This window comes from Lissotriton helveticus, chromosome 7 (assembly GCF_964261635.1).
Source record: "Lissotriton helveticus chromosome 7, aLisHel1.1, whole genome shotgun sequence".
NCBI lineage: Eukaryota > Metazoa > Chordata > Amphibia > Caudata > Salamandridae > Lissotriton > Lissotriton helveticus.
The window spans coordinates 1,481,517,828-1,481,806,185 of record NC_136068.1 but is presented as its reverse complement, the minus strand read 5'-3'; the positions used below and the strand labels follow the sequence as shown (position 1 = coordinate 1,481,806,185).

Sequence of the window (288,358 nt, the reverse complement as noted above, 5' to 3'; positions counted from 1 at the left end):
AGACCTTGTCGAATCGCTCCGGCATAAATGGTACTGTACTCAAATGATTCACCTCTATCCTCCAGCATCGCTCGCAACAAATTAAAATCAAATCCTGTCTATCGAAGCCAAGAAAAGTCACACTTGGGGTGCCACAAGGCTCAATCCTCTCCCGTCCCTCTTCAATCTCTTCATGGAGCCCTTCTCAATCATCTTGAAAAAAGCTGGAGTGAGTTACCACCTTTTTGCGGACGACACTCAAATCTATTTCAAAATAAAGTCCCCCAATGACATCCAACACCTCAATACCACTCTAACGGAGATCCAAACTTGGTTCAACGTCAATCACTTAAAGCTCAACCCAGGTAAAACAGAACTGATCCTATTCTCTCCAAAAATTAACCATTGTCCTATCCAAGAGTGGCTCAAGAATCTGGTTGCCCTAAATGGCCCCCTCGTTCTATCCGACTCAGTTAAGTCTCTAGGCATCACCCTGGACAAGAACCTGTCAATGGAGGCCCACATCAAAAACTCTGCAAAAAGTGCTCTTTTCTCTCTAAACACCTCAAGAAATTGAAACCTTTTCTTCCCCATGATGACCTCAAGACAGTAGTTCAATTCCTGGATCTCTTTAAAATCGACTACGGGAACGCCATCCTTACAGGGACTCCAAAAGCTCACCTAGCCCCTCTAAGGGCAGTGCTGAACATGGCCGCTCGACTTGTATCTGGAGTAAAAAGATTTGATCACATCACTCCAGCTCTCAACTCCCTCAAATGGCTTCCCATGGAAGGGAGATGTATTTACAAGCTGGCCTGCATCACACACAAAACCCTCCACTCTCCGGCTCCCAACTACCTGAACAACAAACTGGTAAGAGCAGGTCAAACCAGAACACTGAGAAGCTTCAACTCACTCCTCATTCCTCCAAAAATGAAAAAGAAAACCACCCAATACCGATCGTTTTCCGGCAACGCTCCCAGGATATGGAACGCTCTCCCGGGAGTCCTCAGATGCAACCCCTCCTTCTCTTGTTTCAAAAGAGACCTCAAACTCCATCTCCTTAACAAATACTTTCCTGAACAACGTCAACTAATCTAGACCTCAATACCCCGAGTTGACTCCCATTCAAGGATTGTTGGTGAACGGACTATGGTAATCTCCTTGTTTTTCTTTTTTTCTTCCCCTCCCCCTCCGCTGCACAGTTACTTATTGTTCATACTGTATTTTTTATCCGTGGTTTGCTTACTTACTGTCAGCCGTCTAGGTAATGTAAGGCCCTTCGGCTTTGCACAATATGTATGTGAAGCGCTCTGATACCTACGGGGCTAGCTAGCGCTATACAAAACTTTAAAAATATATATATATTTTTTTTAAGTGTGTTAAAAAAAAATGTACACCAGCACAGCTGCTATGCTGCTTAGCAGAAAATAATGCTATAACTCGACTGTTGTGTCATTTTGTACCCGCATGCCAGCAAATGAGGAGAGCATTTTTTATTCTATGTTTTTTCCAACCCGAGATGGATTAATAAATAAAACGTTGTACAAAAGGCCCTTTTTAGGTGGAGCATTAAAGACCTATTGTAATTTCTTATGTTGGGTTAAAGCCATCCCCTAGTGTCCTTCAAATACTTGCTTGCCAGTGGACAGTCATGCCTCTCTGTCCCTCCTTTCTCTCTTCCGTTCCTCCCATGCAGCAGGGACTAAGTGTAGGAAGGTGGATACCTGACTATGGTTACCCCCAGATTTTTTTTGCCTTGTATTTAGCTGGTTTTCGACTTAGTTGGCCTGGGATCCTCTAATCAGGGCCCCAGGCTATCTGCTCTCACTGTAAATGGACTCCATGTACCCTAGGTACATCTCCAATTGGATAATTGGTCACCTTATGAGTCCCTGTATAGTGTACTATAGGTACCAGGGGCATAGGTGCATCCAATTCTGGCGACTGGTGTAGCATTCTACCCTTCTAGAGGGAGAAGACATGTTGTTGCTGACTATCCCGGTTAAAGTTAACCAGAGCCCCAGCATCACAAAATGGACGCTGCTGCCACAGACACAAGTCTGACCTCCTGCTGCTGGGAGTCCTTCCAGTCACGGAGGTTTGGACAACAGGTTTCCTGCCTGGAGAGGTGCGAGCACCACCCCAGACAGGACTTTGTGTATTGGGACAGGGAGGGCTGAATAGATTGAGACACTGCCTGAGGCACACTAGGTGATTCATGCATACCCCAGTTCAAACCGGTTGCTGGGGCACTCCAGCCCCAGCTCTGGCGCGAAACTGGACAAAGGAAAGGATTGTGTAACCATCCCCCTTCCTGGTCCCACAAATGGGAGGGACCTAGAAAGTAATCCAGCCCCTTTTAGTTGTATAAAGGTAAGAGCTGAGTCCTGAGACTTTAGATTAATCCTGAAGCGAAACTTGACACAAAACTCTGGACCTTCGACGTTCTGCTGAAGCTGAGACTGAAGAATCTCCCTTGTGGCCAAGGAGTGACCACCCTGTGCAACCAGGCATTATCCAGCAAATCAACGGCTTGCTTTGTCGACGCTCCAGCCGGGACCCGAGCACAGAGCCTGATAAGACCCAGACTTCCAGACCTCTCTGAACCTCTCTTCATGTCTGTAGCATAGCTGAGATCCGTGGAGGCGACGAGACACATGGCACCAGACATCTTGAAAAGCCTGCAACTTGCTAACTGTGCATCTCCTGAGGTATCCTCGAAGCTGTGCACTGAGGATTGAGAAGCCCCGAATCGGAGCTCCACCTGCACCGAAGATCAGCCCTCCACGGTATACAACCTTTACCACGCAACTTTTACCACGACCTACCTTTACCACGCAATTTTTACAACGCAGGATCCATTACAACGAAGTACCATTACAACGCATGTATTTACAACGCAGATACTTTTACCACGCATACCAGTACAACGTAAGTATTGGTAAGTATATAATTTTATCAAAAATAGTATAAGTTTGGGTTTTTGGGTAAAGGGGTATTTTTAGGGTTTAGGGTCAGTTTGGGGTTTTTGGGTAAAGGGGTATTTTTAGGGTTCTGGGTCAGTTTTGGGTTTTTGGGTAAAGGGGTATTTTTAGGGTTCAGGGTCAGTTTTCAGTTTTTGGGTAAAGGGGTATTTTTAGGGTTCAGGGTCAGTTTTCAGTTTTTGGGTAAAGGGGTATTTTTAGGGTTAGGGTTAGTTTTGGGTTTTTGGGTAAAGGGGTATTTTTAGGGTTCAGGGTCAGTTTTCAGTTTTTGGGTAGAGGGGTATTTTTAGGGTTCAGGGTCAGTTTTCAGTTTTTGGGTAAAGGGGTATTTTTAGGGTTCAGGGTCAGTTTTTGGTTTTTGGGGTAAAGGGGTACAGGATAAATTAAATTAAATTAAATAATTAAATTAAATAAAAATAAATTAATTAAATTAATTAAATTAAATTAAATTAAATTAAATAAAAATAAATTAAATTAATTAAATCAAATTAAATTAATTAACATTAATTAAATTAAAATAAATTAAATTACATTAATTAAATTAAATTACAATAAATTAAATTAATTAAATTACATTAAATTAAATTAATTAAATTAAATTAAATTAAATTAATTTAATTAAATTACATTAAATTATATTAAATTAATTAAATTCAATTAAAATAAATTGATTATATTAAATTACATTAAATTAAATTAAATTAAATTAAATTAATTTATTTAAATTAAATTAAATTAATTAAATTAAAATAAATTGAATTACATTAATTAAATTAAATTACAATAAATTAAATTAATTAAATTAAATTACATTAAATTAATTAAATTAAATTAAATTATATTAAATTAATTTAATTACATTAAATTACATTAAATATATTAAATTAAATTACATTAAATTAATTAAAATACATTAAATTAAATTAATTAAATTAAATTAAATTAATTTTAATTAATTTACATTTCAAAAAATATTATATACTTACTAATACTTAAGTTGTAATGGTATGCGTGGTAAAGGTATCTGCGTTGTAAATACATGCGTTGTAATGGTACTTCGTTGTAATGGATCCTGCGTTGTAAAAATTGCGTGGTAAAGGTAGTCGTGGTAAAAGTATGCGTTGTAACGTCATACATCCGCCCTCCACACTCCACGAGTTCTGCGTGGGGCTCTTCTGCTTGTGTTCTGCTCGACGTGTTGTCCGGTTGCTGGCCCATTGGCTAGTAGCCTCTGTGGCGACAATCCTTTTGAATCACCTCACTGGTCTGGTTGCTCCAGACTGGCCCTTGCCTCCCTACAAAGGTGAGGCACCTCAGACCTTGCTGGTCTGCACCAGAAGCCTTCTTTGAATCCTGCGTGGGTTGCCTTTGCCAAGGCTTGTTGACTCCAATCCGGCGGTCGACCCCTCCATCTGCGAGAACCTTCATGGGACAGCTCACCTCCAGCACCTGGTCATCCTCGACACCTCCTAGTCCGCGTGGCTGAAGAGACAAGCTTCACGACAGAACCTGATTGCTCCTCGACGTCGTCTGGTTCCTTCCTGGTTCCACCCGGTCACTGGCTAGTGACCCAGAATCTGTCCCCTCTGTTTTCAGGTCCTCTTCATCCTCGATCCACCCTTGGATCCACCCGGACATCTTCGCCCTGGTCGCCTGCAGCATCTTTCTTCACAGGCTCCATAGGCTTCAACCGCGAAACCCGACACATCTTCACACCTATGCACCCCTTCCTGTGGGTGAGGTAACGCGAGTACTTCGGTGCTCCCAAGGGTATTGACTATCCAAGTGTCTAGGTTTTTTGTTGTTTCCTCCTAGCTAGACTGGAAGTGTCCTAAATCCTTCTTTTTCTAACTACTAAGTTCCCATTGACTTAACATTGACTCTCGCGTGTGTGTAAAGACAATGCACGCGCCACCTGTGGGCCTCCTACTTCTAAACTAAGGTTCAGATAGTGTAGCCCCAGCGATTCCTTAGGCCCTAGGCCTTTCCCTTTCTCGTGACGTGGTACTTATACCACTTTCTTAGTATATGGTTTGCTTCGTCCCTAGGGCCTAACTGTATTTTGTGCAACTTAACGTATTCCGACTAAGTAACTTGTGATGTGCTTTTGCCTCTGTTCTCATAAAGAGTTCAGAGGAGTGTGTTAGTAAATAAATACATATATATTTTATATATATCCTGTGTGGTGTCCTTTCATTTGATATTCAAGGGGATATATATGGTAAAACAGCTGGCTTTACACGCCCTCAAGAGTCTTTTAGCCTAAGACTGTTCTGTCCACGCTACCACTAGGATAGCTGGTCTATAAGGTTGACTTTACAACCATCACCATAAGGGTTGTTTGGACTGGTGCAAGGTGCTCACTAGAATAGTGAACATCATATACCAGGCCAACTTCTCACCCTAAGGCCCCCATTAGGATGTCGGGCGGATTGCCTCCGCCAGGGTGGCGGTGGCCACCGCCACCCTGGCGGAGGCAATCCGCCCGACATCCTTCCCTGCATTCCCCCCGCCATATTACGATGGCGGAGGGGACCGCAGCGGTCAAGGCAAAGTCCACCCGCCATCCTAATGGGGCCCTAAGGGCCCTAAGGGCCCCATTAGGATGGCGGGCAGACTTTGCCCGCCCGCCATCCTCACGGTACTAGGGACCGGCCGCCATGAGGGCGGGGGTCCCGTTGGCAGCATTAGGATGCGCCCGCCACAGTGGCGGGCGCATCCTGTATTCCCATCATTGTGGCGGGCGGTGCACTCTGCACCGCCTGCCACAATGCTGAAAATGCTTTGCAGCATTTGCATGACGAAAGCGGCAGGCACCGCGCGGTGCCTGCCGCTTTCATTATGCAAATGCAGGGGGGTACCATAGGTACCCCCCTGTGTGCACCCCCCTACTGTGCTGCACTCTGGGGGCCCGCAGGGGGCCCCCAGAGTGAAGTCCGCCTGCCTTTCCGTGGTGGCATTGCCGCCACGGAAAGGCATTGTCAGATGCCTATTCTAATATGGCTGGCGGTGTCTGATAGACACCGCCACCATGTTATCACTTATCCGCCCCGGCCGCCAGGCGACCGGGGCGGAAAACAGGCGGGCGGTGTTTCCCACCGCTGCGGTCCCCTCCGCCATCGTAATATGGCGGGGGGGATTGCCACCGCCACCCTGGCGGAGGCAATCTGCCCGACATCCTAATGGGGCCCTAAGTACTGTCTCATCCCACAACAGTTATTTGTCTTTTCTCTGGGGGACTACTTTTTTTCTTGGTTTCCTGCTCTGTTAGCCTGTGTGTAGTTTTGGCAATATTTAAATATAGTTTTCCTCCCTCCTATTTCCTCCTAAATCGACAGTTGTATTGGGGGTACGTCTTTCGCCATGCCTCCTTCTTCACTGGTTATATTTTTGGGGTTTTTTAGCAATTTTCGATGTCAACCTTCACTTGGGATTTTTTTAGTAGGATGTTAGTTGGTTTTGGACTTTGTTTTAAGGAGGATTGGGCTTGTTCCTCTTGTGAAAGTTGCAGCGTTTTTATGGGTCTGAGAACCGTGGTTCGGCGCTCAGAATGGGAGAGGGAGCCTGTGCATTTTCCCCACCACGCTATGTATGCGCATGACTGTTGGGCCAGCGCAAGATAGCCGACTAAACAGTCATGGGCACTTTGAGTGTGCGCACCATTCCTCCCCTGGCCCTGCTGTAGCCAGCCTGCCCCTTCCCAAACCTAGGAATGAAAAAAAATATGCTAATAATATTCAGTTATTATCATTGAATTTTCCGTCTGCACTGCTCTTAAAGCAGCTGGGCGACGCGCCTCCACCTTAGCGGAGGAGCCACTGCTGAACCACTGAAGCAAGTCAGCTGGAAAACGGAGGAACTCTGCACAACAAAACAACATGTGTAAGCAACTTGAAAGGAAATTGAGAACATACCACCTGGCAGACGACAAAAAGACTTACAAGACAGCCTTGCAATGCGACCATCAACATATCAAAGACAAAGAAGAAGGCCCTAGTGGAGCACAGACAACAGCTACAACAGCAGAAAAGAAATCTTTGCAATCACCAAAGACTTACACCAACTGCATCACCCCCTCGCAGGAATTATCTGACAACCTCTCAGACTTCTTCAGCGAAAAAATCCAAATTATATACAACTTCAACCCTCAACCAAACTCCTACACCATTGCCTCCAGCCTTCCATCAAATGCCCACAGCCCTAATGGTCTGGAAAATACTCACCACGGAAGAAAAGCCACCATGATGAGAACCATCCACTCTTGGGTACCTACTGACCCCTACCCCCACCACATCTATAACATGTAAGCTGTTCCCATCAGCAAAGCCCTCACCCACATCATGAAAACTTTCATCAATTCTCAGATGTCCCCAGATGCCTGGAAACATGTAATGATCAAGACATTGGTCAAGAAACCCTCAGCACACAACACGCAACTAGCAAACTACCACCCAATCTCCCTTTTACCCTACACTGCCAAAGTAATGGAAAAATCCATAAATAAACAGCTCTCCCACCACCTCAATGCATACCAGTTCCTTGACAAGTTACAATCAGGTTTCTGGCCACACCACAGCAATAAGACTGCCCTCATCGCAGCAAATGATGACATCAGAATCTTCAAATCGATTCCAGAAAACACCAGGAAAACAATCACTAAGGTGTTGATCACCAGCAGACTCAACTATGGCAACACACTCTACGTAGGAATCACTACTCTACGTAGGAATAACTAAGAAGCTACTGAATCGCTGCAGACCTGTCAAAACACTGAAGCAAGACTTATACTCAACCGGCGTCGTCTCACTCACTTTATCCCACACCTTAGGAAAATTCACTGGCTCCCAATCCAAAAATGCACCCAATTCAAACTGCTCACAAAGATACAAAGCAATAAACAAAACCTGCTCTGCATACCTAAACAGCCTCATACACTACTGCACAGATATGCTCAGGAAACTCTCACTAGCAAGCATACCCCGCCTCCGAAAAGCCACAGCCAGAGGCCGTATCTTCACTTATCTCTCCCTCAAAGCGTGAAATGATCTCCCTCACCACATCATAGCCTCCACTTCGCTTGTCGAGTTCCACAAGAAGCTAGAAACCTTGCTCTTTGACTAACCTGTCCAGGTTTCAGCCGCCTGCCTCCCTGATAAAGCTATTGGATACCCTAACGGGTGATTAGCGCACTATACAAGTAACTATAACATAACAAATCTATAAGATTTCTCCTTTTCTTGAAGAGGAGTGCACTCTGATACCAGGTAGGGGTCCTGGACCCGGTGAGGCACCTATTGGGGATCAGGGACTCACTCTAGCAGAGGCCAGTAGGCCTCAGGAAGATCCAGTTACAGTAGGTAAACTGGGCAGTTGCAAGGAGGCCTCTGGAGCTTGACCCTTGGAGTCACTCAGGTTAGCCTGGAATGAAGGAAGCAGGACCCCTCTTCCTCCTCAGAGGGCAGAGCAGGCCTCAAGCAGCAGGCCAGTCCTCTGGGGAACAAGGCAGGCTTCAAGCAGCAGAGCAATCCTCTGGAGAACAAGGAAGGCCTCAAGCAGCAGGGCAGTCCCCCGGGGAAGGAGGCAGCCCTTCTTCTGTAGTGTCCACGGGTCCAGGAGTGTACTGATGAGTGCAGAGGTCAAATATTATACCTAATGCCCGCCTTTGAAGTTGGGACGATTCCCTTTTATATCCCCACGTCTGGTTTTAGAAAGTTCTTCCCTTCACACTGTCAAGTCTCCAAGAACTCTGGGGTGACAAAACACTAGTGTAAGGCTCACTTGTGCGTGCAGGAGGTAATGCCTTTTGAAATGTAAATAGGGCAGGTTGCAACTCTGTCCCCAGACATCCTGGCAGGTTGGCCCATCCTGCCAACACCCATTCCCCTTATTTCACTGTATAGCAGCAATACACAAACCTCAACAGCAGAGCCATTCAAAGTCAGGTGACCCAGGATTCTGGTAGAAGGCACAAATGGTTAGGACAAGAGAATGACAACTTTTTAACAGTAACTTTTTCAGAATTGTGAGTTAAAATCTGACTTTCTCATTAAAAAGTATTTTCAATTTGAAAATAATCCCTTATTAGATGTAATAAACTAACCCGGTGTTAGTCAATGGAAAAGATAGGCCTTCCACTAGAGAAAAACAAATGTAGGAGTTTTTCACTATCAGGCTATGTAAAACTTAAACACACTGTGGAAAAGTAAATTTTGCCATGTTCTGTGTCCCTACGTGTTCCCCATCTTATGCTATATGTGCATGATTAATATGCATATGTATTCCCCATGATCGATTAAAGACGCAATTACAGTTGTGTCCATCTCTAGTATGCCAGTTTCCTAGTTTTCGTGAATACAACGAGCATCAGGCCTATGTAAAGTTATGTTGCCACGTTTCACAGTGTGCACGTTATTTCATTGTAAAATCCCCGTTTCTAGGCCTCAAAAGGGCCCGGACTCAGATTCAGCTCCTGTCTCCTGAATCCTCTCCGAGGAGCGATACAGCCCCCACCTGTATCCCTGACCCTTCACTTACTTCATGCCTCACAGTGCCCGGCTCGGCCTGGCTCTGCCTGCCAGTCTGCCAAGAGTATGTTATGATTCTAGTTATCAGTCCAGCTCTCCTTCCCTGCATTCCTAAAGCTACTGAATCGCATCAATAGTTTCAGTCATCGTCTAGCCTTTACGTCTCCATGTAAGAGAAATACTGTATTAATGGTCATTTAATATTCCTCAACACGCACTACATGTAGAATAATGCATGCACCAGTCTTAGTGTCTGTTAGCCTTTGCCCTGATAACTTTTGGATTCTATCAACATGTTCTCTAAACATCAGATACTAGATAGTGTTTAGGTACATGTCGCTCTGACTCTCCAGACTTTCGTCTCTCCTTCTAGCGCAGAAGTCATAGCCCCCCGTTCCTCCTAGTAACACGTCATTGCCAGCTTGCGCGCACCACTAGGTCAGAGGTCCCGGCTCCTTAGGTAGCCCCCTTCATGTTTCCGCCCCTTTTATGACATATTCTGTTACGTTTACATCACATGTCTATGTATACGCCCTGTTCACGCCTCTTGTTACACCTACTTTCTGCCTTATCTTTCGCGACTGTTACAGGCCCTGCCCACTGCTACGCCTATTGTATTGAACATCATGTATTTTGTTTAACTATATATACTTGTGCACTGTTATTAAAAGTTAGCTGTTGTCCCGATCCTGCCCCCGGCAGCGCTGCCATCCTATTCCCGTGCAGGTTGTCCTGTTCCTGTCCTTTATGCTGTATTAAACCTGCAAACTCCAGCTACCTCGAATCTTGACTCTTATTTATTGAGCTATCTGTTATTGTATGTCTAGTCAAAAATAGAGGTATTATTTATTTATTTACCACATAATGGCGCCCGAATAGGGACTTGCCCTTTCCCCACGCGCCGGTGAAGCCACGCAAGCCCCCTGATCCTCTGCAGCCGTGACGGAACCGTACCGTGCACGTGCAGATATTTCTGCTTCAAGTATCCCTCAGGCCCACGGAGGAGACGGAGGTTGCGGTCCAGCATCCAGACGAGGCGGTGGAGGAACGCGGCGAGTCCCGACCAGAGCCCAAGCCGAGAGTCCAAGGTCCGAGGTATCCGGAGGCCCACTCGTAACAGAAGTCCGAAGTTCGTCCGTCCGTCGTCGTAGCAGTCCAGTCCAGTCCGAGGCCTTCCGTTCTTGCTGCCCGGTGAGTACCGTTGCTGGGGTAGTATCTAGACAGGGTCAATTGCATTGTCTCTGGTCCGTGGGTTTGGGTACACAGATCCAACACGTGTTAACGAAGTGTCCACTTAGGTGGATGCGGGTCCTGACGTGTCTCTTTATGAGACCGGTAAGTTTCGTACTGTTTTAGCAGTGCATCTAGTTTCTGTTCTAGTCCGTTCTGTTCTCGAGAAATTCGTGTATTCTGTTTTTGGTATTCCAGGTAGTATTTTGTCCGAACTGTTATCCTAAATGTCATTCATGTATTTCAATGTCGTGGTATGAAAGTGGTGTTTCTTCAGTAATTATCGTGTTCATTGTGTATTGTATTGTGTCTAGACTCCAGCCCAGTCATGCCATTGTTTTCCAAGTTACGTCAGTTAAAAACTAGAAAAGGTCTGTTAGAAGAAGCAGTTCCTGTCCCGCCTAGGGACAGTCCAGGTCATTTTATGTATCAAAAGCATGGCATAAGTGCCATATTGTATCTAGATTTGTGGGTGGAGTACACCAAACAGTTAGAAGAGAAATATAGATGGCCCGTATCGGGTACATGGGATGCCGAGTGCATCATGCGAGTAGAAGAAGCATTATGGAAAAAGAAAGCCAGACAGTCACAGAAAGATGCCATCGAGTTATGGCGCAAAGAATCTCATAAAAGAACCGAAAAAGAAATCAGAAAGTCAGAATTAAGTAGAGAATCCTCAGAAAGAGCCCAAGAAAGGGAACTAATCGAAATAGGTGAACGAGTTAAAACCGAACAGTCAGACAGACAGAGGAATGCCCTTATTAAGGGTATGTATCCTCTTCTTGCCGAGGGCTTGCCAAAAGCAACCCCGGAGGCATCCAGTAATTTCCCGCCACCTTTAGTTCCGACCAAGCTACGTCACAAACCGACCGCAGCTGATATTTTTCTCTCGTCCTATTTGGACGACACAGTCCCAGAATATGCAAATCCTGTTCCACCAGCTCCTGTAAATAATGTAATTCATGGTCCTCCAGTCACCGGGGCACCTGTTGCAGTACCTGTTACGGTACCCCCGGTCCAGCCCGTAGTACAAATTCCCGCCACATCAGTCACTCTGCCAGCACGAAGAGTATCAGTCGACAATTCCAGCTTAGGGGCCGCGGGAGGAGGTCCTCCTGGTACCCCGCCGCCAAGTAGACGTCTAGGGCCAGTCGAGTTACATGAACGTGCGTTACAGCGTACGCCTAAATATCAGTCCATTGCAGAAATCAGGCGAGCTCTTACTGAATGCTGTTATGATCCAGTCCCAGGCGAGGATAGTATGGTTATATATTCCGTACGTATAAGGCAGGTGTCCGAGTATTTGGTCACCCTACCGAATATGAAAGAAGATCTAGACAGAATGTATCGTTTCATTCGTACAGGACAAGATCCAGAAAGTATTGGTGAAGTCATGTCTCACAGAAAATCTGAGATCCAGTTCATGTTATTAAAGTTTCTGATCAATTGTTTAATACGGGAACAAGATTCCCCCACTAAAGATCCGAACGAAATGAAAATTCTGACAAAGTGGAGTGATAATATAGCCGAGGGTAAGCACAAGACACTCAATAGTATAGAGAGTATGTACAAGAAAATACGTAAAGAAATAATAAGGTTACACGAACAACGCAAAGAAGCACAAGTAAGCGAGAAAGAAAATGACTCTCCTACTGAAGAGGTAGACGACGAGAATACCGCCAGAATAGCGTATGTAGGTAAATCTAGATTTCCAGACCGACATTTACGCCTAAAACACAAGAAAGTCTTTCATCTACCAGCACCAGAACAAGGCTCTCTAGAACAAGTATTTCAAGCTACCGATCACATTCTGAAATCACGAATCGGTTATAGTGAGTTAAGTACCATGCATGAACAAGAACTAGCCCGATCAGCAGTCCGGTGGATTACTGATTCTACCACTTTTCCAGACGAAATAGTGGCACAAATGTTCCTGAAACTGCCCCCAGCCGAACAGCGACTGGTGGGTATGTATATGATCCAGCACCTCATTACGCTGTATGAGGGTCAACATTCTGATCCAGGTCCGTTACATGATATCCTGAACGAGTTACTCCAGTATAGATGGAAAGGTTTAGGTACCGATTTAATTAGTGTCATTCTAGAACAGCGCCATAAATATAGAACGTTTCTGAACCCACATTTTGTTCATGTCTCACCTCCAGAAAGTAAACCATTTTACATAGATAGACAGCATCCGTTACGAGAAGTACACCCAGTTAGGACAACGGGTGGTGAAATGCAACGAGTATTCGTTTACACCCCAGTTACAAAGATGGAACTCTTAGAGATGAAGAAATTAATTCCCTGTCACGACAAAGATCCAGCAGGGTTCCACCGAGAATTAAAAGACATGCTCCGTATGGGAGAATACACGTATCCAGATATTATTAAAATGTTAAAAGTCCTGTTGCCTGCGGGCATATACGAAAAACTCAAGGAAAAGGATTGGGAGGTGGGAGAGAAAAAGATCGATTGGACAGCTCTAGAAGCTGAAGATAAGATACGAGTACCAGGTACCGGTCTTGGAGACAAATGTAAAGAATTACCAGAATTATTGATACAAGTTTTGCCTAGATTATTAGCCACTAAAAAGGAAGACTGGGATGCAATCTCAGCCTGTAAACAGAAACAAGACGAAGACACTAGTGATTTTTATTCTAGATTCGAGAAATGTTTTATAATAAACAGTGGTTTAAAGACGAGTAGCGAGTCATACCCTCATCTTTTTGTTACTAAATTAGTCGAGAATTCAAGTCCACAAGTTAAGAATCGAGTTTTGAAAGTCGAAAGTACATGGCAAGCTAGTACTCCGTCCCAGATGTTACAGATGCTCCAGTATCACCAGAATAGAATCAGGGAAGAGCAAGAACACGAGAGAAGACGTATGAAAGACACGAAAATGAAAGTACTAGTTGCACAAACTGTTCCACAAGACAGTCAGAAGAGGGGTCCGAATCAAGCCAGTCATCCTGCAGCTCCCGTTAAAGGGACATGCAATTACTGTAAACAGCCAGGTCATTTTATAAACGAGTGTGCAGTTCTGAAACACAATATAGCCACTGGTAAAACTAAAGAAAGACCACGTCCGCCTAGACAAGAACAAGTTTCACAGACTTCTCAGCCACAGAATGCACAACAGACAGTTACAGCACCGCAGCCTATCGCTGCAACACAGCATGTTACACAGCAGATGTACCAGTATGCACAGACAGAGTATCCAGAGTATCAAGCGTATTCATGAAACAGCCTAGAGAGGGAGATAGGCTTGCCTCTCATCGAGATTCCTGTAGATCAAGAGGGTCCCTATGTTCACAGTCAAGTATTAGGGAAAGACAGAAAGTTTTTGATTGATACAGGGGCAAGTAGGACTACTATTAGTCATGACGAGGTTCCAGGGGCTCCGCTCTCAGGCTCTAGAAATGTTTCCCTTGGATTTTCAGGAAAGCCAATAGTTAACGAGATTTCCAAACCAGTTACTCTAGAAGTTGGTCCATTGTCCCGAACTACTGATCTATTACTTACGAAGTCATGTCCAGAAAATTTGTTAGGCATTAAGACATTGAAAGAATTAGGTGCAGTTATTTGTTGTTCCCCAGAGGGAATACGTTTGTTTTTACGTGACTTCAAGGGTCACTATGTTTTACGAGATTTTGATCCGAGATTGTCTAATGTTCCGCAGCATCTATGGGCGCAAGGTCCAACTGATGTTGGTTTTATGCAAATCACACCCCATCGTGTGACTCTCAAGCAAGGTATAGTCTTACCACGAATCAGACAGTACAGATTGCCACCTGAGGCTGTAGCAGCCTTATCCAAAATTATTGACGAGCTCATTGCTCAAGGAGTAGTTGTAGAAACTGACTCCAATGTATGTAATTCTCCTATCATTCCAGTCATGAAACGTACTGATCCAAATGCACCCCCAGTATATCGATTAGTGATTGACCTTCGAGAACTCAATAAATGTATCATTCCCCAGTACCCAGTTGTTCCAGATATCTCATCTCTGTTGACAGCTATTGATCCTGAGGCAATATTCTTTACCGTAATCGACCTCAAGAATGCATTTTTCAGTGTTCCGATTCATCCAGACAGCCAGTACCTTTTCGGTTTTTGTTTAAATGGAAGGAGCTATAAATTCACACGAGCTCCTCAAGGTTTCACAGAAAGTCCTAGTATTTACAGTCAAGCACTTAAGAGACAACTGGACAACATTCACATGCCAACTGACACTGCCCTGCTCCAATATGTCGATGATCTACTGATCACAGCCCGTTCTGAACGTGCTTGCGAGCGAGCATCACTTACAGTTCTGTACTTCCTAGCCGAGATGGGGCACAAGGTGTCCCCTTCAAAGCTTCAATTCTGTGTCCAGCAAGTGATCTACTTAGGCCACTTACTGTCCAAGTGGGGTAGGCAGTTGACACCTGACCGTATCCAGTTAATAGCGAGTCTTCCACAGCCCAAGACACAGAAGGAGGTACGTGCTTTTATCGGCCTCACTTCTTATTGCAGACAATGGATTCCTCAGTATGCATTTCTAGCCAAGCCACTGATACAGTTAACGACACAGGAGGCAGCCGTATCGACTGTCCTCCCTTGGACATCTGAACATACACTTAGTTTTAATGAATTAAAGAAAGCTTTATGCCAAGCTCCTGTTCTAGCAACACCGAACTACAGTAAGCCTTTTACGCTTTTTGTCACAGAACGTGATGGTACAGCATTATCTGTTCTCACACAAGATCAAGCAGGACAATACAAGCCCTGTGCTTATTTTTCGAGCACACTAGATCCAGTAGCCCAGGCTCTGCCTGCGTGTCTCAAGTCAGTTGCAGCCACAGCACTAGCTATCAGACAAAGTGATTCCATAGTATTAGGTCATTCCTTGACAGTACAAGTTCCACACTCCGTGGAAGTTCTTTTAAACCGAACACAGACTCAGCACTTGACAATTGCACGTTTGACAGGTTATGAACTGACACTATTCCAGCCACACATAGAAATCAGACGCTGCAACATTCTAAATCCTGCTACACTGTTACCGTCAGTTACTTCAAATCCTGCCACACATGACTGTGTGGAAGTTGTTAACACTATGACAAAGCCAAGACAAGATCTGACAGATATTCCATTACCAGATCCCGACCTGACACTTTATGTGGATGGTTCATGTATGAGAACAAGTACAGGAGAACTAGTAGCCGCGTATGCAGTGACTACTGACACTGAAGTTATTGAAACACACCGTATTGACACCCTGTCTGCTCAAGCAGCAGAGCTAGTTGCTCTGACACAAGCCTGCATACATGCCAAGAACCTGAAAGTTAATATTTACACAGATTCACGCTACGCATTCGGAGTCGTACACGACTTTGGAGTGCTCTGGCAAGAGAGAGGTTTCATGACTTCTCATGGAACCAAGATTCAGCATGGTTTCCTTATTCAAGCTCTGTTAGATGCAATACATTTACCGACATCTATCGCTATCATGAAATGCAAAGCACATACGAAAGTTACAGACATTATTTCCCAAGGAAATGATCTAGCGGATCGAACAGCCAAGCTTACAGCACAGACACCAGACATACCAGTTAACAAGACACCGACATCCACTCTAGAACAGACTACTTGTATGACAGTTAAGGACCCTACTCAAGATGTCATAGATATCCAGTCACATGCTACTCCTGAAGAAATTAAGAAATGGTCCGAACAAGGAGGGGTCCAGACAGATCAGGGATGGGTGACGAAGGGAAAGGCCACATGGTTTCTCCCCGACTCTATGGTTCAAGTCATTATCAATACCGCACATAGTCCAGCACACTTAGGAGAAAAAGCCATGATAGACAGTATCCAGAACATTTGGTTTAACAAGCATTTATGAGCTGCAGCCAAGCAGAAAGTCCGTACCTGTATGATATGTTGCCAGTTCAATCCAGGTAAAAGTGTCCCGGTGGAACAAGGTGGGTTCCAGCCTCCTGACCACCCTTTTGAAGTCCTCCAGATGGATTATATTCAGATGGAGCGATGTCGAGGTTTCAAGTATGTCCTTGTAGTTGTATGCGCTTTGTCCAGGTGGACAGAAGCATATCCAGTCCCAGATTACACAGCCGCGACCACTGCCAAGCAGTTGGTTCGTGAATTTTTCCCCCGCTATGGACTCCCTAGGGTCGTGTATTCTGATAACGGCCAGCCATTCTCATCCGAACTAATGAAGCACGTTTCCCTTTTGTTAGGGTACCAGTGGAAGTTCCATTGTGTACGCCATCCAGAAGCAGCCGGTCTCGTAGAGAGACATAATCAAACCCTGAAAATCCGTATTGCCAAAGTATGCAAAGAGAAAGGTGTAGACTGGCTAGTAGCCCTGCCAGTTGCCCTATTCTATATGCGCATGGTCGCACACTCCAGATCAGGTCTGTCCCCTTATGAGGTCGTATTCGGCCGCCCCCCGAATATGTGGGGTACACCCAGACCCCGAAGTATTACAGATGTTTCCAGTAATATGCTGACAGATTACCTAGCTTCCTTGATGTCTGCCCTACACTCTTGTCGTTCACAGGTTGCCGCTGCATTTCCCGACAATACTGAAGTCAAGCCACACGAGGTCCTTCCTGGCTCCCTGGTTTTAATCCGGAATTTCGATCGTTCAAGTCCGCTGGAGCCTCGCTGGAAGGAACCGAAGTTAGTCCTTCTGACCACCCGTACTGCCGTCAAGTTGGAAGGCAGGAAGGGGTGGGTGCACCTGTCGCATGTCAAGAAATTTCACGGACTCCGACTAAAAACTGTTTCCAAGAACATTTCCAAGGATTGTCAAGATTTTAAAGACTGCCAAGATACTATTATCAAGGACTGTCCCGCTATTGACTCTGATTCAAAGGATTCCCTGTTAGAGAAAACTCCACAGCAGGAGTATAAAAGTAAGCTCCGGTCTAGTAAAATAAGTCAGCCAGTTTAATTGTCTAAGTCCCCCTGGGTGAAACGGTTAGACAGGTATCTGACATGTATGAGATAGACCCCCATAGTGAGAGAGTTAGTCAAAACTCTATCCGATGTATCGTTTTTCTAAGTTTTATATTGTTTTTGAGTTTGATGATTACCTGTACAAGTTATGCATTTCATTTATGTTTTCCAATTTCTCATGTAAATAAGTTTTCTAATGCTACAGTAGAGCATACGTTTAGTCATCTGCCTCCTCACGAACTATCCTATCGTCTTGCTATGCGCAACAATACCTTTATCCGTATGTTACATTATTCACACCAGACCAGCAATGCCACTAATTGTTGGGTGTGTGGTCGACTCCCCCCTTTCCAGACACCGAAGGGAGTTCTGCCACTGTTTCCTTATCCGTTTTCACATAATGGTTCATGTGGAGCCTGGTCCACGTTAACGTCATCCTCAACAGATATGTCTTTTCTGAACAGTACATGTTTTCCAGACAAGCAAGGTCTTCCCCACAGAACAGGGTTAGATCTAGAAAATGAAGTTTATAATTTGGGTAATTATTCTTCGAATTTCATGGTTCTGAATGTCCAGTCTGATCCTACTCCAGACTTACCTGCTATTTCAGTACTACCAGTCAAAGGCGAATTATGTGTCCGAAATAATGGTTCCGCACATGTAGGACATAGTGATTGTACTACTATTGTCAAGTATAGTGACAGTGGGAAATCTATTTTCAAAGCTTCACGTCATTCTTATTTTGTTTGTGGTCAGACCGCATATGTTCGTCTGCCCCTCGATTGGGATGGAACCTGTTACATTGCCTTCCTACTGCCACCAGTTTTCCTAGCCCCGTCTGATTATCATAGAAACACACATCTAGTACACGCCAGACATAGAAGGGAGATTGAGTCCCCAATTGTCGATCAAACTGAAACTGCTCTAGAACAGTATACAGATTTCAATAAAGGATTCTTCTTTTTTATAGGACCTATCCAGAATAGTAAGTTAATCCGTAGGTTAACAAGAACTATTGAAGCAGTAGTGAATGAAACTGCCTCTGCCCTAGGTAACTTAACCGAAGAGCAATCTGCTATGAGATTTGTCGTGCTCCAAAATCGTCTCGTTCTTGACGTCATACTGGCCGATAGAGGAGGAGCATGTAGAGTCATCGGATCTAGTTGCTGCATTTTCATTCCTAATAACGCGCCGTCTGTTTATTCAGCTATAACCAGACTTCATAAAATTGCCCATCAGTTACACCAGAATCCAGGCACCTGGACATGGTCCGGTTGGTTTTGGAGTATAATTTCTGCCTGGGGATGGAAAGTATTGTCATTTCTAGGTATTGCAGTAGCGATCATATTCAGTTGCTGCCTCTGTATACAATGTGGCCCTGCGATTTGCGGCATTTGTGCTACCTCTTGTATTCCTAGTCCCAAGTCCCGTCCTAAGTCCCGTTCCAAGGCAATTCGAGACGAGCAAATGATACTGTATGAAATGATAGATGGTATCATGAATATTGATGTTTCCTGATGGAAACGTAGTGACAAGGAGGGAATGTGGAAAAGTAAATTTTGCCATGTTCTGTGTCCCTACGTGTTCCCCATCTTATGCTATATGTGCATGATTAATATGCATATGTATTCCCCATGATCGATTAAAGACGCAATTACAGTTGTGTCCATCTCTAGTATGCCAGTTTCCTAGTTTTCGTGAATACAACGAGCATCAGGCCTATGTAAAGTTATGTTGCCACGTTTCACAGTGTGCACGTTATTTCATTGTAAAATCCCCGTTTCTAGGCCTCAAAAGGGCCCGGACTCAGATTCAGCTCCTGTCTCCTGAATCCTCTCCGAGGAGCGATACAGCCCCCACCTGTATCCCTGACCCTTCACTTACTTCATGCCTCACAGTGCCCGGCTCGGCCTGGCTCTGCCTGCCAGTCTGCCAAGAGTATGTTATGATTCTAGTTATCAGTCCAGCTCTCCTTCCCTGCATTCCTAAAGCTACTGAATCGCATCAATAGTTTCAGTCATCGTCTAGCCTTTACGTCTCCATGTAAGAGAAATACTGTATTAATGGTCATTTAATATTCCTCAACACGCACTACATGTAGAATAATGCATGCACCAGTCTTAGTGTCTGTTAGCCTTTGCCCTGATAACTTTTGGATTCTATCAACATGTTCTCTAAACATCAGATACTAGATAGTGTTAAGGTACATGTCGCTCTGACTCTCCAGACTTTCGTCTCTCCTTCTAGCGCAGAAGTCATAGCCCCCCGTTCCTCCTAGTAACACGTCATTGCCAGCTTGCGCGCACCACTAGGTCAGAGGTCCCGGCTCCTTAGGTAGCCCCCTTCATGTTTCCGCCCCTTTTATGACATATTCTGTTACGTTTACATCACATGTCTATGTATACGCCCTGTTCACGCCTCTTGTTACACCTACTTTCTGCCTTATCTTTCGCGACTGTTACAGGCCCTGCCCACTGCTACGCCTATTGTATTGAACATCATGTATTTTGTTTAACTATATATACTTGTGCACTGTTATTAAAAGTTAGCTGTTGTCCCGATCCTGCCCCCGGCAGCGCTGCCATCCTATTCCCGTGCAGGTTGTCAACTTCTACACTCCCAAGCGCCTCCTCAGATCAACCAACCACGCCCTCGCCACCGTCCCCCGCATCCGAAGAGCGACAACAGGAGGAAGATCCTTCTCCCACCTGGCCGCCAAGACCTGGAACTCACTGCCGACCAATCTGCGCCTGACCCAAGACCACCTCTCCTTCAGGAAGAAGCTCAAGACCTGGCTGTTCGAGCAGTAGCGGCACCCCCCCCCTCCCAGCGCCTTGAGACCCTACGGGTGAGTAGTGCGCTATACAAATGACCTGATTGATTGATTGATTGTTCCTGTCCTTTATGCTGTATTAAACCTGCAAACTCCAGCTACCTCGAATCTTGACTCTTATTTATTGAGCTATCTGTTATTGTATGTCTAGTCAAAAATAGAGGTATTATTTATTTATTTACCACAACACTTGTCCTACTTTTTAAACACAATGCACTCTGGCCTATGAGCCTTTAGGGCCTACCTTAGGGATGATTTATATATCTTAAAAAGGAAGGTTTAGGCCTGGAAAATGGTTTTGTTTGCCAGGCCGAAATACCAGTTTAAAACTGCACTGCAGGCTGCAGTGGCAGGCCTGAGACAGGTTTAAAAGGGGCTACCTTAGAGCCTGGCACAAAGAGTGCTTCGGGCCCACTAATAGCACCGAATTTACAGGCCCTGGGTAGATGTAGTACCATTTACTAGGGACTTACAAGTATATTAAATTTGCCAAGTAGGTATAAGACAATCTTTCCATTTTTGAAGGAGAGAGCACAAGCTCTTTAGCACTGGTTAGCAGTGGTAAAGTGTACAGAGTCCAATTGCCAACAAAAACGAATTTGGCAAAACAGGAGGGGTGAAGGCAAAATTTTGGGGAATACTACCCCAAGGATGTCAGGCCTAAATATCTTCCAGAGTGACTTTTTTCTGTCCGCTCCACACCGACTATTAATTCCTTGTATAGTCCGCTTGTGCGTTGAACTAGGTAGGGCGGCCGTTCAACAGGCACCTCAGGTGAAACTAAATTTGGTACCCCTGCTAATCTTTTTCCTTCAACCCTTCCCAATCCGCCCCCTCCCATTGGTGATCCTAGTGGGGGGCTTGTTTGTGCTCACAGGTCATGCCCTAGTTGAATACCTCAGCGCAGTGACCACATTGTGTACTGCTATTTGCACCTTGTCCCTGAACCAGAATCACCTGTTCAGATGCTAAACTGAAGGTCATGATCCATGGGTGAGGATGAGAGGGCAAAGGAAGGGAACGTGTAAGAATGTCAATAGGAGGGAGCCTAAGGAAAGTAAAGAAAAGCAGATTTTAGAGCCAGTCTGAATGTAATGGACCAATAAAAACATTATTTAAGGCAAGTCACAACGTCAGCTGTGTGAACTGCTCTAAATCTTGGCGCCCCGGGCCGGAGGCCTGCTCGGCTATCCCAAAAGCTGGCCCTGGAAATAGGTAATCTTAGCCAAGGTGAAAGATCCGTCGGTCCAAACGAGATCTCTTATTCCCATGTTCAAAACCACGACCAAACGTTCAGCCTAGCCTACTTCCCTCCCCTCCCAGGTCAAACTAACTGGATGCATTTGCTCATAGGGAAGATCTTGCTTCACAAGCCTGGGATGAGGCAAACCTGCTAACCCTCTCCCCTCTCTCCTCCTCCCCCACCCCATCAGGCCCTACTAGCTAGACGGAATATATGATTTTTCCACGAAGACAAGTTCCACGCATGGCATTACCACGCGAACTTTAGTTCGCATGTGTCTTCACCACGCAGCATTTGACAACGCATGTTTTTACTCCGCAAAATGAACGTTACGAAACATCTCACGTCTCATTTAAATTTACATAACGATGCTGATAGGCTACATGCAGTACGAAGGAAAAGATCGATGTTTTAAACAATTAAAAACAACAGATTCCCTTACATTTTATTTTTATTTTTTTCATAATGCGCTTAAATAATACCTTAATTAATAAAGTTTAGATTCTTATCTGACCCCTGTACGTCTTTCCCCATCAGCCCTTTCTTCCACCGACCACGGAAACAAGCGTCAAAACACGTCTATCAAAACTGTGAAAGGACTTCAATTATGACGTACACGTCTCCTTGTTGGTGAGGCTATTTCCTTGTTCGTTTTTTAAGTTTTCTTATTTATTTATTGTTATCCGCTTGTTTTTTTTTGGGGGGGGGAGACCCCCTCAACCCCCCCTAGCCCCCCCCCCAACTCCCCCTAGCCCCCCCAGCCCCCCCCCCCAAGCCCACGCAGATCGTACAGGCAGAACGACACGAAGGAATACCACTCGCGTGGTAAAGACGGACGTTGAAAGCATACGCGTGGAAAAGACCTTTTCGTGGTGAGTGACGCGTGGTAAACGTTATGCGGGGTAATTCCTTCGTAGTAAATGATGTTTCCCGCTAGACGCCAGAGTGCAAACACAACCCCTCCTCCCAAGGCGTGCACGCATGAGAGTGGCATTGTTGTCGGACACGAGTTTGTTTTGATGTCTCAGCGCGGAAGGGAACCCCTGGCACCCTGCAGTCGGGGCTCTGACGTCATTGCCGCGCCAGAGCTAGCCCAAGTGGAGGATGAAAGGGGCGAGGCACGTGACAGCCTTTTTCGACATGTAGAGTTCCAAGGTCGGAGCATGTGGCACGCACACATGGAGGGAGAGGAGGAGGGGGAGGAGAACAGTGGTAATGCCTTGGCTGCCTGGCATCCAGATGAGCAGAGGGAAAGAGGCTCAAGTGGGCAGGGACGGACTGACCTCGAGTTAGTAGACTTCCAAGCAGGTCGTTTCTAAAATGTTAATAGGGCTGGGGAAGAGCCTGTTCATGGCAGGCAGTGCCCTGATAGGCCGGTTGAGCCGTAGAAGAGTCAGTAACATCTCAAACTTCAGGGCTGGGGCACATTTCCTATCAGGTCCGTGCCTCTAGGCCAGTGCAGCGGAATCAGCCGGTACCAGACCATTGCTAGCTTGACTCCTGGGGGCTCCTTTACAAGAGGCCTGCGTCTCCGGGGCATCGCTTTTTTTACAAACGTCTCTCAATCATATCTATAAGGTAACGTAAAGTCGCCCTGCGTGGCTTTGCATGGCCTCATAGATAAGGAGTAAGGTGAGGCAACGCAAATCGCTGCGCTGCCTTAATCTGCATCAAGGAAGCATTCTTTGGGGGTTGTGGTTTGTGTTCCCACGAAACACCCATGGATTCTGCTGCTGCTCCAGATTTACAAAATCACGTACACCCAAGTCCATGCCAAAACCTTACACCTCTCCAGAGCAGGTATAACAAGGAGAAATGTTTTCATTTCTCCTCGTTTTTTTCCCTCTTTTCCTGTGTGCTGCATTTTGCAGCACACATAGAACGAGGAAAACATCTCTTGTGATTTTTTTTGTGCAGGAAGGTGCTTCTTACTGTACAAAAACAATCATGCCAACAGCGCAGACACTCGCACCATGGTGCAAGGGTGTCTGCGTTGGCGCAAGGCAGCCAAAACTGTGCTAGCGCAGTGGGAAAAGACAGGAATGCGCAGTATAGCTTTACTACTGCACATTCCTGCCCTTTCCTTTTGACGCAGAGCAGCAGAGCAGCAAAGTGGCTTACTGCACTACCCAGCGTCAAAAACTTGTAAATGAAGCCCCTGGTGTTCTTCCTGACACAAATGGAGGGTTGCACAGAACACCTGAAAATGAGCTGAAATGGGACCTTTCGTGGATGAATTCAAACAGCAGTGCAAGTGGGCGTGCGTTTAGTAATAGATGCTCCAAGAGATTGATGCCCTGTAATAAAATTCATAAGGCTGAGAACGAGTACCATCACATGGCCTTTGATCCTGAATTACATTACAGGAAATATCACCACCTAACCTGCATCAACCAGATTAATTTGCATCACAGGAAATACCGTTGTCCACCTTTGACGAAACTGATGAATAGAAATGTAAAATAGATAACAACATCAAGACGTCACTGAAGTCATGACACAAAGAGCCTGATTCACAGAACTAACTTAAGACAAAATCCTAAACATACTACCATTTTGGTATTCACAGAAGGCACTTACTCATTTTGGTATTCACAGAAGGCACTTACTCATCGATGAGTAAGTGCCTTCTGTGAATACCAAAATGAGTAAGTGCCTTCTGTGAATACCAAAATGGTAGTAAGTTTAGGATTTTGTCTTAAGTTAGTTCTGTGAATTGGGCCCTAATATAATTATCCCAAATGCTGCTGAAAGTGTCTCCAACTGTTCAGCATTGATTTGTTTTCCTTGATACAGAAGCAATACAGTCATGCACTCTGTTTAATTAAACAAACTGTTCTTGTTTTGCCAAACGCCTCTTGTCTCTTGTTGTTTCAAGGTTTTTCATGTTCAAGCAACATTTTGGTGAGCCACCATTGGAGCTTATTGGTACTTCAAAAGTATCTAAAAAAGCAGACACCCCTCGTCCAAAGTCAATAGGAATTGAGGTCATAAGATCCGCAATATCGGACATCCGGCCCCGGACCAATGTTTCCATCATGGCACAAAAGCCCAACAGTGCCTCCAATGAGCTAGTAGCCTCTGCCCCAAATGAGGATTCCTTTGAGGTCTAAAACTAAACTGTCCCCAGTGGCGGGAGCCATGATTCCTGTGTACTGGAGATGCTAAAAACCCTAAAAACTCCACAACGCACACACAAAGAGTCAATAAACGGTGAAGTATCCACATGATTTTGATTACAAGCTTCCAGTTAAGGGGATTCGCCAGAGTGACCAGATATCCCGGAATGGCTAAGACAGTCCCCGGGTTTGTTGTGTTCATCAACACCCAGAAGACTTTTTGACATTTTTTATATAAAACCACGGGTTCCACGTTTTTGAGGTCACAAGGAACGTACTAACTTAATCAGTCTTCGCCTGCAGTTTATGAACCATCCCACTTTCCCAGAGTTCGGTCACCATGTTATGCCCTTACAATGCACGACCTCAGTGAGCTTAGGCACCAGCTAGGGACAGCAGGCCCAAGTACGTTGAAAGGAAGCAATGTGTGGTCTGAGAAGAGAGGTCCAAAAAGGCCACACCACATCAATATGACGGTAAGGCACAGGATGCACACAAACACACCCTAATCAAGGTTGGCGACTAACAAATGCTTAAAACCTTGCATGCACGATCCAGGGAAAGCAACTGGACTGACTTCGAACACCACAGGGCAGCATAGGTAGGTGTAAAAAGAGGGACACGGAGTAGCCTCCAATCCCCTCACACACATGACAAATGAGACAGTAGATCACGTGAGACTTGGGGAAACGCCCAAAACCAAAGAGAAACAGCCCATAATTCACCCAAAAAGAGGTTTTCAGAGAAAAGGTGGGTGGAGATACTTAGCCTACAAGATAGGGTCACGTAGCACACCACATGCCAGGAAATGAGCGATATATATACATGTGAATCTCAGGGCACGGTGCAACCACCAGCGGCACAAAATATTGATGCCCCTCTCCATCACATATTTCAGCACACACGTAGACCAAAAAGACACAACTCATACACAGCACCTCCATAAACATACCTAGAAAACACATTCCTGGAAAGCCTAGTGAAGCCCACGGAATGCCTGATAAAGCGTGATCGTGTCCATCTCTACACCTCTGAAGACCACCTCTTTGAAATAAAAGCAGGAGGAGCTCAACGGTTCATAAAAGAGGCTAAGCTGCCTGGATAATCAAAAAACTCCTTTATTGTCCGAAATTATCAAAAAGATACCCAACTGAGGCCACCTTCCGGTGCCTCACAAAATAGCGACAAGTGGAGTGTGGTAAATACACCTCTAGGGAAAGGAAAAAATATACAGGAACCCAGATTACAGCACACAGGTAATGTTTTTTGAGTTAACAATTAACAAAGCTCTTATCCAAACAGGTCGACCAATGAATCTTCAAGTGCACCACCATCCACCTGCCACAGCAAATACCCCAGCCCAGACAAGAAGTTTGCATTTGAAACTTTGAACTTGTTCGAACTGATAAAGGAAACCACAACCACTGAAGGACCACAGGGGACCCATACCAAGCCCTGCAATGTCAAGTGACAAGTTATGTATTATTGAATTATGTACCCTCTGTCTATTATGGGTGCTACCTCACCCATTCACTGCCAAGTAAAATGGAATCTATTAAAAAGTGATCACAGCGCTTAAGTACGGACCTCTCCCATGTCACCTACAATTATACTCTGCAAAATACCAGAATCCCACACGCACTGCACAGTGCCCTTTTGAACAACACATGGTACCAACACATGACCGCAGTTGGCTTCCAAACATCCGCCAGGTCACGCTACGTCTGTTCGCTGATCCTGCATGCAGTAGGTGCAGACAGGCTTTACTTATCCTGATAGGAAGTCACCGAGATAGCAAAATTCATTATCCACCTCTGTGTATGCAGGATTAGGGCCAAGATCCAGCCCAACAAAGTAGAACCGCACAGGGTAGTAGTAAATGTGACCCGATACAAAACAAACCCAACTTCATTATACCTCTTCACTGAACCTAATGGCATCCAAACCGAGCTAGACAGGGTGAGCAGAAAGGGCACCATAGAGGAAGATGCTATTTGGACCTGAGACTTCCCAGAGAAGAGATTCTTGTTTGTAGTGATAGAGCAAGATTTCGCATCGCGACTTGCTCGATTCATGAACCTCAACTTGTCATAACCTCATAACAAACGTACGTTATTATTAATATCTGTATTTTAGATACACGTGAAAGGTAGCGAAGCTTGCATATGTGTTCTACTAATACGATTAATCCGTGTCCCTAGAAATGGCCGCTGCTTGTCTTTTCGCTTTTGCGCATGCGTTAGTCACACTCACGTGACTCTACGTAGATGTAGTTCTGGAGGGAAAGGGTGCGCATGCGTAATACGCAGCTTTCGTGATAACGTGGTGATGCCCGTGCAGTTGCTCTCGTGTCCATGTATATGTTACTAATGTCTAATTGCATAGTATATTTTTCTGATGATGAATCTGAAGTACAAAGTCATGACATGTAATACAAGCATTTATTTCTATGTTTTAATTTGTTTTCGCTTACTTTTCATGTATCACGGGAAATGGGGGTCCAATTGGGTCATGAGCCATTTTGAAGGTCCTTTCTACGCATGCTCCAGATGCAAGGCCAGAGGCAAACTTGGACCGTGGAACTCAGCCAGCTGGCAGCCACAGTCGAGAGGCTCCTGGGAGCGCTACCTCTGACCCAGGAGGATGGAGAAAATGTTCCTATGTTGTAACAAATGTATAAGTTTTCATTGTATTCCGTGCGACTTCTCGTGGGAACCCCAATCTTGCTAGGCGGCACCCTAGGATGCTAAGTAGGGCTTGTAATAGTCTGTTCTGATTGGTGTGTTAACCAAATCCTACCTTAGGACCAATCGAAATTGGGGATTCTGACACTTTGCAACATTTGGGGGGTGGTACCCTGTCCCAAAACAGTATATCTACCCTGGGTTCACCTAGGGAAATTGTCCGACTTGTCTGAATAGCTGACCTGTCACTGACCCAATGCACTCAATAGGTGACTTGATACAGAGGAGCTGCGGAGCTCTCTGTCCGAAATTTGACCATAGACTCTGAAGGTTTTACTGAACCTTAAGTGCTGGCGAAGCACTTTGCTGGGGAATTCGCTGACCCAATCGGGGTCCTGATCGATAGCTGCAGAGAGGGTGGAGCGCAGGCGTTGCTTCCGAACTGCGGGTGCTGGTCGTATCCTGGTGGTCCTATCCTGATCCTAATCTGAGGGTTTCCTGTCCTGTCTTGGGGGTCCATTTCTGCACCTGCTGTCCATTGAGGGGTATCCTTCCTTGAGGGTTTCCTGTCCTTAACTGACCCGTGGCCAGGGTTTGGTTTTTCACACCAGTCTAGGTAAATATCGCTCTAAATCTCTTGAAACTGCACCTTTCTATTTTTCTGTCTTTGCTTCAATAAAGACATACCTTTGCACGTGAATTAATTTTCCATGCTTTCTCCTGCAACCATTGTATTTCATAAAGTCATTTGCAATTGATTTCATAGCGTGTTCCTATGTTACCCTACCTTTTAGAAATCATTTTCTGTATTGCAGTTTGCAATTTCCTGATATGGTCTTGGTTTTTCTCTCGTAAACTGGCTAAAAGTAACTCAGATTTATAGCGTGTTCACTTTGCCCCTTATCTTAGTTTCCCTCTCCCTTAGTGGGTTCCCTGTCGCTCGAGCACTCTTCTGATAAAACTGTATGACTGCCCTTTATTTGAATTTAAGATAAACTTTCAAAACTTCCAGTTGTCCGTGGTCATTTTATGAAAAGTAAAGTTGTATGATATTTGCTGCCTTTCCTTTTACAGCTAGCTCCCTGACCCATCGTGGTCATAGGTACCCATAACGGTGGATGGTAAGTTGGGTACACTGGAAATAAATCGAAAGGGAACTCACAATTATTGGTAGTAGATTGTGTGGGCACCTGATCAATGTATATGATAAAGTAAAGTATATGGGCCCGAAGCTGGAAGTGGCGAAATTATTGGTCGGGTGACCCGCGATCTCTAGCAGTAATTTTCTGGTAGCATCGAGGATGGTTAGGGAATAGTTAAAGGTTAGGCAGGACTAGTTAGTCTAGCTAAGTTGGAAGCTGCTAGTATATTGATGCTGCTACAAGAGTAGGCACTTCGGGAGGACTGATCACCCACTTGAAATGTTTGCTTTGAAAAATTATGAAATGTTTTAAACTGTTTTTCTTATTGTTATATTGATATATGTATTAACCCATTCGTTCGTGATTGTTATACGTTGTTTGGAAATCCCCGGGGAATTGGATAGCAAGTGGTGAATAGAATCCATTTGCTTTGAGGTCGCTGGCCCAAGGAAAGTTGGTGTAGGTTAGGGAGAACTGGAAGCACTAACTAGGGACTTTTCTGAATGTATGATTGAATAAATGTTAGTGACGAGGTTCATTGGCAAAATTCCCATTGTGGCATAAACCTATTTAGGGTCACATCGGAAGAGTAGCAGGTTCATCGGAGCTTGAGTGAAAGCAAAGGGGCTCGCTGGGGAAACCTTAGTCTCGGATATATCCCGGTAAAGTGGATGCGTCTAGGGGAGTAACAGGTTCTCCAATGCTAGAGTGAAGGGTAGGCAGAAGAGATCTACTCGTAGTGAGTGAAAAGTAAATGGAAGTAGTTTACTTGCAGTAAAACAAATCTTTCCTGTCTAGACACTTGAGCACAGTGGCGAATGTGTATTCGTTGTTAAATAACCAAGCACTGAGCACTTTAGAAAGTAAGAAAGTTTCCGTTACCTTGTGAAGGAGGGAGTCAGTCGCGAAGCCGCTCTGACGTCACTCCGTGCCGCACTGGGATTGGTGGACGCAGCGGGCTGGTAGTGGAGCTGGAATTGTAAGGGAGGGGTGAGCGCCGGAGCGTGGGAACTGTCTCACGAAGGGGCCGCGCACCCATTGGTCAAAAATATTTGAACTCGTGCAATTTATTGGCTGCACGAAAATAAAAGACGCATTCGGATTGGGAGTGACTTGTAAACAAAGCCGCTTGCAGGAATCGTATGTGGCACTCGTATACTCCGGAGACTAGACCCGATCACAGATCTCTAGGGTTTGGAAGAGATCAGTGGAAGACTAATAGATACGACATTATGTATGGAAATAAGAGAAAATTGTCCCTTGTAAATAAAGTAAAGAATTATTTCAAGAAAGATAAGCAGATTAAAACTAGAGAAGGTGTTGTAATTCCACCACCAAATACTCCCGCATCTTTTATGATGTTCGATAAAGGGTACAATACCTGTGTATGGTTGGAAAATTGGGCAGAATACACGAAAGATGACGGAGTATTGGCTTTTCCGTTAGACGGAACATTTAACAGCAGGATTCTATTTAATTTGAGAACCCGAATGAATGATTTACATCCCAGACCTAGATTAACGCAGTACGAAGCACTAGAGGAATGGGAAATCGAGGCTTTCGAGAGGGACATGCCCCGAATGGATAAAGGGTTAACTAAGTTTTATCCAAAATTAAAGCAGGAAGCCCGAGCCAAAAAGATGAAACAGTGGAGACAGAATATGATTGTTGAGGGACTGTTTCCCATGATGCCAGCAGAAGATCCTCCTGGGGGGGGAAAAGGACAGAGAAATCCAAACACTGGGGGCCCCTCGGAGAATCAGATGACGAATTATTAGATGACATATGCATGAGAAGTCCGCCTCCTTATAATGAAGGACACCGACCTTCCAGTGCAGGGGATATTCCCCGGAGACCTCTACAAAGGGAAGAGGTCAGGTCCGCAAGTGTAGGAAGGGATTATCCAATTCCTCCTTATACTGAGAGTCTAGGACCCGTAGAAACCAGAAGTATTTACCCAAGGAGACCAATTGGTGGGGAGATGGGATATTCACGTGAAGAAGATTTTTGCTCTCGTCCCCCCTACGGAGGTGAGGTGAGGTCCTTAGGTTCAGGAATGCCGTTATTAAAACCACAGGATGAGGAAGAGCCGAGGATTCTAGGCACAGGAAGTTTGTTCCCAAGACCTAATTATGGTGGGGGACCAAGTGAGACACATCCCACTGCCCCGAGTTATGCTCCCACTCTAACCCCACAGGTGTTACATGACAAATCTTTGGACAGTTTATTAGAAGAGAAAGAGCGAGAAGCGCTAGCAAAGCAGAGAGCTGAGATAATACAGAAAATGTCACAGCTAAATACAAGTCCTGAAGCCTTAACGATCCCAGTAACTATCGGACCAGTGGTTCCGCTGTACGGGGACCGTCAAGGGACTCCAAACCCTCCAGTCATTACTCCCGTTATAGCACAGCCCAGACCAGAACCCATAATTGTAGATGACCAGACAAGTGAGTGCGAGTCGGAGGTCTCGCTGCTAGATCTGCCCATTAGGAATACCGGGAAAAGGAAACAGAAAAGACATAATCCTTTTAATGCAAGGGAAATTCAAATGGAATCGACCTCAGGTACTAAGAGTGTCACATTGGTGACTCCTGAAGAAATCGAAAGATGGAGTCAAGAATCTGAAAAACAAGCGTCCCCAATGAGACCTTTAGATCTCTACAAGCTGAGAATAGAAATAGAGGAATTAATGGCAGGAAACGTAGGATTAGACAGATTAAATACCTACTCCGAAGACGAAATGCTGTTTATCTGCAAGAGTCTCACCCGGAATACCCGAGTACTTCATGAAAAACTGACAGACACTGCTGCTAGCATGGGAATAGATATTTCAAAATCGAAACCTCTGCAGAAACCCTACAGAGCAGATTTCTCAGACAAGGATTTGGAAAACTTGAATGTTTCAGGGAAGAAAGCACAGGTCAAAGAACTATTGACAGTATTACAAAAATGGGGAGATGTGGAAAGATGGAAAGCCAGATGGGTCAAGAAAAAGGATGAGGCCAGGTCTAGGCAGGCAACTCCCGAATTTGTTCTAAAGGAAGCTGACAAACCAGAACAGTTATGCCCTATGCGTGAAGTACCAGGTGGAAAATATGTACACGTTCCATGGTCCAGACAGGATATTGTATCCTTTACTAATGATTTTCCGAAATTACGAGAAAAGCCCGTGGATTGGTATAGGCAGGTAGAGAGATTCGTAAAAGTGCAGAAATGCCTATGGAAAGACCTGGATGGGTTTTTCGACATAGTGGTCCCTGTAGATCTGTGGACCGAATGTAAAATAGCCATAGCTTGGCCTAGTGAGGAATACCCGAGAGATGAAAGAACAGGGGAACCATCGAAGGAAGTAATGAGAAAATATGATCAGGTAATTCAACATCTGAAAGCAAAGGTGCCAGCAAAGGAAACTGATTGGACCAAGATAGATAGAACCACGCAAGAAAGGGACGAGACAGTGCATTCCTTTTATGAAAGGCTGTTGCAGGTGTTCAAAACATACAGCGGTATAGATAACATCGAGATGAAGGATATGACACATTTTATTTACAGGTTTGTAAACGGTTTAAGACCCGAAATTTGTCAGTGGATAAAGGATAATAAAATCTGTTGGCATACCAAAAAGATAGATGAGGTCCTACGGTACGCAAAGTACTGTGAGGACGAGATGGCAGAAAAGAAAAAGGCTCTCAAGGAAAAGGTTATGTGGGCTCAAGTAAATCTCGCAGAACAGCAGGAAAAACAGTTAAACAATATGAACAAAACTACCCCGAACCAAGGCCCTGGGGGTGGGGGTGGAGGAAAGCCTAGACCGAAAATGAGTAGAGAGGAAGCTAAGAAGAAATTTCCTTGCCATCAGTGCGGGGAAATTGGACACTGGAGAGACGAGTGTCCCTATTTACAAGATGATAATGCCCAAACACCTTATTTAATTCCACAGACGCAGAATGAAAAACAAAGAAAGACCCAGCAGCAGGTAAAAACGATCCAAGTGCCCAGAGCGCCAAAACCTATTTTTAAGGGAAAATCACCGCAGGGTGATGACGTAGAAATCAGGGGAGGGAATGAAAATAGAAATGCAGCAACTTCGCAGTATTTACTGAATGACACTTTCTTCTGTGACGACCAGTACTGACGGGGCCTGAGAGGGGAGGACGAGGAGTGCGTACTTGGCGCCTCCTTGCCGGTAGACCAGTCGGGACCATACATTGAAGGAAAGGTTGATGGAAATGATGTCACCTTTCTGTTGGACACTGGTGCTACCCGTTCTACTGTGAGAACAGTGGACGTTCCAAACCTACCCCTCTCGGGAGAAGCCATCCAAGTAGTGGGTGTATCTAATCAATTGATTAGTACACCTGTTACCGAGCCCATGGAGATCTCAATTGGAAATTTCAAACAAATGCACAGATTTGTTGTCTGTGATACCAGTCCGGTAAACTTACTGGGACGTGATTTGCTGTGCAAAATGAATTGTACCATCTTTTGCACACCAAAGGGCGTCGAAATTCAAACTCCAGACGAAGACGGTATCTACAAGCTAATGTTAATTAGACCTGACTCAGAAATAAAACGACTGACTATACAGGACTTACCTGAAGAACTCCAGCAGACAGTGAAGCCAGAAGTATGGGACTTTACAGGAAAGGATGTGGGATTAATGAAAAACGTAGACCCCATACAAATAGCCATGAGAGAAAATGCAGTGTACCCCAATACCAAGCCTTACAGAATGAGTGCAGAAGTGAGAGCAGGTGTTGCCATTGAAATACAGAAATTGCTAGAAGCAAACATAATACAGGAGGTAATGAGTAGCCTGTGTAACTCACCCATTATGGGCATCAAAAAGCCTAATGGCAAGTACAGAGTAGTTCAGGACCTAAGAAAGGTAAACAAGATAGTGGTTCCTTGCTGCCCTATTGTCCCGAACCCAGCAGTGATCCTGTATCAGATTCCCTGGGATGCTGAATGGTTCACTGTGATAGACCTATGTCATGCATTCTTTTCGATTCCATTGCATCCAGACAGCAAATTTCTTTTCTCATTTGCTTTCAACAGTCACGTGTATGTCTGGAATAGGGTCCCCCAGGGGTACACAGAGAGCCCCTCTATCTTCAATCAGATCTTGAAAAAATGTCTTGAAACCTTAGTCTTACCTGGAAAGTACGTTTTGGTCCAGTACATTGACGACCTATTGGTGGCGTCCAAGAGTCATAGGGACTGCGTGGTTGACACCATTGCCCTACTGAATCACCTGAGTGAAAAGGGACATAAAGTGGCCCCTGAGAAATTACAGTTCTGTTCGAAATCAGTGAAATATCTGGGACACCAAATAGAAAAAGGCATCAGAAAAGTTACCTCAGAGAGAGTAAGAATAATTCAAAATATGCAGTTACCCCGTACTCAGAAAGATCAGAATGTTCCTCGGAGTTGTAGGTTACTGCAGGCAATGGATTGTGGGATTCGCAGTCCTTGCAAAGCCTTTGATTCAGATGACAAAGAGAGGAGCGAAAGACCCAGTGGAATGGAATGACGAGAGCTTAACAGCTTTCACAAAATTATGAAATTGCCTGTGTACAGCCCCTGCTCTAGGGATGCCTGACTACTCCAAGGAGTTTGGCCTATTTTGTGACACTCGTGACAATTGTGCATTGTCAGTCCTGACTCAGGAACATGGCACGACCAGAAGGCCTGTGGCATATTTCTCTGCCACATTGGATCCAGTGGCTGCTGGATTACCCGGATGTCTGAAAGCAGTAGCTGCAACATGCACCAGTTTAGAACAGAGTGAGTCCATTATCATGGGACATCCTGTAACTGTGTATGTTCCACATGCAGTTGTGATTCTATTGACCCGAACCAAAACTCAGTATCTCACCCCTAGTCGGCTGACTAAATATGAGAGGATTCTCATGGGTGCTGCAAACATTGTCATCACCAGATGCAATATTTTAAACCCTGCCACTCTACTCCCTGAATCAATGGTAATGGAAGGTAAGGGAGATGATGAGCATGACTGTATTGATCTGACAGAGTTCAGTACTAAACCTCGCCCAGACATTAAAGAAACTCCTTTGCCTGTGCATGATGAGGAATGGTTTGTGGATGGTTCGTGCCTGAGGCATGAACTAGGGGGCCTAAGTGCTGCCTATGCTGTGGTATCGTTAACGAAAATTGAAGAAGCGTCCTATTTATTTGGAGTAAAGTCTGCACAAGTAGCCGAATTGATCGCTCTGATTAGAGCATGCAAATTGGGAAAAGACAAAAGAATAACAGTGTATACTGACAGCCAGTACTGTTATGGGGTGGTGCATGACTTTGGCCAGTTATGGCTACAAAGAGAATTCCTGACTTCATCAGGTACTCCCATTCGAAATGGAAAAGTGGTTCAAGACCTTTTAGAGGCAATTCAATTACCAAAAGAATTGGCAGTGGTCAAGTGTATTGCTCATAAGAAGGGCCTTGACCCTGAATCAATGGGAAACGATTTTGCTGATCGGGTGGCAAAACAATGCGCCATGGAGCAGATGCGAATAAATCCAAAGCGGGGTGGGACTGGAAACAGCTGCCAACTTAGGATGTTTGAAGAAGTGCCTACCTGGGATGAAGTGAGAGAATGGCAGCATGTGGCGCCCTGGGAGGAGAAAGAAAAGTGGAAGGAAGAAGGTTGTAAACCAAGACGTGAGGATGGTGTCATTGTGGGCCCGAATGGTATGGCTGTGTTACCCAGACAACTACTTGCCCCAATGGCCAGACTGATACATGAAGGATCACACATTGGTAGGGATGCCATGGTTCTGGTATTTCAGCAGACTTGGTACAACAAGAAGTTCAGGAAGGTAGCAGAGTCCCTTTGCCAGAGGTGCCTGCCATGTCAACAGTTCAACGCTGACAAGAGAACAGAGGTTGAACTGATGAAAATTGGGAGATCAGGGGGTCCCTTTGTGAGAATACAAATAGATTTCATTACCATGCCCCGTTGTGAGGGAAAGAGATATGTCCTTGTCATTGTCTGCTTATTTTCAAAATGGGTGGAAGCTTACCCTGCCAAACAATGCGACGCCCTAACAGTAGCCAAGTTATTGCTGAGAGAGCTAGTACCGATGTTCGGGGTTCCAGTCTTTATTGACTCAGATAGAGGCACCCATTTTCAGAATGAAGTTTTGCCCAGCTTTGCCAAGCATTCGGGATCACACAAAAGCTGCACTGTGCATATCATCCAGAGGCTTCTGGAGTGGTAGAACAAATAAATGGCACCATCAAGAATAGATTGGCAAAAATATGTGATTCTACTGGCCTAAACTGGATAGCTGCCTTACCTCTTGTTCTGATGGGACTCAGAAGCATTCCAGATCGGAGAACAGGCCTGAGCCCCCATGAGATTTTGATGGGAAGAGTGATGAGACAAGCATGGGTACCAGGATACAAACTGTTAAGCATTTCTGATGATTTGGTACCTGAATACTGCAAGCAACTGGGTGACCAAGTGCGTTCTATCTCTCGCCAGATTGGGGCAGACGCCGTCGCCAACCCGACAACACCAGTTCACAAATTGGTTCCTGGTGACTGGGTTAAAATAAAGAAGCACACTCGTTCAAGTTGCCTAGCACCGAGGTGGGGGAAAAAGCGGCAAGTAATCCTGGTAACGACGACCGCTGTGAAGTGCGCCGGCGTTCCCAAGTGGATCCATGCCAGCCATACCCAGAAGGTGATACCCGACGAGGAGCCTGGAGCAGAAGGTCATCCAGCTGAGGGGTCTGCAGACGTTGGTCCTGAAGTAGCTGACGAAAGGCGATCGAGCACCAGCCCAGTGGAGGGTCCTGTAAACGTTGGCCCGGAGGTAGCTGATGACGTGCGGCCAAGCACCAGTACTGCTGAACATCCAACGGAGGCTGGTCCAGAAGTAGCTGATGACGAGCTGCCGGAAATCTGGCCAGAAGATTGGATACCCATAGTCGATCTCTCTGGAGATCCACTCAGAACAAGAGAGCGAATAAGAGAAGACAGAGAGTGGAATAGTGAGGTCGAGCAAGGCACAGGCGAAGACCCTCAGATCATTGAGATTCACATCAAGTCTGAGGACGAAGAAGAAGGTCAGACAGGGACAGATCAGGTGATTGACACACCTCCACAAACTCCTGAAATTGAAAAGGAACAGACTAGAAAAAGTGTAATAGTTCGAGCAGAAGAAAATCAAGGGATCGAAGTGCTTGAACAGGATCAGTTAGAATTAGAAGAACGTGTTCAGGACAAAGAAACAGAGACATTTGAAAGCCAAACGCAAATTCAACCTGAACAAGGCCAGCTTAGTAACCAGGCAGAAGAAGTAGATACAAGACCTGGGACTAGTCAGACAGGTAGGGAAGAAACAGAAACAGAAGCGCCACCGACCAGAGAAAATAAGAGAGCATTAGTAGAAAGCCAAATCACAGTGCCAGCTAAAAGACTAAAGAAAAAGAAGCACATTGAGCCAAGGTATGTTAAGAGACTGAAATTAAGAATAAAAACAGTCCAAGAGAAACTTGCAGATCTAAGAAGAAGTCCCCGAATTGCAGAAATACCCGAAGATAGCTCCAAGAGAAGAAGTGAGCGAATAAAAAGACAAAACGAAAAATATCAGGATCCGGAGTGGACCTACTTAATCTTGGAAAATTTTGAGGAACTTGATATCACTGACGAAAGTGACGGAGAACAGATTGCTGAGTACTCTGAAGAAGAGGAAGACGAGCTCACCTGAGGTTGCACAGAGTAAGCTATCTGTGTAAACTTACAAAGAGGGGTTGAGAAACTTCTTCTGAGTCAAAATGTCTGAGTCAAGAACGAATGGAAGGCCTAGTTGCAGTTGTTGTAAAACATGCTGCAAAGTATGTATATGTAGTATAGTTATAGTTATATTAGTTTGGATAGGACTAACAGTTTTCATTCCCTTTATGGTTAGTAAAAATACTAATATTTCCCCAACACAGATCACTGACACGGAAGAACTGACAACACGAAGTGTAGAAAGACGTGAGAAAGCACTCAAACAGACAAAACGAGACTTAGATGCATCAGATGAGGAAGGACTACATTACCACGGAGTTAGGAATCAGACACACTCAAATGTTTTCGCAAACTTGTTAGTGCATTATGTAGAGACTATGGAAATAGGGGATTGCTATGTCTGCATTAAGCTACCTACTTCTGTAGCTGAAGGCGTGACATACCATCACTTGCCCCTGACATATGGAATTTCCTGTAGTATTTTAGCAAGCTTATTTTACAAAAGAGGACCGTTACAGTACTATTACTCTAACAATGACGTGATCTTTTCGGAACTTCCCATTCGTGGAAATCTGAATCCTGTACATACCAAAAGTGACGTAATACGATATATGGGAGACTACTTTCTGACTATAGGTAATATAGACATAGCTGAAGCACATAGAGACAACCTGACCTGTTCATTGCATGAACAAGAGAAAATATTTTTAAACATGGCAGAGAAAAGAAGAGAGAGTTTCCAAAGAAAGGCCAATGACAAAAGACAGAAAACTCCTAAATGGGCTGAGAACATGGAAAGCACCTCAACTGGCGAGGCAGGGCCTGCTCTGTTGCTGGATTTTGAAAAGAAAGGGAAACTCTGTCTTCACCGCGAGAAGACTGATTATTATAATAACATTTTCATTGGTTCCAGTCAATGTGAGCACAATTACAAGGTAATTGGAGGTTGGGGATTCAAAAATGGGTCAGAGCCTGTGTTTCCTGGAATTTATTATATATGTGGAGACAAGGCTTATTTCAAATTGCCGGATCACTGGTATGGAAGCTGCTACTTTGGCATTGTCTTCCCGAAAATATACCATGTGAATGAAATTGCTGGAAGCAATGAAAACACGAATGGCTTAGTGCGTAGTAAAAGAGAAAGCGTAGGTGAAATAATGGGTAGTATTTTTAGTGCACTGATACCTGGAGTGGGAGTGGTTCTGAACACTCACAGAATTTGCAAATTGTCCACAGTAGTGGATGTGCTGTCTACTGATACAGCTCATGGATTTCTGCTGGTCAATACCGAAATGGTTGCGATCAGGGCAATGGTTTTACAGGACAGACTTGCTCTTGACACCTTATTAGCAAAAGAGGGCGGAGTCTGCCGGATGTTGAAAGCGCAACATTGTTGCACTTACATTCCGGACAAAAGCGTGCAGCTCAAAAGATATGTGAAAAACATTACTAATTTGGAAAAGGAACTCAAACCACTCGAGGTTGACAGTGCCTGGAAGAGACTAGTTGATGGTCTCTCAAATGTAGGTCACTGGTTTGCTAACTTAGGTAGAAGCTTATTGTTCAAAGTACTGATGCCAATTGGAATTATAGGTCTTATCCTATTTTTCATATTCGTCTGTTGCAAATGCCGAAGACATACTAAGAAGTATCAGGTGAATGCAAGAGGAGTGAAACGGAGTGCGGATGAACTTGAATTGGAAGAAATAAATAATCAGATTTACAAAAGGGTGAAGAATTCTCACCCTACCAAAAATGAAAAGGAAAAACTGAATCGTATGTTGGAAGAGATAGAGTTGTACAAAGTGTGAATCTGGTTCCATTTATGTGTGATGATAGTAAATATCATCAAAGAGGGGATTGATAGAGCAAGATTTCGCATCGCGACTTGCTCGATTCATGAACCTCAACTTGTCATAACCTCATAACAAACGTACGTTATTATTAATATCTGTATTTTAGATACACGTGAAAGGTAGCGAAGCTTGCATATGTGTTCTACTAATACGATTAATCCGTGTCCCTAAAAATGGCCGCTGCTTGTCTTTTCGCTTTTGCGCATGCGTTAGTCACACTCACGTGACTCTACGTAGATGTAGTTCTGGAGGGAAAGGGTGCGCATGCGTAATACGCAGCTTTCGTGATAACGTGGTGATGCCCGTGCAGTTGCTCTCGTGTCCATGTATATGTTACTAATGTCTAATTGCATAGTCTATTTTTCTGATGATGAATCTGAAGTACAAAGTCATGACATGTAATACAAGCATTTATTTCTATGTTTTACTTTGTTTTCGCTTACTTTTCATGTATCACGGGAAATGGGGGTCCAATTGGGTCATGAGCCATTTTGAAGGTCCTTTCTACGCATGCTCCAGATGCAAGGCCAGAGGCAAATTTGGACCATGGAACTCAGCCAGCTGGCAGCCACAGTCGAGAGGCTCCTGGGAGCGCTACCTCTGACCCAGGAGGATGGAGAAAATGTTCCTATGTTGTAACAAATGTATAAGTTTTCATTGTATTCCGTGCGACTTCTCGTGGGAACCCCAATCTTGCTAGGCGGCACCCTAGGATGCTAAGTAGGGCTTGTAATAGTCTGTTTTGATTGGTGTGTTAACCAAATCCTACCTTAGGACCAATCGAAATTGGGGATTCTGACACTTTGCAACATTTGGGGGGTGGTACCCTGTCCCAAAACAGTATATCTACCCTGGGTTCACCTAGGGAAATTGTCCGACTTGTCTGAATAGCTGACCTGTCACTGACCCAACGCACTCAATAGGTGACTTGATACAGAGGAGCTGCGGAGCTCTCTGTCCGAAATTTGACCATAGACTCTGAAGGTTTTACTGAACCTTAAGTGCTGGCGAAGCACTTTGCTGGGGAATTCGCTGACCCAATCGGGGTCCTGATCGATAGCTGCAGAGAGGGTGGAGCGCAGGCGTTGCTTCCGAACTGCGGGTGCTGGTCGTATCCTGGTGGTCCTATCCTGATCCTAATCTGAGGGTTTCCTGTCCTGTCTTGGGGGTCCATTTCTGCACCTGCTGTCCATTGAGGGGTATCCTTCCTTGAGGGTTTCCTGTCCTTAACTGACCCGTGGCCAGGGTTTGGTTTTTCACACCAGTCTAGGTAAATATCGCTCTAAATCTCTTGAAACTGCACCTTTCTATTTTTCTGTCTTTGCTTCAATAAAGACATACCTTTGCACGTGAATTAATTTTCCATGCTTTCTCCTGCAACCATTGTATTTCATAAAGTCATTTGCAATTGATTTCATAGCGTGTTCCTATGTTACCCTACCTTTTAGAAATCATTTTCTGTATTGCAGTTTGCAATTTCCTGATATGGTCTTGGTTTTTCTCTCGTAAACTGGCTAAAAGTAACTCAGATTTATAGCGTGTTCACTTTGCCCCTTATCTTAGTTTCCCTCTCCCTTAGTGGGTTCCCTGTCGCTCGAGCACTCTTCTGATAAAACTGTATGACTGCCCTTTATTTGAATTTAAGATAAACTTTCAAAACTTCCAGTTGTCCGTGGTCATTTTATGAAAAGTAAAGTTGTATGATATTTGCTGCCTTTCCTTTTACAGCTAGCTCCCTGACCCATCGTGGTCATAGGTACCCATAACGGTGGATGGTAAGTTGGGTACACTGGAAATAAATTGAAAGGGAACTCACAATTATTGGTAGTAGATTGTGTGGGCACCTGATCAATGTATATGATAAAGTAAAGTATATGGGCCCGAAGCCGGAAGTGGCGAAATTATTGGTCGGGTGACCCGCGATCTCTAGCAGTAGCAAAACCCCCAACTTAATGCACAAACACATCCACTCCTGTATCAATCTGTAGACCTATGTTCCAGAGGTAGAGGAACGCTTCCAATGGGCACAAATGCTAACTTGGGCTCAATCAAGCTAATTCCTGATATGCAAGGGGGCACCTCCTTGCTGATGGATTTCTACTGGCAGTGCCTTGAGTTTGCCTATTCTCAGCTCATCCCTGGATGGCGCAGACTCTGTTCCTTGGTCACAATACATACCACGACCCTGGTCATTTCTGGAAAAGAAATACCGGACACCCGCTAAGGAAGAAGACCACCTTGCTACACCAGGCTCGCAAGAAGAGAACTGTGGACTATTTTTGGCTACGCTAAGTGCAAGGGCATTCCAGAAGAATTCTGACTTTTCACTGATACACAAGTATCGTCAGGAAGATCAATACCCTTTTGTCACCCTGCAGATAAAAGCCAAAGCCCACTGGTTACAAATAACCAGGTGGGAAATGCTTAAAATGATGAACAGTACTGAGTTCGGCCTTAATTCAATCAAGGAACAACTACGAGCAATCTGCCTCATGGTAATGCAGCATCGATATGTATTTGACTTAATGACCATGATGGAGGGAGGGTGTGTGCCTAGATCATTCCAGCCTACTGCACCTTCATTCAAGGGAATGACGTAGATAATGGGATATTGACACTTGCCATCCAAGCACTGCACCACTTACAGAGAGACATGTATGAGGGAGGTGCCCCTGAGCAGGTGTGTTTTTCGAATTGGTTCTTCTGGCACCCCCATTGGATCTCCGGTTTGTTGAAATCACTGTTGCCAGTTTTCATTGAGTTCTTATTTTTGTGTGGGTCTGTACAATTGGGGATTACCAGCGGTAAAAACGCAGTCCTCACAATGATGAAAGTGTAGGTACCTAGGAAGTTAGCCATTGTCGAGAGTGATCATGATAAGCAACAAATCCCCAATACAGTAAATGTCGAAAGGTATGAGTTAGATAGCATAGTTGACCAATTAACGTGTCGGGGAATGTTAATATGGAAAAAGTCAATGCTAATATGAAAAACAATACATTTATGTCTGAGAACCAAATTGCATCTTTATTAACGAGTTCAGACACTGTAAACTCCAAATCAAACCAACTTGCATGAAAGTACTCAGGCAGGCTCTGATACCTTTGCCCGAGGTTACTAATTGATAGGTCACAGGTGGTGTGGCACATAGCCAGCTGACAAACGCACAAATAGGAAATCCTAGATCAATCCCACGGATAGGCCCAGCAACACTACTGGTCCAGGGAGATTGGCCTCAATAAATCACACATGGCCTGAGGGCTATGCACACTCACAGAACAGCATAAAGTCAGATGCCACATGAGTTAGGAACACCATAAAGTCAGATGCCACATGAGTTAGGAACACCATAAAGTCAGATGCCACATGAGTTAGGAACATATAGGCAATCAGGACACAGCAAATGCAATGATTACACACTCCCCATGCCGGACATCTGGACATGTTACCCACTGGCCACATTGTGTCCACGCAGGGTCAATGCCCACCAGTACTTTCCATTAGACAATTAATTTACGACTCCAAAGGCAGCGGTTTATATTTCTTGTCATACGGACCTCCAGAAACACTTTAATGTTCACGATGAACTGTATAGAAAGAGGCCACAGACCGATTGTAAATTGAGACAGTCTTCAGACCCTGTACCGTAACTGGTCGGCCGCTCCGTTTAGTTAAACAAACTGATTTGCCAAATGCCTCTGTCTCTTGTTTTCTCAAGGTATTTCATGTTCAAACAACATTTGTTTAATGATTGCAAGCGTCCCTTGCACAAAATAAATCAAGTCTGGTTCCCTCACACAAAACAGGTACAACATGGGCAACAACACACAAACACATGCACACAGAGATGCAATATGTGGGTATAAGCACTGTATGCTTCACACAACACAGACAAGTACACACCCCCATACATCATATGCGACATGGTCATCAGGGGTGTGCAGTGACGTTTTAAAGATTCGTGGTCTCCATGGCCAACTTGTAGTCCGGGGCAGTCTGTATGAAACACCTTTGAATTTACTACCTCATTTCCACTCATTCAAACCCTCGTGGTGCTACACAATGTAGACTTAGAGGTAATGTACAAAAAGAGCTGAATTTAGATAAAGATACAATTTAAAGAGGCAAAGGAAATGTGTGAAAAAGCACTTCTGAAGCAGTTGATTAAAGTAGAAATCTTCTTTAATAAGATGCTTGTAATACAGCGTCCTACCCACAGGAAAGCTAACAGCAACTCCTACAATGCTAGGCAACAGAGATGCATTCACATAACCTTCTGGATTGCTTAACATAACAAGATTCTATCACTGACTCTAATAAGTAAAGATTACTAAGCATTACTACACACCTTCCCCTCCACAACAAATAAAACCACAAAAATAAATTAAAAAATAAATACATTTTGAAACACTTATTTCAAAACAAAGTCATCAAACTTTACAGGTCTTTTGTGAGTACGTGTACTCCCTTGAAAAGGAGAAACATCCTTATGATGAACAACATCTCGACTCTTATTATCAGGGAGATTTGATCGTATTGGAAAAATCCTGTTTAAATTCCAAATACGACGATCCTCCAGTCGCACTGCACAGCTAGTCAAGTTTATTGGCGGTTTACTTCTTCCATGCGCTGACGCGCACAGCTTTACTACGGTATCATTAATCAACAATAAAAGAGGTTTTGATACACACAGCTTGCAGCTGAACTACAGAGATGCATTCACATAACCTTCTAGATTGCTGACTCTAATACATAAAGATTACTAAGCATTACTACAAAATGGAACAGAGGAAGAATGAGAGAAAGGGAAGGTGGAGGGGTGAGGTTGAGAACTAATGGTGAGGTAAATAGAGAGGTTAGGTAGTAAGAGTAAAATAGAAAGGCATCAGCAGTTCAAACTTCAAATACACACGCGCACATACACTTACACACAGACAGCACACACAGCTTCCTAACATACACAGATGAACACACAGAGAAACCCACAAGCAGACGCTCATCTTGACACACACACATACATACACACCCCTAACCAGGCACTCCGTCTGAGACACATACACACACCAGACATACACTCAGGCAACCCCACGCACAGCTATAAACACGCAAACGCACAGCCATACTTGTGCACACTGGAGAGACACATGCTCAAAGACCCATGCACGCAGCACTTTTACTTCACCCCACCACCTCCGCCCCCTAACACGATTTATCACCCTCCTCCCCAGTGAGTCACCAGCCCCCACTGTGTCAGAGCATGGCCTCCACTGGAGTCTGTCACTCTCCCGCACCCCCGACGGCTCTCTCGAGATCGGGCCGTTCAGCAGAGGCCACGATGTTAAACAAACTCAACATCCAGCGCCAGTTTGACTTGGCAGAAAATCAAAGACTTCCCAGGATTCCAGCCTGCCCCCCTTACATCACCTCGGTGTGATTCCATGTCTACTACCGCCCCCGTTCTCTCTCCGCCAACAACTCTTCGCTGAGCTGTCTCCAAGAGACGTCATTCAGAAGAGAAGAGAGATACACCAGGCAGGGCTTAAATGAGAGAGCGGGTCAGAGGAAGAGATGGAGAAATCGAAAAAGAGAAAGAAAGGAAAAACAAGCATTGGAAATGCAATAGGTCTCGCATTAGGAAAGTTTGAGCTATTGGTCTTATAAATTACATTTTTTTTTATTTTATGTTGTTTTTTAAAATAGCTAAATTAATAGCTTTATCATTTACAATGCCAATAGTTATAACTTTCGCAAATGTGACACCTATAGCATTTGTAATGCTACATGTTTTGTATTTACGTGACTTAGATGTATTGATATTACAAATACAATGGCTTTTAATTTTTTACATAATTAATACTTAAATAATTTATTTAATTTGTAATGTCAATAGCTTAAACTTTTGTAAATAACTTTTGTGAAGATTATGTTCAGTGTTTTTTATTGTGACGAAAATCCAAGAACAGAAGTGAAATATTAACATCTTTTTGTGATTTGTAATAAAGCTTGAAAGCTTGAAAACAGCTTGAAAGATTGAAAGAACATATTTGAACCAGTGATGCTGTGGTGGTGCGGAGTGATACTGTGGTGGCGCTGAGTGATGCTGTGGTTGCGTTGAGTGATGCAGTGGTTGCGCTGAGTGATGCTGTGCTTGCGCTGAGTGATGCTGTGGTTACGCTGAGTGATGCTGTGGTTGCGCTGAGTGATGCTGTGGTTGCGCTGAGTGAGCCAGGGAGACACGGACACTGAGACACAAACACTGAAACAGGGAGACATTGAGAAAGAGAGGGAGAAAATAACACAAAGGGAAAACAGAGAGAGAGACACACTGACAGAGCGAAGGAGACAGACACTGAGGGTGACATTGACATTGAGACAGAGAGACGCTAATACACAGAGAAGGAGACACCAACATTAAGACAGGGAGACACGGACACTGAGGCAGGGAAAAACGGCACAGAGAGGGAGACACCAACATGGAGATAGGGAGAAAACATTGAGACGGAGAAAACAACGCTGAGACAGGGAAAAATTGAGATAAGGAGACACTGGCAAAGAGAGGGAAGGTACAGACTCTGAGACGATGAGATACCGAGAGCAGACATTGGAGCAGGGAGACCTAGACAAGGACATATGGACACTGAGACAAGAAGACAGGGACACACTAAGATAGGAAGACACCAACTGTAATAGGAGAGGGAGACACTGATATGAAGATAGGGAGACACAGAGTAGGCGATATCAACATGGAGTAGGACACATTAATACTGAGACACCAACAGTGAGACAGGGAGCCATTGGCACAGGAAGACACATACACTAAGACTCAGACACACAGATTCAAGTAGACACCAACAGAGAGAGGGGGGGGGGGAGAGAGAGCACTAATGCTGTGACAGTGATATAAAGTGACCCAAGAAACAGTGAGACACACAAAAGATCAGGGAACCACAAGCATGGATGCTGGAGCGGAATGACACGGGACACAATGAGGAGCAAGCTGCAATGCTGGAAAAAAAGAAACTGAAGGTGCGCGGCTGCTAAAATGAAATTGTGCCGTGCTTGTTTAAAAAAAAAACATAAAAATTGAAAGAAGCAAGGTGCAAGGAAAATAACGACGCGCAACGGCAATAAGGAGAAAGGCATGCCAATGTGATTGTTGGGAAATGTGAAGCTGATCCCCTCCCACTCTCCCCAATTTTTACAGACCAAGCTACACCCCTGGCAAAAGGAGCAAATGAGTTTGAAATCCGAGTTATAGTTTTCCTATTAAGTTATACAGTTGTGTTAACTCATGGTTTTGCATATGACAATTTATGAAGGAAAATCATCCGCTCAACAAACATTCTAGTGTTAAACTACATTGTTTTCTTGTTGGTGTGCTCAGGGTTTGTGTTTGACCGACTTATATAGCTGCGAGAAGAACGCGTGGGCCATTCCACGCAACTTTTAATGGGTGAAAAGCTGCGTTTTCACCACACACAATCAACTAAACAAAAATATGTACCCTACTTTTCAAACAAAAATTACACTGTATAACCGCATGGAAATTTTAATTGTTCATGTTAGCAACAAAAATAACACTCTATAACCGCATGCGAATTTCAATTGCTCGTGTTAGCAAAAATGTATTACATGTGATTTAAGCAGTGTACAGATGCAAACATTCCCTGCCAAGTTGTAAAATAAATCACACGCCATGAAAAAAACAAGGCTTAAAAGAGGGCAGCGCCGAAGGCATGTAGGGTCGGGGTAACCCAGAGCCAATCCGTGACTGGCATTACAGGGATGGGAGCCCGGTCTGAAAAAAAAAACTAGAGATATTTAGAAAGAGGTATTTTGTTTCTGGTCCAAAATGTGTGGTAAACATTTTGTGGTTTAATATTTAGAGACACGGCGAGCTTTGTCTGCTTGGCATTCTCAGCAGAGATGTGGGGGATGCAGCAGCCCCCGGTGGAATGCTGCTGAGTATAGAAAAGAAAGAGCGATGAAAGGAGCGAGAGAGAGACAGGAAAGAGAAAAGAGCTAAAGGAAAGACAATAGGAAGAGAGCGAGTGGAAAGACGAAGGGGTTCAGAAGGACAGCAGAATTAAGGGGAAAAGAAAGGAGAAATGATCTTGAAGAAGAAGGACGAAGAGAAAGGTCACAGGGGAACAGGAAAATGAGAGAGAGGGAAAGAAGAGCTTAGATATTCATAAGCCAAGGGAAAGGATGGGAGAAGAAGCGACAACTCAGAAGGGAAGGAAAGGGGAGAAAAGGAATGAACTACGAGGGAAGGAAGATGATGACGAGAGGTGAAGAAAGAAGAAAGGGAAAAGTTGCCTGAAGGGGAAAAAGAATAGGAACATGAAAGGAAGTACATGAAACAAGCATTTGAATGCAATCGCGGCACCGAGCTGTAACTTGAGATGTTTACAGCTAAAGCACGAGTGCCGCGGCCCGCGATTGCATTGCAAATGAGAGGTGACACCGAGGGAGGGGGGTGGGTCCTGATGGGGCGGGGGAGCGGACCCTTTGATGCCGAGGCTCAGACAACAAATGGTGTGGCACACAGATTCAAGGAGACACCAACAGAGAGGGGGGGGGGGAGGAGAGAGCACTAATGCCGGGACAGTGTGTTTGACCAACTTATATAGCTGCAAAAAGAATGCGTGGGCCATTCCATGCAACTTTTAATGGGTGAAAAGCAGTGTTTTCACCACACACAATCAAATATGTCTAAACATGCTACAATCCCGTAAATGCACTACGAGAAAGTGCAGCAAATGCAGAGTGAGGTGAGGACCTCCTTGTTGTAACTCTCAATTAAAAAGAGCATCTGAGCTCTTCTAGGCTCTCTGCGCTCTGGAATATTTCGCATTTAGACACAAAAGTGAGGGCTCGAGGCTCGATGTTGTGAAGAAGCATTAAGAATGGCTTCGCTGTAAGGAGTACTTCTGTTTCATAATCATCTGCAGTGCATTAGGGCAAGAGTGATGAAGGCACACTTAAATATGTTTCCGCCGCCCAACGTAATCCCTCGCATGTGCAAAGTCAATAGTGTATTTCAAAAGAGGAGCAGCCCATGGAAGACGCTACAGTGCCTCGATGCGAAGAGTTGTATGAAGCACTACGAAGCGCTATGTAACTGAAGATGATCAAATAAGGCAATCTGATCAAGCTATTCGCCCTCCAAACGCGCTTCGCGCTTCGCCCTCCGAACGCGCTTCGGCGCCTCGCCAGTAATAGGAAGCTCTATATGAATCACTGTAAAGCGCTATGTAATGGAGCATGTTAAAAAAAGACAATCTGATAGCGCTATTCATTTTGATAAAGCATGAGCTAACCAAGTTCCGAAGAAACGTATTAAACACAAATAAATTGTGATGGGACACTTAAATATGTTTCCGCCGCCCAACGTAATCCCTCGCATGTGCAAAGTCAATTGTGTATTTCAAAAGAGGAGCAGCCCATGGAAGGCGCTACAGTGCCTCGATGCGAAGAGTTGTATGAAGCACTACGAAGCGCTATGTAACTGAAGATGATCAAATAAGGCAATCTGATCAAGCTATTCGCCCTCCGAACGCGCTTCGGCGCCTCGCCATTAATAGGAAGCGCTATATGAATCACTATGAAGCGCTATGTAATGGAGCATGATAAAATAAGACAATCTGATAGCGCTATTCATTTTGATAAAGCATGAGCTAACCAAGTTCCGAAGAAACGTATTAAACACAAATAAATTGTGATGGGTTAAACGAGGCTGGCAACAATCTTCTGGGTGTCATCTAGAAACCGGTCTTTCAAATTCAGCATCATCCTGGGAGTGTGTGTCGGAGTTGAGAGCGAGGAGAAAGTGAGGCGGCGGGGAGAGGAAAACAAGAATACATGCGACTGCAGAGACAGGCGGGGAGAGGAAAACAAGATAAAAACCGGACTTTCAAATTCAGCATCATCCTGGGAGTGTGTGTCGGAGTCGAGAGCGAGGAGAAAGTGAGGCGGCGGGGAGAGGAAAACAAGAATACATGCGACTGCAGAGACAGGCGGGGAGAGGAAAACAAGATAAAAACCGGACTTTCAAATTCAGCATCATCCTGGGAGTGTGTGTCGGAGTTGAGAGCGAGGAGAAAGTGAGGCGGCGGGGAGAGGAAAACAAGAATACATGCGACTGCAGAGACAGGCGGGGAGAGGAAAACAAGATAAACAAGACGGAGGGAAGAGAGGGGAGGGGGGAGGAGAAGTGCGACAGGGGAAATGCGAGACGGCGGGGAGGGGGCGGAGCGGGTAAACAAAGACGGACGTGCACGCGCTTTTAAGCTCAATGCACATGCGCATTGAGCTTAAAAGTCACGGGCACTGCAAGGAATCGCCACGATTCCTTGCAGTGTGGATAAAGAGCGGATAAGTCCCAATACTCTCGCCTTGCTCGATGCGCATGCGCATCGACAGGCGAGACCTAATGAAAGGGAAACTGAAGACAGAAGGAAAGCAACGCTAAAAAAAAAAGTGTAATAGATGAAGAAAACAAGCATTTGCAATGCAATAGGTCTCGCAGCATTCAAGTTTGAGTTATTGGCATTGTGTATGACAATGTGTTGCATGAATTTTTTTTACAAACTCTGTATTGGCTGGTGGTGTTTGTGCCCGGTGAAAGCGTGCACTGACAGATGGTGGTGTGTGTGCCCGGTGAAAGCGTGCACGAACAACTTATGGTGTCTGTGCCTGGTGAAAGTGTGCACTGACGGCTGGTGGTGTGTGCCTGGTGAAAGGGTGCACTGGCGGCTGGTGGTGTGTGTGCGCCCGGTGAAAGCGTGCACTGACGGCTGGTGGTGTTTGTGCCCGGTGAAAGCGTGCACTGATGACTTATGGTGTCTCTGCCTGTTGAAAGTGTGTACTGACGGCGGGTGGTGTGTATGCCTGATGAAAGCGTGTACTGATGGCTAGTGGTGTGTGTGTGCCTGTTGAAAGTGTGCACTGATGGCTGGTGGTGTGTGTGCATGGTGGAAAAGCGTGCACTGACATGTTTAAAAGTAAAGTGCGCCATACTGCGATTGCTACAATAGTTAATTGTGGATGTGTTAACAGTTGATGCGTGCACTGATGGCTGGTGGTGTGTGTGTGCCTGTAGAAAATGTGCACTGATGGCTGGTGGTGTGTGTGCCTGGTGGAAGTGTGCATTGCCAGCTGGTGGCGTGTGTGCCTGGCGGAAGCGTGTACTGACGACTGGTGGTGTGTGTGCCTGGTGAAAGCGTGCACTGACGGCTGATGGGGTGTGCCTGGTGAAAGTGTGCACTGACGGTTGGTGGTGTGTGTGTGTGCCTGGTGAAAGCGAACACTGACGTCTGGTGCTGTGTGCGTGTGGTGGAAGCGTGCATTGATCGCTGGTGGTGTTTAAATAGCAACATACTTGGGTCCAGCATAAAGAGCACTCTTTTTAAACAGGCATTAAGAGTGAGACAGCACACAATGATCCAATGGTAATTACTAGTTGAAGGCAAATCGCATATAGAACATTAGGAACACTGCCATTGTTTACATTGATTCAGATGGTCCTTGCTGCATTCAGCACATTATCAAAAATCAGTCTGTTTCGTGATAAGTAATACTTTACATCCTAAACAGCTGTTTTAACAGAATGTTGCCGACTTTAAAAAGAGAGATGCCTAAAACGTTGGCAGGGAGGCAGCATCCTGAATTTAGGCCGTATGAATGTCACTTCATTGTTTAACTGAAAGAAAAAAGCTCAACTATAATAAACTCATAGCCAACGCCGCAACACCATTCTGCCAGCTAAGCAAGCTGAGTAAGAAGGGATGCGCGGACTTTACCCGAAGGTGTCAGAGCGCTTCACAATAGGAAAAGAACTGATACATGAGAACATTACAAGTGAGCAAATTACAAAATCAAACGTTACATTACATGAGGCAAAAGTGACAATCGTGAGCCAACAAAATACAAGAGGTAGCAAACGGTGCAATACAGGGGGAAAGAGTGACAAGTGTGCAGGTTACAAAAGCGTCAATAAATGGAGGACACTCAAACACAAAAACAAACATTACGTAGGCAATGGTGGCACTTGAGCAAGAATTGAAAGCAAACAAAATGTAAGAGGTAGCAAAAGGTGTGATACAAGAGAAAAGTGACGTGTGCATGTTATAAACGAGTGCCAAACATAGGTAGAAGGATAATACTGCAATAAATGGCAGAGTCTCACACCACAAGAACACACTGGGAAGGCACTTCCATAGTCATGGAAAGAAGAATTTTCTATAATGGAAGGTCTTCCTTCAGGTAAAAGAGAGGGCGTGAATACGTTTTGAAGTGTCTTTGAAGGAGGAGAACTTTGAGGTCAGTTTTGAAGGCTGGCTCTCTCTCTCTTGCTCTCATACTCGCTCACACTCTCTATCTCTCATATCGCGGCAGCAGCAAGCACTTGATTGTAAGGGCCAACGAAAGTAAAGTAGTTTAAAAAGTCCACCGCACCATTCATGTAAGTGCATGAGGTGGCATCAAATTTACAGGTACCTCTCGCGGCCTGCATGACTCCGGGGGTACGTGCGCGGTGGGGGGGGGTGGGGTAGGAGGTCGGGGGTAATGAAATAAATACAGTAATAAAAACATATAAACTAAACTTACGGGATGAGGCACCTCCTCCGCCGGCGGCCGATCCTGCGTCATAACATCACGTCTCCCCCAGCCCCCCTCTCTGCCCGATGTCCCATCTGCTGGGGCCCCTCAGCGATGCTCTCCTCTTCCTTTCTCCCATCCTTCCGGCGCCAGACCACTCACCCCAGCCGGGCCCGGTCGGATTCGAGTGATTCGTTTGGCAGTACCAGCCTCGCACCCGCAAATAAACGCTGGCGTCGTTCTCCACAATGCACCGGTGTCCTCTGATTATGAGGACCACCGCCACCACTTTGCCCCGAACACCTCATATCTGCCAGCACAGAGATGCCACTCACTCACCACACCACTGCCACGTGCCCCGTACGCCCGTCTCGCCTGGTTGTACTTGGGTGTGAGTTGGGGAGGAGCCATTCTGGGGTGTGGGGTGCAGCCTTCCTGCCACCGGTGCGCACCTGAGACAGTCTGAGCAGGAGGGTTGATGTTCAAGGGCAGGGGCCGCCAGAGACTGCCCGGATTAAGCAGGGACGGCCTGGGTGCAGGGTGCGGCCTGTGCATAAGGATTGCCTCGGTACATGGGGCAGCCTGTGTGCAAAGCACGACCTGCGAACACTCTCTGCACACGGGCAGCCGGTGCCTAAAACAGCATGGGCATTTATTGCATCATTTATGTATATGTATATAGCGCTATCACTGCGTGGGGCACCGAAGCGCTAGCCTACATAGGCAGCATGCTATGCCATGTAGGGTGTGGCGAGATGGGTGTTGTTCTTGGTTTCGCACCCATCCTACATGGTGTACACGGCGCGGCCTGCCTACAAGCAGGGGCGCCCTTTGCTATGCAGCAGGGACCGCTTGTGTTCATAGGTCGGTCCGTGTTTACGGGGCAGCCCGTGTCCAGCGGACAATCTATGCACAGCTGACCTTGAATGCAAATGAGGTATGCTGCCGAGGGCGGCCGCCCTGTGCGCGTGCGACAGTCTCTGCAAGAGGGAAACAACCTCTTTTCAAGTGGTACACTGTGTACAAGGGTCAGTCTGCGTCCCTTGGGCAGTCAGTCTCCAAGGGACAGCCTACGCGGAAGGGGCACACACGCAGTCCGTTTTCATGGGCAGGTCGTGCTCAAGAGACAGCCTACGCACAAGAGGATACCACCGCGATCCCAAACTGAATCCCACTGTCCAACCCTGCCCGTTCCGCACCCACTGGTGTTTGGGAAGACCCCCTACTGGTCGGTCTCCCCCCGTCCCCCAGGTAACCCAATGTTAGTGAGATGCACTCTACCGAGTAACCAAGAGACAGCCGTCGGCGCCAAGATACTGAGAACATTAACAAGACGTGCGCAAAAACGAAACCTGCCGTGGGGCGGGACTTCCGTCTTTGGAAGCCCGCGCCCACAGAGTGCCTGGACTGAAAAGCAGTGCTGGTGACGCGGGGCTCCCATGCCCGAGGGAGAGCCCCGCGGAGGCTGCAGAGTCCGGCGATGCGATGAGTGGGGTTAGTTGGGGGGGGCGTCTCTGTATGTGCTCGTGTGTGTGGGCGGGGGTGGATTGTCTGTGTGTGTGCGCTCGTGTGTAGGCGCCTTGGCGCCGGCGGGGCAGGGCGGGGCGTGGCTGGGAAGGTGTGGTGTGTGTGTGTGTATGTGTGCACTCGTGTGTGTGTCTCTGTGTGCGTGCGTGATCCATGGTGACTGAAGAGCCTGCCGGAATCGGAGCGCGCGACCTGATCCGATTCCGGCAGGCTGCGTGCGTGCGCGTGCCAGTCTGTTGTCCCAAACCTCGTTAGTCCTTGAAAGCAAAACTGACTACAATAGGACTCCACTGCGACAATTGCTTTCGCGATTGCGTCGCAGTGCGAGCCCTAAAAAGGAAAGAAAGCAACGAGAACGCACTGAAATAAGATAACATTTGAATAGAAATTAAGAAAGATGTAGAAGAAAGAGAATCGGGGACAGACAACTTGAAGTAAAGAATGGAAGAGAAATCAAAGGGAGAAGTTAACAAGAAGAGCCAAGCCAGAGCCCAGCCTTAAAACACGAGCCGAGCTTTCATCATATTTGTCATGCATATTTGTCATGTAAATCATGTAATGTCACTCATAAATATAATAAAGTCTTTGAAATTCAAAAAGTGTATTTCTTTAACTTGCGGAAGCATTCCACTTTAGTGCTTTATACTGGATCGCTGCATGTAGGTTTCACCTGCAAGACATTTTCTTTACATACAGTGGGCTTACAGCCCCCTCTCATAGCTTACCATTGGTTAGCTACAGTGTCCCTCATTTGCTTCGCTATTGCAAGCGTGCGTCATGTCCTCTTCTTGTGTATGGCCCTCCCCTGGAGCATGGCCCATGTACTTGTGCCCTTCCACGGCTCCTGTTTTTGGAGCTACTCTTTTTGGGTTCAAACTTTCCATATAAGTGCTTGTGTTTTCAGTCCGTCTCCCATATACCCATGCATGTAGCTCTATTACCTCCCTCCCGCCCCCTTTCCATGTTGCCTCCTTTCCCTCCAACCCACCTGCCTAACAATTTAAGCAAATCAGCTCATCTATGACAGTGAATAGGTCGGTCACTATGGCACAGAATACGCATGTCCTTGTACTGTAAAGTGTGACTGTTATTCTGGGTTTCTTCCAAATAAAGAACGATGCAACATTATTTCTTATCCCCCAAATATCAATACCAGAGCAAAACATTCTTTCTACTGTGTTCTTCTACTAATTTGTCTAAAATGCAATGCTCATCAGTGCAGTGCCCATGTGGGACATTGACAAAACCAATGAGAGTGGCTTCTCTTCAAATAATGAGCCCTCCAGGGAACTTGAACTGAGGCTCTGATGTAGGTCTTTGACTGTATTACTCTAGGTTACTGCACTCTATGACACTGCACTCTAAACCGCAACAATGCACTATACGACACTGAACTCCAAGGCACTCCACTCTGCGGCACTCCACTCTACGTCTCTGCACTCTACGCCACTCTACTCTTCTCTGCACCACTGCAATCTAAGCCTGTGCACACCACTCTACTCTACCACTACTCTCTATGCCACTATACTTTGCACCACTCCACTCTATGACACTGCACTCTACACCACTATACTCTACTCTGCACCACTGCACTCAACACCACTTCAATGCACTCTAAGCCTGTCTATTCTACTCTGCACCTCTACACTATGCCACTGCACTCTACTCTGCCCCACTCTAGTCTACGCCACTGCACTCTAAGCTACTGGGCTCTAGGCCATTGCCCTCTATGCCACTCCACTGCACTCTATGCCACTCTACTCTACGCCACTGCTCTCTATACAACTGCAGTGTACGCCACTTTAATGTACTCTGCACCACTCCACGCCACTCCACTTCACTGTATTCCTATGCCACTACAACCTAAGCCACTTTACTCTACTCTGCACCACTGCACACTATGTCACTCCACTCTACGCCACTCTACTCTGCACCACTGCACTCTATGCCGCTCCACTCCACTCTGTACCATTCCACTCTACGGCACTGCACTCTATGCCACTGTACTCTACTCTGCCCAACTCTACTCTACCCACAGCACTCTATGCCACTGGACTCTAGGCCATTGCACTCTACGCCACTCCACTCTACTTTGCACCACTACACTCTAAGCCACTGCACTCTACGCCACTCCACTGCACTCTATGCAACTCTACTCTAAGCCACTGCACTCTATGCCACGCTTTTCTACTCTGCACTACTCTACTCTACACCACTGCACTCTACACAACTGCACTGTACGTCACTTTAATATACCCTGTACAACTCTATTCAATGCCACTTCAATCTAAGACACTATACTCTACTCTACACCACTGCACTCTATGCCACTGCACTCCACCTTGCACCATTCTACTCTACTATACTGTGCACCACTGCATTCTAAGCCATTGCACTCTATGCCACTACACTGCACTCTCTCCCACTCAACTCTATGCCACTGCACTCTATCCCAACTGCACTGTATGGCACTCTAAAATACTCTGCACCACATCATTCTATGTCACACCTCTGCACTCCTGCGCCACTTCAATCTAAGCCACTGTACTCTACATCACTACACTCTAGGCCACTGCACTCTATGCCACTCTACTATGCTTTTCCCCACTGCACTCTTCACCACTGCATTCTACACCACAGCACTGTACTCTGCACCACTCAACTCTACGTCATTATACTTAGCCCCACTCCACTCTACTCTATGCTTCGCCACTGTACTCTATGCCACTCTTTTCTACTCTGTACCACTCTACGCCTCTCTACTCTGCACCACTCTACTCTATGCATCTACACTCTACTCTACTCTACTCTGCACTACTAAACTCTATGCCACTGCACTCTACGCCACTCTACTCTACTCTGCACGACCCCTCTCTATACCACTGTACTCTACACCACTCTGCTCTGCACCACTCTATGCCACTGCACTACTTCAGCGCACTCCTCACCACTCTACTCTGCACCACTCTACCCCACTGCATTCTACACCACTCTACTCTGCAATATTGCACTCTACGCCACTGCACTCTAGAGCACTACATTCTAAACCACTGCCTCCTACGCCACTCTACTCTGCACCACTCCACTCTACGCCATTGCACTCCATGTCAGTGCATTCTAGACCACTCTACTCGACTCCACTCTATGCACTGTAGTCTACACCACTGCACACCACTGCACTCAACACCACTCTATTCTAGTCCACCATAGGCCACTGCACTCTTTGCCACTACACTCTGCATCACTCTGCTCTGCACCACTCGATACCTGTGCACTCTACACCAGTCTACTCTCCTCTACACCACTCTATTCTATGATACAGTACTCTACTCAGCAACACTGCACTCTACACCACTGCACTCAATGCCACTGTACTCTATGTCACTGCACTCTACTCTGCACCCCATCACCATATACCACTACACTCTGCACCACTCTACTCTGCACCATTTTACACTACTGCATTCTATGGCACTCTGCTCTACACTACTGTACTCTATGCCAGTGCACTCTACTCTGCACCACTCCACTTGACGGCACTGCATTCTACGCCATGGCACTCTACACCATTTTACTTGGCTCCACTCTACACACTGCACTCTACACCACTGCATTCTATGCCAATCTACTCTGCACCACTCCACTGCATTCTAGATCACTCTACTCTGCACCACTCTACTCTATGCCACTGCACTCTTTGCAACTGCAATCTATGCCAGTCCACTCCACTCTACACCACTCCACTCTATGCCACTCAGCTCCACCATAAGCCACTCCACTCCAATGTATTCTACTCTGCACCACCCCACTTCACACAGTGCCACTCTGTGCCACTCTACCCCACTTGCCTTCACACAGTGCCACTCTACTCTCTGCCACTCCAAGCCACGCTACACCACTACACCACTCTAAGACACTCATCTCTACTCTACAATACACTACTTCACCCCACCCTACTCTACACCAGAGGGAGAGGATGTGGTGAGAAGGAGAGGGTGTGGCGCAGCAGCCAGTGCTGCCAACTCGGTAGCTGGGGATCCGGGTTTGCGTCTCGGTGCCGACTCAACATCCCGTGATTCTGGTCAAATAACTCAATCTCCACCATGCCCATGGACATCGCCTGAATACCCTCACAGGTGATAAGCCACGCTAAATAATTCTACAATTTTTTTTTTTTTACATCAATCTACTCCATGCCACTCCACTCTATTCTACTCTGCTTGATTCTACACCACCTCACACCACTCCACTCTATGCCATTCCACACCACTCCACTCTACGCCACTCCATTTCACTCTACTGTGCTCTACGCCAGCCCACGATGGTGCCATTAGTGAACCAAGACACATGTCACTTGTCATGTATATTTATATTCAGCTTAGGCTCCTATTACAGGTGAAGTATTAGAGCTGACACTCGGTGGTAGTCCACCAAACTGTTTGCCTTCACTCCTCATGTTTTGCTGAATTCCTTTCTGTTGGCTTTATGACTCTGTGCCCTTTACCACTGCTAACTAGTGCTAACGTGCTTGTGATCTCTCCCTAAAACATCGTACAATTGGCCTACACCTAAATAGCACATTTACATCTACTTGTAAGCCCTTGGTAAATGGCAGCACATATACTCAGGGCCTGTAAATTAAATACTACTAGTGGGCCTGAAGCACTCATTGTGCTACCTACTAAAGTAGCACTTTCAAACATGTCTCAGGCCTGCCACTGCAGCCTGTAGTGCTGTATTAAACTGCCATTTCGACCTGGCCAAATACACCTTTTTTATCAGGCCTAAACCCTCCCTTTAATACATATAAGCCACTCCTAATGTAGGCCCTAACATTTCTTTTGGCAGGGTGCATGGTATTTGAAAAGTAAGACATGTGTGTTTAAGTTTTACATGTACTGGTAGTGAAAAACTCTCAATGTTGTTTTTCCACTACTGCAAGGCCTGTCTCCCCCATAGGATAACATTCAATCAATCAATCAATCAATCATGACATTTGTATAGCGCGCTACTCACCCGGAAGGGTCTCAAGGCGCTGGGGGAGAGGGGTCCGCTACTGCTCGAAAATCCAGGTCTTGAGTAGCTTCCTGAAGGTTAGGCGGTCCTGGGTTCGCCGAAGGTGGATGGGGAGGGAGTTCCATGTCTTAGCTGCCAGGTGTGAGAAGGATCTTCCTCCGGCGGTGGCTCTGCGGATGCGTGGAACGGCGGCGCGGGCGAGGCTGGTCGACCGTAGCTGGCGGGTGGGCGTGTAGAAGGTCAGGCGGTTGTTGAGGTACTTGGGGCCTTGGTCGTGGAGAGCCTTGTGTGCGTGGGTGAGGAGTCTGAACGTGATCCTCTTGCTGACGGGGAGCCAGTGCAGGTCGCTCAGGTGGCCGGAGATGTGGCTGTGACGGGGAATGTCCAGGATGAGTCGTGCGGAGGCGTTCTGGATGTGGCGTTGGGTTACCTTATTACACTTAATAAGCGATAAATTAAGATGGTAAGCAGATAGGAAAATATTGTTTGCGCCCAAATGAATTGCAATTTAAAATCCTCTTTAATGGTAAAGTTGGATGGTAAGTCACAATTCTGAAAATGGCACTTTTAGATAGTTTGCATTTTCTTGCGCTACACATTTTTTCCTTCTGTGAGTGTCCTGGGTCACATGGCTGTGAATGGATCTGCTGTTGGGGTTTGTGCATACCTCCCAGGCAGTGACACAAAGGGGACTAAATGTGGAAAAGATTGGACATCCTGCTACGGTCGCTGGAGCAGAGCTGTGCCATGTCCCACTTACATCTCAAAGGGCTTTGCCTCTTGCAGACAAAAAGGAATCTGACACCAGGCCTGCACTGTCTTTTTGTCACCTCAGACTTCTTGGATCCTTGACAGGTGAAGGGAAGACGTTTCCAGAATGAGATGTAGGGGTAGTTTAGGGAATCCTTTTCTGCCGGTGAAGCGCTTGAGCTGCATTACACAAGGTTTTCGAGTAGACAGCTGACTCTGTGGGGACATTCATAAAGATATTGATCGAATTATCAAGTTGCCAAAAAATCAATGTTTTTGATAAGATTCAAATTGCAAACTGGATTATCCATATGGACACTTTGCGATTCTTTATTGTGGGATAAGGCACTTTTGGATGCCTTATCCTTCTTGCCCTGAAGAAGTCCCTGTGTTTTCAGGACGAAACGTTTTGGCAGTGGTTGTTACCTCACAAGAAATAAGAAAATAAAAAGCAAGTCTTTAAAAACGAGACCTTTGAATCTGTGATGTCTTGTCGTGTGGAATTGTTTTAATGTTGTTACTTCTTCCAAAGTGTGGAAGGAACTTAGGAATTTACATTACCCTTTTTTTACTCATTTTGAACGTAAATATGTATGTTTGAAGTGTGCTTCTTCCATCACTATCACTCATTCGTGTCTTTGCTGGCTTTTCTGAAACAGTTCGCCCGGGGATTGAGCACCTTCTTTTGGAATCTTTAGAAACTATACAGAGTGCAAGGAATACGTACCATAACCAGTTTTGTTTCTTTTGTGCAGATAGTTTAAGAAAACTCCCCATTTCAAAGGATGGTACCAAGTATAAATATTGAAGCTCCAGAGCCCACTCATCAGATCACTTCTGAACCTGTGCAAGAATCAGAAAGATTTCTCTGCTGCCCTGCAGCAGGAAGGACTACCCTACTATCCTACTGCCTGAGTAAGGCAGACTGGACCTGTTCCCTTGAACCCAGGACCACCAGAGTGACTCCAAGGGCTAGCCGGCTGGCCTGTATGAGCTAGAAGGACACAGCAAGCTCCTGAGACCTGTCCTGCATCTCCCTAGCTGGCTAAACCCAACTGGATCTGCTTGTGCCTGGCTACTGGTCTCTGATGGAGTGAGTGTGATAGCCATGAGGTGCACCACAGGTCCTTGACCGGCATCAGAGTGTACTCCTTGTCCAACAGAGGGTTTGCTCAAAACCGACTCAGAGTGATGCAACTTGACGCAGGACCTCACATCGTAGCACCTCACAGCTCCTGATCGGCAGTCTCATCGGAACCAGCGCAGCAAGATGCAACTCGACGCAGGATCTCGAATTTCAACACCTCACTATTTCTGATCGGCGGACTCATCAGAACTGATGCAGCACAATGCAGCATGACTCAACAAGACGCAGGACCTCACATCTCAGCCCCAAGTACAACCAGGTACACCTCCCAGGGGGCTGAGCTCAGTCCCGTACCCGAGCCACACTCCATTGCAGTCAGCCTAAACCTGTGATGTTGTCCCAGTCTGGCACAACCAGATAACCCTGGTTTTCACTTTATGCATTTGGGGGCTATTTTCCATAGTAAATTCAATAACTCTGGTTCTACTGACGGGATTTAATTGTTTTGATATAATTTTATTCATTAAAATGTACTCTTATTTTCTGAATTGGTTTGGGATTTCTGTTGTATTGTATTTTCACTTTATTACTGTCTGTGTGTTACATAAACTATTGATACATAGCCTCTAAGTTAGGCCTGACTGCTTTGTGCCAAGCTACAAGAGTCTTAAGCACAGGAAAATTTAGTATATTCTTTGGTTCGCCGGACAAGGTTTGTGGTTGCTGCCTGAGTGGAGTTTCCACCCTCCTCAACCAATAACTCAATTTCTTACATGAAGTAATATTAACGTCTATTAAAAAGTTTGCAAGGGAGGTTTTTTATTGAGCACACATACTAAACTGATGAAGTTCAAGATGCTAAGATGATACAGGAAAAGGAGGCACTGTGAAATATGATAAATGCCTAGGATTACATAATTTGGTCTGGCAGGAAAGCCGGGATTGATTTTAAGTTTCCTGGCTGGGCAATTCAACCACTAGATACAAATATATATCTCACATTTTACATCAAAGGTTACTGCTTTGTCTTTGATTCTTTGGGTACCTAAAACAGTTCGCCATGTTAAATATATACACATATTACATAATAAATCCATTTGAAAAAAAAGGATTCTAGAAAAAGGTGATTGAAGTAAGAGGGGGCAGCATAAACCGTGTGAAGGCTTGTGAGAAAGTGGCATCTTTCTTGCATTGGTATGCCCCCACTTTTTTCTGACTGCTGATGTGCTTGACGGAGTGTGCCCTGGGCTCCTGCCAACCAGGTACCCAGGGCATGTGTCCCTTCCCTAAAACTGTGTTGAAACTGAAAACCAATTGGCATCTCTGGCCACCTGTCAGCCCCTAGTAAATGGTACCCTAGGTACCCAGGGCATGGTGACCAGAGCAGAACTAAACAAAGAGTCGACATGCCCACAAACCCAATGCCCTGGCATACATCAGTCACCCCTCTAGCTTGGTGCCCTATGCCAATGGTGAGGGCACAGGTGCATGAGCCCTGTGCTCCTACAGTACCCAGGGCCATTCCTGGGCACTGTAAGTGCAGTGATGCCATTAAGAGTACATGGTTAACTGAAGACTAACAAGTTTGGTATTAAACTTCTCAGCACATTAAATCCACACTGATGCCAATGTGGGATTTAATGAGAAATGCACCACAGAGGGCCTCTTAGAGATGCCCCCTGAAACCTAACCACAATCCACATCTGGACTGAGGAGCTGCAGAGGCTGCCACACAGCGGACATGTTGCTGGACCCCTGGGTGAAGAGCACCCGCTCTCCTGGGCATGCAACAATGCACATCCTGGGCGAGGTGCTAGGCCTCCTCTACCAGGATGGGCAGGGGGAAGCTTCAAAGGCATTCCGCCCCTGTGAGCTTCGCCAGACCATTTGCTGTATCCAGCAACTAGCCCCCACCAGTCCTGACCCACACTCTGGCGGGAAGACTGGCGGGAAGACTGGCGGGAAAAACTACGTCAGGAAGGGGGGTGTGCCAGCCGGTGTCAACCCCACTCCTCAGGTGGGGGAGACGAGGTGAAGCACGACCCCGGGCTCCGCCCATCTTGAAGATGGGGAGCCCTGCCCAATCACAGCTAGGCTCCTGCACCCCTCCCACAGGAGAGAAGCAGGCTAGGGGGTGTACCCACCCCGGGACAGGGACCTATTGGTCTCTGCCCTTGCCCTACCTCTAACGCCCCTAAAATCAGTATTTAGGGGCTCCCTGAACCTTCCTTCCTCAGATACCGATAAGAAAAGAATAAAGAAGATCAAGAGGAAGAAGACCCGCCGTGCAGCTGCTAACAACAGGACGACAACAACTGACTTGGCCCCAGCCCTACCGGCCTGTCGATCCTGGAACCTGCTACTGCCTAATCCCATGTGACTCCTGCGGACAGCAACCTTGGGACACCCAGAAGACATGCCTGCCTTGACCCTCTTAAAGCCTGGGACTCCCATCAGCAGAGGCTCTGCTGCAACAACACCCCTGGTGCCAGCCAGGAAGCTCCGGACCAACCCACTCAGCGCCCGCCCAGCCCAGCCCGTGCCCGGGTGATCCAGGACCACGAGGAAGTCCCCCCGGCGACTGGGACCCAAAGTCCAGTGCCCAAAGACCCTCCTCGACGACCCCGATGACGCCTGCAGCCTCAGGACAGAGGACCCCTCCGACCACAACCAGCAGGGGGTAAGATTTCCTGACCTCAAAAGACACCCCTGCACCCGGCACCCCACGGCCCCCTGTGCCCAACTCCTGGGTGCCTACCTATCCTCCAAGACCCCAACTTACCCCTCGAAGTGTTGGTCGCTCCAGAAGATCCTTCGTCCCTGAGCATGCAGCCTTTGTTCCCTTTTCAAGTTCCTCATTGAATAACATTGAGCGCCCGATGGCTCAAAAGCACCCTGCCACCCGAGTGCCCCTGGCACTGTAACATGTGCCCTATCCTACTTCCCCATTTGCCCTGAGCAAGTAACCAGGAGCCCAGCTCCCACAGCCGCGTGGCCTGCTAGCCAGCAGCCACCAACCAGAGGCCCCCTTTCCCTCATTGGATAACATTGGGCCTAACTACCTCTGCACCCGGCCGCCCCTGTGCCGCTGAGGGTGAACCAACTGTACTTACCTGACCCTGGGGGACCCCTGAGTCTATGCCCAGAACCCTAACTCTACCAGCCAAGTACTCACATAGAAACTGATAACTCACTCACCTGCCATTGGTTAACATTGACTGGTTTGACTTGAAAAATCTTGTAACTGTGAAGTTTTGGAAACTAAAAATATTCATATAAAGTCACCCGAATTCCGAAGTACTCACCTGTGATCAGGGGAGAAGCCAGTACTGTACCTTGCAGCCCAGTACTGAACCCCAAAAGTAATCCTTACCCGTTTTAAGTTGAGACCCCAGTGCTGGCCCCAGGAGACCAGTACTGGATTACAAAAGTAACCAGATCATACTTTACCTGCAACCTGAATTTTCTCCCATTGGATAACATTGCCAGATTCCTGTTGAAAAGTTTCCAAGTGTGAACTTTTAAAAGAGCTTTTTATTCCTGAAAAATCACTACAATACCTAAAACGTTTTTGCTAAACTGTTTTCAGCTTAGACCCCAGGACTGACCCTAGGAGCCAATCATGGAATTACCAAAGTAATCTTATAAGTAATCAACTGTGTTTATATAAGGAAATCCATTGAGCTCAATTCTAAATTGTGTGTAGAATTGTGTTGCCTACTGCAACCCCTGTACCTATTGTCTTTACAAAGTTTATTGCCTTTCTGCAAAGTACTCATCTGAGACCTCTCATATTGAGAACAGTATATATTTTTTGATAACTGTTGGTTCTAGAAATAAAACAACTACATCTTTTGATATAAAACCAATTGGCCTGGAGTTCAGTCTTTGAGTGTGTGAAACCTTTTGCTGACTGAGTGTGTACAACAAATGCTTTACACGGTCCTCAGGTACTGCCTTACTGCTCGACCAAGCTACCACTTTAGAGAGTAAGGTCACCCCTGGCTTTAACCTCTGTTATACCTCTGGGGTTTGTGGACTCTATACACACTGTACCTTAATCTGGTCCATTATATATAGAGCTACTTTCTCACATTGGTGGATCAGCGGTGGGATACAAAGTTGCATTTGTTGGACTACTTGGTTACCATCTGATCACACGAAAGAACTCATGAATTGCCTTAGGAATTCTGAGATTGGGTTTTCCAAAATACTAAAAATCTGATAGTACCTTGATTAAGTCCCATTAGAATTCCAGGAAAATAAAAAGTCACTATAGTTAGGGTAGAGGGTTAGAACTGTCAGTTTAGAATGTCTCAACAACACCCAGCTGTTAGTGAAGATAACATGGTCCTGGTTGAGGAGTTCGACCTCACACCTTACTTGCACTTGAATTTCAAGGAATTAAGGCCCCTATGTAAACTTAAAAATATAGTCATAGGCCTGCATCCAACCAAACTGCAAAAGGCCACCCCTCTGAACAGGGTGACGTCAGTTCAGAGGAAGAAAAGGAGGAGGATAATACCAACCCCTCCCCCATCTCTAGGGAAGTAAGGGTCTCTACACCCTTAACTCCAGGAGTCAGCTTCTGGGAGCCTGGGTACCACACAGATGGACTAGGCACCAGAGGACACATTGAGGAGAGCTCCAATGAAGAGGACAACTTTTTAGCAAAGTTGTCCAAGAGATTAGACCTAGAGTCCAGACTCCTGGCTCTAGAGAAATAAAGGAAAGAGATGGGCTTAGCCCCCATCTCTGGTGGCAGCAATACCAATAATAAGGATAAAGAGCAATCTTATGATCCTAAAATCCCCAAAGGGATTGTCCCTAAGTTTGAGGAAGGTGATGATATCACCAAGTGGTTCACAGCCTTTGAGCGGGCTTGTGATATCAGAAACCACTCTGGGGGGCACTCCTGTGGGAACTGTTCTCTGGTAACTACAGAGACAGGCTTCTGACCCTCTCTGGGCCAGATGCAGGGTCTTATGACCTCATGAAGAAAACTGATTGCGGGACTTGGACTCACTACTGAGGAGTACAGAATTAAGTTCAGGGGGGCTCACAAAACCCAGACCCAATCCTGGATAGATTTTGTAGACTACTCAGTAAAGACACTGGATGATCTGTTAACTGGACACAATGTGCATGACTTTACTGGACTTTATAATTTTTTTTTGAAGGAACACATTTTGAGTAATTGCACAAATGAAAAGTTGCATCAGCATTTAGTGGACCTAGGTCTAATTTCTCCCCAAGAATTGGGAAAGAAGGCAGACCATTGGGTCAAGACTAGGGTGACAAGGACAGCTCTTGGGATGATCAAAAGAAGGTGGTTACAAAACCTCCCCAGGGGAAAGGTGGTGACAATCCCCAAGATAAAAAGTCTGAGTCTTCCAAAGGGACCCAAAAACCTGTCCAGATGGGTGGGTCCCAAACTACTCCCTATGTGCATCAGCCTTGTAGGGGGAAGAACTTTGATCCTAACAAGGCCTATTGTAACAACTGTAAAAAGTTGGGACATTTAACTGTAGACAAAACTGCCCCTACAATAAAGCCCCTAAGGCACCCAATACAGCTACTCCAGGGACAGTAGATCTACAGATGGGATCAGAGGAGTGCCCAGAGCAAATCTGGGAATATACCCAAGCTTGTCTAGTCTACTTGGGGGAAATGGAGGTTGCCAATGTAGCTGGTTGGCCACCCAACTGTAACAAGTATCTGCAATACCCCTACATTAATGGAACTAGAGTAGAAGCCCTGAGGGATACAGGTGCCAGCATCACTATGGTAAAGGTAAAGCTGGTTTCCAAAGAGCAATGCTTGGTTGGGAAAACTTACCCAGTCACCAATGCTGACAGCATTACCACCCAACGCCCTCCGGCTATGGTGACATTAGGGTGGGGGGAGGTTACTGGCCTGAAACTGGTAGTCTCTCCACAATTGCCAGCTGACTGTCTGCTTGGAAATGACATGGAAACCTCAGCCTGGGCTTAAGTTGAGCAAGTAGCCCATGTAGCCATGCTGGGTATCCCTAGACTGGTGTGTGTGGAAACTAGAGCACAGAGCAAAAAGAAGGGTGAACAAGTAGGTTTGGAGCCTGAAAGTATGCCCCAACCAATCAAGAGAAAAAGCAAGAAGACTGGGGAACTAGCTTCTACACAGCCAGCCTCTCATGACCCCTCTCCTCATGGAGAGGACTTGGAAACCCTAGAGGGAACTGAGCCCATGGAGCTTGAGCCTTACCAGGCTCGACTCCTGGGCCCAGGGGGACCCACTAGGGAAGAGCTGTGCCAGGGTCAGCGAGACTGCCCCACTCTTGAAAGCCTGAGTCAGCAAGCTGCTGCAAAAGCAAAGGGAGATGGCAGTGGTACCCACAGAGCTTATTGGGAAGAGGGATTACTGTATGCTGAGGCAAGAAACACCAATCCTGGAGCTACCAGGAGAGTGATAGTGCCCCAGAAGTACAAGGAGTTCCTCCTAACTTTGGCTCATGACATCCCCCTAGCTGGACACCTGGGTCAAACCAAAACTTGGGAAAGGTTGGTTAGCCACTTCTACTGGCCCCAGATGAACCAAAAGGTGAAGGAGTTTGTGAGCTCCTGTGTTATCTGTCAGGCCAGTGGCAAGACAGGTGGCAAACCAAAGGCCCCCCTGAAACCACTGCCAGTGGTGGGGGTATCCTTTGAAAGGGTAGGTGTGGACAGTGTGGGTCCACTTGAGCCTCCCACAGCCTCAGGAGGGATCAAATTAATTCTAGTAGTAGTGGATCATGCTACTAGGTAGCCTGAAGCAATTCCCCTTAGGGTTACTACAGCTCCTGTAGTAGCCAAGGCCCTCCTGGGTGTCTTCACCAGGGTAGGGTTTCCTAGGGAGGTGGTTTCAGACAGAGGTACCAACTTCATGTCTGCTTACCTGAAACACATGTGGAAGGAGTGTGGGGTGCAGTATAAGTTTACTACCCCATACCACCCACAAACCAATGGTCTTGTGGAAAGGTTCAACAAGACATTGAAAGGTATGATCATGGGACTCCCTGAAAAACTCAAAAAGAGATGGGATGTCCTGTTGCCATGCCTGCTTTTCGCTCATAGGGAAGTGCCACAGATGGGAGTGTGGTTTTCACCCTTTGAACATTTGTTTGGTCATCCTGTAAGGGGACCACTTTGTCTCGTGAAAGAGATTTGGGAGAGACCTCTCCAAGAACCCAAGCAAGACATTGTGGACTATGTGCTTGGCCTAAGGTCCAGAATGGCTGAGTACATGGACAAGGCATCCAAGAATCTTGAGGCCAGCCAGGAGCTGCAGAAGCACTGGTATGACCAAAAAGCTGCCAAGGTTGAGTTTCAACCTGGACAACAGGTGTGGGTTTTGGAGACAGTGGCACCAAGGGCTCCCAAGACAAATGGAGTGGCCCTTACCCTATCCTGGAGAAAAAGAGTGAGGTCACTTACTTAGTGGACCTAGGCACCAGCAGGACACCCAAATGTTTATCAATGTGAACCGCCTGAAACTCTACAAGGACAGGGCTGACCTCGCCATGCTGATGGTGACTGGTGAGGAACAGGAAGCAGAGAGTGAACCTCTCCCTGATCTCCTCTCTTCCAGCTCAAAAGATGGGTCAGTGGATGGAGTGGTCTTTTCAGACACCCTCTCTCCTCAGCAGCAGACTAACTGCAAGCAAGTCTTGCAACAGTTTGCTAGCATCTTTTCCTTTACCCCTTGTCTGACCAGCTGGTGTACCCATGATGTGGACACTGGTGACAGTAACCCTGTCAAAAACAAAATCTATCGAAAATCATACCAAGTCAAGGAAAGCATCCAAGCTGAAGTCAGCAAGATGCTGGAGCTAGGGGTAATTGAACCCTCTGAGAGCCCCTGGGCTAGCCCAGTGGTTCTGGTCCCCAAAACTCATCAACAGGGTGGAAAGAGAGAGATGAGACTCTGTGTGGACTATAGAGGGCTCAACTCTGTCACCAAGACAGATGCTCACCCCATTCCAAGAGCAGATGAGTTGATAGACAAGCTAGGGGCAGCCAAATTCCTCAGCACCTTTGACTTAACTGCAGGGTACTGGCAGATTGGCATGGCTCCAGGAGCCAAAGAAAAGACAGCATTCTCCACCCCTGATGGGCACTGTCAGTTCACTGTAATGCCTTTTGGGTTAAAGAATGCCCCTGCCACCTTCCGGAGGTTGGTGAACCAAGTCCTGACTAGATTGGAGTCCTTTAGTGCAGCTTATCTTGATGATATTGCTGTCTTTAGCTCCACCTGGCAGGATCACCTGATCCACCTTGGGAAGGTTCTACAAGCCATGCAATCGGCTGGACTGACTATCAAGGCATCCATGTGCCAGATAGGGTAGGGCACTTTGGGCCACCTTGTTTTTTGTTTTTTTTAAACTTTTTATTAAATTCAAAACTTACAAAAACAGAAAGAAGAAAACAAAACACAAGGCAGTACAGTACAGATGTGTCACTTCGGTGTCGGGGGAGGGAGTACACATGCAATCCGATCGGCAGAGTCATACAATGAGAAAGGGGGGGGAGGAGACCAGGAGCAAGCAAAATGTCTAATTAATCGTGGAGGAAACATTAGGTTGGGGGGAGGACAGGTCAGTCTCCAAATCTGTGGGAGGGGGGGTACATATCTCACCACGGTATGCGTTCCATTGATTCCAGACCTTACCCCACTTACGGGGTGTGCCACGGGCAATATTGTTGGACCCGGCCTCGTGGCGTGGTGCGCGTCTGTCCCCCCACCCCCTGCGAGCGTAGGCCTGCACCCTGAGCCCCTGCGCAGCATCCCCGTAAGAGTAGCCTGCACCCCGAAGCCTGGTCATCTCACCCCCGATAAGCCCGAACCCCCGTAATCCACGACCGGGCCTGCGTGTCCCTATCCCGCTCCCGGCTCCGAGCGCCTAACCTTGCATGCCCCACAAGGCCCGGCAGCCATTTTCCCTTCCCGAGATCCCTGTCTCCCTGGGCCTAGCGTGACCCCGGCCCCAGCAAAACCCAGACTCCAAAGGCGCGCCAGTCCCGGCTGGGGGGTAAAGGGCTTCCCGAGTGTGATAAGCCAGGCAGTTTCGATGGCCCCTTTGGCCTCCCCTGAGAGTCTGGTAACGGTCACACCTTTGGCCCTCCCCTGTGGGCCAGTTTCGATCGCACCTTTTGGCCTCCCTGAGGGCTGGCTCCAGACCTGCTGGGTGTCTGGGAATTCCCGGACCCATTTCTCAAAGGATCAAAGACCCCACCGCCGGACCTCGCCAACGACCAGCCCCCAGGACTTGAGACCTCCGCCTGCGAGGGTCCGGACATCAAAGGGCCGCTGAACTATATCTGGGCCCGCCCGACAACTAGCGGGCAGTTGTATCTTGGACCGGAAGCCTGCTGATCTGATCGCGGCTGACCCTGAGAAAGAACTCATCTTGAATCGCTGAGCCCTGCTGACGCTGTCGCGGCTCCCTCTTCACAACAAGGAACTGAACCACCAGAGCCCTGCTGACGCTGTCGCGGCTCAAGCTGAACTATCACCATCGGAGCCCTGCTGACGCTGTCGTGGCTCGAGCTGAACTATAACCATCGGAGCCCTGCTGACGCTGTCGCGGCTCAAGCTGAACTATAACCATCGGAGCCCTGCTGACGCTGTCGTGGCTCAAGCTGAACTATAACCATCGGAGCCCTGCTGACGCGGTCCCGGCTCCTCAGGAACTTCTCCAGATCAAGCCCTGCTGACCTCGTCGCCGCCCGAGGAGTACTCTGGTCCAGCTGGACCATCGAGATCACCATCACGACCGAGCCAACCCGACGTGAGTGAAGCCGCCAGTACGCCCCTCATCTTCCGTACCCCCCGGCTCGAGGATTGAGAGCTGTGCGTAGGGTACGCCCCGTACTGGCCCCAAGGCTAAAGACTGTCCCGCTTCCCTCTCCCCGAATCCTCTAAAGACTTTTGTGATCCCTCGATCATTTGTACATAAGAGTGCTACTTTCATGTTTGCTGCTTATAAAGAACTTGTTACTGAAGCCCAACGTTGTGGTGTCGTTCGTAAGTGTGGTGTGAGCTCAGTGTGTACGATCCTAGACCCGAAGTCCTCCCCGGCGAGGACCTCACAATAAGACTCGACAAGATCTGTGGGAGAGGTGGTCGGGTGAGCACAACCTGGCCCTCTGAGATCGCCCCTTCTAACAAACATATACTGTCTTCTCTCGAAACATGCACCAATCCATGTTTTGTTGCCACACCAGAACCGTCGGTGGCCTCTGAGCACCCCATAATTGGGCTATGTCTCTCTTAGCAATCATATTACCCAGGTTCCCCATCGAAGCTGCGCCACGTCATGGTCATTCGGCTCCCAAACATTCAACAAGCATCTCCTCGCCTCAGGCCTTGACTGCACACCCGTGACCTCACTCATAACCTCATGCACCCGAGTCCAGTAGCGCGCCACTGCGGGACATTCCCAAATGATATGGAGAAATGTACCCACGAGACCACAACCACGCCTGCACAGGCCATCCACAGAGAATCCCATGCGCACCAGACGGGGACCAGTTACATACACCCTATGAAGAATTTTGAGCTGGACAAACCGAAGGCGCACCGGGATCGCCACTTCCTTCGGGGAAGAGATTGCAGCCTGCCAGTCCTCATCATCAAGTTCCAAACCATCACTGGTCCAAACCTCTCGAAGGTGGCAGAGGAGGTCAATCCTGTTGATCAACTTTTTGTATATGAGCGAAATCGTGCAGTCCGGGACGTACCCGTCCAGAATCCGATCCTCCAGCGGGGACGCCTCCGGAATATCTGTGCCCAAGGGAAAGACAGATAACACCGCATGCCGGATTTGCGCATAGCGAAAGAACTCCCTATCATTCAAGTCATACTCAGCTTTCAGCTCCTCAAACGTCTTGACCCTACCCTTGGTCCATACATCATTCACCCTGCTGATACCGATCACATCCCACTTATCAAAACCCTTCGACTTCCAGAGGGACCCGAGCTTATCAGATGCGTAAAGCGGAGTCGCGCGAGTCGGTTTATCAGCCCAGCCCATAGCCGCCGTTGCACGATACCACACCTGTACGGCTGTCATGGTGGGGCCCGTGAGAGTCTTGCAGACAGATCTCGTGTATAGAGCCCTGTCATAGTCTCCGCCGGGTAACAGCCACTTGTCCATTTCGAACGCCGGGTTCGGCGAAGGACCGTAAGTAGCATGGTTAATCGCCCCCAGCTGAGAGGCCCAATAGTAATGGCGAATATCGGGAAGCGCGATGCCACCGTCGTACCACGGGAGCGTCATCTTCGCAAGAGCAATGCGGGAACGGCCCCCCCATATCAATCGTCTCTGTAGGCTTTCAATCTCCCGAAAGTAGCTAGCAGGCACTGTATCAAGAGTGTTTTGCAGCGCATAGAGGAACCGGGGCAGCGACATCATCTTGAACAGCGCCGCTCGTCCCAAGGGGGAAAGAGGGAGCCTACCCCACGCGAGAACATCAGCACGAAGGCGCTGAAGCGGGGGCAGCAAATTGCGTTCATAACGAAGTACAGGGTCCAAGGTAATAAAGATCCCCAGATACTTAAAACCTTCCCGCACCACCGAAATAGGACAGCCACGGGGCAAGAGAGGAGCATCGCCCGAGAGAACGTAGATGCACGACTTAGACCAGTTGATGACGAGACCAGAGTTTTTACGGAAAGAGGTCAAGACGTCAAAGAGGACGATCAACGATTTCCGAGGTGACGTGAGGTACAACAGGATATCGTCCGCATATAAAGACACCCGGTCCTCAAATTCCGAGGTCCATCTAATGCCTTTCAAAGATGGCTCCCACCTCAACCAGCCTGCCAGTGGTTCCAAAGCGAGGGCAAATAAAAGAGGAGACAAAGGGCAGCCCTGGCGCGTCCCTCTGCCGAGGGCAAATGGGGCGGAGACACGGCCGTTTACGACCACTTGTGCTAAGGGGTCGGTGTAGAGCAGTTTCACCCAGTTAATGAAGGTCGGGCCGAAGCCAAATTTAGAGAGGACCACCCAAAGATAAGGCCACTCCAGCATATCAAACGCCATAGTAGCGTCTAGAGACGCCAAAATGGCCGGTTCACGCAGCGTCCCGCCCGCGCGAGGGCACCATGGAGGCGCCGGAGGTTCAGTGCCGTGTTGAGGTGTGGTATAAACCCGGATTGGTCCGGGTGAACCAGATCGCCTATGACAGATACTAAGCGGTTAGCCAGCAATTTAGCCAGGATCTTTGGTTCAGCATTGATCAGAGATATGGGCCTAAAGGAGGTGCAGCGGTCGCGTGGCTTACCATCCTTATGAATCACAACTATGGAAGCCAATCTTTGGTCAGGAGGAAGGGAACCCGTCTCCAACGATGCCAAGAACATCGACAGTAGGTATGGAGCTATCGTATCCGGACGGAGCTTGTAGAGCTCAATAGGGATCCCATTGGGGCCCGCAGCCTTCCCCGAGCGAACCGAGCGGATGGCAGTCGCTACTTCCTCCACTGTGGGTGGCGCCTCGATGAGCCCCCTTTCAAGGTCCGACAAACAAGGCAGTGAGATGTTTCGCAGAAGCAACTGGGAGTCATGCCCGGGTCTATCGGACACAGGGGAGTACACATCCCGGAAATAGTCCGCTAAACACTCCACGATGTCAGCGGGGTCAGTGAGGCTCACTTCATTCACATTCACAATCACGGGGACCACCCGACTCGCGCGCTCCCTCTTATCCAGCCAAGCAAGCAACTTCCCTGCCTTGTCACCCACATCATACAGACGCCCCTGCTGTTCCCTGCTCGTTTCTTTCGCCGCATCAGTAACCAGTGCTCTGTAATCAAGTTGTTTAAGACCCAGGAGGTGTAGTCTATCCGGGGTGACCTCGGATTCCAACTCCCCCTCGAGGACAGTGATTTCGCTCTCGATCCGAACAACCTCCTCCTGTTTAACCCTCTTAATATTGCTAATCAAGGAAAGGGCTTGGCCCCGAATCACAGTTTTGTACGCTTCCCACAATGAAACAGAGGATGATACGGAGCCCACATTCTCAGCAAAGTAATGATCAAGCGCTTTAAGCAGTTCTGCTCTCACCGTAGGATCACGGAGATACCAGGGGTTAATCGGAGCCACCCGGCCCCCGGTCCCTAGCTTCGTGTCTAAGACCAACCATAATGGGGAGTGATCCGATATACCCCTAGCAAGGTGTTTCATCTCCCTTATAGAGGAGGCCTGTGAGGAGGGCATCAACACATAATCCAGTCTCGAGAGACTGCTGTGGGCCCCAGAGTGAAAGGTGTATTGCAACTGCCCAGGGTGGAGCAGGCGCCAACAATCAGTGAGCCCCAGAGTGTCTAAGAAGTCCCCTCACCAAGATTGAGACCTTGCAATTTCCCGGGGAGGGTAGCGATCGCACATCCCCGACACTACAGAGTTGAAATCCCCGCCCACTACAAGCTGACCCTCCGGGACTCCCAGGATTACTCTTCCCAGATCGGCAAAGGTAGTAGTCTGCAGACCGGGCGGAACGTAAACGGAGAGCAGGGTGATAACCCTCCCCTCACAGCGCCCCACAATGGCAGCGTATCGCCCCCTATCATCAAGGATGATGTCGTCAACAGCAAGAGGGAGGGAGTTACGGACCAGAATGCCCACCCCCCTAGAACCAGAAGTGAAACCGGAGTGTGCCAGGAGACGATACCCACGCCTATTAATTGTATGGCACGTATTGCCAATCAAGTGCGTCTCCTGAAGCAACACCACATCAGGGGATAAACGTCGCAACATTTGCAACACCACTCCCCGTTTTACCCTGTCCCCCAACCCGTTGACGTTCCAACACAACAATTTAAGTCCCCTACCCCCATCCCAGAAACCAGCCCCAGCCCCACCCCACACCAGACGCAACACTATATAGCAGGAGCTCATCAATACTATGCCTTGAAGAAAACAAAGGAACAAAAACAGCAACCCCCCAACCCCCAAAAAGACCCTAAACACCTTACCCCCCGCCCTGCACCCCTGCTTAAGACTCAAAAGCCACCCCAACTTGCAGTGTGCCTGTCGCCCTAACATACAACTAATCTACAAAAAGAACCCCAGAGGAGGAAGACTCACCCACCCCCCGTCCACACCCCGAAAAGACAAAACATTTGCTGGCAATAGTTGCATAGCATAAAACCACAGCTGAAAGCCACCGGGCCGCCCTCCGCTCCTCCGGATTGTCCAAAGTGTTCAGAATGTTCCTGTCCCGAGGGCAGCGTGTCAAGCCAGTCACTTGCGGCCCCAGGATGGTCGAAGAAAAATGTTCGATCTTTGTACACCACACGTAGCCGGGCCGGGAAAAGCATAGCATATTTCATGTCTCTGTCTCTCAGCCTCCTTTTCACCCCTTAGAATCCCAGTCTTTGTTTCTGTACCTGCTGGGTGAAGTCCGGGTAGAAACTGACTGTAGAGTTTTCAAAAGCAATGGGACCAGACTGACGCAACGCTTGCAGGATCGCATCCCTGTCCCGAAAATGGAAAATCCGAGCAATGATGGGACGTGGGGTGGCTCCCTGCTTAGGCGGGCCTCCCGGTATCCTATGCGCTCGTTCTACAGCAAAGAACTTACTGAGGCCTTTGGGCGCGAGGTGATTCAGAACAAGATCCTCCACCAGCAGGTCCACCGAAGAGGCTCCCGATTTCTCCGGAACACCAACCAGACGGACGTTGTTCCGCCGTGCACGGCTTTCGAAGTCTTCCAAGCGCCGAGAGAAATAGTCATGGGAGGATCGCAGGTTGCCGACTTCTGCCTGTAAATCGGAGACGTCAGTAACGAGGCTGGACGTCTTTAGATCGAGGGATTTGACCTTCTCGTTGGTTTTCGCAAGTCCTGCCCTGATCAGGGTAACATCGATAGCAACCGTGTCCAGCTTATTGGCCAGGGCATCATATTGTTGACCCAATGAGGCCTTCATGCTAGCAATGGCGCCCATGACGTCTTTTAGCGACAAGTCCTCACCCGTCGAGGAATCCTCTCCGACATTATTCGGGGATTTGGTCCGTACCCCCGGAGAGCCTTTGGCGAGAGTGTATCTGTCCATAACATTCGACTGCACGGAACTCCCACGGAGAGCCGGCTTGGTCTTGCGCTTTTCGCCCTCGGGCTTGGTGGCCATCTTAGATATTGTGCCCCGGAGGGTAGCCTGAGACCTGGTGAAAATGGCTACACTCGATGCGCCCGCAACAGTTTCCAAGAAGAAAGTGGGCACTTCACACCATTCAGTGAGCCGTAGTAGTAGGCCAGGTCGGCAATTGTTGAGTTATGGTTGGGTGGAAGGCGACCAAGACGGGCCGATCCAGACAGAGTCGGAGAGGTCGCGGGCGAAAAACGAAACCGAAAGTAGACGACCGAGCCGGGGAGACTCGGGCAATCCGTTGTTATTCGATTGCTGTCCGGCTGGCAGAGAAACAGAGCCCGGGGTGGCACCAGGGAGCAGGCCAACAAAGTTCAGAGACCCGTAACTTCGGCTCCCGGAGTCCAAATCGAGATCTTGAAACAAATAAATGATCAGCAGGGCTGTGCCATTAACAACCCGTCCTCTAAGTCAGGATAGGATACAGGGTAAACGGCGGAGGTGGCGAAGGTCCGGGAGCCCTGTGCTCATGCGACCATCTTGGTTGCGCGCAAAGCTCCTCTTGGGCCACCTTGTTGGTGGAGGCCAGGTCCAACCATTACAGCCCAAGATCTAGAGCATCATGGACTGGGCAGCTCCAACCACCCAGACCCAAGTCAGGGCATTCCTTGGCTTGACTGGATACTACAGGAAGTTTGTGAAGGGATATGGGTCCATTGTGGCTCACCTCACAGAACTCAGATCCAATAAAATGCCCAAGAAAGTAAACTGGACTGTTAGCTGCCAAAAGGCTTTTGACACCCTGAAAGAAGCAATGTGCTCAGCACCATTCTAAAAACACCAGACTACTCCAAGCAGTTCATAGTGCAGACTGATTACTCAGAGCTGGGTATAGGAGCGGTCCTCTCCCAGATCAATGAGGAAGGCCAATACCAACCTGTTGCTTGTATAAGCAGGAGGCTACTCCCCAGAGAGCAGTGTTGGAGTGCCATTGAGAGGGAGGCCTTTGCTGTGGCTTGGTCCCTGAAGAAGTTGAGGCCCTACTTGTTTGGAACTCACTTCCTGGTACAAACTGACCACAGACCTCTCAGATGACTAATGCAAATATAAAGGGGAAAATCCAAAACTATTGAGATGGTCCATCTCCCTACAGGGAATGGACTTTGAAGTGGAACACCGACCAGGGACTGCCCATGCCAATGCAGATGGACTTTCCAGGTTCTTCCACTTAGACAATGAAGACTCCCTAGGGCAAGATTAGTCTCATCACCTTTCGTTTGGGGGATGGGGGGGTTGTATGAGAAAGTGCCATTGTTCTTGCATTGGTATGCCCCCACTTTTTTCTGACTGCTGATGTGCTTGATGGAGTGTGCCCTGGGCTCCTGCCAACCAGGTATCAAGGGCCTGTGTTCCTTCCCTAAAACTGTGTTGAAACAGAAACCCAATTGGCATCTCTGGCCACCTGTCAGCCTCAAGTAAATGGTACCCCAGGTGCCCAGGGCATGGTGATCAGAGGAGGCCCTAAGGGCTGCAACACTTATTGTGCCACCCTTAGGGGCCCTGTACCCTGGCACCCACGCACTGCCTTTGCAAGCTGAGTGCCTAAGTACAGAACTAAACAAAGAGTCGACATGGCACACATCCCTGTGTGCCATGCCCACAAACCCACTGCCCTGGCATACATCAGTCACCCCTCTAGCTGGGTGCCCTATGCCAGTGGTGGCAGGGCACAGGTGCATGAGCCCTGTGCCCCTAAAGTACCCAGGGCTATTCCTGGGCACTGTAAGTGCAGTGATGCCATTAAGAGTAGATGGTTACACTGAAGACTGACAAGTTTGGTATCAAACTTCTCAGCACATTAAATCCACACTGATGCCAGTGTGGGATTAAATGAGAAATGCACCACAGAGGGTATCTTAGAGATGCCCCCTGAAACCTAACCACAATCCACCTCTGAGCTGAGGGGCTGCAGAGGCTGCCACACAGCAGACATGTTGCTGGACCCCTGGGTGGAGAGCTCCCCGCTCTCCTGGGCCTGCAACAATGCACATCCTGGGTGAGGTGCTAGGCCTCCTCCCCCCGGATGGGCAAGGGGAAGCTTCAAAGGCATTCCGCCTCTGTGAGCTTCTCCAGACCATTTGCTGTACCCAGCAACTGGCCCCCATCAGTCCTGACCCCCACTCTAGCGGGAAGACTGGAGGGAAAAACTACTGCGGATAGTAACCTTTGGACACCCAGGGGACCTGCCTGCCTTGACCCTCTTAAAGCCTGGGACTCCCATCAGCAGAGGCTCTGCTGCAACAACACCCCTGGTGCCAGCCAGGAAGCTCCAAACCAACCCACTCAGCACCCGCCGAGCCCGGCCCATGCCCGAGAGATCCAGGACCACGAGGACGTCCCCCCGGCGACTGGGACCAGAAGTCCAGTGCCCAAAGACCCTCCTCGACGACCCCAATGACGCCTGCAGCCTCAGCACAGAGGACCCCTCCGACCGCGACCAGCAGGGGGTAAGATTTGCCGACCTCAAAAGACACCCCTGCACCCGGCGCCCCACGGCCCTCTGTGCCCAACTCCTGGACGCCTACCTATCCTCCAAGACCCCAACTTACCCTTTGAAGTGTTGGTCGCTCCAGAAGAACCTTCGTCCCCGAGCCTGCAGCCTTTGTTCCCTTTTCAAGTTCCTCATTGAATGACTTTGAGCAACGACGGCTTAAAAGCACCCTGCACCCCACCGCCCGAGTGTCCCGGGCAGTGTAACCTGTGCCCTATCCTACTTCCCCATTTGCCCTGAGCAAGTGACCAGGAGCCCAGCTCCCACAGCCGCGTGGCCTGCTAGCCAGCAGCCACCAACCGGAGGCCCCTTTCCCTCATTGGATAACATCGGGCCTAACTACCTCTGCACCCGGCCGCCCCTGTGCCGCTGGGGGTGAACCAACTGTACTTACCTGACTCTGGGGGACCCCTGAGTCTATGCCCAGAACCCTAACTTCACCGGCCAAGTACTCACCTGGAAACCGATAGCTCACTCACCTGCCATTGGATAACATTGACTGGTTTGACTCGAAAAATCTCCTAAATGTGAGTTTTGGAAAATAAAAATATTTATATAAAATCACACAAATTCCAAATTCCGAAGTACTCACCTGTAATCAGGGGAGAAGCCAGTATTGTACCTTGTAACCCAGTACTGAACCGCAAAAGTAATCCTTACCGGGTTTACTAGTAACTTGTATTTTCTCCATAGGAATCCATTGTCTGCTTTGCTATGAAATTTCTTCTAAGTGTCTACTTTTGAAAAATGGAAATATACTTTAAAAATCATACAAAATACTGAAATGTAATTACTTACCTGTTTTGAGTTGAGACCCCAGTGCTTGCCCCAGGAGACCAGTACTGGATTATAAAAGTAACGAGATCGTACTTTACCTGCAACCTGAATTGTCTCCCGTTGGATAACATTGCCAGATTCCTGTTGAAAATTTTCCAAGTGTGAACTTTTAAAATAGCTTTTTATACCTGAAAAATCACTACAATACCTAAAACGTTTTTGCTCAACTGTTTTCAGCTTTGACCCCAGGACTGACCCTAGGAGCCACTCCTGGAATTACCAAAGTAATCTACAAAGTAATCAACTGTGTTTATATAAGGAAATCCATTGAGCTCAATGCTAAATTGTGTGAAGAATTGCGTTGCCTACTGCAACCCCTGTATCTGTTGTCTTTACAAAGTGTATTGCCTTTCTGCAAAGTACTCATATGAGACCCCTCATATTGAGAACAGTATATTTTTGTTGATAGCTGTTGGTTCTAGAAATAAAACAACTATATTTTTTGATATAAAAACAATTGGCCAGGAGTTCAGTCTTTGAGTGTGTAAAACCTTTTGCTGACTGAGTGTGTACAACAAATGCTTTACACGGTCCTCGGGTACTGCCTTACTGCTCAACCAAGCTACCACTTTAGAGAGTAAGGTCAACCCTGGCTTTAACCTCTGTTATACCTCTGGGTTTGTGGACTCTATACACACTGTACCTTATTCTGGTACAGTATATATAGAGCCACTTTCTCACAAGGCTTCACTGTTTTGTGACTCAATATTCCAAGAGGCCCTCGAGCTGAACCAGAGCCAGGCATCTGGTCCAGGCCTTACTTAATGGAAAAAGAAAGAACAAGGAGAGAAAAAGCTAGCAGAAAAACAACAGAGAGAGAGATAAAATAGAAAGATAGAAAGAAACAAGAATTAGAGAGGAATAAAGAAACAAAGAACACAGGCATGAGGGAATGCAAAACAGAGGAAAGGAAGAAAGACAAAAGATAACAAAAGTAATGTAAACAAAATGTAAAAATAAATGTTGGCTCCACTTGGACGAAAAATAAAGAGGGTGGTAGAAGTAAGAAAAGTGTATCAATTGATAGCATGAAGATCCAGAATAAAAAAGGAAATAAAAAACAAAAACGGACAGTAAAAGAGTTAACCCAAAAAATTTTATGGGAAAGAAAAGAAGCATTGGCAATGCCAGTAGTTCTGGCTGATACATGAAAGTGCCTATTCTCTCATTTATGGTTTTAAGCATTCAATAAATAATTATACATACACCCTGTCATTCATCTTTGCACTCACGAATCCATTCACCCTCCCAGTGACTCATTCTTGCATTCAGCCGCTTACCCAACCACAATAAAACACACATACAAACTCAACAATATTTGCAAGATAAAATAAAATAATAAAGTTGAAAAAATGAAAACATGTTGCCACCATAAAAAAGCGTGTATATGCTTGCAATGACACATAACATTGAGCATATTAGCGGGGTGGCCATCTTGCAATGATATTATACATAGTGCATCATTGTTTTAAAGTTCCAGGATATCTGACAGATATACAGCCAAATCACTGGCCATCAAGAAATGGAAAAACAATGATAAACTATGGACAATATCATTCCATGACGCATGTCTGGTTTAGAGGCACTGGCCCCGTTCAATGTGGCACCCTGCAAATGAAATAAGCAGCAGGCAAACAGCCTATTAGCACTGTCTGGGGAGCTTTAGTATGCTATAAAAAGCTCCAAAAAACAAATGCAAAAAAGGAGAAGGAAATTAAAGTGGGCCTTCAGAAGAAGAATGGGGAAACTAAATAACTGGTCCACCAGCCCTGGCTCCGAAGCACCCTCATTTTCAGGCAGCTGTGCATATGTGATCAGACAAATGCCAGTGGCTGTATTCGGTAGACCCATTCCCTCATGTTGTCTGCTCTCATGGATGGAAACAGGGTATAAACAACCCTCATGCAGAATTTTTTTTTTAGAAAAGGTTTTTTGAAAGGTTTCTTTTATTACAAGATCCAGTCAGACAACAAAGTCTGTCAGGCCTTCTGAAGAGACTTGATCAATGTTTATTACAGTGCACATTGGCTAACCTGGTGGTTTGTCAAAGAGGGTCATCAACATCAATATATGTGCCTGCAAACGTAATCTATGGCATTTCATGTCGCAAAACACCTGTCTGTATGCTTTAACATGGTACAAAAATAATCTACCCATAAAGACCTACTGTTGTTAACAAATGTGTTTTATAATAAATAAATCAGGCCTATTGCCTTTGTCATAACTTTCCATAATAAGCAAATCAGACCGCTGGCATCGGAGATAACTGTTCTCAATGAAGTAATCAGGCCTAGCGTCTTTATCATTGGTTTTTCACCATAAACAAATCAGGCCTACTGTATTGAGCATAAGCGTACCTACAAGGCAACCATCAAGTATAGCGTTGTAAAATTACACATGTACAAAATTACAGTTGTCAAAACAATATATAATCCATCATAAAATGGCCTAATAAAGATTATTTTAGTGCAAATGCTCTATTCCATGGTTTGATTGAGGGGGTCTTTAACACCAAACCGCTTGCCTGCAATAGTGATCTGTAAGATCCCATGTCACAAAACACATGCCTACAGGTTTTAGCACTGTGAAATAACATCCACCCTTAGAACCCTAATCCCTTTAATACATGCTTTTTACATTACGTTAGTCAGGCCAACTGCCTTTGTCATAACTTTTCGTAATAAATAGATCACATCACTGGAATCAGATATAATGTTTCCCAATGAGCCCACAGGGCATAGAGCTTTTATACCATTGGCTTGAAAATATAACCAACACAGACCTATTGAAGTATGTACCTATTGAGTAGGACCTCCGACCCTTGGTCTAGGCCCACTCTCCTGCCGCAGCTCTGCTGTGCTGTCTCTTGCCTCCAGGCCCCGACCTCCTCCTTGGGAGGTTCGAGGCTGCTGCCTGCTCCTACGCCTGCTGCCTGCTCCAACTGGGACCAAAATGCCTGCAACCGCTATAACCTTTCTCAGCCGTTTTTTTCTTCTCAATTTTTCCCTGTTATGCCACTGTTATTGTGCCCATCTGTGTCTTGCTCTAATTCCACCACTGTTTTTATTTTCTCGTGCCTTAGTGTTCCTTTTGCCGCTGCTGCTCCTGCGGCACCCCCTAGTATTCCCCCCGGGAATTCACTCTGAGAATTCCGCCACTCCCGCCTCCCAGCCTCTCCCCCCTCCCACCTCCCCTACTTAATGGCGGCCGCTGCAATGTCGCGCCGTCTGCGCGCCGAAGGCTTGCCAAAGGCAAGCTAGTCTGCGCCTGTTCACGTCCCAACCATGGCCAGCGCCAGGACCCTGGACCTCCCACTACTTATTGCTACGACACCACCACCCTCCTCGCACTCAACCCTGGAAGACTTAGAGAATGCCCATAGGTCTCGCCGAACATGACCCACGGCCAGTTCCCCTGCCTCCACTGCCGCCAGACTCTCACCGCCACCCTGGCCTCCAACACTGCCGATGCCAGCACCGGCGACACCCTAAAAATGCTTCCTTCTCAAAGTACACTCCGTACACAACACGCCATGGAAATCTGGAATCTACTTGACTCTCTCTCGCCCGACATCGCCTCCTTCACAGAGACCTGGACCAATGCATCCTCCACCCCCGACATCAGCACCGCTATCCCAGACGGATACAAGATCCAGAGGATACACCGTGCCAACCACCCAGGGGGGCCTCGCCATCGCCCACAAGAGCACCCTTCACCTCACCACCTCCAGCAAAACCTTCCCCTCCGCTGAACACCTGCACTTCCAGATCCAGACCACACCCAAAGCGACACTTCGAGGAACCCTCTTCTACAGACCTCCCGGCCCCCAAACACCCTTCGCCACTACTATCACCAACTTCATCACACCCCACACCATCGGCTAAACAAACTGCATACTCATTGGAGACCTGAACTTCCACCTAAACAACCCCAGCGACCCCAACTCCACTATCCTTTGGGACAACCTCGCCAGCATCGGACTTAAACAACTCATCAACACACAGACCCACAAAGCAAAACACACCCTCGACCCCATATTTGAGGCAGGAAACAGCGTCCAATTCAGCCACACAATGCAGCTACCATGGACCGACTACCACTGCGTACACTTCGCCATCAACAAACCCAAGGCACCCAAACCAACCCCATGCCCACCCCCAAGGAACTAGAGCAAGGTTACCGACGAGCAACTTAACTCCACCCTCACCCGAGACAACCACACCTGGGCACCAGATGCAAACGACGCAGCCAGAGAACTCCACACCTGGACCTCCGACTGCGCAGACAAGCTCGTCCCGCTATGCAACCCCGACAGACAACGCCCCAGGAAAGCCGCCTGGTTCACCACCACTTTCCAGCCCAATCTAATGTTGCATTTAAGAACGAACAAACGAGGTGGACATTAAGAGAATAAAACTAAAATGAACACAAGAAAAAGAGGAAGACATGAACAGAGAGAAGTGAAGAGATGAATAATAAGAGACTGAAGAAAAGAAGGACGAGAAAATTGGAAGAAAGATAAAAGTGCAAAGTAAAAGAAACGAAAACAGAGAATGGAAAGAAAGGGAGAACGATAAGAAAGGAAGAGGAAAGGAGAAGACAAACTAAAGTAGGAGGGAAGCACAAAACCTCTATGGTATTGGAGAAAACATAACAAGACAGAGTAATATGGAAATAGTATCTGGAAACTGAAAGCAAGAGAAAGAATGAAGGTGAGAAAGTAGGGACATTAGGAAAATAAAGGAAGAAGGCAGGCTCGGAGTGGGGAGCCTAGACAAGGGAAAAGACGAAATAATGTATATTTTAGAAGGATTCATATTTCAGAAGGTGGGAGAACAGATGAACAAGTGCCCTTTAAAATGGCAGACTGCCTTACGTTTACATGACATACAAATCACTGCCAGCAGCGGTGCTTAATTTGTAAAAAAAAAAGGTAAGCGCAGGGGCAAGCTTTTCTTAGAATCTTGCTGTTGAGACAGCCATGGTTACTTTACACACAGATTACCTCGTTTTGATTCTTCCTCATTACCCCTTCTTCGACCACTTTGTCTTGTAAGTTCATTATTATTCCTGCTTACTCGCTTTATCAGTTTTTCATAGTTTTCTCTTTTTTATGCCTGTCACTTTTTCTTCGGGTCAAAGTCTGAAAATAAAAACTATGTCCCGGTCCCCAAGAATGAGTATCAGTGCCCAGCACCTGCAACCACCGGCACAAATTAAGCAGTGACTGACGGTAGTGCATTTCAGTAGAGAGGGCTGGTTTGACCTACTGGAGGTGGGTTTTAATCCATGCACACCAAGTGTCGTAATTTAGCAGCGATTAGATTAAGCATTAGCAGAAGACATCCTGTAATTAGAGACTATCTTGTCTTTCTATGGAATCCATTTTGTATTTGGCAGCCATTTTAGATGGCCATGTGCTCACCATGTACTCAGTCCTATCTTGCTGTTCTCTGCTCGGTATATTTAGCCTCTTCCTTCTACTTTGCACATGCTCAGTGGTGCTTGCAGCTGCTAATATTCTGTAACTGTCAGGATGTGCTTGCTAGCATTGGCAAAACTGTTAGCTCCTCCTACTTGTCGACTGTGCATTTTCTGTATGACCATCTATGTGTGTAACTCTTCTTATGTGCACTTGTACTGCCCTTTTTTAGCCACTGTGAGGGTATATAAGAGATACTGTGGCCTCCAGTCCTCAGACCATCTCATACAGAGTGCTGCGGCTTCTGTGTGACATGGCCTCACTTGTTGTAATTTAATAAATATGTTTCTCTTGATTACAGATTCTGTGCCAACTTTTTCATGCTGCTTTAAAGGATCAGGTGTTAGTGCAAACCCCTGAGATGGGATTTTTGATTTCCTTCATTTGGCGCCCAACGTGGGGCTCATCAGAGCGGTGACTATCTGCAGGAGCGATTTTTGGTCAGGAGACAGAAGTTTACTGAGGAAGACAAGGCAGGATTCTACTAAAGGAGGTACCAATTCTGGGGGTTCTTAGTCTCTGTAGCCCAGTCTACTTCTGATCTTACTGATTTTTGATCCTCCACATGATGGCACCCCTGACTGAGAACATTTCTGGCGTGAATATTTTAAAAGAAAAGACTGTTAGGTCATTCAAAACTTGGCAGATAGAACCTGGACGCTCGTGCTTGGTAAGAACCATTGTATGGTAATTACTGTGAGCTTATGGTAGCCAGTGACTCGCAAGGCAGTTTTAGGATACGCTTGCTGTGGCTTATGGATATGGATATGTATGGATGATCGATCATATTTATGATATGGATTATGTGATATATGCGTTGCAACACATGTAGGCAGGTAATGTGGAGATGTTTCTCCATTTATGGTTATGAGCGGCGCAATGATTAAGTGCCATTTTAGATTATGATAATGCATATTTTGCATTATGTTTGTTTGCATGCCTGTTTCAAACTCACATGTAAAATGTGTAGTTTTATGAGAGGTACCATAGTGAGATATGAATTGAATTAGCCGGCTTCCCCTAGAGGGAAAACTTAAAATAGGTTTTAGGTATGAAAACATATTTCTTCCTTGGTGAAATTTTTCCCCAGGGAATTTAAATATGCCCATAATACACATGAGGATCCTTTGTTCTGTGCAATTTTATGTATGAAGATATGCAGAGCGGTTTTTGGTGTTCTGCCAGCCTGAATTAGTGAATTGAGAGTATTTCTACTTCAGTTTTTAGAATACTGTTGAGAATAGGGTTTCTCCTTGTAAATATGACTTACAACTGGAATTTACATAGGTGGTTTGGATGCAGTCTGCGGGCTGTCTTTTGTTTCTGGCTTTAGTGTTGACCCATGGTTTAAAAGGTGTGTTTAAATGTCTAGCTGGTTTGTGGGTTTTTTCCATTCATGTAACTTTTGCTTGTACATTGCGTCGTCGCTATTTACGAAACATGGCTAAAGCGCGCTGTATTGTGTGTCTTTTGTGTTTTACCCCTTTTCTGTTTATGTCTGTACTGAGCTCAAATGTATTTTTGTGGTTATTTTTGATGTTTTCAGTCTGTTAAATATAATGTTAGATTAATTAATATTAGGGAAAAATTCGATAGAAATTCAGGAATGACCTATGTGATGTGCTACACATAACTATATGTTTCTCCTTAAAGTTATAGGGTAAGGAATAGCGCACATGTACACTTGTTAAATGTTTAAGGGATAAACTTAAAATTCTTATTCACTAGGAATATTAAAGGCCTACAGCAGACAAATGAAATGGTGTGTTTTTGTAGACGACACTCTCATAACATGTTTACTCCTATACATCGCATTAGATGTTAACGGACAAAACAGTTTAGCTGGAGTGAGTTTTTCTGAACTTAAAATGTGTATTCTTAAACACGCATTTCAAAGCTGGGAATGTCTGTTTTTAGTAAGGCTGCCTCCAGGAAATTTAACACTGGGTAGGGCCTGCCGTCAAGGACACAGCTGTTGTTTTCGCAGGCCATGTTTATTTAGCCAGGACTTCTTCCTTAGTTTAACATGCAACTTTGCATTTCAGAGTGTTATTTTGAAAGCTAGGTTTACAAAAATAAGGTTAATTATTTGTATCACAGACAGACATTTCAATTTCGGTTTTCCTTCTCTTTTAGCATTTTTCTCGTCAGCACATGTCTGGCTCTGTTGCTAAAATCATTGTCCTTTTCAAACAAAAGTGGCGCGAAGTTGACGTGTATTTAAAATTGAGATTATATGCTTAGGCGAATGACTGCTCTAAAAAGATAAGCAAGGGGCAGATTTATAATAGGGATGCAGCTTGGTTTTAAGATATAGGATTATTACAAAAACGAAATATGGAGAGTAATTTTTTTAATTATGACATAAAAAAAATATTTTGAAAAAAAATAAGGGCTTGCTTTTTAAAATCGTTTTTTGATATTCATAAAGCTTAATACTCATACTGTGACCTCCTAGCATTATAATTTAATTTAAGTTGTGCAGTACTGCATAATGAGGACATTTATGTATGGGACCTTCACTTGGCGCAGGCGTAAGAAGTCATTTTTTTTAAAGATTTACATGAGATATGTCCAAGTCTGATTTCTGCAATCTGTAAAGAACAATCTGAGGATGATTAATATGTAACACAAGTATAGGTTATTTATTTTTAAGTACCTCAAATTGCAAAAACGATATTGATTTAAATAGACCATTTTAAAAGGCTTTCTTGCCATTTAAACTAGTTTTATAATGCCTTAGGCTTTAGTGAATGCATACATTCAAGTATAATACAAATGTGCACGTTTGCTTTTTCATAGCTTAGTGAGTTAATGTGCCCAGCGCAGAGGCTTATGTTTAATATCAAGGTTGAAGGTTTTGACTTCAGCGGGCCTACTGAGCCATTCATTCATTTAAGGTTGATAAAATGTGTAGCATTGCATGGCACAGTGACACACATTTATTCTGAAGCTGGTATGGTGTGTTGTTATGTTCCATGAATTATTCACAGTAAATGTGTTAATGCTCTGAGAATAAATAAATTGTAGTTCTCTAAAAGAAGTAATATATTTAAAATGTCTTTTTTAAATAGGGTTGATTATTGCACAGACTTGCAGAGACTTATTGTCTTTGTCAGTTTCACAGTGAGGGTCCCAGGGAGGTTACAAGAAAGCTTGGTGCTCCAGCCAGATTTTGACCTTTAAGTCAGTGTGGTGGGGGCTTAGGAGTATGTGACAACAAATGGTGAAATGATTGCTTGGAAAAGCGTCACGCAAAGGAGCCATTCACGTCGACATTTGAAGAGTGCATTCCTGACACGGCTTTTTATAAACAGCAGGGCCTAAACTGGGGGGTTGGTCTAAGGGACACGCAGAGGCTGTGAAAGAGTTATTGCTTAAGATATTTTGTACATTTACAAAAGCTGGGTGGTTCCACTTGAGATTTTGCGTGTTATGTGAAGTATTGGCTGTATGATGAAACAAAGATGTGTCTTTATGACTTCTTTGAAATGAATTATCTGTGCATTTTTATGTTTTTTGCATTTCTTCTATGAATTTTCCCTGCTTTTCCTGTGTGTCTGACGCGACACAGTAAGTTATATTTGACAGCTGATCTTCACTGACTGCTTGATCTGCTGTCAAAAGGGTGAGGATGGATTAAAAGAAGGTGTTATTTAGGTATAAGTCTGACAAAATTAAAATGGGCCCGAATGTTTTTTTTATGTTATTGGAGTGTTTATTGTGCAGAAAGTGCATGAAATGGTGTTGCATGCTATTGTGTTTTTCTGTGCTTAGGTATACAGCAAAGTATATCTGATGGCTTGGCATGACATGTCCTATATTATGTATGTTTGTGATCCATGTTGGTGCTTTTGTAAGTTTTGCTGTGTTGTGAAGGGATGACATGACTATGTATATCCTTTGAGCAACAGTGGTTAAAACTTGTTAAGTGGTAAAACTTGCTGATACTAAATTATGATATATGATATTGTTATATTGTGAGCAAGAACAGACAGCACTTCACCAAGTGCATGCCTATGTGGTTATAATATATACAGCAAAGTGTGTCACCTTTACTCACGTTACTGCTCTTTTCCCTTAAGGAAAAGGCAGCCTCACATTTATATTTCCTTGATTGGACCTAAGGACGCAATTATAGATCTGTGACTCTTATGCAAGGTGACCTAATTTCTATATAGTATTAGTTAAATGATGTTCTGTCTTAAAAGGAAACCAGGTTTCATTTTCCCCGAGAAAGGAAGGAATGGGATCACTAGCTGAGATTACCGTAGATGGTGTAGTGGCCAGCGGTAGAGTTATAATATGTGTACTATTTTTGACTTTTTTGTATCACCCATGCTCTTGGCATTATGTCACAAACTTGATTATCACCCAAGTCATTTTTTGTCATTCCTATAGATTTTTCTTTTGCTGCTTCTCCCCTGATTGATGTCACATTGTGCCTAGTTTTTGGGGATTTTAGCTGTGTTCTAGTCCTATTTTCTTTTTCGTTTTTCTTTCACCATTTAGAGGTTTACATTTCCAGACTACAGTGATGTATCAGGTTCCTCTATAATATGTGTAATTCCCTTTTGTATGACCAAACTGGTTTTCAAAATTTCTTCAGGCCTACTCTGATGTTTTCTAGTCTGACTGTTAGGGTAGTGATAGATTATAGTAAGATCAGTTGTCCACCTCAATAGGAGATACTTTCACGTGTATTTAGTATGACAAATTCAAATGCCTATTCTAATTTGGTTTTCAGTTCTTTTCCCTGCTGCTTTAATTTTTGGTGGGATCAGATGTGTCCTAATCATAGAAATACCAGGACTCTAGTTCTTGTCTGTTGTTTCTACTTTGCTATTAGCTTTTGTATTGTATAGTCCACCTGACGCACAATTAGTCTACATGTCCCTGATAATCTGTATTATGTGATTTCTCTTTTTGAGGTGTTCTAGATAAGGAATTTAGGAACACCTACACTTAATAATTGAGGACAGTGTGTTTACCCCCTTAGACAATGTCACTATGTGTAAAAACATCCACTCAAACAGAATTTTCTATGTAGCTGTCTACCTTTAGATGGTAGAGGGTATGCTCTCACATGGAAACCCAATTGAAGAGGCTAGAGGTGCTGTTTTACCTACTACCTTTTGTCTTTGTACTCTATGACAATGACAGTATTTTGTTTTAGATCACTATAGTCCCATGGTGTATGGCCACTCCTTTGAATATTGCAGGCCACCTGCTTGCAAATCCCCTGCAATGAATTGTTTTTTGTATACTTGCCAATAGGTCCAGCCTGTGTTTTTCTTTACTCTCACATAGATAGATGGAAGTGGTTCTTGGGTGCCTTGCTAATATATGGGGCATCCCAAGACTAGGAAGTATTTTCTAACACTCTGTTGATAGACTGTTTCTGTGCCTTGTCTAAAGACAATTTGTTCTGTCCACCAATAGATATTTGCTGCTGTATAAACCACTACCAGAGGGGCCCGGACATCAGATTCAGCCTGGGGAGTCAGCGTCAGCACCAGTGCAGCTTGAAACCAAAGTGAAGGTAACCAGCACAAGCATTGCTGGCAACTAGGACCTCAGTGAAGGCGGAAGCCCTGTGATTAAGTGTGTACCCCTGCCACTGTTTTGAGCGAAAGACGGGGTCACAAATCAGAAAGGAGAAATCGTGGATCATGCCTAGCTGAGAGTCACAGACCGACCAGAATGGCAAGGAGGTTTTGCTTGAGGTGACCCCTTCTGAAACAAGGGTTGCTTCAGAGATCCTAGAATCAGGCCTCTGATTCCTGGTCCTAAAGTGAATACAAGTTTGCACCTTTGTTTGTTGGTTAAGAGATACCTGGGTACACTGGATGCAAATGTGTAGCCCCAACGAATGAGCAGTGCGCCAGCAGAGCAATATAGGAGATAGGGAAGGACTTGAGATTAGGGTTCAAGTTCTGTGTCTCTGGTGCCTGTTAGATTGAAGTGAAGAAAAGTGGTGCACTGTTTGAGACACTGGACAGGATCGCTAAGAGCATTTGCCTGTTGGGTGACTGCCCTATCCTGAAAGAAGAGACTTTTTTCCTTGAAACTGGACTGTGATTCTTGAGTTGCGAGTTGTGCAGCTCCACCGTGGAAACAACAAAGAGCCTGCCTGTGAGGCTCAAATGGACACAGGGAGAAGACTCCCCCTCTGGTTGGTTGTACAGCGGCTTCAATTTCCCCAAGGACTTCCTCTTTTTTGTCAATAATGTATCCCTTTTAGTTGTCCCATTTTTGAAGAGCAGCCCTTTGCAGCTCTTGGTCCTAATTCCTATGGCCCTGTGTGGTCCTCCTGGTCCCAGATATGCTTGATGTTCTAGCCCTCATAAAAGGAAAATGTAACAGTCAATTGGAAAATGTTTTTATTAGATATGAGCTGTTAGCTATTCTGAAATTTAAAATGAATAGTCACTGAAATGCATAGGAGCCCTGAAAATGTCTACTAGATAATTTTAGGATTTGCTTTAGCTCAGGCCAAGAAAAATGATAATTCTGTTTATAATAGTGGCCATTGCTTTCTCCTACTGTCTGTATGTTTATTATGATCCAATGCCCGTTTTTTTTGGATTCCTGCTGATACCCTTAGTGAAATGTTTAGACTGGAAAATGCTCCCATAGCAATGAATTAGGATATTGATAAATTGTGAAATTGAATGTACAAATATTTTCTATGTTCTTACTGGATCATGGGAATGTCTTCAGCTAATGCTGAAAGGGTCGTCTGTCGTAATTTAGCAGCGATTAGATTAAGCATTAGCAGAAGACATCCTGTATTTAGAGACTATCTTGTCTTTCTATGGAATCCATTTTGTATTTGGCAGCCATTTTAGATGGCCATGTGCTCACCATGTACTCAGTCCTATCTTGCTGTTCTCTGCTCGGTATATTTAGCCTCTTCCTTCTACTTTGCACATGCTCAGTGGTGCTTGCAGCTGCTAATATTCTGTAACTGTCAGGATGTGCTTGCTAGCATTGGCAAAACTGTTAGCTCCTCCTACTTGTCGACTGTGCATTTTCTGTATGACCATCTATGTGTGTAACTCTTCTTATGTGCACTTGTACTGCCCTTTTTTAGCCACTGTGAGGGTATATAAGAGATACTGTGGCCTTCAGTCCTCAGACCATCTCATACAGAGTGCTGCGGCTTCTGTGTGACATGGCCTCACTTGTTGTAATTTAATAAATATGTTTCTCTTGATTACAGATTCTGTGCCAACTTTTTCATGCTGCTTTAAAGGATCAGGTGTTAGTGCAAACCCCTGAGATGGGATTTTTGATTTCCTTCACAAGTGGTACCAGTCCGTAAGCACATTTGACTCGCATGTGGTTATGTACCTCATGGAAACGAGGTCTACGCCCTTCCTCTGTTGGGTATAACTACACAGAACATTTGTGGTTGTTTTTGGGCAGCTTTGGTGGGAGGCATTAGTGAATCGCCAAGACTTCTGGCGCGTGGAGGTAGCCCTAAGGGTACCTCTCTTACAACAGGGATTCATAACAGGCCAAAGGGTCCATTTTAGTAACCCGTCAGGGACAGAGGGTTGTATTTGCATATTTGTCACTGGTCCTCTATACAAATGCCCGTATACAGAAGTATAATTGTGCATTGGGCAGAGCAAAGCATGAAAAGCGTTCTATGCATCTATTCTGTTAATAAAGTGCATTAAAGGCCTGAACTTAACCTGTGCACCTGTTGCTTTGTTCACAGTTTAATGATGCATGGACAACATATTTTTAAAAAAAAACAAAGATTCAAATCACCTTGCTGTGCTGTGTGACAGGGAAAGGGCAGGAATGTGGCGGTGTATTTAGAAGAATACAGCGCATTCCCGCCTTTGTCCCTGCGCTGCCGCTGTTTTGTCTGCCTAGCGCCAACGCGGGCACCCTTGTACCATGTTGAAAGGGTGCCTCTGTTGCATGCAGGTTTGTTTTTGAAAAGGAAGAGGCACCTTCCTGCACTCAAACAATCCTGAGAGGCATATTCCTCTTTCTATATGTGCTACAGAATCTGGGAATGTGTAAAAAACCAAGGGAAATGTTTGGGAATACCATGCTTTGCCATTGGAATGCCTTCCTAGGGCAGAGCAGCACAGCGATTTGTGCTGCCTTGTGTTATTCCAGAATTATGAGGCCATTCAGGGCCACGCAAGCTGGCCTTGCGTGGCTTCATAAATCACATTTTGGGCTTGTGTTGCATGTGCACCATTTTACGTGGTGCAAGCGCGAAGCAACCCCTTTCATAAATATGCCCATATGTGTACGTTTGTGAACACCCGCAAACATGGACGTTTGAGGTATTCCCAAACTTTCTCTGATCCCTTTCCATCCTGGAAATGGTCTAAGACTTACTTCACAACCCCCAAGACAGCAAGGGGAATAAATCACCCTCAGTCTTGACAGTGCTATAGCAAAGTGCTATCCAGAGCTTTAAGTGGGCCGGGTCCCACCGGGTCTGTGCACCGGCAGTTTTTTTGAGAGGGCCTCGAAACAGGTCTCTATTGGGCTCTGTTTTGTTCCCTGGCACAGGAAGTCTGTTTTTTTTTCCGGACTGCAGTGACAGCAGGCACATCGATGTGCGCGTGCTCATACTGCTCTCTTCTCACTAGTGGGGAAGTTACGGCATGACGTCATGGCCGGGTGAGCCTTGTAGGAGAAGGGGAATCCTTTAAAGAGGGTCATTTTCTCTCTGGATTTCCCTTCTCTTTTTGAAACTTAAGAGCAGCACCATCGTCGTGGTGTCACAAGGGCTTTAAGGGAAAGCTTTTTCAATATTATATACAACAATCCATAGTTGCTGCTTATGCAATTAACAACCATTGGCAAAGACAATAGTCAGTCAGTCATAAAACTTTATTTCATTCTTCAAAAAGAATCATAAAAGTATACAAAATATGTTTAAAAACACAATTTTACAAATGGTTTATCGGGTCCACAAACATATAACGATAAAGTGCAATATGTTATACAGTCCTAAGTATCCAATATAAACTGATGCAGCCCTACATACAAATAAGCTTACTTTACCCAAATATTTACATCACATAGTTACATAGTGCTATATCGTTTTCTAATGATAAGTGCCAGTCTAATAAAACTAAGCATTGCACTACACGTAGCAGCAGTAGACAAAGATTTTAAATACTCATAACCCTCTTTATAAGTGCACGGTCGAATATCCAATAAAATAGGTTTAATAAACCGATTTCTTGGATCTTTATACAAAGTGCAAAAAAGAACAAGATGTAAAGTGCATTGTTGTGTTTTACTATCACACGGACAAGGTAGTAGTCTCTCACACCAACCCCCTTGTTTCGGGAAAAGCAAAAAGAAAGTGCAGAATATTCAATCGAAATCTCGTCAAGTAAAAACGCCATTGAGTGCGTACAGTAAATGATAAATAATATTGGTGCTGCAATTTACACATTTCATACGGAACTCGTTCATTGTTTTTTAACAAACCCAAAGTGCTACGATAAGCCTTTTTGATTATAATCTTTATATCCTGCTGAAAAGATTCTGGATTTTCATAGATATGACCCTGACCTTTTTTATAAAAGTTTCCTTAACATATGATAACCATGGGATCTGCAGAGCATGGTCTAATTTTATGCAGTCCCTCAGAATTTCTTTTGAGAGTTCCAAATCTTCAGATAGCCAAATTTTGCCCCATAAAAGTAATGAAGAGATATGAATAATATCACTCACATATTCTATGCCCATCTCTGTATGACAAAAGATGTTTGAAGAACAAGTTGGAATTGATAAGAGGCGCTTTAAGAACTTATTTTCCATAACTTGTATCTGGGTACATTTATGTGTCCCCCACACCCCCGCCCCATAGGTGGCGACAGGCAGTCGGCAATCGGTTTTTGACCCAAATTGCAAGAAAAGAAAAAAAGGGCCTCAATGGATCGTGTGGTCTTTTGTACACGAGCCATTATTAAAGGATCCCAGCTCAGGTTTTTATTAAATAGGTTACCCAGATAGTTAAAGTTTTCAACTTTTTCAATAATCCGATTTTCTACTGCAAACCTATGGGTTTTTGACCCTCTAGGGCCACAAACCATAACAAAAGACTTTGTAAAATTGACCCTAAGATCTAGGTCCTGAATAAAAATATTAAAAGCATTCAGGCAGGTTTGCATACTAATAGCAGTTAGGGTCATTAGTACAGTGTCATCAGCATAGGATAACAAAGGAATCTGTTTACCATTTACTTTAGGAAAATCTGTACAGTTCTCCAACAAAAACCTTCCCAAACCATTCGTATAAACTAAAAACAGGAAGGGTGCCAAAATGCAACCCTGGCGAACGCCTTCAGTTGATGGGATGGGTTTTGTCTTCTCTCCCCCGGGCCGTATCTTACAATCACAGTGGTGGCAGCATGTAATCTACGGAGCAATGTAACCAAAGGTTCCTCGAACCCCATGGCCTCCATCATCTGCCATAACTTATTTCTACATACCGTGTCAAAGGCACTGGATAAGTCCATGAAGGCCAGATGTATAGAGACACCCCTGGCCTTCATGTACTTACCCATGATTAAAGCGAGGTTAAGACACTGCTCTGTTGTCCCCTTGCCTCTCCTGAACCCGTACTGTGAATCCACTATGATACCAGAGGAATCTGCCCATGACTCCAAACAAGCTAATATGACCCTACCCATGAGCTTACAAGATCTTACAAGCATCTTTTAATGAGATCGGCCTGTAGCAGCACGGGTCACGTTTATCACCCTTTTTAAAAATTGGTACAACTACCGCCTCATTCCATGATAGGGGAATACGCCCGACCACAATCGCCCTGAAAACATTGAGTAGTAGTGGTGCCCACACATCAGTATTATGTTTAAAAAGGTCCAGCGGCACAGCATCTGGAACTGGGGCTTTTAGCAGGATACCTTTTCTTAGGGCCTCCTCAACTTCAGAGAGGGAAAGTGAGAGGCTAAGTGTTGGAGCTGTTTCAAAGCAAAAATCAATATGCCCATCACTACTAGTTGTTAAGCAAACATTTTTTGGATTAATAATTTTAGCATAATGAGTTTCCCAGGTTTCCTCCGTTAAATGGGTAACCATGTTGCCTTTTTCCTGACTGTTTAGGAAGGGACGATTTATTAACTCCCAAAATAGCCTACTATCCCTCAGATCTGAAGCTTTTTCAAGGTCATACCATGCTTTCTTTTTTAATTCTAATTTCCGTTTATCAATAGTGTCCTTATAGGCCTTCCTTACATTTTTGACCAGCTCCTTGTCCCGGGGTACTTGGTGCAATGCCTTTTTTAATAATGTTTCTGCTGCGGAACATTCGGCATCAAACCATTTATGCTCCCTTTGTTCACCCTTACCTGCCAGTCTAAGAAGGTGCATTGCCACGCTTCCACACAGAGCTTCAAAATTCTGAATTATCATTTCAGAATCGGAGGTGGGGGTTAAACAAATATCTATCTCTAGACTATTTGCTTCAAAAATCTTTTCCTCTAACCTCTTCGCGTCAATTCTATCCCATTTTAAAATTTCATCGACTGTTCGGATGCATGATTCCTCTCAATGACAGGACACAGCTTCACAACCAGGGGATTATGGTCATTTGCAGGGTTTATTTCTATCATGAATTTATCAACAAAATGAATATACCTACTGGAAACTATTACAAAATCGATCACACTCATTTGACCTCCTGTCCCTTGAAAAGTTGGTATTGGCAAGGAAAAGGAGGATGGCATATCCAAAATACAAAGATCATTTATCATAATGATATTATTCAGTGATTCACCCTGTGATGAGTGCTTAAAGTGCGCCAATGGATGCTCATTAATATCAACCGCACCGCAGGCCCTAGACCCACTAAGTTTACATAGGGAACAATTAAAATCCCCTACCCACATAATAAACAGGGAGATTTGGCTATTAGCCACTTTAGTTATCTCTTCCTGTAATTTATCAATAACAAATGTGGTATGGGGATCAAAAATATTATAGTACCAGTTATTCAAAAGCAAAGGAACTGGAAACAACTCTACAATCAGAAGCAATTGGTACCAGGGGGAGTCCACTAGTTTGAAGGTTTTCACGGTATTGTATTTTACAGGAATAGCGGTCATTAATCCACCCTTTGCCCTTCCAGCCTGCGATGATTCAGCATGCACATTAAAAGATTGATATCCATCCAAGTCTTGATAATTTCTGCTCCAAGTTTATTGGAGACAGATAATGTCAAAACCTTCTATATAATTTGTCCATGCCTCATCCTGTCTCCTACGTAAAAGACCTGCTATGTTCCATGAAATTAAGCGGAAAACACCCTCATCAGAATGTTTACTCGATGGTACCTGATGTGTATTTCCTACGCATTGTGTAGTCCCTATTTCCAGTTGGGTACCATTTTCCCCACCCTGAACATCTTCAGGGTAATCCATCAAAGCGATAGCACTTGAATTGGTATCAGTACCAGCCTCCTTTCCAGCCGCTACTGGTCCTTCTACTATATATTCCTTTGCCAACCTTTTTGGGCTGCCAGAGGATGCCATACCGATTTCCTTAGGCTTAATATTTGCACTAAAGCCATTCGGGACTCAATCCACCCCCTCCAACCCTATTAGTGAGTCAAACCGATTTTTCAAAGGGAGATACTGTGCTGCCCAAATTGGTTGGTTCCCCCCATGAGATCTCCCCCTACGTTGGCTGTTTAATGGGTGAGGTAGTCCACAACTCACATGAGGATAAAAATAGTCTAAACCCAGCGATTGAATATCTCCCATTCTAGCAAACCTTGGTTCACGGCGAATGTAGTCAACTACCCATGGATCTCTAAAGTTCACGATGACACAGTCACCCTCAAGACCCTTGGTACTATGACCCACCCAACTCACCCTTCTAACGTTTAAAATCTCTGCGTTAGAAAAGGGGGGGAGTGTTCTGTTTTTATTAAGCCAAAAAGTGACTTTGTTTTTCAGCTCCCTTTGCGATTCTAATTGTTCAGACCTACTCCCCGGAACGCCCGTTAGTATAATCGTATACGGTGCAGATTCGGGGGGAAGGTTTACGCAAAGCAGCTGTTTTGTTGGATCATCGTTGCCCAGTGATGCAAGCCCCTTTGGCTGTCTTCCTACTGGATTTACTGATGTAGAGTGCGAGCTGGCCACCCGACCCACCCCTACACCCCTATCTCCAGTCCTAGCTGCAGGATTTCCCCCTACACAAATTGGAGGGGTTGGGTTTGCAGAACTTACAGCATTGACTGGTTGGATGTCTTTAGTAGAAATTCTAGGCTCCGGGGCTGAGACTGATGGCGCTTTAACATTTTGGTTTTCTGTGCTTTTTGCCAGTACATCCAGCATACGTGTGTTCACAGTTACAAATTTTTCTAGTTGGTCAAGTTTTAAATTAATTACTTTCGTTCTTTCCAGTAGGGGTAACATCAGTGATTTACCAAGTTTTTCCATTTTGACAAGAAAATCCCCATTTATACTGCATTGGGTAGGTGAGTGAATAGCAACAGGGGGTACTCTAGTCAGGCTAGGAGACTGAACTACAATAAGTGGATCCTGGTTCAAATTTTGTAATTTTTTTCTGACCACCTTTCCGATGACCACCCCTTCTTTTCCTTTTAGTTGTTTTCAAGGTAATTATTTGGTTTTCACTCACTCCCAAGACCTGGTTCGAAACTATCGGCGAAGGTATATTTGGCAATGGGGATTTAGTAGCTCTATAACTTAAGTCACTCGAGACAATGCTGGTTAAAGTTGGGCTTAAAACGGAGCAAGCCAACAAATCATCAGGCCCCGCCAGCTGTGAACAAGGGTTAGGACTCGGGTCAACCAAAGTATGTATTACTCTACAATTTTCGGGAGTCACCGCTGACCCGATCGTACCTAGAGATGAACGTTTCCCTGTTAGGAGATCTATAGACAGGCATTTCTCCGTGTAGGCTATTTCTTTTTCCAAAATCACAGTTGCCCGTTTAATAAAATTATCAAGAGTCCCAGTAACAGCCCCAACATTAGTATTAAGAGTAACTTTTTTACCCCTCCCTGAGCGTAGTGGCATTTTGCTATATTAACAAATAGCACATACACCAACAGCTAATCCTTCAAATAAAGATAGCAAAACACTACACAATACCAGATTCCCAAACATCAATCGAAAGAGGGGGGGCCCAGCCCGGCCTCGATCGTCCTCGGACGGCCACAGACGGCCCGCCCTTTTCCCGTGCTCGTCCCGCGCGCGTCCCACGGTGCGCGGGAAGAGCCTTATTTAAAAGGGGGCAGGTAGGCGAGCTGATTAGGGGAAGAGGCACCAGCTGACAGCAACAGGGAATGCTGGTCCTCGCAGTCCCCTACACCCGCTACTCTCCGGTAATAACGCGGGTCAGTCACTAGTTCCACGCCAGCATCAGGGGCCACACAAGAAAGGCAGGGAAGTTCTGGAATCTCCACAATCCTCCAGGGAAACACAAGGAAGGGCTCGAGCAGTGAACGGGGGCCGTGAGATGTTAAATAGGCTGCGAGCGGCAGGCGGGCTGATTAGGGGAAGAGGCACTAGCTGACAGCAACCGGGAATGCTTGTCCTCGCAGTCCCCTACACCCGCTACTCTCCGGTAATAACGTGGGTCAGTCACTAGTTCCACACCAGCATCAGGGGCCACACCAGAAATGCAGCAAAGTTCTGGAATCTCCACAATCCTCCAGGGAAACACAAGGAAGGGCTCGAGCAGCGAACGGCACCCCATAGTCCTGACTTGTTGTAGGTATGGTGTTACTTGTTGTATCATATATCTGGAAGCAATGACAGAAACCGCAAAATACAAGTTGGGCGGCACACTATGATAAGCACAGATTTTTAGCTTAAGTGTTTTAAGCCACGGCCTCAGTTACATTGGCCACGCCCCTTTGATAGACCCCCCCACTTTTGTCATTCCACTTAAAGCCCTGGCGCTATCTCCACACAGAAAAAGATTTTCCACACAGAAAAAAGTGTATTTGCACAGTAGGCTCCTATTCCCCCTGCACCGCTATGAAGAAGTCTGCACAGGGGAACAGGAGACTTGGGGAAAGTCACATTACATTCCCAGAAGTGAGCAGTGGCGGCTGGTGATCTGTAAAAGTGATGAGGCGTAATCCTTGGTTCGAATTCGAATGAGTTTCTTCTTGAAGGTTTTTTTCACTTTTTTTGCACTAAGGGACTCATTTGCAAAGATTTGGCGTAGGGCCACAAGTCTTTTTGCTGCGCTGCCCTATGCCAAGTCGAATGGTGTATTCCTGTGCTTTCAACGAGCGCACAATTTAGTGCCTAGCGCCAACAGAGGCGCCCTTGTTCTGCGTTGTTGGCAGAACTGTTTTTTGTGCAGGAAGAGATGCCTTCCTGCACAAAAACAATCCATGGAGGCGTTGTCCTCTGTCTATGTGTGTGCTGCAGAATGAAAACATTTCTCCTCATAATGCCAGCTCAGGGGAGGCGTACGGTTTTGGCACTGCCCCAGGTTTACATGACTTTGTAAATCTGGGGCAGTCTCAAAATCCATGGGTGTTGTGTGGGCACATTCACTGCAACGCCCATGGAACGCCTCCTTGACGCAGAGTAAAAGCATAGAGCGCTTTGCGCTGCCTTGTCTTACGCCATATCTATGAGGCCATGCAAAGCCGCACAGGGTTGCTTTGCATCGCCTTATTGATATGACTGAGAGGCCCGCACCACCGGAGCTTCAAAATAATATATGCTCTAGTGGCATAGGCCTCTTATAAACTACCCCCTATGTTTACTGTCTCACTTTGACTCACTCAGTCTCACTCATTCACGCAGTCTCACTCACTCTACTCTGACCCACGTGTCTCACTCAGTCCCACTCATTCTGAATTACTCAGTCTTACTGTGCCTCACACATCGTATCCCTCAGTTACACTCACTGTCATTCTCTCTCACTCACATACTCGTCCTTACTGTCACTCATTCTCACTCCTTCACTGACTCTCTGTCACACAAATAGTCACACAAATAGTCACACAGACATGCTCACAGTACTGAAATGGCGCAGGTACTTTCATGCACCTGTGTCAGCAATCAAACAATGTCACTAGCTGACTGAGCTTGTTGCTGGACCCGAATCGGGTCTGAATTTTATTTCTATTGTGATACAATAAAAATGGACCATAAAACAAGGAGGGTGTAGTGTAGCTGTGGAACCCATAAAGGAGAGCCCCCTCTGGGCCAGGGTCACCCATCCATCAAACCAATGCATCCACTCAATCATCCATTCTTTCACTTATCCACCCCGTTCATCCATCCATCCATTACTTCAATCATCCATACATTCTTTTGCTTATCCATCCACACTTTTGCTCCATCTATCCAACCTTTCACTTCATCCATCCATCATTCTTCCTTTGGCGCGTCCATCTATCCACCCTTTCACTCAGCCATCCATCCTTCATCCCATCCATCCATCCATCGTTCCATCCATCCATCCATGCATCCCTCCATTTACCCTTTTATTCAGCCATGCATCCTTTTACTCATTCATCCATCTATTCATCCACCCATCAGTCCACCCTTGCGCTCATTCATCCATTCTTTCATCCAGACATCCATCTACCCTGCCTTTCTCATCCATTCATTGTCATACATCCTTTCACGCATCCATCCTTTTGCTCACACATCCATATTTTCACTCCATCCATTCAACAACCCTTTTACACTTCCACTCACCCGTCCATCCTTCCACTCATTCTTCCATCCATCCTTTGTCTCATCATCCATCCATCATTTCACTCCTCCATTAATACACCCTTTAAGCTGATAGAGCAAGCTTCGCATCGCGACTTGCTCGAGTCATGAACCTCGCCCGTGTGTAATCAATTAATAAAAAATTGTACGTCTTACTACTATATTTTTATATTCGAACAAAGTAGAGGAAGCTTGCTTATGTGTTTTCTAATACAACTAATCCATGTCCCTAAAACATGGCCGCCGCTTGGAAAATTGCTTCTGCGCATGCGTCAGTCACACTCACGTGACCTGACGTAGTTATAAATTTGGTGGGAAAGGGTGCGCATGCGTAATACACAGCTTTCGTGAATAACGTGGTGAATGCTCTTGTGTTCGTGTATATGTTACTAACGTTTAAACTGCATAGTATATTTTTATAATGATAAGTTTGAAGTACAAAACCAATGATGTGTTTTTCATACCGTCCCTTCTATGTTTTAAATTGTTTTCGCTTACTTTTCATGTATCCTCGACTCGGAGGGGTGCTGGGCTGGGGAGTCCATCTTGGAGGGTATTTCTGCGCAGAATCACTAGAGGGTGCCATGACATTGAACTCAGGCCAAAGAAGGATTGATGCCAGAGCCAGCATGGGAAAGCGCACCTTCACACAGCAAAAGCATCATGATTATGTTCTATTGTATCAAAATGTATTCTTTCCATTGTATTCTCTGCGACTTCCCATGGGAACCCCAATCTTGCTAGGCGGTACCCAGAGATGCAAATTAGGCTTCCAAATAGTCTGTTCTGATTGGTGTGTTACCCAAATCCTACCTTAGGACCAATCCAAATTGAGGGATTCTGACACTTTGCAACATTGGGGGGTGGTACACCGTCCCAAAACAGTATATCTACCCTGGGTTCACCTAGGGAAATTGTCCGACTTGTCTGAATAGCTGACCTGTCACTGACCCAACGCACTCAATAGGTGACTGAAGATACAGAGCGCTGCGGAGCACTCTGTCCGAAATTTGACCATAGACTAAGGTTTTACTAAACCTTAAAGTGCTGGCGGAGCACTTTGCTGGGAGTTCGCTGACCCAATCGGGGTCTTGATCGATAGCTGCAGAGAGGGTGGAGCGCAGGCGTTGCTTCCGAACTGCGGGTGCCGGTCCTGTCCTGAGGGTCCTGTCCTGAGGGTCCTGTCCTGATCCTAATCTGGTCTTCCTGTCCTGTCCTGGGTGTCCGTGCTGCACCTGCTGTCCATTGAGGGGTGTCCTTCCTTGAGGGTTTCCTGTCCTTAACTGACCCGTGGCCAGGGTTTGGTTTCCACACCAGTCTAGGTAATTATTGCTCTGAAAACTCTGAATCTTGCACCGTTCTGAATTTCTGTCTTTTGCTTTAATAAAGACATACCTTTGCATATGTTAATTTTCCATGCTTTTTCCGCAACCATTGAATCATAAAGTCATTTGCATTTATTTTATTAACGTGTTCCTATGTTACCCTACCTGCTAGAAATTATATTTTGCATTGCAGTTTGTCATTTCCTGATATGGTCTAGAACATCCTTACTTAAACTGTCTAAAGAACTTTTGCCTTAATGCATAGCGTGTCTCTCTTCATAGACTCTCCTATAGTTATATAAATGTCCCGAACTCCTGTCTCATTTCTTTGAGATAATTCTAGAATACTAGTCATAATCAAAGCCTACACCATTCCTAGTGATTCATCCTAGATGTTCTATTTTCTGACCCTTCAACTATAGAATGTGCCCTGATTCCTTAGTAGTATAAATGGTTGTACTGACTTATTTGCTATTCAGCTGTGTACTTTATGTCATTCTGGTTATTGATTGTTTAATTACTGTGAATTTGATACTCTCTGAATTTTACTAAATTAGATAAAGACTTTAAAACTTCCAGTTGTCCGTGGTCATTTGCTAAAGAATTATTGAATGTTATTTGTTGGGTTTGTATTTTGCTGCCTTTCCTTTTACAGCTAGCTCCCTGATCCATTGTGGTCATAGGTACCCGCATCGGTGGATGGTAAGTCGGGTACTCTAAAGAATAACGTAAGGGAATCACACAATGATTGATAGTAGACCGTGAGGTCATCCGATCAATGTATATGGTGATTTGAAATATATGGGCCGGAAGTGGCGAAATTATTGGTCGGGTGACCCGCGCGCTCTATCAGTATTTTTCTGGTAGCAGAGTTATGGTTAGGGAATAGTTAAAGGTTAGGTAGGACTAGTTAGGCTAGCCAAGTCGGTAGCTGCTGACATTATTGCTGCTATAAGAGCGGCCGTTTCGAGGAATTGATCACTCCTTTGAGATGTGTTGCTTTTAAATTTTTATGAATTGTTTTAAAATTGTTATTCTTGTTCTTATATTGCTATATGTACTAATCCAGGCGTATGTAAACCGTTTTGTTAAGTGTTGTCGGAAATCCCCGGGGAATTGAATGGCAATTGGTGAATAGAATCCACTTGCCTAGAGGTCGCAGGCTCAAGGAAGGTTAGGTGCAGGTTAGGTAGAACCGGAAGCACTAACTAGGGCTTTTTCTGAATACATGTGTGAATAAATGTTAGCAACGAGGTTCATTGGCAAAATTCCCATAGTGGCGTAGCCTAATAAGGGTCACATCGGAAGAGTAGCAGGTTCATCGAAGCTTGGGTGAAAGCAAAGGGGTCCGCTGGGAAACCTTAGACTCGGATATATCCCGGAAAGAGTGGATGGGTCTAGGGAAGTAACAGGTTCACTGATGCTAGAGTGAAGGGTAGGCGGAAGAGATCTACTCGCAGAGTGTGAAAAGTAAATGGAAGTAGTTTACTTGCAGTAAAACAAATCTATCCTGTCTAGACACTTGAGCACTGTGGCGAATGTATATTCGTCGTAAAATAACCACGCACTGAGCACTTTAGAAAGAAAGAAAGTTTCCGTTACCTTGTGAAGGGAGGGAGTCAGTCGCGAAGCGTCTCTGACGTCACTCCGTGCCGCGCTGGGATTGGTAGAAACAGCGGGCGGGTAGCGGGGCTGGAATTGTGAAGGAGGGGTGAGCGCCGGAGCGTGAGAACGGTCTCGCGAAAGGGCCGCGCACCCATTGGCCGAAAATTATTTGAACTCGTGCACCTCATTGGTCGCACGGAATTACAAGACGCATTCTGATTGGAGGTAATTCTGTAAACAAAGTTAAGCGTAGGAATCGTATGTGGCACTCGTATACTCCAGAGACTAGACCTGATCCAAGAAACCTAGGGTTTGAAAGGGATCAGTGGAAAGCTAATAGGTACGACATTATGTACGGAAATAAGAGAAAAATGTCCCTTGTAAATAAGGTAAAGAATTACTTCAAAAAGGACAAGCCGATCAAAACTAGAGAGGGCATTGTTATTCCACCACCAAATACTCCCGCCTCTTTTATGATGTTCGACAGAGGGTACAATACATGTGTGTGGTTAGAAAATTGGGTGAAATACACAAAAGATGACGGAATAATGGCCTTTGCGTTAGAAGGTACCTTTAATGGTAGGATCCTATTCAATTAAAGAACCCGAATGAATGAATTACATCCCAGACCGAGACTAACGCAGTATGAGGCGTTAGAGGAATGGGAGATCGAGGCTTTCCAAAGAGAAAAGCCCCGAATGGACAAAGGGCTGACAAAGTATTACCCAAAACTGAAACAGGAAACCCGAGACAAAAAGATGAAACAATGGAGACAGAGCATGATTGTTGAGGGACTGTTTCCCATGATGCCAGCAGAAGATCCTCCGGGGGGGGGAAAAAGGACAGAGAAATCCAAACACTGGGGGCCCCTCGGAGAATCCGATGACGAATTATTAGATGACATATGCATGAGAAGTCCGCCTCCTTATAATGAGGGACACCGACCTTTGAGTGCAGGAGATATTCCCCGGAGACCCCTACAAAGGGAAGAGGTCAGGTCCGCAAGTGTGGGAGGGGATTATCTAATTCCTCCTTATACGGAGAATCTAGGACCCGTAGAAACCAGAAGTATTTACCCAAGGAGACCAATTGGTGGGGAGATGGGACATTCACGGGAAGGAGATTTTTGCTCTCGTCCCCCCTACGGAGGTGAAGTGAGGTCCTTAGGTTCAGGAATGCCGTTATTACGGCCACAAGATGAGGAAGATCCGAGAATTCTAGGCACAGGAAGTTTGTTTCAGAAACCTAATTATGGCGGGGGACCAAGTGAGACACATCCCACTGCCCCGAGTTATGCTCCCATTCTAACACCACAGGTGTCACATGACAAATCCTTGGACAGGTTATTAGAAGAGAAAGAGCGGGAAGCGCTAGCAAAACAGAGAGCTGAGATAATACAGAAAATGTCACAGCTAAATGCAAGTCCCGAAGCCTTGCTTATGTGTTTTCTAATACAACTAATCCATGTCCCTAAAACATGGCCGCCGCTTGGAAAATTGCTTCTGCGCATGCGTCAGTCACACTCACGTGACCTGACGTAGTTATAAATTTGGTGGGAAAGGGTGCGCATGCGTAATACACAGCTTTCGTGAATAACGTGGTGAATGCTCTTGTGTTCGTGTATATGTTACTAACGTTTAAACTGCATAGTATATTTTTATAATGATAAGTTTGAAGTACAAAACCAATGATGTGTTTTTCATACCGTCACTTCTATGTTTTAATTTGTTTTCGCTTACTTTTCATGTATCCTCGACTCGGAGGGGTGCTGGGCTGGGGAGTCCATCTTGGAGGGTATTTCTGCGCAGAATCACTAGAGGGTGCCATGACATTGAACTCAGGCCAAAGAAGGATTGATGCCAGAGCCAGCATGGGAAAGCGCACCTTCACCCAGCAAAAGCATCATGATTATGTTCTATTGTATCAAAATGTATTCTTTCCATTGTATTCTCTGCGACTTCCCATGGGAACCCCAATCTTGCTAGGCGGTACCCAGAGATGCAAATTAGGCTTCCAAATAGTCTGTTCTGATTGGTGTGTTACCCAAATCCTACCTTAGGACCAATCCAAATTGAGGGATTCTGACACTTTGCAACATTGGGGGGTGGTACACCGTCCCAAAACAGTATATCTACCCTGGGTTCACCTAGGGAAATTGTCCGACTTGTCTGAATAGCTGACCTGTCACTGACCCATAGGTGACTGAAGATACAGAGCGCTGCGGAGCACTCTGTCCGAAATTTGACCATAGACTAAGGTTTTACTAAACCTTAAAGTGCTGGCGGAGCACTTTGCTGGGAGTTCGCTGACCCAATCGGGGTCTTGATCGATAGCTGCAGAGAGGGTGGAGCGCAGGCCTTGCTTCCGAACTGCGGGTGCCGGTCCTGTCCTGAGGGTCCTGTCCTGAGGGTCCTGTCCTGATCCTAATCTGGTCTTCCTGTCCTGTCCTGGGTGTCCGTGCTGCACCTGCTGTCCTTTGAGGGGTATCCTTCCTTGAGGGTTTCCTGTCCTTAACTGACCCGTGGCCAGGGTTTGGTTTCCACACCAGTCTAGGTAATTATTGCTCTGAAAACTCTGAATCTTGCACCGTTCTGAATTTCTGTCTTTTGCTTTAATAAAGACATACCTTTGCATATGTTAATTTTCCATGCTTTTTCCGCAACCATTGAATCATAAAGTCATTTGCATTTATTTTATTAACGTGTTCCTATGTTACCCTACCTGCTAGAAATTATATTTTGCATTGCAGTTTGTCATTTCCTGATATGGTCTAGAACATCCTTACTTAAACTGTCTAAAGAACTTTTGCCTTAATGCATAGCGTGTCTCTCTTCATAGACTCTCCTATAGTTATATAAATGTCCCGAACTCCTGTCTCATTTCTTTGAGATAATTCTAGAATACTAGTCATAATCAAAGCCTACACCATTCCTAGTGATTCATCCTAGATGTTCTATTTTCTGACCCTTCAACTATAGAATGTGCCCTGATTCCTTAGTAGTATAAATGGTTGTACTGACTTATTTGCTATTCAGCTGTGTACTTTATGTCATTCTGGTTATTGATTGTTTAATTACTGTGAATTTGATACTCTCTGAATTTTACTAAATTAGATAAAGACTTTAAAACTTCCAGTTGTCCGTGGTCATTTGCTAAAGAATTATTGAATGTTATTTGTTGGGTTTGTATTTTGCTGCCTTTCCTTTTACAGCTAGCTCCCTGATCCATTGTGGTCATAGGTACCCGCATCGGTGGATGGTAAGTCGGGTACTCTAAAGAATAACGTAAGGGACTCACACAATTATTGATAGTAGACCGTGAGGTCATCCGATCAATGTATATGGTGATTTGAAATATATGGGCCCGAAGCCGGAAGTGGCGAAATTATTGGTCGGGTGACCCGCGCGCTCTATCAAAGCTATCCATCCATTCATCCTTCCTTCCATCCATCCTCCCTTTCACTCATACACCCTCTCCCTTTCACTATTCCATTCTTGCGCCCATCCTTTCACTCATTCATCCATGCATCTATCCATCCACCATTTCATCCATCCATCCATCCTCCCTTCCTTCCTTACACTCACTCACTCACCCTCCCAAGTTCATTATGAGCCTTTTGTAATGATGTCGATACAGCAGTGCCCAGTGACCAAACTGGTCAGGCACTAGGACCGGCCCGAGTGAGGGACGAGGGCGGGCGGAAAGGGAGGAACCGGGGATCAAGGAGTTAGTTAGCCGTTAACCCTGTATGAAGAAGGAGCTAAATAAAGGAGCTGGTACCCTCAACTGTGTCTGCGTGCAGTTTGTGTAAGGAGCGACACTACAACTGGCGATGAAGGTATCCTGTCCCCACGCGTGCGTGAAGAAGGCTAACTCGGCACCCAGCGTCGCCTGGAACTCGCCCCACGTCCGGAGGTTCGAGCGCGTTGCCAAAAAAACGCCCACCGAGTGCCCACCTCGGCGGCGGAAAGACCGGAGCTCGCCTCGTGCATGGAGGCTTGAGCGCGTTACCCGCAGCGCAGCGTCCACCGAGTGCCCACCTCGGCGGCAGAAACAGCAGAACCCGCCTCGTGCAAAGAGGCCGAAGCACACTGCCCAAAGTCCACACCGGGAGCCCACCCCGGTGGTAGAAGTGAAAGAAAACTGCCCTACCCGTTCGTGACTCAAGCGGTGGATCCTGGCTAAATGCGGTGAGTGAAAGCGCCAATTAACTGGGTCCCCGGTGAAGAAAACAAGAAAAACAGCTGAAATCTCGCCAGAAACGAGATTCTCGCGCGGCCATCTTAGAGTCAGGCAGCATTGGCCAATCCCCTGCGAGGGATCATCGGCAGCCATTTCGAAGTCAGGCAAAGAGCCTGAAACAGCAAACAAGCATTGGCGAGCGACAAACAAGCATTGGCAAAGGTAACAGGACTAACAAACAAGCACTGGTGAGTGCAACGGAAGCAACAAACAAGCCCAGGCGAGTGCAATAAAGACAGCAAGCAAGCACTGGCATGTGCAGCAAGGTAACAAACAAGCACTGGTGAGTGCAACGGAAGCAACAAACAAGCACTGGCGAGTGCAATAAAGACAGCAAACGAGCACTGGCGAGTGCAATAAAGACAGCAAACAAGCACTGGCGAGGGCAACGGAAGTAACAATCAAACACTGGCGAGTCCAACAGGAGTAACAAACAAGCACTGGCGAGTGCAACAGAACAGAACAGAGACCTCGTTTATGGAGCAACGACTCAAGAACACAACAAAGCACTAGATCAGATCTATCAGGCGCTGATGGAAGCCAACCTCACACTCAACCAAAATAAGTGTGAATTTCACAAACCAACGCTAAAATTTTTCGGACACATATTCTCTGGAAGTGGCATGAAACCAGGCCCAGAAAAGGTAGCAGCGCTAAACGACACACCAAGCCCGGAGGACGTAGGCGATGTACGATCATTCCTAGGCATGGCCAGCTACTGCTCCAGATATATACCTGACTACGCCACGCTAAGCTACCCGCTAAGGATGCTCACTAAACAAGGACAACCATTCCAGTGGTCCACTCAATGTGAAGGGGCATTTCGAGAGATCAAGAGAACTGTAGAATCAGCAAAAAACCTGGCTTACTTCAACCCAAAAAAGAAGACGGAGATAACAGTGGATGCCAGTCCCGTAGGATTAGGAGCCATCCTCGCGCAATACGATGGACAAGAAAACCAACGACACATAGTAGCATACGCCAGCAGAAGTCTAACGGACACGGAGAGAGCATATTCACAGCCAGAAAAAGAAAGCCTGGCTGTTGTCTGGGCGTGTGAACACTTCCACATTTTCATCTTTGGAAAACATTTTACACTAGTGACTGACCACCAAGCTTTGACCACAATCTTTGGAAACCCGTGAGCAAAAATGCCACCGAGAATAGAGCGATGGGGCCTATGGCTCCAAGAATACACCTACACCATAATTCACAAGCCAGGAAAAGATGCAAACCCCGCAGACTACATGTCCCGACGCCCCACCAGATACAGTAAATCAGAACAATCAATCGCGGACGAATACATTCACTTCGTAATAGACCAAGCGAGGCCTCCGGCTGTTCGACTGGAGGCCATTTGTAAAGCGACACAAACTGATGCCACCCTGCAAGAGGTGAAACGTCTGATCCAAACTAACAGCTGGAGACACTCGCAAAGCAGTGAACAAACCGACCGAGAGATGGCGGCATTCAAACATGTCCGCGAGGAACTGTCAATAGCAGCAAATGGTCTCATCTTACGAGACACCAGAATAGTGATTCCACGACAACTCAGACAAGGGGTCATCAACCTAGCACATGAGGGACACCGGGGCATAGTAGCCACAAAAAGAGCACTCCGTGAAAGAGTCTGGTTCCCAACACTAGACCTGATGGTGGAGACGACCCTGAAGGACTGCCCGCAATGTCAACTGGTGAGCCGTCCGGATCCCCCTGCACCACTACAAATGTCTCCACTACCGGAGGGTATCTGGCAACACATTGCCATTGACTTCTTTGGGCCAATCAAATCGGGCCAATACGTCCTGGTCATCATGGACGAATACTCCAGATTCCCCATCGCACAACTGTGCACATCCACGAAAGCATCGAGTGCCATACCAATCCTAGAGGAGGTCTTTGCCGCATGGGGCATCCCCCTAGTGGTGAAGTCAGATAATGGACCTCCATTCAACTGCCATGACTTTGCTGATTTTGCTCAGCACCTCAACTTCACACACCGCAAGATTACACCATTATGGCCGCAGGCCAACGGAATGATCGAACGCTTCATAGCCACGATCAAGAAGGCCATGCAGCAAGCCGAACTCACCGGAAACAGCCTTCAGGCAGCACTCGACGAGGTATTGCGAGCATACCGAAATACGCCTCATTCCACCACAGGCAAATGTCCGGCCACCCACATGCTGGGGCGCCCAGTGCGCACCAGAATACCAATGATGACTCCGGCAGCGAACGAACAGTATCCCGACTCTGACCATGAGGAGATCGCGGCCAGAGACAAAATAAAGAAGGAAAAGATGAAGGACTGTGCCGATGAGCGACGTCATGCTACTCCCCCTCAAATCCAAGAGGGAGACTGGGTGCTGGCCCGACAAGAGCAGCACCGGAAGTCTGACTGCAGATATCATGAGGTTCCGCTCAAAGTGATACAACAAAAAGGAACTATGATCACTGCAGAGACCGATGGAAGAAGACTTACCAGGAACGTGACATACTTCAAAAAGTGCGGACCCAATGTTAAAGAGCTACTGACCGAACCGAGGCTGGAGCAGAGCGAACCAGAGACATTGCCAAATCACAGTCAGTCATTGATGGAGATTGCCGATGAGAATAAGCGCGACAGTCCCGACCTCCAGTCACTCCCCAGACGTGTGATCACAAAACCGTCTCGCCTTATCGAAGAACCTTAAAGAAAGACTGTTTGCTGTTTTGCTGTGGTGTATATATTTTGTTTCTTTTATTTACAGAGGGGGAGATGTAATGATGTCGATACAGCAGTGCCCAGTGACCAAACTGGTCAGGCACTAGGACCGGCCCGAGTGAGGGACGAGGGCGGGCGGAAAGGGAGGAGCTGGGGATCAAGGAGTTAGTTAGCCGTTAACCCTGTATGAAGAAGATGTTAAATAAAAGAGCTGGTACCCTCAACTGTGTCTGCATGCAGTTTGTGTAAGGAGCGACACTACACCTTTGTCTGTCAAGCTGCAGACAGAGGAGGCTCTTCAAGAACCCCACTCCCTCTGTAGCTGCTAGAGCAGGGAGGGGTGGGGTGGGAAGTGACAATCCCCCTGATGCAGAGGCTTAACCTCTTAGAAGCTGGTTCCTTCCTTCTCCTGGACGACTACGATTGGTGGAGATAAGGAGCACTCTGTGTGCTCAGCTCCATACTGTTTTTTTCAAAGTGAAACCAAATGCAGTACTAAACACCTGTTATTGCCAGGAGAGCGGTCCCCTGCACCCCTCCTACAGCCTGCCCCTCTGTGATCATCAAGAAATTGCTTCCACCCACTCCCTCCTTGTCCTCATTGGCCTGCCCCACCCCCAGTGATTGAAGTGCATGGGGTCTTGTAACTCCTCCCAGGGCCACTGTTCATGCGCCCAAAAGCAACCGGATCCATGCCATTCTAATTTAGCACTCCCTCTCGTGTGGTGTCACTGATGTAGCTTGTGTCTGCCGGGCAAAGAAAACCTCTCCCGGCTGGCTCTTGCGCAGTAAGGACATCTGCAAAGTTTTCTAGAGTTTACCCAGGAGATTCAGCACAACGCCTCAAGCAGTAATTTCTATTCAGCTGCTCTGTGTTTATTTTCCCAGTTTTTGCCTCTTATCCGAGGGAGCCAGGGCAACGCCCCTTTTGCCTATGAACACCAGTCACACGAAGTAAGGCTGGAAAACCTGCACATGGTGCAGTGTTCCAGGCATAGTTCTGTGAGTGTTGGTGAATCTTCTTCAGTCACAGCTGGCATTATTCGCGGGTGGGAGGCGGCCGGGTGAGGGTTAATTATTATTCTATTTTTTTTACTTACCTGTCTGCCGGCTGGGCCCAGTGTTTTCTTTGTCCTAGTTCCTGCACTCCTGGAACAGGAAGCAGGCAACCCCCCTCCCCTAAGCCAATCACAATGCTGCAATGTCAGCGTTGTGATTGGTGGCGACCCCCCTCAGTCAGGGGCTTACTGGGAGGCCATGCATGGAGAAAGAGCAGAGTGCGCATGACTGGTTTGGGCGGCCCTAGAGGGTAGTACAAACAGTCATTGAGCCCTCAAGAGTGGGCACACTAGTATACAATGACAACTACAGCTTTTTAAAGTGTTTTATTGGATTTCTTAAATTGATTTTACTCAAAATTCCACTTCCCCGTGGAAACCCTTCCATTCCCTATCATACATTAGCCTATTTCGGTCTTGGTGTACTGTTATCATACACAGTCATATTTTCTGTCCTTCCTCCTCCTTCTCGGGTACCTAATTGCAGATCCATATCTGCATTCTGGTCCTCCTTTTCTGTCCCATCATCTTCATCGTCAGGCTCAGTCAGTACTATTTTCCACACTAGCACTCCATTTACCTTCACTCCTCGGTACTGCAGTGTTTTTTCTTACTCCACTTTCTGCGATTACCCACTGCGGTTAATCCGCTCCCCATATTTTGTACATTTGTGGTAGTTGTCCATTCCCTTGACTAACTAGTCTCCTTTTGGCCAATGTGAGGCCCAGTACTATTACCTTAAATATTGCTTGTTGCTTTTACTTTTTGGTTATAACCCCCAAAGTCATACGCCAATACTAGCTTGCAATGCTATACCAGGCAAGGTGATCCGTTTCTGCAACAATTTTCTACAGAAGCCTTTGTATGCCCCCACACCATGTGTAAATATGTTGTGATGCTAATTCTATACTTAGGACAATTATATCTCTATGGACTTATTCTATACATGCATTACCTGATATATATTCTCTGTGGATACCCAAGGAGGTAAGAGTGAGTCTACCACCAACATCATTATTAAACCCAAACAGGCATTGGAAATCTAAAAAGTCTGGCATTAGCTGATGACCTTTTGGCATTAGGAATGTTTTTGAATGAAGTCACACCTAGTTTGAAAACAAGCACTGTCTAAACGCCAAACTCTCTCTCTCTCTCTCTCTCTTTCTAATATATATATATATATATATATCACAAGTGTCTTTAATTGCCCACACGAGGGCAATTAAAGACACTTGTGATATCTTTCCCGAGTCTCCTGCCATTTTTTCATTTGATGTTTACTCAAGCCTGTGATCAAGGACATATGGAATGTCGGAAACGCGTTAGGCTTGTTATTGAACTCTTGCATCTGTGTTCTGTGTTGCAGCCTAAATGAATGGAAGTTCACGGATGGTGAGTGCGACCTAAAGCTTTGGGCATTGTGAAACGGAATATATATATATATATATATATATATATATATATATATATATATATATATATATATATATATATATATATATATATATATATATATATATATATATATATATATATATTACCTACTGGCGGTCGCCAGTAGGTATATATAGTTAGGATTTTTTCTCTATGGATTTTTTGAAAATTCTATGTCTAATAACTTTGGCGTTTGTGGACGGAATTGGCTGAAATGTTTTAGGAAAATGGCACATTTTGTTTCTGAGCAGCCCCTGAAAATTGGGGGGGGGTTCGTCCAGGGGGGGTCGAGAAAAAAGGGGGGTCCCAAAACGTGTTTTTAACATTGAGTTTTCCATAGGGCGGTTGGCCTCACTTTTAGCCCGAACGGCTGAATGGATTTGCACGAAACTTGGCAAAATTGTAGGGACTGGTAGCCCGATGTGCCTTTTGTAGGTCTCAATATATGTGCTCCAGTGGATTTTGAGAAATTAACGTTTAAAAAAAGATATATATCTGTAACAGCGGACCGGGCAGCGCTCCAGTTCGCGTACTTTTCGCGCAACGGAGCTTTGTGAAGCGAAGCTGATTGGTTCTCCGGCGTCTGTCAACATTCCAAACAGTCCGTAGCGGCCGCCATCTTGTCTCTCGGTAGGATCGAGAGACAAGAGGAGGCGAAAGGGAAGGGGCAAATGACGATAAGGGGGCATAGTAGATCCTCCCTGACCTCTTAGGTTTGATGTACCATTTTGCCAAGTTTGGTGTAATTCCGTTCAGCCATTCAGGCTGTAGACGTATCTAAATGTCAATAATCGAACGGCTGAATGGATTTGCACGAAACTTGGCAAAATATTAGGGACTGGTAGCCCGATGTGCCTTTGCTAGGTCTCAATATATGTGCTCCAGTGGATTTTGAGAAATTAACGTTCAAAAAAAGATATATATCTGTAACAGCGCTCCGCTTCGCGTACTTTTCGCGTTACGGAGCTTTGCGAAGCTGATTGGTTCTCCGGCGTCTGTCAACATTCCAAACAGTCCGTAGCGGCCGCCATCTTGTCTCTCGGTAGGATCGAGAGACAAGAGGAGGCCAAAGCGAAGGGGGAAATGACCATAAGGGGGCATAGTAGATCCTTCCTGACCTCTTAGGTTTGATGTACCATTTTGCCAAGTTTGGTGTAATTCCGTTCAGCCATTCAGGCTGTAGACGTATGTAAATGTCCTATGGAAAATTGCATGGGGAAAACACATTTGAAAGTGTTGAAATTTAGAACCAATTAAAATGTTACTTTGGTTTTGTATTTGTGTGTGATGAAAGTTAATTGGTTATGTATATATGTCAAATGAGAGGAAACCACAGCCATTTTGTGATACTACTGTCTGAGGTACATTTGTGAGGAATTTTTGGTGGTGAATTTCTGGTGTTTGATTTACACAGTACTAACACTTCTCCTACTTTTAAAAAGGTGAGTTGTTAATTTGTAAGGGGAACTATGTTGTACACTTGAAGATAATTTGAAAAATGTTTTCTGTTATTTATTTGCAGTCCTTTCTGTTATACTAAATACTTGATAAAGTTAGTTTTATATTATGTATTACTAAAAACGATAAATGAAAGTGATTATTTTTTTCTGCAATTTACAGCAAGCAATTTCAAAATAAAATGGCTCACAATGAAGAGACCGTGGCAATTTCTTTTGAATTGTCCACTACATTGATTGAAATTGAGAGCACCAATAATGAAATATTGTCACATGGAGGAGATGACTTGTATGATTCCATTAGATTGATTGAAATGGACAGCACCAATAATGAAATATTGTCACAAGGAGGAGATGACTTGAATGATTCCACTACATTGATTGAAATTGAGAGCACCAATAATGAAATATTGTCACAAGGAGGAGATGACTTGTATGATTCCATTAGATTGATTGAAATGGACAGCACCAATAATGAAATATTGTCACAAGGAGGAGATGACTTGAATGATTCCACTACATTGATTGAAATTGAGAGCACCAATAATGAAATATTGTCACGAGGAGATGACTTGAATGATTCCACTACATTGATTGAAATTGAGAGCACCAATAATGAAATATTGTCACAAGGAGGAGATGACTTGAATGATTCCACTACATTGATTGAAATTGACAGCACCAATAATGAAATATTGTCACAAGGAGGAGATGACTTGAATGATTTTTTTGATCAATCTGTTGATGGCGAATTTATCGAATGTTTGGAGACCATAGAGTTACAAGAATCATCATTGCAGACTTTTCATGAGGAAATTGCTGATGAGGACATGTTACTAGTTCTTTCAAATTTAGAAAATTCTGAAGAATAAATTTATATTTAGAAATCAAAAATTGTTTGAGACATTATTCATTTTTATTTTTAATTTATGAGGTTGTAGCGAAGTGATTGTAGTATAAAATGAGACTTATAGTATAGAGTGCAACATTTTTATGTTACATGGTAAGTTTACTCATATTTACTTCCCTTCTGCCACTATATTATCTCCAATGTGTATTTGACATCTCTTCTTCATCTCCGGCCTCCTTTCTCTCACTGTGTGTCTCCGATGCATCTTATCGCTGTTATTTTGTGTAATTACAGAAGAGAGTAAAATAAAATAGTTTGGAACGTGAAAAGGGGGCAAAGTAGAGTACCCCTCACCCCGTAGGCCTTTTCAGGCGGTCCCAAAAGGATCAGTTTCTGCTTTCCTGAGAGATTATGGTATGAGTTCCATATACCACAATAATTTGCATTACAACATGCAAGATATCTATCTCCTATTACCAACTTTTGGAGATATTCGCGCTAAGCGCGAATATCTCCAAAAAGTTATACCTGCCCTGAGCAGTTCTTAGCCATGTTATCCAATGGGAGGTGGATAACATGGCTAAGAGCATTAGCTCGGTAATGCATGAATATCGCTGACTTTTTAGCGATATTCATGCATTGCGGCCGTTTTTTATCGCATTTGCGATAAACCTTGATAATAGCAGGGTTTATCTTCGATAATTTCTGACGATGCTTAGCGGTAAAAAATTCGTTGGTAAGCATCGTTAGCGATAAATATCGCTTAACTTTGGTAATATGCACCAACGTCTGTTAACGTTCGATTCGAAGGAAATGAGGAAGTGTTGAAAAACATTGTTTGCGCCATCTTGCCTTTTTTGAAATGCCACACTTTTGTCGTGCACTGCAGCCATTTTAGATGCCTTGACCAGACCCACTCTCTGCACGCTGTCGATTCGTAGCATGGCTCCCCACCCTCGCAAGCATCTTCCCCAGGCACTGGTCACCCCCGCTCTCTGTCTTATGCATGGGCAATAAACCTCCCCCCATCTGCGCTGCTCTTCCCTGAGAATCACACTCTGTGCCCGCCCGACACCTCCCTTTCGCCCTATTCACTACCGCACCCTCTGACACTCCTCTTCCTCTGTGTCCGATTGTCCAGGCTATCAGCTAGCCCTGCAGATGTAGTTTATGGCTCCAGCTGTAAAGAATCACCCCTCTTTAAAGGAGTTATAGTAGATCAAGGCCCACACCCGATGAGATCCGTCACACCACACGTGTTCCTACTATCTGAAAACCATCCTGTATTGTGATTGGGGAGGGGACCGAGCCTGAAGCGGAAGATTCCAGGAATGACTCTTTGTACATCAAAGTTTTTACAATTATGTGTCACATTAAAAATATATAGCACTCCAACAAAGTAGTAGGAATATAAAACTTTAATAACATATAAATATATACAACAAAACAAAAACAGTAAAAACATTTAAACAACGAAGAGACCGTGGCAATTTCTTTTGAATTCCTGATGAGGACATGTTACTAGTTCTTTCAAATTATGAAAATTCAGAAGATGTTGCCTGGGGGTGGGTCGTCAGTAGCAGTCTGTTGTGCGAATAGTTCCAAGGCAGCAGAACGCGCTGAAATCTAGATGGCACGAAAGTGATGTCTAGTAAGTTGCCGCCCAGCAAATAACGGCGTGGGGCGCCGCGGGGGTGGATTGTTAGTAGCGGTCTGTTGTGCGAATAGTTCCAAGGCAGCAGAAAGCGCTGAAATCTGGATGTCACGAAGGTGATGTCTAGTAAGTTGCCGCCCAGCAAATAACGGCGTGGGGCGCCGCGGGGGTGAGTGAGTCCAGTAGGCACCACAGCTATTCTTACCGGCATTGCAGAATTACTGCTGGGGACAATGCCTGTGCTGTAGCAGGGTCACAGCAGAAACAAAAAGGATTCTGTTGAAGATGTTGTTGGTTTTCAATTTGAAAACAGTTCTGGTGTCAATTGCTATGCTAATGTAGCGGTTAATGTTTTGTTTTCTCTAGAAAATGTAAAAGAGGGGGAGGCAGTCCAAAGTTCCGTTAAAAGGGCAAAGGAAAGGATCGGTGGTTTGAACTATCAGTCAAAAAGGGGAGGGGGTGCAACAATTTTTCCTACCGGGTCACACTGTGCTTTCACCGGAACTGAGGTCTGCAGGATTCTAGTAATTCAAAGTGAGGCTGGCGCCAGCATGGGAGCGCCGACGTCCCGCGGATACAGTTTCGTCACTCCACGGGCGATCATGGCAGTCATTCCCCATCGGGGGTGTCTGCGGGGGTCGGAGACTCCCGCGGCTCCTGTAGAATCTTCAAGGTCGTGGAGGACTACGGTGGTGGAGTCAACCAGTGACCGGGCCATTTCTTTATGCTGGGCCCGCTCTTGCCAGGTCGACCGCCATTTTGAGAGTTCGGTAGCTACTGGCGATCGCGGGGTCAAATGAGCGGACGGGCTCCACCCTGCCGGGCGAGACGTTGCAGCATCGCCACAGTGGAAGAACCCTTTTCCGGGCGCTTGGAGCGCCGAGGGTGCAGGTGGGAAGCCTCCACTGGGGAGGCGGGAGAGGCCTGTTCGCATCGTCTCTCCCTCCCAGTGCACCCCACGGCGTCTCGCTTGAGATTTGTTATGGCCGGACCAGGCGATGAGGACGAGGGAGGGGGGGGGGGTCGGAGGCATGTGCAAGACATCCCCCCCCAGTGTTGTCGCAGCCATTATTCAAGAGAGAAGAAGTGTCCCGTCCGTCTTCGGGCCGGGCTTCCGGTGGATGTCGGCCGGACGCCCCTGGCTCTGGCCCCATGAACGGGTTTCTTGGTTTATCGGCTGCAGCCGGATCCCGTCGGCCTCGGCCCCCCGACCGTTGGTGGCCGGACCGGAAGAGCATGTGGCGGGACTACCTGCAACTCTCAAGGGCCACCGCGGCCGGACTGGGAGAGAGAGGGGAGGGTCGAGGAGACATTCCCCCCCCCTGAAACTCTTCAGCGTTGTAAAGGCAATCCCCTGGCCGGGTCCCGCTGGCCTCGGCCTCTCCTCCGGCTACACCCTACGTTAGGATCTCCTGGCCGAGGCGTGGCAGCAGGATCCGCCTTATATGGGCTGCTCCCGGCTGGGCGTAGCCGCAACCCTGCCCCACCTTGGAAGTTTCCAGAGTGGGGGCGGATGTTCTACTGACTTGCATTTTCCCTAGTCTATCGATTTTTTTGGCGTGGCAGGCGGTGGGACAGCGAGGGGTGATTTGGTTTCTCTTACTGTTTTTCTGGTCTCTCACCACTGGCATATTTCTAACGTTTTCTTGTTTCTAGGACATTAATAGGTTTTATCATTACGTTATGTTATTGTTTCTTTGTTCGTTGTTTAATAAAAGTTTATGTTCATCAGTGGCCTACTGATTTTCGTTTTCCTATTCTTTTCTTTCCAGGTTGTTTCATGCTAAAGTTTCTGTTAACAGGATACAGTGATCACTTCGTTATTATTGCATATGTCCTTTTCACTAGGGGTGCTCTCTGGTCGGGCCAGATGACGTATCTCTAGTAAATGGTCCGGGTGAAACAGGTGCATCAATCAGTGGGGAGTAGATAGGCATGACAGATTACAACGGGGGAGAAAGGTCCGCATTACGTACCCTTTCACTATTTGCAAAGATTTTCCTACGTATATTTGCAAACAGGGAATACCTCCAAAAAGAACCAATTCCCAAACAGTCAATGTTTGGGGAAACAATCAATCAATGAGGAACGAAATAGGCATGACGTGTTAAAGGTTTGCGTTACCTACCCTTCACTATCTGCAAAGGGAGAGAGAATATTCCTATTCTTCCTCGTTTGCAGGCAGAGAAGATTCTTAAGAGAACCAGGAAGCAGGCAAGCCCCCTCCCCTAAGCCAATCACAATGCTGCAATGTCAGCGTTGTGATTGGTGGGGACCCCCCTCAGTCAGGGGCTTACTGGGAGGCCATTTTCTCCATGTAGGCTGCATAGCAGCCTGCATGGAGAAAGAGCAGAGTGCGCATGACTGGTTTGGGCGGCCCTAGAGGGTAGTACAAACAGTCATTGAGCCCTCAAGAGTGGGCACACTAGTATACAATGACAACTACAGCTTTTTAAAGTGTTTTATTGGATTTCTTAAATTGATTTTACTCAAAATTCCACTTCCCCGTGGAAACCCTTCCATTCCCTATCATACATTAGCCTATTTCGGTCTTGGTGTACTGTTATCATACACAGTCATATTTTCTGTCCTTCCTCCTCCTTCTCGGGTACCTAATTGCAGATCCATATCTGCATTCTGGTCCTCCTTTTCTGTCCCATCATCTTCATCGTCAGGCTCAGTCAGTACTATTTTCCACACTAGCACTCCATTTACCTTCACTCCTCGGTACTGCAGTGTTTTTTCTTACTCCACTTTCTGCGATTACCCACTGCGGTTAATCCGCTCCCCATATTTTGTACATTTGTGGTAGTTGTCCATTCCCTTGACTAACTAGTCTCCTTTTGGCCAATGTGAGGCCCAGTACTATTACCTTAAATATTGCTTGTTGCTTTTACTTTTTGGTTATAACCCCCAAAGTCATACGCCAATACTAGCTTGCAATGCTATACCAGGCAAGGTGATCCGTTTCTGCAACAATTTTCTACAGAAGCCTTTGTATGCCCCCACACCATGTGTAAATATGTTGTGATGCTAATTCTATACTTAGGACAATTATATCTCTATGGACTTATTCTATACATGCATTACCTGATATATATTCTCTGTGGATACCCAAGGAGGTAAGAGTGAGTCTACCACCAACATCATTATTAAACCCAAACAGGCATTGGAAATCTAAAAAGTCTGGCATTAGCTGATGACCTTTTGTTTTGGCATTAGGAATGTTTTTGAATGAAGTCACACCTAGTTTGAAAACAAGCACTGTCTAAACGCCAAACTCTCTCTCTCTCTCTCTCTCTCTCTTCTGTTGAAGATGTTGTTGGTTTTCAATTTGAAAACAGTTCTGGTGTCAATTGCTATGCTAATGTAGTGGTTAATGTTTTGTTTTCTCTAGAAAATGTAAAAGAGGGGGAGGCAGTCCAAAGTTCCGTTAAAAGGGCAAAGGAAAGGATCGGTGGTTTGAACTATCAGTCAAAAAGGGGAGGGGGTGCAACAATTTTTCCTACCGGGTCACACTGTGCTTTCACCGGAACTGAGGTCTGCAGGATTCTAGTAATTCAAAGTGAGGCTGGCGCCAGCATGGGAGCGCCGACGTCCCGCGGATACAGTTTCGTCACTCCACGGGCGATCATGGCAGTCATTCCCCATCGGGGGTGTCTGCGGGGGTCGGAGACTCCCGCGGCTCCTGTAGAATCTTCAAGGTCGTGGAGGACTACGGTGGTGGAGTCAACCAGTGACCGGGCCATTTCTTTATGCTGGGCCCGCTCTTGCCAGGTCGACCGCCATTTTGAGAGTTCGGTAGCTACTGGCGATCGCGGGGTCAAATGAGCGGACGGGCTCCACCCTGCCGGGCGAGACGTTGCAGCATCGCCACAGTGGAAGAACCCTTTTCCGGGCGCTTGGAGCGCCGAGGGTGCAGGTGGGAAGCCTCCACTGGGGAGGCGGGAGAGGCCTGTTCGCATCGTCTCTCCCTCCCAGTGCACCCCACGGCGTCTCGCTTGAGATTTGTTATGGCCGGACCAGGCGATGAGGACGAGGGGGGGGGTCGGAGGCATGTGCAAGACATCCCCCCCCCCAGTGTTGTCGCAGCCATTATTCAAGAGAGAAGAAGTGTCCCGTCCGTCTTCGGGCCGGGCTTCCGGTGGATGTCGGCCGGAAGCCCCTGGCTCTGGCCCCATGAACGGGTTTCTTGGTTTATCGGCTGCAGCCGGATCCCGTCGGCCTCGGCCCCCCGACCGTTGGTGGCCGGACCGGAAGAGCATGTGGCGGGACTACCTGCAACTCTCAAGGGCCACCGCGGCCGGACTGGGAGAGAGAGGGGAGGGTCGAGGAGACATTCCCCCCCCCTGAAACTCTTCAGCGTTGTAAAGGCAATCCCCTGGCCGGGTCCCGCTGGCCTCGGCCTCTCCTCCGGCTACACCCTACGTTAGGATCTCCTGGCCGAGGCGTGGCAGCAGGATCCGCCTTATATGGGCTGCTCCCGGCTGGGCGTAGCCGCAACCCTGCCCCACCTTGGAAGTTTCCAGAGTGGGGGCGGATGTTCTACTGACTTGCATTTTCCCTAGTCTATCGATTTTTTTGGCGTGGCAGGCGGTGGGACAGCGAGTGGTGATTTGGTTTCTCTTACTGTTTTTCTGGTCTCTCACCACTGGCATATTTCTAACGTTTTCTTGTTTCTAGGACATTAATAGGTTTTATCATTACGTTATGTTATCGTTTCTTTGTTTGTTGTTTAATAAAAGTTTATGTTCATCAGTGGCCTACTGATTTTCGTTTTCCTATTCTTTTCTTTCCAGGTTGTTTCATGCTAAAGTTTCTGTTAACAGGATACAGTGATCACTTCGTTATTATTGCATATGTCCTTTTCACTAGGGGTGCTCTCTGGTCGGGCCAGATGACGTATCTCTAGTAAATGGTCCGGGTGAAACAGGTGCATCAATCAGTGGGGAGTAGATAGGCATGACAGATTACAACGGGGGAGAAAGGTCCGCATTACGTACCCTTTCACTATTTGCAAAGATTTTCCTACGTATATTTGCAAACAGGGAATACCTCCAAAAAGAACCAATTCCCAAACAGTCAATGTTTGGGGAAACAATCAATCAATGAGGAACGAAATAGGCACGACGTGTTAAAGGTTTGCGTTACCTACCCTTCACTATCTGCAAAGGGAGAGAGAATATTCCTATTCTTCCTCGTTTGCAGGCAGAGAAGATTCTTAAGAGAACCAACTTCGAACAATTCAATGCTCGATTCAAACAATCGAGAAGGGGTACTGTGAACACAAATGAACGCCGCTTATGTACATACACATTGGTATTATCAACAGGTTGTTCCTAATGTTTCTATTTTAGGGAGGTCAAAAAGAGATCCCATTAGTGGCCTACTGATTTTGCTCGATTCCTTTTCTTTTTTTACACGATTTTTCGCTATCTGCAAAGACTAAACAGAGTATTGCGACTCTGTGCTTGTTTGTAAATAGAGAATGAACCAAAGAGAACAATCAATCAAATGGAGAGAGAAGCAGGCACGACGGATTACAATGGGGGCAAAGGCCTGCGTTAACTACCCTTCACTATCTGCAAAGAGAGAGTACTCCTAATAGAAATGAGGGGTGGGGGGCAGCATTCAAAGCAGATCAGTGTGCATAAACACGAAAATGTTTTTACTTACCACGTACTTGACATTCGACAGCTTATGATATTTGCTATTAAAAAACCATTGAAATTCACTGAAAAAACCATAGGTTATAGACCATATATAGTTAGGAATTAGCATTTAAAAAACCTTATTTTACTCACACAAAACCATTGAAATTCCATATATAGTTAGTTGCACTAACTATATATCGCGCACCCGCAATCCACTGCTGATCATGTCACATATTACATCATTCATGACATGGTCAGTGACATCACTGATGACATCACTGATGACATCTCAAATGACATCACTGATGACATCACTGATGACATCTCATTTGACATCATTCTTGTGCTAATACGATAAACCTCTTCAGACTCTAATATAACCTTAGATACACTCAGTGTATACAGACACTCACACACTGCCACTCATCCATGGAGTTACTCACACACCCAGTCAGTCATGCAAAGAAACAATCTCACCTCCATTTCTTCAACTATACAGTTAAACACACCTTACTTATTGAAACATATACTAACACATATTTACTCTCTTATACAATCCCTGATACAAGTTCACAATGATCGATACAACCACTCACTCATTCAGTGGCTCTCATGCACAGTTATTTATATATGCCAACTCTCACATGTACTGTGTTTTACATATGTATTTAGTATGACATGTAGCATTGAGATATCCATTCACTCATCAATACACTCATGCACACAGTCAACTGCCCATGTAGCTGTTTCCACATGCACTCTTGAACTCATACACCTAGTGAATAAACTGCTCACACATCTATGCACAGAGTCACACACCTTACAGCCACCCCCACACAAACTCAATCTCCCATAGAAATACTTGGGCAACCAATTAATAACACATATAGCCTCTCGTATAGCTAATGATCAACACATGCAGCAGTTTACATCACAACAGACATAATGATGCACAAATTAAGACAGTTTAGTCACTAACCCATGCACTCAGTGAGACACATTTAATCACTCACTCATACAGTCAGTCATGCACCTACTAAATCCTTCATCCAGACACTTATACATCCACTCATTCTTCAATATGTAAGACATATTTTAACTTTACAGAAACATACAATCACTGGATGTTGTCATCAGTGATGTCATCAGTGATGTCATTTGAGATGTCATCAGTGATGTCATCAGTGATGTCACTGACCATGTCATGAATGATGTAATATGTGACATGATCAGCAGTGGATTGCGGGTGCGCGATATATAGTTAGTTCAACTAACTATATATGGAATTTCAATGGTTTTGTGTGAGTAAAATAAGGTTTTTTAAATGCTAATTCCTAACTATATATGGTCTATAACCTATGGTTTTTTCAGTGAATATATATTACCTACTGGCGGTCGCCAGTAGGTATATATAGTTAGGATTTTTTCTCTATGGGTTTTTTGAAAATTCTATGTCTAATAACTTTGGCGTTTGTGGACGGAATTGGCTGAAATTTTCAGGAAAATGGCACATTTTGTTTCTGAGCAGCCCTTGAAAATTTGGGGGGGGTTCGTCCAGTGGGGGCCGAGAAAAAAGGGGGGTCCCAAAACGTGTTTTTAACATTGAGTTTTCCATAGGGCGGTTGGCCTCACTTTTAGCCCGAACGGCTGAATGGATTTGCACGAAACTTGGCAAAATTGTAGGGACTGGTAGCCCGATGTGCCTTTTGTAGGTCTCAATATATGTGCTCCAGTGGATTTTGAGAAATTAACGTTTAAAAAAAGATATATATCTGTAAGCGCGGACCAGGCAGCGCTCTGGTTCGCGGACTTTTCGCGCAACGGAGCTTTGTGAAGCGAAGCTGATTGGTTCTCCGGCATCTGTCAACATTCCAAACAGTCCGTAGCGGCCGCCATCTTGTCTCTCGGTAGGATCGAGAGACAAGAGGAGGTCAAAACAAAGGGGGAAATAACTATAAGGGGGCATAGTAGATCCTCGCTGACCCCCTAGTTTTGATGTGGAGGTTTTAACCCCTTTAGAGCTTGTAAATAAACCTCCCCAGTGCTGCGCTGTCCATTGGAACTAGTGCTGAATGGACGTCCAACGGTCGTGCGCAGCACTGGGGAGGTAGTGGCCGTGACGACCGTTGGCCGACGGCAGCAATTAAGGGGTTAAAAGGGCCCCGCGGGGCAAAAAAAAAACAAAATAATAATAATCGAACGGCTGAATGGATTTGCACGAAACTTGGCAAAATATTAGGGACTGGTAGCCCGATGTGCCTTTGCTAGGTCTCAATATATGTGCTCCAGTGGATTTTGAGAAATTAACGTTCAAAAAAAGATATATATCTGTAACAGCGCTCCGCTTCGCGTACTTTTCGCGTTACGGAGCTTTGCGAAGCTGATTGGTTCTCCGGCGTCTGTCAACATTCCAAACAGTCCGTAGCGGCCGCCATCTTGTCCCTCGGTAGGATTGAGAGACAAGAGGAGGCCAAAGCGAAGGGGGAAATGACCATAAGGGGGCATAGTAGATCCTTCCTGACCTCTTAGGTTTGATGTACCATTTTGCCAAGTTTGGTGTAATTCCGTTCAGCCATTCAGGCTGTAGACGTATGTAAATGTCCTATGGAAAATTGCATGGGGAAAACACATTTGAAAGTGTTGAAATTTAGAACCAATTAAAATGTTACTTTGGTTTTGTATTTGTGTGTGATGAAAGTTAATTGGTTATGTATATATGTCAAATGAGAGGAAACCACAGCCATTTTGTGATACTACTGTCTGAGGTACATTTGTGAGGAATTTTTGGTGGTGAATTTCTGGTGTTTGATTTACACAGTACTAACACTTCTGCTACTTTTAAAAAGGTGAGTTGTTAATTTGTAAGGGGAACTATGTTGTACACTTGAAGATAATTTGAAAAATGTTTTCTGTTATTTATTTGCAGTCCTTCTGTTATACTAAATACTTGATAAAGTTAGTTTTATATTATGTATTACTAAAAACGATAAATGAAAGTGATTATTTTTTTCTGCAATTTACAGCAAGCAATTTCAAAATAAAATGGCTCACAATGAAGAGACCGTGGCAATTTCTTTTGAATTGTCCAACACATTGATTGAAATTGAGAGCACCAATAATGAAATATTGTCACAAGGAGGACATGACTTGTATGATTCCATTAGATTGATTGAAATGGACAGCACCAAGAATGAAATATTGTCACAAGGAGATGACTTGAATGATTCCACTACATTGATTGAAATTGAGAGCACCAATAATGAAATATTGTCACAAGGAGGAGATGGCTTGTATGATTCCATTAGATTGATTGAAATGGACAGCACCAATAATGAAATATTGTCACAAGGAGGAGATGACTTGAATGATTCCACTACATTGATTGAAATTGAGAGCACCAATAATGAAATATTGTCACGAGGAGATGACTTGAATGATTCCACTACATTGATTGAAATTGACAGCACCAATAATGAAATATTGTCACAAGGAGGAGATGACTTGAATGATTTTTTTGATCAATCTCTTGATGGCGAATTTATCGAGTGTTTGGAGACCATAGAGTTACAAGAATCATCATTGGAGACTTTTAATGAGGACATTGCTGATGAGGACATGTTACTAGTTCTTTCAAATTTAGAAAATTCTGAAGAATAAATTTATATTTAGAAATCAAAAATTGTTTGAGACATTATTCATTTTTATTTTTAATTTATGAGGTTGTAGCGAAGTGATTGTAGTATAAAATGAGACTTATAGTATAGAGTGCAACATTTTTATGTTACATGGTAAGTTTACTCATATTTACTTCCCTTCTGCCACTATATTATCTCCAATGTGTATTTGACATGTCTTCTTCATCTCCGGCCTCCTTTCTCTCACTGTGTGTCTCCGATGCATCTTATCGCTGGTATTTTGTGTAATTACAGAAGAGAGTAAAATAAAATAGTTCGGAACGTGAAAAGGGGGCAAAGTAGAGTACTCCTCACCCCCTAGGCCTTTTTAGGCGGTCCCAAAAGGATCAGTTTCTGCTTTCCTGAGAGATTATGGTATGAGTTCCATATACCACAATAACTTGCATTACAACATGCAAGATATCTATCTCCTATTACCAACTTTTGGAGATATTCGCGCTAAGCGCGAATATCTCCAAAAAGTAACACCTGCCCTGAGCAGTTCTTAGCCATGTTATCCAATGGGAGGTGGATAACATGGCTAAGAGCATTAGCTCGGTAATGCATGAATATCGCTGAGTTTTTAGCGATATTCATGCATTGCGGCCGTTTATTATCGCATTTGCGATAAACCTTGATAATAGTAAGGTTTATCTTCGATAATTTCTGACGATGCTTAGTGGTAAAAAATTGGTTGGTAAGCATCGTTAGCGATAAATATCGCTTAACTTTGGTAATATGCCCCAACGTCTGTTAACGTTCGATTCGAAGGAAATGAGGAAGTGTTGAAAAACATTGTCTGCGCCATCTTGCCTTTTTTGAAATGCCACACTTTTGTCGTGCACGGCAGCCATTTTAGGTGTCTTGACCAGACCCACTCTCTGCACGCTGTCGATTCGTAGCATGGCTCCTCACCCACGCAAGCATCTTCCCTAGGCACTGGTCACCACCGCTCTCTGTCTTATGCATGGGCAATAAACCTCCCCCATCTGCGCTGCTCTTCCCTGAGAATCACACTCTGTGCCCGCCCGACACCTCCCTTTCGCCCTATTCACTACCGCACCCTCTGACACTCCTCTTTCTCTGTGTCCGATTGTCCAGGCTATCAGCTAGCCCTGCAGATGTAGTTTATGGCCCCAGCTGTAAAGAATCACCCCTCTTCAAAGGAGTTATAGTAGATCAAGGCCCACACTCGATGAGATCCGTCACACCACACGTGTTCCTACTATCTGAAAACCATCCTGTATTGTGATTGGGGAGGGGACCGAGCCTGAAGCGGAAGATTCCAGGAATGACTCTTTGTACATCAAAGTTTTTACAATTATGTGTCACATTAAAAATATATAGCACTCCAACAAAGTAGTAGGAATATAAAACTTTAATAACATATAAATATATACAACAAAACAAAAACAGTAAAAACATTTAAACAACGGAGAGACCGTGGCAATTTCTTTTTAATTATCCAATAGATTTATTGAAATTGACAGCACCAATAATGAAATATTCTTGTCAGTAGCGGTCTGTTGTGCGAATAGTTCCAAGGCAGCAGAACGCGCTGAAATCTAGATGGCTCGAAAGTGATGTCTAGTAAGTTGCCGCCCAGCAAAAAACGGCGTGGGGCGCCGCGGGGGTGAGTGAGTCCAGTAGGCACCACAGCTATTCTTACCGGCATTGCAGAATTACTGCTGGGGACAATGCCTGTGCTGTAGCAGGGTCACAGCAGAAACAAAAAGGATTCTGTTGAAGATGTTGTTGGTTTTCAATTTGAAAACAGTTCTGGTGTCAACTGCTATGCTAATGTAGTGGTTAATGTTTTGTTTTCTCTAGAAAATGTAAAAGAGGGGGAGGCAGTCCAAAGTTCCGTTAAAAGGGCAAAGGAAAGGATCGGTGGTTTGAACTATCAGTCAAAAAGGGGAGGGGGTGCAATAATTTTTCCTACCGGGTCACACTGTGCTTTCACCGGAAGTGAGGTCTGCAGGATTCTAGTAATTCAAAGTGAGGCTGGCGCCAGCATGGGAGCGCCGACGTCCCGCGGATACAGTTTCGTCACTCCACGGGCGATCATGGCAGTCATTCCCCATCGGGGGTCGGAGACTCCCGCGGCTCCTCTAGAATCTTCAAGGTCGTGGAGGACTACGGTGGTGGAGTCAACCAGTGACCGGGCCATTTCTTTATGCTGGGCCCGCTCTTGCCAGGTCGACCGCCATTTTGAGAGTTCGGCAGCTACCGGCGATCGCGGGGTCACATGAGCGGACGGGCTCCACCCTGCCGGGCGAGACGTTGCAGCATGGCCACAGTGGAAGAACCGTTTTCCGGGCGCCTGGAGCGCTGAGGGTGCAGCTGGGAAGTCTCCACCTGGGGAGGCGGGAGAGGCCTGTTCGCACCGTCTCTCCCTCCCAGTGCACCCCACGGCGTCTCGCTTGAGATTTGTTATGGCCGGACCAGGCGATGAGGACGAGGGGGGGGTCGGAGGCATGTGCAAGACATCCCCCCCCAGTGTTGTCGCAGCCATTATAAAAGAAAGAAGTGTCCCGTCCGTCTTCGGGCCGGGCTTCCGGTGGATGTCGGCCGGACGCCCCTGGCTCTGGCCCCATGAACGGGTTTCTTGGTTTATCGGCTGCAGCCGGATCCCGTCGGCCTCGGCCCCCCGACCGTTGGTGGTCGGACCGGAAGAGCATGTGGCGGGACTACCTGCAACTCTCAAGGGCCACCGCGGCCGGACTGGGAGAGAGAGGGGAGGGTCGAGGAGACATTCCCCCCCCCTGCAACTGTTCAGCGTTGTAAAGGCAATCCCCTGGCCGGGTCCCGCTGGCCTCGGCCTCTCCTTCGGCTACACCCTACGTTAGGATCTCCTGGCCGAGGCGTGGCAGCAGGACCTGCCTTATATGGGCTGCTCCCGGCTGGGCGTAGCCGGAACCCTGCCCCACCTTGGAAGTTTCCAGAGTGGGGGTGGATGTTCTACTGACTTGCATTTTCCCTAGTCTATCGATTTTTTTGGCGTGGCAGGCGGTGGGACAGCGAGGGGTGATTTGGTTTCTCTTACTGTTTTTCTGGTCTCTCACCACTGGCATATTTTAACGTTTTCTTGTTTCTAGGACATTAATAGGTTTTATCATTACGTTATGTTATCGTTTCTTTGTTCGTTGTTTAATAAAAGTTCATGTTCATCAGTGGCCTACTGATTTTCGTTTTCCTATTTTTTTCTTTCCAGGTTGTTTCATGGTAAAGTTTCTGTTAACAGGATACAGTGATCACTTCGTTATTATTGCATATGTCCTTTTCACTAGGGGTGCTCTCTGGTCGGGCCAGATGACGTATCTCTAGTAAATGGTCCGGGTGAAAAAGGTGCATCAATCAGTGGGGAGTAGATAGGCATGACAGATTACAACGGGGGAGAACGGTCCGCATTACGTACCCTTTCACTACTTGCAAAGATTTTCCTACGTTTATTTGCAAACAGGGAATACCTCCAAAAAGAACTAATTCCAAACAGTCAATGTTCGGACAATCAATCAATCAATGAGGAATGAAATAGGTACGACGTGTTAAAGGCTTGCGTTACCTACCCTTCACTATCTGCAAAGGGAGATAGAATATTCCTATTCTTCCTCGTTTGCAGGTAGAGAAGATCCTTAAGAGAATTAACTTCGAACAATTCAATGCTCGATTGAAACAATCAACAAGGGGTACTGTGAACACAAATGAACGCCGCTTATATACATACGCATTGCTATTTTCAACAGGTTGTTCCTAATGTTTCTATTTTAGCGAGGTCAAAAGAGATCCCATTAGTGGCCTACTGATTTTGCTCGATTCCTTTTGTTTTTTTACACGATTTTTCGCTATCTGCAAAGACTAAACAGAGTATTGCGACTCTGTGCTTGTTTGTAAATAGAGAATGAACCAAAGAGAACAATCAATCAAATGGAGAGAGAAGCAGGCACGACGGATTACAAAGGGGGCAAAGGGCTGCGTTAACTACCCTTCACTATCTGCAAAGAGAGAGTACTCCTAATAGAAATGAGGGGTGGGGGGCAGCAATCAAAGCAGATCAGTGTGCATAAACACGAAAATGTTTTTACTTACCACGTACTTGACATTCGACAGCTTATGATATTTGCTATTAAAAAACCATTGAAATTCACTGAAAAAACCATAGGTTATATACCATATATAGTTAGGAATTAGCATTTACAAAACCTTGAAAATTCACTGAAAAAACCATAGGTTATAGACCATATATAGTTAGGAATTAGCATTTACAAAACCTTGAAAATTCACTGAAAAAACCATAGGTTATAGACCATATATAGTTAGGAATTAGCATTTAAAAAACCTTATTTTACTCACACAAAACCATTGAAATTCCATATATAGTTAGTTGCACTAACTATATATCGCGCACCCGCAATCCACTGCTGATGATGTCACATATTACATCATTCATGACATGGTCAGTGACATCACTGATGACATCACTGATGACATCTCAAATGACATCACTGATGACATCACTGATGACATCTCATTTGACATCAATGACCACATCACTGATGATATCATTCATGTGACAATACAATGCATCTCCTCACACTTTAATATAACCTCTGTTACACCCAGTGTTAAATACAGAGTATAATTTTTGAAACCATTGACACACCAATACTAGTTACTACATACGCACTCAGTGATTCCTATGTTTACACACACATTCACTCATTTACCCATACAATCATTCATACATACAATCACTCATCTTTACAACACTATCATATGCACTCATACACCTATACAGACTCTCACACTCTGTCACTCATCCATGGAGTTACTCACACACCTAGTCAGTCCTGTAAAGAATCAATCACACTTCCATTTTCTAATCTATACAGTTAAACATAGAGCACCTTACATTTTGAAACATATACTAACACATAATTACTCTCTTATACAATCATTGATACAAGTACACATTGATCTGCACAGAGTCACACACCTCCCAGCCAGCCACACACACACTCAGTCTCCCATACAAATCACTAACCCATGCACTCAGTGAGACACATTTAATCACTCACTCATACAGTCAGTCACGCACCTACTAAATCCTTCATCCAGACACTTCTACATCTACTCATTCTTCAATATGTAAAACATATTTAAACTTTACAGAAACACACAGTCACTGGATGATGTCATCAGTGATGTCATTTGAGATGTCATCAGTGATGTCATCAGTGATGTCACTGACCATGTCATGAATGATGTAATATGTGACATGATCAGCAGTGGATTGCGGGTGCGCGATATATAGTTAGTGCAACTAACTATATATGCGAATTTCAATGGTTTTGTGTGAGTAAAATAAGGTTTTGAAATGCTAATTCCTAACTATATATGGTGTATAACCTATGTTTTTTTTCAGTGAATTTTCAAGGTTTTGTAAATGCTAATTCCTAACTATATATGGTCTATAACCTATGGTTTTTTTCAGTGATATATATATATATATATCTATATATATATATATATATATATTCACTGAAAAAACCATAGGTTATAGACCATATATAGTTAGGAATTAGCATTTACAAAACCTTGAAAATTCACTGAAAAAACCATAGGTTATAGACCATATATAGTTAGGAATTAGCATTTACAAAACCTTGAAAATTCACTGAAAAAACCATAGGTTATAGACCATATATAGTTAGGAATTAGCATTTAAAAAACCTTATTTTACTCACACAAAACCATTGAAATTCCATATATAGTTAGTTGCACTAACTATATATCGCGCACCCGCAATCCACTGCTGATGATGTCACATATTACATCATTCATGACATGGTCAGTGACATCACTGATGACATCACTGATGACATCTCAAATGACATCACTGATGACATCATCCAGTGACTGTGTGTTTCTGTAAAGTTTAAATATGTTTTACATATTGAAGAATGAGTAGATGTAGAAGTGTCTGGATGAAGGATTTAGTAGGTGCGTGACTGACTGTATGAGTGAGTGATTAAATGTGTCTCACTGAGTGCATGGGTTAGTGACTAAACTGTCTTAATTTGTGCATCATTATGTCTGTTGTTCTGTAAACTGCTGCATGTGTTGATCAGTAGCTATATGATTAACTATATGGGTTATTGATTGGTTGCCCAAGTATTTGTATGGGAGACTGAGAGTGTGTATGGGTGGCTGGGAGGTGTATGACTCTGTGCATAGATGTGTGAGCAGTTGATTCACTAGATGTATGGGTTCAAAAGTGCATGTGGAAACATCTGTATGGGCAGTTGACTGTGTGCATGAGTGTATTGGTGAGTGAATGGATATCTCAGTGCTACATGTCAAAGTAAGTACATATGTAAAACACAGTACATGTGAGAGTTGACATATATAAATAAATGTGCATAACAGCCAGTGAATGTGTGAGTGGCTGTATGGATCATTGTGAACTTGTATCCAGGATTGTATAAGAGAGTAAATATGTGTTAGTATATGTTTGAATAAGTAAGGTGTGTATAACTGTATAGTTGAGAAAATGGAGGTGTGATTGATTCTTTGCATGACTGACTAGGTGTGTGTGTAACTTCATGGATGAGTGACAGTCTGTGAGTGTCTGTTTACACTGAGTGTATCTAAGGTTATATTAGAGTCTGAAGAGGTTCATCGCATTATCACATGAATGATGTCATCAGTGATGTGATCAGTAATGTCAAATGAGATGTCATCAGTGATGTCATCAGTGATGTCATTTGAGATGTCATCAGTGGGTGCACAGACATAATATCGACTCCAAAATATCGTTTGGACATAATATCGACTCCAAAATATCGTTTGGAGAAAATATCGACAGGACAGAATATAGACAGCCAAAATATCGTTTTTAAGGTAAGTGAAGTAATATCGTTTTTAAGGTAAGTGAAGTAATATCGTTTTTATTTTTAGGGTTCAGGGTCAGTTTTGGGTTTTTGGGTAAAGGGGTATTTTTAGGGTTCAGGGTCAGTTTTGGGTTTTTGGGTGAAGGGGTATTTTTAGGGTTCAGGGTCAGTTTTCAGTTTTTGGGCAAAGGGGTATTTATAGGGTTCAGGGTCAGATTTCAGTTTTTGGGCAAAGGGGTATTTTTAGGGTTCAGGGTCAGTTTTCAGTTTTTGGGTAAAGGGGTAGTTTTTAGGGTTCAGGGTCAGTTTTCAGTTTTTGGGTAAAGGGGTATTTTTAGGGTTCAGGGTCAGTTTTCAGTTTTTGGGTAAAGGGGTATTTTTAGGGTTCAGGGTCAGTTTTCAGTTTTCGGGTAAAGGGGTATTTTTAGGGTTCAGGGTCAGTTTTCAGTTTTTGGGTATTATTTTATTATATTTTATTACTATATATATATGTTTAATAAATATGAAATAAAAAAATATTTATTTAACTTTTATTAATTATTTAATTATTATAAGTTAATTTAAGTAATTTTAAGTATATTTTAGTAATTAATTATTAATATTAATTTAATTTAACACTGTTTTTAGTAAATACGATATTTTTTACAACTATATTTTTGTAAACGATATTTTTAACTCGATATTTTTGTACTTACCTGTTTGTAGATAGAAACTCGATATTTTGACTGTCGATATTTTCTCAACGATATTTTTGATGGTCGATATTCTGTCCGTCGATATTCTTTCAGTGATCCGTCATCAGTGATGTCATCAGTGATGTCATTTGAGATGTCATCAGTAATGTCATCAGTGATGTCATTTGAGATTTCATCAGTGATGTCATCAGTGATGTCATTGACCATGTCATGAATGATGTAATATGTGACATGATCAGCAGTGGATTGCGGGTGCGCGATATATAGTTAGTGCAACTAACTATATATGCGAATTTCAATGGTTTTGTGTGAGTAAAATGAGGTTTTGTAAATGCTAATTCCTAACTATATATGGTGTATAACCTATGTTTTTTTCAGTGAATTTTCAAGGTTTTGTAAATGCTAATTCCTAACTATATATGGTCTATAACCTTTGTTTTTTTCAGTGAATTTCAATGGTTTTTTAATAGCAAATATTAAAAGCTGTTAAATGTATTCTTTTTTTAAAGGAAAAATATATTTTATATGTATTTAATATAATTTTTTTATGTATATATATATTTTTTTTTGTTTCGCTACCGGTCCGCGCACCGGGTAGCTTCCCGTTAGCTCAATTTGTTGCCGCGACCCGGTCCGCGAACCGGTAAACGTTCCGTTAGCGCAACTGCCGTGTTACAAAACAACATCGATACGCGTCGCGTAAGCGCGACGTATCGCGTTGCCGCGTAATGCGTCTTATGACGCGCCGCGTTAGCGCACCCGGAAGTGCTCCGGAGCGCGAACTGAGGCGCGAAGCGCAGCTCCCCGGAAGCGATCCAGGGCGCGTCGCGTAAGCGCGACGTATCGCGTTGCCGCGGAATGAGTCTTATGATGCGCCGCGTTAGCGCACCGGGAAGTGCTCCGGAACGCGAACCGAGGCGCGAAGCGCAGCTCCCCGGAAGCGATCCGGGGCGCGGAGCGGGACGCGTAACGTAAGCGTAACAGGTCATGTGACCTGTTAATAACACTTTTCATTGGTTTAGAACTATTTTTTTTCCTAAATGATGAAAACCCCTCCTTCTTTCCTCACTCTGACTTTCATCTTTGTGGAGGAAGACCTGTTTTTGCTTATTAAAATAATGGCATCTGTAGTAGCTGCAGCTGGTGGACCCCCACCACCACCACAACCACCTAGGAAGGAAGGACCACCTCCACAGTTCCTTCCCAACCCAGAGGAGGAAGAGGAAGAAGAAGAGGAAGAGGAAGTAGAGCCGAGGCAGTTCTTACGTGAAGAGCCCCGGAAATCCCACCACAAAGACAGTTTTATTTGGCAGTTTTATTCTTTTCCTCGAGGCCAAAAAAAAGTGAATGCCCGACATGTGACATGCCTCATTTGTAAAGATGTTTTATCTAGAGGTACAGACAAAAAGTATAGTTATGGTAAGTATACTATGCACCGTCATATGCAGAGGTGGCATCCACTGAATTACAGCGTTGCAGAGATGCGTCACCTCCAAGACAACCCACCAACTCCTGTGGCCAGTACATCGGCACAGGTAACTCTGTCGGGACCAGAGGCGAGGGAAACGGTCCCAAACATCCAACAAAATTTTGTGCACATGAAGATAGTGTGCCTTTATTGTGGTGACCTACTCTCATGTGCAAATATGAGTATCAATTTGATAAACAGAGCATTTGAAAACCACAAGTGCTCAAAACGCCCCAAAAAATATATATTTTTTGCTCCTGTTGAGCCCTTTCTAATGCCTGTTTTTCGTTGTTCCCCCTCAAAAAAAAACAATTTTTTTTTAAAATTGTTTCAAAAATACAAAAAAATCAAAAAAATGTTCAGAAAAATAATAAAAAAAATATAAAACAACAAAAACAATAAAAAAAAGTTCTTTTCAGAACTACCTCCCATTTATAAAAAATTGCTAGAATGTTTAGCACTCTGGCAACCTCTATTTCTTTTGATTCGCTTCCCGGTTCGCACGCCGGTACGCGAACCGGAAGCGAAACAGAATTTTTTTTTTTTTAAAAAGGAAGAGTGAGTATAAGGGAAGGAAACAGAGAGTAATGTTAAAAGAAAAACAGCTAGAGGGAGTAACACAGAGATACTGTTTAATAGATCTATTTACCAAAGAAAAGATGTAAGAGGATATAATTGAGAAAAACAAAATAGATAAGGAAGTGAAAGAAAAAAAGGAGAGTAGAAGAATAATAAACAAGAGTTTCTTGGAGAATGTGAGTGAATGTTCAAATTAAGAGGAAAAACAGTAAAGGATGTGGAATGAGAGGTAGGGATAGAACCGGACTAAAAGAACAACCCTGAGGGAAAGTGTTAAGAAAACAGTGAGCGAAAGTAAATAGGAATAAAACAAGATGTATGACAGTGACTAAGGTTAAAACATGTGGAATAACAGAGAGAAAAAACAGAAAGCAGAAAAGAAGAAGTGACAGAAAAGGAATAATTGAAACAGCAAAGAAATGTAAATAACATAGTGTGCTTGAACTACAGGGAGAAAGCATAATGAACAAGTAGTGAAAGAGTGATGAGTCAGAGACAGTGAGAGTAATAGAGACGGAGTGATTGAACAGGAGTGAGGAACTATGAGAACAGAGGGACTGAGAAAAGGAGTGGAAGGAGTAGAGTAAGTAAGTAATAGAAAAAGGAATGAGGGAAGTAGCAAAGGCAGGAAACTGAGGGTTAAAGAAATGAAGCAGTGGAACTAATAGAAGTTAAATGTGATAGAGATGTAACGAAAAGAGTACAAAACACTTGCCTTATAATTGTCGTTAACTTAGTCACTTGTTATTTTTATACTTTCAATCTGTGAAAGAAAGAACAAAAATTTGAAAAATATTAAAACATGTATTTAAAAATTAGAAAAGACAAGGGAAAAGATTGAAAATCATCCAATTTTACAAAGAAATAAAGTTAGAGATAAACATGCAGAAAAAAAGAGAAAGAAACGGTGATAGACAGACAGAGACAAAAAGAAATTGTAAAAGAGTAAATTACTAAGAGAAAAAAAAGGAAGATACTTTCAGTGACAGAAAAGAAGGATAGAAGAGAAAACTAAATTGAAGTTGTGTAAGCTACTAAAAGAAAGTGAGTAAGGTAAACTATATAAGGAAAGGGTGAATAAGGAAAAGAGAGTGAGGGAGAGAGGAAACAGAGGAAGTGAAGGAAAGAGTGTCAGATACAGACTGAGTGAGGCAACAAAGAAAGATAAATGAGTGAGGGTGAGTTATACTAACTGATTGCACCAAAAAAGGAGAACCCAAAAATATTTAATTTAGAAAACAAAGGGAGGAAAGATGGAAAAGACAAGCGAAGCAGAGGGTCTAAAAGCTGGAAAATGGTGCAAGGGAGAAAAGAAAAAAGCAGAGTTGGAATAGGGAAACAAAGGTTGAAAGATAAGTGGAGTTAGAGAACAAGGGTGAAAGAGAATAAAACAAAAGGCAATGTGAGTATGTAAAGAGGATTGATAGAAGGTAGTAAAAGACGAGTGAGCATGAGACAATACGAGTACAAATTAAAATTCACTATACAAAGTACAGAATTAATTATACATGATAAATGGTTTATTTTTGCTGTTCTCAGAATATATCAAATTTCACTAAAAACAGTGAGTTGAAGGTATTCATCATATAACAGCGGGGGAAAAAAAACACAATCAAAATGATTGTGTTTAAAAAACCCATATAACATAACCAATCAGAAATCAGAACTCCTCAAAAGTCACTTACTTTCCATGACGTCGAAGGATGTCCTATGAACAGCTTATACTCTGTTGTGCTGTTATTATTTTCTGCCCGCCACTTTCTGAAAGAAAAGCTCCATCGTTTTGACAAATATGTTACATACAATAAATGACTTCTCGCTCTCTACCGCACTTCTCCTCAAGGCCAAATAGTGTAAGAGCCATTTATAACTCTTGGAATTCTTCTAAGCAAATCCCGTCATTTTCTTTTTCCACAACTTTCAGAAAGAAAACGTCCAAGATCACTTTCACAATCCTGTACTAGTAATATCTCACCCTTCTTGCTCACTCATGTTCCACATTAACTTTTCACTCTGTACTACACTTATCCTCGAGGCCAAATAGTGTAGGAGCCATTAGAACCTCTTGAAATTCCTCAGAGCAAATCCCGAGATTCCTTCCCTAAAATTTGGTTGTAAAAACACCAGGTAAGAATTTTTAAGGTCAAAAGGCAATCTTTTTTTCAAAGTTAAAACAGAATCATTGCAGAATGACCAGCCATTTCCAGACTTCAAATAAGCTGTGTAATGTCCTGAGGTTGTTGAAGGACCGTCATGATATATAATTGCTGCAGTTACAAAAGTCCTTCCTGATATTGACAACTGCGAAGCCACAAAATTTTTAATTAAAGTTGTCAATTTTGTTCCATCAGGCCTACATCGTTGGAACATTAAAATGACATACTGGCCATAACTTCTTATAAATAATGTGGACAGCATTGCAGACTTACATTGGCTACACTCCATGTTTTGATCGGCTGCTTTTACTAGCTTATTAAAGGACACTGATTTACTGTCTGGCAAAGTTAAATATATAAATCTTTCTGAGTCTACACTAGTAGTACTTGATACCCTACAGTTCTCGCAGTCATGCTGCCATTGATAAGAAAGGCCAAACAGATGATCTACATCTACACCTTCATCTTGCAATACATCAAGCATATACATTAAAAACTCCTGACAATCTTGCTGAATATTTTGAGAGAATTGAGTTTGACCTGAACATTTGTCTAACAGATTTCGAAATTCAGACACACTTTCTATTTTTGTTCTATCAGTACTACATTTCTCTAACACAGAATTCAACAAACAGCAAAAACTTTGATCCGAATTGATCACAATCTGTTCTTTTAAAGTTTCTAGAGAAAAGACAACATTAACCACTACATTAGCATAGCAGTTGACACCAGAACTATTTTCAAATTGAAAACCAACAACATCTTCAACAGAATCCATTTTCTTTCTGCTTATAATTTCGGGTTCATCGACTTTTCGTCTTTTTGCTACAACCTCCCTACTATTGGTCACATTTCTTCGTTTCCGGCCTACCACACGTTTCTCAAACAAAGGATATTGAGGCAAATGTGGCGCATACTCTCTTCTTAACCTATTGTATTCCTTAACACAATCTAGATCCGCACAAATGTTTGTGACATCACACTCAATCAAGTACAATCCCGATAAAGTTCTGACTCGTGACAATGCCACATATGCCATACCCTCCTTGAACACAGAACTGCCAATATTCACCAATGAACTGTCTACACTTAAACCTTGCAATTTATGGATTGTCACCGCATATGCCAAGCAAACAGGAAACTGCTTACGGCGAACATATAAGTCTTTTACAAGCAAAAACCTAGCAGAGCAACGACCAATTAGCTGTACTTCCTCAACGCCATCAAATTTAATTTTTAAAAATTCAATTCCATCTCTATTTCTGTATTTCTCAAAATCAACAACATTACCCATTGATCCATTTACCAGACCTCTTTCAACATGTAAATCGCTTCTCAAAATGATACGGCAATTTAAGCACACATTCAGAGTCTTTTCAAAACCAGCAGTTTTAGATATAGTCTTCTCTATTGAATCCAATTTAGATTTCAAATTCTCAGACAAAATAATTGTTGCTCACATATGCTCTATTCTGTCAATAGCTTCCAGTTTCACAATCTCTTGGTTTTCTAAATTCAACATTTTGTTGTTGAAGATGGCACATTCTGCAAGAGTTGGCATCAAACATATTCCAGATTTCTTCTCAGTAATTTTCCGAAAAATATTCTCTGGCAGAATGTCTTCTTCTGGATACAAATTTGACAGTAATCGTGCATGTAAAGCTTCTTTCCCATGCTCGGTCACTTTCCCGATTCTGACATCTTGTAGAATATTCTTGTAATCTTCATCCTTCGCCTGACGCATATTTTCACGCAGCTCAGCATAATTGAAGTTTAACCATATGTTAACGTTGCCAATGCTCCCGAGGCACTTCCTGGTATCTTCATGCGTAAGCAGTTTAAACACTGGTTGTCCTTTCACTGGTGTCAGCTGCAGAAGATCACCGAAAACAATGATGTGTTTACCACCAAATAACACATCATACTCTGTTTTAAGAACTTCCTGCATTCTCAAATGCACAAAGGCAAGCATGACATTAGAAACCATGCTTACTTCGTCAATGATAAGAAGTTTCATCTTCTTCAGGATTCTTGAAACTTCACAACAAGCATCTCCAGATAACTTGTGGTATTGTAATTTGTTATCATGCTCCACTGGCAGCATCAGTAGACGATGTAAAGTAATCCCTTTAATGTTATGTGCTGCCAGCCCAGTTGGAGCGGTGACAACACAAGACAGCGATGACTCGGTCCTTTTCTGCAGATAACATGAAATTGCTTTAATGAGGAAACTTTTTCCAGTTCCTGCTTCTCCACTCACGTACAGTCGGAAAGGCTGCAACGACGTACATGAGCACTTTTTCTTGTCATGACTTAATCCATGATCAATTTGGTTGGTAACTTCGTCATATATTTTCCTCTGCTCAACGTTGAGTTGTCTTTCCAAATCTTCTAAGTTAACCGCATCCTCCTGAGCATGTGCCATGGCTCTTTCCACTTCAATCATGGCAGGGGCAGCTTCATTTTCGATAACTGGTCCTCCTAGTGGATCTTGACTCAATGAAACAGAACTCTGACTGTCCTGAGAACTGTCTCTAGCAATCTCGGCTGCAATTGTTGCTTCCTGCTCGATTTCCGCATTCAACATTTCTAGATATTTTGGAAAAACAGGACATTCTATGGTCTCCTTGGCTGCATTGAAAGAGTCTTCGTAACAGAGGAAATCTCCAAGCAGTTCCTCTTCTGCACGCCAAGGCTTGAAAAGTTGCAAAAGCGCTAAATAGAAAAACTCTTTTCTTTCAGGAGATTCGCCACTCAATTTTCGATGATTTACCAATTGGCATTTTCTTTGCTTGACCAGACATTCTTCACTTCCAATTACAGCATACACTCCTTTATCGATATCTTCTTTGATGTTCCTCTTGTTTTTTTTTGGTTTTTTTTTCCTTTTGTTATTTTATTTATTCATTGGCAAATTCAGACAATCAAAACAAGTTACTAAAATAAACAATGCAGATAAATAAAGTATGCATGGAGTACAACGTGAAGGCATGTCATATGTTGAAATAAGTAACCAATATAATACCTAAAGTATATGGATCATCCGTAAATTAAGGATATACTAAGGGAATGAAAGTAAAAGCAGCCAAAACCATATACATTTTAACCATGCCAAACAGCATCATAATTCGAAGCCAAAGAAGCAGAAAATCAAATAGTTAATAAGGAAAAAGGTGAAACGGAAGGGAGAGGAAAAGAAGCAAAGTAACAAGATACACAATCATAAATCCAAAACATGATTTCCACTTTCAATATTATACCACCTAGTAATGGGCTCCCACAGCTGTTTTCCTATTGCCCTCATTTTCCTGCCTCTTGTGGCATAAATTGCGATTTCCTGTTTATAGATGGCAATAAATCGACTAAGCCACATATGAAAGGTAGGGGGCTCTACATCTTTCCATCTAGCTGCCAGAATTATTCGAAGTACGGCATATCCCAGAAAAAGCACCGCCTGTTCTTCACTATTATGGTCTAGGGAGTCGTCATGGCCTAATAGGTGCAATGTTATAGAGTCTCTTATCCGATGCCCAAAGATTTGGGCCCAATACTCCAGTATCATAGCCTTGACTGTTGCCAAAGCAGGACATTCAGAGAACATATGCAAGAGATTCGCAAGTGGCTGTTTACATCTAGGACAATTGTCATCAGTCCTGAGCCCCCAAGCAATTAATTTGGCTGGCGTATAGTATAGATTAAATATGGTTTTGTAATATTGGGCCTTTAAATTAGAAGCTATGAAGTGCTTTGCTGAGAGAGCTAGCGAGAGATCTATATCTACGTTGGGGTTAACTAATTTCGAGGCCCAAGATTGTTCCGTGCGTTCGAGGTCGTCAGGAGCGTTGGCCATAAACATCTGATATAGAACTCCAATTCTTGTAGAGTTTTTCCCTATAATGTCCAGTAATGGTATATTATCTAGTAGAATTTTTGGTGTAATATTGCAGATGCTGGACGATATTTGATAGAATTTTAGGAAATCGCAAGCGGGAATGTTGTATCTTTCTTGGAAGGACTCAAAAGATGATGGGATGTTGTAGCCACAAAAATCGCCTATTGTATTAATACCTAGGAGCTCCCACCTCTGAGATCTTATGTCGTTAAGAATGGGGGGGATAATTTTGCAATACCATAGTGGTGTATATTTCGTAAATGTGGGGATATCCAGATGTTTGCAGATAGCTTTCCATACCGCACGTGCATCTAAAACTGTCTTTAATTTAATTTTTTTGTAGTATGATGGTTCCACCTGTCTTAAAAACAGCCCCTTATATTTCTCACCCAAGCTAAGCTCGTATATCGACGGGATATATGGAGCTGTAGAGGTTAAAGCTCCAGGTTTAGCAGTCAGAAGAGGGTCCATATATTGTACTAGTGTTGCCCAAAGGTATAATCTTAAATTCGGTAAAGCTAAGCCACCTCTATCTTGAGGTAGCGCCAGCAGAGGGAGGGCCCGTCTTATTTTTCCATAACTCCAAATAAACTTTGAAATAAGGGAATCAATAGTCTTAATAAAGTGTTCTCCAGGCAGTACAGGGATTGCTCTAAAAAAATATAAAAATATATTCATTTTAATATAATTGGCCCTGCCAATTATCGACAGGTGCAAGCTATCTATCCTTCTAAGATCACCTTTGATTTTATCAGTAAGGGGGGAATAATTTAGATTGCTAATCTTGCTTACCTCCGCAGAGAGGCATACTCCTAGATATGTAGCCTGTTTTACCCTGAGTATGCCTTCATAATGAGTGTTATTAGTGGCTAGTACCACCGTTTTGTCCCTATTCAAAGAGTACCCTGAATATAGCCCAAATGCCTGAGTGACTGTCTCGATTTCAAAAATTGCTTCAGAGGGATTGGTGGTTATAACAGCGACATCGTCTGCATATGCCATGACTTTCGTGGAGAAAGACCCGGTAATGACTGGTTGAATTGCAGGTGAAGATAATAACTTCTGAATAAGGGGATCGATATAGAGGGCAAATAAAACTGGGGAGCATGGGCAACCCTGCCTTGTGCCTCTTTGTACCTTGATAAACTCCGACTCATCGCTGCCTATGGAGATTTTGGCCGTGGGGTTGATGTAAATGGCTTTAATGGCTTTAATAAAGTTGTTACCAAAATTTTTACTTTTCAAGATGTTCCAAAGAAACTGCCATGATACTCGATCAAATGCCTTTTCGGCATCGAGGAGGATCATCGACATCTCACCCCCCGTGGCGCCCATGATGTCAAACAGGGTTATGGCTCTCCGAGTATGGTCTGTGGTATCCTTGCCGGGGATAAAGCCATGTTGCCAGGGGGACACAAGATGTTTGATGACCCCACTCAGCCGGTTTGCAAATATTTTAGCATATAGCTTTGAGTCGGAGTTGATCAAGGATATGGGCCTATATGAGGAGGGAAGGTGAGGTGGTTTGCCCTTTTTATGGAAAATTATTATATTTGTTTGCTTCCATGACTCTGGAGGAGTTGTGTGGTATTGCACTCCAAGGAACAGATCAAGCAAAAAAGGGGTTATTTGATCACCAAGGATTTTATATAGATCCAATGGGATTTTATCCGGACCCGCCGCTTTACCGTTGGCCAGCTCAGCTAAAGCAATCTCCACTTCTATGAGCGTAATTTCTCTATCCAGATTAGCCTTGGTATCATCATCAATAGCTTTGTGTAAAGCCTGGTCTGGGAGCCAATTGTTTAAGAATGTTGTTATTTCGCTATTAGAGTGTGAGATATCGCTGCCGTAAAGTTTTTGATAATACTTTTGGAATACTTTAACAATCTCTTTGGGAGTTGTATGCTCATTACCCTCGAATTCTATCTTCTTAATGCTGCCCAATGATTGTTTTTGTCGAGTACGTAATGCTAGCTGCTTTCCCACGTTTTCTCCTGATTCATAAAGTCTAGTCTTATTAGCCTGATACGTTTCAGCAGCTTTTTGAATGAGCATACTGTTGATCTCATTTTTTAAGAACATTATTTTGTTTAAAGTTTTTCCAGGATCTGGGGTAGAATCTACTTGACCTCTTTGAGCCTGATTTATTTGGGAGGCGTGATGAGTCTCGAGATTAGAGAGTTCTTGCATAAGTTGTGTGTTAATATGCTTTTCATTCTTTCGTTTATTTGCTACAAATGAAATGGTTTCTCCCCTCAATGCTGCTTTAAAACAGTCCCATACTATTAAACGGGACGCACTAAACTGGTTACAATCAAAAAAGGACTGGGCCCATGATTTAATATAGGTTATATATTCCTGATTAACCAATAACCTCCTGTCAAAAGTCCATTGAGTCTTTGGCTTAACCATACTGGCGGTATCGAAAATAATGGTCAGCGCATTGTGATCGGATATTGTTTTCGGGGATTTAGTTATTTCTATAATGTCCCCCTCCTCTATAGATGACATAATATAATCGATTCTAACGTATTTATTATGGGGGAAAGAAAAGTAAGTAAAACCATCTGTGTTTGGCCCCCGGAGCAGCCCCCAAACATCCACTAGATTATGGCTTTTCATCATCCGCCCTAGTGCACTGTATACCTTCGGTTTACGCCCTTTATAATTTAAAGACGGGTGATTCTCTGTGGGTAGCCCCATATCGATATTAAAATCCCCGCAAAGAATCAGAGGGCCAACCCAAGAAGCCAGTTCAATTTCGAGTTCCCGAAAAATATCAGGGTCGTCTAGGTTAGAGCCATAAATTACACAGATAGTAATACCTAACTGTAGCTGAACTATGACCCATCTACCATGTTTGTCGGCCAATTTACGAATTGGGGTACCTATTATAGGTTTAGCTAAGATGGCTACCCCTCTGGTTTTGGATGTTTGGGATGTAGTAACCATGAGGCTATAACCAGGTAATTTGAGTAAGTCTCTATCTGCGTATGCTATATGTGTCTCTTGCAGGCATATTATGTCAACTGGGTTCTGGCGTGTCAATTGAAATAGCTGGGCCCTTTTATTTTTATGATTAAGGCCTGCCACATTCCAAGTGCATAAACTTATTCTCCCCATTTACTAACATGAGAGTCTAACCCAGGTTTAAAATATTGGAACCATGCACCACCAATGTTCTCGAAATGCATAATACAATTTTGCTTTTTACCATTTTGTTTTTTGCTTTGGCTATATTGGTTCAAATCAAACCATGATTTTTGTGTGCATCTCAGCTTACGTCTGGGTTTGCCAATTTTTTTGTATTCCCCCCCCCCCCCTCTTCACCCCCTTACCCACCACCCCCTTCCCCAACCCCCTCCCCCCAAACTCCACCCTTTGAGGCATATAGACTCTAGCTAGAGTCTGTAGTGATGGAGAAACACCCCCCGCGCTGTGCCATATTATTACTTCCGTGTTTACCTAATAGCACATGTGTGGGCTAACGGAGAGATACGAAACAAAAGAAGATAAATCTAGAATAGAATAACCAATTTAGGACCTTATGAAGCCCACTGAGGCGAAATGCAAAACCCACAAGTGCCAAACAGTAAATCATTGGAGCAGTAATAGAGGCATCATATTCATACTCTAAGTGATTATCGTAGCGATAAGAGTAGGCGCCAAAATTAGAACTAGCTAGCTCCATTAAATGTGCTTATACCTCCTATGTCATAAACCACAACCCACCAGCCGGGTTATATGGTAGAGATAGTAATCACTGATCTTAGAATTCTTGACGAAAAGTATCATTATCTCATATTTTTTGTGTCAGGCTGTCTAAGAAGGCCTTCGCTTTAATTTCAGAAGTGAAGAATTTAACCTGACCCTTATATAAAATTTTGAGCGTAGCAGGGTTATTCAAATAAACCTTGGCCTTTTTGTCCAAGAAGGGTTTAATTAGCTGACGAAGCCGCCATCTCCGCTCCACGGTTGTGTGGCAAAAATCCGGCCTAGCAAAGTATGAGATGTCACCTCGAGACCGATGAGCATCAGGCCTCGCTTTCTCGGCAATGGTTTGACGCAAAAGAAAATTGCCGAAATAAACCAGTATCGCCCTGGGGTATTTGCTTTGTGAGTTATTATCCCGTAGTGTAAACGGGGTTCTGTGGACACGCTGGACTTCTAGCTCCCAATTCCAAGAAGATAACTCGGGGAATGTATCTTTGAAAAGTTGAATCACAAAAACGCGTATGTTGTCTCCTTCGCTTTTCTCCGGAACCCCCAATATCCGGAGGTTGTTGCGGCGCATGCGATTTTCCATCTCCTCGAGCTTCCACCTTACATCAGTCAGTTCTGCGTCATGGGCATCGAACTGTTCTTTCACCACCGTTGCTTCAGCCTCGTTGACCACTATCCGATCTTCCATATCTGCCATTCTTGCGTTGGAGGCCGCTACAGATTTGGAGAGCTTACGTACCACACCTTGTACCTTTTGTAGGGCTTGCTGAGCCTTCCGACCATCTTTGGAGGTTTGCTCCCTATGGGAGGCAATCGCCTGCAGCACCGTGTCCATTACTGATGTTAAGGTAGTGTTTTGCTCCTTCAAGGAAGAGGACCCCTGAGAGCTAGAGGTTGTTGCAGGAGCATAATCCTGGAGAAGGCCTGCCGCGCCGTGATGGCTTTTTTTTTTTATCACTGTGTGCCTTCCCATTGTGGTTTTGCCCAATAGCTCATCCGCGTCGCTATCTTGTGTGCTGGTGCTGGAGCCTGAGTGCAAATCGGATAGGGAATCTAAATCGGAATCCAAATCTTGATGCCTTCCTGGGTCCTCGCGGCCTTCAGAGATAGTATAAAATTCTGATGGTTCTAGATCTGTGTCAGAAGTGATCCCAGCTCCACCTATAGGGTCCGGCATAGGCGCTATTGACCCCTCTTCATTTTCATTCACCAATAGTATGGCTGCTGCCGGAGTGGCTTGTGCCTGAGCCAAAGTCTGTGCTAGAGGGGGTGATGTTAAATTGCCCCCCTCATTAGCCATATTAAGTGGAGCAAAAAGAGTTTCAGTCCGTGGCTGTTTGGGTATATTAACTGTGTTGCCTGTGCCAGTTGCAAGTGCATCATCGACCTGTAATTGTAACTGTACCTTCGGTTGAATGACCTCAGCTCGCAGTGACTCATTAGTAGTAGACGTTGATGCTGTAGGCACAATTATTATCGGGCCTGGCTCCTGAGGCGGCACATCCACCCGTGCTAATGCTGCTGATACTGCTTGCGCTTGAGAATTCAGTGTTGCCGGCACTGTTAGAATTTTTGCCCCTACCGTCTCTTCAGTAAAGCCCCCTGGGCCTTCTACAGAGGCTGTTAAGCCTTGCGGCGGTGCGGGCAAGTCGGCTGTGGCTGTGGCTGTAGCCGGAATACTCACTGGAATACTCACTCCCTCGAGAGGCTCAGAACGGGTCGCTGCTAGCACCAACGAATCCGCGTTGGAAGGCGCCGCCGGGATTGCGGACGGTGCTGCAATCAGCGGCTCGCTTGTTGCGTGATGAAGGAAGGGGGATGGCGCAGCTCCAGCCGGCGTTTTCCGAAGTAAGTCAACAACAGAGGGGCCCGGGCCCGGAATGTTGGTGATTTTTGCCGCTTTCTGATGTTTCAACTGGGGCAGAGCCTGTCCCCCATCGGAGCCAGCAGTTTCATCCGTCAGTGAGCCAGCACGCCTTGCCGCCAGCTTCTGATCACGAAGCGCTTGTTTGGCTGCCCGGGTTTTTGAAGCAGCCGCCGCCGCTGCAGCATTCTTCGGAGCCATCTGCGTGTTCTGCGCGGCGAGGTCAGTAACAGGAGCGCTTTTAGGCTTGTCTTGGGATTCTCTGGTGGTACGAAGCTGAATGAAGAGCCTTAACACCGTAAGGCCGAGGGCTGATGCGATACAGTGGAGTAGCGGCCGTGACTTCTCCGATGAGGATGGGGAGTCTCCTAATGCATCAAAGTAGGCACCATTCATTCTTCATGCTTTAACCCTGTATGCCACTGTAGTTCCAACACGGCTGCTTTCTAATGCTTATAGCTGCTTATGGCATTCTCAAGCGGACCGCAGTGAACGCCAAAGGTCCAAACCCTCCTAGCCCATTGATTAGGCTCAGCACGGGAGAGTGTCTCACAGCGGTCTAGTGAGCCGCCGCCATCTTGCCTCTTGAATATGGAATTTTGTAGAACCTCATACAGACAAACATTCTCGAGGTGACTGCTTCTATTTGGATAATATGTATCCAACATGTTGGTCTTCAAAATATCTGTACTGTTTGGCTCCTTTTCCGCCAAATACTAAATTTCCCGTACAGGTTTCAGAACTCGATTACGCGTTGCAGCAAGACCAAGACTCGCCCAAATGATACTCCTAGATTTGGCATAGAGACTTGCTGAAGATAACCGGTCAGAACATTCGTAAGCTCCGATTTCTCGATGCGACAACATCTTCAGACTGAAACTGTACAACTTCTTACTGAGGCTCTTTTCATGGGAAAGTCCTCCCACATATCCTTCAATTCTGTCTTTTCTTTTTTTGTGATGTAAGATGTCACATACCGAGCCACAGCCATACAGTTATCAGCCACAAACTGTATATCCATGTTAGCATTCCACATGGACAAAATCACTGGGTTGTAGTCGTTGATGTACTTGGACTCTTCGTTTCTTTTCAAATTGTATGTATTTTTGGGTGATTTCCTCGTCACATTATGTCGCAGCGAAGACATCAAACTGTTCACTCTTCCTTTAGAAATCACCGGTCGTGGAAAGCCGAAACGACATTTTGTGTAGAACTTGTCCTTGTTTCTGAATTTACGACGACAGTACTTTCCACAACGATGGCTTTGAAAGCGTAAAACTTGTTCTCTTAGGCTTTTGTCTTCCTTTGTCTTTGGAACAGCACATGTAGAATACTGTTCTATGAAACTCATCACTAAGTCATCCGGATCTGTTCCAAATTTGGGTGCATCTTTGATCCATAGCAGCATATGTATATGAGGAGCACCTCTTGCTTGATACTCCTTTCTCCAGAAGAAATCCAACACCTCTCCAAGAGGTGGATTTTTCTTGTTCATGATGAAAGACATCATAGCTTCAAATCTATGATTGAAGGACCTGCATACATTCACTGGATCCAAAGAGCACAGTTCGCCGGGTGTCTTGAATTTGATATTTTCAATGTTTCCATTTGCCTCTCGTAGAAATTCAAGTAAGTCTTCCCAGCCATACTCGGCATAGCTGAGAGTGAGGAACCATGTGGGAGTTCCTAAGTTCCTCAGCATACATTTTAAATCACCATGACGACGGTACCAGTACTCATTAGTACCCCGCTGACATGCCATGAGATTAATCAGGTGAGAATCCAAAATACTGTCTTGCACATTGACTTTATCCTTAAATTCCTTTGCCGAGATATTTTGCATCTGTACACCACTTTTCAAGATGTGGTTCACTGCATATGACAGTCCAGACAGATCACTTTCAAACAGTAGATGAAACAAATCGGGAATGCATTGACGAAACCTAGGATCTTCTGCATACAATCGTAAAGTCCGGTATTCAGAAGCAGGAATTTGATCAGGTCGCTCATCATATCTTCCTCCTTGACCTGTTGGAAATAGCTGTGGGAAACACCGAGCTTCCAAATTTTCCTCCCAAACACTAATGGGACTCCCTTTGGCTTGTTTCATTTGAAACAACTCAATAGCATTCCCCATGACTTCCTTGGAATGCAAAGGATGAACACTATAATGTTCATATATTTCTTCATTTTTAGAGGCTTCTACTTTCTCAATTTGTCCAGCACACAAATCGCTGTCCTCTTCTTCACTTACTTCCTCTTCTGCAACACATACATTCTTGTAGTGCTTATTGTTTTTCATCAAATACAATGTTGCCTTTTTGACTTTCCTAACATCCACTAAATCTTGCCAGATTTTCTTACTCTTTGTCGGAACCCCATTAACTAAGATAACCAGAGGTTCCTCTTCCACTTTCTCTACTCCAATTGTATTAATGTTTTTCTTCAAATCTAGAGGCAAATAAACAACTCTTCCCTTTAATCCTCTCTGTAAATCTGATTGAGGCAATTTCCCTGTCTTTGGCTCCATTCGTACAATAGCCTGAAAGGGATGGACACTTTGAATCAAAATAGATTCATAAGTATTTAAATCCTTCAATTCAGAAGGAATGTCAACCAATTCCAGATTATTATGAACCGCTCTAGCAGGCATCCGGTTTTGATTTAATTTGTTACAACAATAAGTACACACACGTTGATCCGATCCCAAATCAAAACGATTTTCTACCATCAAGTATGTTGCGAAATCCTTCCATCCACTATTATTTTCCCTTTCACTTTTTGCATATAAATCCACTAACTTAGTCTGATTCTTATAATAAGTGCGTCGACAACACACACAAGTGAAATTAGGCCTCTCACTTGATTTCACCTGAAACGTGGCAATTTCCTTCTGAAAATTATCTATACTGGAAATCTGTACACTCTCTTCCACATTACCTTCTTCTTCTGGGTCAATTTCAACATTCTCCTCTTTACTTGCAAAGTAACAAAACTCAATTTCTTCACAAATATTCTTCACATCTACTTCAGAACCATGCAAAAGAGCACTGCTTAATTGTTTAAGCTTAATTGCTGGACTCTTAGCAAAATACAACATTCTCACTAATTTCCTCACTTTATTATGATGGACTGCTAGCATCCTGAAATGATGAAAAACACTCTGGCATACTCTCCTGGAAAGACAAGCCAGTGAATGACCATGTAAACCTGTCAGTTCTCTCACTCTGCATGGATCTAATTCCTGCAACAACTTCATTTTCTGTTTTAAACTTTTCTTATTAAATGTCCGTACAAAATCACAAAGCAAATTGATGGAATCCTGTCGCACACTGCAAATACTACTACACTTCCAGGTGTACACTGGACCCTTAGGACGTCTCCCTAAAACTTCATCACCTAACACCTCTTCTGCCTCTGTTGACACAAGTTTTTCTTTTTCAACTGGACAACCGTCTTTCACCTCATATGCTCAACCACTGGTGTCAACTGCATGCACCAAATCATTGTCCTGGAAGTAACTCTCCTCATTGAAAAATGCCTCACAACTTGAACTATGCATCCATTCTCCTGAAAATACTTCACAAAAATGTGTACGATTAACTATTCTCTTCCATCTACTATTTGTTTTGAATTCATAAATTGCCTTGTTTAGTTTCCTAATTCTATTGATTACCATAAATAACTTTCGCTTCATTTCCAAAGCCTGATCAATAATTTTCTCAACAATTTTTTTTTCTTATAAAAAGCCAGTTTCTGTTGACCTTTCTTTACATTTTTCATCAAATTTACAATTATCCTGTTGCGGAACATTCGTGTACGAATGTCCCTAAATTGATTGTGCCTTCTACCGGCACTCACAGAGTTTTCTCCTGCTCTACCACTAACTTTATTAAGGGGCCTTTCCTTCCTGTTTAAATTGACTCTCTTCTTCTGGACTAAAACATGTTCTGTAGTGATACTTTTTTTTCTGGAAATGTTTCTTAGGAAAGATTTCGTTGTCTTACCCGGAGCTTTTTTGCTGACTTGACGAGTTTTTATTGTAGAGGACTGCTGCAAGCATGTAGTAAGCTGCTGTGTTTGACGTTTTGTAGCCTTTCTCCTCCTTTGCCTCGAAGGCATGTTTTAATTTTGAAATGATCTGCAGTTGAATCTGTGGTAAAATATAATAAAAAATGTTATTAACCACTATTACCAAACAGTAAATCAATAACAGTCGTCAAAAAATTAACACACTAGTTGTCAATTCTACATACAATAATTTTTAGTGCATTTACAAATTTAAAACTCACAAATAGTAGCAAAGAAATGGAATGCTTCTACATTTGACCTGTGCTCTTTTATATGTGAATCTGAACTAATTTTATTAGCATATTTCACTATTTTATTAAAGACACTTCACACAAGCTGTTTTTGAAGTTGTATTTAATTTTAAATAAAACGGTTAACATGGTTACTTTTCATTTCCAGTAACTTAAATTTATTTTTAAAAGTCTTTATAGTTTAATAGGCTCGAGCAGGTCAGCAGCCCACCCTATGTCATACAATTCTGACAAATCAGCATCCTCATCATATTCTTCATCATCCACAGGATATAAATCATCCAAGGGATCTACTTCCACTGACGTTTCAATGACAAGATCAATGATAAGATCGAGATCAACAGATTGCTCATTATCACTCATGGTTGATGTGGTCGTTATCTTTAAAGAAAGAGAACAACAATGAGATGTTGCAGAGTAAGAGACAAATCTCAGAGACTATAATAGTAAAATTGTTTAACAAGGGGGGGCGTGGCTTAGCGGGCGATCATGGCGGACGTGGCTTGCTAAAGCTCCCGCCGGCCCGACGATTATCCTTTCATTTCTCCTGGCCCCCGGACCCGAAAAACACATCACGTCTGGGGCGAAGGTGGCGGACGACTTTGGGATACATCCGGTGCCGGGACCAGCGCGCCGGGACCCTTCCAGGCGGCGAGGCGGGCTGGAGCAGCGAGCGGCCTAGTGCCGATCAGACAAGCCGGGGCCTCAATTTTGGCGCACCCGGACCGGAGAGCTCGTCCTGGGGTCTGCGGCGCCATTTTCTGTCCGTGATCCGGAGCTGCCTGCTGCGGGAGAGCCACCACGGGCTCCCCTGCCCTTCCTCGTAGTGCAAGCGGGGAGGGCTAGTGCCTGGTGAGCGCCTTGGAGAACCTGCGGCCTACCTGGCCTTGGCGGAGCCGGGGCCTAGAGTTTGGCGGCCCCTGCCCGGAGTCACCGACGCTGATCCTTGGACCGGAGGTGCAGGAGCATAGGAGCCCCGAAAGCCCTGACCGGGGGCCTGAGTGGTGGACATTCACGAGGGGCGACCCTCTTGCAGGTGCGTGTTGCCCGGCCGTCTCTGCTGCCGCCATGACCAGAGGTGGAGGTGGCGCGGCCGCCGCTAAAACGGGACCTATCGACAAATTCACTGGCCCTGGAGGGGGTGCCGGAGGAGGCCAGAATGCTGGACCGGACAATGCAGCGCTGCTGACGGCCATTACGCAGTCCCGCGACATGCTGGACGCAAAGATTGGCGCAGTGGGTGCCGATGTGATGCTGTTGCGTCAGGACCTTCGCAATGCGGTCGCCCGCATCACCGAAACGGAGACCAGGGTCACGACGGTGGAGGGAGACGTTGGCGCTCTCAAGAAGAGGGTTGCTGAACTGGAACAGACTCAGCGTGGCCTAGCGCTTCGTGTGGAGGACGCTGAAGGACGGGCGCGACGGAACAACCTGCGCTTTATTGGCTTTCCGGAGGACTGTGAGAAGGGACATATGGATGCTTTCCTATCCCAGTGGCTGGAGAGCTGGCTGCCCCAGGACGCCCTGTCGCGCTGCTTCGTGGTGGAGCGTGCACACCGCACCTTAACGCAGAAGCCGCCGACTGGGGAGCGGCCTCGCCCGATCATCGCCCGGATCCTTAACTTCCATGATAGGGACGTCATTCTCCGTGAGGCACGGCTTAAAGACACTCTACTCTATGATAATCATAAGATCATGATATTCCCGGACTATACCAGACTGGTCCAGCAGCAGAGACATTCCTTCCTGGCGGCCAAGGCCAAGCTGCGCGGCCTGCAAATTCAATACTCGCTGCTTTACCCGGCCCGCCTCCGGGTGATCTTCAACTCTAAGACCCATTTCTTCGATACTCCGGAGGCCGTCTTCAGGTGGACCGACGAGGCGGTCAGACTACGACCACACGCCCAGCCGGGGTTGCACTCCGGCTCCTCGCGCAGCTCATCACAGGATCGGGGTGATCAGCCGGGCAAAGGAAAACGACATCGCAAGTCCCGCTCGCGACGACGGTCCCTGTCCCGGGACCCCCTTCTGGGGGACACGCAACATGCTACGGACGCATCTGACAAGGACGTCTGATCATCGTTGGCTGGCCACCTACTGGATGCCTTTCTTCTGTGATCTTACACCGTGGCGGCTGAACTTTGCTCGGTGGGACTAACATTGGCTGGTGCAGTATTACCCTGTTCTTTGGCGGATATATGGGACCCTTGCGGCCTACTGTTTCTTTGTGCTGCACTGCCTTTAGCCTGGCTATGTGTTTGATGGGGGTTCGGGGCACGTTCTATGGGCTGCCTCCTCCTATTGGGACTGGGGGGTGGTTTTTGGGAGTGTGTCTCGTTGGTTGAGGGGGGGCTAGTTGGGATCCATTGGCATGCTTGACTTTCGGCACTATGTTTTGGGCCTGGAGTACCGTATGCCGCGACAGATGCTTCATTGTTTTTTGAGGTATAGGGGTGGGGGAGGGGGGAGCTGGGGTGTGGGGTTTGGGGTTGTGTTATGTGGGGTGCACGTGTTCTTTGTGATCTTTGCAATTGGGGTGTGGGAGGTCTGGGTCGGGTGCTGGGGAGCGCGGGAATTCCCTAATCATGACCATGGCTGATGTTCCAAGTCTAGCGTCTCCTGGCGCTTCCATGCGCATTTTGAGCTGGAATGTTCGGGGGCTCCTGGACAAGATTAAGCGGGGGGCTGTGCTTCGCTGGGCAAAAAGGGACCTTGCAGATGTACTCCTCCTTCAGGAAACACACATGTTGGGCACTAAGGCACTGAGTCGGCAGCGGTTTGGCTTCCACCAGGTGTTCCATGCTGGGTTTACTAGGGGCTCGAGGGGGGTGGCCATTCTTGTCCACAGACGGTTGGCCTACACTCATGAGCGTCAGTGGCTTGATCCTCAGGGCCGATTTGTGTTTATACAGGGGAAGATCGGTGTAGAGCCTGTGGTGTTTGGTAGTGTGTATGCCCCTCCCCCGCTGCAATGGGCCCTTGCGGAGCGATTGTTTGCCCTGTGGACTGAGCTCCCCCGTTCCCTGGCTGTGATTGGTGGCGATTGGAATGATGTGGTGGACATGGCATTGGACAGGCAGAGGGGACAGGGGGCTGCACCCGTGGCCTCCCCTACACGGTTGAGTGCCATGATTGATGGTCTAGGATGGGTGGATGTTTGGCGACACCTGCATGCAGCGCGGCGGGAATACACTTATGTTTCGGCTGTGCATGGCTCCCTTTCGCGCCTTGATTGTGTGTTTGTGCCGGGGGCTTTCCTTGACAGGGTGAAAGGGGCGGCGATCCGGCCTCGCGGGCTATCTGACCACTCCCCCGTGGCGGTCCAAATTGATCTTTGTAAGGCGCGCCAACCGTTTCGATGGCGGATGTCTACGTGGCACCTGCAGCGTCCGGACTACTCCCAGCATTTGCGTGGCGCGATTGCCCATTATTGGCAGGACAATCTTATGGTGGGGGTGGACGCGGTGACGGTCTGGGAGGCTATGAAACCCGTCCTGCGGAGTATTGATATTGCCTGGTGCGCTTCTGCCCGTCGGACTCGCCAGAGTGGCATTGTTGCCGCTGCGGCGCGGGTGGAGGTGCTGGAGGCGAGACACAGGGAAGCAGCCGATGATATTACACTGCGGCTACTCCTACAGGCGCAGCAGTCTTACTCCTCTGCCTTATTAGACGAGGCTCGCCAGGCGTGGTTGGCTACGCGTAGTAGGGTGTACCAGTGGGGCGATAAGTCCTGCACCATGCTTCACAGGCTTTGTCAGCAGTCCTTGCAGCCAGTCACTCTGCCGGGGTTGGTCGACGACGCCGGGGTAGCGATAACGGATCCTGCGATACTAGCGGCGAGCTTTGCGCACTATTATGGGCGTCAATATGCCTCTCGGGAGGACATGTCCCCGGACGGCATTGGGGGATACCTTGCGGCGGTCCCCCCGCATGCTATCTCGGATGAGGTGCGCGATGCCTTGGATCTCCCCCTGACGGCAGAGGAGTTGGGCGACGCACTGGGTCAGCTCAATGCGGGCAAGGCGCCTGGCCCGAGTGGGTTCCCCAGTGAATTCTATAGGAAGTTTCATCTGCAGCTCGGACCCCACTACAGGCGGGCGCTGGAACTGGCGAGGGAACGTGGCAGCCTCCCCCCGGACTGGCGTCACGCCGAAATTGTGGTATTCCAGAAGCCTGTCAGACCCCCCGATCGCCACGAGTCCTATCGTCCTATATCCCTCATTAACTTCGAGGCTAAGCTCCTGGCCAAGGCGCTCGCGAACCGCCTGCTTCCTCACATCTCGGCCCTTGTCCACCCAGATCAGGCGGGCTTCATGCCGCACAGGGCGACGAGACACAACATTCGGCGGGCGCAGGCCGCGATTGACGCGGTCGGGTCTTCGGGGGATCAGGCGGCGCTTCTGCTGGCGGATATTGATAGTGCCTTTGATTCGGTCAGCTGGACCTATCTTTTTGCTCTTCTGCCGCTGCTGAACTTGGGCCCGGTCTTTGTCTCCTATGTTAGGTTGCTTTATACGGATGTCACGGCTTTGGTGCGGGTCTCTGGGGCGGTCTCCGCTCGGTTTCCTGTGACCAGGGGTACGCGTCAGGGGTGCCCCCTCTCCCCGTACCTATTTGCACTGGCTATGGAGCCGTTGGCCGCCCGGGTGCGCCGAGATGCACTTTATCGAGGCTTTGTGTGGGGGACGGACCACTCGGACCGCATAGCTTTGTATGCGGATGACGTACTTTTCTTCATGACAGATTTGCAGCGTACGGGCCCCCGTATCCTTGAGTTGATGCAGGAGTTTGGTCAGGCTTCGGGGCTCTTTCTTAATCCGCGTAAGTCGACCCTGTGGGTGTTGGGGGGTGACTCGGCCTGCTGTCCGTGGGCTGCGTCCCTTCGGGTGGCTGCCGATGGCGTGAAGTATTTGGGCGTTTTTTTCTCTCGGCTTCGGCTCGGTAGCGTGGGATTGGAATGTCCAGCCGGTGTGGGATCGGGTCCAGATGGACGTCAAGACGTGGACGCGTATGCCCCTTAACATCTATGGCCGGTCGGCCATCTTCAAGATGGTGGCCCTACCTCGGCTTCTCTACCAACTGCAGAACCATCCATTTCAGATCGACTCACGGTGGTTCCGCGGTGTTAACTCGGTGCTGGGTCGGTTTCTGTGGACTGGGGGTGCTTCTAGAGTCGCGCTGCGCACGTGCTTCCTCTCTACTTACTGCGGCGGTTTGGCGTCCGCGGATCTGCTGTCTTACTATCAAGCCTCCCACCTCCTGGTGCTTAACGAGTGGTGGTACGGGGACCGTAGTGATCCGGCCTATGCCCTGGAGCACTCTCTGATGGATGGTGCCTCCCTACACACCTTATTGTATTCGGCGAGACGGAGGAGATTGTTGCCGAGAGTCACTCAGGTGGTCTTCGCGATCTGGCGACAAGCCTTGCATCGTGTGGGTTGGTGGGGTAGGCTAACGGCCGAGACCCCGTTGTGGCGTAATGGCTTGCTTCCGGCGTTGGCTTCCTTATCGGGGTTTGGCGGCTGGGATGCGATCGGGATCTCGTCTCTCGGTCATGTTCTTACTGGCACTACGCTTAAGTCCTTTCAGGACCTCAGTTCTGAATTTAACATGCCCAAATCCCAGTTTTTCCGGTACCTCCAGTTCCGCCACGCCCTTGCCCCTAGCCTAGTGGGCCTAGAGCAACTCCCTGAATTTAGTCCCATTGAGGCGAAACTCTTTATGGGGGACCTGGGTGACAAGAAGGTCTCTCAGATATACCGCTCCCTGGTCACGCACTGTTCCCCTTCCCTGTCAACGTTGAAGACCTCCTGGGAGAATGATGTCGGCCCCCTGGATGAGGATGACTGGCGTGAGGCCCTTGAATCTCCCCGTGGTACTGCCATAGCCATTCGTCTTCATTTTATCCAATTCAAATACCTTCACAGGGCGTATTATACTAGGGACCGTCTGTGGCGAGCGGGCCTGATAGCCGCCCCGGAGTGTCTGAGGTGCGGTACTGAAAGGGGGACGCTTTTCCATACCGTGTGGTCCTGTGAGAGACTGACTAGATTCTGGGCTGGGGTTTGGGACTGCCTGTCGGAGGTGTTCGGATGGGACCTGCCCCGTACCCCTAGGCTGGGCCTTCTCCATGTCCTGGAAGGCGTTGGGGGTAACATCTACAAACGACACTTGCTGCTGTTGGGTCTGGTGGTGGCCAAGCGGGACTTGGCACAGGCCTGGAAGAGCGACCGGGCCCCCCCGCTTGGTGTGTGGAAGGCAGGATTGGACTTTCTTATGGGCCTGGAGCTGCCGGTCTTTGAAGCCCGGGGGTGTCCGCGCAAACACTACAAAATATGGCAGCGGTGGGCGGACTACAGGGGCCTGACACTTGACCCCCCGATAGACATCGACGATGTCCCGTCTCCTGATGTGGATCCTGTACCCTAGACTGTTGGCCTACACTGCCATTGCTATTCATCTCATGTTGCTAAGCTGATCACGTGCACCGGGTTAGGGTGGGATAAGGGGTGGGTAGTTGGGGCTGGGGTGGGGGGCGGTTTTTCTGCTTGGGGCTGGGTGGGATGGGGGGGATTGTTGGGGTATGTCATTTTGAAACTCTGGGTTCACTGCCATGCTTTTACACGTGAATCATTGACAGTCTCCTCCTGACAGTGGAGGGCTGTACCGAATTCTGCTTGAACTCTTAATAAAAACGGTTTTGAAAAAATTGTTTAACAAGAGTAACATTTTGCAGATATTATTTAGCCATGTCCAGCGATGCTGAGGAGGTGAGGCCTATGTCCAAGTTTTCAGTGAACAGGACTCATCTCTTCTTAACCTTGGATAAGCCTCACCGACTCTGTGTCCCCTGCTCATACTTAAATGTAAAGGGGCAGATTTATGTTAACTGGCGCATCCCCAGGGATGCACCAGTTAACGTGCGCCGCTGCTCTGCCACCCATGGTGTGCCGCATTTACAATGCGGAGCACCATGGGGCAAAAACAGCACAGATGCGTCACGCATCTGTGCCGCAAAAGCGGCGCATTGCAGGAATCACGTCGCAAGCGCGACATGACTCCTGCAATGCACAGGGACAAGCCACACATTGCATGGTGCGTCACTCCTTATGCCTGTTTCAAACAGGCGTAAGGATTTGATTCAGCAATGCCATAAAGCTGACTCAGTGAAATCTTGTAAATTTCACTGTGTTAGTTTTACAGGGCTTTCATGCAAGTGAACGCCCACCCTGCAACAAAACGCCCACATGAAACCTGACGCAGGTTTCATGTGGCACAGGACTTTACAGCGTGACACATCTGCCTAGATGCATCAAGTTGTAAATATGTCGCAACATAGCGCATCTTTTGCGCCGCCGCTGCGTCACAAAAGTGACGCAACGGCGGCGCAAAAGAGGCGCACGGCCATCATAAATCTGCCCCTAACATTTTAAATGATTGGTTCAGGATGCCGATAAGGTGTGGCCTATCCAGAGGTTGGTTGAGGTGAGGCCTACTCAGGGTTGCAGATGAAATTTAGGCTTGTTTAAGAGTACAGAGGAGATAATACATGTGCAGGTCTACCAATGAAGTGAGTCATGTCCACTGCACTCTTGAACAAAGGCCAGACCTCCTCTGTCTCCCTGGACAGGCCTAAACCTCATCTGCACAATGTGATTCGTAATGTTAGGAAACACAGGTGATGTAATTGAAAAACTTGCAAATTTTTTTGCTCATTTCACAATCACATCACCTGTGTTTCCTTTGCTTAGGTATCTCATTGTGCAGATGTAGTCTAGCATATCAAAGAGTACGCAGAAGGTGAGCACTGTATGCAACAACTTTGACACTTACAGAAGCCTCAGCTTCTCCATGCCCCCTACACAGTCCTAAATGTATACAGTTTAAACTGACGGTATCTTGTTGCAGATGAAGTGAGGCCTATCTTGCAACATGGTGCATATTTTGCACCGCTGCTGCGTCACAAAAGTGACGCAACAGCGGCGCAAAAGAGGCGCACGGCCATCATAAATCTGCCCCTAACATTTTAAATGATTGGTTCAGGATGCCGATAAGGTGTGGCCTATCCAGAGGTTTGTTTGAGGTGAGGCCTACTCTGGGTTGCAGATGAAATTTAGGCTTGTTGAAGAGTACAGAGGAGATAATACATGTGCAGGTCTACCAATGAAGTGAGTCATGTCCACTGCACTCTTGAACAAAGGCCAGACCTCCTCTGTCTCCCTGGACAGGCCTAAACCTCATCTGCACAATGTGATTCGTAATGTTAGGAAACACAGGTGATATAATTGAAAAACGTGCAAATATTTTTGCTCATTTCACAATCACATCACCTGTATTTCCTCAGCTTAGGTATCTCATTGTGCAGATGTAGTCTAGCATATCCAAGAGTACGCAGAAGATGAGGACTGTATGCAACAGAGCAATGTACATTACTCACCTCCCTTGACACTTACAGAAGCCTCAGTTTCTCCATGCCTCCTACATAGTTCTAAATGTATATCATTATCATCATAGTGACTATCAAACTCTAGTAGTACATATTGTGAAACCTAAATGTCTTAAATTAACGATTTTTTAACCGACAAACAAGCAAATTAATCTCCTAGATTGATGGTGAGAAGTGATATATTTATTTAAAGAAGCAGACACCTTTTTGTCATTGTCATAAATGTAAAAAGCATTCCTTTTCTTTATGAACCATTTTCATGTCATAATTTGAAAACACAGCACAACTCCTATGTACAAGTACACCCTGTCAGTACTTAAATTTGCCAAGCACACATGCGGGCGTATTTACAAGAGCCTTGCACCACGGAGAAATGACTTAAATTTACCAAGCACTCATGAGGGCTTATTTACAAGGACCTTGCACCACCTTTAAAGTCACTTTTAACATGGGAAAAATGACGTGAATGTAGCTCATAAGCTTTGTAAATTTGCCCCCATGTTGACTATGAAACTCTTGCAGAACATATTGTGAAACCTAAAGACTTCAAGAAACGAGTTTTTAAACCGACAAACAAGCAAATTATTTTCCCATATTCATGGTGGGAAGTGAAATATTCATTTAAAGAAGCAGACACCTTTTTGTCCTTCTCATAAATGTAAAAAGGATTTCTTTTTTTTAAAAAATGATTTTCTGATCATAATTTGAAAACACACCACAGCTCCTATGTACAAACACACCCTGTCAGTACTTAAATTTGCCAAGCACACATGGGGGCGTATTTACAAGGACCTTGCACCACGGGGAAATGACTTAAATTTGCAAAGCACTCATGAGGGCGTATTTACAAGGACCTTGCACCACCTTTAAAGTCACTTTTAACGTGGGGAAAATGACGTGAATGTGGCTCATAAGCTTTGTAAATTTGCCCCCATGTTGACTATGAAACTCTTGCAGAACATATTGTGAAACCTTAATGACTTCAAGAAACGTGTTTTTAAACCGGCAAACAAGGAAATTATTCTCCCATATTCATGGTGGAAAGTGAAATATTTATTTAAAGAAGCAAACACCATTTTGACCTTCTCATAAATGTAAAAAGCATTTTTTTTAAAAAAAAACGATTTTTTGGTCATAATTTGAAAACACAACACAGCTCCTATGTACAAGCACACCCTGTCAGTACTTAAATTTGCCAAGCACACATGGGGGCGTATTTACAAGGATCTTGCACCACGGGGAAATGACTTAAATTTGCAAAGCACTCATGAGGGCGTATTTACAAGGACCTTGCACCACCTTTAAAGTCACTTTTAACATGGGGAAAATAACATGAACGTGGCTCAAATGCCTTGTAAATATGGCCCATGCTGACTATGAAACTCTATCAGTACATATCAAGTAACCTAAATGATTTCAAGAAACGTTCTTAAACACATCAAGTAACCAAATTATTCACCCAGATTCATGGTGAAGTGACTTAAAATGCCCTAACAGACATGGGGGCGTATTTACTAGGCCCTTGCACCACTTTTGCGTCACTATTAACATGGGGAAAATGACGTGAAAGTGACTCAAAGGCCTTGTAAATATGCCCCAAGCAGGCTATGAAACTCTAGCAGTACATATCAAGAAACCTAAATGATTTCAAGAAACGTTCTTAAACACATCAAGTAAGCAAATTATTCACCCAGATTCATGGTGAAGTGACTTAAAATGCCCTAACACACATCAGGGCATATTTTACAAGGCCCTTGCACCACTTTTGCGTCACTTTTAACATAGGGAAAATAACATCAAAATAGCTCAAACATGAGAGTGTATTTACAAGGCCCTTTCATCACTTTAGCGTCACCTTTAACATGGGGAAAATAACGTGAAAGTGGCTCAAAGTCCTTCTAAATATGCCCCATGCTGGCTATGAAACTCTAGCAGCACATATCAAGAAACCTAATTGACTTCAAGAAACGTTTTTAAACACATTAAGTAAGCAAATTATTCACCCAGATTCATGGGGAAGTGACTTAAAATGCCCTAACACACATCAAAGCGTATTTTTAAGGCCCTTGCACCACTTTTGCGTCACTTTTAACATGGCTATGAAACTCAAAGAAACAAAATCTATTTGTAAAACACTTGACACAAAGCAACATTTTAAATACACAACTTTCTTCATAATTTTCTCCCTAAAGCATACTATTCTCTATCTAAATTAAATGAATCTTTTCTCACCTTAGCAAATACTTTTTGAGTTTCAAAACAGTCTCAGACACACACCAATTTTTCTTTAGCAGAGCAAAGGGTATGCACTCCAGAGGCTGCAACCAACAAAGGCACAGAAATGCTGTAATTCATCACACATATCTCTCATGTCACCCAATCAAAACTCTTCCCTCACTTTTTTCAAATCAACACCCTTCCCCCCTCTGCCCTTTCTGCCTTTTTCCCATAGCAACTACCTCCTGAAAGACCTCTCATGTTTACAAGTTCACACAACAATGTTTCAATTGAACTCTGAACTCTCAGTACACCTGCGTATCCAGTGCAATCTTTCATAAAATGATTTTTTCTTGACCACTCAAATTACATCTTTCAAAGAACTCATCCATGCACCCTAACTTTCTGTTTTCAGCAATCAAAATCCACCAATCACTGCTACTGAATCATTAGCACTGAAACTCCACAGTTTTTTTCATTACAAACTCCTACTGTTTCAACTGCCATTTCATTCCCACTTTTCATCTGACTGCATCAGAACCTCCTCTCACCATGTTTTCTGTCTGGATTGTTGGGCATAGTTACATCCACTGGGCTCAAAGGTATGCTGTTAACAGAAATTTACACAACCTCAATTTACAAAATGTGGAAATCAACTGGATTGGCCACAGAGGATTAAGATGTCACCAATTGATACCATTGGTGAAAACCTTTTTGCATTTGCCAAAACCTGACCTGTTAATTGTGCACTGTGGAGGAAATGACTTGGTCACTTTGACTGGGGTAGGTCTGGAAATGCTTTTAAAGGACACCTTTGAGGAATTGATGGCACTTTTTCCTCAAACTGCCTTGGTATATTCAAATATTTGCCAAAGACAGAAATGGAGGTGGTCCAAGCAATTTTGTCCACAAATTGAGAAATCGAGGAAGCATGTAAATAAGTCTGTTTCAGCTTACATGAGAGACCATGGAATGGGCTCCATCTACAACAATAACTTGCGTTACTACATGCAAGATATCTACAGAGGAGATGGAGTTCACTTCTCAGATGAGGGGAACAGAATTTTCATCCTGAATTTAAGACTATGTATTGGTACCTACTTATAAATACCTAAATCTACCACAGACCCAAAAGCTCTTCTCAGAGCTACCCTAACTATGATCACTCTAAACAAATTTTAAACGTAACTTTTTTGTAAAAATTTTTCATGATTTACGCTTTCCGGAGCGCTACCCGGTTCGCGCACCGGACGCTAACCGCGCGAAAATTTGAAAAAAAATGTGTTTTTTTTCCCGCATATATGGGCCTCCTCAGCCACCCTCAGAAAAGCTAGGGGGTCAGGATACGTCTCCCGTGCCCCCTTATACCCATTTCCCACATTGTTTTTCCTCCATCTTGTGATTAAATTCGACCGAAACACAAGATGGCGGACTCCCGTTACGCTACCGGTTAGCTAACCGGTTCGCGTACCGGGTAGCGCCTCTATCGCGAAAAAACAGAATTTTTTTTAATTTTTTTTTTTGCCCCGCTGGACCCTTTAATAGCCCCCTCATCAATCCTAGGGGGTCAGGAGGGGTCTACCTTGCCCCCTTTCATTAATTTCCCCCTTTTTTTTCTTCACCTCTTGTCTCTCGATCCTACCGAGAGACAAGATGGCGGCCGCTCCGGACTGTTTAGAATGTTGACAGACACCGGAGAGCCAATCAGCTTCGCTTCGCGAAGTTCCGTTACGCGTCAGGTACGCGAACCGGGGCGCTAACCGGGGCGCTAACCGGAGCGCTGTTACAGATATATATATTTTTTTAACGTTAATTTATCAAAATCCACTGGAGCACATATATTGAGACCTAGCAAAGGCACATCGGGCAAACAATATCTACAATTTTGCCAAGTTTCATGGAAATACATTCAGCCGTTCGAGCTAAAAGTGAGTCCAACCGCATGGGAAAAACGCGTTTTGGGACCCCCCTTTTTTCTCGGCCCCCCCTTGACGAAACCCCCCCAAATTTTTAGGGGCTGCTCAGAAACAAAATGTTCAATTTTCCTGAAAATTTAAGCCAATTCCGTCCTCAAACGCAAACGTTATTCGACATAGAATTTTCAAAAATCCCATAGGAAAAAAATCCTAACTATATAAACCTACTGGCGACCGCCAGTAGGTAATATATATATATATATATATATATATATATATATATATATATATATATATATATATATATATATATAAAAATATATATATATTGACCCCTGCTCCACATGGATAAAATTCAAATTAACCCCTGCCCCACATCGAAAAGAGCACGCACACGAGGGCTACTAGGTTAAGGCTTTTTGATTGCATAGAGCCTCCTCTGACCCAGCAGACAAGATATATATTATGTAAAAGCATAGCGTGCATTGCATGAGTAATCCCTGGTGTTAGGAGAAGGGCCAATTTCCACGGGAGCGAAGAAGAATCCCTCCACCTCCAAGACACAGCAGCAGGAATGCGATAACAAAGTATACGACACTCCTGTCTACTGTCTCCTAAAAGTATGAGGGAATTTACCCAAGGAGTGTCCACCACTCTCCTCATACGAGGGGTAACAAAAATGGTAGAAGGCGTCTCCGGGGATGGTCCAGGCTAGGAAACAAAGAGCAGGTTATGAATAGTCACAATCCCTATGCTTCCTCGAAACACAATAAAACATTGACAAGTGTGATCAATTATGGAACTTACCCCAAGTGTAGATCGGGCAAGCGTCATAGATGAGTCCAGGCAACAGGGAGGGGGCCAAATAAGGACTCACGAAGGACTCAACACACCTCTGACGCAAACCAAATGGTAAGGGAAGGTGAGGTGAACCGGCCGGCTGCCTTAAGGGGGCCAGTACAGCGGAGCAGTAACACCAAACACCAAACACAAGCAAACCAACAACAACAGAAAAGGAGTGAGGGGCACCGACCGGCTGCACAGGGGGCGAGTACAGCGGAGCAGCACCCACTCAGGAGGTGAGACACCCGGCCCCCTAGGAAGATAGGGCGGAGCGCTCACTCTCAATAGGAAGCCCAATAAAAAAGGAATAAACAAAGGAGGTAGCGTAGGCTGTAAAACTAGAATATAGAAGAAAGTGAACCGACAACGCCCGCAAAATGCGTGAGGAATAGCAGGGCATCGCGTTCACTGGAAAAGGAGCGGCGAAGAATACCGCTTTACCGTACAGACTCCACACGCACACTCAAGGGGTAGAAATCAAGTGGCAGAGGGGCGGCAATCAGGTAGCACAGCGTCAAGAAGACAGAACTCCAACAGAGCCCTCAGACGCCAGCAACAACTCGAACAGGAACCAGGAAGTGGGAAGGGGGCGTGGTCACCGGAAAGTAAGCCAAGCAAAGATGGGAGGGCTCTGCTCCTCCCTATTCCACTTAGGGAGTGTCAAGAAAGTAGGGCTTTGACACTAAGGGGCCACAAAAAGTGTAGGAACCAAAATGAAGCACACAAGTCAATGTTAAATCCTAACAGTACCCCTCCTTAAAGATCTATTTACAGGACCTGGCTTTGCGGGATGCAATCTGTGGAACTGTCGGATCAACCGCACTGCATGTATGTTTTCTGCAGGTTCCCAGGACCTTTCTTCAGGGGGATATCCTACCCAATCAATGAAGTACTGGAGTTTACCTCGGATTCGTCTGGAGTTCAAGATTTTGTTCACTTCATATTCTGTCTCTCCGTCTATTTGTACTGGAGGGGGAGGGATTTCAGGGACAAGGGAAGGTATGTATTTTTTGATCAAGGAACTGTGGAACACAGGATGGATTTTCATACATGGGGGTAGCTGGAGTTTAAGTGTGACAGGGGAGAGTATTTTCTCTATTGTGTAGGGCCCTATGAAGCGTGGTTGGAACTTTTTCGACCCTTCCATTCTGAGGTTTTTTGTGGACAGCCACACCTTCTCTCCTATCACGTATACTGGTTCAGTTCTACGATGTTTGTCTGCTTGTCTCTTCATTGCTTCTTTAGCCTTTTCTAGCTCTGTCTTGGCTGCTTCCCATGTGCTCTGTATGCGGGCATGTTGTTCCTCTAAAGCGGGTACTGTGTCATCAGGGGGTAGGACAATGGGGAGCATTCTAGGGTGTTGGGCTTGAACGAAGTAAAAGGGAGAGACCTTGGTGGCTGCATGACTGGAATTATTATAAGCAAATTCAGCTAAAGGGAGGGCTTGAACCCATGTAGATGGAATAGTGGTTAACAAACACCGCAAAAACTGCTCTAACGTTTCGTTAGTTCTTTCGGTTTGCCCATCTGTTTGGGGGTGATATGCGGTAGAAAGCCTGTGATCAATTCCCAACACCTCACACATTCCTCTCCAGAACTTAGAGACAAACTGGGGACCGCGGTCTGAGATGATAACTGTGGGCAGCCCATGTAATTTCACCACTGTGTCCAAAAAGACAGCCACTAGTTCTTTAGAGGAAGGTACTTTCTTGAGAGGAACGAAATGACTCATCTTGGACAACAGATCTACCACTACGTAAATGGTGGTATAGCCTTGACATGGTGGTAAATCAGTCATAAAGTCCATACTAATAGTATGCCAGGGTGCAGGGGGTATGGCTATATGCTTTAACAGCCCTGTGGGTGCACAATGAGAAGCCTTTTGGCGGGCACATATCGCGCAAGCGTGTACATATTCCAAAACATCTTGAGACAACGAATCCCACCAAAACCATCGGCGGCATAATTCAAGAGTCTTACGCCCACCTGTATGGCCGGCCAAAGGGCTACTATGACACCATACAATGATCTTTTGTCTCAAGGGTGAAGCAGGCACAAACATCTTATTGTCATGGTAATATATCCCTTCCTTGATGGTGTGGAGAGGGTTTTGTAACCACTCATCCGATGGGATGGCGATTAGTAGGCCTTTGAGGTCCTCCAGAAGTGTGTGGTCTTTCTCCCCCACCCCAAGGATCTTGTTTTCAGGGATGATGGGAAGTGGTTGTTCTCGGTTGGGGCGGTCATCTAGTCCTAGACGGGACAATGCATCTGCTTTTCCCTGTTGTGTGCCGGGCCTGTAAGTGATCACGAAGTCATATTGCCTGAAGAACAATAACCACCTCATCTGTCTGGGTGTGAGCGCTCTGGCTGATTTAAAGAATTGCAGATTTTTATGGTCAGAATAAATGGTGACCACATGAGGAGACCCTAACAAATGATGTCGCCATTCTTGAAAGGACAATTTGATGGCCAACAGTTCACGCTCCCCTATGGTGTAATTTCTTTCTGCAGGCAGTAAGGTCTTGGAAAAGTAGGCAATGGGATGCATTTGACCAGTATCGGTGTCTCGTTGGGATAGAATACCCCCTACAGCATATTGTGAGGCATCAGCCTCCACATAAAAAGGTTGAGAGTTGTCTGCGTGCCGGAGAATAGGAGCTGAAGTGAACTTCTCTTTTAAGGCACAAAATGCATGTTCTGCCTCCAATGTCCAAACAAACGGTACCCCTTTTTTCAATAGTTTTGTGATGGGGGAAACCGTGTCAGAAAACCGATCAATAAAGCGCCGATAAAAATTGGCGAATCCTAGAAAGGATTGTATTTCTCGGACTGAAGTGGGACTTTTCCATTGTGTCAATGCCTCAACTTTCTTGGGGTCCATTTGAAGGCCACCAGGTTTAATAGTAAAACCCAAGAAATCTACTTCTGAGGTATGAAAGGTGCTTTTGTCCAGTTTGGCATATAACTGATTCTCCTGTAACTTGTGTAATATTTTTTGGACATGCTCTACATGATCTGTTTCGTTGTGGGAGAATATGAGAATATCATCGATATAAACTATAACGAAAACATCGATGTACTCCCTCAGAATGTCATTAATGAAATATTGGAATGCCGCCGGGGCATTGCATAACCCGAACGGCATTACACAATATTCATAGAGACCATATTTTGTACGAAAGGCAGTTTTCCATTCGTCTCCCTGTTTTATCCTAATCAAATGGTAAGCACCCCTGAGATCAATTTTTGTGAATATTTTCGCCCCTTTTATCTGGTCTAGAAGGACAGGAATAAGAGGAAGGGGATACTTGTTTTTTATGGTTATCTTGTTCAGGGCTCTATAGTCCAAGCACGCCCTGAGCCCGCCTTCCTTCTTATCGATAAAAAACAAAGGGGAAGAAACAGGTGACGTGGAAGGTCTGATGAATCCTTTGGCAAGCATTTCATCCAGATAGATTTTTAGATATTCGTTTTCTGAGGGAGTCAAGGCATAAATGCGACTGCAGGGTAAGTCAGCACCGGGTATCAGGTCGATCCTACAATCATAGCTCCTGTGTGGAGGCAATTTGGTAGCTTTCTGTTCACTAAATACATTGGAATACTCTGCATATTGGTCAGGAAAACATGAGTCCACCCCCGCTTGTACTGCACAAAATAACGGCAAGTCTGGTTCTCGGGCTTCTTGGTAACAGTGTTTTCTACAGAAAGAAGAACTTAACGTAACCGTTCTCTTTTCCCAATCTATAGCAGGGTTGTGGATCTGCAACCATGGGACTCCCAAGATGACACCAAAATTGGGGGCATCAATTAGGTCAAAAACAAGGTTCTCGGAATGTCCGTTGTTGAACACGATAGTCAGTGGTGGAGTTTGATAACTAATCATTCCGGAGGATAACTCGGAACCATCCACCGCCCAAATGGATTCAGGCTGAGGTTTAGCTACAAAGGTAATCCCCAATTGTTTGGCTAGTTGGATGTCAAAAAAATTTCCCGTAGCTCCGGAATCTAATAGAACTGACATGGTATATTGCCTTTTGACCAAATACGTGAGAGTAATGGGTACAATAAAATGCTTAACCACTAGTACTGGTTTGGAGGAGATCTGTGGATGTTTTGAGCTTAAGGAATCGACCTCTCTGTTCCTCAAGCTTTCGAGTTTTCCGAACTTGAAAGACTGCTTACTGATTGCCTTGAGGTTTTAGGACGCACTGGACATTCTCTAGCGAAATGCCCTCCTTTGCCACAGTAAAGACAGAGGTTAAGTTTCCTTCTCTTCTCTTTTTCTTCCGTGGATAGAGGCCCGCGAATTCCCCCTATTTGCATGGGTTCCGGGGCATCTTTCGATATGGGTTTCTCAGTTCTGTGGAAAACCATTTTGGGCACAACAGTGCGATGCCTTTCCCCTTTTCTCTCATGCAATCTATGGTCTAATTTCACTACCAGGTCGATAAAGGAAGCACAGTCCTCTGGGGGATTTACTATCTGGGAGAGTAGGTCTTTTATTTCCTCACATAGCCCCCTGTAAAACAAAGAGGTTCTCTTGTCTTCGGGCCAGTGAGTTTCGGCTACCAAGCGGTTGAATTGCGTTATATAAGAGAGCAGATCCTTCGAACCTTTGTCGAAGGTTGAGTAACTCAGTGTCACTAGCTTGCATGTAGGCATGTTTATCAAAAAGACTTCGCATTTTCTCTTTAAACTGATCGAGGTCATACAACAAGGGATCGTTATTCTGTACTAGCGGCACCGCCCATTCTGCTGCATTCCCGACTAGATAGGATATGATGAACGCTACCTTAGCAGAATCGTCAGGAAAGGACGCAGCTTTGCACAAGAACTGGAGTTGGCATTGGTTCATGAAAACTTCGTATTTGGAGCTATCTCCTGTGAACCTCTCGGGCATGGCTAAGGGCACAGGGTTCGGGGTGTTTACCGTGACTTGAACAGGGGAAGCCGTAGGATCAGTGCTAGCTCTTGGGTCTTGTTCTGTTGGGGACAGTGTGAATTTGGCAGGCTGAATATAGCTTTTGCGGACTTTAGGAATGGTGCCTGTTCTCAACTGATGGACTTCTGCAACTAGTCTCTGGTTTTCTGTACCTAATCTTCCTACTTCTGTCTGCAGGGCCACAAAAGCTGCCATTAAATCCTCCATAGTAAGGGTCTGGGGGGCAGGGCCCGAAGCCTCCATGGCGGGGTCAGGATTCATCCTCGCTCAGGGGAAGGATAATTCGTAGGCTTGGCTTTCTGTTAGGAGAAGGGCCAACTTCCACGGGAGCGAAGAAGAATCCCTCCACCTCCAAGACACAGCAGCAGGAATGCGATAACAAAGTATACGACACTCCTGTCTACTGTCTCCTAAAAGTATGAGGGAATTTACCCAAGGCGTGTCCACCACTCTCCTCATACGAGGGGTAACAAAAATGGTAGAAGGCGTCTCCGGGGATGGTCCAGGCTAGGAAACAAAGAGCAGGTTATGAATAGTCACAATCCCTATGCTTCCTCGAAACACAATAAAACATTGACAAGTGTGATCAATTATGGAACTTACCCCAAGTGTAGATCGGGCAAGCGTCATAGATGAGTCCAGGCAACAGGGAGGGGGCCAAATAAGGACTCACGAAGGACTCAACACACCTCTGACGCAAACCAAATGGTAAGGGAAGGTGAGGTGAACCGGCCGGCTGCCTTAAGGGGGCCAGTACAGCGGAGCAGTAACACCAAACACCAAACACAAGCAAACCAACAACAACAGAAAAGGAGTGAGGGGCACCGACCGGCTGCACAGGGGGCGAGTACAGCGGAGCAGCACCCACTCAGGAGGTGAGACACCCGGCCCCCTAGGAAGATAGGGCGGAGCGCTCACTCTCAATAGGAAGCCCAATAAAAAAGGAATAAACAAAGGAGGTAGCGTAGGCTGTAAAACTAGAATATAGAAGAAAGTGAACCGACAACGCCCGCAAAATGCGTGATGAATAGCAGGGCGTCGCGTTCACTGGAAAAGGAGCGGCGAAGAATACCGCTTTACCGTACAGACTCCACACGCACACTCAAGGGGTAGAAATCAAGTGGCAGAGGGGCGGCAATCAGGTAGCACAGCGTCAAGAAGACAGAACTCCAACAGAGCCCTCAGACGCCAGCAACAACTCGAACAGGAACCAGGAAGTGGGAAGGGGGCGTGGTCACCGGAAAGTAAGCCAAGCAAAGATGGGAGGGCTCTGCTCCTCCTTATTCCACTTAGGGAGTGTCAAGAAAGTACGGGCTTTGACACTAAGGGGCCACAAAAAGTGTAGGAACCAAAATGAAGCACACAAGTCAATGTTAAATCCTAACACCTGGCAATGAAAGGGGCTACTTATTGTGCAAGAATAGAAAGCCCTCACTCACAGTCAGGTAAGTCAATGGCTGAAGTGGGGTGGTTCATCGCCCCATGCTTTATGATGTGGTAGGCAGAATCAAAATGTGAATGACACTACAGCAGACCAATGGATGACGAGGGCATACTGAAAGCCCCTCAAACATGTACAGTATATATATATTTTAGTTCAAAACAAAGGGCAGGGGTGTAGCTTCATTGGGGCTTTACACCCCTCTAATAAATGTATTTACTGATAAATTTTTGGGTACAATTACTTTCAGTCGGGTATGGTGAGGTGTCTCTCGGATTTGAACAGGAATTTGTACGTACACACAGACAGAAACTCACACACGCTCGCTCTCTCTGTTTTTAAAGTCCTCAAATATGTTAATTATTTTACAACAGACCATTAAGCCCTTCTCATGCGCCCCACTTATTGTGTAATGTATTTTAACATTATATGCCAGGTGATAGTTGGAAAATCTGAATCTCGCCTCACCCCCTAATCTTACTGACCAAGTTATGTCCCTGACAAAAGTTCTTGCCTACCACCAGACCTACAGATGGCAATCCAAAGCTTACGCCATAGGAAATTTAGAAGTTTGAAGTTATCAAGAAACCAGTAATTTACACCACTAAGTACCAAATCCTTTATTTCTCTTGAGTGGGAATGACAAAGAGCACATGGTCATGTGTTTCAGGTAGCTGCTTGCCACATGATGTGAGGACAGATGTGGATACAATTCTTGTTTCAGAAGAGAGGTTGGAGAGTATACCTTGTTACTTTCAATATTTTTCAATCTTCCCATGTTCGCATTTTCATTTCCTTTATATATTTTCTTTTTTTTTGTTCTCTTTGTTTCCACCATATCTTTATTTATTTCAATACTTTTTTATTCTGTTTCCTTCCTTCTGTGTATTCATTCTTTTTCTCCTTTCTTTCAATTTTTGTCTCCTCCTATCTTTCAATTTTCCATCATTATTTCACCCCTTTTTCCTTGTTGCCATTATTCTTTATTACTTTTCCATCTTAATTTCATTCCTTCTCTCTATCCTTTCTCCTGTGATAGTTCTATCTTCCTTTACTTCCTGCTCACCATCATTTTTTCTGTTTGGTCTTTCTTTCCTTCCTTCTCTTCTCTTATCTATCCTTACTTCTTCCTCTAATCCATACTTCTTTGTTTTTCTTATTTTTCTTTTCAACATTCCTCTTTTTCTCCATTCCTTTTATCCATCCATTATTCCTTTTATCTGTTCATCAGTCCACCACTCCACCCATACATCCATCCATCTTTCCTTCTCCCAAACCATCTACACATACATAGATCCATTGTTCATCTTTTCCTCCATCCTTGATCCAGCTATCCTTCTATCCATCTATTTGTCCCTTTAAACTCTAGTAATCTCTTATTCTATTTACTGCCTTGCCCCACATATGCATCATACTATATATTTGCTGTGGTTTTCCCAAGCTTCTGTTTAGAGACCAGAGTCTCCAAGCAAAGTCAAAGAAGCTATAAACAACAATTCAAATGTTTGATGTTACATACAACTGCCCTGTGACTCCCAAGCACCCTGACACTGCTAAAGTAAGGGGTTCAAGATGCTCCTGAAATGATGCACAGAGCAATTCGTAGGTAGTTACATTTACAACTTGGAAATAATGTAGAAGGATAATGGTCAGTTTAACGTGAGAACCAGGTAAGAGTAGACAAACCCAAGGGCATATTTACAAGGAAATGTCAGAGGGCGGAGCTGGACCAGATTTGGAAGATCCGCGCTCCGACATTTCCAAATCGCAGGGATGTGTCGCATTTACAACAATAAGGGCACTCCTGTGTTTCCCCAGCACTGAAATTAGCTGCCTAGCACCAACACAGGCACCCTTGTGAAATTGTGCAAGGGTGCCTGATTTGAAATGATTGCTTGTGTGCACACCTTCCTGCAGCACACATAGAAAAAGCAAAAACGAGGAGAAATAAAAGTATTTCTCCCCATTGTGCCATTCTGATGCCTGCTATGCATTGCGTTAGCTTTTGGTATTGCCTCAGATTTACACATCCTTGTAAATATGGGGCAGCGGCAAAATGCAATTGTTGTGGTGGAATGCCCACAGCAACACCCATTGCACGCCCCTTTCACTGAAAGTGATGCGCGTAAAGGGGCCGTATTTACAAGGCAGCGTTAAGCCACTCAAAGTGGCTTAGCGCCGCTTTGTAAATATTGAAAAGGGCGAAGCGCTACAAGAATGACGCTAAAAAGGATGTTCTATTGGTGCTTTTCCCTTGCAAATATATATACCCCAGTATCTACTCTTACACTAAGGTTTCTTGACAATGCTGATCGGCAAATGTCAGTACTATCCTTACACACTCTAAGCACCAGCACCATTCATCTCTTCAGGCACTTACTTACCTGGGTGCAGAGGGTTGTTTAATAGGGGCGAGTTGGCTGGAGCATTGGAGGCTGGGTTTTGATGGCCCGTGGCTGTCTCTTTTACGTCCTTCCGTCAGTCCCCGGAGTTTAGAGGAGAAAGCACACAAGGAGAGTAAAAGAGAGAGAGGGAGCGAGATCCACAAGCGAGAGAAAGAGAGTGGAGTGAAAGAAAGTAAGAAAATGGAGAGAGATCAGAGAGGGAGAAGAAAGAGATGTAAGAGAGAGAGAGAATCATTGTTGTGAGCCTATGTGGGGAGCATGTTTGGGGCTGTGCATGGGTGATCAGAGGGGTGTGCTTATTGTGGCTTGGGTGGCAGCGCCTCGCAGTGTGATGGGGGAAGGCCGGAGAGAGGTAGGCGCGCTCAGGTCACAGGAAGCTGCCGGCTGCACCTGTGCTGTGGTTGTGGTGACATCTGTCCTTCTCTCGTGCTGTGTGCAGCAACTGGACCTTCTAATCTGCAAGGCTTGTGAATCCTGCAAGGAGAGTGGTGGGCAGAGATCCACTCGCATGGTCTGCATTACATTCACTCCTATAGAGTATTACCATAGGAAGTATAGTTGTGATGGTATGAAGTTGGGACCTGCAGGGATGGACTACAATCCTCCAGGATGACATGTACACCTGTCAGATCTCCATTGGTGCCTCTACCTCTGCTCTTCAGGATTTGCGTGGTCAGGTGAAGTGTGTTTTTTTCTCTCATGATGTGGATGTGCTGATAGCTAGCCAGGCCAGAGGAGCGTTCTGCAATATGAAATATATTCTTTTAATTTTATTAACACGAGGGGTGAAAGAAATGTTTAAGTCCATGATCATAGATCACCCCAAGTTTCTTACTTTCCTTGATGTTGCTGGTCAAGGGTCCGGTTGTTTGTGCCATATTCTTCTAGGTTGCTGGTTGGTCTCTTGTCCACAATTCCCAATCTCTGTTTTTTTAGCACAACATATTTAGATCTGGTATCAAACTGGGGTATTCTTTAATACTGTTGGAGCTGATAGTTGTCTTGTCTTTAAAAACGGGATGAAGAATGCCAGTGATGAAAAGAGATCGAAGCCGGAAGTAATTGAGTGTATCTTTTTTCCGACAGAACCTACACTGTCCCTCTGGGCCGGTCACCCCACGCACCTCGCTCCCTCCTCCGTGTGTGAGTCCAGGCTGCCCCTTTCCCGCCGAGTACCGGCGCTGCCCGCAGCTGTGCTCCTGGTCCTGCGCTGCTGCTGGATTTGCCCTGTTGCACTGTGTGTGTATTCTTTCCCGTCTGTGCCCTGCCTTAGCTGTACTGTGTGTGCAATCTCCCAGTATTCTTTCCCGTTTGTGCCCTGCCTTAGCTGTACTGTGTGTGTCATTTCCCGGTTTTGCTCTGCCTTAGTTCTGCCTTAATTGTTTTCTCCCTCTGTGCCCCCTGTTGTGCCCAGCCCCTGCCGCGTTCCCGCCACCTCCCCGCTCCCCGCCGCTGCCCCCTGCAGCCCCGCCCCCTTTCCCCGGTCACCCTTCCCCATTCGCCGCCCCGCTCCCGCCTCCCAGCTGCTCCTCCCTCCCGCTGGACCATATAGGGCGGAGGGGGCGCGGTGGTGAGCAGTGACCTCTGTCCCTCTGGGCCGGTCACACCACGCACCTCGCTCACTCCTCCGTGTGTGAGTCCAGGCTGCCCCTTTCCCACCGAGTACCGCCGCTGCCCGCAGCTGTGCTCCTGGTCCTGCGCTGCTGCTGGATTTGCCCTGTTGCACTGTGTGTGTATTCTTTACCGTCTGTGCCCTGCCTTAGCTGTACTGTGTGTGTAATCTCCCGGTATTCTTTCCCGTTTGTGCCCTGCCTTAGCTGTACTGTGTGTGTCATTTCCCGGTTTTGCTCTGCCTTAATTGTTTTCTACCTCTGTGCCCCCTGTGGTGCCCAACCCCTGCCACGTTCCCGCCACCTCCCCGCTCCCCGCCGCTACCCCCCTGCGGCCCCGCCCCCTTTCCCCGGTCGCCCTTCCCTATTCGCCGCCCCGCTCCCGCCTCCCAGCTGCTCCTCCCTCGCTCCGCCCCCCACTCTCCACATATGGCAGAGTGGCAAACGCGCAGCGTTGACGCGCAGCGGGCGCGCCGATTGTGCTCCGAAGGTGCGCCAAAGGTAAGCCCGTCTGCGCCCGTCCGCGCCTGGCCCGCGCCCAGCGCCCGGACCCCTGGACCCCGCAGACACCAGCCCACCCGCCGGACCTACAACGCCACCGAACTCAACGCACTCAACACCGGCCGGATCCCGGGATGCTTCCGAGCCGCCCCGAGACGCTCCCACGGACCCTTCATCTGCCACTCCTGCAAGTTCTCCTGCATCCGGACCTGCACCGCACCCGCCCCCACCAAGCCGAGAACCAGCAGCAACAACCTGAAGTGCATCCTACTCAACACCCGCTCCGTCCACAGACACGCCGTGGAGCTCTGGAACCTCCTCGACACAACATCACCAGACGTCGCCTTCCTCACGGAAACCTGGATGAACGCCTCCTCAGCGCCCGACATCGCCATCGCCATCCCAGACGGTTACAAGATCACCCGGAGGGACCGCGTCAACCAGACCGGAGGAGGCATCGCCATCATCCACAGGAACACCATCCGCATCACGTCCAACTCCGACGACACCCTCACAGCCGCCGAATATCTGCACTTCCAGATCCACACCGACTCCAAGACCACCCTCAGAGGCACCTTCATCTACAGACCCCCGGGACCACGCACACAATTCAGCGAAGACATTGCCGACTTCATCAGCCCGCACGCCCTCCCCTCCGCTGACTACATCCTCCTCGGGGACCTCAACTTCCACCTGGAGAACAACAACGACCGCAACACCGCCACCCTGCTGGACAACCTCGCCACCCTCGGCCTCAAGCAGCTGGTGACCACCCCCACCCACTACGCCGGACACACACTCGACCCCGTCTTCTCCTCCAGCAAGGACATCACCTTCAGCCACGCCACCGGACTCGACTGGACGGACCACAGTTGCGTCCACTTCAACTACAGAAAGAACACGATCCACCACCACCAGCAACAGGTTGCACGCAGAAGCTGGAACAAGATCGCAGCCGACCAGCTCGCCGCATCCTTAAGCCAGGACCCCCCCGCCAGCTCAGCTAACCCCAGCCAGGCCGCCAACAACGAAGTGGATCAGCAACTGCGCAGACGTCCTCGCCCCACTGAGGACCCCACCCAGCAGACCGGGAAGTAAGAAAGCACCATGGTTCACCGACGAACTCAAGAGCTCCAAGAAAAACTGCCGAACCCTCGAGAGAGCCTGGCGCAGAGACCCTACACCAGACAACATGACCACCCTCAAGCTCGCCACTCGAAAACACCACCAACTGATCCACACCACCAAGAAAACCGCATTCAAGGAACGACTGGACAACAACGCCCACAACAGTAAGGAACTCTTCAACATCGTCAAAGAGCTCTCCAACCCCAGCGCCGGAAACAACGACATCATCCCATCACAAGACCTCTGCAACTCTCTCGCCGCCTACTTCCACAATAAGATCGCCAACATACACAACAGCTTCAGCACACAGCCAACGCACCCCACGACAGCACCGGCACCCCCCACCACCACCCTCCGCGCCTGGACCCCGATCAACATTGAGGAAACCCTTCGCACGATGAACTCCATCCACTCCGGATCTCCAACCGACCCCTGCCCTCACCACGTCTTCAACAAGGCCGACTCCGTCATCGCGCCCCACCTACGGGATATCATCAACACCTCCTTCGACACCGCTACCTTCCCGGAGAGCTGGAAGCATGCCGAACTCAGCGCTCTACTGAAGAAACCATCAGCGGACCCCACCGAACTCAAAAACTACCGCCCCATCTCGCTCCTCCCGTTCCTGGCCAAAGTCATCGAGAAGACCGTCAACAAGCAGCTGGCCGCCTTCCTCGAGACGAATGGATCCCTCGACCACTCGCAGTCTGGCTTCCGGGCCAACCACAGCACCGAGACCGCCCTCATTGCAGCCACCAATGACATCCGAGCCCTGCTCGACAACGGGGAAACAGCGGCCCTCATCCTCCTGGACCTCTCCGCGGCATTCGACACTGTCTGCCACCACACCCTAGTGCAGCGCCTCAGCAACGTCGGAATCCAAGAGAAGGCACTAGAATGGATCATCTCCTTCCTCGTTGGAAGGACACAGAGAGTCCACCTCCCCCTGTTCAGATCAGAAGCCACCGAAGTCATCTGCGGCGTTCCCCAAGGCTCCTCGCTCAGCCCCACCCTCTTCAATGTCTACATGAGCCCCCTCGCGGCCATCGCACACCAACACTACCTCAACATCATCTCTTACGCCGATGACACCCAGCTGATCCTCTCCCTCACCAACGACCCCGCCACCGCCAGAGCCAACCTACACGAAGGGATGAAAGACGTAGCCGAGTGGATGATGAACAGCCGCCTGAAACTGAACTCAGACAAGACGAAAGTCCTCATCCTGGGATCTTCACACTCAGCCTGGGATGACTCCTGGTGGCCCCCTGACCTGGGCAGCGCACCCAAACCAACAGACCAAGCACGCAACCTGGTCTTCATCCTGGACTCCTCCCTCTCCATGACCAGACAAGTCAACGCCGTCTCCTCGTCGTGCTTCAACATCCTGCGCATTCTATGTAAGATCTTCCGGTGGATCCCCACCGAGACCAGGAAGACGGTCACCCAGGCCCTCGTCACCAGCCGACTGGACTACGGCAACTCCCTCTACGCCGGAACCACCTCCAAACTCCAGAAAAGACTGCAGCGAATCCAGAACGCCTCAGCAAGACTCGTCCTGGACATCCCCCGACAAAGCCACATCTCCGGACACCTGAGAGACCTGCACTGGCTCCCGGTCAACAAGAGAATCACGTTCCGACTCCTCACCCACGCACACAAAGCCCTACACAACCAAGGCCCAAGATACCTCAACAACCGCCTCAACTTCTACACTCCCACCCGCCAGCTTCGATCAACCAACCACGCCCTCGCCGCCGTCCCCCACATCCGAAGAGCCACCACAGTAGGAAGGTCCTTCTCCTACCTAGCCGGCAAGACGTGAAACTCCCTCCCGACCCACCTCCGCCTGACCCAAGACCACCTCGCCTTCAGGAAGCAGCTCAAGACCTGGCTGTTCGAGCAGTAGCGGACCTCCCCTCCCCTAGCGCCTTGAGACCCTTCGGGTGAGTAGCGCGCTTTATAAATGCTTTGATTGATTGATTGATTGGATCAAGCAAGTGGCAAAGCAAGGCCTTATGCGACGAGTAGGTCTAGCGTTTAGTTTCATTACATAGAACTACAATTCCCAGAATGCACTGGCCCATCACTGGAAAAATTCGTAAGGCACGGCATTGTGTTGTCGACAACAGGAGTCGTTAGGCTAAGCAGATGCTCAGCTCGTGTCCAGCACAGAGGGACCTTCTTTCCGTGTGGGTAGAAGACGACGGGAGAGCAGCGAGTCTGCAACCGCCAGACATACATACAGACTGACTTTTTCAGAAAGCTGTGATCGCCTTCCAGCTGTTTTCGGGAAGCCCTCACTGTTGGGCTCTGTTCCCCTCCTGTTCTCCAGCCCAGTGCCCTCAACCAGCCGCAGAGAGCGAGGCCCAGACGCTGAAGGCCGAGGGCCAGGTGAAGAGACAGCGGGGGACCTCGTAACGAGAGCGGCCGGCTGCAGAGCGGCCCTGTCCACGGGAGGCGGCTTTTAATAGAGTGTGTGTGTGTCAAGGGAGGGGAATGCGGCTGCCGGGGAGCCTCCCTGCCCCAGGGCTATAGCGGGACCATAGCCCCGCCATTCCTCCCGCCCTTTCATGTCGACTTCCATGACATGTCGACCTCTTTGATCACATAGAGAAGCAGAAGGCCCGCCCGAAGAAACCCAGCTACCTGGAGCGAGTGCTAAAACTCTCTGGCGTAAATACAGTCTGTAGGAGTAAATCAGTTCTGTGCACCGAGCCCCACGCTGGAGAAGGGAAACGCACCCTCGCCAGACGTTTTGGGGAAATATTCCAGAAACATGCATTGCCCTCGAAGTTCGTATTGAACGTGCATTACTCTTTCATGCGAAATGACTGATAATTAATTTCACGATTACTCCTGCTTGCGTAGGAATTACTGATAATTAATTTCAGGATTACTCCTGCTTGCGTAAACTGATAATGGGGGAGCATATTTAGCAGGCTCGAGCAGCTGCTCGCCATGAATGTGCTGCTGCATTTAGTGCTGTTTCTTAAAATGCATCCTCATGTTCATTTTGGAAGCGAGCGTGCATTTTGCGCTAAGAAAATAGCTCTAAATGCCGGTAGTAAATTGGTGGAAAATCCTACCCAAGAGTATATTTAGCATGCATGAGTGGTAGCTCGTGCTCGCTAAATCGTGTTTTAATGCAGTTTGCGCTATTTCTTGGTTCAAATGCATCCTTGCACCCATTTTTGACACAACGGTGCATTTTTGCTCTAAGAAATAGTGCTAAACACAGAGGGGCATATTATCAAGAAAGGCGTTAGAATTTTCGTCTCTTTAGCTACAGGAAACTGTCGCTAAAGTGGCGATAATGGGCTTGATAATATACCCTGGAGAATTCCCATAGAAGCCCATGTTCACACCAGAACCTGGACTTCTCTGGGAATTCACAAGGGCGTATTATCAAGCCCATTATCGCCACTTTAGCGGCAGTTTCCTGCCGCTAAAGCACTGATAATTTTAACGCCGGCCTTGATAATATGGCCCAGAATTACTCTACTTCAGTAAGTGAAGCTTAATCTTGCCAATTTTTGGGGTAATTCCTCGTAATTACGCTACACAGAATTATGCGAGGTAAAAGTCAAATATAGTAATAAGCAAAGGCAAAGGGATCAATCAAACTATGCAAAGTGCCTCCCACTGCGAGCCAAAGTGTCACCTCGTTTTTCGTAACTTTTGATCAGTTTGTTCTAGAAATAATTTTTTTTATTTAAAACTGCAGATTTTGCAACATGATTATGTGGCGAATGCAACAAACCCATATTTATGTGGAAAATGCAAATGCCGCAAAATCGCATAATTTCAGTGGCCTACTTATAATCCACTATTTTTAATCTTCCTCTGCTTTTTCATGATTGTGCAAAAACCTGTTTGAAAATTGTAAAGCGCTATGACACCCATGAGCTGGGTCAAGTTTGTGCAACAAAAAACGAAATCATAAACAGACAAATAAATAAATAAAACATCTGTATTCAATGGAGGTGTCGGAGTAAGCAACCTTGTTTGGCCTGCTAAAGGGTTGTAAAGCTTCCCAGCCTCAAACGGAAACCCCGCCACTGCATTGCCGAGTTTAAAGGCAATGGCGTCTTTAGGCGCTTTGGGCACCTTGCGAGTCTTGGCTTAAGGGCTGAGATGCCTCTAAGGTGGGGAAAGAGGTACTTGAGAGAGCAGTGCATAGAACCCAGAAGTCCTCCATATGTTGAGACTTTGGCATCTGATCCTGAGCTACTCCTGGCTCTATAGCTGGCATCATCGTGGCTGGTTACTGAACATGTCTTTTATACTTTTACAATGCACAATCAGTTGTAGGTTAAAAATGCTAGAGAAGCAGTTGTTTTTGGTCTTTTTCCCCGAAATGGACATGGTCCCTCCCTTTTTTACTACATTTGTGAATGTTTCTGCCCCAGCTGAGACTTCCTTGATTCTTGTGGCTCTACCCACCGCTGCTTTGGGACCGTATGTATCTATGTGGTGTTTCTCTGTGTGTGTGTGTGGTATTTCTAGCTGACAGGCAGCGGAGCGCTGATAGGGTCAAAGAAAAGCGTAAAGTCAATGAGTGATAGGAGAGGTAGATGGTTTGTGGACTGTTAATGCATTGTGATGTAGTGTTCTTTAAAGAGGCGAGTCTTGATGGAAACAGGGATGTTGTTCCACATCCTAGGTGCATTGATGGAAGAGACCTTGTTTTTTCTTTATTTACACTTAGTCTGCAGCCTCGTGGTGTACTGGCTGCAAGTATGCCAAGAACCACTAGACATGGTGAGCTTATCTGCATGATAGAGGTGCAGGTCGTAATGGCGTTGTAAATAAAACTGTATCTTTCTTGGGTTAATAATAGTCACTCGGAGGACCACTGCTCTACAAGGACATTTGAAGATTCCAAGTTGGTGCCTCTTGGGTCTAGTAGGGCTGGGGCACGAGCCTTTTAGATTGTTCACAAAGGCAGCCCTTTCGCCTGATACCTGCATTCTGAAGCATCTGTTAGTGTGGTTTTTTTTTTTTTTTTTACACAGGATACTTACAGACCATCTATGTAGTCCAGTGAGTCCGCTCTTATAAGCAGCATTAACTTCTGTCTCTTGATGCAACTGGGGACTGGATCCGAAATTTAAAACAACACATCTCCGGCACAACCTACCCTGTTTCAATATCCACACCTCCTTCAGCACAAGGTCAGATCTCAGTGCCCATGAAGGCCTACCATTGAGCCTCACTAAGTCTTCTGAAGGTCTCCAGAGCGCAGCTGACTTTTCAGGATGACATTCTGTTTTCCTCATAGGCTCTCAGTTCATGAACCACCTCCCTCCTCCCCCCTCTGATCCAGGCCACACCTTTTTCAGTTTAAAAGCACAGCTCCACACCCTCCTTACTCAGAGCTATCCATGCTTGGCTCCAAGGTCAGTATCAAATGAATATGCAATTCTTCCTGTTGCTAGCATGTACCCTGCAGTACAGGGGGCACATATAGAACAATGATGTCACCAGATGTGCTGTGTACATATTCTTCAATAAATTCAATTTTGGACAATCTAAATCCACAAACCATTGTGCTGTTCAAATCACTAATATATATATAGATACATACATATATAGTCGTCATACAGCGCCAAAGTTATTAGCAACACAAAAAATGCATTTTCTATGGAAACACAATCCTAACTATATCTACTTAGTGTCGACTGCCACGGGGTTATATATCAGCGCCAGGGTTGGTGGGCCAATAGTTTATCACTGCTTTTTTCTTTCCATTCTTTAAACCTTTTAGATTTTTTAATCATCTCAGTGTGTTTGAAGTACGTTTTTATTTCATTGATTCAAAATCAATATTAAATGTATTTGTGCTAATATTAATCATGTTATACTGTGACGCATATGAAAACTAAAGAAGTATGCCTGTTCTAAGTGCGCCTGCCTCTAAGCAAGCACCCAATTAGAAATATTTGTGATAACATTTTATTTGGTTTCAAATGACCTCCACGTTTAGGCAGTGGCATTTTTTCTTCATTTTATTTGTGAGCCACAGGCTTGCAATTTTGTTTTATTTGCTTTTCACTTGGGTTGTGTTGTGATGTAACTTCAAAGTTCTTGGTGCAGTCTACTGTTTTTGTGTGAAAAATTACTAGTTCTATTAACAAAAAAATTGTGCCTTAGAATGAAAGACAATTTTTTCCTAAAAACAAATACATCCCAGTTTTACTGTAAGAAGAGAGCAACTAGTGTCCGAAGTGACTATGGAAACATAAAACGCATTTCTCATTTCTTGTAGACAGAACTTGTAATGTGTGTCGTAGGAATAAAAGTTTGTACTGCGGTTTTGATTTATGGTCTGTAAATAATCACTTTGGCATTTTCATATCAAAAGCACGGGAGGGGTAAGAAAAAATGGGTTGGTTACAGATGGGGACTCAAGAGACAGATCGGAAAAGAGGGAAAGCAAAATATTAGAAAAAACAATAAAGAGGGAGGAAGAAAAATTTGACAGAGATGGGAAAGAGAAAAAGTATAAAACGTCTGGGACTGCGGGCTAAAATGACAGCGATACCGAATGCAAATTGAGACCATCAGAGTCAGACTGAGAGAGTAAAAAATACATGAAAATTGAAAGAAATTTAAGAATGCAGTGAATGAATAAGAAAACGAAATACTGAAGGAATGTCAGAGACATGGAATATAATGAAAAGAAAAGAGATAGAAAGAAAGAAAGAAAGGAAAAGAAAGGCTATTGTGAATTAGACAGCGAGCAAAATGGATACTGGTAAATCACCCCAAAATGGAAACACAAATTGAAAGAGGAGTAGAAAGAAATATAGAAAGTGCGATAGAAAGTGGGGTAGGGAAATTAGGCATGCAAAAACAAATAAGAGGAAAAGGGAAAGAAAGAATAGACAGTGACAGAAAAATGCAAAATGAGGAAAGAAGTATGGAGAGAAAGAAGGCAGGAAACTAGCAAAATGAGTAAGATAGATGTAAGTAAAATGAATGAAAAAATAAAGAGGGAGGCAGAATAAATAGTCAAAGAATAACCATAGGAAGGTCAGTTAGGGATACATTTTTAGAAAGAAAAGGGAAGAGGGAGGGAGAGTTGGGGAAAAGAATACGAGATAAAATGCAGAGGGAAGTAAAATGTGGGAATATAAATTCAAGTGGGAGCAACAGACAAATAGTGATATAGCAATAGATATAAAGAAATGTAGCAAAGGAGAAGAGAGAGAAAGACCATAGCCCTTGAGAACAGACAGAGTGAAAGAGGGAGGGGCCCCGAGAGGTGAGTGGGGGCAGGAGCTGTTTGGAAAGAGCTCTTGAAATACCAGTATTAGCAGGGTGCAAGGAATGTTAACATGAGAATTCACATCCACACTGCAAGAAAACATACAGGGAAAGAGAGAGCCAGGGCAGATGACCGCAGCAGCTCCAGTTGGACAGACCAGCCGCAGGGGTCTGCCGCAGGCGGCAGCGGATAGACGTACAGACCTGTGCCTACAGCACTGAGCTCAGTCTCTTCCACTGCCTCACTCAGGGATCTGCAGCATTTGACTGAGCCCAAGAAAGCCTAGACACACGCTCACATCACTGTACTCTCTTCCATTGGCCGGCCCATGCTTCTGCGGCAGACGACACCACAGGAGATTTCTTCATTGCCTTCAAAAAGGAAGATTCCCCGTGGATGCTACTGGTACTCTTTATCAATATCCCGGCACACCACCCTGTGAGATCAAAGAAGGAATGTGATGGAAATGATTGATTCCTTATGGGAGCATCTCAGTGGAACCCGCGGAAGCAGGTGAGAGTAAAACTGGAGCGCCTTGAAGGGAAGCCGTCTTGGCCATATGTTGCTCCCAGTGATCTGGATTCAAGATGAGGACAAGTCTGGTCTCCCAGTGATCTTCACGTGTGTTTTTTCCTTTCAATGAAGACATCCCATGGTTACGTGATCATACCACCTCTAACAAATTTTTCGGATGGATAAATATCCTCAGTGCAAACCTACGGTACAGACAATCTTTTCATTTTTCTGCTTCCTTGTTGAATTGACAGATCAGAAATGTAACTTTTTAGTGCTGTGGGTGAGAGATGCATCTATTCTAATTTTTTGAAGTCTTCTTTCAAGGGAAGAGAAGGTCTTTACTCCGCTCTTCTTCATTTTTGTTATAGATGATGGTTACACTTTTGTAAAGTTGACTGTAGGGCATTAAGAGTGCATCTGAGCTGTTGTATGGAAAAAGGCACCTGTTAGTCAACTGCCCTGTCAATATTCAAGTACGGCATAATCAAGAAGTATTTTGAAGAAGAGCATCAACCGACTGTGGAAAGTATGGTTGCTTAGATTGAAAGTCAGTAGCCTTGATCTAGCATCCCACCTTACATACAAAGACGAAGGGCATCCCACTGTAGCTACAAAGCCAACAGATCCTGGGGTGCCAACTAATGTAGATATGATGCCGAGAAACGTGGGTGAGCACCCCAAAGTAGATACATAGCCAACAGAATCTGTAACAGATCTCAACACAGACATACAGCAATGAGATGGGAGCAATGTCCCAGGATACACCCGACCATTTACAATACATTCAGTTCTGTGGCAAGGACATTGTGTAAGGCTACCCAGAAGGAGTGGTCTAGAGTGCTATTTCTCGACAGAGAAAATCTGCAATAACAGATGACAGGATACCCACACATTGTCCATAAACACTTCCTCTTCTCTTCTTTGAAATAGGATTGTGGTCGTAGAGCTTAAGTGCAGAATATGGTCATATAAAACCTCTGATCGAGAACCATGGAGGTCATCGCTAATACTTACCTGGAGTTCTATACCAAAAATGTGTCCAGCAACCTATCCAGCCTGAATTCAGTTTCTGCTGATGACCTGATCATGACCTCCGTCATGGGGGTCATCCTGTCCCTAATGTGTGTGGTTGGAGTGGCCGGGAACCTCTACACACTGGTGGTGATGTATGTGTCAGTCTCCAGCTTCACCTCCATGTATGTCCATATCATCAACTTGGCACTAGCTGACCTGCTGTACCTCTCCACCATCCCCTTCATAGTCCACAACAGCTTTGTGAAGGACTGGTACTTCGGCGAGGCCGGCTGCCGGGTGCTGCTGACCCTGGACCTGCTCACCATGCACGCCAGCATCTTCATTCTGACCGTCATGAGCACCGAGCGCTACGTTGCGGTAGCCAAGCCTTTCGACACAGTCAACCGCTCCCGCAGCTATCGCAAGAGCATCGCCCTCGCCATCTGGGTGGTCTCTTTCCTGCTGACGCTGCCCATGATGTTGATGATCCACCAAGAGGAGAGGAGCCTGGACGACGGGAGCATCAGGAAGCTGTGCACCCCGATGTGGAGCGACGAGCAGTACAAGGCCTACCTGACCGTGCTCTTCACCACCAGCATCCTCGCCCCAGGAGTCATCATCGGCTACCTGTACGCGAGGCTGGCAAGGGCCTACTGGGTATCGCAGACCAAGAGCTTCCTCAACCAGGAGCTCCAGCGGTCCCCCAAGCAGAGGGTCATCTTCATGATCTTCATCATTGTCCTGGCCTTCTGGGCCTGCTTCCTGCCCTTCTGGCTCTGGCAGCTGGTGCCGCTCTACAGCCCTGAGGCCGCGCCCATCCCGGTGCGGACGGAGATCTACGTCAACCACCTGGTGACCTGCCTCACCTACAGCAACAGCTGCATCAACCCCTTCCTCTACACGCTGCTGACCCGGAACTACAAGGAGTACCTGCGCAACAGGCAGCGGAGCGGGCCCGGCTCGCTGCACCTGCGCCGGTGGGCCGGACCGGCGGCTAACCAGGTCAGGAGGTCGCTGTCCGGGGGGAGCCAGCAGTGCACGGAGAGTGTGACCGTCAGCCAGCTGAAGGGGCCCTGTGACCGCTTCAAAGCCTGAGCACGTGAGTACCAGAGTGGGCAATGCAGATTCATGATGCATATGTAGACTGTGCTCCGCTATCTTTACAGGGTTTGGGAGAAGCAGATAAACACAAGATGATGTGGAGGGGTGCAGAAATACGGAGAGGCTAGGCCCTGGCCACAACCAGAGACACCGACAGGATAACAAGTACTCACAATTCTGGATACACAAGACAGCTAGGACTCTAGGAGAGAGTTCAAAGGGCAGAATCATAGCAAAACAACACTGAGACCTTTTTCTGCTACCGGCGCTAAGAAAAAGTCTGCATTGATAAAGCGTCTCGCCACTGACATGGCACCGCCAGGAACAAGCTTATATTGCAGAGAGAGCACACTGACCCCTGACCTGCTTAGACCCAACCCACCCGCTTCAATCTCAGAGCACTGAGAAACCACAAGGCGGCGCTGCTTCAGTCGTGACTCTAGCAGCAGTGTCCCGTTAGAGTCTAACGGGACACTGCTGCTAGGAAATACTTCATAGCGCTAATCACACAGACTAGTATTCGTACAATATTATTACACTACTACTCCGCTAAACTGTTTACACTGCAGGACAGAAACATGGCAGGGTACTTCTGGGAAATGTTACACTGCCAAGATGCTGCTAGGAAACTGCTCAGACTGTAAGAAACAAACATGACAGGCTAAACTGGAGTAAATGCAGGGGGTGGTTTCCTTGAGGGCACAGGACTGACCCCAATAACCAATAATAACCAATAACGCTAAACACTAACCTTGGGTTAGGTTGGATTAGCATGCTACCTGCCGTAAATGTGATCTGTCGTAAATACGGGTAGTAAGCAATATATATTTCTAATTACAATGTAGCACCAGTGCTGGCTTTAGGGCGGCACAGCCGGTGCTGTCGCACTGGGGGCCAAGGACAAGGGGGCGCTCTCTGGACGACCGGCTGAAGGACATTGGAGCAGCCTGCTCAGACCCGTGTGTGCGGCATTTTTCGAAGGAGAATTGCAACAGTGTGATAACTCTGGTGGTTAATGCATTTGATGGAGAGATCTGCAATGTGTCTAGTACCAGTTTTGATTCGTGGTAGAGTAGCAATAAGGGCTAATGTTCCTACTGGAAAGCACAAGGTGTAGGGTCACCAGACGACCAGGATGTCCCAGGACAGTCCCGGTTCTTTTCAGCAGCTGCCCGGCAGATTTCAGCAAGTTTGTCTGGTGTCCCAGTTTTCAGAGAGGGTCGACTGAGAACAGAGAAAAAGCACGTTTGTATGTGTTCCAAAGCAGGACTAGTTAGCAGCTTTTATCAGAAAGCAATTTTAATTACAGATGTGATAGTGCGTTTAAAAATTGCACTTTATTAATGTCCTTAGTGCCTCATCTATTTTTCTATGTTGATGAGCGCTCACATTGTGTGCTCCTTGGCTGATGAAAAATTGTAGTCCATCCTCTATTTTAATAAAATGTGACAGTGTTTTTTTGGTTTTTTTTTATATACGGTCACACTAACAAGGTTTTTGCATGCAGGTCAAAGATTAGTATTTTATGTAGACAGGTCAGTAATTGCTTTTGTGACAGAGATACTTTTGTTACTCGCAGATCATAAAACCAATCCTCCTAATATAGCACATTGGCTTATGAACTGACATCAAAGCGCTGCATGCAGATTGAAAATTGAAAGGGCCTGGTTTAGAACCTTAGTGTGTTTTTTACCCTCACTTTCGTTCTTCTAAGGTTGCTAAAATGGTTCCTTTGGGTAGCAAAACAATTCTGTTCGTATGACACCTCATTGTTCTACGTTTAGGAGGAGTATTTTTCAACACATTGCATCTGGTTTGCATCACACCTGGTGCAAAGTTTTGTTTTGGGACTCACTTTCGAGCACAAATCCTTTATTTGTGCTGCACGTCAGCCCTAAAGTAACAGAAAGCATTACTATGCACTACTTTACATCAAGGCGGCGTACCATGGGTGGAACACGAGTGCCCCCATGCACTCAGCCATTGAATTTGACACTAATCCCTATCTGTTCTTCATTCAGTGTATATACGTGCTACAAAAGTAAGCCGTTGAACCTCCTGAATCATCAGAGGGGTGTTCGTTTACTTAGTATTTTAGTGTTACTAATACTTCTTGACTGCTATTCTGCCTGGTTTTCATCGTTGTATTCTATTTTGACACATAACCTCTACCTCGGAACCTCAGAGATAGTCTTATGAGCGTTGACCCCAGAGGCAGGAGCACAGCTGCATGGACATTATTCCCCTTCAGTGTTAGGGATTACTTGGGAAATTAGAGCTTTTAGAAATTTTTTATAACTTATCTTGGCTGGGGTCCTGCAGATTTTGTAACACTAAAGATTTACAAATAGCACGATAAAACAAAACAGGCACTGACAACCCCAAAAAGATGCTTACAAAATCCCAAGCTATTGGTTATGCGCATGCTTGTTTAATAGTGTAACCTATGTGATATGTGCATATGATGTATTGTGTGTGTATAGTGTTGCTAAATGAATGCAAACAAATAAGATACTTGAGTGGTGCAGTGACTCACGTGAGTCGGAGCCTGACTTTTCCATTTAGCCAGAATGTGTGATCCTAGACTGCACATTTTTTCTCCCTGTGCCTTATTTCCTTTGACTGCAAAAAATGTAAAAGACTGGAATGTACACTGAACAAACAATTAGGCATTTAAAAAAATGTATATTAGTCTTTGCCAGTCTCAGCAGGGAAACCAATAAATGAATGGCCATGACATCCCTCTTTACCCTCCTGAGCATGTCTAATTCACATTGTTGGACAGTGGGAGCCCTGGAGAAGCCTAACGCGTTAGCAGGGTTGCTAAACACAGCACATGCCCTTCACCTTTCACAACCTTTGCCATTCCTTGGCAATAAGCGGCTGACGTTGCCCAAGCCCCAGCAGCCTTTTAGAGGCACTGGCCGAACGGAAATTCCAGGAACACATCAGATTCTTTCATAGGTTGGTACCTCCCTTCCTTGGTAGGTTCCGTTGTATGGTAGGGCTGAGACCGAGTCAGCCACTAGGCAGGCACTCCTTACATTTGGATGAGACGGGCCCACCCCAGTGCTGTCTTAACACAGGGGTATGCTGTGCAGTTGCCCAGGGGTCCCACAAGTATAGGGGTCCCCTGTAGACCATAATTTACCACCAATTTTCCATTAAACATTTTTATTCTTGTGAGTGGTTGGTAAGCAGGACCCAGTGCACGGCTTTGCCCGGAGGCCTATAATGCTGTTAAGACGGCCCTGTCCCCACTCATACGGTCTTTCCACAGTCACTACTCTGTTAGAGAAACAGCTTAGTGGCCTAATACTCCTCCTGCAGAGATCTGCATTTTATCAACAAAACTCTGATTCAAATCCTGTTAGAATAGTCTGGTTGGTTACTATGTTTGCTGTGTAAATCTGCCTCTAACCAAAACATCACCAGTGTAAATCCCGGGTTATCTGGGCCTTAACAGGCCTATCAGCCTTTTAATAAAACAGTACAGTGTGTCTGCTATACCTCTAATGGGACCCTCCAGCCTGCTTGTCTGCTCTGGGACAGCCCTAGCGCTTTTCTGCTGGGCTCCAAGGCATGTCTGCTATACCTCTAATGGGACCCTCCAGCCTGCTTGTCTGCTCTGGGCCACCCCTAACACTTCTGCTGGGCTCTAATGCGTGTCTGCTATACCTTTAATGGGACCCTCCAGCCTGCTTGTCTGCTCTGGGACAGCCCTAGCGCTTTTCTGCTGGGCTCCACGGCATGTCTACTATACCTCTAATGGGACCCTCCAGCCTGCTTGTCTGCTTTGTGCCACCCCTAACACTTCTTCTGGGCTCTAATGTGTGTCAGCTATACCTTTAATGGGACCCTCCAGCCTGCTTGTCGGCTCTGGGACAGTCCTAGCGCTGTTCTGCTGGGCTCTGCGGAGTGTCTGCTATCCCTTTATGGGACCCTTCTGGCTCTTGTCGGCTCCGGGATGGCTCTAGTACTTTTTTGCTGGGCTCTACGGCTTGTCTACCATACCTCTGATGGGACCCTCCAGGCTCTTGTCTGCTCCAGGACTGCTCTAGCACTTTTCTGCTGGGCTCTACGGTGTGTCTGCTATACCTCTAATGGGATCCTCCAGGCTTTTGTCTGCTCCGTGACAGCCCTAGCAGTCTTCTGCTGGGCTGTACGGCGTGTCTACTATACCTCTAATGGGACCTTCCAGGCTCATGTCTGCTCTGGGACGGCCCTAGCACTTTTCTGCTGGGCTCTACAGCATGTCTATTATACCTCTAATGAGATACTCCAGGCTCTTGTCTGCTCATGGACTCCTCTAGCACTCTTCTGCAGGGCTCTACAGCATGTCTATTATACCTCTAATGGGACCCTCGAGGCTCATGTCTGCTCATGGACTCCTCTAGCACTCTTCTGCAGGGCTCTAGGACGTGTCTGCTATACCTTTAATGGGACCCTCCAGGCTCTTGTACTCTCTGGGGCGGCCCTCACAGTGTTCTCCTGGGCTCTATGGCGTGTCTGCTATACCTGTAATGGGACCCTTCAGGCTCTTGTACTCTCAGGGGCAGCCCAAGCACTCTTCTGCTGGGCTCTACGGCTTATCTGCTAGAGGACCCTCCAGGCTCTTGTCTGCTCTGGGAAGGCTTAGCACAATTATGCTGATCTCTGCGTCGTGTCTGCTATACCTTTAATGGGACCCCCCAGGCACTTGCCAGCTCTGGGACGGCCCTAGCACTCTTCTGCTGGGCTCTACAGTGTGTCTGCTATACCTTTAAAGGGACCCTCAGGGCTCTTGTCTGCTCCGGGAAGGCATTAGCACTCTTCTGCTGGGCTCTATGGCGTGTGTGCTAGACCTTTAATGAGACCCTTCAGGCTTTTGTCTGCTCCGGGACAGCCCTAGCGGTCTTCTGCTGGGCTCTACGACGTGTCTGCTATACTTTTAATTGGACCCTCCAGGCTCTTGTCTGTGCCGGGACGGCCCTAGCAGTCTTCTGCTGGGCTCTACGGCGTGTCTGCTATACCTTTAATGGGACCCTCCAGGCTCTTGTCTGTGCCGGGACAGCCCTAGCAGTCTTCTACTGGGCTCTACGCCCTGTCTGCTATACCTTTAATGGGACCCTCCAGGCTCTTGTCTGCTCTGGGACAGCCCTAGCAGTCTTCTGCTGGGCTCTATGGCGTGTCTGCAATACCTTTAATAGGACCCTTCCGACTCGTGTCCACTATGGAACAGCCCTAGCAGTCTTCTGCTAGGCTCTATAGGGTGTCTGCTATGGGACCCTCCAGCCTATTGTCTGCTCCGGGACAGCCCCAGTAGTCTTCTTCTGGGTTCTATAGCGTGTCTGCTATGGGACCCTCCAGCATATTGTCTGCTCCAGGACGGCCCTAGCAGTCTTCTGCCGGGCTCTATGGCATGGGTGCTAAACTTGTAATGGTACCTTCCAAACCCTTGTCCACTATGGGACGGCCCTAGCAGTCTTCTGCCGGGCTCTATGGTGTGGGTGCTATAGCTGTAATGGTACCCTCCAGACTCTTGTCCACTATGGGACGGACCTAGCAGTCTTCTGCTGGGCTCTATAGCGTGTCTGCTTTGGGACCCTCCAGCCTGTTGTCTGCTCCGGGACGGCCCTAGCAGTCTTCTGCTGGGCTCTATAGCATGTCTGCTATGGGACCCTCCAGGCTCTTGTCTGCTCCGGGACGGCCCTAGCCGTCATCTGCTGGGCTCTATAGCCTATCTGCTATGGGACCCTCCAGGCTCTTGTCTGCTCCAGGACGGACCTAGCAGTCTTCTGCCGGGCTCTATGGTGTGGGTGCTATAGCTGTAATGGTACCTTCCAGACTCTTGTCCACTATGGGACGGCCCGAGCAGTCTTCTGCTGGGCTCTATAGCGTGTCTGCTTTGGGACCCTCCAGCCTGTTGTCTGCTCCGGGACGGCCATAGCAGTCTTCTGATGGGCTCTATAGCGTGTCTGCTATGGGACCCTCCAGGCTCTTGTCTGCTCCGGGACGGCCCTAGCCGTCATCTGCTGGGCTCTATAGCCTGTCTGCTATGGGACCCTCCAGGCTCTTGTCTGCTCCGGGACGGCCCAAGCAGTCTTCTGCCGGGCTCTATGGTGTGGGTGCTATAGCTGTAATGGTACCTTCCAGACTCTTGTCCACTATGGGACGGCCCTAGCAGTCTTCTGCTGGGCTCCATAGCTTGTCTGCTTTGGGACCCTCCAGCCTGTTGTCTGCTCCAGGACGGCCCTAGCAGTCTTCTGCCGGGCTCTATGGCCTGGGTGCTATACCTGTAATGGGACCTTCAATCAATCAATCAATCATTTTGGGGGGGTGGGGGGGGGGGGAAGAGCGCTACTGCTCGAAGAGCCAGGTCTTGAGCTGTTTCCTGAAGGAGAGATGGTCCTGGGTCAGTCGTAGGTGGGTGGGGAGGGAGTTCCATGTCTTGGCCGCCAGGTAGGAGAAGGATCTTCCTCCGGCGGTGGTTCTGCGAATGCGTGGGACGGTGGCGAGGGCGAGGCTGGCGGAGCTGGAGGGTGGGTGTGTAGAATGTGAGGCAGTTGTTGAGGTATTTGGGTCCCATGTCGTGGAGAGCCTTGTGTGCGTGGGTGAGGAGTCTGAACGTGATCCTCTTGCTGACGGGGAGCCAGTGCAGGTCTCTCAGCTGGGGCGAGATGTGGCTGTGGTGGGGGGTGTCCAGGATAAGTCGTGCAGAGGCATTCTGTATACGCTGGAGTCTTTTCTGTAGTTTGGCTGTGGTTCTAGCGTAGAGGGTGTTTCCTGTAGTCCAGTCGGCTGGTGACGAGGGCCTGGGTGACCGTCTTCCTGGTGTCGGTGGGGTTCCACCGGAAGATCTTTCGGAGCATGCGCAGGGTGTTGAAACAGGATGACGAGACGGCGTTGACTTGCTTGGTCATCGTGAGGGAGGAGTCCAGGATGAAGCCGAGGTTGCGTACATGGTCCGTTTGTTCGGGGGCGGTGCCCAGGGCAGGGGGCCACCAGGAGTCGTCCCAGGTGGAGGGGGATATTCCCAGGATGAGGACTTCAGTCTTATCTGAGTTCAGTTTCAGCCGGCTGAGTTTCATCCATTCCGCGACATCTTTCATTCATTCCTTCCTGGAGGCTGGCTCTGGCGGTGTCGTTGGTGAGGGAAAGGATCAGCTGGATGTCGTCTGCGTAGGAGATGATGTTAAGGTTGTGTTGGCGTGCGATGGCTGCGAGGGGGCTCATGTAGACGTTGAAGAGGGTGGGGCTGAGCGAGGATCCTTGCGGGACGCCGCAGATGACCTCGGTGGCCGCGGACCGAAACGGGGGGAGGCGGACTCTCTGGGTTCTACCGGCGAGGAACGAGATGATCTAATCCAAGGCCTTTCCTTGGATTCCGGTGTTGCTGAGGCGCTGTATCAGGGTGCGGTGGCATACGGTATCGAAGGCTGCAGAGAGGTCTAGGAGGATGAGGGCAGCTGTTTTCCCGTTGTCGAGCAGGGACCTGATGTCGTCGGTAGCTGCGATGAGGGCGGTCTCGGTGCTGTGGTTTGCTCGGAAACCGGACTGCGAATGGTCGAGGGATCCGTTTGTCTCGAGGAAGGCGGAGAGTTGTTTGTTGACGGTCTTCTCGATGACTTTGGCCGGAAAAGGGAGGAGCGAGATGGGGCGGAAGTTCTTGAGGTCCGTGGGGCCCGCGGTGGGTTTCTTCAGGAGGGCGCTGATCTCGGCGTGTTTCCAGCTCTCCGGGAAGGTGGCGGATGCGAAGGAGCTGTTGATGATGTCCCGGAGTTGGGGTGAGATGATGGAGTCGACTTTGTTGAAAATGTGGTGTGGGCAGGGGTCGGTTGGGGAGCCGGAGTGGATGGTGTTCATCGTGCGGGTGGTGTCTTCGGTGCTGACCGAGGTCCAGGTGCAGAGGGTGGTGGTGGGGGGCGCTGATTCGGTGGTTGGGTACGTGGTCTGTGTGCCGAAGCTGTTGTGTATGTCGGCGATCTTGCGGTGAAAGGACGAAGCGAGCGAGTCGCAGAGGTCTTGCGAGGGTGTGATGTTGTTGTTGCAGGCGCTGAGGGTGGAGAGCTCTTTAACGATGCTGAAGAGTTCCTTGCTGTTGTGGGAGTTGTTGTCCAGTCGTTCTTTGAATGTGGTTCTTTTGGTGGTGCGGATCAGCTGGTGGTGGTTGCCGGTGGCGTTCTTGAGGGCTGTCATGGTTTCTGTAGCCTGGTCGTGGCGCCAGGCTTTCTCGAGGGTGCGGCAGGTTTTCTTGGAGTTTTTGAGGTCGTTGGTGAACCAAGAGGCTTTCTTGCTGCCGTGTCTGTTGGGGGGGTTCTTCAGTGGTGCGAGGTTGTCGGCGCAGTTGGTGAGCCACTGTGTGAGGTTGCGGGCTGCTTCGTTGGGGTCTGTCGTGTTGGTGGGAGACTCTTGTCTACAATGGGACCAGCACTAGCATGGAGCTGACATTGTACTTGAAGCTTTCGGTTTTGCTTCACTAACACGTACAAATAAGGTGAAATGAATCTGTTCCCCCGTCTGTATTTATTTGAAAAAACTGATATAACTGGTCTTCTTCTGGGAAGTCCAATATCTAGGGCGATTAACAGCGTGAGGCGTTCAAAAACGATGGGATGTCCTTAAAATACTGCAGCTGTGCACATGTGCTTTACATACTTATAGTCTTTTGCCGTGAGTGAATAGTTACCTATCAGGACTAAAGCCTGACAGGCTCCCAGATTGAGTTCATATTGATTAGTTAAATGAACGTGACTATGTACTATGTACTAGTTGCAGATACATTTTTTTCATTGACACAAAATAAATATGGACAAATACATATAAGATGAGCAAACAATAAATATTGATAAATACATACTGATATGGTAAAAAATAACTATAATAGACCCAGGGGCCCTGTCGTAATATGGATAACATTGTATTTTCACTGTTGCAAATAATTGTACAATGCTTGTGTGTTACTACCGTTTATTGTACTGTACTGATATTTACTTAGTGCTTTCTTAAAACTTGCAACCCTCGTAGCACTTTATGCGTGGGTCCATTTTATCTTTTTATAATGCTTCATGACCGTAATGAGGTTGCAAAGCTCTCCAATTTTCATTTGGTTACTGGATGATACTCGGAGACGCCCTAATTATGCGATTCTGCAGCAGTTTTAATGAGGTGGAAACTTTTCACACACAACGTTACCATAAGTAAAAATGACAAAATAATGAAGTAATACTATCACAAAATATGTCTCATTACACTGCATAATTTGCCTTTTCTTGCCACATAATATAGTCAACCCTGCCACCTAATTTGGTCTTTCCACAATGAATAATGATAGTGGCCCTGGTGATACTGATTATAAACTGTGACATGGCACTGCTGTGAAGCAGAAACCCCTGCTGTAACCAAACTGTATACAGCAGTAACATGGGGCTGCTGAAAAGCTACACTGCTTGGGACATGCTGTATATAGCAGTAACACAGCACAGCTGAGTAGCTAGACTGCAGTCACACGGTACATAGCAGTGGCATGGCTCTGCTTGGGTAGGCTACACACTGCTATAACCAAACTGTATATAGTAAGGACATGGCACTGCTGAGAAGATACACAGCTGGCGAAGTTGTATACATTAGCGAAGAACAAGGTGCTTACCTTCAGTAACCCTATTCTGCTATTTAACCACAGATGCCTCGCCTGGAAATTCACCAGGAGTCAGACTGGGTCTGGAAACTTTAAAGCAGTACTCCTGTGTACTGGTAGGTGGCGTCATGGAGCTCTGTGCCACTGTCGTTCTTCTCCGGAAGTGATTAGTAGAGCTGCATACATGCACCACCCATGCATGCTGATGTCAGTTGCTCTCTTAAACTGTCCCCACTGTCAGACGCAAAGGCGTTTGGTATATTGGCATGGTCAGTTTGCAGATCCTTTAAATTGGGACTTTTTAGATGGAAAATGGGCCCAGTTCACAGAATAGGGAGGGGGAAGGGTCCCTGAGGATTCTGCAGTTAGAGTATCGTCTAGAAAGAGCATTACAAAATCTATGGAACTTCTTCTGATAGATACTTCTAAATGTGGATTCCTCACCATGCGAATATATACGATAGCCGTACCTCCCCAGGTGTTAGGTCTGTGAACTGACTCAGACCAAAAATCCGGCTGGACCAAATGCCCCTCTCAACGGACCTTACTATCAAGACAGTAGTGCTTCATGAACAAATTTACCAATGCCCATGTAGCTGCTCGACAAATGTCCAGTATGGGCACGTTGCATGCTAGCCCATTAAGCCCTCTGGAGGCTGCATCTTAGCTATTGCCTAGCAGATCTTAATGCGGTGAACAATGCATCCAGAGATAGTCTGCTTTTGCACTGCCTTGCTCATCTTTGCCCCAGAGAAACTCACAAAGATCTGATTGTCCACCCTGTTTTCTTTGTTGCAGCTCATTTCTGGGACAGGGACAAAACAAACAACAAAACTACAGACAACTTGGCTTGCAGTGGAGGAGTTTGTCACACAGTGCACCAAGCCACAAATTTACCCCAACAAGTGGCTTACACCAATTTTGTGGAGGGACGCCTCACCACCAATATGACTCCAGTGATCTCAGAATGAAGATCGAAGGAGTACAATTGCTGCCTCTCAATCTCCAAGCTTGGAGATGGAATTGTGTAGACCGGGGATCAGGACCCTGCCCTGGTGACCTGATGCTGCGTTAAAAAAGCCTCCTGAAATTGCAGTTTAATGCTTATGCCCAGGAGTTCTAGGTACCACACTCACCTGGGCCAATCTGGTACCACTATAATGACTTTGGCCCAGTCTTTCCTGATCTTATTCAGAACTTAGAGCATGAGAGGCAGCGATGGGAAGGCATACAATAGTCCGGAGCTCAACTCTAGAACGAAAGCATCTCCGAGAGAGAGCCTCATTGGAAACCCCAGCAAATAAAAGTGCTGACATTGCATGCTCTTGATGGCGGAAAATAGATTACGCTAAGGTTCTCCCCATCTATAGAAGATGCCTTGCGCCACCTCTATGTATAGCTGCCTTTCGTGGTCCGCTAAGCGCTGGTGGCTGAGCTTGTCCACCCTGGCGTTTAGAGATCCCACCAGGTGGTTCATCATCAGAGAACTTCCCTGATGATTCAGCCACTTCCAGAGGTATAGAACATCCTGATACAGTACCCAATGCCCCACCTCGCCCTGTATTCTACAACACCACGTCAATGGTGTCCGTGAGCACCTGCACCAGCCTTCCTCTGATGGTGAGCAGGAAGTCCTGCAACACCAAACAAATTGTCCTCAACTCCAACAAACTGATGCAGAGTCAAGTCTCTGCCAGAGACCAGAGGCCTATGATCTCCACCTCTCCCAGATGGCTTCCCAAATCCAGAAGTGATGTATCCATTACCACTGGAAAATCTGGGTGGGGAAGGGAAAGGGGCGTACCAGTGACCCAATCACAGTCCAGTTGCCACCCCTGCAGAACGTTTGCATTCTCCAACAAAATCTAGATACAATCTGACAAATTCCCCCGGTGCTGTGGCCACTGAGACTTGAGGTTCCACTACATAGCCCACATGTACCATCTGGTATGTTTTACCCTCAATGGCAGGAGGTCAACAATCCCTGCAGCCTGTTAGTCATCCACAATAAGATCCAGGACAGAAGCTGAAACATCATGGTCATAACCCGAATACCCTTGACCCTCCCTTATGGGAGAAAAGGCTTAAACCATAATGTATCCTGAATGACTCCAATGAACAGGTGCATAAGGGGAGGGGTCATGTGTGACTTTGGTACATTGATAGTGAACTCCAATGATATTAGTAGGTTCGCCGTCATATGAAGTATAGCTGACTACTGGCGTCTGGGGCAAGCCTGTTTTCAGCAGTAAATGTTGAAGAGGAGGGAGACCGGTGCTTCGAAGGTGTGCTGTGACCACTGCCATCACTTTTCTGAACACCTGAGGGGCAAAGGGGAGCACTACTCCCTGAAAATGCTATTGCCCACTGTGAATTGCAAATAGTACCTGTTGGTCTGCAAAACTGGGATATGTAAATAAGAATCCTTCAAGTCCAACTCCAGAATCTAGTTTCCAGGGTCCAGAGCAGATAGGACCTGGGCTACCCTGAACATCTTGAATATGTCCTTATGCAGAAGGTGATGGGAGCATGAGGATGTTAACTAGGATGAAGGCCTCCGTCCTTCTTTGACACAAGTAGCGGAAGTGACACCCAGTTCCAACTTCGGAGGCCAGAACATTCTCTATGGCCCTTACAGCAGCCACACAGATGGTGGGGATACTTGCGGCAGAGTGGAGAGAAATGTGAGGGTATAACCCCAACATACAATTTGAAAGACCCAATTGTTTGAAATGATGGCTTGCCACTCTTGGAGTAAATATCAGAGTTTGCCTCCGTCAGGGTGGTTGTGTGTCTGGAAGAACATACTAAAACGCTTTTGCAGCTATGGATGCCGGAGGGGCGGAGGACTGAGCTGCATGTTGCATGTTGGGGGTGGAAAGACCCAAGGATGGGGCTGTGGTCCTGTTTTCCTTAAACTGCTACTAGGCGGAAAGCAAAAAACAAAAAGCAAGCGCCAATGGCATGTCCATCAAAGGTGCCTGGACATCACTGGAGAAGGCCATATAACTCATCCAGTACAAAAGGGGGGTGGTGGTGATGGACGGAGCATCTGAATAAATCAAACACTCACACCCAGTCAAAAGATCTGGGTTTAATCCATCACTGTTCTTGAGCCCACTCTGCCACCCCAGTTCAGACATGGCTATATGCAAATCAATCTGACCCTGTGCCTCATGGGAACAGTCCAGCCCGAACGACCAAGCCATGTCTTCCCTGGACCGGAAACAAGCTTCCGAGGACCGGTTTCTGGCATTCCAGCCGTCTTCAGCCCAGCTTGCTTGAATCCAGTGGCAAAGTGAGCAAGGGATTCACGTCTGAGCATACCCTGCCACACTTATGGCGGCCAAAAGCGGTACATAAGGGGGGTGGTGATGGACGGAGCATCTGAATCAATCAAACACTCACACCCTGTCAAAAGATCTGGGTTTAATCCATCACCGTTCTTTAGCCCACTCTGCCACCCCAGTTCAGACATGGCTATATGCAAATCAGTCTGACCCTGTGCTTCATGGGAACAGTCCAGCCCGAACTGCCAAGCCATGTCTTCCCTGGACCGGAAACAAGCTTCCGAGGACCGGTTTCTGGCATTCCAGCCGTCTTCAACCCGGCTTGCTTGAATGCAGTGGCAAAGTGAGCAAGGGACTCACGTCTGAGCATACCCTGCCACACTTATGGCGGCCAAAAGCGGTACAAAAGGGGGGTGGTGATGGACGGAGCATCTGAATCAATCAAACACTCACACCCAGTCAAAAGATCTGGGTTTAATCCATCACCGTTCTTTAGCCCACTCTGCCACCCCAGTTCAGACATGGCTACATGCAAATCAGTCTGACCCTGTGCCTCATGGGAACAGTCCAGCCCGAACTGCCAAGCCATGTCTGCCCTGGACCGGAAACAAGCTTCCGAGGACCGGTTTCTGGCATTCCAGCCGTCTTCAGCCCGGTATGCTTGAATCCAGTGGCAAAGTGAGAAAGGGACTCACGTCTGAGCATACCCTGCCACACTTATGGCGGCCAAAAGCGGTACAAAAGGGGGGTGGTGATGGACGGAGCATCTGAATCAATCAAACACTCACACCCAGTCAAAAGATCTGGGTTTAATCCATCACCGTTCTTTAGCCCACTCTGCCACCTCAGTTCAGACATGGCTATATGCAAATCAGTCTGACCCTGTGCCTCATGGGAACAGTCCAGCCCGAACTGCCAAGCCATGTCTTCCCTGGACCGGAAACAAGCTTCCGAGGACCGGTTTCTGGCATTCCAGCCGTCTTCAGCCCGGCTTGCTTGAATCCAGTGGCAAAGTGAGCAAGGGACTCACGTCTGAGCATACCCTGCCACACTTATGGCGGCCAAAAGCGGTACAAAAGGCATCCAGGCATGGCGTCAAAGTGACACACTCGTATCCATTGCTTGACCTAAGCAATTGGCTGTGTCCAAACGAGGACTCTTTATACATGTTGCTGCATTGCAGCCATCCTGGATAGCTTGGGTCAGGGATACCCTGTAGCCCAGAACTGCAGGCAATACTGAACCACTGTTTCTCATAGGGCAAGGGAGTAGTGCAGCTGGCATTCTTGAACATAGAGCAAGGCTTGTGGAAGAAAAAATACATTTTCCAAAAGTTTCTATTATTCTACACTAACAATCAGGTGGAATGGTGGGGGGGAGGCAAAGGGATCTACCTTACTGGTGTACACCTGAACCACCAAACTCTTTTCTATAGGATGTTATGTAAGAAAACAAAAGCAGGATCGCCCAATGCTGGGGGATGGCGCGGAGCAACCTGCCTGTTAGCTGGTGGTCCTGAACATGATCTCCCAAAAGTGTACCTCTACGGGCTTCATCAAAAGGCTATAGGGGTACGGTAGACAGTAGTGTAGCAAGGATGCCAACTGTCTAGGTGGAAGCAAAGAACCTCGCTCCTTTGACTGTTTGGGAGTAAATTACAGCAATTATCAGGGATCAATGGGCCCTTTAGGGCTGTGGCCCCTGATTCCACGGCACCTGCTGCATCGATGTTAGTTACACCCCTGTCTGTGTAGGTGTTTGTCCAGGCAGGAGTACCTCTGTCCAGTACTTCTGTCAAACTTCTCAGAACAATGGTGAAGGAAGCACTTCCCTCAGTGGCAGGGCCAGGACGCAAAATATCTAGAGAAGCATCCATGCCACTGGCATCTTGGATTTCTTCATACCAATTTTCTTAAAGATATTGGGGGGAGAATTATCCCTCTCATTAAAATTGTCATTGTCTGAATCAGTGCCAAAAAGATTATGCAAAGTCTGGGCCCTACTGTGTTATAAGGGTAAAGTATCGGATTCAGAAGGATTGCCCACTGGCTGCGCTTCGGTGAGGCCAGACTGTGGCCTCAGTCGTGGTGGATTCTGCTCATATTCGGAAAGCACAATGGGTTTGTAAATCCACCTCTGGCATTGGCACCAGTGTTCATTCAAAGGGAACCAGTGTAGCAGGTGGTGCCAGAGCTGAATTCATCATTGGAGCTGGTGCAGAACCAGATGCACAAGTTACTACTTGTGTAACAATATATCTGTAAGAGACATTAGTTAGTGATAGATTCCTTACCTTAGAATATCCCCAGGCATCAGAGTGGATCCGGAAATTTTTGCGTAGCAGTACCCTTGCGCGTCGGTAGGCATCGTCTGCGGCTCTGCGTCCGTCGTCGGCGTCGTGAGCGCCGTGATGACGTCGTCGGAGTACTTAGACGCCGCCTCCGCGTGCTGACGTCAGTTCTTCTTTTTTCCGCGCCAGCAGCGCAGATCCGGAAAAAGTGGTACCTTAGTCATTTTTTGACTTAACTTTTTTACGATCCCTTTTGATCATTTTTCGAGTCTTCGACTCCGAACGGTGCCGGTAGGGATGCCAGGTTTTAAACCCTGTGAGGACTGCGACCGACTGATGTCGGTCACCGACCCTCACCGTCGGTGTCTCCACTGTCTCGGCGTCGACCACGACGACAAGACCTGCACCGACTGCCGGGCCCTGACTTCGAAAGCTAGGCGGGAGCGGACCCGCAAGCGGCTCAAACTAACGTGTCTCTTTCAGATATGGGTTCAACCGGAACAAACAGCACAGAGGGTGGACCCGCCACTGGAAGCCGGACTGAAGGAATCTTGGGAACCGAAAGTGGAAACAGGTAAAGTGCTGTAAATGTGCAGCATGGCCTCCCTAAAGACCACCACTTACTATGACATGGCCAACAGACCCAGAAATTCAGGGTGCATCGGGACTAGACTCGGAATCAGCTCTGGAAGAGCGACCAGGTGGCACGTTGATAGCTTCACACTTTCTCTGGAATTTGAGAGTGGCAGGAAGGGGCTGATTCCTGCTTCAATTTCTTATGCTTCCTTCTGGGCTTATCTGAAGACTTTGTCTGCAACAATGCTCAGCCATGGGAACAAGTTTGGAAGCGGAAATGGGACTCTCCCCTCCACTTTTACTGAGTGGAGCTTTCTGATGTTTGGTGACACACAACTGCGACTCACATCCCACATGGCCTTCTGATCAGTGCTTTAAATGGGGGGAAAATAGTGCAGGTACTCATTTAAATGTGGCGAGTGGGCGGGGGTTAGAAGTTATGCCATTACTTCTTGACTTCTATACTACTTGCAGCACATACCAAAACACATGAGAAATTTCTTTCAATAAACAAAGACGGTGTGTCTACTCATTACTCAACGAAAGTCAAACACGGTGAAATTTTAACATTTCCTTGTTTTTAATATTTTCAACATCAATACTGTTAATTGCTGCTGCTTGGCACAATGCTATATATTCTCGAGGCGAGGGACACAGAAACAAGCAGACGTGCACACACAAGCATTCCACACATTTCCTTTACTATACCTTCCAAGAGTGTCTCTATTCTCTCCCCCTTTCTCTCGTATTTCTCTCACACAAAAACAAGCACATGCAAGCAGGCAAACATAAGCAGAAACTTACACAAAAGAATGAGGTGGGATTGAAGTCATTTGAACCTGGTTTCCTCCCACGGCTTTCTTAATAGCGCTGTCACCGGGCTGCCTCGATGTCTGTGTTTGCAACACAGCCTGATGGATGAGATGGATGCTGCAGATGAGCCCACGCTGAATAGTTCAGCAGGGGCTTGGCTCAGGTCTATGGAAGTGCCTTGGCTGTCAGCACTAGCGTTTAATGAGTACCGGTACACTCCTCGGCAGCTGAGAAGTGCCGGTACTCACAGAGATAAAACGAAGAAGTGCCGGTACTCAGTGCCGGTACTCGGTACCTGTGAGGACCGGCCCATTTAAAGCACTGCTTCTGATGCATCTGAGCGCAGTCGTTAGCCCCTGTACCGTGCTCCGGCCTCAGGCACCTTAATTTGTGTAGGTCCATTACTGACAGTCAATATATGGCTTGAATCCTGTTGTTTTAGGGGGCAACATTTTCCCTTGCACACTATATAGAAATTAAAAGAACAGTCAGGAAATGCCAAGGAGTAGCTCTGGATCCGTGTCTGAAGGTGCATAAAGAAAGGAACTGACGTTGGCGCGCATGGGTGGTGCTTACACGAGGCTCCACCATCCCTTCCAGAGCGAAGCAATGGCGGCGCGGATACTGCTGGGGTCATACTGCACATAAGAGAGTCATTGCACTGCTGGGGAAGCGCACACTGCTGGGACCTCACTGAATGTAGCAGAGAAACATGGCACTGACATTCATAATATCGCCCTGCTGCGCCATGCAGTATATGACAGTGATATGATACTGCTGGGAGCAACTTATCCTGCTGGGGTCATACTGTAACTATCTAGCAACAACACTGCTGTGTACAAGGTCACATTTCTGAGAACATACTATATATAATGGTGACATGGTGCTGCTTGGGGAAGCGGACTATGATGGGCCCCCGCTGCACACAGTTGTATCATCAGGCCCTCTCCGAGGTCCAGGTTGTGGCATATCTGGCCATCCAGTGCTTAATTTGTGAAAGAACAAGTGCTGATACTCAGATGCCCGTGGCCGGTCCTGGTAAATATCGACACTCCGAATACCAAGGCTACATTCCCTTGAATCACCTCACGCCTCTTCAATCCACTCTCTTCCTCTTTATCACACTCCTGCCTTCTCCCTGTGGGAGGGCTTTCCCACCTTTCTCCTCCTCCTTTGCCCTGCATTTTTTTACTCTTGGCCAAAGTCTGGTGAGGTAAAATAAGTACCAGTCCCCAAAACTGAATGCCTGTGGGTCCCACCTTCAACCACCGGCTCAAATTAAGGACTGCCATACTCGTAGCTTTACCAAATGAGAAAAAGTCTAAATCAGACGTTCACTTGGAGCTCGAAATGGCCTCCCCCAGTGACCGCCTGTGGCCTCTGCTGCAGGGTTCAAAGCTGGCTGCTTGAGGCCTGCAGACAGCTGAGACCCTCAACCCCTCACACCAGGAAGCCTCGACCTGTGGGGGCCTTAAGGGCCACAGCCTCCGATCCCCAGGCACGCGCGCAGGGTTACGAATTCAGCTACATATAGTTCCATGTGCTGGAGGAGAAAATAAAGCTCAGTGTGTGAGCTCACTCCCCCCCTCGTGCCCAGAGACTCACCACAGGATAAGATGCACCCAGAGCAGCCGTGTCAATATTAACGGACTGTCGCCAACACTGCAGGGTACCAGGACAAGTTTTGTTGCACTACAAAAGGGCACGGGCTTTTGCTCGCCTAGTGTAATATTTCGAGAAAGCTTTATTTTTGAGATGCTCACGGGTGAAGCAGCTGTGCTCTACACAACCAGATTGATTCCATCTTCAATACTTTTGTTTTCAGTGCAGATGATGCAGGAGTATATACCCCGACATAGTGACATACTTGAAGAGGCAGTAGGGGCGATCAGATTCAAACACAAACCAGATCCGCGACACACTCTTCCCCAGCCCTACTGGAATGTATGAATCATATCCAGGTGGTCCTGTTTGGCTGACTGGCCTCTTGTTGGAGATGAATAGCCTTAGATTCAATTGAAATGTATAAAGCGCATTGATTATCCCAGATTAAAAAGTCATTTTTTACATGTTCTTTCCGAAGGCCATTCGATTGGACGCTTGTTCGATCACAATTCTAGAGTTTGGTGGCACTGTAGCAGTGCTCAATTTGAGCTGGTGGTTTCCGATACTCGGCACCGGCACATATGTGTCAGCACCAGCACTCAGCTGAGGGTTTCTTCCGACGTAGAGGGATCACGTCGCACCGCTGCGAAACATCAAGGTCGCTGGTGTTGGAAACTATACCCTACCTATGGATGGCTTATTGATCATATACAGAAATCGAGAAGCAACAGAAATTATCTCCCTCGCCGTCCGTATTTAATTGAGATCCTCGTATTGATAAATACCAAATATATGAGTACATTGAGAACCATTATCAGCACGTACATCCTGCGACTATTTGGCCAGCAACACGGAACAGTTTGATTATCCAATCCATTATATGAAGCGTTTTAGCTTTTCTGTCCCCTGTTTCCATCGTGAGTGGAACCATTGAAGCTGTGCACCGGATTTCATCCTACTCTGGATTTTACTGACTATATATTCCTTTTGAAAAGATACTCGTATATTATATTGTTATTCTCCCTTGTTTGTTTTGAACCCCTGGTATCTGCACTTGATGATGTACAAGGTCCTGAGGAAGGTGGCTTGAACCACCGAAACGCGCGTAGACCTGCTACGAGGGCCAACTGTCACATTTGGTGGCCCTTGTATAGTATTAGCGTTGTTATCTAGCTAATTGGAATCCAGTTCCTTCTCTTCATCTTAGTATGTGGTATGGTTGTAGTATGACTGGTAGCACGTAAGTGAGTTGTTTGGTTGATTGTTACCTAGGGGTATCATTATTTTTTCGCCTATTTATATGATTGTAATGTATGATTTGTGATCTTTTGTAATTATTTGATGGATTTTCTATGTAATTTTCTGATTCAAAACAGTATTTATATGAATTTATATATACATAAAAAAAGAAAAATAACACAATTTTTGAATAATCAGTGTCCTAAATTAACTTGTTACTGTCACTCTATCTGGACATTTAGAGATGCATACACATTATTGATGTATATGGCCATTGAAGGAACGTTTTTCATATTTTGAGCACCAGCACTCATGACAGCCTGCCACATGGCGGCGATGTTTTCCAAATTTAGAGAAGAACACAACAACTACTGTTCATTATTTCAATATACGTTGAAAATGACTGATACCTGCCTCCCAAGCCATTCCTCTAGCTTTGGGGGACTGGGATAGACAAAATTGTCACACTCGTAGCAGCGTGATGGTCAGTAGTTGTGTTGATACTGTCATTGGCAGCACTGGCCGGGCGATGGGTGGGACATGCAGCAGTGGCCTCCTGACGAGGGCCCTGGCACTTTTTATTTTTTACAAATCAAGAACTGCACTGTGGTAAAAAGATCTCTCCCCAAGACGTGCTTTTCTACTTTCGCAGCAAGGACCACAAAGGTTAGACACATATGCTCAATCTCTTTCTCCGAAAATATTCCCAGCACCAAAGCACCCTGTAGTAAATTGAACTCCAAACAAAATAGAGTTAATACAGAAGATTTATTCAGGAACACAGCAGGATGTAGACCCAATGCCTGCTGACCAGTCTGCAAACTGTAACAGCAGAACAAAGAGCCTACCTAGCAAGGTAGATCACTAATTCTAGAATGGAGACAAGACATAGAGAGGAAAAAGGTCATAGAGAATAAATAAAGAAAGTAACACAGTATGTTTACAACACATCTTCCTCCTTTGCAAAAAACAGAATACAAAAGCATTAATTACAAACATAGTCATTTAAGTAAACAGGTGGTTTACAATACCTTGGAATTTTGGGACTGAGATGAGTGGAGGGTACTTGAGGGGAAGAAGAATCGATGATGGTGCTTCGAAAACTAGGGAAACCAGAATCCGAGACATCACCACCACCATCACAAAACCTGTCAGAGAGAGAAGAAAATAAGACACATTCTTCTGGAGAGCTAAGCATATAACCACTACCCCTGTCTGTATTAGAACCACTAACAGAATAATTCCAGGAAAAGTCAGAAGGCAGAGACGCACTTCTTTGATACAAGGCGACCCTCCTCAAGTTCCATTTTCCCCCGTTGGAAAGCACAACTTAGGGGCCGATTAGGATGGCGGACAGATCGCCACCGCCATGCAGGCGGTGGCGATCCGTCCGCCATCTGTGCCCGTCCGCCACCAATTTCCCCCCGCCACATTACAATGGCGGGGGGGGACCGCGACGGACAGAAACACCGTCCACCGCTTTTCCGCCCCGGTCAATGCCGCCACGGAAAGGCATACGGGCTTTGCTTTGGGGGCCCGTTGCGGGCCCCCAGGGTGAAGGGGGGTTGGGGGTGCACATGGGGGGTTCCTATGGTACCCCCCTTGCGTTTCACAGTAGAACATGGCAGGCACCGCGCGGTGCCTGTCATGTTGTGCTGTGAAACGCACAACATGCATTTTTGACATTGCGGCGGACGGTGCTTTCAGCACCGTCGACCGCAATGTTAAAAATGCGGGATGCACCCGCCACTGTGGCAGGTGCATCCTAATTCGGGGCACGGTACCTCCGCCCTTGTGGCGGACGGTCCCTGCCTTGCCATTCTAATCCATCCCATAGTGAGGAAAGACATCCTTGACAAGGAAAGGGCCCCTAAATTTCGTTAACCCCTTAGAAACACTTCCCGGTTTGACCTTAATCAAATCACCTTTTGAAATTTTACTACAATTTTTCACAGCAGCAGTCTCTGTCTCCACAGTAAGATTCTTAGAAAATATATTTTTCACTCAAGAGGGAACCAGCTTGGTCCCGGGACCCTGCCATGCAAAAGCTCAAAAGGAGATTTGGTCTTACCACCATGAACAGTGGTCCGATGAGCACACACCATTTCCTGAACGAGGTCCAAAACATTACCCCCTCTAGATAATGCAAGTTGTATGGTGCCCTTCACCAATCTGTTAATCCTCTCGCAAAGGCCATTCCCCCGTGGGTTATATAGAGAGGTGATGATAAGACACACCACAATGAGACAGAAAAGAACGCATACTATGTGAGACCAATTGTGTCCCATTGTCCGTGACAATGACACTTGGAAAACCTTCTCCTTGACAAGGAGACTTCAAAACTGTCTGTGGTAATGTCCTGCACAAACTCAATGACCAACCATTTACTATAGACATCAACACAAACTATTGCAAAGTGTTGATGCACGTTGAGTTCCACCATGGGCCCAATAAAATCCAGGCAAATGGTATGCCACGGTGCATCCGGAGAAGAAATCTCACCCATAGTCGACCCAACAGCCACCTTCAACCTTTTCTCACCTTCCTTACAGGTCTCACAACACTCAACCCACGTAGCAACCTGAGAGTCCATCCCAGGCCACCAAAAATGAGCTTTAACCCTTTGTTGAGTTAGGGTCCCTCATGAGCAATAGTAATGAGTTTATTCCTGAGGTCAAAAGGAGGGATGAACCTATCATTACGCGACAAAATGTCTTCACCAAAGGTAGACAATTCATCCAAAACTTTAACATAAGGACGAACAGCAACTTGAAGACAACACTCTCTCTTAGAACCATGTTTAACCATATTTATGACCTCCTTGAGAACATGGTCATTTTTCAAGGCCTCAAGCCATTCCCCATGCGAAAATGAACCTTTGCCAATAGAAACCACATCTTGGATCCAAGCAACACTTTCATCCATAAAATCAACTTTTAAAATTCCCTCATCTGCTTCAACAGCTAGCCTTGAGAAACAATCAGCTTGGAGATTGCGCCAACCCTGAACATGCTGTATGTCAAAAAGAAAATCTTGTAACTTCACTGCCAATCTTGCCAATCTAGGTGATCCTCTGACCGCACCCCCAGGAGCCAAGATGCGAATCAAAGGCTTGTGATCCGTTTTGAGAATAAAATTGATCCCCAGAGATAAGTACGAAAATAGTGTGCGCCCCACACAGCTGCCAAAGCTTCCTTCTCTATCACACTATAGTTCCGTTCAAAGACAGACAGAGTCCTAGAAGCAAAAGCGATAGGACGTTCACCTTCACCATGTTTTTGTAGGAGCACTGCACCCAAACCAGATGCACTAGCATCGACCATGAGTATAAGCTAGTGTCAAAGGGTGCAAGAACACCTGCCTCACAAATGTCATTTTTAATCTGACTAAAAGCAGACTCCTGTTCAGATCCCCACACAAACTTGCAGCCCTTCTTAAGTAAAGCCCTCAAACAAATCGTCTTTTCCGAGAAGCTCTTAACAAATTTGGAGTAATACCCTATTAACCCCATAAATGATCTGAGTTGGTCCTTATCCATGGGGCGCGGGGCTGAGCGTATCGCTAACAACAGATTTGTTTTGGCTTAATGCCAGAGGCTGAAATCTCATGACCCAAATCTTCAATCTATTCCACAAGAAAAGCACACTTCTCTTTGCGCAATGTGAGACCTGCATCACAAATCCTAAGTAAGACCTGTCTAAGTACTTGGTTATGTTCAAAGACAGAATTTCCAAAGACCAGAATGTCGTCTTGGAAGTACACCACCTTCATTAACCCCTTAAATATTTCAGCAACCATGCGTTGGAACACACTAGCGGCTGAAATCAGACCAAATGGCAAACGTGTAAATTGGAAGATTCCTTCAGTGGTGATAAAGGCAGTGAGGTGTTTGCAACTGTCATGTAACTTTACCTGATGATACGCACTCTTGAGGTCTGGCACCATCAAGCGTGGATACTAATTCACCTATATTAGGTAATGGGAACGTATCAGCGATTACACATTTATTTAAAGACCTGAGATCAACGCAGAATCTTCACTTGCCATCCGATTTTTTAGAAATCACAACCGGAGAGACCCATGGGGATCCTTCCACCGGTTCAATGACCCCACTCTGCAACATCTCCTCCAGTAAAGACTTTATTTCGTTCCTGATAGCTAAGGGAATCCACCTCAACTTATGTTGGATAGGTAGACAACCATCTTTTAATTTAATGAGATGAGAATACCCCTTGAGTTCACCCAGATCACTTTTAAAAACAGATTCAAAATCTTTCAACAGAGACTCAATAGAGTCATTCTCCAACACCATAACTTGAGTTCACCCAGATCACTTTTAAAAACAGATTCAAAATCATTCAACATAGACTCAATAGAGTCATCCTCCAACACCATAACTTGGTCAGGCGCTCTGGGATTGATGATGATGAACAGGTCATATTGATGGACCCAGCCCAAAATGGGAGGGCCATCAAATGACACATATACCTTACCCACTGTGGACCTGTTTTTAAATAAAATGTCAGACTCAAAGTACCCAACAAAGTCTATAGTCTCTCCCTGGAACCCCTTTGGAGAAATGTCACTCTTTAGTAATGGCTTATTATCCCACAACATCTTGAAAGTGGATTGCGGAATAATTGTATAACGTGAGCCAGTGTCCACCATTAGTGATACTTAACGCCCATCAATTCCAAAAACAGCCTTAGGCCTGTTCTGTCTTCTGTCATCAACATTAGCAACATCAATGTCATTGACGACTAACAATCTGTTCTTTACAGATGGATAGTTATCCGTATACTCCTCCATCACAGCAACTTTTGCTTTATTCTTTGCTTTGCACATTTTCGAGAAATGACCAATCCGACCACATTTAAGGCACTCCTTATTAGCAGCGAAGCAGAACCTCGCCTCTGAGGTGCGAGAGTTGCTGCCACATCTTGTGCAAACCTTGTTAGTGGGAGTGTTTTTCTTCACATTAAACCTGAACTTGCTTTTTACTACAGCAACCGACTCATCTACAGTGTGGTCAGAATCATGGTCATATACTTTTTCCGAAACCTCTGACACCTCATGTTCTGAACTCTTTTTCTTCAAATTCTCAATCACTTTTATACGCTTCTCTGATTCCTCAATAACTTGAGCAAGCTCTATCGCCACCTTCAATGTGGGATTCTTAGCCGCCCATAACCTTTCTTGAATCTTGCGGTTATTACATTGAACAATCAACTGATCACGTATGAGTTCGTCACACATGGCCCCAAACTTGCATTTTATAGAGAGTTCTCTTAAACGTGCAACAAAGTCATCAATTGATCCCTCCGGCCTTTGTTTCTGAGTATAGAATTTATAACGATTCATGACGAGGTTTTCCTCTTTCGCAAATCTGACCTCTAATCTTGATATTGCCTCCTTGTACTCATCAGGGATGGCCTGACCATTTCCTTGTAAAGCAATAGGTAAAAATCTAAAAATTCTTTGTCCTTCCTTGCCCTAGGTGCTTAGTAAACATTCCTGGCCATCACGTGCCTCCAGATAGTTATCAAACATAATGAACCACTCCTCCTGAAGAACCGGGTTTTAGAACCCAGCGGCGCCAGGAACACGCCCAAAGTCTTCGGGTTCTCCTGTCTTGGCAAACAGAGACACGGAATACTTCTAGGTGGTGTCCGAGATCAAATTTATTAGCTGCAGCTAGTAACAGTAATCTCAGCAATACAACACGGTGTACAACTCAAGAAACTGTTCAATTTTCATAGAGCAAGACATCACCTTTTAAACACAATATTCTCATTATAAATGTACACCCACTGCGCAAAATTCTGACCAATAGGACACATTTTCTAACTGAGTATCACATTAACAAAAACCCAATTTACAGTAACCCAACCCAAAAGTTAATTATTAGGACTGTCCCAAATTCAATCTTTGCAAGCCGGACACATTTATAATTGAAAGCACTACCCATGTAATGAAAAGTCGTAAGGAAAGAAACAATTCAGATGCTGATTAGGATAAGATATGTGCAAGGAAACTAAAGGTTAACAAGGTCCTGAACATTGATTGGCAATCTCAGACAACGATCAGCCAGAGAAATTGGCTTTGTGAAGGGTCAGTTTCAGGTGAAGAGGTCAGCGTCCTGCAGTTCACTCACAAGTCAGAAAAGGGCCTGTTCAATGCATACATGAACAATGAGGCCCGTGCAACTTTGTTCGTTCGGTTACCTCCACGGCCTACGTGAGGGCAACACAAAATGGAGTTATGAACAACGCAAACAAAATGGAGTCCTGTCCCGAAAACCACGGAACCTCAGCCCCTCCTTTTGCCATTACGTAGGCAATGACCTAAACTCACGTTAATCTGAATCCAGGTCTATATCTATTCTCATCAGGTCATTAAGGTGTTGCTGTAACATCATCTTATTATCCTTCACTTCTCTCGGGACTGGTCTTCTCACACAGATTGTAGCACAAAGACTACAAATGGCGGGACCACGCTGGATGCATAAGCAACACGAGAAAAGGATCGCTAAAGCCATACCAAGGAACATCAGAATCTTCCATCCCCATTTGGACAACAGTTCCCAAAACCATCCCATCAATGACCAGTTCCCTTCGTCTACATGTATAGACTCAGCGGACTTATGTAACCTCAAGATGGCTTGGTACACTGTCGGGGCGTTATCTGGTATGAAAACGCAGCAACTAGACCCGATCAATTTACATACTCCACCTCTATCTGCAAGTATAATGTCTAAAGCAAAGCGGTTCTGTAATGTCATAAGGCGATCCGCTTGAAGCTCAGCTGTAATATTGCTAAGGGCACCTGCAGTCTCATTTATAGTGGCCTCGACCACTCTCGTAAGCTGAAGAATAGTCCTACCATTAGCCATAGGACCCCAAAAGGGCAGGAAACCCTTAAAGAAATCTCCAACTTCTTGTGCGGCAGTGTCTTTCGCATCGCTAACACCTCTACCATATCTTGTCTTATGGTAATTGAAAGCAGCTGTGTATGTAGAGGGAAGCAAAAATGCCACATAACATGTGCCTGAAAAGTCAGAAGGCAACCATGTATATGCTCTGTCATAACAAACAAAATATGTTTCTTTGGCTGGCACGAACGGTGGAGATTTCTGGGACGTATAGACATAGGTGTGAACACACACACTCTTACCAAGCTGAGCTCTCGGATTCTGACCATTACCTTGCAGACAAACATGACATTGGTGGGGTATGATCCAAATAGGAGGAGACCTTTTCTGTCTCTCTTTCTCTGTCAGACTAATGCTATATCTCGTCTTGTTCCAACCAACATATGCTCGTACCTCATCTTTAGGGATAGCATTATATGCATCAATATCTCTGACCATATCTACTATTCCCTGTATCAAGGCATTATTATTTGCATTATCTTTGACAGAACGTACAGAAGATGCTTCATTCGCATGGATAAACATTGACTGGAGTGCCCATACTGACCCATTAGGCGAAAAAGGCAAAACCAAATATGGCATTCCCTTATCTGTCGTATGCGGCATACGACCACAAACTCAACAATTCGTGGTATTTACAACTAGCTGATGCTGATGTAACATCTGTATAAACGAATTGTTCACAAATTCTAATCTTCGTGTCTGTTCATGTTCAGGCAACGTATGAAACTCATGTGGGGAAACAGTCGAAAAAGAAAAAGTAGGTTGGGAGGTAGATGCAAGTGTCTGTTGTGATGCATAGAAAATTCAACCCACACAAACCAACGTAATGTTCAAAAGCATAAGAAAACATATTATTAAAAAACATTTGCTACGACCCAATATACACATTTGCACTCTGAAATCAACTCTTTCAACACCCTTGTCGGACTCAAAAGACTCCATCCTCTAACATGTTGCTCACGGCAATTTTCCTTCTTCACTTAAGTGTGCGTCAAGATCGTACTAACGACCCTAAACCACAGACCTTGTGTCAATACGTGGCTCACCCCTTAAGAACTTATACCGTGACCCTGCAGCTGAGTCCGGATGGTGACTCGAAAAATAAAAAATAAAAAAAGTCTCTTGATCTGACAAGGTGTAATTCACTACACTACATACATTTTTTTAGATTTATTTGTCCATTTCAAACGTCCTTTTTCGATCTCAGATTGTAGCGCTCTTTGCCAGGCACAGTCTGATCCTTAAAGAGGAGTTCCGGATTCGTCGTGTCGAGTCTCAGAGATGGAGGCACAGCAGCTTGCAGAACATCATCATCCTCGCATTCCGACTGAGTCCATGTCAAATGTGCATCACTAAAAGGTACGAATCTAGGAACCCTTTCACACTCGGAGTCAGCTATTCCATCCCTCACCCACTTATCATACGGTAAGGGCAACGGAACTTTTTTCGTATGGGTGGCATGCACCCAGTTCTTTTTACCAGCTACTCTAACAGCAGTTCTAGTGACCAGCAATACCAAATAGGGACCAGTCCATCTTGGCTCCAAATTCTTGGTTCGCTGAAACTTCTTCGTCAAGATAAACTCACCAGGTTGGATCATGTGCCCTGGATCTGCAGTAGCTGTCGGCAAACTGACATAGACCTGTTGGTGGAGAACACGTAATTTAGCAGTCAAGTCATGTAAGTAATCCACCAACATAGGGTACTCAAGGTCACTGTATTATTTAGGACGAGGCACACCCCAAACATTCGCTGGACGACCAAAAACTATTTCGTATAGGCTAAGTCCCACACGAGAATGCACTGTCGTCCTTGTTGACAAAAGAGCCAACGGCAAGGCATCCGGCCATGTAAGACCAGTGCTCGCTTGAATTTTAGCGAGTTTCAGCTTTAATGTGCCGTTATAGCATTCGACAAGACCTGCTGACTGGGGGTGAATCGCAGCGTGGAACTTCTGATTTATCCCTAATCCAATACACACTTTCTTCATGACTCGACCCACAAATTCACTCCCATTGTCCGACCATACAATTCTCGGCAAACCAAATCTAGGGAAATACTCTTTGAGCAAAACCTTAACTGTAGACAAGGCAGTATTATCCTATAAGGGGTAGGCCTCTATCCATCTGGAAAAGGCGCAAACAACCACAAGGACATACTTCAGATTGCTGCATCTCTCCATGTGAATGTAATCTAGCTGTATCACTTCAAATGGATACGTCGGAGGAGCAAAATGACCAGCTGGAGTTGGAGTTCCCTTGCCAGGATTATACTTCAGACAAATCATACAATGCTTCACATCATTCTCAGCACATTTCGGAATTCCAGCATTCTGCCATACTGGAGCCAACAACTTGCATATTCCTTTCGAACTAATGTGAGCCATTCCATGAGCCAAAGTCAAAGTCAAAAAGTACTTTATTCGGTTAAAAAAGAGATATAACCATAAAAGCAACAGAAATTCACATATCATTTACAGTTCTCAGTAGTACAGCAATTGAGGGAAGATATTAATACAATACATAGTATTTACACGATTACAGTTCGTTTAAACAAATTGTCTTCCTAAGTTTAAAAACCTGTTTAAAATACTCAACCAATGATGCCACAGTAAAAACATTGTCCATTTTTTGCAGTTCTAAATACGCGGGGCGGCACCTATACAAATTCATTTCCTTTAGAATAGGGATAATCAATTTTCTGCGAGGCAATGTATAGAATTTACAAAAGAATAAAACATGCATATTGGATTGTATAGATATTTCATCGCAGGGGCAGAAAGGCAGTTCCTTGGACCATGAATTCATTTCAGGGAAGGTGAATAATCTAAAAACAATGTTTACTCTGAAACGTGTTAAAAATAATCTGTCGAAATTAGGCATATGTAGAGTTAGATATGGCTGTAATCTGTCACTTATTAAAGTTAGATGATGGGAGGTGACAGTACTTTTATTCGATTCTTCAAGCTGTCTTTTCTCTCTGAGGAATTCAATACAAAGTTTTTTCAGTTCTTTTCTGGGGATGTGTACCATAGAGGGCGGATCTTCATAATATTGTGAACGGTCTATTTCGTTAAAAAACTTTTTGATGTAATTTAGCCATTCGACAACATTTGTTCTCCCCAGTTTTAGAACATCCTGTATTATGGCACGATTTAATACACATTCATTCACAGTCCATACTCTGTGCCATAGTAAGATGGGTTGTACTCTAATTATGTCCGTAATATAAGGCAACCCCAACTCCTCATGACATATGGAGGTCGCAGTACTCTCCGGCAGTGATAGAATGTTCCTTAAAAATTTATTTTCAATTATTTGCAGTGCCTTTATATTAGAGTAACCCCAGAGACCGGCTCCATACATTGCCACAGATACACACGTTGCATTGTACACGGTTAAAATCTCCCTGATTGGTTTCATTCCCAGTTTACGTATAAAACTCTTTAATGCCATAATTGTCTTAGAAAACAAGAGCGTTCGTGCCTTCACCGCACTTGACCAGGTACCAGTTTCATGAAACTAAATTCCCAAATAGGGGAAGGTAGATGTTCTGTCTAAGGGAGCATTATTTATATACATTGTTTTCATTTGTTTTTTGGTGCGCATGCCACAGTTCATGGAAAAAGTCTTACTGCAATTTATTTTTAGATCAAGGTTAAGCATAAAGTGGTTGAAAGATGTTAACATTTTTTGTAAAGCCATGGGGGTACGGGCCATTAAGACAGCATCATCTGCATACAGCAGTGCTGGGATAAATCTCTTTCCAATCCTGGGCATATCCCTACACTCCTGCAGCAGACAGCTCTCCAGGCCATTTATATAGATAAGGAACAAGAAGGGCGCCAGGACACACCCCTGGCGCACTCCACGCCCTATTGCAAAAGATCTACTGCATTCCCCCCCTTTACCAAAACGCACAACAGCAGTTGCTCCTGCGTATAGTTCCCTTAAAAATTGAATTATCGGCTTTTCCACACCCAATTGTGACATCAAGTCCCATAATTTATTGTGGGACACGCAATCAAAAGCTGATGTGAGATCAACAAATGTTAAATACAAACGCTCCCTTTTTAACAGAGTATATTTCTGCTGGATCAAGAACAGATTTAGACCCTGCTCTATTGTTCCTATACCTTTTTGAAATCCAAATTGTAAATCACTAATTGCCCCCGCCTCCTCCGCCCAGTTTTGCAATTTTACTAAAATCACTCTGCCAAGAATCTTTATTGATGAATCCAACAAGGAAATTGGCCTGTAACAAGCACAGTCTTGCCTATTTCCCTTTTTATAGATAGGTACAATAACTGATGTAAACCAAGAAGGGCTCAATCCCCTTACAAGGGCTGCATTAAAGAGTTGTACAAGTATCGGGCCCCATAGATCAATATTTGACTTGTACACATCTGCCGGAATACCGTCTGGGCCGGCCGCCTTGCCGCCTTTAGTGGCTCTCAGGCTTTCAAGAATCTCTGATAATGTGACCTTAAGTTCATTTGCCTCCTCAACTATTTCGCCTTCTATATTTAGCTCCATTTTTTCTGTCTCAGCTACTGGCATATACAAGGTGGAAAAATGCGTGACCCAGTCATCCTCATTAATTGCAATTTCCATCCGAGCTTTAGTATTTTCATATGGTAGGGGGGCGTTTACCACCCTCCAGAAGGCAGATATATCTCTCGTTTCTGAGGCAGTGCAGAGTTCTTCCCATACACCTTTTTTAATAGCTTTTCTTCTATTTTTTAGGGCCTGGTTATAGCCTTTCCTTAAGTTTCTTATCTGTATCACATCACGTGGATCCTTATGTAATGCATGTTTAAGTTCTGTTAGGGCCTTGGTACAGGTTCTATCGAACCATCTAGTACCCTTCAATATACCATTTTTTAGTACCATTTTCAGGTTGTTTTTAATATTGGATGCAATGATATTAAAGTTCGCTATTATACTTTCGCTATCAGATTCTTCATCTAGGCAAATCTTAAAATTTTCGGGGCAACTAATTAACAGTTTTTTAAGGAAGTCCTCAGGTACCACCTTACTCCACTTGAGGGTATACCCATTCTGTCTTCCTAATATTACATCTGGGGCCACCTGTACTTGATCATTATAGGGGGCCAAGAAAAGGTTCTCAGTCTCAATTTTTTGCAGTAGGTGGTCACTGAGTGGTGCATCTATTATTTTATAATCGATTAACTTATGACCGTAGCCATTTGAACGAAGGCTAAAGTCTATAATGGTGGATGCTCCCCTCCCAATAAAAGTTGCTTGAAAAGGTACTGGTTGCTGGGTTATTTCATTAACAAATCCCAAATCATGATCAAACAATAGTTCGTTCAATAAGTCCCCGAGCTCTGTATGTTTAAAATGTGTTAAATTAACGTCCTGTTCCAACATTAAACCGCAAATTCCTTTAGAACCTTTTGTGCATAGTGGACAGTTAAAATCACCCCCCCATAAAATCATTACCTCCTTTCCATTACTGTCTGACTCATACTGTAAATCACCCGCTAACATTTTCAAGGTGTCTCGTAAGTTATTAACAGGAATGTTATTGTAAAAGTTTATAATTACAAAACGCAATCCAGTTTTCGTATCTATTGCCACTTTATGGTAAAACTCACACTTAGGGTAAAAACGTACCCTCTCATAGGTTAAACTATTCGAGAGGTACGTAATCAAACCACCCTTAGGTCTCCCATGTATAGCGCCTATTGCTGGAGTACAAAACGTTTTATAGCCATTTAAATGTATCTGGTCTGTAGTCCATGTTTCCTGGAGAGCCATAATTTCCATATCTTTTGTAACAGCCTCCCATGCAGGATTGCTAATTTTTGTTTTCAGTCCTGCCACGTTCCAGAACATTACTGTACATTTATCGTTTTTCCGATTAGTACTACCAACTCTTCTAATATCCACTCCATTGGAATCTTCAATCTCACTTTCCAGAATATTAATCACATTTAATGTATCATTTGCCGGTAATGAGTTTTTTCCAACTTCCTGCCTTAAATTCGTAGCAGGGGGGGAGATAATCCTGGCGCTGGCGAATGGGTTGCTTAGGGTGGGTAAACATATAGAAGGTTCTTCTGCCTGAGTATCTAACTGTCAATCTACAGCCTCCAGGTTGCTAAATCGATTAAAACAGGGAATAGAGAACGGAGCGTACTGTAGGTCCCTCCATTCAGTTTGTCGATATTGATCTGGATAGTTTATTCCCCCTCTCCTTGGTTTGATTGTAGACCATCCATCATTTACCTCTTCACCCCATACATTACGTGCTGGGTCATGACGTATTTCGTTACCCCACCCTCCCCGTGGATAGTTAGAGCCCCTCATCCGACTCCATCTATTATCCGTGTGCTGCACTGGCATATAGAAATAGGAGAGCGGTCTTGCCACAATTGTGGCTCCATTATTTCTCTTAGACCTTTGGCAAATATATTCCACTGATCTCGGGTCATCAAAAGTTACCACCACACAATCTCCTTGTAGTCTTTTTGTAGTTTTCCCCACCCAGGGGACCCGTTGCACCATTTTTAAATTACTTGTTACATTCGATGGGAGGGGATGATTGGAGTTCAACCAATGAAACACTTTATTCTTAAGTGCCCAGAATGATTCTGTTGCCTGGGCAGCTAACTCTGGGACTCCCGTTAGAATTACTACATATGGGCAGGCGTCCGGTGGTAAATTGATCCCTCTACGTCTTTCAGGTCTCTCTTGGGAGGGTTTTTCAACAGTATTAACAGGAATATCTGGTTTGTTCTTGTTTACCTCCACCGGTGGAATAGATTTAGTTGGATTTTTACTTATCACAGGGGTAGAAGGTTTTAGGGCAGGTGTTTTAAGGGCAGGTTTAGTAGCTTCTGTTATTACAGTATTTATTATTGGTAAATTATTTGGGGGAAGTGTTTGCTGTCTTGGATTTTTAGTTACGGTTGGACGGAGGGCTATTATGTCCGTGTGCATATCTTTTAGTTGTATTTCGATAGCCCGAAGCTTATTTTCCAGGGGACACAACAAGGACTTAATAAGCGTTTTTAATGTTATTATAAAGGGATCTTCCCTGTCTGTATTAGAATCTTCCCTGTTTATATTAGGAGCCATACTGTTAGGTGTAGAGCTATTATTGAAAATATCCGCCAGGGTATCATCTAAAGTAGAGTCCAAAATGGTCAGAGGCATAGTTAATGGGCCGAGTACTTCTTTCCTGGTGGCCTCTGTAAGAGCTCCGCTTAATGGCTCTATACTGTTTATAGGTCCTGGTTGATGTACAGGTGTCACAGTTATCTTTTTGTGATTGGGGATATGTTTAGTATGCCTATTTTTAGGGATTGCTCCCTCCCTTTTCCCTTGTAGTTCAATAACCGTCCTTTCCACCTGGGTATCTGTTTGCGAGGGAATTAGAATATTTCCAGATGGTGCCAGTTGCTGTGAGTCTATTGAGAAAGAGTCCTGAAGCTCTGGTTGGGTAGTCATATTGTTATGGACCTCAACGAGTATCTGCTCTGAGGTGGTCTGACCCATGTCTTTAACAGGGCTGCGGAGCTCCGCAATATGGCCCATAGAGGACCTCTTCGCAAATGCTAAATCCTGGGACACCCTCCTTTCCATTAGTACTATTCCCTGGTCTATTAATGTATTTGTGCGGACAATAAAGTCATTGAGAGTCCCAATCAGCTTCGCCCCTCCCGCCGCAGCCTTGCTTCTAGTTTCACTAGGCATAGATGTAGTATTTTTAGGAACAGTGTTCCGATATTCAGACACGAAGATAACCCAGAAGGATAGAGCTATTTAAACAAATGTAGGAGCCTACCGGTCCAAGATGTGTCCTGTGAAATGGGCAGAGTTTCGGGCCCAGCCCAGCCTCCTCCGGCCTCGGACGGCCTAAGACGGCCCGCCCTCTGCCCGGGCGCGATCCCGCGTCACGGGGAGAGCGCGCAATTTCAAGCGCCTCCGGTGGCGGGAAGTGACGGAGTCGGCTCCAGCCGCAATGCCCCCCGGGAGATGTGGTTCCCCTCGCTACAGCCGCTAGGATGGTGCGCGGCAGCGAGGGAACCAGCGGGAGTGGCGGCGGACTCTCCTGAGTCTGCTCCGGCGTTTCTGCACTACCACGGGCTCCTGGTCAGGTCAGTCTTTGAATGGTTTCCACCCGCTCCACCGGGAGAGCGCGCAATTTCAAGCGCCTCCGGTGGCGGGAAGTGACGGAGTCGGCTCCAGCCGCAATGCCCCCCGGGAGATGTGGTTCCCCTCGCTACAGCCGCTAGGATGGTGCGCGGCGGCGAGGGAACCAGCTGGAGTGGCGGCGGACTCTCCTGAGTCTGCTCCGGCGTTTCTGCACTACCACAGGCTCCTGGTCAGGTCAGTCTTTGAATGGCTTCCACCCGCTCCACCGGGAGAGCGCGCAATTTCAAGCGCCTCCGGTGGCGGGAAGTGACGGAGTCGGCTCCAGCCGCAATGCCCCCCGGGAGATGTGGTTCCCCTCGCTACAGCCGCTAGGATGGTGCGCGGCGGCGAGGGAACCAGCGGGAGTGGCGGCGGACTCTCCTGAGTCTGCTCCGGCGTTTCTGCACTACCACGGGCTCCTGGTCAGGTCAGTCTTTGAATGGCTTCCACCCGCTCCACCGGGAGAGCGCGCAATTTCAAGCGCCTCCGGTGGCGGGAAGTGACGGAGTCGGCTCCAGCCGCAATGCCCCCCGGGAGATGTGGTTCCCCTCGCTACAGCCGCTAGGATGGTGCGCGGCGGCGAGGGAACAAGCGGGAGTGGCGGAGGACTCTCCTGAGTCTGCTCCGGCGTTTCTGCACTACCACGGGCTCCTGGTCAGGTCAGTCTTTGAATGGCTTCCATGAGCCATAGTAACCACTGGGAGCACATACGCATCTGGCAACAACCATCGCTGGTGTTCTGACAACTCAACCCAACAACCCGTCGAATCCAACATACCCATACTCTCTCTCCACGTATTCACTTCTTTCTCCGTAGCTTCAGCCTGAATCATCTTCACACTTTCTATTGTGTCTTCACACATTCCACTTTCCACAACCCTTCTTGCAGGACCTGCCACATACATACGGCTCATCATGTCTTTCGCCGTTTCCTTCGCAACTTCATCCGCAAACGTATTCCCTCGACCTACATCGTCCAAAACTTTCTTATGCGCACTACACTTCACAATTGCAATCTGCTTTGGGAGAGCAAGAGATTCCAAAAGTTCATTCACTAACAGCCCATGCTGAATTTTTGTGCCATGGGAAGTAAGGAATCCTCTTTCTCTCCACAAACGTCCAAAACTATGGGCAACACCAAACGCATACTGGCTATCAGTATAGACATTCACTCGCTTTCTCTCTGACAACACACACGCTCGTGTCAATGCAATCAACTCTGCTGCTTGCGCAGAATTCTGTGCTATGCGTGCTGTCTCAACAACTGTATGTAAAGCTGTGACGGCATATGCTGCAGTCGTTTCACCATTCGGAAGCTTAAAACACGAACCATCTACCCATAAAGTACCATCAACATTCTCAAGAGGAGTATCTTTTAGGTCAACTCTAGCTTTCGTTTCTTCCTCTGTACGAAGAAAACAATCATGCTGTTCTTGAGCATCTGACTCTACAGAACTCGGCAACAACGTAGCTGGATTCAATACATTACATATTTTAATGTGAACATGGCTAGCCAAAAGTGTCAACTCATAACCTGAAAGACGTGCACTAGTAAGGTGCTGTGTCTTGGTCCTGTTTAATTAAGTATCCACTGCACGTGGGACCATCACAATCAACGTATTATCCAATACCAAACCAGCAGACTGTCGGATAGAAACAGCCGCTGCCGCTGTAGCTCTCAAACAGCTAGGCAACGCTTTAGCTACCGGATCGAACATCGCTGAAAAATATGTACATGGGCGTTGCTTGTCTCCAAACTGTTGAGTCACACTGACAATGCACAACCTTCTCTCTCGTGAACGTACAACGTGAAAGGTTTACTGTAGTCAGGAGTACCCAATACCGGAGCCGAACATAATGCATCACGTAATTCAGAAAAACTTTTCTGACAATCATCAGACCAAGGGAGAGGATACGGAGTATCTTTAAGAGTCAGCGCCAACAGAGGTTTCGCTAGCATGGAAAAATTAGGGATCCATTGTCTATAATACGAGGTGATCCCTAAGAAAGCACGCACTTCTCTCTGTGTGGATGGTACAGTCATTTGCGCAATCGCTTGAATTCGTTCTGGAGTCAACCTTCTTCCCTCCTTCGACAAGAGATGACCTAAGTAGGTTACTTCTTGTCGGCAATACTGTAACTTCGAAGATGACACTTTATGATGAAGGTCAGACAAATGTCGTAACAAAGAAAGAGTAGCCTCTTTACAAATCTCTTCGTCATCAGCAGTAATCAACAGATCATCAACGTACTGAATAAGAGTAGCACCAGTAGGTAACACAAAGCTATCAAGCTGAGTTTTCAACGCCTGACTATAGATGGAGGGACTTTCACAATAACCTTGGGGAGCTCTCTTAAACCGGAAGCTTCGACCTCCTAATGAGAAGCCGAAAATATCTCTACTCTCCTCAGCAATTGGAATGCTAAAGAAAGCATTCTTCAAGTCGATAACAGAAAACCAGGCTGCCGAAGCAGGAATCAGAGTCAACAAAGCAGTGATATCAGGGACAACAGGAAACTGTGGCACCACAATCTTGTTTACTTCTCGAAGGTCAATCACAAACCTGTACACAGGTGGCTGAGAAGCATCAGTACGCTTAAGGACAGGCAAAACCGGACTATTACACACATTACCTCTCGTTTCCTCAACTACACCTTTCTCAACCAGATCATAGACAATCGCTAATAGAGCTCTCTCGCCATCATTAGATATTTTATACTGTGGGATACGAGGTAGCCTAGCATTTGATTTGAGGGTGACAACATAAGGTGGAATCTGCAAAAGACCAACATCATTAGGACCTGTAGCCCAAAGTGTATCAGGAAGAGAACGCAATTCCAGTGGAAGACAATCTTTAGACACATACATCGGAGAAATCACTTTCTTACCTAGGGTAAGATGTACTCCCGAAGGAGAACAATATAATGTCGCATACAATCTTTTCAGCAACTCCAAACCCAACAGATTCTCATTACAACCAGTCGTCAAAATAAGAGGAGCTTCCAATTCACAAGGGCAATAGAAAGGGGCAAAAGATTAGAAATCGGGTTACAAACTGGGGCGCCTGAAAATCCTACGGAAACATTGGTCAAGCCAGACAAAGGTGCGCCAGGAAGTTTAGAGTGCATAATAGAACTCTTTGTCGCACCAGTATCCAAAAGAAAAGGTTCTGTCACACCTGATGTAGTCACTTCAATATAAGGTCCACTCTGGTCTACTGGAACTGACACTACTCCCTCTCTTTGCCCATGGCTGTCCTAACTATCATTATAACCAGCACTCTCACTCTCGACATAATAATCATCAACATAGTACTGTGCAGACTGACCACTCGGAACATTCTGTCTGTCAAAATAATTTGCAGAATCCTGAAGGGAAGAGGAACGCTCATTCTGGGGTAACACACCATGTCCCCTACCCCTAGGAGCTTGCTGGAAACCACCACGACCTCTCTGACCAGATACGCCATTTGCACGCTGTAACAAAGCCGGGCAACTATTCTTAAAATGACCTTCCTCTCTGCAATAAGCACACTGATTAGGACCAGGAAAGAATCGCGGAGCATAAGGCTCAGGTTTCTGTAACAATCTCTGAAACTGTGGAGGTTGCTGAAACTGAGGTTGATTCTGACGAGGCGGATAAGCTTGCTGCAAAAGAACCTTCGTCTTTAGATCTTTAGTTTTCTTCTCTGCTTTATCCTTCTCATCTTTATCCCTATTCTCATAATATTGTGCAGTAGCCAATATCTGGGCCGACGAAGAAACAGCCCATGAACTCTCAGAGTCCTTTAACTTATTGGAAAGTTCGGGAAGCAAATTAAAGACAAATTTGTTCACGAACAACCTTTGACCACCTTCCGTACTCATGTCCTGACCACTATGATCGATAAACGTTTCTTCAAACCTCGTGAAGAAATCAGACACACTCTCGTCTTTCTTTTGTTTGCATGCTGCTAACTTGTCCCAATTCACTCGTAAAGCAGGCATCATAGTTTTCATTAGATTAATAATCCTACCAGGTAATTCTGCAACTAAAGGCTCAGGTTTGGCACCTCCAACCTGTCGACCATCTGCAGCAACAATATTAGCCCACGTATCGCCTAATTCTGCCGCATGATTTTCATGACGAATCTTCGCCCACAAAGGTTGAGGAACTACATTACCCATTAACATATCTATGTCAGCTAAATTCATAATACACGCTTCAACTGTCTGGGACAACTCCTTGTAATAACCAGCAGGATTCTTACGAGGGTCAGGTAAGGTCTGCTTAAGAGCCAAGACCTCTGCTCTCTTCCATGGAACATGTACCCACACTCGCTGAAAATGGGCCGGTGCGGCCACAATACCCAAAACGGCATCAGCCTGAACTGCGTCTCTCCATACAGGGGGAACCTCTCTCATAGGATACTGCTTCACTTTTCTCCTAACAGAAGGATCAGGTTCGTACAATGGCTGAGACGGGAGTTTAGTTCTGAAGGCAAGTATCGTCTCTACAGCATCAGTAACATCAGATTCCACTATCGTCCCTTTAGCAAATTCTGACTGAACATCAAGCACTTCCTGGGGAATCGGACCCAACTCATTATCGTCCCATTCCTGCCGCAGAAAAGCACACATTACATCAAAAACATACCTTTGCTTAGGCGGCTCCCACTGAAAGAAAACATCCATAACTGCTGGCAAATTATACCTGGAAGCATTTAAAATCCATCTACGAGCCAACAAATCCAACACTGCCCGTTCCTCGGAGCTGGGAAACTGACTACGACTCTGCTTACGTTCCGAAACAGGGGTCAAACTCAGTTGCCCAAACAATGGAGAGAACAGATTAACAACGGTCTCTGTCATCCGTTTACGAGCAGAAGGAGAAGAAGTAGGCGTAAAAACAGGAAAGTTAAAATCTTGAGACAAAGTAGGAACAAGAGCAGTAGGAGTCTGAGATGCAGAAGCAGAAGGCAAAGGAGTTTGAGGCAAAGCTGGAAGCAAAGCTTGCGACCCTAGAGTGGGTTGCGCAGTAGGAGGCAAAACCATCTGTGGAGCACCAGGTGGCTGAACAACAGCAGGAGGTTGAACAACAAAGGGTAAAACAACCAGGGGTAATGGAGGCGCAGTAGCACCCTGCACATAAGGGGGTGGCAATCTCAGTAAATGAGACATCAAAGGATCTTTTTCAGGGTCTTCCGTCACTTTCGGAGGAGAAGACGGCAAGGCCGGATAACATTTATCTATGGCCATGCAACGCTGTCTATCTAAAATTTCACACACTTGATCTTCCTCATCTGACTTAAACTGCCTAGCAGCTTGTAGTACTGACATATTCTTATCTTTCCTATCTCTCTTTGCTTGCTTAATTTCTCGCTGTTTGGCTTCCTTTCGCCAAAGGCGGAAAGAGTCAAACATTGCTGACCGGGCTTTCTTCTTAAATAGCGCAACTTCCAGATTATCTAAAATATCTAATTCGAAACTACCATGTTAGGGCCATCGTAAAACACCATCTTTTTTAGTATAGCGGACCCACACTTCATTATAAGTAATAGGATCCACTCCGTGTTTTGAATAGAGCTCATAAGTCGGAGTTCCAACCGGAGGTATCGGACACGAATCCTCCAATCGGGAATCCCTGTTGCAACCACAACTAAAAGGGGGTGGTGATGAACAGAGTGTCTGAATTAAGCAGACCACTCTTACCCAGTCCAAAGATCAGGGCTTGATCCATCACCGTTATTTAGCTCACTGCCCCATCCCAGCTCAGAACCTGGCTATATGCAAATTAGTCTGTCCCTGGCCCAGTGCATCATGGGAACAGGGCAGACCAAACTACCAAGCCAATTCTTCACCAGAAAGGAGACAAGCTACCGGGGACCGGTTTCTGGCATTTCAGCCTCGTCGGCCCGGCTTGCTTGAATCCTGATGGAGCAGTGAGCAAGGGACTCATGTCTGAGTATACCCTGCCACACCTATAGTGGCCAAAAACGATTCAGAAAAGGGGGTGGTGATGAACAGAGTGTCTGAATTAAGCAGACCACTCTTACCCAGTCCAAAGATCAGGGCTTGATCCATCACCGTTATTTAGCTCACTGCCCCATCCCAGCTCAGAAACTGGCTATATGCAAATTAGTCTGTCCCTGGCCCAGTGCATCATGGGAACAGGGCAGACCAAACTACCAAGCCAATTCTTCACCAGAAAGGAGACAAGCTACCGGGGATCGGTTTCTGGCATTTCAGCCTCGTCGGCCCGGCTTGCTTGAATCCTGATGGAGCAGTGAGCAAGGGACTCATGTCTGAGTATACCCTGCCACACCTATAGTGGCCAAAAACGATTCAGAAAAGGGGGTGGTGATGAACAGAGTGTCTGAATTAAGCAGACCACTCTTACCCAGTCCAAAGATCAGGGCTTGATCCATCACCGTTATTTAGCTCACTGCCCCATCCCAGCTCAGAACCTGGCTATATGCAAATTAGTCTGTCCCTAGCCCAGTGCATCATGGGAACAGGGCAGACCAAACTACCAAGCCAATTCTTCACCAGAAAGGAGACAAGCTACCGGGGACCGGTTTCTGGCATTTCAGCCTCGTCCGCCCGGCTTGCTTGAATCCTGATGGAGCAGTGAGCAAGGGACTCATGTCTGAGTATACCCTGCCACACCTATAGTGGCCAAAAACGATTCAGAAAAGGGGGTGGTGATGAACAGAGTGTCTGAATTAAGCAGACCACTCTTACCCAGTCCAAAGATCAGGGCTTGATCCATCACCGTTATTTAGCTCACTGCCCCATCCCAGCTCAGAACCTGGCTATATGCAAATTAGTCTGTCCCTGGCCCAGTGCATCATGGGAACAGGGCAGACCAAACTACCAAGCCAATTCTTCACCAGAAAGGAGACAAGCTACCGGGGACTGGTTTCTGGCATTTCAGCCTTGTCGGCCCGGCTTGCTTGAATCCTGATGGAGCAGTGAGCAAGGGACTCATGTCTGAGTATACCCTGCCACACCTATAGTGGCCAAAAACGATTCAGAAAAGGGGGTGGTGATGAACAGAGTGTCTGAATTAAGCAGACCACTCTTACCCAGTCCAAAGATCAGGGCTTGATCCATCACCGTTATTTAGCTCACTGCCCCATCCCAGCTCAGAACCTGGCTATATGCAAATTAGTCTGTCCCTGGCCCAGTGCATCATGGGAACAGGGCAGACCAAACTACCAAGCCAATTCTTCACCAGAAAGGAGACAAGCTACTGGGGACCGGTTTCTGGCATTTCAGCCTCGTCGGCCCGGCTTGCTTGAATCCTGATGGAGCAGTGAGCAAGGGACTCATGTCTGAGTATACCCTGCCACACCTATAGTGGCCAAAAACGATTCAGAAAAGGGGGTGGTGATGAACAGAGTGTCTGAATTAAGCAGACCACTCTTACCCAGTCCAAAGATCAGGGCTTGATCCATCACCGTTATTTAGCTCACTGCCCCATCCCAGCTCAGAACCTGGCTATATGCAAATTAGTCTGTCCCTGGCCCAGTGCATCATGGGAACAGGGCAGACCAAACTACCAAGCCAATTCTTCACCAGAAAGGAGACAAGCTACCGGGGACCGGTTTCTGGCATTTCAGCCTCGTCGGCCCGGCTTGCTTGAATCCTGATGGAGCAGTGAGCAAGGGACTCATGTCTGAGTATACCCTGCCACACCTATAGTGGCCAAAAACGATTCAGAAAAGGGGGTGGTGATGAACAGAGTGTCTGAATTAAGCAGACCACTCTCACCCAGTCCAAAGATCAGGGCTTGATCCATCACCGTTATTTAGCTCACTGCCCCATCCCAGCTCAGAATCTGGCTATATGCAAATTAGTCTGTCCCTGGCCCAGTGCATCATGGGAACAGGGCAGACCAAACTACCAAGCCAATTCTTCACCAGAAAGGAGACAAGCTACCGGGGACCGGTTTCTGGCATTTCAGCCTCGTCGGCCCGGCTTGCTTGAATCCTGATGGAGCAGTGAGCAAGGGACTCATGTCTGAGTATACCCTGCCACACCTATAGTGGCCAAAAACGATTCAGAAAAGGGGGTGGTGATGAACAGAGTGTCTGAATTAAGCAGGCCACTCTTACCCAGTCCAAAGATCAGGGCTTGATCCATCACCGTTATTTAGCTCACTGCCCCATCCCAGCTCAGAACCTGGCTATATGCAAATTAGTCTGTCCCTGGCGCAGTGCATCATGGGAACAGGGCAGACCAAACTACCAAGCCAATTCTTCACCAGAAAGGAGACAAGCTACCGGGGACCGGTTTCTGGCATTTCAGCCTCGTCGGCCCGGCTTGCTTGAATCCTGATGGAGCAGTGAGCAAGGGACTCATGTCTGAGTATACCCTGCCACACCTATAGTGGCCAAAAACGATTCAGAAAAGGGGGTGGTGATGAACAGAGTGTCTGAATTAAGCAGACCACTCTTACCCAGTCCAAAGATCAGGGCTTGATCCATCACCGTTATTTAGCTCACTGCCCCATCCCAGCTCAGAACCTGGCTATATGCAAATTAGTCTGTCCCTGGCGCAGTGCATCATGGGAACAGGGCAGACCAAACTACCAAGCCAATTCTTCACCAGAAAGGAGACAAGCTACCGGGGACCGGTTTCTGGCATTTCAGCCTCGTCGGCCCGGCTTGCTTGAATCCTGATGGAGCAGTGAGCAAGGGACTCATGTCTGAGTATACCCTGCCACACCTATAGTAGCCAAAAACGATTCAGAAAAGGGGGTGGTGATGAACAGAGTGTCTGAATTAAGCAGACCACTCTTACCCAGTCCAAAGATCAGGGCTTGATCCATCACCGTTATTTAGCTCACTGCCCCATCCCAGCTCAGAACCTGGCTATATGCAAATTAGTCTGTCCCTGGCCCAGTGCATCATGGGAACAGGGCAGACCAAACTACCAAGCCAATTCTTCACCAGAAAGGAGACAAGCTACCGGGGACCGGTTTCTGGCATTTCAGCCTCGTCGGCCCGGCTTGCTTGAATCCTGATGGAGCAGTGAGCAAGGGACTCATGTCTGAGTATACCCTGCCACACCTATAGTGGCCAAAAACGATTCAGAAAAGGGGGTGGTGATAAACAGAGTGTCTGAATTAAGCAGACCACTCTTACCCAGTCCAAAGATCAGGGCTTGATCCATCACCGTTATTTAGCTCACTGCCCCATCCCAGCTCAGAACCTGGCTATATGCAAATTAGTCTGTCCCTGGCCCAGTGCATCATGGGAACAGGGCAGACCAAACTACCAAGCCAATTCTTCACCAGAAAGGAGACAAGCTACCGGGGACCGGTTTCTGGCATTTCAGCCTCGTCGGCCCGGCTTGCTTGAATCCTGATGGAGCAGTGAGCAAGGGACTCATGTCTGAGTATACCCTGCCACACCTATAGTGGCCAAAAACGATTCAGAAAAGGGGGTGGTGATGAACAGAGTGTCTGAATTAAGCAGACCACTCTTACCCAGTCCAAAGATCAGGGCTTGATCCATCACCGTTATTTAGCTCACTGCCCCATCCCAGCTCAGAACCTGGCTATATGCAAATTAGTCTGTCCCTGGCCCAGTGCATCATGGGAACAGGGCAGACCAAACTACCAAGCCAATTCTTCACCAGAAAGGAGACAAGCTACCGGGGACTGGTTTCTGGCATTTCAGCCTTGTCGGCCCGGCTTGCTTGAATCCTGATGGAGCAGTGAGCAAGGGACTCATGTCTGAGTATACCCTGCCACACCTATAGTGGCCAAAAACGATTCAGAAAAGGGGGTGGTGATGAACAGAGTGTCTGAATTAAGCAGACCACTCTTACCCAGTCCAAAGATCAGGGCTTGATCCATCACCGTTATTTAGCTCACTGCCCCATCCCAGCTCAGAACCTGGCTATATGCAAATTAGTCTGTCCCTGGCCCAGTGCATCATGGGAACAGGGCAGACCAAACTACCAAGCCAATTCTTCACCAGAAAGGAGACAAGCTACTGGGGACCGGTTTCTGGCATTTCAGCCTCGTCGGCCCGGCTTGCTTGAATCCTGATGGAGCAGTGAGCAAGGGACTCATGTCTGAGTATACCCTGCCACACCTATAGTGGCCAAAAACGATTCAGAAAAGGGGGTGGTGATGAACAGAGTGTCTGAATTAAGCAGACCACTCTTACCCAGTCCAAAGATCAGGGCTTGATCCATCACCGTTATTTAGCTCACTGCCCCATCCCAGCTCAGAACCTGGCTATATGCAAATTAGTCTGTCCCTGGCCCAGTGCATCATGGGAACAGGGCAGACCAAACTACCAAGCCAATTCTTCACCAGAAAGGAGACAAGCTACCGGGGACCGGTTTCTGGCATTTCAGCCTCGTCGGCCCGGCTTGCTTGAATCCTGATGGAGCAGTGAGCAAGGGACTCATGTCTGAGTATACCCTGCCACACCTATAGTGGCCAAAAACGATTCAGAAAAGGGGGTGGTGATGAACAGAGTGTCTGAATTAAGCAGACCACTCTCACCCAGTCCAAAGATCAGGGCTTGATCCATCACCGTTATTTAGCTCACTGCCCCATCCCAGCTCAGAATCTGGCTATATGCAAATTAGTCTGTCCCTGGCCCAGTGCATCATGGGAACAGGGCAGACCAAACTACCAAGCCAATTCTTCACCAGAAAGGAGACAAGCTACCGGGGACCGGTTTCTGGCATTTCAGCCTCGTCGGCCCGGCTTGCTTGAATCCTGATGGAGCAGTGAGCAAGGGACTCATGTCTGAGTATACCCTGCCACACCTATAGTGGCCAAAAACGATTCAGAAAAGGGGGTGGTGATGAACAGAGTGTCTGAATTAAGCAGGCCACTCTTACCCAGTCCAAAGATCAGGGCTTGATCCATCACCGTTATTTAGCTCACTGCCCCATCCCAGCTCAGAACCTGGCTATATGCAAATTAGTCTGTCCCTGGCGCAGTGCATCATGGGAACAGGGCAGACCAAACTACCAAGCCAATTCTTCACCAGAAAGGAGACAAGCTACCGGGGACCGGTTTCTGGCATTTCAGCCTCGTCGGCCCGGCTTGCTTGAATCCTGATGGAGCAGTGAGCAAGGGACTCATGTCTGAGTATACCCTGCCACACCTATAGTGGCCAAAAACGATTCAGAAAAGGGGGTGGTGATGAACAGAGTGTCTGAATTAAGCAGACCACTCTTACCCAGTCCAAAGATCAGGGCTTGATCCATCACCGTTATTTAGCTCACTGCCCCATCCCAGCTCAGAACCTGGCTATATGCAAATTAGTCTGTCCCTGGCGCAGTGCATCATGGGAACAGGGCAGACCAAACTACCAAGCCAATTCTTCACCAGAAAGGAGACAAGCTACCGGGGACCGGTTTCTGGCATTTCAGCCTCGTCGGCCCGGCTTGCTTGAATCCTGATGGAGCAGTGAGCAAGGGACTCATGTCTGAGTATACCCTGCCACACCTATAGTGGCCAAAAACGATTCAGAAAAGGGGGTGGTGATGAACAGAGTGTCTGAATTAAGCAGACCACTCTTACCCAGTCCAAAGATCAGGGCTTGATCCATCACCGTTATTTAGCTCACTGCCCCATCCCAGCTCAGAACCTGGCTATATGCAAATTAGTCTGTCCCTGGCCCAGTGCATCATGGGAACAGGGCAGACCAAACTACCAAGCCAATTCTTCACCAGAAAGGAGACAAGCTACCGGGGACCGGTTTCTGGCATTTCAGCCTCGTCGGCCCGGCTTGCTTGAATCCTGATGGAGCAGTGAGCAAGGGACTCATGTCTGAGTATACCCTGCCACACCTATAGTGGCCAAAAACGATTCAGAAAAGGGGGTGGTGATAAACAGAGTGTCTGAATTAAGCAGACCACTCTTACCCAGTCCAAAGATCAGGGCTTGATCCATCACCGTTATTTAGCTCACTGCCCCATCCCAGCTCAGAACCTGGCTATATGCAAATTAGTCTGTCCCTGGCCCAGTGCATCATGGGAACAGGGCAGACCAAACTACCAAGCCAATTCTTCACCAGAAAGGAGACAAGCTACCGGGGACCGGTTTCTGGCATTTCAGCCTCGTCGGCCCGGCTTGCTTGAATCCTGATGGAGCAGTGAGCAAGGGACTCATGTCTGAGTATACCCTGCCACACCTATAGTGGCCAAAAACGATTCAGAAAAGGGGGTGGTGATGAACAGAGTGTCTGAATTAAGCAGACCACTCTTACCCAGTCCAAAGATCAGGGCTTGATCCATCACCGTTATTTAGCTCACTGCCCCATCCCAGCTCAGAACCTGGCTATATGCAAATTAGTCTGTCCCTGGCCCAGTGCATCATGGGAACAGGGCAGACCAAACTACCAAGCCAATTCTTCACCAGAAAGCAGACAAGCTACCGGGGACTGGTTTCTGGCATTTCAGCCTCGTCGGCCCGGCTTGCTTGAATCCTGATGGAGCAGTGAGCAAGGGACTCATGTCTGAGTATACCCTGCCACACCTATAGTGGCCAAAAACGATTCAGAAAAGGGGGTGGTGATGAACAGAGTGTCTGAATTAAGCAGACCACTCTTACCCAGTCCAAAGATCAGGGCTTGATCCATCACCGTTATTTAGCTCACTGCCCCATCCCAGCTCAGAACCTGGCCATATGCAAATTAGTCTGTCCCTGGCCCAGTGCATCATGGGAACAGGGCAGACCAAACTACCAAGCCAATTCTTCACCAGAAAGGAGACAAGCTACCGGGGACCGGTTTCTGGCATTTCAGCCTCGTCGGCCCGGCTTGCTTGAATCCTGATGGAGCAGTGAGCAAGGGACTCATGTCTGAGTATACCCTGCCACACCTATAGTGGCCAAAAACGATTCAGAAAAGGGGGTGGTGATGAACAGAGTGTCTGAATTAAGCAGACCACTCTTACCCAGTCCAAAGATCAGGGCTTGATCCATCACCGTTATTTAGCTCACTGCCCCATCCCAGCTCAGAAACTGGCTGTATGCAAATTAGTCTGTCCCTGGCCCAGTGCATCATGGGAACAGGGCAGACCAAACTACCAAGCCAATTCTTCACCAGAAAGGAGACAAGCTACCGGGGACCGGTTTCTGGCATTTCAGCCTCGTCGGCCCGGCTTGCTTGAATCCTGATGGAGCAGTGAGCAAGGGACTCATGTCTGAGTATACCCTGCCACACCTATAGTGGCCAAAAACGATTCAGAAAAGGGGGTGGTGATGAACAGAGTGTCTGAATTAAGCAGACCACTCTTACCCAGTCCAAAGATCAGGGCTTGATCCATCACCGTTATTTAGCTCACTGCCCCATCCCAGCTCAGAACCTGGCTATATGCAAATTAGTCTGTCCCTGGCCCAGTGCATCATGGGAACAGGGCAGACCAAACTACCAAGCCAATTCTTCACCAGAAAGGAGACAAGCTACCGGGGACCGGTTTCTGGCATTTCAGCCTCGTCGGCCCGGCTTGCTTGAATCCTGATGGAGCAGTGAGCAAGGGACTCATGTCTGAGTATACCCTGCCACACCTATAGTGGCCAAAAACGATTCAGAAAAGGGGGTGGTGATGAACAGAGTGTCTGAATTAAGCAGCCCACTCTTACCCAGTCCAAAGATCAGGGCTTGATCCATCACCGTTATTTAGCTCACTGCCCCATCCCAGCTCAGAACCTGGCTATATGCAAATTAGTCTGTCCCTGGCCCAGTGCATCATGGGAACAGGGCAGATCAAACTACCAAGCCAATTATTCACCAGAAAGGAGACAAGCTACCGGGGACCGGTTTCTGGCATTTCAGCCTCGTCTGCCCGGCTTGCTTGAATCCTGATGGAGCAGTGAGCAAGGGACTCATGTCTGAGTATACCCTGCCACACCTATAGTGGCCAAAAACGATTCAGAAAAGGGGGTGGTGATGAACAGAGTGTCTGAATTAAGCAGACCACTCTTACCCAGTCCAAAGATCAGGGCTTGATCCATCACCGTTATTTAGCTCACTGCCCCATCCCAGCTCAGAACCTGGCTATATGCAAATTAGTCTGTCCCTGGCCCAGTGCATCATGGGAACAGGGCAGACCAAACTACCAAGCCAATTCTTCACCAGAAAGGAGACAAGCTACTGGGGACCGGTTTCTGGCATTTCAGCCTCGTCGGCCCGGCTTGCTTGAATCCTGATGGAGCAGTGAGCAAGGGACTCATGTCTGAGTATACCCTGCCACACCTATAGTGGCCAAAAACGATTCAGAAAAGGGGGTGGTGATGAACAGAGTGTCTGAATTAAGCAGACCACTCTTACCCAGTCCAAAGATCAGGGCTTGATCCATCACCGTTATTTAGCTCACTGCCCCATCCCAGCTCAGAACCTGGCTATATGCAAGTTAGTCTGTCCCTGGCCCAGTGCATCATGGGAACAGGGCAGACCAAACTACCAAGCCAATTCTTCACCAGAAAGGAGACAAGCTACCGGGGACCGGTTTCTGGCATTTCAGCCTCGTCGGCCCGGCTTGCTTGAATCCTGATGGAGCAGTGAGCAAGGGACTCATGTCTGAGTATACCCTGCCACACCTATAGTGGCCAAAAACGATTCAGAAAAGGGGGTGGTGATGAACAGAGTGTCTGAATTAAGCAGACCACTCTTACCCAGTCCAAAGATCAGGGCTTGATCCATCACCGTTATTTAGCTCACTGCCCCATCCCAGCTCAGAACCTGGCTATATGCAAATTAGTCTGTCCCTGGCCCAGTGCATCATGGGAACAGGGCAGACCAAACTACCAAGCCAATTCTTCACCAGAAAGGAGACAAGCTACCGGGGACCGGTTTCTGGCATTTCAGCCTCGTCGGCCCGGCTTGCTTGAATCCTGATGGAGCAGTGAGCAAGGGACTCATGTCTGAGTATACCCTGCCACACCTATAGTGGCCAAAAACGATTCAGAAAAGGGGGTGGTGATGAACAGAGTGTCTGAATTAAGCAGACCACTCTTACCCAGTCCAAAGATCAGGGCTTGATCCATCACCGTTATTTAGCTCACTGCCCCATCCCAGCTCAGAACCTGGCTATATGCAAATTAGTCTGTCCCTGGCCCAGTGCATCATGGGAACAGGGCAGACCAAACTACCAAGCCAATTCTTCACCAGAAAGGAGACAAGCTACCGGGGACTGGTTTCTGGCATTTCAGCCTCGTCGGCCCGGCTTGCTTGAATCCTGATGAAGCAGTGAGCAAGGGACTCATGTCTGAGTATACCCTGCCACACCTATAGTGGCCAAAAACGATTCAGAAAAGGGGGTGGTGATGAACAGAGTGTCTGAATTAAGCAGACCACTCTTACCCAGTCCAAAGATCAGGGCTTGATCCATCATCGTTATTTAGCTCACTGCCCCATCCCAGCTCAGAACCTGGCCATATGCAAATTAGTCTGTCCCTGGCCCAGTGCATCATGGGAACAGGGCAGACCAAACTACCAAGCCAATTCTTCACCAGAAAGGAGACAAGCTACCGGGGACCGGTTTCTGGCATTTCAGCCTCGTCGGCCCGGCTTGCTTGAATCCTGATGGAGCAGTGAGCAAGGGACTCATGTCTGAGTATACCCTGCCACACCTATAGTGGCCAAAAACGATTCAGAAAAGGGGGTGGTGATGAACAGAGTCTCTGAATTAAGCAGACCACTCTTACCCAGTCCAAAGATCAGGGCTTGATCCATCACCGTTATTTAGCTCACTGCCCCATCCCAGCTCAGAACCTGGCTATATGCAAATTAGTCTGTCCCTGGCCCAGTGCATCATGGGAACAGGGCAGACCAAACTACCAAGCCAATTCTTCACCAGAAAGGAGACAAGCTACCGGGGACCGGTTTCTGGCATTTCAGCCTCGTCGGCCCGGCTTGCTTGAATCCTGATGGAGCAGTGAGCAAGGGACTCATGTCTGAGTATACCCTGCCACACCTATAGTGGCCAAAAACGATTCAGAAAAGGGGGTGGTGATGAACAGAGTGTCTGAATTAAGCAGACCACTCTTACCCAGTCCAAAGATCAGGGCTTGATCCATCACCGTTATTTAGCTCACTGCCCCATCCCAGCTCAGAAACTGGCTATATGCAAATTAGTCTGTCCCTGGCCCAGTGCATCATGGGAACAGGGCAGACCAAACTACCAAGCCAATTCTTCACCAGAAAGGAGACAAGCTACCGGGGATCGGTTTCTGGCATTTCAGCCTCGTCGGCCCGGCTTGCTTGAATCCTGATGGAGCAGTGAGCAAGGGACTCATGTCTGAGTATACCCTGCCACACCTATAGTGGCCAAAAACGATTCAGAAAAGGGGGTGGTGATGAACAGAGTGTCTGAATTAAGCAGACCACTCTTACCCAGTCCAAAGATCAGGGCTTGATCCATCACCGTTATTTAGCTCACTGCCCCATCCCAGCTCAGAACCTGGCTATATGCAAATTAGTCTGTCCCTAGCCCAGTGCATCATGGGAACAGGGCAGACCAAACTACCAAGCCAATTCTTCACCAGAAAGGAGACAAGCTACCGGGGACCGGTTTCTGGCATTTCAGCCTCGTCCGCCCGGCTTGCTTGAATCCTGATGGAGCAGTGAGCAAGGGACTCATGTCTGAGTATACCCTGCCACACCTATAGTGGCCAAAAACGATTCAGAAAAGGGGGTGGTGATGAACAGAGTGTCTGAATTAAGCAGACCACTCTTACCCAGTCCAAAGATCAGGGCTTGATCCATCACCGTTATTTAGCTCACTGCCCCATCCCAGCTCAGAACCTGGCTATATGCAAATTAGTCTGTCCCTGGCCCAGTGCATCATGGGAACAGGGCAGACCAAACTACCAAGCCAATTCTTCACCAGAAAGGAGACAAGCTACCGGGGACCGGTTTCTGGCATTTCAGCCTCGTCGGCCCGGCTTGCTTGAATCCTGATGGAACAGTGAGCAAGGGACTCATGTCTGAGTATACCCTGCCACACCTATAGTGGCCAAAAACGATTCAGAAAAGGGGGTGGTGATGAACAGAGTGTCTGAATTAAGCAGACCACTCTTACCCAGTCCAAAGATCAGGGCTTGATCCATCACCGTTATTTAGCTCACTGCCCCATCCCAGCTCAGAACCTGGCTATATGCAAATTAGTCTGTCCCTGGCCCAGTGCATCATGGGAACAGGGCAGACCAAACTACCAAGCCAATTCTTCACCAGAAAGGAGACAAGCTACCGGGGACTGGTTTCTGGCATTTCAGCCTTGTCGGCCCGGCTTGCTTGAATCCTGATGGAGCAGTGAGCAAGGGACTCATGTCTGAGTATACCCTGCCACACCTATAGTGGCCAAAAACGATTCAGAAAAGGGGGTGGTGATGAACAGAGTGTCTGAATTAAGCAGACCACTCTTACCCAGTCCAAAGATCAGGGCTTGATCCATCACCGTTATTTAGCTCACTGCCCCATCCCAGCTCAGAACCTGGCTATATGCAAATTAGTCTGTCCCTGGCCCAGTGCATCATGGGAACAGGGCAGACCAAACTACCAAGCCAATTCTTCACCAGAAAGGAGACAAGCTACTGGGGACCGGTTTCTGGCATTTCAGCCTCGTCGGCCCGGCTTGCTTGAATCCTGATGGAGCAGTGAGCAAGGGACTCATGTCTGAGTATACCCTGCCACACCTATAGTGGCCAAAAACGATTCAGAAAAGGGGGTGGTGATGAACAGAGTGTCTGAATTAAGCAGACCACTCTTACCCAGTCCAAAGATCAGGGCTTGATCCATCACCGTTATTTAGCTCACTGCCCCATCCCAGCTCAGAACCTGGCTATATGCAAATTAGTCTGTCCCTGGCCCAGTGCATCATGGGAACAGGGCAGACCAAACTACCAAGCCAATTCTTCACCAGAAAGGAGACAAGCTACCGGGGACCGGTTTCTGGCATTTCAGCCTCGTCGGCCCGGCTTGCTTGAATCCTGATGGAGCAGTGAGCAAGGGACTCATGTCTGAGTATACCCTGCCACACCTATAGTGGCCAAAAACGATTCAGAAAAGGGGGTGGTGATGAACAGAGTGTCTGAATTAAGCAGACCACTCTTACCCAGTCCAAAGATCAGGGCTTGATCCATCACCGTTATTTAGCTCACTGCCCCATCCCAGCTCAGAACCTGGCTATATGCAAATTAGTCTGTCCCTGGCCCAGTGCATCATGGGAACAGGGCAGACCAAACTACCAAGCCAATTCTTCACCAGAAAGGAGACAAGCTACCGGGGACTGGTTTCTGGCATTTCAGCCTTGTCGGCCCGGCTTGCTTGAATCCTCATGGAGCAGTGAGCAAGGGACTCATGTCTGAGTATACCCTGCCACACCTATAGTGGCCAAAAACGATTCAGAAAAGGGGGTGGTGATGAACAGAGTGTCTGAATTAAGCAGACCACTCTTACCCAGTCCAAAGATCAGGGCTTGATCCATCACCGTTATTTAGCTCACTGCCCCATCCCAGCTCAGAACCTGGCTATATGCAAATTAGTCTGTCCCTGGCCCAGTGCATCATGGGAACAGGGCAGACCAAACTACCAAGCCAATTCTTCACCAGAAAGGAGACAAGCTACCGGGGACTGGTTTCTGGCATTTCAGCCTCGTCGGCCCGGCTTGCTTGAATCCTGATGAAGCAGTGAGCAAGGGACTCATGTCTGAGTATACCCTGCCACACCTATAGTGGCCAAAAACGATTCAGAAAAGGGGGTGGTGATGAACAGAGTGTCTGAATTAAGCAGACCACTCTTACCCAGTCCAAAGATCAGGGCTTGATCCATCATCGTTATTTAGCTCACTGCCCCATCCCAGCTCAGAACCTGGCCATATGCAAATTAGTCTGTCCCTGGCCCAGTGCATCATGGGAACAGGGCAGACCAAACTACCAAGCCAATTCTTCACCAGAAAGGAGACAAGCTACCGGGGACCGGTTTCTGGCATTTCAGCCTCGTCGGCCCGGCTTGCTTGAATCCTGATGGAGCAGTGAGCAAGGGACTCATGTCTGAGTATACCCTGCCACACCTATAGTGGCCAAAAACGATTCAGAAAAGGGGGTGGTGATGAACAGAGTGTCTGAATTAAGCAGACCACTCTTACCCAGTCCAAAGATCAGGGCTTGATCCATCACCGTTATTTAGCTCACTGCCCCATCCCAGCTCAGAACCTGGCTATATGCAAATTAGTCTGTCCCTGGCCCAGTGCATCATGGGAACAGGGCAGACCAAACTACCAAGCCAATTCTTCACCAGAAAGGAGACAAGCTACCGGGGACCGGTTTCTGGCATTTCAGCCTCGTCGGCCCGGCTTGCTTGAATCCTGATGGAGCAGTGAGCAAGGGACTCATGTCTGAGTATACCCTGCCACACCTATAGTGGCCAAAAACGATTCAGAAAAGGGGGTGGTGATAAACAGAGTGTCTGAATTAAGCAGACCACTCTTACCCAGTCCAAAGATCAGGGCTTGATCCATCACCGTTATTTAGCTCACTGCCCCATCCCAGCTCAGAAACTGGCTATATGCAAATTAGTCTGTCCCTGGCCCAGTGCATCATGGGAACAGGGCAGACCAAACTACCAAGCCAATTCTTCACCAGAAAGGAGACAAGCTACCGGGGATCGGTTTCTGGCATTTCAGCCTCGTCGGCCCGGCTTGCTTGAATCCTGATGGAGCAGTGAGCAAGGGACTCATGTCTGAGTATACCCTGCCACACCTATAGTGGCCAAAAACGATTCAGAAAAGGGGGTGGTGATGAACAGAGTGTCTGAATTAAGCAGACCACTCTTACCCAGTCCAAAGATCAGGGCTTGATCCATCACCGTTATTTAGCTCACTGCCCCATCCCAGCTCAGAACCTGGCTATATGCAAATTAGTCTGTCCCTAGCCCAGTGCATCATGGGAACAGGGCAGACCAAACTACCAAGCCAATTCTTCACCAGAAAGGAGACAAGCTACCGGGGACCGGTTTCTGGCATTTCAGCCTCGTCCGCCCGGCTTGCTTGAATCCTGATGGAGCAGTGAGCAAGGGACTCATGTCTGAGTATACCCTGCCACACCTATAGTGGCCAAAAACGATTCAGAAAAGGGGGTGGTGATGAACAGAGTGTCTGAATTAAGCAGACCACTCTTACCCAGTCCAAAGATCAGGGCTTGATCCATCACCGTTATTTAGCTCACTGCCCCATCCCAGCTCAGAACCTGGCTATATGCAAATTAGTCTGTCCCTGGCCCAGTGCATCATGGGAACAGGGCAGACCAAACTACCAAGCCAATTCTTCACCAGAAAGGAGACAAGCTACCGGGGACCGGTTTCTGGCATTTCAGCCTCGTCGGCCCGGCTTGCTTGAATCCTGATGGAACAGTGAGCAAGGGACTCATGTCTGAGTATACCCTGCCACACCTATAGTGGCCAAAAACGATTCAGAAAAGGGGGTGGTGATGAACAGAGTGTCTGAATTAAGCAGACCACTCTTACCCAGTCCAAAGATCAGGGCTTGATCCATCACCGTTATTTAGCTCACTGCCCCATCCCAGCTCAGAACCTGGCTATATGCAAATTAGTCTGTCCCTGGCCCAGTGCATCATGGGAACAGGGCAGACCAAACTACCAAGCCAATTCTTCACCAGAAAGGAGACAAGCTACCGGGGACTGGTTTCTGGCATTTCAGCCTTGTCGGCCCGGCTTGCTTGAATCCTGATGGAGCAGTGAGCAAGGGACTCATGTCTGAGTATACCCTGCCACACCTATAGTGGCCAAAAACGATTCAGAAAAGGGGGTGGTGATGAACAGAGTGTCTGAATTAAGCAGACCACTCTTACCCAGTCCAAAGATCAGGGCTTGATCCATCACCGTTATTTAGCTCACTGCCCCATCCCAGCTCAGAACCTGGCTATATGCAAATTAGTCTGTCCCTGGCCCAGTGCATCATGGGAACAGGGCAGACCAAACTACCAAGCCAATTCTTCACCAGAAAGGAGACAAGCTACTGGGGACCGGTTTCTGGCATTTCAGCCTCGTCGGCCCGGCTTGCTTGAATCCTGATGGAGCAGTGAGCAAGGGACTCATGTCTGAGTATACCCTGCCACACCTATAGTGGCCAAAAACGATTCAGAAAAGGGGGTGGTGATGAACAGAGTGTCTGAATTAAGCAGACCACTCTTACCCAGTCCAAAGATCAGGGCTTGATCCATCACCGTTATTTAGCTCACTGCCCCATCCCAGCTCAGAACCTGGCTATATGCAAATTAGTCTGTCCCTGGCCCAGTGCATCATGGGAACAGGGCAGACCAAACTACCAAGCCAATTCTTCACCAGAAAGGAGACAAGCTACCGGGGACCGGTTTCTGGCATTTCAGCCTCGTCGGCCCGGCTTGCTTGAATCCTGATGGAGCAGTGAGCAAGGGACTCATGTCTGAGTATACCCTGCCACACCTATAGTGGCCAAAAACGATTCAGAAAAGGGGGTGGTGATGAACAGAGTGTCTGAATTAAGCAGACCACTCTTACCCAGTCCAAAGATCAGGGCTTGATCCATCACCGTTATTTAGCTCACTGCCCCATCCCAGCTCAGAACCTGGCTATATGCAAATTAGTCTGTCCCTGGCCCAGTGCATCATGGGAACAGGGCAGACCAAACTACCAAGCCAATTCTTCACCAGAAAGGAGACAAGCTACCGGGGACTGGTTTCTGGCATTTCAGCCTTGTCGGCCCGGCTTGCTTGAATCCTCATGGAGCAGTGAGCAAGGGACTCATGTCTGAGTATACCCTGCCACACCTATAGTGGCCAAAAACGATTCAGAAAAGGGGGTGGTGATGAACAGAGTGTCTGAATTAAGCAGACCACTCTTACCCAGTCCAAAGATCAGGGCTTGATCCATCACCGTTATTTAGCTCACTGCCCCATCCCAGCTCAGAACCTGGCTATATGCAAATTAGTCTGTCCCTGGCCCAGTGCATCATGGGAACAGGGCAGACCAAACTACCAAGCCAATTCTTCACCAGAAAGGAGACAAGCTACCGGGGACTGGTTTCTGGCATTTCAGCCTTGTCGGCCCGGCTTGCTTGAATCCTGATGGAGCAGTGAGCAAGGGACTCATGTCTGAGTATACCCTGCCACACCTATAGTGGCCAAAAACGATTCAGAAAAGGGGGTGGTGATGAACAGAGTGTCTGAATTAAGCAGACCACTCTTACCCAGTCCAAAGATCAGGGCTTGATCCATCACCGTTATTTAGCTCACTGCCCCATCCCAGCTCAGAACCTGGCTATATGCAAATTAGTCTGTCCCTGGCCCAGTGCATCATGGGAACAGGGCAGACCAAACTACCAAGCCAATTCTTCACCAGAAAGGAGACAAGCTACTGGGGACCGGTTTCTGGCATTTCAGCCTCGTCGGCCCGGCTTGCTTGAATCCTGATGGAGCAGTGAGCAAGGGACTCATGTCTGAGTATACCCTGCCACACCTATAGTGGCCAAAAACGATTCAGAAAAGGGGGTGGTGATGAACAGAGTGTCTGAATTAAGCAGACCACTCTTACCCAGTCCAAAGATCAGGGCTTGATCCATCACCGTTATTTAGCTCACTGCCCCATCCCAGCTCAGAACCTGGCTATATGCAAATTAGTCTGTCCCTGGCCCAGTGCATCATGGGAACAGGGCAGACCAAACTACCAAGCCAATTCTTCACCAGAAAGGAGACAAGCTACCGGGGACCGGTTTCTGGCATTTCAGCCTCGTCGGCCCGGCTTGCTTGAATCCTGATGGAGCAGTGAGCAAGGGACTCATGTCTGAGTATACCCTGCCACACCTATAGTGGCCAAAAACGATTCAGAAAAGGGGGTGGTGATGAACAGAGTGTCTGAATTAAGCAGACCACTCTTACCCAGTCCAAAGATCAGGGCTTGATCCATCACCGTTATTTAGCTCACTGCCCCATCCCAGCTCAGAACCTGGCTATATGCAAATTAGTCTGTCCCTGGCCCAGTGCATCATGGGAACAGGGCAGACCAAACTACCAAGCCAATTCTTCACCAGAAAGGAGACAAGCTACCGGGGACTGGTTTCTGGCATTTCAGCCTTGTCGGCCCGGCTTGCTTGAATCCTCATGGAGCAGTGAGCAAGGGACTCATGTCTGAGTATACCCTGCCACACCTATAGTGGCCAAAAACGATTCAGAAAAGGGGGTGGTGATGAACAGAGTGTCTGAATTAAGCAGACCACTCTTACCCAGTCCAAAGATCAGGGCTTGATCCATCACCGTTATTTAGCTCACTGCCCCATCCGAGCTCAGAACCTGGCTATATGCAAATTAGTCTGTCCCTGGCCCAGTGCATCATGGGAACAGGGCAGACCAAACTACCAAGCCAATTCTTCACCAGAAAGGAGACAAGCTACTGGGGACCGGTTTCTGGCATTTCAGCCTCGTCGGCCCGGCTTGCTTGAATCCTGATGGAGCAGTGAGCAAGGGACTCATGTCTGAGTATACCCTGCCACACCTATAGTGGCCAAAAACGATTCAGAAAAGGGGGTGGTGATGAACAGAGTGTCTGAATTAAGCAGACCACTCTTACCCAGTCCAAAGATCAGGGCTTGATCCATCACCGTTATTTAGCTCACTGCCCCATCCCAGCTCAGAACCTGGCTATATGCAAATTAGTCTGTCCCTGGCCCAGTGCATCATGGGAACAGGGCAGACCAAACTACCAAGCCAATTCTTCACCAGAAAGGAGACAAGCTACCGGGGACCGGTTTCTGGCATTTCAGCCTCGTCGGCCCGGCTTGCTTGAATCCTGATGGAGCAGTGAGCAAGGGACTCATGTCTGAGTATACCCTGCCACACCTATAGTGGCCAAAAACGATTCAGAAAAGGGGGTGGTGATGAACAGAGTGTCTGAATTAAGCAGACCACTCTCACCCAGTCCAAAGATCAGGGCTTGATCCATCACCGTTATTTAGCTCACTGCCCCATCCCAGCTCAGAATCTGGCTATATGCAAATTAGTCTGTCCCTGGCCCAGTGCATCATGGGAACAGGGCAGACCAAACTACCAAGCCAATTCTTCACCAGAAAGGAGACAAGCTACCGGGGACCGGTTTCTGGCATTTCAGCCTCGTCGGCCCGGCTTGCTTGAATCCTGATGGAGCAGTGAGCAAGGGACTCATGTCTGAGTATACCCTGCCACACCTATAGTGGCCAAAAACGATTCAGAAAAGGGGGTGGTGATGAACAGAGTGTCTGAATTAAGCAGACCACTCTTACCCAGTCCAAAGATCAGGGCTTGATCCATCACCGTTATTTAGCTCACTGCCCCATCCCAGCTCAGAAACTGGCTATATGCAAATTAGTCTGTCCCTGGCCCAGTGCATCATGGGAACAGGGCAGACCAAACTACCAAGCCAATTCTTCACCAGAAAGGAGACAAGCTACCGGGGACCGGTTTCTGGCATTTCAGCCTCGTCGGCCCGGCTTGCTTGAATCCTGATGGAGCAGTGAGCAAGGGACTCATGTCTGAGTATACCCTGCCACACCTATAGTGGCCAAAAACGATTCAGAAAAGGGGGTGGTGATGAACAGAGTGTCTGAATTAAGCAGACCACTCTTACCCAGTCCAAAGATCAGGGCTTGATCCATCACCGTTATTTAGCTCACTGCCCCATCCCAGCTCAGAACCTGGCTATATGCAAATTAGTCTGTCCCTGGCCCAGTGCATCATGGGAACAGGGCAGACCAAACTACCAAGCCAATTCTTCACCAGAAAGGAGACAAGCTACCGGGGACCGGTTTCTGGCATTTCAGCCTCGTCGGCCCGGCTTGCTTGAATCCTGATGGAGCAGTGAGCAAGGGACTCATGTCTGAGTATACCCTGCCACACCTATAGTGGCCAAAAACGATTCAGAAAAGGGGGTGGTGATGAACAGAGTGTCTGAATTAAGCAGACCACTCTTACCCAGTCCAAAGATCAGGGCTTGATCCATCACCGTTATTTAGCTCACTGCCCCATCCCAGCTCAGAACCTGGCTATATGCAAATTAGTCTGTCCCTGGCCCAGTGCATCATGGGAACAGGGCAGACCAAACTACCAAGCCAATTCTTCACCAGAAAGGAGACAAGCTACCGGGGACCGGTTTCTGGCATTTCAGCCTCGTCGGCCCGGCTTGCTTGAATCCTGATGGAGCAGTGAGCAAGGGACTCATGTCTGAGTATACCCTGCCACACCTATAGTGGCCAAAAACGATTCAGAAAAGGGGGTGGTGATGAACAGAGTGTCTGAATTAAGCAGACCACTCTCACCCAGTCCAAAGATCAGGGCTTGATCCATCACCGTTATTTAGCTCACTGCCCCATCCCAGCTCAGAATCTGGCTATATGCAAATTAGTCTGTCCCTGGCCCAGTGCATCATGGGAACAGGGCAGACCAAACTACCAAGCCAATTCTTCACCAGAAAGGAGACAAGCTACCGGGGACCGGTTTCTGGCATTTCAGCCTCGTCGGCCCGGCTTGCTTGAATCCTGATGGAGCAGTGAGCAAGGGACTCATGTCTGAGTATACCCTGCCACACCTATAGTGGCCAAAAACGATTCAGAAAAGGGGGTGGTGATGAACAGAGTGTCTGAATTAAGCAGACCACTCTTACCCAGTCCAAAGATCAGGGCTTGATCCATCACCGTTATTTAGCTCACTGCCCCATCCCAGCTCAGAAACTGGCTATATGCAAATTAGTCTGTCCCTGGCCCAGTGCATCATGGGAACAGGGCAGACCAAACTACCAAGCCAATTCTTCACCAGAAAGGAGACAAGCTACCGGGGACCGGTTTCTGGCATTTCAGCCTCGTCGGCCCGGCTTGCTTGAATCCTGATGGAGCAGTGAGCAAGGGACTCATGTCTGAGTATACCCTGCCACACCTATAGTGGCCAAAAACGATTCAGAAAAGGGGGTGGTGATGAACAGAGTGTCTGAATTAAGCAGACCACTCTTACCCAGTCCAAAGATCAGGGCTTGATCCATCACCGTTATTTAGCTCACTGCCCCATCCCAGCTCAGAACCTGGCTATATGCAAATTAGTCTGTCCCTGGCCCAGTGCATCATGGGAACAGGGCAGACCAAACTACCAAGCCAATTCTTCACCAGAAAGGAGACAAGCTACCGGGGACCGGTTTCTGGCATTTCAGCCTCGTCGGCCCGGCTTGCTTGAATCCTGATGGAGCAGTGAGCAAGGGACTCATGTCTGAGTATACCCTGCCACACCTATAGTGGCCAAAAACGATTCAGAAAAGGGGGTGGTGATGAACAGAGTGTCTGAATTAAGCAGACCACTCTTACCCAGTCCAAAGATCAGGGCTTGATCCATCACCGTTATTTAGCTCACTGCCCCATCCCAGCTCAGAACCTGGCTATATGCAAATTAGTCTGTCCCTGGCCCAGTGCATCATGGGAACAGGGCAGACCAAACTACCAAGCCAATTCTTCACCAGAAAGGAGACAAGCTACCGGGGACCGGTTTCTGGCATTTCAGCCTCGTCGGCCCGGCTTGCTTGAATCCTGATGGAGCAGTGAGCAAGGGACTCATGTCTGAGTATACCCTGCCACACCTATAGTGGCCAAAAACGATTCAGAAAAGGGGGTGGTGATGAACAGAGTGTCTGAATTAAGCAGACCACTCTTACCCAGTCCAAAGATCAGGGCTTGATCCATCACCGTTATTTAGCTCACTGCCCCATCCCAGCTCAGAACCTGGCTATATGCAAATTAGTCTGTCCCTGGCCCAGTGCATCATGGGAACAGGGCAGACCAAACTACCAAGCCAATTCTTCACCAGAAAGCAGACAAGCTACCGGGGACTGGTTTCTGGCATTTCAGCCTCGTCGGCCCGGCTTGCTTGAATCCTGATGGAGCAGTGAGCAAGGGACTCATGTCTGAGTATACCCTGCCACACCTATAGTGGCCAAAAACGATTCAGAAAAGGGGGTGGTGATGAACAGAGTGTCTGAATTAAGCAGACCACTCTTACCCAGTCCAAAGATCAGGGCTTGATCCATCATCGTTATTTAGCTCACTGCCCCATCCCAGCTCAGAACCTGGCCATATGCAAATTAGTCTGTCCCTGGCCCAGTGCATCATGGGAACAGGGCAGACCAAACTACCAAGCCAATTCTTCACCAGAAAGGAGACAAGCTACCGGGGACCGGTTTCTGGCATTTCAGCCTCGTCGGCCCGGCTTGCTTGAATCCTGATGGAGCAGTGAGCAAGGGACTCATGTCTGAGTATACCCTGCCACACCTATAGTGGCCAAAAACGATTCAGAAAAGGGGGTGGTGATGAACAGAGTGTCTGAATTAAGCAGACCACTCTTACCCAGTCCAAAGATCAGGGCTTGATCCATCACCGTTATTTAGCTCACTGCCCCATCCCAGCTCAGAACCTGGCTATATGCAAATTAGTCTGTCCCTGGCCCAGTGCATCATGGGAACAGGGCAGACCAAACTACCAAGCCAATTCTTCACCAGAAAGGAGACAAGCTACCGGGGACCGGTTTCTGGCATTTCAGCCTCGTCTGCCCGGCTTGCTTGAATCCTGATGGAGCAGTGAGCAAGGGACTCATGTCTGAGTATACCCTGCCACACCTATAGTGGCCAAAAACGATTCAGAAAAGGGGGTGGTGATGAACAGAGTGTCTGAATTAAGCAGACCACTCTTACCCAGTCCAAAGATCAGGGCTTGATCCATCACCGTTATTTAGCTCACTGCCCCATCCCAGCTCAGAACCTGGCTATATGCAAATTAGTCTGTCCCTGGCCCAGTGCATCATGGGAACAGGGCAGACCAAACTACCAAGCCAATTCTTCACCAGAAAGGAGACAAGCTACCGGGGACCGGTTTCTGGCATTTCAGCCTCGTCGGCCCGGCTTGCTTGAATCCTCATGGAGCAGTGAGCAAGGGACTCATGTCTGAGTATACCCTGCCACACCTATAGTGGCCAAAAACGATTCAGAAAAGGGGGTGGTGATGAACAGAGTGTCTGAATTAAGCAGACCACTCTTACCCAGTCCAAAGATCAGGGCTTGATCCATCACCGTTATTTAGCTCACTGCCCCATCCCAGCTCAGAACCTGGCTATATGCAAATTAGTCTGTCCCTGGCCCTGTGCATCATGGGAACAGGGCAGACCAAACTACCAAGCCAATTCTTCACCAGAAAGGAGACAAGCTACCGGGGACCGGTTTCTGGCATTTCAGCCTCGTCGGCCCGGCTTGCTTGAATCCTGATGGAGCAGTGAGCAAGGGACTCATGTCTGAGTATACCCTGCCACACCTATAGTGGCCAAAAACGATTCAGAAAAGGGGGTGGTGATGAACAGAGTGTCTGAATTAAGCAGACCACTCTTACCCAGTCCAAAGATCAGGGCTTGATCCATCACCGTTATTTAGCTCACTGCCCCATCCCAGCTCAGAACCTGGCTATATGCAAATTAGTCTGTCCCTGGCCCAGTGCATCATGGGAACAGGGCAGACCAAACTACCAAGCCAATTCTTCACCAGAAAGGAGACAAGCTACCGGGGACCGGTTTCTGGCATTTCAGCCTCGTCGGCCCGGCTTGCTTGAATCCTGATGGAGCAGTGAGCAAGGGACTCATGTCTGAGTATACCCTGCCACACCTATAGTGGCCAAAAACGATTCAGAAAAGGGGGTGGTGATGAACAGAGTGTCTGAATTAAGCAGACCACTCTTACCCAGTCCAAAGATCAGGGCTTGATCCATCACCGTTATTTAGCTCACTGCCCCATCCCAGCTCAGAACCTGGCTATATGCAAATTAGTCTGTCACTGGCCCAGTGCATCATGGGAACAGGGCAGACCAAACTACCAAGCCAATTCTTCACCAGAAAGGAGACAAGCTACCGGGGACCGGTTTCTGGCATTTCAGCCTCGTCGGCCCGGCTTGCTTGAATCCTGATGGAGCAGTGAGCAAGGGACTCATGTCTGAGTATACCCTGCCACACCTATAGTGGCCAAAAACGATTCAGAAAAGGGGGTGGTGATGAACAGAGCGTCTGAATTAAGCAGACCACTCTTACCCAGTCCAAAGATCAGCGCTTGATCCATCACCATTATTTAGCTCACTGCCCCATCCCAGCTCAGAACCTGGCTATATGCAAGTTAGTCTGTCCCTGGCCCAGTGCATCATGGGAACAAGGCAGACCAAACTACCAAGCCAATTCTTCACCAGAAAGGAGACAAGCTACCGGGGACCGGTTTCTGGCATTTCAGCCTCGTCGGCCCGGCTTGCTTGAATCCTGATGGAGCAGTGAGCAAGGGACTCATGTCTGAGTATACCCTGCCACACCTATAGTGGCCAAAAACGATTCAGAAAAGGGGGTGGTGATGAACAGAGTGTCTGAATTAAGCAGACCACTCTTAACCAGTCCAAAGATCAGGGCTTGATCCATCACTGTTATTTAGCTCACTGCCCCATCCCAGCTCAGAACCTGGCTATATGCAAATTAGCCTGTCCCTGGCCCAGTGCATCATGGGAACAGGGCAGACCAAACTACCAAGCCAATTCTTAACCAGAAAGGAGACAAGCTACCGGGGACCGGTTTCTGGCATTTCAGCCTCAACCACAACTAAACCATTTCCTAATTTTGCTAAGACCAGGCATCTTATAGCTCACTAATCTAGCTTCAAACTTCAAGGGGTTATCAACTATCGATACAATCGTAAATATACGAGCCCATCGGCTTCGATTTTTGCAAAAATCAAATCAAAACCAAGAACCAAAACAAAGTCGTGGGAGCGACCCACTTATACTTAACCAAATATCTGTCACGCCACCAGGAGACCGTCTATCGTCTCGCTCTACAAAGGATCAATCAAGGGTCCAAGACAGGGCGACAGTCAGGGCAGCAGTCCTTCGTAGCCGCTGGAAAGCGGGAAGCCTCGCAGAAAAGACCTTCGGTCCACGTCGATATGCAGGGGTCAATGAAGTGGCGGCCTTCCTCCAGAATTTCCTCATGTGGCTCCTCACGATGCTCAGGCTTGGACCGGTACCGCTGAAGTCGCCCCATGTTGGGCGCCAACTGAAGAACCGGGTTTTAGAACCCAGCGGCGCCAGGGACACGCCCAAAGTCTTCGGGTTCTCCTGTCTTGGCAAACAGAGACACGGAATACTTCTAGGTGGCGTCAGAGATCAAACTTATTAGCTGCAGCTAGTAACAGTAATCTCAGTAATACAACACGGTGTACAACTCAATAAACTGTTCAATTTTCATAGAGCAAGACATCACCTTTTATACACAATATTCTCATTATAAATGTACACCCACTGCGCAAAATTCTGACCAATAGGACACATTTTCTAACTGAGTATCACATTAACAAAAACCCAATTTACAGTAACCCAACCCAAAAGTTAATTATTAGGACTGTCCCAAATTCAATCTTTGCAAGCCGGACAAATTTATAATTGAAAGCACTACCGATGTAATGAAAAGTCGTAAGGAAAGAAACAATTCAGATGCTGATTAGGATAAGATATGTGCAAGGAAACTAAAGGTTAACGAGGTCCTGAACATTGATTGGCAATCTCAGACAACGATCAGCCAGAGAAATTGGCTGGGTCAGTTTCAGGTGAAGAGGTCAGCGTCCTGCAGTTCACTCACAAGTCAGAAAAGGGCCTGTTCAATGCATACATGAACAATGAGGCCCATGCAACTTTGTTCGTTCGGTTACCTCCACGGCCTACGTGAGGGCAACACAAAATGGCGTTATGAACACCGCAAACAAAATGGAGTCCGGTCCCGAAAACCACGGAACCTCACTCCCAGGCAACAGAGGGATTGCCAGGTTCACTTAAAAATGGAGGAGGAAGAGTTACCATAACTTGTTGTGCCATATTTCATTTTCAGAGAAACCCTGAACAAAATAAAACTCTCAAATGGATAGTCTTTCTTATGAGCAAGAAATCGGATAAGACTAATGTTCACTGCAGGCTTTACATTAAAAAACAAAATAATGGTCGTAGGTCATAAACACAAAAGTCACTCAGGGCAGGTAAATACCTTGTAAGCAGAGCTCTCCTATGAATATAAATGCTCCCCAAGACTTCCGCGCTCAACGGTCAAAGATCGTGAAGAGATCAGTGAAAGTTCGCGATGCAATGCAAACCAAAACCAGCTGGCATCAAGAAAATGGCCACCAGATGAAAGTGAGGTTTGAAACGCACGCTGCACGCAAGCGTAACGCATCACTTCCGCTTTCTCGCACTCGTCATCCGGGCTGAGAAATGGTTGCTGGTGGAGAAGAACACAGGAGCGTTGCTAGGGAACAAGAGCACAGGTGAGCCGTTGATATGTTTCTCGACGTCTAATTCACTTTCTGAAACTCAGATTTTGACCAGAATAGCCGCCGATGTCTCTCTCCTTACCGCTTGTCACAAGGAGAGGTCGCTGGGTTCGTCTTAGCTGGGTCACTATGCTGTAGCGCTGCACACGTTGGTAAAGGGGTGAAATCAATAAGCAACGCTGAAAAGCTCACTGGACAGCAGGCAAATGTCGCCAAAATGTAGTAAATTGAACTCCAAACAAGATAGAGTTAATACAGAAGATTTTATTCAGGAGCACAGCAGGATGTAGACCCAACGCTTGCTGACCAGTCTGCAAACTGTCACAGCAGAACACAGAGCCTAGCAAGGTAGAACACTAATTCTAGAATGGAGACAAGACATAGAGAGGAACAAGCATTGGAAATGCAATAGGTCTCGCAGTAGGAAAGTTTGAGCTATAGGTGTTATTTATTTTTTTGTTTTTTATTTATGTGTTGTTTTTTCTAAATAGCTAAATTAATAGCTTTCTTCTTTACAAAGCCAATAGTTATAATTTTTCTAAATGTGACACCTCTAGCATTTGTAAAGCAACATGTTTTGTATTAACGGGACTTATATGTGACTTATATGTATTGATATAAAAAAAATCAATGGCTTTAAAAACAATTAATAATTAATACGTAAATAAAATGGATTTTATTTTATATTGCCAATAGCTTAAAGTTTATTAAATATATTTAGTGAAGATGCTGTGGTTGCGCTGAGTGAGGGTGAGTGAGGGTGAGGGTGAGTGAGGGTGAGGGTGAGTGAGGGGTTGAGGGTGAGTGAGGGGTTGAGGGGTTGAGGGTGAGTGAGGGTGAGTGAGGGTGAGTGAGGGTGAGTGAGTGAGGGTGAGTGGGTGAGGGTGAGTGAGTGAGGGTGAGGGGGTGAGGGGTTGAGGGTGAGTGAGGGTGAGGGGGTGAGGGGTTGAGGGTGAGTGAGGGTGAGGGTGAGGGGTTGAGGGTGAGTGAGGGTGAGGTGTTGAGGGTGAGTGAGGGTGAGGGGTTGAGGGTGAGGTGTTGAGGGTGAGTGAGGGTGAGGGTGAGTGAGGGTGAGGTGTTGAGGGTGAGTGAGGGTGAGGGTGAGGGGTTGAGGGTGGGTGAGGGTGAGGGAGGGTGAGGGGTTGAGGGTGAGTGAGGGTGAGGGGTTGAGGGTGAGTGAGGGTGAGGGTGAGTGAGGCTGAGGGGTTGAGGGTGAGTGAGGGTGAGTGAGAGTGAGGCTGAGGGGTTGAGGGTGAGTGAGGGTGAGTGAGAGTGAGGGTGAGGCTGAGGGGTTGAGGGTGAGTGAGGGTGAGTGAGGGGTTGAGGGTGAGTGAGGGTGAGGGGTTGAGGGTGAGTGAGGGTGAGGGGTTGAGGGTGAGGGGTTGAGGGTGAGTGAGGGTGAGGGTGAGTGAGGGTGAGTGAGGGTGAGTGAGGGTGAGTGAGGGTGAGTGAGGGTGGGTGAGGGTGGGTGAGGGTGAGTGAGGGTGGGTGAGGGTGAGTGAGGGTGGGTGAGTGAGGGTGAGTGAGGGTGAAGGGTTGAGGGTGAGTGAGGGTGAGGGTGAGGGTGGGTGAGTGAGGGTGAGGGATTGAGGGTGAGGGGTTGAGGGTGAGTGAGGGTGAGGGTGAGTGAGGGTGAGGGTGAGGGGTTGAGGGTGAGTGAGGGTGAGGGTGAGTGAGGGTGAGGGGTTGAGGGTGAGTGAGGGTGAGGGGTTGAGGGTGAGTGAGGGTGAGGGGTTGAGGGTGAGTGAGGGTGTTGGCTATTGTGCGCCGGGGTTTACACTACTTCAGTTAGGGCCGCACACTGCATGTCAGAGAAGAGAGAGAAGGGGAAGGGGGAGGAGAAATGCGACACGGCGGGCAGGGGAGGGGGCTGTGTTATCTCAGCAGAGTCGAATCAACAAACGGAACAGTGCACCGCCGTTAACATTGTAGAAGTGGACATCCAGAAAAAATACAGGGATGGTTGGAAAAGGTTAATTATCTCGTAGCCCACACGCTGGAGTCAGAGCAAAGTCTTCAATGTTTATCCAGGCGTACTTGACATTAACATACCGTATGATGTTTAATATCCGCTCCCCTTTTTAAAAAAAAATTCAGCCACAAAACAGCACATGGCGCTTATGATATATCAGTGGGTTGGAAACATTACCGGCGCGCTGGAGCGCCGCTGCGGCGCGCAGCGAAGCACTTGCCCCACTAGGTTTGGGGGAGAGATTGAAGCATTGGACAAGCTGTCAAAGATGCATTTTGGGAATGCTACAAAACGCGCAATTACCCAGCAGCTCACGGCTGCCAAGAGGCACTTCCGGAACTGAGCTCTGAAATGGGTTGGGGAATGAGAGGGGGGGAGGGGAGGGAGAGAGAGTGGGATTCGAAAGACAAAAGGGGGAGAAAAGACAGGGTAAGGGAAAAGAATAGGAGGAGAGGAGGGTAGAAAGAGACGAAAAGCGAGTGAATAAAAGGGTTTTTTTGTGACAAAGAGGAAAGTGGTAGTAAAAGGAAGGAGGGGGGAATTTAAAGGGAGCGACAGGAGAGGGAATGGAGGGGTGAAAGGCAAATGGTGTACACGGTTTAAGGAGGATGGATTTGTTGCAAACTACAGTGAGAAGTAGGGGAGCCCGCAGAAGAGTTGGATGAGAGAAGAAATATGTCAAACAGCACAAAATGAAGGAGTCCAGAGTGGAGTGGTAAAGGAGAATAGAAAGGGAGAGTGGGCAGGGGAGGGGCGGAGCGGGGAGAGGGAACAGACGGAGCGAAGGCAGATAAGGGGAGGGGGGAGGAGAAATGCGACACGGCGGGCAGGGGAGGGGGCGGAGCGGGGAGAGGGAACAGACGGAGGGAAGGCAGATAAGGGGAGGGGGGAGGAGAAATGCGACACGGCGGGCAGGGGAGGGGGCGGAGCGGGGGCTTACGTGTGTGATTAAAAAAAGATCAGAATAAACCATGTTTGTGGGCTGGGTCTGCATGGCGATGTTGAAAGCTTAATTTGCTGTGTTTAATTTGGGGTTGAAAGCAATGTGGGAAAGAGGAGAGGAAGTGAGCAGGCAGACACAGAAGCCAAACAGTCTGTGTAGCTGCCTTTAAAAGAGTGGCGGAAATGTCAGGGGGTCTCGAGGAGCCCCTGCAGGATGAGGTAAAGGTGTTTATCAAAGAGGCATTGAAAGGGTTAGCTCACCCCAGTAGGCAGTTGTCTGTCCTTGAGAGACATTTCAAAGGCATGTGCGGGCAGACCTGGACTCTGTGAGGGCTCATGGAAGGGCTGGATGTTTACACCAATGCGACGCGACCAGGCAGGGGAGGGGGCGGAGCGGGGCTGTGGGAGGAGTGCGGGAACAGACGGCGAGGGGAGGAGAGTAGGAGGAGGAGAGTAGGGGAGGCACGGCCTAGTGGCCGTGCAATCAAGAAGTGAGGGGGCGGGAGAGTAGGCAAGGCAGGCGGCTGGGGGCATGTGCACGCGCTTTTAAGCTCAATGCGCATGCGCATTGAGCTTAAAAGTCACGGGCACTGCAAGGAATCGCCACGATTCCTTGCAAGTTGGACAAAGAGTGGATAAGCCCCCATAGTCTCGCTTGCTCGATGCGCATCGACAGGCGAGACCTAAAAAGGTCATAGAGAATAAATAAAGAAAGTAACACAATATGTTTACAACACCCCCCCATATTTTCACCTCTCATCCCTCCCCCGCTAGATAAACAGAGTCTTCACGTCTTCTCCTAACCACTGAGAGTACACATAAGTGGATGAGAGCAGGTTGTGACTTTTGGTGGCAACATCTTTCTTGTGCTTTCACAATCCATCTCTTTTAGAGACAATCTTTCAAGTGCTCCAAAATGTCCTGGGTTGACCTCCAATTGGTGATAGGTTGTGTTGAGGTTCCGCTTGGTTCAGAGGCATCCCCCACTGATGTAGGTAATGGAATTGTCGCTCATTGGGAAGATGAGGATTCACATTTGATGGCTTTGTTGGGGAGATGCATGTCAATGCAGAGGCAAATTTGATATGGTCCCTTTGGTCTGAGCAGTTCCAGGGATGTTAAACCTGTGGGATGGAGCCCTCCAACTGCTTGATAATGTTGAGGAGTTCGGGTCGGTAGAGCCTTTCTCTATCAAGCGATGCTGTGTGCAAAGGCCACAGGACATGCAGTGTGATCAGTGTGAAGTGACACTGCTTGTCGTTGAGAGTGCCCGTCTGTTAAGCAGTAGGGGGGATTTTTGCAGCGAGCTTGGGAATGGCGTTAAAAATAGCAAGGGGGGTGCGGACCAGCAGGATGTCTGTGATGAAATTACTGGATGTTCGGTGCTGTGGTCCGTGATATCCAATGTGGTGGGGATGGAGGAAGCTGCAGCAGCAACATTTGTGGGGATGCAGGTCCATCCTGGCACCTTGGTCATTGGAGTGGCTATGGAGTGAGAGACAGCAAGGCGTGTAAAGCGATAACATTAATTGTGAAACTAGGGTCAATGAGGGATGGCGGCCATGAGCCAGCAGGCAGTGAAATAGGGATGTTGGGGCGGTTGCGTGTTTGATGAACGAGTGCATGCATGGTCAAGTCAAAGGCATTGTCCAAACACACGCGAGAGTACAGTGTTCCAGTGGTATTTCTCTGTGAATGTATCCTGTTTGTTATAGGTTGCAGTGAGCTTTTGTGTGCCAGGCTGGGGTGGAGCAGTAAACAGCAGCAGAGCAATTCCTTTGCTGCACAACCTGCACTGCATTTTCTCGCCTGGACCCTGAAGTGGGCGTGTGAGTTCACAATGGTCGCTTGAGTAGGGTCCTGGTAAATGCACCTCTACGCTTTTTATCTGGACTTTAATCGTTATTTTGTGCTTTTTGCCAAAAGTACGAGATTCTGCCAAGTGATGCAGATGTGTGTGGAACACATCCAAGGCTTCAGTCCGTGCCTGGCTCGTCTGATTGAAGCTAAATTGCTCCAAATCCGTATTGATGTGGAGCTGGGTAGGGGCTCAGGGCCACACGCGGCTTAAAACATCTGAGCGACCGCAACCTGGCCAACATTTTTTATTTGTAGAGAGAAAGAGAGAGAGAGAGAGAGAGAAAGAGAGAGAGAGAAAGAGAGAGAGAGATTGGTGACGGGTGAACCAGATGTGTATCTTCACAGACGTCTTTTCCCTGAAAATTGTCTTCATCACCCCCATGGACATGATAACCTGCATGTTCTTGTTTCCTCTGTCCCAGGCCCAATACTCTAAGGTGTCTCACTGGCTGTGGGGCTCTACATTTGTTCCATGTCAAACCATCGTTCTGCCTGCACTGCAGCAGAGTCCTTCGCTCCTCTCCTGTGCTGTGCCGGGCATCGCCTAGCAACTACAGGGCCTTAGCTGACCAGGTCGAAGTTCAATACCTATTTTCCAATGATTAGCTTTAACTAGACCTCCTTTGTCTTCCTGAACAGTCAACAAAGAAGCCTGAAAAAGGCAGAGAGATGAACCTCTTCCTGATTGGAGGAGCATTTTAGAATGTTAAGAAGGCTTTTTTTGCATAATTTGGATAAAATAGTTGCCCCACGAAACCAGTATGTTTAGCTTCTACTGGATTACGAGAAGAACATGTGCACCAACCTAGAGATTTGTTTACCTGGGACAGCACCCTGGCACTGCCACTGCTGCTGTTCACTTCCTGTGGGATTCAAGCTCTGCATTTGGGAAGCCACACTGATTTGACCTGGCCAGGAGGGCACTGTAATGCCAGTAAGAGGACAGTAGCTGATCCCCAACCAAGAAGATCAGGGCAAAGCCCAGCTGATTGAGGCCTGTGCTGAAGATGACTTTAGGAACCAGGTCACCCAGTCGCCCCACAGCGCAGCTGTCCAGAATAAATATAAGAAGGTTCTGGGTAATCAAAGGGTCCGGTGTTTACGGCCCCAGAGGGACATCAAGGATGGTCCTCCTCACTACATTCCTTGAGGAAGTGACTCATTGGCTGTGTCCAGTCATCTTGATTCCAGAACATTTTTACCAGGATCTTTAAACTGTACCATTTTGGAGTACTAGCAATTTAATGTCTCAATTGGGTCCGACCTCTAAATTTCTGTTCTCTATCCCTAGCGATTGAACTAGTGATCTCACTGGAGAACGTTCTGCGCGTGCCCTTTTCAGCCAGCACTCACCCTACCGGTACGACTGAGAGACATGTTTGTTCCTCAACTGGGCCCAAGTGATTGGGCATAGGTGAGACTCCTCTTTCGGTCTGGTTGTTGGGCTTTGATTACGTGAGACTGATGACAGCGGAAGCGGTCTCTAGGCCAAACCTAAAAATCACATGGGGCTCGGGTCATTGCCTTATTACCAGAATGTTTGGGGTGACACGTGGTTAATTTCTTAAATCCCAAAAGATCACTGCAATCTTTATGGAGAAAAGAAAACCTGTCAGGTATCTCTCACTCCTGCTGAGTTATGTTCATGTGAGTGAGGGAGTTAGGAGTCAGACAAGCCTGTCCGAGAATATCACTTTAACAGATAATATTGTAGACTCCTGCCGGAAACCCGAAATGAGCATATACTCAAGTGATGGTACGTTACAACAACTAAGAGTTAACATATGCCATTTTCCTACTAAAGATATGATAAACGTTCTCAACATAATTATGAATAACTCAGAGATTAAAATAGGTAAAAGGGTGAATGCTAGTTACCCCCAATCATATTTGATCATGCACCCTTAACTAATTAGTCTATCCCTACCTAGGTTATGGTTTACTGCTTAGTAATTTTAGGTTATTTATCTTTCATATTTATATATGCTGATCCATGCAGATCGTATTCTGCTTCTGTGTTTGCTACACCAGACAGTAAACAACGCCTCCATCCAGATTTTAGGAAGCACACGGAAGATGCTACTGTCGTATTTCTCCAGTGCCTCTGAGAGGAAACAATGCAAGGTCATTAACACTTGTACAACAGGTCGCCAGCTCCCATGAAACCACAAATACTGCAGAGAGTAGAAAAAGGCCCTCTCCTGTTTGTTATTGTGAGCAACAGAAATAGATGCGTCAACTGAGTGCATAGAATGTGTAAGTCTGCAGACAGCTGAGCGGCCTACGTTAAAAATGTACAGGCTTAACTTCTAGACTCTAAACTACTGTCATGCATTCAGTGAACAATGCCTATTTTAACTAACAGCAAGGCGTGTGTTGTATGCAAACGCATAATAAAAAAGTCATGCCACTCCTGTCACAATTGGAGAAAGCTATTAAAAACGAAGACAAGGGGGCGGGACAGGCAGCACTCAACATGGCGACCCTTTTCGGAGCGTTCTAGCCACCTCTGGGCGTGTTCACCGGCCGACGCCTTTCCACAACTTATGAGTTTTTCTTCGGGGCTCATAGGAAGGCATACTTGGGAGAGCACTGGTGGGTTTTGTTCTGACTTTTGGTGCTCTGCAGGAAATGCCTTTTGAGACCTGAGGAGCTTTGTCCTTCATTGAGTTAGAAGCAAGATGGTGGGCATGTGGAGGAGCCTGCAGGGGGCAGCAGCTGTTGTAAGCAGGGCCATCTTAACAGCAGTATAGGCCCTCGGGCAAAGCAATGCACTGGGCCCTGCCTACACAACCACTCACAAGAATACAAATGTTTAACAGAAAATGTGTGTTAAATTCTGGTCTGCATGGGGCCCCTATGCTCGTGCCCCCCCTCCACCCCCTCACCCCCACAAGAAACTGCCCAGCGTGCCCATGCGTAAAGATGCCACTGGTTGTAAGGAACATGCACCTGGCAGAGGCAACTCCCTAAGCAATGAGAGCAGTTTATAGATGAATGACAATCTTTTGGGGATTCAGTGGAGCGGGTTGGTGTAGCTGTGACAGACTATGAGCAGTGATGCTGGGTAACCTGATTGAAGGAGGAGTGGGGTGGTGATGTAAAACCCACAGGACTGGAGTGGCTAGTTGGATTGCTACAGTGGGGGCTCAGCGGCTATTGTGAAGGAACTTGACTATGGCAGGGAAATACTTCCATAGGGAGGTACAGGTTGTCTTCCCTCCAAGTGTGAGGAGAGGGAAGAGACAGAGGAGGAGAACAGAGACAGATTATTGGTGGATGTGCTGCAAGTGCCTTAAAGCTAATCACCAGAAAATGGAGGGGTGAAAAGACTATGGTTCAGGGAAGGAACATCTTGCAAACGTGGAGCACAAACGTTCATGGATAGAAGTAGCGGTGGACTCAGTGGTCGGAGAAGTTCAAATGATGGAGAGAGAGGTCTGGCCACTGATAATCTGGATCTATAGGAAGGAGCAGACATTAAGCACAATGCTGTATCTGCCCTACTTGCGCTAGATGGCACAATGGGGGTGCAGGATAACCTGAGAAGGGTGGTTAATATCTACACACTCAGTGTTTCCCACTGAATGAAGTAAATGATGAGCTGATGGTGATGCAATCCTTCTTTGCAGATTACTTGACACTACACAGCTAGTCATGCCCACCCACCCATGTTCAAAAAGGCATCTCTTCAGCTTTCCAAAGGTCCAGTGAAGCCTGATGGCCCCTCCAGTGGTGCAACAGTGGTGATATTGACATACCGTGATGTTTAAAGAGGGCAGCAGCTCTGAAACATGACCTAGAGTATGACAATAGCAGGATCCTCCAGTTTCCAGCTGTTAGTGCTGCGACCCAGGAGAAGATGAAAGTGTGACAGGAATGACTGAATCAAGGAACTTCAGCAACACTGTGGAATACACTTAGACTAAAGGTGTCCTGGGAGGGAAAGACCTTCCCCGCATCTGACCCCTGGCTGCTTGCTTGTTCTTCAAAGGAGTGAAGAAGAAATCATCAGCAGTGCTGACTGATGGTATTTGTGGGAGTTGCAGTGGTTGCAAGATGCTGGCCGTCCTTTGAGATGGGGGTGGGAGACCTGATTGGCTTATATTGCTGATGAGTATGATGGCAAGGATTGTTACCTTTATGTCTTCCAATCCCCTCTTACCTCTCCTTCCCTTCTGTGTTCCTCCCTTGAACCTTGCCACAATCCATACCTTGTATACCCTATTCCTAAAACGTATAATTTGATGTTGAGTTACTGAGTGTGAAATTAACAAAATATGCTAAAGGCTTTGTTTAAGATTTCCTCTGTCTGAGCCTCTAGTCGTGAATACTTCAAGGGATCTTGAGACTATCCTCGTTGTCACATACCCGTATTGTTTATCAGAATAAAAACAAACGAAACTTCAGAAATCCAATAGTCTGAGCCAAAAGTAAAAGCTTGCTCGTTTCGATAGGAGTCCTGGGCAGAGTATCTCCGCTCACTGGACCCTGAGTAAAGAAGATGGTGGCAAAGAGAAGAGGGTGCAGAGAAGGACTGGTACTTCCTTTTCAGGAGGTGTTAGGAGGCCTCATCACCCTTGTCAACTCTCCAAAGGGTATATAGTTATGTTCAGCTATCCCATGAATCAACCTCACTTCATCCTAAAGTCAGCAGAAGTGGATTTAAATAAATGAGAGCACTAAGATTAAGTGGGACTTACCTCATGAAAATATGGGCTATAGTGATCCTCAGCACAAAGTTAGGAAGTTTTTGCTTTGGTTCAGTATTGTGTATACATTGATCATACAAGCACAATATACTAGAGAGATGCCTTCATAGCACAGTATTTGGTGGTGTAAGTACTTCTGATACAGTACTGTTAGAGACGCTACCCTTAGCAGAGTATTATGGGGGCAGAATTGGTCCTTTTCAAGATCTCATTTTAGAAAATAGAGTCAGTATAGCAGTAAAGTTCGTTCAAATAAAAACAATACCATATTACATAATGTACAAAGTAGCTGTTTCTGTCACATCATCATCTAATTCCTCACAGGGCTTTAGCTTTCATACAACTGCACACACTGTGTGTGTGCCAGGTTCAGAATACTTTATCAATTTCATTATCACTATTGCTCCATTCAAGGATTAGCTCTTACTTTTGGTTCAGTTATGTATGATCCATAATATTCAGACCATAGCAACTGAATAGACACCATTCGAATCTGGCATTGCAGATATCATTCTATGAGACGTTTGTTACAAATCTTTCTTTATTTCAGTTAAACTAACCATAAAAGACCAATGCACCATTACGTTATAACAATTGCATTAGATAGAGTAAAAGACCAGAGGGCCAATAAAATTTACAATATAATACTTGCAGTGTTACAAATAAAACATCAGTACAAGAAATCAGAGTATCAATCGGAGGAAGGCAATATTCCCTTGCTCCTTAACTGCCAGGCACTGCCAAGAAACTTAGCCACACTACATACAATCAAGTTACTGGTACCCTTTCTGAGGATCCTTAGAGCCTCAGCATAGTGCGTGGATTCCAACAGCCTAAATATCGGTATCATACGCCTACATCTTTGAACAATGTACGTAGTACAGAAGAAGAGGAAGTGGGCAAATGTCTCACCAAGTAATGTACAGGATGGACACAATCTGCTCTGAGGCAATATTTTCGACCATTTTGCACAGAAGCGGTTTAACAGCCTAGTATTAATTCTAAATTGAGCATATAGCTCCCTACTAGCTGATTCTAATATAACATCAAGATAGCATTCATAAAAGCATAATGTGAAATCTAAGAAGGCTGGTGTTAATGACCCCACATTGGGATTCAATATTTCCTTTTCTGGGTAATTAGCTCAGTGCGCTTTTTCAATCTGCGCTTTTTCAGTAGTAACTTACATTTTGAGTTTGTGAATATCGAAAAGTAGTAAATTTACTCAAAAGTGTAAACTTACTCAACAATGTAAGTCACCTTTGTGAATCAGACTCTTCACCCTTGAACTACACCATAACAAGTTATCATTCTTAAACATGCCCATAACAGCATATATTCAGGCAGGAGAAAAGCCTCTAATTTAGTAATAGTACGTTCACATCCGGGCAATTCAGAATACAAGTGAATCTTTGAGAAAAAAGTCAGTAATGCTGTATCAGAGTCATTAACATATAAAAGAGCATCACCCATATAGGTGGAATGTTCAGTTTCTACCTAAATACTTTCCTGAAAACCTTTAATAATAGGGTTTTGTTTTAATTTAGCTAGAAAAGTTCTTATGTCAAAATTTTTAGGAGTGATGAAAGAGGACATCCCATATTTTCTCTTATGGCGAAAATATGGTGATAGAATACCATTAACAAAAATTGCTGCCTTTTAGACATTGTGAGATAAAGTTATGATTAATGAAAGTAGACCCAATCCCATGCCATTTAAAGCGTTGTAAAAAGGCAGGGCCGAATTCGACCAAGAACCCTTCAGTATTTGCCCGGCGTTAGCCGCCTCTCATACCATTCGAGATTACCAAACAAAGAGGCAGGCGCTGGAGACAGAAGGCAGGAAATAGGAGTTTATTCCGACGGAGCAGAACACGTCAAATCAGACAACAGGGTACCTTCTCGAGGTGCTCTAACCGCATCTCTGAGGCCTGGCCTCTTATACACAAGTTTATGGCTTTATTACATTTATGACATCAGTGGTATTGCTTTGAAGTACGAAAAAGGCATCTTTGGATTCCCCGGTTCAGGCCCGTTCTCACACATATCTACAGTAGGGGTCCCCACCCAAATCTCAGCATGATGGCTATCGCTCAGCTGGACATTCCGCTGGGAACAGGAATGCGGGCGATCGGTCGGATCTAGGGGTGTGAAGGCATTGATTAATCCCCGCTCCTTTGATGTGAGGCGAGGTCCTACTGTAGGGGGCAATAAACCGTATCTGTTGGGCTAGGTGATGGCCTGGGATCAGGCCGGGCAATCGGGCAGGGAGGAAGAGGTTATCAAAAGGGCCTGTTCTATGAATGAGATGAAAGAGTGAGGGGGTTCAGCACGGGATGTGGCCCGGGGACAGGGTCGCGTTGGAGGTGCGTTTATGGCCCAAGCAGGAGAGACCGGGGGCTGTCGGGGCGCGGGGGGGGATGCTTGCGAGGCCGGGGAGTGAGGGGGAGAGACGCGCAGGCTATTGGCAGTGGGCAGAGAGGCCACGGCACACAAAATGGCTGCCACTTACGTGCACGTATGGATCTGAAAAGGACAAGATGGCGCCGATAATGTTTACGCCACAATCCAGATTTTAACAGCGTTGAATATAAAATCTCAATTTAAATGATCAAATGATATGTCAGCATCGTATTTAGTAGCTGCAAAAGGGGATTTAATTAGAGAAGCCTTACTAACTATATTAAAAACAGCTAGCTTTATAAGAAAATAATATGTTCTTAACAAATCCAGATTTCTAATTTTTAATCAGGTTGGGCGCAAAGAATTCAAGTTTCATAGTAATATAATTCTGATAATCCTTTAACAGGCATCTTAGATTAAGCAAATTACTGCTTCAATAACATTCCTGTAACTGGACCTTCTTGATATAAGGGGTAAAGTTCCCCTCTTCCATACATTATAAGGATATTGCAAGTCACTGAGGAGTTCCATAGCCATATAAGGGAACACGGTGAAGGCCTAGTTGCTTTACAAGGTTATGGAACTTTATCCTATATAATACAGGGTCACACCATCACCTTTCCCACAATCTACTTTAAATCTTGGTGCATAGCTCTTTCATATGAAAGAGCGAGCATATTTGCAAAGGAAGAATACAAAGAAAATGTCTAGTGCAAAATTAAAGGTATCAAAAACCTGTTAGATATTTGTTGGAAACAGATATTAGAAACTGTTCAATAGAAGTCTTTTAAATACAAGTGTGGCTCAGGGGTTAGAGGCAGCAGACCCGGAAGCTGAGATCGGTCCTGGACCAGGGTTCAATTCCCCGCCTCGGCGGGTCTTGTGCTAAAAATTCCACGGACTCGATAATTCTCGCTCCGGTGCCTCCTCGACTCACAGGTTCACACTCTGCGACTCTGGGCAATAGCTTGCTTAATCTCCACAACGGCCCCTCACGGCGGGATGCCAGACTTTCACCTTGTGGATACCCTGCTATCTCACAGGGGAATACCAGGAAGGGTTCCCTAAGCAAGCGCCGGGACACCCACTGCGGGTAGCTGTGCGCTATATAAGCTCAACTACATTTACATTTACAATGATGCAGTCGCTGGGAATGTGGAGAAACATGCAGAACGTTTCTAGCTTTTCTCTATCTAAGGAGTACAAAAATAAACATGCTCTCTCTGCTTGTCATTGAAAGCTATCAGCTGCTTCAGTTAAGCTCTGTGACCGAACATGACCTGCCTTGCACTTCGCATAGGGACAACGGTAATAACTTATAATAGTTTCGTTTTGGTGACTGGGTGTGTCACAAGTCGCTGATTATAAAGAAATTAGATACTAACGTTTATTACAAAATCCCATGTATTATCAAAAGAATTTTAAAGCTCTCGTGACATTGGAGGGCAATATTCTAGTATATTTCTATAAAATTCTGCAGAAAACCCATGAGGAAAAGAGGCCTTCCATTTTTTAACAAGAAAAAATTGCTGCCCAGTGTCAAATCATTTTCCAAAGAAGACACATGTAGTGTCTCACAAGAAGACCTATAAGTGGAAGAGAAATACTGAGATATATCACGCCCAAGTGCAGTTCTGTTTCAAAAGAAATATTTTATTGAATTAAATATTGTAAATAGATCATCTTGCTCAGCTATATTAACATAAAAATAATGAAGACAATATATGGTGAATGAGATACTATAATTCACCATTAGTGGCTAGATATTAATTTGTCCATCCAGGTTCAAGAGAACCCTGGTTTTTATTACTAAAAAGCAGGCCAGGCATTTAGCAAAGTTTAATTTCTACTAGCAAGTATACTGTATCTACCTTTATTATGACACTGTACCGACAGATTGGATATTTTTCCTCGCCTTGTCTTTTGAGAGATACTATTTCCCTAACATATTCTGTGCCACGTTATTCCCACTCAGTAAAACACACAAGGTGATGGACAGTCACAGATACGAGTTTAATCCATCATTATTTTGCTCACCACACCATCCCACTTCAGACATGGCCATATGCAAATCAGTCTTGACCCTGTGCCTCATGGTAACAGTCCAGCCCGAACTGCCAAGCCATGTCTTTCCTGGACTGGAATCAAGCATCCTAGGACCGGTTTCTGGCTGTCAGCCGTCATCAGCCAGGACAGAGCCAGGATAGCTTGACTCCAGTGGCGTAGTGAGCACGGGACCCACGTCTGGGCATACCCTTCCCACATAGGGCGAACAGCAAAACACACAAGGTGATGGACGGAATGTTGCACATTGGCAAAACATTCAACCCCAGTCACAGATCTGGGTTGAATCCATTGTTATTTTGCTCACCACACCACCCCAGTTCAGACGTGGCCATATGCAAATCAGTCTTAACCCTGTGCCTCATGGGAACAGTCCAGCCTGAACTGCTAAGCCATGTCTTCCCTGGACCGGAATCAAGCATCCTAGGACCGGTTTCTGGCTATCAGCCGTCATCAGCCAGGATAGCTTGACTCCAGTGGCGTAGTGAGCACGGGACCCACGTTTGGGCATATTCCTACTGGCATAGTCACTCAAAGTGCACTGGACAAAAGTCACATAGTTTAAAGTCATTCACATTTGGGTACACACACACGCTATTTTTAAAATGAAACAACATTATTAGCAGTGCTTTAAATGGGAAAAAATAAGTGCAGGTACTCATTAAATTGAGCTAGGGGCGTGGTAGTGGGAGGGGTTAGAAGCGGGGTGAGACATGTTGACACGAAACACTTCTGTTGAGTATTCATTTTGCCCTTGATAGTTGTCTCAAACTTTTCATATGTGCAGAGAAGGGCATTTACACCAGTTGCAGGACATACCAAAACATGAGAGAAATGTATCAATATAAACAAAATGTGCTAACTTGTTACACAAAATGAATGTCAAACACCACATGTTAATAATTCCATGTTTCATAATAGTTGCAGCTTCTTAATGTCATACTGTTCCTACGTACCTGCATTTGGCGCAATCCTTTTATATTCAAGAGTGCACAACATACACACAATACAAGCATTCCACACATTTCTTTTCAAATATCTCCTGAGTGTCCCGATTCTCTTCCGCTCTGATTTCCTTTCTCTCTCACACAAACATACATACAAACGAGCAGACAAACACTCTCTATTAGTCTTCACATCTCTAACCTCTCGATCCCTCCCCTCACTTCTTTCCCATTTGTATCTAACTCCGTCCCACTCTCTTTACCCCAATTGTATCCTATCATTCTCTACCATCACTCTCTCTATTTCTCCGTGCCTCTCTTACTCTTTCCATAGCTGTCGTGATTGTTTCCCCATCTCTATCTGTGCTTACCCCTTCTGTATATCTTTTTCCTCTTGAAACTCTTATCTGCTACTTCTATCTCTGTCCCTTCACTCTTCACCTTCTCTCACTCCATTATCCGTCCTCTCCTCTGGGCAGAACGCCCCACGGTCGGTAAGTTTTCAGTGGCAGACAGTGAGCACTGCTGGGTCGTGAACAAGTGCAGTGTCCAGCAGGGTAGAGGTCAGGGGCAGTACAATACTGGCCTCAGATGGGAAGGTCAGTAGACCGCCTCTCACCTCACCTGGGCACGAGGGAGTCCGCCTAGGTAATCCCCACCACCTCATTCCCGCCCCTTATGCACTCAACGTCACAGCAGGCGGAGGGTGTGGGGGGTTGATTTGCAGGGGCAAGCGAGTCAGGGGAAAGACAGCCAGACTCCAGTGAGAGGCCATGGGGTGAAAATGACCCTTGTTACCTGGGTTCCTAAGAGGCCACACCTGAGCAGGCTCCTCCCCCCCACTCTTTCAGTCTGCTCACATCACTGTGCTGCACCCCAGGTAGAAAATGTCCTACACACTATCTAACAAGACGTCCCAGCATGGAGGCTCGGCAGAGGGCTGTTGAGGACAATGAAAGCGTTCATCTGGGTGGGGAGGGAGCAGAGGCCCACTTGCCGCTTGCCCCAGCTGAATGACACAGACAAACGGCAAAAATGCTGCCCAACTTATCATTTCGACCCTGAGTACCAGTACTCTCCTTCACAGTGGAGAAGTGCCGGTACTCAGCTTGATAAAAATAAGAAGTGCCGGTACTCAGTACCGGTGAGTACCGGCCCATTTAAAGCACTGATTATTAGTCAACTGAACGTAGACTAAAATACAAACTCACCTTTCTCATTAGACCTCTCTGTGATTACTATGACCTACTCATATTTTCTGCATTTCTTTCTTTTCTCCGGACAGGAGTACGAGGAATCCATGAGTCCACCCCTGTGACTGGCAAACTCCAATCCTCTCTGCGTGCTGGAAGGACACCTGCCAATGAGAACAGAGGTTAACAGTCACCGCGGAGATCTTCTCACTGAAATCTTCACTTCTTCAGATTTAACACGTGAAGAGATAAATGGATGAAATCCGCATCACAGCTGATCCCAAGGGAAAAGTCTCCACTGAAGCTCATCTGGAGGCACCATTGACGGCCATTTTGTCGCACTTCTGCGGCACAGTGGGCTTCACACCTATGTTTCATGGAGTATCCTCAAAACGCCCGGTGGCCGGGCCACGGCACACAGTGAGCCATGGGGCAATAGGGGTGACTTCCTTCACATTGACCTGAATGCACTTTAGGCTTGGTTTGACGTGGTGTGGCACAACATATCTTTGTTTCCACCCAAGAAGGGGCATGCAAATATAATTACATTAAGGGGTGCAAAAATATCTAAATGTGTATGGATTGTGGCAAATGTTTAACAAGAGCCTTGCCTTGGGCCCACCTTTCGACCCCTTCCCTACTTCCTGGGTATAGTATAGCATTCAGCCAAGGCTCAATCACAATGTTCTGCTGCATCTGTGCACACGGGTGGCACTCTGGAACATGGAAGTTCATTGCAGAATCTCTCTGTACATAATGTTTATTAGACTTTTGCTGCTCCTCCTGCAAGGTTGGGGACTGGATCCCATTCGCTATAAATATATACTCCTGTTTCTGCACTAGCTCAGTGACGCCAAAGACGACCAGTGCTGAATGCACAGATTGTTAAAAAAACACAAGTTGGATCAAGCGGGATAAAAAACAGCCCACCATGAGAATCATGGGCTAAAAGCTGTAATATAAAAGAGCCAAGACACTGATGAGCTGTGGGCCACAAATAAAGCACGAGAGTAGCCTTTGACGCATGGGAAGCCAGTGCAATATGATTTCATAGAGTAGCTCAGAAAAGCCTTTCCCATCAGTACCCAGCACTCGCTAGCTTTCTATTTTTTAACATGAAAAAATTGCTCTAATAAATTCCTCCAGTGTCAAATCATTTTCCAAAGAGGACACTTGAAGAGTCTCACAAGAAGACCTATAAGTGGAAGAGAAATACTGAGATATATCACACCCAAGTGCAGTTCTGTTTTGTAAGAAATATGTTATTGAATGTAATATTGTAATCACAGCACCTTCCTCTGCTACATTATTGAGATACAAATAATTAAGACATTATATGGTGACGAGATAGTCTCATTCAGCATTAGTGGGTAGATATTATGGGCAGTAGGTTCGAGTCCAATGGCCGCAGGGATGTATGACGTTACCACGCGATCAAAATGATCGCGGTACATCACAACGCAGCTTTTACAACGCAAGTCGTTACCACGACTTGCTCTGTAGGGTGCTGGATTTAGGAATAGTATGATTTACTATTCCAACTCTAGCCTACATACAGTAGGGAAGGTGTTGGAATAGTAAATCACACTATTCCTTAGTATAGAGCGCCCTCCAGTGCAAGTCGTGGTAACGACTTGCGTTGTAAAAGCTGCGTTATGAATGTATTGCGGTGTTTTGACCGCGTAGTAAAGGTTGTTTCCCGCCCATCATCCCCTTTGGTTTTACTATTGGGACCTGCAGCATTCACTCTTTTCACGTGGTCTGGCACGGCTTCTCATGGACGTCTTTGGTTTCTAGGTTGCTTCAAGCAGGCACATGCTATGAAAAGGGCGTGTGAGCCGGGCAGGTAGGACAGAACCGCAGCGGGGCACTGGAAAGTGGGTCGCTCTGTTTGCCCATTGAACCTACTTCCTACTGAGAAGTGAGTCACCAGTCGGACCTGTGCTGCGGCCAGGGAAACAACCTTTACTACGCGGTCAAAACACCGCAATACATTCATAACGCAGCTTTTACAACGCAAGTCGTTACCACGACTTGCACTGGAGGGCGCTCTATACTAAGGAATAGTGTGATTTACTATTCCAACACCTTCCCTACTGTATGTAGGCTAGAGTTGGAATAGTAAATCATACTATTCCTAAATCCAGCACCCTACAGAGCAAGTCGTGGTAACGACTTGCGTTGTAAAAGCTGCGTTGTGATGTACCGCGATCATTTTGATCGCGTGGTAACGTCATACATCCTGATGGACAGAGTGTTGAACATTGCACACACTCACCCCCAGTCAACTGATCAGGGTTTAATCCATCATCATTCTTTAGCTCACTCCTATATATATATATATATATATCCCAAATCCCACTCTGCTTCAAGAATGGGTCGACGCAGCTCACGTACACAAACAGCGAGTTTAAGGAATCACCAGGGTATTCGTGACTGGCCTGCCTGCTTGGCAACAGCTTGCTTTCCGTTTTCGAGCATGGCCTTATAGGGGATATGTTGAAACGCCTGAAAGGTAGGTAGGACAAAGAGGGGAGAGACGGGAAAGGTTTCTGCAACGATACTTTGTAAATTTATTTTGCGGTTATTGTATTCTGCTAATGCAGCCATCACTTGCAGGCAACTGAAATGTATATTCAGAGGTCCCGCAATAAGTAAACTTGCACTTTGCCTCACACCTACGCAGTGATTATTTTAACAAGAACTGCAGGAATTGCTGGCTTCTCGAAACAGAAAATTGTGCTTTTTTCCTGGAAATAAATATTTAACTGTACTCTCGCTTTCTTTACCGAGGTATGTGTGCTAAGACAGACGATGAGTTCCGTGCATTAAGTTCTATCCACTTCAAACCACAATGACTTTTCAGTTTCTTTGATTAGTCTGGTGACATCATTACGTGCATGCTTGGGAGAACGTAGTTGTAGCGACTGCCGAATGGGCCACTATTTACTTGAATAGTAGCGCCACCTACTGGCCTGGTGAAAAACAGCATGTGTGTTCTCATCATCAACCGAATGGTACAAAGCGTTATAGCGGTATTTCTTCTAGGGAGCATTTGAAGCAGGGCCACAACTTAGGGCGAAACGGCGCAGAATAAAACAGACCCAAGACCGCTGTATTTGGACAGGTGTGCAGCTAAAACGTATTTACATTACACTATGTCATCAAAACCCCACCTTACTAATACAATTGCCTCCCAACCTGGTTTTCCTGTTCCCCCTGTAGTGACCCAGAGTCACAGTCAGCAGTCTAGTGTTTTGTATGCTAGTACACTAAACACCCACCCACCACTGATGTCACTGGTCAGGTGACACAGCTTGAATAAAAGAGGCCGAGCCCACATGCTCTGGGCCAGTTGTACCATGTTGCCCACTGGTCTGCGTCAGTCCTTTCCAGCATGAGGGCCCAGGGCCCCCAACATTACATTGGCGACGAGGGTGGGCGGATGCTAGCCACGCGTGCCGCAGATAAAAGAAAAACCCCGGAAAGAAGAAGGGAAGTGCCCATGTGCAGGGCACCCTCCCGGGGAAGCGGCGCCGGCCGCCGAGAGGCCTGCAGGGCCTAAGCCGAGCCCTGGGCCTGCCTGCAGACAAGAAGGTGACCGGGAGCCTACCCCACACCTTCTGAGCCAAGCCTGCACGGCCCCTGCGTGGGGTGAAGAGGAGCGACCGCCGGAGCCCACCCGCGTCGGCCGCGAGAGAATGACCCCCACAGAGTGAAGAGCAGACCGACCGGAGCCCACCCGCATTGGCCGCGACTGAGCCCCCTGCCTGGGGTGAAGAGAGAGCCGTGCAGAGTCCACCTGCATCGGCCGCCACTGAACCCGTTACGAGGAAGACCATCACGGTGCCCACCCGCGTGGTCGAAAAGGCCCGTCGGCCGAAGGTAGGCCCATGCCGTGACCAGCACCGAAAGCGGAGCCCACTCACAATGGTCACAACAGTGGAAATGGCGGCCGCTTGCCAGCGCCGCCCGAGAACACACTACAAAGCGGAGCCCACCCGCTACAAACATTGACTGTGCCCCCAGCAGTGTGAGCGACGCCAGCGATTGCCCTTTGATAACGCAGGACGCGCGGAGCCCACCCGTGGCCTGTCTGCAGCGTCCCCCGCCGCGTGTGTGAAGTGCGGCGGCGGGGGAAAACAATACTTGTACCAGAGAGCGCCCGCAGCGTGAGGGAAGCTGCGGGGCGCCGACTAGTGAAAGCGGAGCCCACCCGCTACAAAGTGAACACTGCAGACGGCTAGGCCGACATCCCCCCTGCCGCGCAGCGTGTGAAGGCAGGCGAGCTGCGGCGGCAGGGTGAGAAGTGCTGAAGGCAGCTGCTGTGGGCGGGAGCTAAGAGCGGAGCGGCACCGTCGATCCCCTGTGGGGCGAGCAGACTCTGGCATTGACCCCTGCCCCGCGCAGCGTATGTACTGAGAAGCTGTGGCGGGCGGCGGGGTGAGCACCGGGAGCAGTGAGGAGAAATCACCCAGCGCATGGGTGCCCAGGTGTCTGAAAGCCATCTCGAACGACACCAGCTGCCCCGCGAATAGAGACACCGTCCTTTAGACTCTGGCCACATGCAGCGACTGGCCTGCAGGAAGGGAATGCTTCTACCTCCTTCATAGAGGCGACCCATCACTAGAGAGACCCGTTTTGCTTGCCCGCCATCGGAGAGGCGAAAGCTGCGGCCGACCAAGGAACATTAAATTAACTCACCTCAACAAGGTGAACATTCCGCAGCCAGGAGGAGTCCTAGTCCCAGGGGGTGAGCAGTGGCAACCGGTGGAGGTAGGAGGCCGCGAACACGGAGCCTGTACCGTTGGGGAAAGCAAGCCTGAGAAAGCAACACTGCCACCCAGTGGATATGGTGCAACAGCGCACCTCAAAGGAAAAGACAGCCCCCAGTTAAGTATGCAACAGGGCGAGTGACCACTGCAGCTGTGCCCTAGTGGCCCCAAGTGCGCCAGAAAACAGCAGACTTCCCGCAGAGGACACCCGACAGAGAATCAGCATATACAAGCCTGCAACAAACCAAGGGAACACTGTCAGTAGCAAAGAAAGACACTTACCTAGCAGACACCCAACGAGACTGACCAATTGCAGTACACCCCAGGAAGCGCAAGAAGTGTTCAGGAGTCAGCGCTGGAACGCGCCAGAACATTCAGGAACACGCCAGGAGATAGCGCAGGAACGCGCCAAAACCTTCAGGAACGTGCCAGGAGACAGAGCAGGAACACGCCGGAAACTCCAGGAACACGCAAGGAGACAGCGCCGGGACGCGCCAGAAGCAAAGCATTGCGCAGGACAACGCAAGGGGTGAAGGAACCCCACACCCGCACGACAGGACCGCGCAGTACTGCGCCGGAACGTGCCAGGAGCGCCAGAAATCAGGAGCGCCAGAGTGACGCTGCCCAGCGACACGCCAATGCCACAGAACAGCACTGCGCAGGAACGCGCAAGGAGTGAAGGAACTCCACACCTCAGGACCGAACAACACTGCGCAGGAACGCGCAAGGAGTGAAGGAACTCCACACCTCAGGACCGAACAGCAATGCGCAGGAATGCGCAAGGAGTGAAGGAACTCCACGCCACCACGACCGAGTAACGCAGGGATCGCGTCCTCGGAGACCTGTCAGTAGGTCTCAGCGAAGATGACTTGCCAGAAAGTCACCGCCAGAACCTGACCAGTCAGATGGTCACCCGGAAAAGAAAGGAAAGAACACGCGGACAAGTCAGATGGTCACCCCGAAAAGAAAGGAAGAAGCTGACCAGGCAGATGGTCGCCCGAAAAGGAAAGAAGACGCGGACCAGTCAGCTGGTCGCCCGAAAGGAAAGGAAGAAGCTGACCAGGCAGATGGTCGCCCGGAAAGAAAAGGAGAAGATGACCAGTCAGATGGTCACCCGGAAAGAAAAGGAGAAGATGACCAGTCAGATGGTCGCCCGGAAAGAAAAGGAGAAGATGACCAGTCAGATGGTCGCCCGGTTAGAAAAGGAGAAGATGACCAGTCAGATGGTCGCCCGGAAAGAAAAGGAGAAGATGATCAGTCAGATGGTCACCCGGAAAGAAAAGGAGAAGATGACCTGCCAGAAGGTCACGGCTGCGAAGATGACTTGCCAGAAAGTCAAAGCTAAAGTAACTGAATATTCTGACATGAAGACCGACGTGAAGTTCAAGAAGAGGTCCATGGAGGGGACCCAGAAGAGGTCTGATAACACCGACCCGAAGTAAAGGAGGAGCGACAGGAAGAAAGGTGCGATGCCTGGTTTTGGTCATCGGAAGAAGAGAAGGTGTGTCCTAAGGGTAGGACGCAACCAGGGAGACACGTGTGGAGTGCACGCCACACGGAGATGGCCTGGGTAGTTAAGACAAGAAAAGGGACCGACCACGTCGTGAAAGGAATGGAGGAGAAGAAGGGTAGTGAGTGCCACGGTGCCACTAGAAGATCACAAGAAGAGAAGAGGTGTGACCAGTCAACTCACACACCCGTCAGAAGAAGATGGTGACATGCACCAGAACACCGGAGTGCAGCGGAGAACAAGGCCTAGCATGAACACCGGCGGCACAAGTCAAAGATATCCACCTACAAGCCATCCATCCAGGTGGCGATCGCAGAAGAGGGCAAGTTTGGATTGTTGACAACAATCTACCTTTGGGGTTGAGCGGAAGATTGGATGGCGAGAGTGCTCACACATCCGGCTGAGGAACTGACCACTCCACACCAACCCGTGGCAGCCCAAGAAGCAAAGGCCTCAAGGGACTCTGGTGGCAGCAAGTCCCGCAAAAGAGACAGATCCACAACGGTGCATCTGCAAGACCCACGGAGAGGAAAGCTTAGCGTGCAAGAAAAGAGTGGACAGCGTAACCTTCAGGCGGAACTAGGACACAACGGTGAAGATCGTGGAGCGCCCCGCTCACGGCCCGAAGGCTATGGTGGAGCAACATGACCGACAACACCAGTCCAGTGGAAGCCTGGCAAAGAGGTCCTCCCGGACATCTTGTGAGAGAGGAATACCAGCGAGAGGGGCATCCTAGTGAGAGGGATGTATGCACCTACTCCTTTCATCTGCCCAGAAATACTTTGAAGCCTGCCCAGAGACATCCCCAAGGACCAGGACTGAAGAGGAGAACCGAGAAGACAAACAATACTCAGATCATGTCACCCTTTCTCTCTAACTACCAACTGTCACCAAAGGTGCCAAGCAAAGGCAAGACCGAGAACAACGTCCAGGCGGCGCAGACAGAAGATAGGACCCGCTGAATAACGGCAAACCATGCCACAGTGACTCATGAGTCCTGGATGTAGCAACTACACCATCTGCGACCTGCAATCCACCAAAGAGACTCACTTCAAATCATAGAGTCCAGTGTTACATTGTATGTACATTTTCTTTCCCACAGGTTTGAACTTTGTCGTGGGGTTTGCGAACTGCACTTTTTCTCCCACAGGTTGGACTTTCTTTTGTTTTCATATTCCCCAAGTTTGTGAGGGATGTAGTGACCCAGAGTCACAGTCAGCAGTCTAGTGTTTTGTATGACAGTACACTAAACACCCACCCACCACTGATGTCACTGGTCAGGTGACACAGCTTGAATAAAAGAGGCCGAGCCCACGTGCTCTGGGCCAGTTGTACCATGTAGCCCACTTGTCTGCGTCAGTCCTTTCCAGCACGAGGGCCCAGGGCCCCCAACATTACACCCCCATACTCTCACGAAAATTGCAGGGACTTAGCTTTGGGGGTGTTTTTTGTTTGGGGGCGGGGGTTATTCCCCCTACCAAATAAATTTTCTGATAAATAGCTGGGTACAAGTGGTTTCAGTTGGATATAGTGAGGTGTCTGCCATATTTTGCTAGAGATTTTTACATAAACACAAACAAAAACACACCCACACTTCCCCCTCTCCGTTTTGAAAGTCTTCCATTTTTTTTATTTTTTTTACAAAATCGTGTTTTCTTTTAGTAACTCTATCTTCATTCCCTTCCAGTGCCCCTTAACCCCTCTCATGCTTCCTCCTTGTTGTATAATGTATTTGAACATTAAATGCCAGCGTGGTTGTTGATAAATCTGAAGCTCTCCCCCTCCCCCAGATCTCACTGACCAAGCTATACCCCTGGAAAATTGGTCCACAAATGCACAGGAGTTGTAGTCCCAACAGCCCTCGAATGCCCTTTGTCAGGCTGCTGTCAAAGCATTCTCACCCCATCTGTTCCTTGCTAACTTTGTAGTCAATCGGTTCCTTATTTCCAACAAATATAGTTCATTCTCCATGACAGACAAGTGTACCCCATTTTGAAGAAAAAAACATGAAGTTCTCCGTCTTAATGTCATCAATTTGATAAGCATGATAACAATTGACTGCACTTCATTTCCCCGGTCACCCATTCAATTTTCATTTAATCTGAATGAAAACCCAAATTCTTTCCAAAACGACGATATTCTGCATGTTTCCCTCCCCAACTAACGAAAGAATGGCCGACCATCCATATCGGAATAATCACCATGCCGGGTCTCCCTACACAACCTAAAATGAAAGGAAAATGTGTTAACCTAAAACTTTAAACTTCTTGCAACTGCCTGATGCCCATCTGCCCAATTTTATTCCTTCTTTCATTGAGTACTGTAGCCCAATCTGTTTGCCTCAGACTCTGCGCCAATCCTAAATAAATGTGTTACAAAGTCTCTAGGATTCGCCCCTAGTTCAAACAAAACCTTCCTGTAACCCCCAACGTTTGAGTGCTAATATCCCCTTTCAATCTGCATGACAAACGCCCAGACTGATTGTGCCCCCCAACACCCCCCAAACTACTCTAAATTCTTGCCAAGCACCAACAGGGCACAATGAACCTTTTATGAAGATCACCTTAGCTCTTTTCCTGGTTTGATCAGTCTTAGATCTTTTCAAGTACAACCTCAACTTACCTTCAGATCATTGAACACCGTCCACCTTCAACCCACCTTATTTGGGTCCTGGCAAAAGAACAGCTATAACATACATTTACAGGGAAGACTACATTTTGACAGAGGCCCAGATTTTGGATCATACTCACGAAAATCGGGGTTTTTGACCTACCCATCGGCTGGAGGAGCAGGGAAGATTCTTTTCCACAATATTCAACTCCTCCCACATTGGCTATGCCATTGCATTCCAAAATACTGGAACTGATTTTTCGGGAATGGTAAGAACCGGATCAGGCACCCTTACCTAGGTTTATGCAGAAGAGGTATGCATTGTTAGAGGCGGAGGAGGTGCTCCCTTCATCAGTTAAAGAAGAATCAATTCTAGCGCCTCATTAATAGATCTGCCATCAATACTGATGATTGCTTTCCTACAGATGCGGTTGATAAGAAGGTAGATGCAGCTTTAAAAGATCATTTACTGCATCTAATCTAGTTCTGAGAGCTGTAACATATGTGGCCTACACGTCACACTCTCTGGTTCAGGATTTTGAGATGCTGTCGCATGCAGTGCAGGAGGAGACTGAGTGTTCTGATTGGCTATTACAAATGAAGCAAGAAGCTAATTTAGTAGCAGATGTCTCTTCAGGCATCATAAGAATAACTGGCTTGGCTTCTAGAGCGTCAATCATGGCTCGGCGCAACTTATGGATGAGAGTGGAAGGCTGATTTTTCAGAAAAAGTGGCTTTTTTAAAATGTCCTTTTGAAGGCAATAATCTGTTTGGAAGTAAACATGATGATACGATTACTAAGTGTTACAAGGTTTGCAAACATACCCTTCCTTATAAGACCTCTGGAACAAAGGGGAATACGGATTGGACTAAAGATTGAAGAGAATTTTCTAGATCAAATTCAAAGTCATATCAGTATCATAAGAGGAGATTCCAGCCAAAAAGTGATGAAAAAAATCAGAACAACTCTTCTCGCACAAGAGCATATAAGAAATATTCCAGACAGCGACAGCCCAGTGACAAATATTATTCCTGTCGGAAGAGGATTGTCAACATTTTTCGATCTGGGGAATAAAAACATTTAAGACAAATGGGTATTGGACATTATAAAGAACGGTTACCTCATAGAATTCAAAACTCTGCCTCTTTACAATGGAGTAGTTCAAACTTCGATCCCAAGAGATCCGGTGACAAAGGAATCCTCATTTTCAGGAGTTCAGCTCGTGCTGGACAAAAGGGCCATCGTCCCAGTCCCATTCACTAAGAGAACAATACAGTTATTTCATTCTGTTTCTAGTGCGAAAAGTGTCAGATTACAGACCTGTGAGGAATTTAAGAAATTTGAACACCTGGATCAGAACAGTTCACTTCAGGATGTTGAACTTGCAGCATGTAATTTAGATGGTGTCCAAAGAGGTTATCTAACAACTATAGACTTAAAAGATGCATATCTCCACATTCCGATTCACCCAAACACCAGAAGCATCTCAAGTTTACAATAGGTCATTATCAGTTCTGGGTGCTTCCTTTTGGTCTGCAAATGTCACCTCGAGTTCTTACCAAGGTATCAGCCCCGAGAATGGCTTTTATTTGTCAGAAAGGAGTGAACATTTGACCACATCTGGACAACTGTCCCATTCTCTCTCCATTCTTTTCAGAACAAGGAACATCATACGAACAAAGCATTGTTACTGCGCCAAACCCACTGCTTTTTTTGTCAATATTGGCAAGTCTCACCTAGTCCCCGCCCATGATCAGATTTTCATAGGTGCAAAATTCTAAAGCACTCTCAATATAGTCACACTTCCGGACAACAGAGTTTTGAAGATTCAAGATCATGTAAAAGGGCTGATTCACAACAGGAGTCTAACAGCAGCAGAGTGGTTAGAAGCCTAAGCAGAGCTTGCTGCAACAGCATTCCTGGTTCCATGGGCCAGGTGGCACTTGAACATAGTGGTGAGACGTCCTTCAATTTTGGTCGCCAGCTTTGTTGGATCTATCTAAAAAACAATGCCAATGCCATCACTTAAGAGGAAAGAGTTGAGGTGTTGGACACTGGAGAGAAACATCCTGAAGGGAGTGTTTCTGGACACACCAGAGCCTGTCACCACCACGAATGATGCCAGTGCAACGGGTTGGATCACTTGGAAAAACTGTTCTCAGATTCTAGGCCAAGGGCCACTTCATCTTTAGTCAAAGTCAGCTAATTGGAGGGAGCTCAGAGATGTTTGGCACTAAGAGCTTTGGTTCATCAAGTCAGAGGAAGAACCACGATAATCAGAAAAGACAACAATAGAACTAAATTCTACATTGCCAAGCAAGGCGGTACAACGTTCCATTCCTTAGCTCAATTGACTGTCCAGTAGTTCAAATGAGCAGAAGTGCATTTGACGATAATGTCTGCAATCTGTATCGAGGGGTCACACAACGTTTTGGTGGATAGGTTGAACTATCAGATCCCTCCATCCAACGAGTTCTATCTGAGTTGACAGGTGTTCAACAAATTGTGCTGCCAGTGGGGTGTGCCAGTGATCGATTTGTTTTCCTCCCAGTCAATTGCTTATCTTGAATGGTTTTGTTCAATGACAGAAGAACACCAGGCTTGAAAGGGGGATGATTTATCATGCACTTGGCAAACAGGACTGATACATGATTTTATCTCTTTTTCTCTTCTTTTGAAATTTTTTATGAAAGTGAAAAAAGGGAGTGGAAACGATAGTGGTTGCTCCAGCTTGGCCAAGATCCACTTGGTTCTCAATAGCAGTGACGAGGAGTGTGGACAAGGAATGGCTTTACCATTACATCTGCCTCCTCCCTCTTACCCAATGCTCCAGATCATCACCATCGGAGGTTACGACGAACAGCTTGGAGGTTAAGAGGGAAGGACTACAGACTCTGGGTCTATTAGACAGCTTTGCGTTTTCCATCTAGGCCTCTAGGAGAGGGGTCCACTTTGAAATCTTTCAAGAGACACTGGTTGATATTTTCTAACTGGCGTGTAAAGAAAAATTTGGTCCCTCGATTTTATACAGTTGGTCCGCGTGCTTGAGTTTTTGCAGGATGGCTTTTCACTGGAATTGAAGGTTGCATCACTTAAAATCCAGTGGGATGTAACATGAGATTTCAGAAACGTGTGGGGTAATAATTCAGAGTTGATAAAGTGGCTATTTGAAGGGTTTACTAACATCTATCCCTTATCACACAAGTCTTTTCCCACCTGGAATCTATTATTAGTTTTGGAATCTCTTATTGCTCAACTCTTTGAACCTTTGCAGGACATTTCTCTCAGATTATTGACACTTAAAGTTTTTTTCTTTTTTGGTGGCAGTAACAGCCAGATGTTTGGGTGATCTGGGGTCCCTTATCTTACAAATTCCCATTTTTTTGAGTCTTTGCAGTCAGGTTGCGGTCATCCTTTATTCCTTATTCTTTCTTTTGTACAACAGGAAATTGTGTTGACAGTTTTTCTTTCCAGACCCAATGATGCCAGAAGGAAATAAAGTGTACTGTTAAGATGTTATCCGGGATCCTTTGGCTTATCTAGATAGGACGACAGAGAGTCCACCTTCTTCAATTTCTTTGTTTGTAAGTTTTAGATCTGTGTGTCAAGGTTTGAAATCGTCTAACCAAACATTAAACGGATGGGTTAGATCAGTCATTACAATGGAATACGAGAAAACTTCAGTCCCAGTGCCCTTGGGCATTGAAAGATGGTCCACAAGGGGAGTGGAAGCCTATTTAGCTGAAGCACAGGGCACACTCCAGCAGAGATATGTAGGGTAGCAACATGGACAGTTCCTACAACATTTGTAAAACACTACAGGGTATTACAGGAACACAAAATTGAGGAATCATTAGGAGCTAAATTTCTTCCTGGTATGAATTAACAGTTGAAGGGCTAAAACACACACATGGTTTCTACCTACAGATGACGTTTTGCTGGTCTTCTAAACTGCTTTCCATGTCGCGAGTGCAACTAATAGTGGCAATGGTAATGTTCAAGTTACTTGCTGGTAATCACATTACTCCAAATGTGGCTTTTTTGCTTAGCTTCATTAACCTCTCCGTCCTGCCCTGTCGGACCAGGCCAGGCGGTAGGGAGGGAGGATTGAATCAACAAATACAGGATGTTTGGAAAGGGGGGGTTTAAGTAAGAGGAATTTTATGGGGGTAAGGGTGGGTCTACGAGGCTCAACGCCTCTCTCAAGTGTAATTAATTTAGGCAAAAGCCACATTTGGGGTAATTTAATTACCGGTAAGCAGTTTAAATATTTGCAAATTGCGATTGTTACTGAATTGCAATTTGGAAATCACAATTCATAATGTAATAAACACTTATTTTAAAAATAGCAATTCCTAGTGAGATCTCAATCGACCTACCTCATGAATATTAACAAGGTAGGTCACAATTTGTGACTCTTTAGGAATGGAATAAAGCAAACCTTTTTTTTTTTTTTAAATGCAGTCCATTTTCCTTAAGGAAAACAGGGTGCGTTTAGAAAAAAAGAAACTGAAATTTGTAATTTTTATTTTTTATGGAGTAGGCGATGGTCTGTGGGACCACTGCCTGATCTTAAAAAATATAGGGGCATATTACCAAGGGCAAGTATCGCCGCTTTTTCGGCGAATTGTGCCGAGAAAGCGGCGATACTGCTAGAGCCCTATTAACAAGGGCATTTTAAAGCCTGGCACAAGCCCACTTTGCATGTCGGCGATAAACATCGCTAATGACATGCAAAGTGGGCGTTCCCACGTCCAACCACATGTAAAATGTGGTTCGAGGTGGGAACACCCTATTACCTAGGCAGGAGTTGGGAGAGGGAGACCTGCGATAAACTCGTTTATCGCAGGTCTCCCAATACCGCTCTGACCAGGTGTTAGGGCATTGATAACATGGGGGAGTGGATCATAAAGCTGAATCCACCCACCCATATTATCAAAGAACACATTAGCGCATGAAAACAACATTTGTTTTCATGCGCTAATGTGCCATATTGCCGACTATCGCCGGATTTCAATTAGCCTACGTGATGCGCATTGATAATTGCGCGCTAAAAAGGCGATGAAATCCGGCGATATGGGGATGTGCGTTGTGCGTTTACTATCGCACTTCTTGGTAATATGCCCCCTATTTTCTATATTCTCAAAGGGGAATGGGGTCCTGTTGAAAATGGATTACCACCTCCTTCGATCTGTCAGTAAAATAATAATGTTTTGTAACCGGAATTAGGTCGCAAAACTTTAATACATACCACTGCAAATCGGCATTTGAAAGGGATGCCTTAAACACGGCGTTCCAAATACCGATTTGAATCCTCAATTGTGATTCGGCAACAGGTTATTTATTTATTTATGCATTTTGTAGAGCGCACAACTACCCAAGGGTGTCTCGGCGCTGAGGACTGACGGCAAGATAGGTAGTTGCACTGGATTATTGATTAAAAAGACAAGTCTTTATCTGTTTCCTAAAGGTGAGCAATGTAGGGCTAGTCTTGATGTGGGGGGGAAGCCTGTTCCAGAGTTTGGTAGTGGCACAGAGAAAAGATCTGTCGCCCTAGGACACTTTCTTTGTGCGGGGAACAATCAGGAGTTTGGCAGTGGAGGATCGTAATTGTCTGGGAGGATTGTAGGGGAGAAGGGATTGTTTAAGGAAATCAGGTCCGGTTGAATGAATGGCTTTATAAGCAAGGCAAAGTGCCCTAAACTTAGATCTGTTTCTGACCGGTAACCAATGAAGTTGGCGTACTACTTTGGAGATGGGTCTAAATTTGGGAGTGCCTGTCAGAAGCCTGGCTGCTACGTTCTGTATCAGCTGAAGTTTATTGAGAACTCTTTCTTGTGCATTGATGAATAAACTATTGCAATAATCCACTTTGGACATGATGAGTGTGCTGATCAAAGTTTTAGCGGCTGAGGATGGGAGGTATGGGAGAAGTTTTTTTATGATTTTAATGGTGTGGAAGGCTGAAGAGACTACAGAATTGGCATGATGCATAAATGACAGTTTAGTGTCAAAAATGACCCAGAGGTTTCTAACTTTTGTAACTGGGGCAGGGGGAGTCCCTAAGCCTGCTGGCCACCAATGAGAGGACCAGGCGGGTGTGAGATTGTCGAACATCATCACTTCTGTCTTGCTGGAATTCAGTCTAAGGGAGTTGTCCGCCATCCATGAGCTTATAGCAAGCATTGCCTTCTGGAAGTTGGCAGCAACCCTAGCACCATCGTTGTGTATTGCTAAAACTAATTGGGTGTCGTCAGCCTATGAGGTAACACCCAGGTTATAGGTTTTAATGCTATGCACAAAGGGGGGGTGATATTAGGGGAATATTTAATGACCTAGCATAGCTGTGGTCCCTACATGTAATACAAAAACTTTACACAGACAATGGGTCAGGGTTACTGGAAGCTAACTTGTAAACTGTACAATAATTGGGATACAATCTAGGAATCCATGGTTTTCGTAGTGAAAAAAGTGTATTCCCATCAGATACCCATCCTGTTCCGCCCTACATCATTTGGGATCCTTCACCCGAAGGAAGTGGAAACATGTCCACTATGGATTGGGTAGATTGTAGCCCAATCCCTGTAGAGGATACTGAAATATGATGGTTGGAAAATGGTAACAGGTGGTAAATGACTAGCAGTGCAAAGAAAAAGTGATGAGTTCAAAGGAACTATGTGATGTAAGTTAATATTGGGTTGTGGGAATGGAAAAAAACTTTTAATGAGATCCTACCCACACCCAAAGAAATAAAAACAGTGCAAGTAGTGTAACAAATAACTACTTAGATGTTAAGAGGTCGACATGTTTCTGCAGTGTAATGGGGTCAAATGATCCCCGTCTGCTTCTTCAGGACCTTATTAATAAATGCTACTGCTTATGTGTTAAACAATGATTTGTAAATAAAATTCATATCACCTGAGATCGCCCATGAAGATGATCCGGTCGGTCATGTGAACATGTGAAACAAAGGCACACAAATACACATATACAGTTAATATCGATAGCTTCATAGAAAAATACACGTTTGTGTGAAAGGGATTATGTCAAGGAATATTGATCAATAGTTGCTGAAGGGTCAACTTAATTGCTACAGAGCAAACATAAATACAAAGGCAGGGTAACACTGTACCCACTCACCCATTATTTGGGGAATGAACTCTCCACCTCACCCGGCTACAGCTCAGGTATAAATGGAGCACCGCTCTATAGAGTAAAACAGGAAAAATAATAAAGAAAGAGGAAGAACCAAATGCGAAGAACAGCTAGACTTGATTGGTTATCATCTTTGTCTGATCAGCGCTGATTAAAAGGCAAACATTAGTATGTGTAGTAGATGTTTTGTAACACATCTCGCAAAAGACTCATTTGTCTTGCAGTTATTTATGTTAATATGCGCTGAAAACGCGCTACGCTAAAAAATGTCAACAAGGCTGACTACTTAGTAGAGGGTGTGCCGCTAGCATCTGAGCAGTTTCGCCCCACCACGAGTATCAAAATTAGTTTACCACTAAGTGAGGAAAGCAGCGTCAGTTCACTGACATAAGATTCGGCACACATGGCCGAAATGCAAACGCCGGTTTGTATTGCTATGGCGGCGATGAAAAGTCAAGCGGGGATGCAGGCCAGGTTCCCGCGCCCAATCCCCGTATCATGAGCTTACCTGTCCGTCGGTACTCCTGACATCCGTCTAGGCTGTCTAGTGGGAGGTACCCGAACGGACAGGAAGCGAGGTGTTATGACGTGTCTCTGCGCGCCACTCTGTAGTCAGGTGACCGCTAGTTGTATTGAATAGCTTGGGTAATGTAGTCCGTTCTGAAAGCATGATCAAGTCTTTCCTTCGTTTCAACATTTCCAAACATCGGACTCACGCCGAGAGAGAGAAAAGCCACACAACATATACACAAGTGTGAAGTTTGTTAACAGCGCTAACTGCAAATTGGATTTACTTACGTCCTGTAATAGGGCGTCATGTGTCTCACCCAAGGCTCATGGGAAATGTAGTTTAATGTGCAAAAAGTATAGCGCGAGGTATCGCAACATTGCATTAATAATGGCAACAAACTCATTTGACAACATGGACATATAGTGATGACCATGATCATTTATCACGTGTATATTATATTGTGAATCATTTCATAAAAATTTTATAAAAATTTTATAAAAATGATGGTTGGTGGGAAAGGCTGCATACCCACTGGTTAACCGCTGCCATAGCGTGTAAGTCGTTATAAGTGTGATAAACAACAATGGGGAAACATTTCTCAACTTGTAAGGCATAAACTGGACCAACGTTCAAAGTAGATTTTGCCTCATTTCTAGGCCACTGTGCAGGTCAGCACATGTGGACTAATTTAAGTATCCTATGTTATTAAGGATAATCTGCAATATCAGATCTAGATGCGGTCTCTTATGGACGCAATCATCACGTGGGGGAGTTTATAGCGACATCCAGGGGATATCTTCATTCAATCCCACTTTATCTGTACGGAGTCTATACACCCATTTCTGTTCTCTTCTGTGTAAGAAGGTGCTGATATTGGAGGTGTATTGGGGTATGACTGGTTGCTCCAACACTGTCCAGCGTAGGTCGGTTGGAGAGTGTCGGGCTGATAAGAAGTGATTAGTTAATCTAGTGGCCTGCTTGTTGCAACGTATCGAGCTCTTATGCTCTGATATTCTTATCTTTATTTTTCTCGTGGTCATGCCCACATACCTCTTGTCACAAGGGCACGTGATGAGATAGATCAGGTTTAAACTATTACAGTTCGTAAACCTTCGTTGCTCCCATGGTCGTTCGGTTCCAATGTTAATCGTGGTAGATTTAGAGGTCTGAGGGCACGCAGCACATTGTCCACAAGGGTGGTGGCCAGTGACTGCAGGCATGTCCCAAAGGGCTCCAACTGCTCTCGGAGTGTCCGTCCTTGGTCTGGTATGGACCAGTTTATCTTTTAGATTTTGACCTCTCTTGAAAGCAAAGAGAGGGACTGGCAAAGTATCAACTCTTCTCGCACAAGAGCATATAAGAAATATTCCAGACAGCGACAGCCCAGTGACAAATATTATTCCTGTCGGAAGAGGATTGTCAACATTTTTCGATCTGGGGAATAAAAACATTTAAGACAAATGGGTATTGGACATTATAAAGAACGGTTACCTCATAGAATTCAAAACTCTGCCTCTTTACAATGGAGTAGTTCAAACTTCGATCCCAAGAGATCCGGTGACAAAGGAATCCTCATTTTCAGGAGTTCAGCTCGTGCTGGACAAAAGGGCCATCGTCCCAGTCCCATTCACTAAGAGAACAATACAGTTATTTCATTCTGTTTCTAGTGCGAAAAGTGTCAGATTACAGACCTGTGAGGAATTTAAGAAATTTGAACACCTGGATCAGAACAGTTCACTTCAGGATGTTGAACTTGCAGCATGTAATTTAGATGGTGTCCAAAGAGGTTATCTAACAACTATAGACTTAAAAGATGCATATCTCCACATTCCGATTCAACCAAACACCAGAAGCATCTCAGGTTTACAATAGGTCATTATCAGTTCTGGGTGCTTCCTTTTGGTCTGCAAATGTCACCTCGAGTTCTTACCAAGGTATCAGCCCCGAGAATGGCTTTTATTTGTCAGAAAGGAGTGAACATTTGACCACATCTGGACAACTGTCCCATTCTCTCTCCATTCTTTCAGAACAAGGAACATCATACGAACAAAGCATTGTTACTCCGCCAAACCCACTGCTTTTTTTGTCTATATTGGCAAGTCTCACCTAGTCCCCGCCCATGATCAGATTTTCATAGGTGCAAAATTCAAAACCAATCTCAATATAGTCACACTTCCGGACAACAGAGTTTTGAAGA

General features: G+C 46.3%; 1 protein-coding gene across 2 annotated transcripts; it reads left to right on the top strand.

Moving 5' to 3' along the window:
• The first annotated feature begins 59,982 nt into the window (after nucleotides 1–59,982).
• On the top strand, nucleotides 59,983–271,002 carry LOC144767489 (urotensin-2 receptor-like). 2 transcript variants are annotated; one of them, XR_013598232.1, is made up of 2 exons: nucleotides 59,983–60,628; nucleotides 269,692–271,002. XR_013598232.1 is itself a non-coding variant. In XM_078650901.1 (2 exons), the coding sequence occupies exon 1, from the start codon at nucleotides 186,509–186,511 to the stop codon at nucleotides 187,625–187,627; it is 1,119 nt and encodes a 372-aa protein (XP_078507027.1). In that variant the 5' UTR covers nucleotides 185,268–186,508; the 3' UTR covers nucleotides 187,628–187,631; nucleotides 269,692–271,002. The 2 variants fall into 2 exon arrangements, 1 of the variants encoding a protein (XP_078507027.1); XM_078650901.1 differs by lacking the exon at nucleotides 59,983–60,628 and adding an exon at nucleotides 185,268–187,631.
• Nucleotides 271,003–288,358: the final 17,356 nt, after the last annotated feature.

What these genes read in the sequence shown, in the direction of transcription:
- LOC144767489 (XM_078650901.1), top strand. Translation starts at nt 186,509, where the DNA reads ATGGAGGTCATCGCTAATACTTACCTGGAGTTCTATACCAAAAATGTG.